The sequence below is a fragment of the Cololabis saira genome, chromosome 23 (genome assembly GCF_033807715.1).
Source record: "Cololabis saira isolate AMF1-May2022 chromosome 23, fColSai1.1, whole genome shotgun sequence".
NCBI classification, from domain to species: Eukaryota; Metazoa; Chordata; class Actinopteri; order Beloniformes; family Belonidae; genus Cololabis; species Cololabis saira.
The window spans coordinates 20,294,915-20,583,272 of record NC_084609.1 but is presented as its reverse complement, the minus strand read 5'-3'; the positions used below and the strand labels follow the sequence as shown (position 1 = coordinate 20,583,272).

The following is a 288,358-nucleotide window of genomic DNA, read 5'->3' as shown; positions in this document are numbered from 1 at the left end:
TGTCATCTTTAAAGCAGCATATGTTGCTCTGAAACCTCGGTGTACTTTTCTGCATTCTTCTGCCATCACAGAAGTGTAAATGAACTTCGCTAAGGGCACTGATGCTACCCTATACCATCACAGAGCTTGGCTTTTCAACTTGTTGCGGATAAAACTCTGGCTAGTCTTTTTGTCTTTATGCCGGTGCCCATTTCTTAAAAAAAAAAGATCTAGAATACCGATTCATCTCACCACAATACATATTTTCATCCCAGATGCCTCCAAGCCTAGAGATATCAGCACCATTTATGGAAAGGTTAACATAAGGATTCATTTCTTTCTCAGTAAAACTGGTGTTTTTGAATGTACCTCTGTATTGCAGTTCTTGATAAATATTCCTTAAGTAATCCCTTGCCCTGCAGGTTATGTCAGCTATTCCCAAATGCTTTTTCTTATTGCGGTGCCCTCTGAAAGATCGGACATCACACATCTCCAACTCAAGCATGCACCCTTGACCTCCATGCTCAGATTCCTCACAAGATTTAATGATGTTAAGTAGCGTAAAAGAAGAAATATGCCAAAACCTTATAATCTTTCTTCGAGGAATATTGTGTCATTATTATTTCAATTTTTTTTTTTTTACATTTATTTTTCCAGATTTTGTGGACAAAGTAGATATATCTGCTGTCCATATTTTCTTCTTAAGACTCAAAGCCTTTTCATAGAGACTGGTTTTGTATAAAATCATCATTGCAGTCACCTGTTTGAAATGATACGACCGCCGGGAGTTATTTCAGGCAGGATATCTCTGTGTGCGTCTGCTTATTCACCCCTCTGAATGGTTCATCCCAATTACTCCATTTGTTCTTTGACCTATTTAAGGAGCAAGAAGTATGCATTCTTAGATGTCTTCGTGTGTCTCAGCTACAAAGCTTGCTGTCAATCCCACGTCCACCCCGGCTTCCACCTGTGGGCTCTGATTCAAAAGGAGGGGGGGGGGGGGGGGGGGGGTGTTAGTCCTACACCCCTGTATTTATGTGGAAGCCTGTTAAACTATGCTTGAATGGAGCCTAAACACCAAAGCCAAGTATGTGTTGCAATTGAAGCATTTCAAACTTACTGAAATGACATCATTATTTAATTTGATCCACAACTTTACTGCCACTAAATTGTTCCCATATTAACTTTTTTCTTTTTGTAATGTGCTACAGGCCTGAAATGCATAAATGGACCTGTATTGCAAATTTGTTTGGTTGCAAAAGATGATTTATCCTGAGTTCATATGTCTTCAAGGGCCTAAGTCCAACTAAATTAAAGAATCAATGCATTTTTAATGCTTTTTTAATATGTTCTATATATATATATATATATATATATATATATATATATATATATATATATATATATATATATATATATATATATATATATATATATATATATATATATATATATTGATATATATATATATTGATATATTGATATATACAGTACAGAACAAAAGTTGGGACACACCTTCTCATTCAAACAAATGGGGAAGTGAGTCCAAACCTTTGGTCTGTACTGTATATATATATATATATATATATATATATATATATATATATATATATATATATATATAGATAGATAGATAGATAGATAGATAGATAGATAGATAGATAGATAGATAGATAGATACACATGTGTGTGTGTTAGCATTGTATGATGTATCTGAAAATATCTGTGTACATTGCTTGATATATGGCTTTGTGCCTGGGCTTCCTGTGTTAAAAATGCACACACGATTAGACAAAAAAAGCAGGTGCAAACTTTCTCCCCAGAGACCAAGCAACCCCAGGTTAGATTCTCATGTTTCCCATCGGCACAGCTTACGGCAGCGTAATGGGCGTATTATACCTGCATCATGCTTAATTCATCAGGGTGGTGTATTGCTGTGCCTTCTTATTCAGTTACCTCCTCATACATGAGGTACAAAGCAGCAGCAGCTAACAGGGTGGAAACCTCTCCAGGTCCCCTGTGTCAGGCTCGGCACTCCAAATCATTGGTGACCCTTCGCTGTCTCCGGGATGGAGGTGAGAATCTGGGGACCGGGACCGACGAGGAGGAAGGAGGACCCGCGTGACTCAGTCCAAATGAGTGTCTTGTGGTTATCCCTCTAAAATAGACTATTATGTGGTCCCATCACCGACACTAATGGGATGTTACAATGATTTAAAATGATTTAATGGCTCCCAGGTTGGGGCCCCTAATGGCCCTCTTTATACGTCAATGCGTATTATGAATGGCAATGACAGTGTTGTGAAGTACTTCTGTTTCTTTGGGTTTCTTTTCGCTCATTCTCACTTTTTTTTTTTTAGCTGCTGCTCAGGTAGTGTGACAGGATTCGTATTAAGTGGTGATAAGGCCACGGATGCTGCAAAGAGCTCCTGGTTGGTTGATGGCACTGTAGTGTAGTAAAAAAAAAAGAAGCTAATTACATGTCTTATTTAAGTGCTGTGTTTCTGTTGTGAGTTCATCCACTCAGTCAAAATAGCTCAGTTTTGGTACATTAGTTTGAATTCAAATGGTTGACAAAGCACGTTGTTTACCACAGAAGGTGCTGAGGAACAAGGAGAATTGTACTTAAACAGTTCAGGAATTACTGAGATACTGGAGGGTTGGTAGAGATTAAAAAATACATTAATCAATAGATCATCAATCTCCAATGTCCTACTGCACACAAAAAATGACAATGAAAAGCTCATTTAAATGCAAAATTATCTCATTAAAAATATCTTCAATTAGAGAATAATATGAATTTTTTCAATGTTTTAAACTGACCTACTATATTGTTTTCATATTTTGGCTACTTTAAGCCTTAACAGAGCAAGTAACCTTATTTTGTAACTTTAGCAGATCTCCACACTATGAAAATAAAAAAGAAATGTTAGGAAGTAAAAAAGTGAAGTAGAGTTGTTTGGAGGTTTTAGGTGTTCAAATGTAGGGTAGCTCTAGTTGACACGTATTGCTAATTCATGAGTGCCTGTCTGCTCTGTAAAATTTTGGGAATTATTAACTGATTTTTCTTCTTTCCACATCGACAATTTGAGTGCTCTTCATGTCTTAAAGAGCATGTCAACCTCTACACGACTTCATACTCTAGACCTATCAGACATACTCCGCTGAATACAGGGTACAAAGTATTCGGATTCAACTTTACTTTTTCTCTTCTAGTTAGGGCCCGAGCACTGACAGTGCGAAGGCCCTACTGTATCTGTAGGAATTTTCCTTCTTCCGACAAAATGAGGGCATTTTTGCCCCTCTAAACGTGCCCCAAAGGTCACCAAATTTTGCATGCAAAAATGTGATATTTAATGGTTTGCATTAATGGGTGTGGCCTAATGGCTCAACAGCGCCCCCTAGAAAACTTTGTGCCTCAAGCCCCACAATACGGTTTGACGTACATGCACGAAAATTGGTACACACCTGTATCATGTTGCAACTTAAAGAAAAGTCTCTTGGCGCAATGGCCGAAACCGAACAGGAAGTCGGCCATTTTGAATTAATCGTGTAATTTTGCCGCAATTTATGCCATTTCTTCGGCCGTTTCTTCGCCCGAACCGTAACGTGCACCCAGGTGTGTTATAGATCAAACCTGCACCTGATAAACCTGATAAAGGTATTTGTTTAATTTTCTGTTGCACACAGGTCACTTATGTTAGGTTATATTGCTCAAAATAAAATATGAATTGAATTTAATTGAAAATGTGCGTCTCGATCCTGCGACGATGCGCATTGCTTTTCTCAGTCAAAAGCTTTACCCTGGCAACGATAGACGCCAAAAAGTGCTCCCCCCATTCATCTGATTGGTCCATATTTGATAGTCCCTACTTTCTGCCATAACTTTTGAATGGTTTGGCATAGAAAGTCGTGGGTGGTGTCATCGGACTCGGTTTTGAGTACTTGACCTTCATTGGCATGAATTAGACCCGCCCCTTCTTCTGATTGGTCAATATCTGATAGTTCCTCCTTTCTGCCATGACTTTTGAACGGTTTGACATAGAGAGTCGTGGGTGGTGTCATCTGCTAAATGTCCAGGCCTGAAGAATCTACATGCAAGTCATACAACCGCTTCCACTGCAGCACGCCTGAACGTGCACAAGGGTGCGAGGGCCCGTTCATCGCTGCTTGCAGCTTTAATTTAAACATTTTTTTTCAGACATTTCTTTATTTTCTTGTCTGTCTCTGAAGCCACTCTGTGCTTCTCTTAAACACATTTAAACATCTGTATGTTGCTCTTTGCACTTGTGGTGCTTTTTCTTGCATCTTGCAGCTGAAGCTTTGTCACCAAATGCGACGACGAGCATCAGAAAACCCTCTGAAGGTGAAGTTCAGCTGCTCCGTTTCTTGTCTGTTGACTGGTTTTTCTCTTGGAGGGCTTTATTCTCCTCCTGCATCTGAGGTGTGTTGTGCCACACAGTGGATGTGCTGGTTCAGTTATCGAAGAGTTATTCATGGTTGTCGGAGGACAATCCTTAATCATTAATAAAGTAGATTATTTATCAAATTGAATTATCAAAATGACTTAATCAAAACAGGGCACCACCTGATGTAATCAGGAAAATGATAACTAAACAGCAAAAATCAGTCTCAAGGTAGATTATTCTTCAGAATAATAGTGAAGTGCTGGTATCAACGCACCATGTTCACTCTTCAACACAAGATGGACTTTTGCCCCTCCAACAGCGTGTTTCTGAAGAATATAGTCAGCGTTGTGTCATTTGTTGTGCTTATTTGAGAGCAAACAATGTAGAAATTGACTTTTGTTTGTAGAAATGTCATTCACACCATATTTACAGGGCTTAAAGTTAAAAAAAATCCTGAGCCTGAACTTTTTTTCCAGGAGCGGGGGCACATGCGCTCTGCAATTTGGCAAGCAACAAAAATGACATAATTTGAATATTATTTTCCTTTTCACTATGGATGCTTTTGATATCAAGTTTCGCTAGTTGTCATTGTGTTTGAAACTCAGGCAGGCAAATTATTTGGTGGATTTATTGATTAGTAACCATTTAAATAGAAGAAAGAACCTGGCTGGCCCAGAGGAGGTGGTTGCTGGGCTTCTCCCTTCTAGCTGGTGTCTCAATCCCAGTCCTCTTTCCCTTCATAACGACACAATTGTCCAGTAGAAAACTTGTGATATGTTTCCACTCGAGCTCATAAGACTACAGGACATCTTCTAGTTCTGTTTTTTTCTTTAAATTGTGGCATTAGTGACCAAAGCTTTGGCAAAGAACATATTGAGTCCAATATAAATGTAGACAAAGCCCTCTCCTGTCGTCAATAATGGTGACAGTATAAAGTGTAGACTCTGTTTTCAATAGCCCCAGGAATTATGACCAAAATAAGATGTTTCTACTTTTTTTTGTTTTGTTTTCATTGAAGGAGGGGGCCAGATTTAGATGGTCCTGGAGCCTCATCCGGCCCTCTGGCCTTGTTTTGCCCAAAACAGTACAAAATAAAAGAAAAAATGGCTTTGGGTGCATGAAAAGTTGAATACACAGAGGAAGCCTGCCTTGGTTTCACTTAACTTGTTTATGTCTGAGACTTTCTGTATCCCATAATGCATAAGCATGACAGTGGCAACCTTTCAAAATAAAGGTCTAAATCCAACTAAATGTGAATATTCATGAGTCAGTTGCTCTGACCCAATTTCAAATGTTGAATTAATGTTGTGTATGTAAAATAATCAACTTACTGTTCTGCATGATAATATAGGGGTTAATGTTGACATCCCAGCGTACTTTGGGCCTCCAGGTGCTTTGAGCAGCACTGGCCCTTGTCCTGACGCTCAGGCAATCAGGCTCAAGTTTGATTTTAGCTCTGATTTAACTTGAAATGTGTTATTTTAGGTTTCAATGTGTATGTTTGCCTGACAAATCATAAATTTATCACACAAAAAAATGTATACTCTATACCTAAAAGTAAAATGGCTTTTATGTTTTTGTTTCGTGATATTGTCCCATTATCTTCTCGTTGGAATATTGGTGTTGATCCATTTTTCGTCCTGCATATTGAAGAGCTTTAAATTGGGATGTGTAACTATATTGGCTGGTAGACGTGTCAAGTAATAAAATATGGAAATACTCATAGAATAAAACCACAAAAAAATTCATAACAATAAATGAGTACATTTTTACACTAATAAAAAAAATGGAAGAATCATGTGCATGCAGATATTAATTTTGACTCTTCTGGATAATAAACTAAAACCAGCCATAAACAACACCGTCCAGAAATCTGCAGTGGGTTGCAGGCTGCCATAATTGATGCCTTTAATTTCAAAGCCCTCTTCTCCCCTTTTTTTTATCCGTCACGTCTGCTTTGCAATCTCCGTGGACATTTAACAACTTGGATTAAAGCTATTGATCAGCAACGCCAGGCCAGGTGAGGAGGTTAAGCTAACTGCTAATTGCATGTTTCCCGTGAAAACCTCGAAGGCCAAGCTCACGCTCCCTGCAGTCATCTGTTTGGTGCAATCACAAGTGAAGTTGCAGACATTGGAGTAAAGTTTCCCTCACTGTGTGGTTACTCTGGATGGTCTGAATACTTCGCTTTATCTCCTGAAACTCCTTCAAACATACACACCCTTGCTTAAGGTGTAGCTTTGGGAATGCTGGCAGAAATGCTTGGATATGTGTGTGTGTGAGTGTGTGTGTGAGGGAGAGAGAGAGAATGTGTGAGATAGAAAGAGAGCCTAGAGGATTGACAGCTCTAGCAGTCATTACACGCTGGATTGAATGCTAGATTAGTCCAAAGTGGCTCAGGGTCAGCCAGCTGCCTGCTCCTTTTTGGCACTCAATGACTTTAATACCAGCTACTGTATTAGTCAATTACTTCAAAGGCTAGGTCGCCCTCTCGTTACCTCTCCCACACTCCTAACGCCTTGCTTTATGAAGCATCAACCTTTTATTGCATCTATTATTGAACCGGCTTTGTTAGCAAGGAATATAAATAAATATATAAATGAATTTGAAAAAAAAAAACGGATAAAAAGTTGTTTTTGTTTTTTTGGGGGTTCAACTCTAAACACATGTTTATAAAGCTCTGCAAAGCTTTTTTTTTTTTTTTTTTTTTCCATTTATCACTCACACATTTGGCCTATACATATCTGAGGTGAAAACTGTCAGAAAATGTACACAGATTAATTTTATTATTCCTTAACGTATCCTTTAAAATTTCTGAAATTATTAAAAAAATATTCAGGTTCTGTCCCCTTTAAGACCTAAAAAATGTAAATGACGAATAATTAATGAATAAAACACAATATAAGAAAAAAAAAACACAAAAAACAAAGCTTGGAAGTTTTCTGGGTTTGTAAATTTCGTATTGTGACCATCAAAACACTGCATAGACACTCAAGATCAAGCTCGTCTGCTCTCCACGTCTCTACAATTCTCTCTGTCTATCACGACACCACTCCTCCCATTAGCTCTAATGTTAAATTGCTCTTGTGTGATTGTGTCACTGGGGTCTCTCTTCCCTTTCTCTCGGGTGACATACATGACCTTTAGGTACACCGACTGACGCTACTGTCGCTGAGAAATTGAATTATTACCTTTCTCTGTCAAGCAAGTATGGTGGTTGGTATTGAGAGTAAAATGCTGTAATTACTTAGCTAAATTGCCGTATTATATTTTTTGCCACTCCTTTTCCTTTTTCTTTCTCTCCCGTGAGCGATATAAAAGCAGGGTGGGGGGGTAAAGGAAGGTGTTGATCTTTGGAGCTTATGAAAAAATGATTTTGAATGTCCCCTGTAACCTTTTCAAGGTGTTGATTGTCAATAGGAGCAATTTAGCCACGTCCAGGGAGGAGCCGGAGGGAAAGACCACACCTTTTGCTTTTCTTTTTTGGTGGTTAGCATGACAATCTTTCTTTTTTTGTTGTTTGCTTTTTATTTTACTCTCAGGAGTAGGTTTGACTTATTTGCAAAAAGACACCTGAGACTGGACTGATTACAATGATTTTTTCTGTGCTTCATTTGCGTGAGTATATGTGTCACAGCCTATCTGGCTATAGCAAAAGCCAAAACTCTGCTTTCGATGGAACTGATGACTGTGTGGGACATTTGGGGTCGTTTGACTTCCTCAGAAAGTGAAAGGAAGAGGTTTTAAACATTAAAAAAAAATTAAAAAAGTGTGCATGATAGAATAAAATGAACAGAAAAAAGGGCCTGTGATTTTCTTCTGCCTCCCAGATTGTTTTAATACAAGGTATCACATCTGCACTGACTCTCATACTGTATGTTTTTCTACATATACTTAAGTTGTGTATTAATGCTAAAAGATGCAGTTCATACATCAACTACAAGGTGCATGAACACAAATTAAAAAAAAAAAAAGTTTCCCCTTATTCACCTTGTATTTCCAATATGCATTCATGTCTGTATTTGTGTTCTGTTGGACTTCAGAAATGTGGAAGGCCTATGTCAGCCTAGTCTGACGCAAACAAGGAAATTAATTCAGTTACAGTTCTTCAATTGAAACTGGCTGGCTCCAAATTAGTCAAATTCATTAAAGCTCTAGTTAAAAATTTGCAGCAGAATTAAGCACATCTACAGCTCCTGGGATGGCAAAGCTCCATTGGTTCTGATGGTGCTACTGTGGGACTCAGTCTGACACATCAGAACATTACCAGAACATCAGAAATGAGGAAGGATTGACAGATTTGATCAGAATAATTGCAAGGTAACAGTTGTTTGCATCATCGGTCAGCCAACCTGCTTATTCCAGCCAGCTGCCGGGCCTGCTTGTCCCACTCAAAGTAAAAAGGAAAAAAATAAGGCTTCAAAACTGCGCCTCAGAAAATCTATCGGTGACATCGCAAGAGTTATATAGAAAAGTCATCAATCAGAGTCAACGTACTGGTTCCGACCCAAAACCTGCATCAAATACAGTGAAAGTCCCTGGATGCGTTCTAGCTCCGCCCATTTGATTTAATACCCATCCGTTTGAGACTTAAGATGACAAAATAACCCATAATGTATTTGTCATCAACGAGTTGAAGTAATAGAGGATAAAGCTCACACAATTACTGTTTTAGGATGTTTTTACTTGAGAAAGTTGAGAAAGACATTTTCATAGATGTTTTCAGAGGACTTTAGGATTCATATTACATATTTTTAACTTTTTTTAATATTTTTACTTTTACGTTCATATACTGTATAGTCTTGACATTAGTAAATATGTGTTGCAGTCTTATCCAACATTCTGCCATTCAAGTATCAGAAAGTCCAAACTGCATCCTACCATCCCTCAATGTCTGTTTTCCTTAGTCAAACTGGCCAAGTATGAAGTAACAAGTGCAAAAGTGCAAAAGTCCGAGCTTGGTGTACTTGCTACTGAATATGAGTCACTGAGTCAGAAACCGTCCAGCAACCGCTTTCGTTGTTAATGGAGGTATAATAAGATTAATTATCTCCAACACCTGCTGGAACACAAATAATTAATTGTATTTTACAGCCCAGACCCATCAGTTTCACCAGAGTACAGTCAGCTGGTGAGGCCAGCCAACCTGCAGTCTAATCTCTGACTTAGTGCGAAAACTTGCCCTTCTTGTGTTTTCAGAGTTATTCCGCTGCGTTGCAACATTTGTGTGATGGATCCACTGCTAGCCAACTAGGAGGCTTCTGAAAAACTAAAATTTTTCAGTCGATGTATGTTGTGATAAAATACAGGCTGAAAGAATCAGTTTCTATATCGGAGTGGTGATGAGTTGGTTTTAGCAAGTTAGCATTAGCATTAGCATTGAGCCTACCCATCCATCAAGAGAACTAGGGGCGTGTTTTGACAGAGAGAAGACTGATGGAGGACAAGTGGAAGCAGGGTTTAAACTTGGTACTGTGAAGATCAAAAACTCCAGTTATTTGATAGTGTTTTGTAGAGTAATATATAAGAGACTGAAGTTCCAGTAGGTGTGTTTTTATTAAAGAGTGACTGAGTGATAACTACAAAACTTAAGCTAATTTCCGCTTCTGAGACACCTAACACGGTGAACAATATTTAGATATAATTTATTGTAAGATCTGGGTGTATGATGATCCCTAATTCCTGATGTGCCTGTTTACATCCACTACTCATCTGCACATCAGTTCAGTTTTACATGTCTGTGAAGTACATTTGGTTTGAAAAATCTTTTATTTGGATAAAATATAAACATAATACAGAATTAAATACATTTGTAATTGACTGCAATCACATTGTAATCAAAAGTCACATGATTAAGATTAATTACAATTTAAAATATTAATGATTTGACCGTTTAAATGTTATTTTTTTTTCATTCACTGATAATCTTAAAGTCTTAAAAGTTGCTCCCAGGTCTACTCACTATAATAAAATATGCTTTGCATTTTGTTGTTGCCACTTTTCTTTATATACAAAACCTAAGTCAGTTCAGTTTATGGTTTTGTGACCAAAAACCTGCAGTCATTTATATATTATTGAAAATATTAGATTTTTTTTTATCCAAAAGGTATCATTCATGGTAAATATGCAGTTTTTAAGACTGCAGGTGCAAGCGTTTGATGCAAAAACATGAATCAAAGTTGACAGAACATAAAACGTGAGGGGACCCTTACAGATGCTGTATCGTACAAGAGATGAAGAGGGGCATGTGTATGACTTTTCCAGTTTAAAGTCAAGTCAGGCCTACTCAACCACTGTTTCAGAAAAAAAAAGACAATTTGCACGCGCCATAAAGGACATTTATGCTCATCGCTGCATCCCAGCAGAACCCCATGCTCTGTGTTTTAATTGTCCATGAACGAGGCATTGTTCTGCAAGAACAGGGTCTGAGGGAGATTTCCTCCAACTCGTTCATTGTTACAAGAAACACATTATAGGACCTTCATTATTTTCGCTCTGATGTAAAGAATATGTTATTTGAATTAACATAATTCATAGAGCAGTTCCAAGGCCACGGCTATAAATAGTTTTATTCAACATGAGATCAGTGTCAAACGGAGGGAGAAGCCTCACAATGCTGCATCTTTGTCTTTCTCACCGCCCTCTTGTGTGTGTTTCTCCATCCACTCTTTGTGTATTTCATATTGCGTTTTGTTATGCGTGTCATAATCACCAGTATTTGATTACTGCGGTGTGCCTGCAAGCCAAAAGGAAGATTAATTTGTTGTTCACTCGTCAGACCAATCTTGTAACGCAGAAGACTTTCGGCGGATTTTGTGGGGATCTCGATGAACTTGTTGTGTTTGGCACCGACTCGTCCCACTTTCAAGCGCTTGGCTTATTTCAAGCTTGGCCTGGAGGTGCTGTGACACAGCTCATCCACACGCCGTTGAGCTAAAGCAGACAGAATCCCACCCTACCCCTCTTTCTTGAAACATTTGCCCTGAAGTTTGGGTAAGAGTGCTTCTGCGAAGCCTCGCTGCTTCTGCTTGGCTAGCCCGGCCGTGCCCGAGGACACACACAGTTGATCAGTGTGTCATCGCGGACGGGAGGCAGGACTCTCGGCAGCACATGACTGAATCCAACCTGACTACTCGGGGTTTAATAATTCAGCTTTATGGGCTTTTTGAGTCCAGACATTAGACACAATGCTTGAAGAACATCACCGTTGTTTCCTGGGTAAGAAATAACATTTACGGGCATTAAACCTTACTGTATGTTGGCACAGGCGTTTGGGAAGGAAGGAAGTGATATATTAGTAGATCCCAAAAGGATGATTAAATGTATTTAAAAGGAACCCTTGTTAATCCTAGAGCTGTTGCTGTGTGGCCCTGAGCATAAAAGTCCCTCTGTTATTCAGTATTCAGTAAAGTTTATGTGGTTTCAGAGTTATTTCACCACTCAGCCTCCTTCTTCTCCTTTGGCCATTTGACGCTTCTGGGTGCTCGAGCGTCCATAAACCCAGCCCGCAATCTCTCACCTCTCGCCTCTTATTTCTCAGAGTATTAATAATACAAAGGCATCCATGAAGCCGGAGCTGTGCTTGTATTAAACACTGCCGGCCCAGGATATATCCAAGGTCACCACATTGCTGAACTGGTATTCCCCCCCCAATGCACACGGCGAGACGCCAACCACCAGGTCATTCCAACAGACCGAGGTGGAGGGGCCAAGAGCGAAGCGCTTATTTCTTTCCTCTTTTTTTCTTACCCCCGTAAAGTATGCAATGACCCCTGCAGCACCTTAGTGGGTTTGCGCTGTGCATAACCTCTTTAATGCAACGGCGATGTCATCTGCATCCTTTGTTGTGTTAAGAAGAGTTAAAAGTCCACTTGGGATAGGTATGCTCTGACCTTTAACCCATGAGGATAATGAGTGAGATGAGGAGCGACAGGTATAATAGGCCGTTGAGGTTGGTCGGAGCGCGGCGGGGGGCAAGCGGGCCTCTCACGTTTCCCTTTTTCCTCCTTGGTAGAGATGATACAGACACCGATGAGCAATTATGGAGGGAAACAGGCTTCAATTTCCATCTGACAATAGAGTGAAAGGGCCTGGCCTCCTTGCTTAGGCGCACAGACATCCAGACACGCCTAACGAACCCGGAGAGGGTGACAAAGGCCAAAAGCAACCAGCATTTTCACTCAGACTAATAACCCTCACTGGTTTTAGAAATATGGAAGATGGATGTCAGGATGTTTCTATTATTTATTAATTCCTGGACAGAAGTGGGAAGGGGGGGGTGAGGAAAGAGGGAAGCAGGCATCTGTGATCAATGATTACAATGCTGGAAATAGAACTAACTCAGGATTGAGTTTTCCTCGTGCTTTTTGCGGCCCTCGCCTGTCACAGTGTTCCGTCTCGCGGAGGGAACATCTGTTGTATCCACACTGTTGTGCCAAAACATAGATCCTTTCTTCCCACTCCTCCGTTTTTAAACAATCACATGCCGAGGAATTCATTTGTCTTGGTTTGGCTTTGTCTCGGAGGTGACACACAAAACGGGGGCTCCTTTTGTTGCTCAAAATTGATGCGGCTAACAGCGTAATAAAAACGTCCAAAACTTGCAGCTCCGTTTGAGGGAGTGCTCCTTTTGTTCTTGGAGAAGCTCTTGTTCGGAGGAGATAACTGCTGGCTGTTTTTTTTTGGTGGCAAGATTAATATGTTGGGCAGTTAGACCGGGGGTGTTTTCACGCTCCGCCTGTATCTGCGGTGTCACCATCAAAGCTTCTCCTTTTGTATGTTCACCTCAACATTAGTTCTTGTTCTCTCCAATTGTAAACAGTGCAGCGTGTGGACAGATAGCGCATTTATCTTGCCTCGAGACCACTTTGCTGACAAATGATATTGCTGCCATCAGGTTTAAAATACTCCGCCGAGACGCAGTAACTTCATTTAATCATTAAAGTCTGCTTATCAGCTGAGTGGGACGATGAGTATCTCACACAGAGTTTGCAACTACTTATAATTGACTTTCTTGGAAGTGCCTAATACAATTGATGACAGGAATTTGAAATCAGATGTGTTTTTTTTTCTTGCCCCCCCACCCTCCCTCTTTCAGGCAAGTGATGCATTTTGAATAATTCCTCATCCCGATTTATTTATTTATCTTTTTTCCTTTTTTTTTTCTTTCAAGTTTCATCTCATGACAAACAGTAACCTGACACGGCTGAATTACTGAACTGTGTCTGAGGACTAATGAGAGAAATTTCCCCAGAGAATCTTTATCTATCGCTCCTCCGAGAACACCTCAGGGAGTCGCTTTCCTGTCTGTCACCTGCACACACACACCCTCACACACACACACCCACACGACGCAGGTCCACCACACCTCCCCATCACCAATCTACCCCTCTGCTCTCTGCCCATCATCCCCTCTTCACCCCTTCATCCCCTCATCCTCCTCCTTAGCTCCACCCCCCACCACACCCCCCCCACTCATTGACACCCCTGTTTCCTCTAACACTATCATGTTGCACAGCCACTTCACTTTTGCACCTTGCAATTAAAACCAGAAGAGAAAAGAATACTCTCATACACCCCCCCCACCCCTTCACCTCTTCTTCCTCCAGCAGCCACTGCCTTCCTATCAGCAACCTTTCAGAGTTGCTTTTTTTTTTTTTTTTTTTTTTCCCCCCCCTTCATATGTGCGATACACATGAACGTGTTTGAAATTCAGAGTTTACGAGAATGGCAGCCATGGAATTAATTAACAAAGGAAATCTCACCACAGCTTTCGGTTGCAGCCGATAATTTAAGCTTCTTTAGTTCCTGCTTCCGTGACGGCAGGTGGAGGCAAATATGGCTAAATAATAATACAAAAGTGTTATTTAAAACAACCAAAAAAACTGATCTATTGTGGAGAAGTCTGTTCTGACTGAACTCGGTCGCAGGAAGTGGTTTGGCTGGAGCTCATCATCAAATACACTTCTCCACACAGAAACACACACACACACACACACACACACACACACACACACACACACACACACACACACACACACACACAGAAGTACGCCCACTTGGAGTCAAATTCTTTGATGGTTTGGCGCTGCTATACTGACCTCTGCAGGATCCTCCTCCCCCAGCTCTCTTGTGAGTTTGAGTGGGTTAGGTGTGTATAAGAGAGAGTGTGTGTGTGTGTGTGGGGCCTAGTATAACTATCTTACTTCATTTGTATGTTATCTGATGCTTGAGGCAGAATTTACAAGTTCAAAAATGCTTTACTCAAGCCAGTAGCTGTAAATACTACAAAAATGATCTTAGAATAAGAGTCACTGTGTCTCATAATCGTATTATTAACTTGGTGATTCATTCTCACAACTGCACACAGTGAATGTGGTTTTAACACCACGTTTATAAAAAACACAAGGATGCTGGTGTTGTTTTTATCTTGGGAGTGAGATGATGTGAGGTCAGGAAATCAAAAAGGGAGGGGGTTGGCAGGTGTATGTGTGTCTGCAGACACATTAAGTCCACGTGTTACCTTTGCACTTGTGCGTCACACAGTTGTGTTACTTTACAGGTGGGCAATCGTGATCCCAAGTGACTGTCTGCTCTTAGTGAGTAAAAGTGGGGGGATCGCAGCGCTTTTTACTTTATTCTTATGATCTATATTGTCCTTCATCATTTCGGAAAGAAGTCTGCTGCACCTTCTGAATAAATACATGTTTTTTTTACTCATGGCTGTGGTCTCAGAGCATAATTTGAAAGCTATGTAACTGTCAACAAACCATAATGATGTACAATTTTACAATAAATTCCTGCAGTGCATTTAAGCATCCTAAACTCTTTAACTATTTATGTTGCTTTGCTCTCACCCATTCAATTTGCATTAAGTGAAAATTAATATATTTTATTAATATATCTCTTAGTTTATTGCTATCCCAAGTGTAAATATTTTTTGATATTCAAGATTGTTTTGATTTTTTTTTAGTTCTGATTTTCAGTGACAACAATGACTGGTTGTCTAACTGGTTTAATCTCAGTGCATAATGTCTGTATAATAATATTCATAATGGGGAATATTATTAGGATTATTAACAATGAAAGACAGATGTTTTTTTGTATGAGTGTATTATAATTATTAGGGCCCGAGCACTGACAGTGCGAAGGCCCTATTGTATCTGTAGGAGATGTTTTTATTTTTATCCTCATTTTTCTTCCGACGAAATGAGGGCCTTTTTGCCCCCCTAAACGTGCCCCAAAAGTCACCAAATTTTGCACGCAAGCGAGGCCTGGCGAAAAATTTGATATTTATTGGTTTGCATTAATGGGCATGGCCTAACGGCTCAACAGCGCCCCCTAGAAAACTTTGTGCCTCAAGCCCCACAATACGGTTTGACGTACTTGCACGAAAATCGGTACACACCTGTATCATGTCGTAACTTAAAGAAAAGTCTCTTGGCGCCATTGCCGAACAGGAATTCGGCCATTTTGAATTAATCGTGTAATTTTGGTGCAATTTATGCCATTTCTTCGGCCGTGTCTTTTCCCGAACTGTAACGTGCACTTAGGTGTGTTATACATCAAAATGTGCGTCTCGATCCTGCGAATATGCGCATTACTTTTCTCAGTCAAAAGCGTTACCGTGGCGACGATAGACGCCAAAAAGCGCCCCCCCTTCACCTGATTGGTCCATACAGATAAAACTTCGTGCCTGAAGCCCCACAATACAGTTTGACGTGCATGCACGAAAATCGGTACACACCTGTATCATGTCGCAACTTAAAGAAAAGTCTCTTGGCTTCATGGCCGAAACCGAACAGGAAGTCGGCCATTTTGAATTAATTGTGTAATTTTGGCGCAATTTATGCCATTTCTTCGGCCGTTAATACGGCCCGAACCGTAACATGCATCCAGGTGTGTTATACATCAGCGTCTCCATCCTGCGACGATGCGCATTACTTTTCTCAGTCAAAAGTGTTACCGTGGCGACGATAGACGCCAAAAAGCGCGCCCCCCCTTCATCTGATTGGTCCATATTTGATAGTTCCTATCTGCAATAACTTTTGAAGTGGGTGGTTTCATCGGACACGGTTTTGAGTCCTTGACCATATTTGGCGCAAATTAGCCCCGCCCCTTTCTTCTGATTGGTCGATATTTGATAGTTCCTATTTTCTGCCTTAAGTTTTGAATGGTTTGACATAAAGAGTCATGGGTGGTGTCATCAGACTTAGTTCTGAGTCCTTGACTTTTATTGGTGAAAATTGCACGCGCAAGGGCCCGTTCATCGCCTCATTCTTAGAGGGAATAAAAAGTAGTTTTAAGTTTTCACAGAGGCCTTGTGCCATGCTTCATATGACCCTCATCAGTCATCCACTTGTCCATGATAAATCCTGAAATCTTGAACTGTAAGGTTGCACATCGGGTTAGATTGTGACTTTTGTCCTCCTGCAGACTCGACCATTGCCATATTAAAATTTGCAAAGCTCGGCTTTGTCATCAAAGAAACTTCATGAAAACTTTCTCTCGTAAGATGAGAAACCGCCTGTTTTCAACACGCGCAGAACGTACCGAACCAATCGCAGTAGGGTGGGGGGGCGGGCTTTATGCAATGACTTATGCGGGATCCGCTGGTCACAACAGCCAAGATGGCTGCAGATTCGCCAACAACACCATGACTTACATGTTTCTATTGCAAAACCGACAACAACAGCAGCGTTTAGAGGTAGTTTATCTCTGTGTCTGTTGGTGTTGCAACATGGAAATCAAATCTAGAGGAACCAGACCAAATCTTAGCCTCAAAGCGGAGAAGAACATGAACCATTAGTCAGGGTACTTGGACATTTCAATAGTTTAATACCTTATCATACAAAAATGCATGCACTCAGTTTTCTTGTGTACTCTCGTATTACCATTACTCATACGTCGAGCTCCTGGCTTTCCTTTGGCCAGAACACTGTTTCAAAATTGACTTTAAGACTAAAGATAAAAAGCATGTGATAGACAAAGGGCGCTTGTTATTACGCTGTAATGCTCCAGACGATGGTTAGACCTATACGGCTATCCACATGTGGAAAACATTGTCTGTTCAGTAATCCAAACGTTGTTCAAGGTAATTAGGATATCTCACAAAATGTGGATAAGCAGGGAAATTGCATTGCTTCTGTGGCTGTTTTCCTGCCAGACAAGTTAAGCGCACCATCTGGGCTGTAATACACACGAGAGTGATCGGCAGGGCGTTTGGATTGGAGGAAACTGCTCAACAAACACGGCAAAACTGTCCAGTGTAATCTAGACAGACACGGGCGCGTGCGGGCACGCACAAACATCCGTGCGCGGCGAGGCCTCGCGGGAAAACATCATCACACACAGAGTCAGGGATCACAGCTATGTAAACAACACTTCCTGATTAGTGTTACATTACTGTTCAATTTTTTATTCGCTCCAAATTGGAAATCTGAGGGTCTTGTGTTTTTGTGGCTCCCCTCTTGTACACGGCGAGTTCCTTGATATTAAACATGGATTAGCAATGTCTAATCTCTGGCCGGCCAGACATGAAGGAGAGGCAGGAGGGAGACGGGGGTGTTGTTGGCACTGCTCTTTCCCCTGTAGAGGCCATTGATTTCCGAGCTACTTACGCCCTGTTTGTATGTACAGACACACTGGAGTGTAAGCTCGTTAAATGTGAAGGGCCTCACCTGTCACCCGCGGGTCCACGTCTCATCTTCCCGCGGCTTATCAGCACATAAACTCAGATGCGAAATAAGATCGGGGCAACTTTGCAAAATACCCTCCACCGAGGTCCCACCTGCAGCAGCGTGATGGTACGAGACACCAAAATATCCACCTGGTACTCTTTTACAGGCCTTCTGATAACACAGTTTTATTTTCATGTTAATGCGGCACGCTTATGTATGGACGGTGCCTGGTTAAACATTTGATCTGCTCTTCTTTGAACTGGCTAAGAGCTACAGTCGGAATCTCTCCTCCGGATTAAAATTCATGTTGAGTTCTATCAATCGTGATTACTCCCTATCATTCATAAGTGCACTTTTCATCCCATCCCTGGTGGATATGCTCCAGTTTGACTCCAGCCTCAAACTACTCCTGAGGGAATGGAGTTTTGACTATTTGCGCTTAGGCCCTAAAGAAAATAAAAGCTTGTATTTCTCTAATGTAAGCTGTCTATCTGGCCTTGGCGGTCAGTATCGAAGTATAACCCAGGTGATTGCAGTCTTCAGTCTGCTGCAGATTATTATGCCAAAACATCACTGGACCCTTCTCCAAATATATCATAAATAATTATTACGGAGTGCGTGTTCAGTGCTCTGGGCTATGGATATAACTTGTTTAGTTTCAAACACAGCCCGATCAATATAACTCTGTCATCTAAAATTTATGAGAACACCAGCTTGTATTTTATTTATTTATCCATCAAGTTATTTATTTCATTTGCCTGCTCAATGTCAGACTCGTGTTCTCCGCTAATCACGCTGCTCTATTTGTAAAAGTAATAACACATGATAATATAAATACAGTAACCCACGCACTCTGAAACTGCAGTCCTGCAGGCGGCGCCACCCGAGGGACGCGGGAGATTGAGATTGAGGACAGGAGTCATGTCGTGATTGACAGCCGCGTTCAGGTCGAGGGGATTAGTTGCACGAGGCCCAAAGAAAACAGACATGATGGAAATTTCGACATCCCTCTTCTAATTTCTGCTGTGGGTAATTATGATACATGATGATCTGCAGACTTCATCGGCCGCACAGTCCGCTGTGTTCAATCTCTCCTGCCTCTCTAGTTCTCAGCGAGCCTCCTCCCTCGCTCTCCTACACACATACACACAACAACACAGCCGCTGCCATAGAAACGGCTGATGTCAAAAAGCAGTGGGGCATCATGAAAGTATGGAAAACATCTGTAATTGCCGTTAGCTCGCGCGAGTGTTTGGGGGTGGCAGGGTGGAAAATACAGTCCAAATGCAACAAATTAATAAGAAACCTAATGTGGGTGTTCAATCTCGTGCAATGAGATGGGAGGAAATGATGTACCGCATCCCCAAAACACTTGAAAAGAAACTCGTTCAAGTTACGCGTAGTGATTATTTGCGTGCGAGTCCCCGCGGCGCAGCACGGGGCGAGTGAGCCTCCAGGTTTTTCCTCCACACAATAAACCACATTCTTCGATTAAGGAGAGAGGCACGAACAGAGTCTGCGGGTTTCCGGTTGTGGGGGTCCAGGGGAGCTTTTAGAGGGCCGTCGGCGCGTGTCTCCATTACCAGAAACGGCACCACAATGAGATTTTTCTGGGATTTATAGGAGGCTGAAACAAGTCCCTGTCTGTGTTTTACATGGCACACTTTCCTCACGCTGACACGGTGCCGTTGTGCTCTTTCTGGAACTTATGACAGCCAACTTTTTTCTTTTGTTGCTTCACCTGAGTCGCCTGGGTAGAGGGTTTTAGAAGAATATGACCACATGTGCTTCAGAAATGAACAATATTAGAAAAACAATGTTGTTTTCAGACAGACCCCGACAGAGAGGATAAAATGTGGTGTAGCTTAAGTGTTAATCATCAATCTAAACACACTAGCAGCAACATTTTTCTGAGCATTTTTCTGGGACTGCTCCTGAGCCACAGTGGGTTTTTGTTCTGACCTGAAAGTTACCAACATTCCTCCCAACAGTTCCTCTCCCCTTTCACAAGAGCTTCCCCTCCTCTTCTCTCCCTCCTCGTCAGCTACGTTTAGCATGGCTTTGAATGCCACGGCGCCATGTTTTATTGAACACTGTTGTTGGGTGCAGTTGCAGCCCTCCACAGCACCGGCCGGTAGGTTCATGCATTAGAGATGTGAGGCCAGGGCTGCTGGTTCCGGTTTGGTGGACTCTACTTTACACAAGTTGTTTATTTAGCGGTTCAGTATCAGTTCATGCTTTTCACAAAAAAAAAAAAAAACGAAAAAAAGAACACAACAAACGATCTCACAGATTCTTTCTCAAGGGTAAATAACTTTTATGTATCTGACAGTAGCATATTGACTTGTTTTCTTTAGCCTATGAGTATTATTTTAAGCGTAGCCCTCTATTTGACAGTGCAAAGTATATTTTCCCAACCACAAACTGAGAGACTGACAGTTGGCTTCTTTGTCAGCCACTCATTTCCATACAGTTGTTTTAACTGACATCTCAATTGTTTTATTAGGAGCATTTATAAGAAAAAAACAGTCACCAGTTTTAATATGTGCTAACATTATAAATAATCTAGGTGACCTTTTGCTTTCAACTGAAAAACATGTAGCACATACAGATATTTGCATATCTAAAATATTTGCATATCTGAAACTTTTCTTGAGGAGTTAATTAAATGTAGGGTTGTGCTAGCCTGGCTCCCAAACCATCACTGTATATCCCACAATGCATCATTAAAAGCAGTGTACAAACTGATAATTACTGTTTTGTGCTGCAGGGAAGAAACAAAATAAAAAGACGGATAGGCACAGACCAAGTAACGTAAGTACGAAGCCATTTAACTTTTTGATTGTATTCTGAACATACTTTCATAATTAAATGTTTAATGCTTGACTACGGGGAAGTTTTGGACAAAGCACTGATGTTTTGTTTCAAATATCAATAGGTGCAATCTGATGTAAAGAAATTCACTTGCCCTGCCTTTAAGGCCCATTGTCATGACTTGTCTACTTGATTTTGTACATACAGATATTTGCATATCTAAGGCTGAGCCCCGTTGCCCTTCATATATAACAGGTGAGAAACTACTGATTAATCCCCCAAACGGGTGAGTGTTAAACATATCTGCAGCCGGCTGATTGTTAAGTGTAGCAATAGGAAAATTAGTTGCTAAAACGTGTCAGGCCCTAAATTAGCGCTCCATATTTTAGTGCCATTTATAACGGTGCCACGTTGCAAAGGGCTCTGCAGACAAGAGTCATCTCACTTGTTGTTAGACAGCCTCCTATCACCTCTGCATACACTTTTCATGTATTTGCATAAGATCTAGAGTTCGTGCAAGTTATTTTCACCCCTTTTCATTTGTTCTGAGGCTGTGGCTTTTTTTTTTTTTTTCATAGAATCACCAGTAAATTCAGTAAAAAAAAAAAAAACGTTTTATAACGAGCATGTTATTGCAAATGTTTTGCAGAGCAGTTGGGCTCCTTACAAGGCCTGTGTAAATGTGTTCCAAGTAAACCGTGTTTGTGGATTTTTTTTTTTATTGGTTATTTGTCTGAGGGGTTGCGGTAATTGCTCGTGCATTCCTTAACTGCGAGGCCGCCGCCAAACAGATGTTTCATTTAGAGCTATCACAAGCCGAGGAATCTTGCCGGGGAGAGGAGAAGCACGGGTTTATTTAAACAAAATCTTCACATGACGTGTCCAGTATAATAGGAACTCCAGCACCTCGCCGATTTATACGAAACCAAACCGTTTGTGCTGATTCTTTTATTTACTTCTGAACCCCCCCTCCCACCGCCTTCAGTCAGGGCAGCAATAATCTGACTTCCCGTAGACTAAACATAAAATTAAAAAGCAATCTGGCTTTCCTGTATGTTTTAAAGATTTAAAAAAAAAAGAACTCACATCAGCGAGTTTTACAGATAAAAGCGCCACGTCTCACCTAGTGAAAAGACAGATTAAAAAAAAAAGAATATCTTTTTTCTTCTTCCTCCTCTTTTCGCCTTTGCATATGTTAGAGCAGCTTGATTAACGGCCGGGCCGACCAAAAGCTAATTATTTTATTGAGTTGTGGGACGAGGATTCCACCCCGGGGATTTGGCTTTGGCTGCAAAATAGAAAAGAGCCCCACGCGTGATGTGTGATTCCTCCCTCCTCCCTCCTCCCGGTGCCCGTCCTGCACGGTGACGGCAGGATGAGCCCCAGGTATGGGTGGTCTCATCTCTCGTCCATCAATAAGGAGCTTACGAGCAGTACTGGAAATGGGAGGGAATACAATACCGTTGCAATTTGATTTTAAGCCCCACAGGTCAATCTCCTGAACCCACTTTTCAGGCACTGTCTTTTATCATTCTTTTCCCCATCCTTGGAGTCTGTTTTTTCCCTGTCTCTGAGTCTCTATCATTCTCTTTCAGTCTCTATCTGCCTTTCTCTATTCTCTGTGCTAAACTGTTGATCAAGGTGTAATTTTATTCTTTTAAGCACTGTGTGTCTTTGAAAGTTTTTTTGGGGTGAATCACAATATGCACGTTTAGAAAAGGACCGTCTCAAACTTCTTCTGGATGAAACAAATTACTTATAGATCTTTTTTTAATATATGTAAAGAAAAAGGTGTCCATTATCTTTTGAATATTTGATATTTGAATTCTTTAATTATATTTTGGCACTGTGTGGCACATCGATATGATAGTACAACTTTAAAAACTATTTGACATCATAAAAGGATGATAGTGCTCATATTTCTATCGAATGGCGTCCAGAGGCAATTTCTTCTGCATCCCTGGAAAACAAAGTCCAGTCCAGAGGAACCAGACTCCTATGAATCGAAGGGGAAACAAATTAGGACGGCAGCCCAGGCTAAGTACAACACGCCATTTCAAGCCTGGGAAATAGAAAGAACTTAGTTGTCAAATCTTTTCACAGTAAACACGAACAGCAGATCGCTTTAATACAATTAGACCTCTATGAAATTGTTTTTGTGAGCTCACTACCAATTTAAATTGTGTAAACTACTAAGATAATGATCTTCTAAGTTCTCAAAAAAAGGAAAGTTGTATATTAAAGTAAAAAGTGCAGGGAAAAGAAAATAGGGTAGACTGTTTGATTCCCACTTTCACTAGTGTTGGAGACTGCAACTGCCCTAAGTTATCGGTACTGAACTAGTCACTACAATATAAACAGCATTTGAGACTTAGAAAACACTTTCTTTGGCTTTTTTTGTGACACAGAGAAGTGATGTTAACATGTCTTTATACTGCTTTGAGAGATTATAATTTTGTAAACAATAAATTGAGTTTATCATCTAAAGACGAAGACACAATTACTACCAAATTTGAAATACGTGTGAGGAAGACTCTACCATTGTTATTTACCGTCTTACTGTGTTATTTACTAATGTATTTACTCTCAAGAGACTTAGTCACTGTTCAATTTTACATAAAGTTCAAATTTACACAAATTGGGGTAGAACTCACCAGGCACTTTTAGTCATCTGGTAGACCCAATAAAGGGGCTGATGAGTGTAGATACTCACATAAATCTCAGAATTAGTGAAAAAAGATGGATTGCATGTGTGTCAGAACTATTTCTGCTGTGAATATCTTATACTTATACTTATACTTAGATATTTTCTCTCATGAGAAGGAAGATGAAGATCTGAAACTTTTCTTGAGGACTCAATTAAAGGGAGGGTAAGTGATTCTACATGAGCCCTTAACCCATGACAGTGTTTTGTCAGATTCAGTGAACATCTCCTCAGCATCCACACACAGCCTTGGCTTTCTAAAAATGTAAACAGAGTTGTGCTAGCCTGGCTCCCAAACCATCACCGTATATCCCACAATGCATCATTAAAAGCAGTGTACAAACTGATAATTACTGTTTTGTGCTGCAGGGAAGAAACAAAATAAAAAGAGAGATAGGCACAGACCAGGTAACGTAAGTACGAAGCCATTTAACTTTTTGATTGTATACTGAACATACTTTCATATTTAAATGTTTAATGCTTGATGTTTTTTGGACAAAGCACTGATGTTTTGTTTCAAATATCAATATCAATCTGATCTAAAGAAATTCACTTACCCTGCCTTTAAGGCCCATTGTCATGACTTTTCTACTTGATTTTTTTACATAAACATTAAAAAAGAGAGAAATTAAAAAATACCTTATATTACACAGCGGAGAGAATATTGTTAGATTTAAGCTCTTTCAGTTGAATGATTTGCATGATTTGATCCCCTTTTGGGGCTCAGATGAATGTATCTGTGAAAGCAGCGATTGTTTTATTTGTGCATTGAATGATTAATGAAGACTATTTTAGTGAAGCGAGGACTTCCTTTCATGCATGTGCATGAAAGATATCCCTGCATGTTTGTACATGTGTCATAGTTTCAGAAAGGCCCGATTGGCCTCACAAACCTGTCAACAGTACGTAGCTCCTGGGCTGCTAGCATTCTCTGCAAAAAAAAAAAGAAGAAAAAAAGATCTTTATTCACCTCTCCGAGTCGGCTCCTTCGCGTCTCCCTCACCTAATGCCGGGGTTACGTTTTAATTGTGGCACCTGGGTCGGAAAGCAACAGAGTTATAGACAAAATAGCGATGCTCATGTCAGTGGACGTGTTGTGAATAGTTCACATAATACCAGTGTATACACAGCGGACACGGAGCCAGCCACCTTTGCTCCTCTCCCCTGTTCTCGCTGAATAAGAATCTGACATAAATTCTGCACATATAAAATTAGTAAATGCCACTGTAGCCGTAGTTAAATATCACACAAACCCCCGGGGAGGGGGGCGGGAGGGGGGGATGCCGACAAGTTACCTTGGCCCATTTTTTTTTTTTTTTTATGGGAGGGAGGGGGTAGCTAGGGGAGGGAGGGAGGGAGGGGGATTTGACTAGAAAAAGCAGACGGTGGGAGGTTGGAGGGAAGGAAACAAGGGAGAGGAAGCAGCTGTATTTCATCTGAGAGGGTGGGAAAGGAGTCGCAGCAAGCTGCCTGTGACAGAGCACTGATTTTGGATTCGGAGCTGTCGTCCCCCCCGCCCTCCCCCTCCTTTCTCCCCGTCATCATATTGAAGCTATCAAATAAAACACCGTCGTGTAGAAACTTCATTCTTTCAGCCTCCCATATGCCACCATTAGAGGTTAAGTGCAGTTTAATCTCTACCCCTAATAAATTTCTTTGAAGTGAGGAAACCAGGTGGAGTGGAGCCAGGGGTTCTTTATACTATTTAGTAAATTAGCTCAGCAGAAGCATCATTGGCTCAGGCTGGAACTCTGCTCAGTGTGAAATCTGAACTCTTCTGACACCATCGGGTTCAAAACCAGCTTCTATTTGCTTTTCATATCAGTGTGTCTTTATTTTTACTGTTTTGGGATTTTCTGTGAAGTGGGAACACAACCAGATAGTGGAGGTTATTGAGACATGTAGGAAGTCATTAAAGGGGACATAATATGAAATAATAATAATCATTTGGGAGCCTGAAGTGACTGCCAACTCAACATTTCTAAACTAACAATGTTTTTTATTTGGATTTTGGGCCCCGTGGACTGAAAATATGTCACTCACTGAGCCATTTCAGTTTATAGACGCACTGTGACATCAGAAGTAGTAGATTTATCCAGATTCCTAATTTGTATTTCCACATGACCTTGCATTATGCTTAATTTTCCATGTACCTTGGAAGTGGGTAGCCCAAACCTGTCAGACAGATCTTTAAGAAAGTACAGCCTTGGTTTTACTGGATCTCTGTGCTGCCTTTGACATGGTCGACCATAACATCTTGATGGACGTTCTGGCAAAGCATTTACCTGGTTTGAGTCCTATCTATAAGACAGGGACTTTTTGTGTCTTTAGATAACTACAAATTGGGGCTAACAAAAATGACATCTGGGGTTCCCCAAGGTTCAATTCCGGGGCCTTTGTTGTTTCACGTTTATATGGTCCTACTCACTCAAACTATGAAAAAGACCAAAATGTAATACCATAACTACTCAGATGTTGTAGATGTAGCACACAAATCGAAATAATCATCACACCAGGAGACTCTAATCCAATTCAAACATGGTTCTGGACTCAGACCTGAACTTTAACAGCCACATTAAGATAGTAGTGAAGTCAGACTATTATCACCTAAAGAACATATGGAGGATTAAAAGACTGACGTCTCAGCAGAAAAACATGTCCATGCTTTTGTTTTCAGTAGACTGGACTGCTGTGCCATGTTCACAGGTCTCCCTAAAAAGTCCACAAACAGCTGCAGTTAGTCCAGAACGCTGCTGCCCCAGTCCTCACTAAGACCAAGAGAGTGAACCATATAACTGCAGTTCTTATATCTTTACACTGACTTCCTGTCTGTCACAGGATAGATTTTAAAATCCTGCTGTTAGTTTATAAACCTCTGAATGGTCTAAAGCCAAAATACATCTCTGATCTCCTGGTCCATTATGGACCAAACAGAACCCTCAAGTAGTCAGGGTCACGCCTACTTTCTGTACCAAACTCACCTGGTTCCACAGGTGAGACTCACCTGTGGAACAAACTCCCAGAATGCATCAGGGCTGCTGAAAGGAATTATTTTGAGTCAAGGTTGAAAACCTTTTTATTTACTGCTACATTTCAGTAATTTACCATAATGCACTGCAACTTTATTTCTAGCATCTCATTTGTTTTATTCTTTTTACTTAGTTTTGTCTGTTTTTAATTCTGCTTTTAATCTATTTAACTTTTTAATACATTTTTTAAGCACTTTGAATTGTCTTGTACATATAATGTGCTATACAAATAAACTCGCTTTGCCTTGCCTTGCTTTGCCTTACACATCGGCTGGAAGAAGAGGATATAGTTGAGTTGAATTTTTTTACTCAGAGCCCCTAAGAACAGTTACTAAAAAAAACTGGGAGCTGCTGTACAAATTACATTTCATTAATACCTCAGAAATTGTGCCATCTCATATCAGAATCAGAATCAGAAAAGGGTTTATTGCCAAGTTTGTTAAACACACAAGGAATTTGTTGTGGTGATTGGTGCAATACAATACAAATATATAAAAGCAAATGTCAAAGCATATGTCTTCTTAACAGATTGGTACAACTTCCTCTTCATCCTCTCCAGCCTGCCTGAAACCATTCCTTCACGCTTACACCAGCCTGTTGCTTCCGCAGCTTGAGCTTGGCAAAACGCCAGCGGTGGGCAGCAGGGATGCCAACCCCCACCCACCCCTACCAACCCTCCTCATTAATTTACCAACATATTGCCAAGGGCCTCTCGCAGTTCACAGATGGATGTTTACAACAGTTAAGTGACAAACTGATGGCCATTAAAGTCTTAATCTCGCGCAGCATCGCGGAGCGAAGACTCGACCGCCCTCATTTCGTCTGGCACGCGCGGCGATGCAACAGCCACTGTTGCTCATGCTGCTGGCATTTCATCTTAATTGGGATTCCTCTGTGCTGCTGCCAGCACCAGCAGCCAATACGCAACAGGTCGGAGACACTAAGGCCTGCCAGCACGTGGATGTAGGCATGGAAATTACTAGTACATGCTTAAATAGAGAAGTTTCAGAATTATTCTGCTAAAGATATAAACTCACTTCCTAATTTTTAATAAATGCGGTTGTATTTAAATCAGCGACTCATTTCTTTATCTCTCCCTTCATTAATGGAAACATGAGGTGCAATTTACTGTATAAACTGTTATTACTCATGCAGTCTACCTGATACAACACAGACCAATGTGGTAGTGATTTGCAAGGTAAATGTTATTGCACTCGCACGCATCAACTCCACATGTTTTTTCTTGTCTCTTTGCCGGATATTTTGCTGGAAGGGGGCTCGTCGGCTCTTTCTCCGAAGGGATCGTGTTAAATTACTTCAAACCGTTTAGCGTCCAGCGCGCAAAATGCCGTCTCTTGACCATATGGAACCATTTGCGGGGTGTTTTCAATGTTGATATACAGAATCTATAACAAATGATAATGATTTGCAGGTGTGGGACTGATGAGGCGGCGCGCCTGCCGATGGCTTGATGGCTTCAGCATGAGTTGTGTGCCAGGTTCGAATGTTTCTGTCTGCCTCCTGTCTTATATTTACTTTTGTTTTATTCTTAAACAGTAAACCAGGGGTTTACAATGGTCCACACAAAGCGGCGTAAACTACTTAGGAGGTTTGAGGAATGTCAGCAAGGGAAGTTCAAATCGAGATTTATTCATTCCAGACTGGTGTTGAGGTTAAAATTGATAGAAAGTGAAAAAACAAGATCTATCAAGGAAGGCAGCTTAATGAGCACATGGTTCTGTCAAAGCTTGTTTCTTACCCGCATCATATTGATTTGATCCTGCTAATCAATAGAACAACACACTGAATTTAATGGTTTCAGAGAAGCCCACAGCATCAATTAAACATATCTTTGTATGACACAATCGCGTTAAAGCACCAACACCTTGCTGTATTTAGTAGACCGAACAGATGTTCCAGCTGATAATCACAGATTTATATGCATATAGATAATAATCACATACAAATGAATTCATCGTCATGTAAAGGCTCCCGCTTTTCTGCCACCTTGAGGAAAGCAAGGTTTCTGAATAAACAGAAGGTGCAGGCAACTTCCTTGGTAACGCTGAGCAGAAATCAGATCCAAATGGAGACACGAACTTGTTTAAAGCAAAGATTTCAAACAGTGGGAGAGGAGATGGAGGCAACACATCCGCATGGAAAGGTGATATGCCATCACTGACCACCAAAAAATGTAGTCAAGGCAGTGACAAATTGTATTACAGGGCAAACGACTGGGGTTTTTTTCATTTTTTTTTTTAAGAGGGTCCAATTTGTCGTGTCCAATAAAGACCATTGTTTCTCAGCAGTCTGGGCTCATTGCCCACTGGGTGTTTTGAGCCAAACTGATGTAATGGATGTAATGTCTGACAGCTGTCTGGGGCTACATGAATTGAGTCAACTTCAGCGTGTCATGCCAAGTTTCTCTGCATCAATATGTATAAGGTGAACAAAGAGGCCGACAGGCCAAAGGAGAGGCTGCTTTACAACAAATGGATGACTGTTGTGGTTACAAGTGGCCCCATCTGGTGCTGCTTTAGCTTCTCCAGGCCCCTTGTGCAGACAAGGAAGGGGCGGGAGGAGGGGAGGAGGTGGTTGTGTTTTGAGGTCTTTTGGGTTATGTGGCTGCAGAGATGACATCCCAGGCTCTGGAAGCAGTGGCTGGAAGAACAAGGCTAAGGTCTAGTCAGTCAGCTCAGTGGACTATCTCAGTTGTAGCGATGGAGATGAGTGACCAGTACAATAGCTGTTTATACAATGTACTTCCAGTACAAGCATTGGCATCATTGGCCAAAGTCTCCAAACAATACGTTGCATCGTTCAATAACTGACTTTGCCAGAGAATGTCCAAATGTCCATATTGCAACATGGTCCACGGTCTAAGTAACTAACCATGACACAGTATTTAAATGCAAAATGATTGGGGGGCGTAGTGCTTTGTTGGAGTCTGTCCATGATTCTGTGAAAGCCATTTACTACAGAAGGACCTCATAGCCTTTTTTTTACTGCTAGTATGCACTGATTCTGCCAAATAATCTGCAATAAATGTACAATTTAGAGTTAAAGAAAGTATTCAGATGATATGGAAAAATGTATAGCCATGCAGTTGACCAGCTTACCTCAGATATTGGATCCCATAATGCAATGAGACACCACAGTAGTCGCAGAAGTCACGTAGATGGCTTCCAGCTATGCCATAGCATAATTGCTATATATTTGGACATACTAAATACCTACAGCAGTGAAGCATGCATTACAAACTGCATACTACGCTTTAGGCCGTTTTGAAAATGACCATACAGTCCCATTAAAAACAAAAAAAAAAAGAAAATATGAATATCCACTGTTTTGTCTAAAATAATGAGTGCCACCTGGTGGCCTGGAGTAGAAGTACAAATGACACTAACCAGCTTTAAAGACATAATTATGGTTTTTAGGTTTGTTGGTACTCCTCCTACTTGTTGTATGGGATGTGCTCCTTTTTCTCCTGTCCTCAAGTTTTGCAATACCCACCTCTGAGGTGCAGTGGATGCAGCTTCCTGTGAAACTGTGGTTTACTTTTATTCTCACCTGAGACTGTGTAGTCACCGTATACCAACAACAAAGTAAGAGGTTTGTCTTAACTCAGAATTTGAGTTTGTGGTCATGTCAGATACCCAAATATTAAGGCAAATCAAACTTTATTTACTGTATATAGCACAGTACAACAGTGGCACGAAGCGCTTTACATAATAAAATCAACAAATAAAAACTCACATCAGGTCATTTTCAGACACATCCTCACATTGATACCCACACAGCACACATAAACCCCACCATATAATATTTAATCCTCAATATGCTTAACCAAAAGAAATAAATGTGCTGTCATTGGGGTGGAAGGATCATGTAAACGATCTTCTGGCACCTCAGGTTCAACTGTGGATTTTTTCCAGGCACTCATCAGGATCAGGTATTTTCTCTTCACATATCCATCGCTTTAAGAAAGACCAAGTAAATTCATGTGCTGCAGAAAAAGCATGTCAGCAAGGATTAATAATGATGACATTGAGCAGAGTTAGCAGGCACAAAACCGGCTCTCTTTACCAAGGAGACCTAAACAGAAGCAAGCATAACTACTTTTGTCAATCACATCTTCTATGTCTCAATGCTACAGCTACAGTGCAATAATGGAGCTGATCTGTTATCAATACACGGAACTACTGTAGTGTGCTTAGAAGTCTAGTTATTATTGCAACAATCTGGTAAATCAGAGTATGTAACATGAAATCAGGACCCTGGACATGATAGATGTTACATGGAATGGAAATTGGATGACCTCAGCCTTTATAAATGCATGAATTTGCTGTGATTTGGGGTTTTTTGTGAGTTCGCTGATTGTCTTCTGAGTTTCTCCATCAGTTGACTGGGAGGGTTTCTAAAAGTGAATGATCATAATCACAAACTGCAGCCAGTACATGCAGGTTGTAACAATGAGACTGGAGGAATTTTTTTTTTTTTTTTTTTTTTCATCACTTTTGCTTTAGTTTATCTTGTGACTAGTTCTTCCAACAGTGATGATGAAGATTTGCCTGGTTGGCACAACTGTTACAGTTTGGGATTTTTTTTCTTGTGGTTTTTAATGTTGGTTTTTTTTAATGGATTCATCTGTTTTAGTCTTGTTTTATTTTATCCATTAGTGTCATGTGTTGTTGGTGGCAGCTTTACTTCCTGTTAAAGGTGTGTGTTTAGTTCTGGTTTGACTACTTTTGTTCCCATTTTTCCTGATTGTTCGTACCAGTGTCTCATCGGCCCAAGTAAATATTCAGATTGTAGTATTTTGTCTTTCCTCTATTCCCTGCCTGTCTCTTAATGCTCCTCTTTTTGTTGTTTTTTGTTTCTGCTCTGGATTTCCCTCTCATGCAGCACCTTTTTCTTTAATTAAAGGACTTTTATTCTATTGCCCCTACCTCCTTTGTCTCCGCATTTGGGTCCTTGACAACTTTCCACCTGCTTTAAACTGTCTTTAATCGTAAATTTTCTGTACAGTCTATGAACTTGATCTCAAACCGTCTTCCAGCTGAGAAAATACGATGATGCAAAGATCCAGTCGATCAGTACTGGATGTGGAAATCTACCTTCTTTCACTGTGATTTCTTTGAATTGATAGGCCAGCAAACGTTTGCAGCAAAAGTTTACAGCAAAAGCAGTTGATGAAAGTTCCGTGGAACATGATTGGGCTAGAAATCTGAAATATGTTGAAGGGAGAAGCTGGGATTCAAATAACTTTTAATTTCTTTCTTGTATTTAATTTTTATGCACTGCTTCAAACTAAATGTCTGGGATAACCAGCGGACATCCAATAATAGACATCAGGGCCAAAACGCCACCTTCAATACTTTGGGTATTACTGAATATAAAGAAATAATTTAAAAAAAGCTAATATTTCAGCTAATATGTACCAGAGAAAAGAGAATCCACTGAGCTGGGATTTGTGGGTGAAAACAAGCTTAAGTTTGGACGGAACTATGTCCTGATCCACTGCTGGCTGCCGCTGCAGGTGGTTTAATATCTCCTCAAAGGGTCTTTTTTCAAACAGTTTCCAAAAGAGGACTTGGCATTTTGGTGAAAACCTGCCTGGAGGATTATGTTTAGGTTTCCTTGCATGCAACCAAAACACACAGGTCAGTGTTTCTCCAACTTCAAAGGGGAAATAGATTTCTTCCAGAACCAGAAGTCACGCCTGCGTACGTCATAGATATCTGTTTATTGTTGTAATAACTGGTTGATGTGCTCTGTTTTCAATGGGAAACAGTTTTGGAAAACAGGAAAATTCTTGCTCTTGCTTTAATTAAATTGTCATTATATCTTTTCTTGGTTGTGTTTTCAGCGTTTCATCGTGCTATAGCTGCACCTGCATGCCCGAGGAGCCACTTTCACAGGTCTTTGATCGAGTGAGACAAGAAGGTTTTTGCGTGGAGGCGAAGCTCCTCGCGGCCCTGGGGTGTGAGCTGGATCAAACCCCTGGGCTTTTAGTGGATTTCAGATCTCTGTCACTGATTATCCAGCCATTAGCTGCGTCTGTTTGGTTTCCTCTATCGATTAAACGGTAATCCCCAATCAAACAAGCCTTATTGATGAAACAACACAACCTCCGGGTCTCTGGATAAACACAAGGCTGCTTGCTGTCGTCGGCGGGATGGGGAGGGGGGGGCTGTGACACCAATCTGCTGTGGAAAACTCTCCACATTTCATCACTGCGTTGGTTTCCCAGAAGAGACTTGTGGAGGAATTATCTCTTGACGGTGCGAGCGCAGGCGTGCGATTAGCTGCCACGTCACCCGTGCCACCGTCCTTTTACATGCAATATTTATCCTATTGATTTCTTTTGATGGAAAATCTGAGCAGCCAACGTCGGCTTGTCACTGCAACGATCCCTCCTTTGTGAGAGATATGTGTCAGGTAGATAAATATTTAAGTCTTGTAATTATTTTATGAGGAGCGGCGCTTGTTACGGAGGGAAAAAAAGAAGCCTTTTCAACAGATGTATGGAGGAAAAAAAAACAAGCGTGTTGATGTTTTCATTTATCTGTTTGTCGATGGGTGCCGTGAAGTGGCAACACGAGAATCACAAAGCAAACTAGCAGAAGAAAAGAGAACAGAAAGCGCTAAATAATATAACAAATGACACTCCAGCTTTCCTTCCTCTGTGTCAGGAGATCAGATTTAAATATGTATTATTTACATAAACATCTTGTTAGCTGAAGAGTAAGCAGTTTGTTTACTAAAGATGTGTTTTTCAGTCGGATGAAACGGCGCGGTTGCATAATTCATGTAGCCAGGAATTGTTTGTTCACGTAACTGTTGCATTTGCAAAATGTTGTGGTGTCAGGCACATCCCCGCGCATTAAATATAGACTAGTGCAACACCGGAAAAACCTCCCGCTTCCCATTCACTTACTTGCGCGCATTAATATTGCAGATTGTACACTGGCACCGGCAAAGCTTCCCGTTTGTGTATGTGTGGGTACATCTGTTTTTACCCCCCCCTCCTTCAGTCCTTCTTTTAGAGAAAGAGAGGAGGATTTTTCGCCGTGTTCTTCCCTGCGTCCCTGCTCCCAGGCACCCCCCTCCTCCTCAAAAATTAATCCTCATTTTAAACGTCTGCTCCGGTAGCAGATCAGGCCAGGTGAGAGATAGTCTTCTCTTCCCGCCTTCAGGGCATCTCAAGCTCCATTTAATCCAAATGCCAATTTGAGGCACACAAATAGGAAGAGGCTGCAGCCGGTTGTCTGGTTGGTGGACTTGCATGGCTGTTTTTTTTTTATTTTTTTGGTACGTAAATATGTGTGAATATCTTCATGTGTGTGCACATGCAAGCTCCTCAGTATGAGCTTTTACACGGGGTCCTCTCAGCTTGGTGCATCTATAATTGGAGGGAAGGGAGCGTCCGGAGGTGTGGGGTTGTCAGTCACTGTTTGGGTTGCCCCGGGGCCCCTGGCACTCCTGTGGGTATCAAAGTGGCGCTAATTAAATGTGGGCCCTGCCGCCTGGCCTTCCACATCACGGGGCCAACGGAGAGCCCCTGCTCGGCTGTCCTCCTTTTGCCTTTGAGACTCCGCTTCTTGCACTAATTACCCATTGTCCAATTGCCGTGCCCATTCTCACGCGCATTTTATCCCGTATTCCTCCTCCAACCCCATCCACATCACAAAACCCCCCACACTTCCTCTATTTATTATTTTACATTTTCCATGCCCACTCTGTCTTTGGCTCGCCGGCCTAATTAATCTTATGGAAATCTCCTCCAGCCAAGGTTGGCCTCCGATGTTTGTAATTTGATTTGGGGATGATAAAAGTGAAAGCCGCGTTCTGGGACGGGGAGGGAACAGTGTCATTCCTCTGTCCTCTCCTCCGTCCCCCCCCCCCTCCACCACATCTCAACACTCGGGAGACGCGCGGGGGCTATCAATCTTTCCCACGTGCCCAGCAAACTGATATCCCAGAAAATTAACTTCAATTAATAACAGAAATCCCCCGATGCTACCGTGGAGGCAGGCTGGGGCTTTGAAGGAGAACCTTCAAAGATGTCTCTCTGCAAATCTTTTATGGGCCAGCTGGGGAGGAGCTTTCTTTTCACTATCATCAACCACCATTTGAACAGTCATATTTTCTTCTTCCTTCTCTTTTAAAGCTTTGACTGTGGGCATTTGAATATCACTGCTGTCAACACACACACACACACACACACACACACACATACACACACACACACACACACACACACACACACACACACACACATACACACACTCCCTCATTCACATCGATTAGATTCCTCCTGGCTAGAAAAAGCAAAAACAAATTGGCTGCTCATTATGAAACTGGACAAGCTGGCCTTTGCCTTTGTCTGTTCAATAAGTCACTTCAACCAGACCTTGTTTGTATGAGCTGAATAACCATGAACTGATCGCTGTTTAGAGCCTTGATGAGTCCGAGAACCTTCGGGCAATGAAGGTTTGGATTTACATATTGTATTTGGACAGAGTTATGCAACTCATGAATATCTAACGATGCACTGTTTTCACATCAAACACTGTGTGTTTGAGAACCTGCCTGAAAATGTAGCATCAGCAAGGCTGAAGATTTGTACTGAGTGACCGAAAGTCACTATGCAATGTTTTTTTATGCCTTTTATGATGATTTGGATTCCAGGTTGTCTAAATCATGCAGGCTTGGGGATTTTAAAACACAAGTTTAGAGCTAAACCTTGTGTGTTTTGGCCTTTTGTTTGCACGTTAATGGTTTGGTAGCTACTGGCAGCACATCACTTATGTTTTTGTGTTCCCTGTATGGATCAACCCTGCCGTTTGCAGCAGTTTCCATCAGTGTATTACTTCTGTGTGATTAGACGTAAGTGTTAGAAAAAAGCTGACTGCAGAGCAACATTTACCAGAAAAATGAAACCGCAAAAGAAAATTTCCCAATTTGATTTAAAGAAAAAAAATGCTTATGTTTTCTTGTTTTTTGTTGTTGTTTTTTAGAAAGAGAATACACCGGACGGAAAAAAAAAAGTTACATGATGGGATCAAATTTCTGAACATCTATCAGTCAACTTTTATTCCTAGCACGTTACAACAACCAGCTGACACCCAAAGTGCAGAGAGCCGATAAAAAGAACAAAATAATCCAATTTGAATATAAAACAAAGATAAAATCAGCTTCAAAGCATAAAACCTCAATTTAAAAGTATAAAAGAAGAGGAATAAAATTAAAATAAAACCTCATGTCAGAAGTGGGGGACAGCTATTCTGTCCAGTTCAGGTGATGCTACAACATTTTTGTGATACTAATAATTAATAATACTAATAATTTTCCAATAGCAACAGTTTGGTTATTTCATAGTATAATTTGGCGATGTGTTGACAAAAAAACCTGTATATGTGTTTTGTCAGACGCTCTGACCGAACTTCTTGCTACTAAACATAAAGTTTCTTATCAAAAGTCCTATTTCAGTTAGTTTATCATAAATACAACCTGCAGTTATGACAGACTGAAGCAGGCATAAAGCAGGCATAAATACTGATAGAAATTTCACACTTGATTGCACCATGTTGCACATTGTTGTCTGAGTCAGTGTGAGGATGTAGTTTGTATTTTTGTGTCATGGTAGCTTTAAGCTGCATGTGAAAAAAGAGGAGAATCTAAAATGACACAAATACAAAGCACTTCATATAAATAAAAAGAGACATTTACTCCACATACACCAGCCACTTTATCAGGTACACCTGGTCTCCCTTATATCGTGCCTCGTGAGCGTATATATGTACATAGAAACTATTTTTGTCCGTGGTTAAAGGTTGTGAATTACCTCGATAAACCTGGTGAAAGAGGGCAGACACATTAGACCTCTGGGTGCATGCTTGGCAGTCCTCCAGTCTGTTTTATCTTTGTATATGTGAAGCTTTTCTGCGGTACACGGAGTGCGAACTCATGCACCTCCAAGAGAAACCACCTGTGAGTACAGTGCTCTCACGCTATATTTTTACAAAATTGTTGTACGTTGGGAATGAAAATGGCTATGATTATTTAAAGTTTAAAAATAGATAAATCAGGAGGATCATCAATCTCATTGCACTTTTTTGCAAAACTCTGAAGCTGCGAGTGGCCGGTGTTTCCATTGAACAGTACTTTTCTTTCTTTTCTTTTCTCCTCGTTCTCTCGCCATATCTCTGCAACTCCTGTCCTGCTGGACTTTTCTTCAAAACAATGAAAAAGAAGATCTCGGCTACAAAAAAGGCGGACAAAATGATGTTTCTTTTTGGACAAATTATTGCAACTGCCACTACCACTGTTGCAAGGATAGTCAAAAATCATTGAAATAAGTAATCAAAGCCCGAATGTAATACATAATGATTAAGTAGTTCAGCTACATCCTATACATGAGGTCAAAAACAGCTGGAAAACAGATTTCGATTCATTTAGATTTAGCAGCTATGTCACGTCCTCTGCTGCCAGAGCACAAAAAAGTGTGTCCCGTTACACATTTTGTCATGTTTAGGTTTGGCGCAGATCTAGGGGTCATGGAAACACGACTTATGAGGGCATATAGAGGGCCAGTTTTCAGCATCTAAGGATACTTTTCCTTTCCTTTTCTTTTCCAAACATTTTTACCGAATCATTTTATCTGGTGTCAACAATTACATTCAAGTATGAACCCAGAAGAAAGTGTACTGAACCAAAGCAAGAGCAACAGTATAGGTCACCTGATTTGAAGCATTGCAAGTATAAACCATCAATTCTGCAGAATTAGAGCTGAGATGAACTGTGAAGGTCCTGTATAATTGATGCTCATCAAAGCCTTCCTCTCCTCAGCTTCATTTTTAAAAGCTGAAATATTTGGCTGCAGTTGCAATAACACAGAAGAGTATGTTCCCCATGAATCAAGCAGAAGAGTTTTGTAGTCAACAACTGACCTTCACATGTATACACCTGAGCAATAAGTTGCTAGGACTTTGTGGCATGGTTTTATTTAATACGTTATGGTCTACTTGGATTCTTGTCTGCGTGAAGAACCAAAGAAAAGAAATGCAACAAATTTACAGACTGATCAAGAGACTTGTACCAAATAAATGAAATATAGTAGGAAAAGCCCTAAAACGACCTAAAACTTTGAACATTTTCATTGGTTCAAGCAACCCTGGCATTAGATTCATCTCAATTTTGAATCGCCCAAACGTGCAGCAATTCCTGCTTATCGACATCTCTGGCACTGCAAAAATTGATTTCTAAATATAAAAAGCTTTGTTTCAAGAAAATTAGAAGACTATTTTAGACTTATTTGCTAGTTTGTCCCTCTCCCTTCTGGGCGGCGCTATAGGCTTCCCAAGGCCAATAGCAATAGGTATAAATTCTCTTTTATACCAACCGCTGTTAAAATGATCAACTCGCATAAATTTTAATATTTTTAATATATTTTTATCATTCTGCCTGCACTGCTGAAAGCACTTTTACTTTTACTAATTTCTTATGGTTACTATGTCATGTTTTTAATGTTTTAATTGTTCTTATTGGTATGTCTGTGTTTGTATGATGACTGTTTTCCCAGACTGCTAAAAGAATTTCCCCTAGAGGGACAATAAAAATGACTCTGACTCTCTGACTCTGACTCTGACTCTGAGTTTCACAAACTCTTGTCAAGAAAATGTTTGATATTTCTGTTAAAATAAGACAATGTTGACTAAATTTATGAATATCGGGTGTTTTTGCAGTGTGTCTCTTTCTCCTTCCTTCACCATATCCTATTCAAATTCCACCACCAAGTTCTGCTTATTTTGCTTCCTCTGTCCAGATGACACATTAAAGACGTCCTTCTCCTCCCTCTGAGAGCATGTGCCGGTCGTCTACGGCAGCCTCGTCTCAGCAGGTAAACCGCACCGTCCCCCAGGTCGCCTGTTTGATCCCCGACACCACCACATGTCAAAGTGCCATTTGCTAGTCATCTACTCACAAGAAAATTCAAAATTCCTCTCAAAGGAAGTACAGTTTTCCGCTTTGAGAAATTTGTTTAAAAAAAATGTTAAGAATTAGACCAGTAAATCCTTTAAAAAGAAACATTTTTACAGTAAATCTGTTAAACCTTTCCAGCATTTAAAGCCCGCCTGGAGCTACAAACAGCCCCTCCTCTGTAACAAATTCCTCCACGCTTGTTGTGTTCTCACCCAGCATGCTTTTCCCACGGAAGCGGCTTTACTTTAAGTGGCACAAATACGACAAATACACCGTGCTTATCGAGTCACAGCACCCCCCCCTCCCTACTTGTACAATAAAACAGAATTCTGTTTTCTTCACGCCGGCTTCTGGAGTGCCTGTGTGCCATGGTGGTCACGTCTGGGGGGAGAGCTCTCTGCTTATTTATTTGTGGCTGTTTCCTCGCCTGTCAGGATAAAGAGGGCAACACGGAGGCTGTCTGAGAACATAATTTCACTCTGAGTGCCTTAGCCTGAAGCGCTGAACACAAGCACACATACTACACACATACACACACACACACAGGCTGCGTATGAGAGTGGCTGTTGACCTGCTGAATAATGCTTTCCAACTGCAGAGGCAGTGCACTGTGTGAGTGTGTGTATTTGTGCATGTCTCAGAGTGGCTGGTTAGCAGCTTAACCCTCCCGCTGACTCCTGTTAAGGGCTAAAGGGATCCGTGTCAACAACAAGCAATAAAGAAGATGCCTCATCCAGAGCGATGCGCGCAGGAAATGCACACCGACTCGACACGATTCACAATCTACGGCCGCGTGTACACACAATGGGCTCGGTATGTCTCAAATAAAATATAGATAGAGGTGGGAGTGTTTGAAGGGTCTATTAGTGCGGGGCCGTCAGGGAGCGATAGGGGTGGGATCAGTGTCACAGCTCGTCTCCGCTCCGGCTCGGCCTCGCTCCACGCGGCGGGGAGCTTGGAACGCTGCCAGCTGCCCGTTTACGAGCCAGACGCGGCGTTTGATACGGGCCTGCTACTATTTGATAGCGGCCAAATCCCCCCCCAACCCCTTCAAGAGAGAATAAACTAGGATTCCACTTCAGAGGCGAGTGGTGGAAGGGGCCCGGTGCAGAGCAGCTCGGTTTAAGCCAGGATGCTGAGTCAGCGCGCCGGGCTCCTTCGGATGAGCTTTCATGTGACCGTTGCATCGACTGAGTGATCGCCCAGTTGTTTTGCTTAATCGGAACAATCAACTACCATCAGTTGTAAAGTTTTTCTTCCCGGAACCACCACGCTGTGTTGAACTTGACTTGACTGGTTTCCAATTCAAAAGATTTTGTTTGCCAACTTTTCGACATTTGGAAGCCGAGCCCCCCCCCCCCACCCAACTATAAACGGTTTCATGGAAACTTTGATCAGATCAAACTTTTGCAAAGGTTCAGCTTGATATACTGAAATGTTACAGCTATTAAAAACAAAAGGCCCACAGACATCTGACTTTTGTCTTCCAAGATACGATCCGATTGATTTCTAGGTGGGACGACTGCAGGAACGGAGGGCATTCATCAACTCCAGCCCACGACAGCAGAAGTAGAGGCACACCTGTGCACAAATGCTGATGTCTGCTCCTTTGCAGTGCTACGCTACGATCAACATCCATCATGAAAGCATGTTCCATCCATCTCTGTGGATGGAGCTCAACTCTCCACTCACAACTGTTGAAGTCATTTCTGCCTTACTTGTTTTACTTGTGACAGTTTGGGCGTGGAGGGAAGTGAGAACATTTACCAGGTCACAGTTTGTTTTCTTTGCCGCTTGTTCTTCTACAAAATCAGGCGGACATACGTATTAGTGTGACCACTAGGGATGGGCGGTATGGACTAAAAAATGTATCACGATTATTTCTGGCATTTATCCCGATAACGATAAAAATTACGATAAAAAAAATACCAATTCAACTCCACCTTTTTAACTATGAATCTATCTCGCTCTCAGATCCGCCATGTTTGTCATCAACGGAAATCTTTCTTTCTTTCTTTCTTTCTTTCTTTCTTTCTTTCTTTCTTTCTTTCTTTCTTTCTTTCTTTCTTTCTTTCTTTCTTTCTTTCTTTCTTTCTTTCTTTCTTTCTTTCTTTCTTCCTTCCTTCTTCCCTTCCTCTTTTCTCCCTTCCTTCCTCCTTTCCTTGTTTTCTCCCTTCCTTCTCCCCTTTCCTTCCTTCCTTCCTTCCTTCCTTCTTTTTTCCCCTCCCTTCCTTCTTTCCTCCTGCTCTCTCCTTCCTTCTTCCCTTCCTCTTTTCTCCCTTCCTTCCTTCCTTCCTTCCTTCCTTCCTTCCTTCCTTCCTTCCTTCCTTCCTTCCTTCCTTCCTTCCTTCCAAAAATCAGCTTTACACAAAAACATCATCAACGGGAATTTATCGTTTTTACCGCGTCATGACAAATTCTTATCGTGAGGAATTTTTTGACGGTATATCGTGAACGGTAAAATATCGCCCATTCCTAGTGACCACACGCACAAAAAGCAGTCGTGACCTGGTCAAAACTGATTTGATCTAAAATCAGGTTGCAGGTTAGAATGACCTAAATATCAAAAGCCGTTCCGTCATAAAGGACTTTGTGCACGTGAGAAGTCCTTGCTCCTTCGTACGCAGGGCTGTTTTTTGCTCATGGGCCAAATATCTTAACCCCTGAAGCCTGTCACTGTTCTCCGTGCAGTTTTCAACTGTTTGTTAGCCACAATCACAGTTTCAGCTCGCACACCTCTCAACAAACGCCCCATAGCAGACTTTCAAGGTTTGTTTCGTCCAGCGCTAAGGCCGTAATCGCACTCAGATGGAAACCGAAGCATTCAGATAGATCTGGCGATCTAGGGTGGTCCTTGTGGTGGGGAAGCCTACAGAGGCAAAACAGAACCTAAATGACATGTTTGGATGGATTGGATGGTGGATTATGGGCAGACCTTCATTTCTGCTGGATTAACACTGAACTACACCACATGTTTGCTTACACTTCTGCAGGAGTGACACGCAGAGATATGAGGCGCCGTTTCTGACAGAAATCTGGTGATAAATACAAGCAATAAACATCTTGGTAGAAGGTTCATGTGTTGTCTGAAGTGAAGCATTTAAATACACTTGAGTCAAGGGGATGGAGGGAACAAGTTTACATATTCGTGGAATGTTTTGGACCAGAGCAAACAAACTGAGGTTTGAAGTGACCTTAACTGAAGTCTCCTTACATCTAACACATTAGTTGTATGTTTCAAGCCCAAAACAACTTAAATGTAACAATAAACAGGACAGAGGGAGGCTTAATGGTTTAATTTTGTCTTCATGTAACCTTTTAAACTGCCAGTGTGATATAAGAGTTGTTTATTATTTTAAAAATACTGCTCCGTCTGCAGTGAAATCCAGCAGAAACACTCGATTGTTTCCCAGTTGTGTGTAAAACTGTAATGTTGGGCAGCAGTGTGCGTTGGAGCGCTCCTGCAGAGCTCTCCACTCTCCTCTCCTCTCCTCTCCGCCTGAGGCACTTCCTCTCCTCTGGGAGGGTTTACATGTTGCAGTTAGCCCTCTATTTATTGATCAGCACTAATGTCTCAATGATCCCCACCCTTCATGTTATTGGGAAGAAGAAGCTGCGGGGCTGGCGCTCTCGCAGCCTGCCATGAGATGAGCTTCGTCACTGTGAATCATGATTGGATGGTGGGATGTGAGCTATTCCTGCTTTGCATGCTGAACATCAAAGTACGTGCTTGGACAACCATTCCCCTTTTGATCTATCACGTTAATTAGCGGTGGAGCTAATGAAAAAGCTGCTTAATATACCGTCAGATGGAAAGGTTTGATAGGAAAACCGACCAGTCATCAGGTATCAGATTAATAATCGCTTTCATTCCAGCCTGTTTATGCAGACGTGGAAACATAGCGTCAGCGAGCCTGGAAAACACAACTGGATGGACAATATTTGGCTATGATGGCCTCCTCTGGATGCCGGGGAGGAACACAAGCCTTTCTTCTTCTCCTCTTTCCTGGTGCTTATGTATATGGTAGCATTAATCATTTTCAGCGAGCTGAATGTCACAGAGCCTGCCGGCTAGCCCTGAATAAACACTGTCATCTCTCTGCAGGAATAACCTTCACATATTGCTACTGCTACATGTGTACGTGTGTTTGTGTACGTACAGTATGCACGCATCCTGTGTGTGTGTGTGTCTGTGTGTGTGTGTGTGTGTGTGAGAGTCCTCCAGCTTCACTAAAGGTTAGGAGGGCGTGTAAATAAAAGAGCAGTACTTGGCAGGCTCGGAGAGTTTGCTTATGTATCTGTACATTCTCTCCAGCTTTTTATAGCCGATGTTGTGTTTGATTAGCCTGAGCCAGCGCAGGCTATCTCCCCGTCCCGCCTGCACACTCGCTGCACTTTGTCTCTCTCACTTTTTTTTTTTGGTGTCTCATCTTGCATCCCTTCCTCTTTTTTTCCACGTCTCCCTCCAAGTGTATCCCTCGTTTGTTTTCATTAGCGTGATTGCCTCAATGTCTCCCTGACCTTCAGCCATCTTCAGCACCCTCGCCCTCTTTCTCCATCACACACACACACACACACATACTCAAGCACACACACCACATTCCTCTGAATGATCATTTCTGATTTTAGATCTCATATTTTTATCCTTTCTCACGTTCCCTCTTTATCTCTATCACTTATGGCAGGGCTATAAAAGTTTCCATGAGAATCACTCTTCTCTTATCCAGCCTTTTTTTGGGGGAAAAAAGAAAAAGTTAAGAAAAAAGAAAATCAATTTTGTTTAGCTTTCTGAGGACAGTTTTTTTTTTTTCCAGGGTCTTCCACGTCGGCCACAGAGGGAAGAAAGGGAAATCTGGGAAAAGGAGGGGGGCTGGAAAGATACGATAGGGACAGGCCAGAGGAAGGGAGATGTATTGTTGAGTAGCCATGACCTTCCACAGAGATTAAGGACAATTAAGGCGTGAACAGTCATTCGAAACCATAAAGCCACTGGGACAGAAAGACATAGCGAATGAAATGAGATTTTGCCTGCTGCCGTTGTGCGGCCATTGACATGTGTCCATATATGACCATAAAAGCTTTATCCGCTGCTTCTTTTCACGCCAGCATTTATCGGCAGCAGGAAGACGAATGGCTTGTTGTGTGGGGGATGGAGAAATGATTAATATTAATTCAAGGGCTGATTGAAGGCAGCACTCGAATGAAGTGGCTCATGATGATGTCTCCTGAGCAACTCCCACGCTCTGCTCCTGCCGTGAGTGGAGCAGGACTCGGAGAGAAAGGAAGGCACGTGAGAAGATACTCGAAGTGCTGGCGTCAGGAAGATGTGAGAGGCCGCCCTCAGCCCGGCCCACTCTCTTTCTTTCACCATGTTGCAAAGGAAGATGCACGAGCGAAATAGGACATCATCAAAGCCAAAGACGGCAAGCTGCTCTTTCTTTATGGCAGCTTGGCTCAAGTTTTTTAATTCCACTTTCGTACACTGAGTTTAAAGCTTGCTAGAGGCCCGAGTAAATACATTTGTGAAGAAGAAAGTAGTTTTAATGTGTCAATGCAATGCAAAAACTCATCTCATCCTTCCCAGGTCTGAAAATGAACTGATTACATCTTCACATGGGCAACAATCTGTGACATATTTCCTTCTTTATTGCCTATTTTACAAAAAACAAGGCAACCCATGCTAGAAAGGTATACTGAATTCCCTTTAACAACAGTTCCTTGAATTAAAGGTTTTTTGTATTTCATTATCAGTCCCTCAGAACAGCACCACCAGGTTAGAACTGTTGCCTCACAGAGAGACGGTTTTTGTATCGTTTGCAAGTCTCCAGCTCTGTGGGTTTTCTTCCACAGTCCAAAATATGGTATTTCAGTTAAATTGGTGATTCTAAATTGCCCGTTTGGCAAAAAAAGGTGCGGGTCTGTGATCAACCAACTCAGAGTCTCGTCCAGGATGCCTAAAGAGAGCCTAAATAGGGTATATCCATCCATCCATCCATCCATCCACCCCTAATAGGAATAACCATGTGAGGAATTTTGCACCTTTTCTTGCATTTTTGGTCATTCTTTCATGCAAAGCTCTTTCACCTCAGAGGAATTGAATGTTCTTAGTCTTTACAAGTCCTTTGGATTTGCAGGCATGTTTGGCATCAATGTCCCGATGACTTCATCCAAGTTTCAGCTGTTATCTGTTTAGCTGCCAAGATCGTGTCACTGCAAAACATGACCAAATCATCAACCCTCCGCCGCCGTGTTTGGCAGCTGTTCGCACTGATATGTCGTCCTTTTCTCTCTCAAACAACCTGCCATTTGTGCGTTATCACTGAACACATACCAGCTAGTTTTGTCTATCCAAAGGACATCGTTACAAACGTCTTGTGGTGTGTTCAGATGTGGCTGTGTTACCTGACGATCATTCATTTCATTTATTCTTTATTTCATTCAAAAAAACAAAACAATTCAATACAAACACAAATACAAATGTTCCTAACTTGTGAATGAAAAGGGAGCAGAAAGAAGAAGAATCTTATCTGATCTGCCCCTTTCACAAATAACATAAATTAAAAATAATAATTAAAAAAAAACAACAACTAAGTGAATAAAAACAACTAAAATTAAATTAAATTAAAAATAACATTAAAATAAAATTACCACCACCTAGGGGTATGTCAATCAAACTCAACATTTTTTTATATTTACTTAACATACAGGCTTTAATTGTTCTTTTGAATGTAATGTTTGATTTGGATTCTTTGTTTTCTTTGTTCAGATTGTTCCATAAATTGATTCCTTTCACAGAAACACAACGTTCCATCAATTTTGTCCTGCATCTTGGTTTTTTAAAAATCTCTGTTCCTTTTTAGTTATACTTGCTTTTTCTTTTTTCAAATCTTTTCTGAGTGTTGATTGGTAAAGTTTTTTTATGAACTTTAAACATAATTTGCAGAATACTATGGTCTACTAGTTCATGAAATTTCAACAAATTTAACTGAAGGAATAATGGATTTGTTGGATCTCTATATCGTTTTCTACTGAATCATCTTGATCATCTTGTCGATGTAGTGGTGGGACATTCATTTGCTACGTTTTTAGTTTTCCCTTCGCTACCAACCATTGCACAGCTTTAAAGGGGAGAGACTTGACACGTCACAAGGAAAATTATGTTTGTCTTGGATTTGTAGTTAACAAACAGCCAAAGCTTTTTCCCAGCAACCCTTCCAAACAAGTCATACTTCTGCAGCCTTTTTCCAATCACATGACATTTTAACGTTTGACAAGCTAACCCAGGCCTGGAGGGTGTGAGTCTGTCGGCTCGCCCTCCAGTACTTTACAGGTTCTCTGAATATTGTACAGTCTGATGTTAGAGTGAATTTGATCAAATAATCACTCCGGACAAAATCATTTGCTGGTTTGTGAATGATAATTCTCTCCCTCGAACGATGGACTCTAAATTATTTGAAAGTGGCCTTGTAAACCAACCTAGACTGACAGGGAGTAACAATTGCTGCTTTAAAAGCACCGCCAGCATCTTTGCTCCCATGAACAAACCTGACTGCTGTTCTGCACACCAGCTGGTGATCAATTAATCAGTTTGATCAATTAATCAGTTTGAATTAGGGCTGGGCGATACATCGAGATTTTAATATATATCGATATATTTTCAAACGCGATATGGTACGAGACAATATCGTTTATATCGATTTTTAAATTTTTTTTTTTTTCTTTTTTTATGATTTTGATATAGCTTATTTTGTGACAAATTGACTTGAATGTTTTATTTGAGATTTGCACAAATGTTTTGTCATTTGCACAACTGTCAACCTCAGTGGAAAAGTCTGCCTGTTACTGTCTACATTGTATTAATTGCACAGTGTATTTTAATTTAATTGTTATGCAGGAAAGGGATATTTGTTTTATTTTATTCAAGAAGCATTTTTATTCTATATATGCAAGCAGTTTATTTTTATTTCATTTGTTTTATACATTTTGATATTGTGCAGACCTCTGTTAATAAAGGAACCTGTGTGACATTTGGCACGAGGCTTTGTATTAAAACTGACTGTTTTTTAAGGGTTTGCCTCAGGAAAAAATGAAGCTAACAGAGATGCTATGCTATAATGCTTTGGGGGAACCCCAATTATGGCACACCAAAAATATCGATATATATATCGAGTATCGCCATTTAGCTATAAAATATCGAGATATGACTTTTGGTCCATATCGCCCAGCCCTAGTTTGAATGTGATCAGCAGAACCTGGCTGCTGCTAACATCCTGAATTTCAAGAGAAGCAGGAAGAGTCTGTTTCAGTAACACAAAGTTCCTCGACACAGTCTTATTTCCAGTTTTAGTCTTTACTAAAGACATTAACTCATTAGAAATTAAACCGTAAAAGAGGTTTGGGAGTGGAGAAGAAGCACTGTTTGGTGCCGTTCTTAACGAGTCGTGGACATTGGAGCGCTGGATTCAAAAAAAGAAAAGACTGAAAAAAGAAAAGCTCTTAAAAGACGGTTCAATATTTCCATCTGTAATTTAATAAAGCATTTTAAGTTCACTGCTCGAGCAGGCGAAGGTGGATACAGCTTCCCAACACTTCTTTTAACTTGTGAAATATGACTCTCACAACATAAATAAAAGCTAAACAAAAGCAGCACACGGCTTGTAAAGCATTATTAACCCTCCATGGGGGAATACTGTATTCTGGTATCCACACTTGAGCAATTCACAATAAATTTATGTTTTCTATGAGCTGTACTCAAGTGCTCCTCGTGTGCGTTGTGTTCCCCTGTGTGTACTTCTCCCTCGCTATAAAGGCTGACCAGAGCTGTTGGGTTAAGTTATGTTAATACACAGGGATTATAAAAGGTGTGTGAGGTGATAGCAAGTTGACATTGCTGGGAGCGTGAATGGTGAGGAGGCCTGGGGTGGGATGGGTGCTGGCGGCCTTTCAAAGTGTGCAAGAAGCCGAACTTTGGCAACGTGGGCAAGACGAGGGGAGGCCAGAGGGAGCTGGGTGGGCCAAAGCAGCGGGCAGGGGAGGCACACCCTCGAGGGCTTTGTGAAATGAAGAATGATTTAGAAATAAGAACGACCACGAGCGGCGATTTGAAGCGAGGGGAAGAAGAAGAAGTGAACAGCAGAAACTTCTCAACTTCAAGAAAGGCATGCAAAATTGGCCAAATGTTCACACTGAGGCAAAAAAGAGAGATTTAAGCAAAAAGGGTCAAGTCTCAGAGGTGATGTATTTTGCATGGATTTGTGTCCAGGTCATTAGTGATCAAATACTGTATCTAAGTCAAAGCAGATGGGTTGCCTGCTGAGAGCCGTGCAACAGTCCACGAGGTGTTGCATCGTCCGTCAGGAGCTGACATTTATTTTGGCTCGGATATCTGATGTAATTAACTTTTAGACCTTCCTGCTCATGGCTGCTTCTCTGGGCAGGGCTGCCAAGGAAAACATGCCAAAATTACCCTCCCCTCCTTTCTGTGTTTCCAAACACATCCACATTAATTTGCACATGCACGCTCCTTCTCTCATTCCATCTCTCAAAATATGCCTGTATTTTTCTGTGCTTTCCTTTCCAGACTGCCCTCACTCCCCGTTTTCTTGCGCTCTCTCTCTTCCCATGTCTCCCCGGCAGGTCCTATGAGGTCTCCTCAGGCGTCGACTTGTTGTAATCAACCATAGCGGCTTTTAGTTTCACTCCGTCAACACAAAAGCGCTCCCTTACTTTGTAACAGTTTTTTTTTCCTCTGGGGAGAAGTGCTCGGTGCGGGCCCACGAGTTAACTTCAACCGATGTGACACTCCAGAGTTGCTTAACGCAGCATTTTTCCTCATCAGCCTGGCAGTTTTGCTTGGGAATGACTGACAACATACAGCCATCAGCTGCATGTTTGTACCGCGTGTGTGTCGGGAGAACTACAAGGGTTTTTCCACCAGTTTGAGTTTTTCGCGGGTTATGCTCATCTTAGACTAACTTTCTGCTCAGTTATCTGTTTGATGACACGTTGAATAAATGAATAAAAATCAAGGACTTCCATATGAAGTAATAGCTTAAGGAAATGTCTCCTAACCTCGTCTGGTGCAGCATGCATAACCCGGCGCACCTGCGACTAACACGACTCTGTTCCCGTGAGAATGATCCGAACTTGTTCACTCCGGGATTCTCAGACTATTGCAGGTGCTCTCTGTAAAAAACTGCCCCCGGTTCAGCCACATCTTCATTAACGGTGAAAAATGACGCCTGCGGTTTGTTTTGTTTATTTGTTGGACTGGAAACGGGATCTGGCTTATTTTGCACGAAGGCAGATACGTGGCAGATACGAGGTTATAATGGCTGGCAGATGCACGTTCCTCGCGCCGGCCTACGGTGCAGGCGAGGTGTTTGTTTGCACAAGCTGATTTCTCAGACTAAACGGGTGTCCCACCAGATGCTTCGGATCAAAACAGGCAGCCAGAGCGTGAGGGAAAGCCCTGGTCCCCCCCCCCTTCCCCGCACACCTGGCAAAACACGACGGGATCTGGACGTGACAGCAAGTGTAACATCTCTGCTAACGAATGAGCTGTTTACTGAGGTGACACATCTGACAAGCGGGCTCTCTGCGGTCCTGACTGTAAATTTAAAGGCTGTGAAAGGCGGGGTCTTCGAAATTCAAAATGTGAAATGAGACAAGAGAGCCAGTGAGCTCCTAATTTGTCTTCGGATCGGGGTCAGACTGAAATATGGGATCTAACAGAGGCTACAAAAGCCAGATGCTATATTTAGTCTTTAGGGGAAATGTGTTGAGAGAAAGTGTCCTCACCTTCCTTCTCTTTTTTTCAGTCTGTCTCCTCTAATACACACACCAGGTGACGGTGATGGGAGCAGCCTGGCCTCACCACTTCTCTTAGGCGCAGTTCGCTCTCTACCAGCACTCCTGTAGGCATTTGGTTTATATTAAGCCAGGCTTTCGCCGTGCCGGGCTGCGTCATGCACGGTCGGTCATAGTCAGATGCCGTTGCGTTTTTCGGGGGGTTTAAAGAAATAGTAAAAAATATTAGTTATCCAGACGAACAATGTAAATGATCCCCCGGAGGACTGTTGAGTTCGCCTGGCAGATTGAACGCAGTGGAAAAATGGGAAAGAAAAACAACATGAAGGTGTGTTCCAACCAAAAACGTAATAACGGCCAATAACGTAATAACTGCCAATAATGTAATAATTTTGGCCATTTCAAATGTAATAAAGCCAATAGTGTAATAATGTGCCAATAATGTAATAAAACTTTTGAGTCAATAATGTAATAACCTTTTGCCGATAATGTAATAATTTTGTAATAATTTTTTAATACCAGGCCGATAACGTAATAACCAGCCAATAATGTAATGCCTTATTACATTATCGGCAAAAAGTTATTACGTTATTGGCTCAAAAGTTTTATTACATTATTGGCACATTATTACACTATTGGCCTTATTTGAAATGGCCAAAATTATTACGTTATTGGCAGTTATTACGTTATTGGTTGTAACAAGGTGCTCATTTAACGGCAGGACTTTAAATGATCTGTTCTTACCCGGAGCACAGGTGCATTTAGAGTTGAGATGAAGGGTTAAAACGTTGGTACGAATGGAGGGAAGAGAGAGATGAGAGAAAGAGGAAAGGCTGAGGAGTTTGAATGAGTCCCGTGCTCTTCCAATCGGTTTCTGCCTCTGTAGGAAATCTGCTCGGCAAGCAAGGAATATTAAGGTAATGTCCTGGCAGCTTTGCGTAAGAACCCATGTATGTACTTGAAGAGTACCTTCAGGAGCAGGTGGGGTTTATTAAAAAAAAAGAAATTATGAAGCCAATGATGAGCTTTTAAATGACTGAATGGATGGATTGGGGATTTCTGTCATTATCACCTTGATCCCTGCGATGGACGGCGGCGTGTTTAGCGTGCACCCTGCTCTGTGGCCAATACCAGCTGTCACAGGTGACAACACTCAGCTTCCCTTTACTACAGTAATTACAGTACAGGTATAGCACATCTTTTGAAGAAAGTCAACAAGTTTTCTGCTGTCTGTTACTGTAATCAGCAGAGCGCCGCATGTTGGCTCGTTCGTTGCAAAATTCCTTTGTGTGAAAATTCGTCCAATATCATGAAAAAGAGCAGAACAGTTGATGATTTGACCTGTTTCCTGTAAATCTCTTTGTCTTTCTCATCACCTTCATAATGATAATGATAATAATAAGACGACTTGACATAGAGCCACAAGGACGGTGTGGCTGCTCCACATCCTCTTTTAGCACCTGTAACTGTTACTGCTGGAACCGTCCCATACACCGCAAAAACAGCCTTACTAGAAATAAGCCTCACATTCAGGAATCTAGTCAAAATTCCTTATTTTAGGCAAAAATTTATTTCTCAGTGGGGTTAGAAAATTCACCCTAAATAGAATTCTTTAAAACTAGTTAAAAAGTTTAAAATAGTCTTCTAATTGTCTTGAAACAAGGCTTTTTAAAAAGAAAAAAGGTTCATAGAAATGAGTAAACAAAGGGACATGGAGGTTTCTAGGACCGCTATCACTGGAGAACCTTAACCCTGAAACCCTGGACAGTTTACGTCAAAGGGACCAGGGACGTTCTAGGACATTTTTGGGGGGGTATCTTGTGATGTGTGTCCTGATATCTGATGAAGCTGCCAAACCTTTAACGTAGACACATGAAGATTGACACCAACGATAGAGAATATGCACATACACAGAGCAGTGTCTAAGAGAGCTCCCAGTTCAGGGAAAGGTGAAGTGTATAGGGGGTGTCTGACCGGGATCTCGTTGGGATCCACTGCTTTCCAAAGCTTTTTCTGGACATACTGGCAGATCCAGCTCACAGGGTGAACTAGAGCCAGTGTCCTGCATATTTTAGATGTGTCTAAGAGACTAGAGTATAGACAGGCTCGTTCCTCAGCTGAAACATCCTCAAAGATGAGTGGATTTTGCCAAAATGTACAGTGTAAGTCATCGGAGGTTACTATGGTTACCTAAATTGGATGTTGCCACCTTTTTCTACTCTGGAGGTGAATGACTTGAAGCCACGTAAAAGTTAGGGATTGTTTGAAGTGGACTAAGTCAAATCTATGTCATTAAAAACACATTTTAAAAGGCTTTCTCTGGGCACCTGGTGGTTGTGGTGAGGTTGCAGTGTGTGAGGTAGAGAAATGTAATTTAGAAGGCAAGAGAGGAGAGTTTGTGAGCTGATGTTGCTTGACAAAGAATGAATTACACTGTTGAAGCTATAAAGGAAGGAAGTGAGAATTAGGGAAAGGGAGAGATAGTTAAACAGAGTCTTCGAAAGTTATATTACTGGAAAGCGAAAGATAGCATCTGCACCCCAGAAAACTGGACATCATTTTCTTTGACACAGAGCGAGATCTAAATATTTGCCTTTCTGCCCCCTTGTTAGCTCAGACACTTCTGGAAATACTTTTACCGGCCATTGATAATATTTATAGCTTTCACATACGGGCTTCTTTAGGTTTCTTCGGGTTTCACACGGCACAGGCATGATTGAATTCCAGCCTGCTCGTAAGTGTTTTTTGATCTCGTCGGCTTGATCCTTGCACACAAAAGCACCGCCGCGCACTCGCACACACCGACACACACCGCATTACACGACGTCAGCTCAAAGTGGATCATTATTTACTAAACAGGTTGCCTAACAAGAAAAGACGGATTCCCCTGCAGGCTTGTATAAAAACCCTGGAAGCATGGCGGTGGAGCAATATCCATCATAACTGATGTGTTGCAAAGCAGATTACACACATTAGCGCACACTGTTCTAGCTATGACAGCTCCAACTGAATATGACAAATTCTGTAATATGAAGAAGGGGGGAAAAAAAGGGTATTTTGCTCTCTCTGGGTATTAAGAGGCAGAGCAACTAACAAAGAGGCATTTGCATTGATAAATGTGGAAGCATGTGTTTGCAAATGTTGGCGTGTGTGCATCCATGTCTGTCTGCACCTCCTCCATGCTCACTTCTCTGCTTAATTGCGTTCTGTTTGTTCCCACTTTCGGAGCGGAGTCTCCTGTAAACTGTCGGGAGCTCGGCGTAGCCCTCCCTGCTCGGGTGACAAGACTTCATTCAAAGCGGATAATCCCAGAGCAGCATCAGCTACGAGGACGTCCAGGCCGCAGTGAGCTGCAGGCGTTATTTACCCGGCCGAGCAACAGCCCAATGCTGAATTTGCAGCGGCTCGTTCGTTGTGACGGGGCGTTAAAAGCGTGTGCAGCCGGTTTAATCGGTGGGCTGGATGCTGGAGGGAGAAATGAGCTTTGGGAGGTGAACTGGCCTGACTTGCACTCTGACTTCCTCCTCTCTCTGCCACTGACTCGCTCCGGCTCCGTCTCACTCCCCTCAGCTGCAAAACGGACAAATATACGCCACTGGAATTTCTCCACTTTTCACAAGGAAGCTGTTAAATTAAGGATCTGACTATGTTTTCTGAGAATCCTAGTTAACTGTTTCTTTAAAAATATGGCTTTTTTGTTTTTTGCTCATTTTAAAAAAGGACGCTTCACCATTCCACTGAAACGACTGTTGTATTAAAAAGCCCTCAATTAGAATTTCCTTGTGCGTTTCCTGTAATTATATTTCACTACATCCCATTATTATGATTTTTTTTTTTAAATGATTATTATTGCCCAAAAAAAGCTTAGTTATTAAGAAAGGCTACTGAAATGGTTTTAGTGGATGGTGACTGTCAGATGGAGAAGGGCCTCGGTGGCGTTTATGTGTGACCGCGCCACACACCCACTCCTGACGACCCACTAATTAACACCCCATGTTAATCACTCCCAGCCCAGCCAATAACCGCTGACATGCCATCATCCGGATCACTTCATCATACCCCGGCGCAGCAGCACAGCCCTCTCTCCTCTCTCCAGCCGCTGTGTCGTACACACGCCCTGGAAAGGTAAAGAGATGTTTTCCTACAAGAGGAAGTTTGTCACGCTGAGGCAACGTAAACACGAACAGACATTATATCAACCCCGAAGCATCTGCGGCCCGTAATGAGTCCTGTATGTAACGTCTAATAGCACATTTATTTTTGTTACCACACAGAGCGTCACATGCATGAGATATAATCTATTATCCTGATCCTGCTTTGCATAGACTGCTTTGAGTGCATGTTGGCTAAATATCTGCTCGCTGAATCTGCCGTTGTGGCTCAAATAATGATTTTGATATAAGTTAAGCTGATTTGCCTAAGCTACCCGATAATTAACGGAACTTAATCATTTCATTTCAATTCATTTCCATTACCTGAATGATTGTGCTGGTCGCCCCTTCCTTTTGTGAAGTCTGTGACTGATTTTTTTTTTTTTTTTTGAAGGTTGCTGTTGTTTGCAAGTGAAAGCGCGGCGCGTGAACTCTGTGGCAATACTGACCTCTAGTGTCGGTTCACTTCAGCCCGTTTGTGCTGCTTCCAGGTTTGAAATGGGACTTTTTTCCAGGCTCATTGATAGTCCTGTTTAAGGTAATGAATCCGCTTTGGACAAACTGCCTCGTTTGAAGCTTTAGCCTCCAAAACGCCTGCAGCAGGGATTGCCCGGGATAGGGCAGAGGTAGATTAGGAGTCGGTGTAATGAGACTCAAAGCATTTCTTTTAGCTCGCCCTTTGTCTTTACCTCCTCCCGCCAATCCTCGGAGGCGAAAGAGATGTACTTCTCTGCCCAGTAGCATCCACAAAGGCATTGACTTTTATTTTTCATCATCCGTTTTCTCCGCTGTCTGCCGTCTTCCGTCTTCTCCCTCTTTTTCCCACCTTTATCCAATTTTTTTTTCCCTCACCCATGCTGACACTTGCTCATGCCAAAGCAGCCTCACGTCCTCGACAGAGGATTGTCAGATCTTGGAGAATATGGGAAAGGACAGACACTTGGCTGCCATGCTGGTGCGCAGCACACGGGTAATAGGCATAATAGGGTCAGGCCTGCATTTAATAAACAATTACCCATCTATAATAGATGAGTCCAGCTCCTAGGGCCCAGCGCCGGGCTCGGGTCGACAAGGGGGGACAGAAAAAAGAGAGGAGGTGAATGAATAATGCAAACGAGATGCCTGTCAGAGCGCCCAAAATGCAGCAGCAATTATCTTCCCCTTGCTAATGATGGTGGCGTTGATGCTCTCCTCGCTAAACCGCACCACGCGCCGCATTCTGACATTTACCCAGCTGCTTCGGCCCCTCGCTGAGCCACCACAGACCATAGGGGGACAAGGGAAAGAAAAACTGCCACTTTATAAATCGTCACCTTGTTTTATTTTATTTTTGGAAAAGCAGCAGAAGGTTTTTTTTTGTAGATTTTGGCAGCGTGGTCATCCACTCCTCTTTAGAATTACAAATCAATCAGGGACTTCTCCTCAGCAGCATCCCATCCAGCCCAAGGTTACCCAGATTACACAAGGTTAAAGTGGCGCTAAAGAGGTGGCGGTGCAAGAGGCGGCGGTGGAAGGGGAGGGAGCCGTGGGGTCGCCAGTTCAATTAGCATACAACTCTGCCAGAGCAAGGGAATTAAAAGCAGCAAGAGAAGCTCGCTGGCCGAGCAAAATAGTCCATTCCCTCTCTTCTGTGTTTGAATAGGCAGCCTAGGATACATTAGAGGGAGTGAGAAGAGGCTCCCCGGCCCCCAGGACCAAAAGAAGAGGACCTGTGGCGCTCAGGCAGACTGCTAGTGAAGCAGACACAGCCCCGGTGGACTGCTTTTCTCTACAAGCTCGGGGAAACTGCACAGCCATTTTGGCTCCCCCTGGGCCCGGGTTTGAGGTAATAATGGGATCAGAGCCATGACCCTCCCAGGACACCATACCACTACTGGATATTCTATTAGTTCCCTCTGTAAAGAAAAGAGGAAAAAAAAAAAAGTCTGTGCTTAGCTACTTTCTTTGCTCTGAATCACATTTGTTTTGCTTTTTTATGCCGCTTTAACGGTGACTAATCAGATGATTTCAAGTTTCCGAGGACAGACTTTACGTTAACAATGGGACAGAGCGGAGCCCTTCTTACAAGTCACCTTCGAGTATATAAAAGTACGTACCTGGATATGTCCTAATCATATCTAACATTCCTCATGCATCCGGGGATATTGTAAGCCATTAACATGTGTGCTTAAAAAAAAAAAAAAAAGAAGAAGAAGAAGAAGAAGGCAAGCTCCATAATTGTTCCTTTTTCACTGTTTAATCCCAGAACTGGAAGATACAGCAGAGATCACATTAACATTTACATCTCTGAATCCGCCACCTCCTTGATACAGCTCCAGCTTTCAGCCCCACTAACTCATCTGCCTTTACATAATATCAAGCTGTATTAAAGCTACATATGGCTCTCCACTGTCTGTACTGTGCAGATTTACATTTTTCTAATGATGTGCTTTCATTTTTCCTGTGCTATCCCCCCCCGTGTCCTTCCCTTCACCTCCAGCCCGCAGCCCACTGTGATTTAAAACACACACACACAACTGCACCGCCGCTTTTTACTGCGGAATAACACAAAGCGCGGACCGAGACACCTTCGGTCGCCCCCAGTTCCCATCTGTTGCACATCTGGAAGTGGTGTGCGGCACCAATAATTGGAAGTCAATTTGTTTGAAGTTATGTATTTGGCATCTGGCTCGATTCATAAAACCTCTGGAAATCACATTAATTTTATGGCATCTTGAGAAGCCCCCCATCACCCCCACCCCATCCCCGCCTCCTCCATCTCTATTGCACTCCATTGTTAATGCACGTGGGGGCCTTGCCTTGGTCGAGTGACGTGGGAGCGTGTCGAGCGCTGGTCAGGGTGTGGTCCTGAGCAAAAGCAGCACTGGAGCCAGGACCTGCAGAGGTCTCGGGAGGGGGATTTCACATCAGAGAGAAAAAACATTGATAAGTTCCTGGGCTTTAAATGCAACGCTCAGACTTTGACTAAGTTTTATAGCCCCCTCAGATGATGTGTTCCTTTTCCTGAAGGGAAAGCTCATTCCGGGCCTAGTTTGCCACATTTCCAGCAGGCGGGCTGACTGATTGAGAAGCGGCATGGTGTTGTTTGTCACACAGCTCTCAGTCGTGGCTGAAAATAGATATGACACTTGATGTTTGGTGCCTCTCTGCAAGCTGTCATATTGTTATTCCCACTCAAATTTCACCTAATTTGTGCACAAGTCTTGTCACAGTCCAGATCCTGATGAGAGCTTTTAGGTTTTTTTTTCTCCTATACCCCTCTCCCTCATACGTATATATATATATATATATATATGTGGCAATGAAGTGCAATGAGGCACACACCTGTGCGTGTGCAGGACGTGCAGGTTCTGCTTGCGTGTGCACATTTGTATTTGCACCCGAGCACAGTTGACTGAGCTTGTTTGTGTTCTTGAGCGTAGTACGGGGGGGGGGCATGTGCATATATGTGTGTGTGAGTTTTCCCAAAGTAAGTCACATCGGTGGGAGGTGATTAACAGTTGCCAATGGCAGGCTCGACAGGTGAGTGCGCCGTAGCAGCTGTGGCGTCTGCACAGGTGACAGCTCCTCCTGCTCAGTGGCGGTGTCACTGTTGGTGGGTGGCAGCAGGTCTGACATCGTTGTTTTGGTGACAGAACGACTCCGCTGTGAGGTTCACGACACCACTTGCCTTCTTTAGATTTGTCAGTTTATACTGGGAAGTTTCAGTGCGATGAACTCGGGCATATAAGGTAGAAAGTGCTGCTCATGCACAGCTCCATATGTGAAAATTGTGTTTATCAACATAGTATTATTATAAAAACCTTTTTTTTTTTTTTTTACAGGATATTTGAAATCATCTCTGCTATTGCAGAAGCTTATTTTGGGTGTAATTTCACTGTAACTCCGTGTGGTGGTAAAACGCAGCCCACTGCTGCCACCTACTGTTGGAAATATGATACAGCATCATACTTTATTTTTATTTTTCAATTTGGTCTTGGGACTGAGGTCATTTCTTGAGGGAGACCACGTTCTTGTCCATGAAGCAGTAAGACTAAAAGAGAAAAAAAACAACTGAAAAGACTGTTTTACACAGTGTACAGTTGGGGGGAGGAAATACATCAAAAAGCTTGAATCCATCTGTTTCTTGTGAAGGGGATTTAGTAGAGGAAGTGAGAAAGAGGCAGAAAATTCCCCAAATTTGTTTTACATGTTCATATTTATGCTTGTTTTATTCTTTTGTTTTGTTTATTAGCATGCACAGCTGATTTCCCCCAACATTCAGACCGCATTCGTATTGCGGAAACATCAGTTCCTGTTAGTTTTCAAACTTTAATGACCTGCGATGTTCCAAATAAAAAAAATAAAAACCCACTTGTTCTGATGTCACCGCTGCCTCATCCAACCACATTTCCTTTCAAAGCTTGAGCATATCTGGCCTTGAACCTTGTCCGTTGTAGCGTTTGATATGGAGAAAAAGAGCTGGGACATTTTGTTTCTGAAGAGTGTAACGTTCGTGTGTATGAACCACTTTTTTCTTTCGAAAAGTAATTCTAACAATTTCTTTCTTTCATTGTGTCCTGTCAATACTTTCATTAACATACTCCTTTCTAAACTAATTGCATGTGTTTCTACGACTTCAGTTTTGAAAGAAAAACATATTTATAATTCAACCTTCTTAATTATTTTTCAGTCATGCAAATTAAATCTCTGATACTGGGTGTTTTTTTGTTTTTTCTTAAATAATGAAAATCTATATTTCTCTCCTACAACTGTGTTGGCCAATTACCCATAAACATCAGTTAGTACTTTGTAGTTGGCGTGTCTGTGCTTCATCACCATTGATCGGGTCGGACTCTTTAACATCTACAAGTGAGGAATGCTTCGATTTTACAGCGAAACACACACTAATAACACCCTGAAACATTAATTTAGAGAGGCTTTGGTATAAAATCTGCTCAGAAAGTATTGGGGTGTAGTTTTTAAACTCATCTTGGCTCTATTATTCATGCATGATGGGGGAGACTGGAGATTTCTGAATTAACATTGAGTTTTGCTAAAAAATAAACAAATATGTTACCAAAAAAAATCTCCTGCAAACCTTTTTAGTGATAAAAGTAGTTTATGATATGGATACATTTATCCAAATGTACACCCTCTTAATTCTCAGCTACCTCATGTTCCATATAAAAAAATCACTTGTTCTGATGTCACCGCTGCCTCATCCAACCACATCCTTTCAAACTTTGAGCATATCTGACATGAACCTTGTCCGTTGTAGCTTTTGATATGATGGAACATGTTAAAGAAAAATCCAATAAAGTTTAGCGACTCTGCTGTAGATTTGAGATACTTTTCCTGCTGTATGACCCCAGTTTCAGCTGAGACATTTGTCTCTAGAATAAGTGGGTCAAAAGAAAAGAAAAGTTCACAGTCAACTTTGTGACTGCAAGGTGTGCAGGTTGTGTGGCACCACTCAACCACTGTGATCTGATTTGAAGTGTGTTTAGATGGTATGCTGTTTGGTCTTAGCTAAACTTGGTACTTTGGGTTATGGCCAACCATCGCTACTTTAGTCTTGTCTAAAAGTGATGGGGTTTGAACTTTTCCAAATAACTTATTGAGCCTTTTTTCATCCCCTTCTTTATTTCCTATGTCTATTATCTTCCTTTAAAATTGTCGGCGCTAATCTTGTAATTCCCCCCAGACTGGTTAGCGGCGACAACTGCTCCTCTGAGGCCAATGATGATGTCTTTCCTCTTCGGCATTGTGTTGACACCACTTGGTTGCAAAGTTACTCGATCTATTGATTTCAGATCGTGTTTAGCTCAAGTTTTTCACGCCTGCATCACCAAGGGAACTTTTCTTAGCTCGCTGCTAAAAGCTCTCCTCGCACCTCCTTATCTGTTGCCATTATTCATCCTCAAGGACTCATCAGCTCACAGCGGACTCATCAGAATTATCACTCCTCCTCTACTTGTCTTTATTATCCAACTTCCCTCCTCTCCGTCTCTCCTTTCCCATCAACCACCTTGCGAGCCGACCCTGCCCGTTCTGCGATGAAACCTCACAGGCTTTGACTCTTTATTCTTTTCATTCTGATCCAAGTTTATGTTTCGACACTTGGGACCATAATTCTGCTTTTATGCTCATGTGGTGGTAATTTTGTGATGTTTGGGTGTGTTTGATTAATACTATACCTAATATTCCTACTACATCTCGTGTGTGTGGCATTTTGCAGTAAAAAAAAAAAATGTTGATGCCTTTGATGCGAGATATTTTTCCAACCGAGTGAAGATAAAAAGAACGGGGGAATAAAAAAATGCAACATGCTCCACATTAATATATATCTTTTTTTATGAATACATTGATTAAACATACATAAATACAAAAACACTTATTTATAAAAAAAACAGAAAACAAAGAGACAAACAAGGCCAATATGTTAGACATGAAGGTGAGTACATTAGTTCTCTCTGAAGAAAAGCTGAAAGGTCAAATAAAGCCCCTTATATGATGCAAATGTCTGGTTAAAACCTTCTTGAAAAGTATTTTCATCAACAAAGACAGTGGGGGACAGTTTTGGCACGTTTTTAGTGATTGTTTTACATATATTACAGTGTATAACCACCACAGTGTTGACTTAAAAAAATAGCAGGCGTAGTCATTTACATTATGTGCTGATTAAATGTCTCCCTTTTTTTATGTATTCATTTTTTCTGTTTGTTTTGTTTTTACGAATCTGCTTCCGCTCTGTCTGGGAGGCAGAGAAGTCCGGGACGGAGGTCGGTCTGGTCCCGCTTTAAAGAGCGTCTGCTTCTGGGACCGTCCAGTACGTTACAGACGGGTGGCACTTTGGCGGGTGCAGGAGAGTTTGTCAGCTGTCACTGGGAAGACTCCCAACCCCGGCAGTTGGTCACAACCGGCCACAGCTTCGGTTTGGTTGTCTCAAAAGACAACCCCGGAGGGTTCCAGCTGACGGGAAACGACGCTGAAGGCAGGCAGGCCCTTATAGGTCGTCGCCATCGCCGGAGCTGAAGCTGCTCCTGCGGCTGCTGTCCTTGGACGCGGCTCCGGGAGAGCCGGCCGAGAGGAGCGGGTCGGTGCCGAACGGCGACAGCGGGTCGTCCATCAGGATCTCCTCCAGCTGGTTCTCCTCCTTGAGCGTGGCGGTGAAGAAGTCTGTGAAGTGGGACAGCGGGTCGGAGAACGTGGTGCAGGCGTCTGCGCCGGGGAGGTGCTCCTGCGGCCCGCTGACGGCAGCGATGCTGGGCACGCCGGCCACCACGGCTATCCTCTGGAGGTAGTCACTGTTGGGGTCCTCCTGGTACAGGGGGGGCTGCTGCGGTTGCTGGGTCTGGGGAGGAGTGTGCTGCTGTTGTTGCTGCTGTTGTTGCTGCTGTTGTTGTTGCTGCTGTTGTTGCTGTTGTTGCTGCTGCTGTTGCTGCTGCTGCTGCTGCTGTTTGAGGAGGTGGGAGGATAACTCCACTGTACCCAAGGTGGTGGCCATGTTCGGGAGTCCATGTGCTCTGGCTTGGATCTCAAGTTCCTGGAAAACAAATCGGAGTCAGTATTTTATCTAATGTGTTAGGGCTGGGCGATATATCGAGATTTTAATATATATCGATATATTTTCAAACACGATATGGTACGAGACAATATCGTTTATATCGATTTAAATTTTTTTTTTTTTTTTTTTTTTTTACATTTTTTTTTTAATGATTTTGATAAAGCTTATTTTGTGACAAATTGACTTGAATGTTTTATTTGAGATTTGCACAAATGTTTTGTTATTTGCTGTCAACCTCAGTGGAAAAGTCTACCTGTTACTGTCTACATTGTATTAATTGCACAGTGTATTTTAATTTACTTGTCATGCAGGAAAGGGATATTTGTTTTATTTTATTCAATTCATTGCATTTTTATTCTATATATGCAGGCAGTTTATTTTTATTTCATTTGTTTTATACATTTTGATATTGTGCAGACCTCTGTTAATAAAGGAACCTGTGTGACATTTGACACGAGGCTTTGTATTAAAACTGACTGTTTTTTTAAGGGTTTGCCTCAGAAAAAAATGAAGCTAACAGAGATGCTATGCTATAATGCTTTGGGGGAAACCCCAATTAAGGCACAGAAAAAATATCGAGATATATATCGAGTATCGCCATTTAGCTAGAAAATATCGAGATATGACTTTTGGTCCATATCGCCCAGCCCTATAATGTGTCCACACACTGACAGTTAACACAGGGAGTAACACCACACGTCCTTGTTCACATCTCCTCCTCATACTGAGGTCAGGTAGGGAAGTTTGGACATTGTCACACAATCCTCTCTCTCCCACACACACACACACACACACACACACACACACACACACACACACACACACACACACACACACACACACACACACACACACACACACACACACACACACACACACACACGCACGCACACACACACACACACACACACACTATTGTCATACACAATCAGGTTGTAACAATTGCATCAACAAGCCCTGTTTGACCTTTGTTACAGTGGCTATCTTTTTATCCTCATTGTTTCCAAGGTAGTTTTCCAGCCTTGGGTGATTAAGGACTTTGTCCTCTAACCATGTATTGATTCAGAAAACAAAAAAAAGCAGTCTTTGTGTATGTGTGCAAAAATATCAAAGTGCAAACATTTGTTTGGAAGCATGCCACTTTGTCCTCTGAGAGAGAACCTTTTTGTCTTTATTCACCGGGTAATGAACACCGAATTTAATGAGATTACGAGGTCAAAGAGACCGCTTGTAAACAAAACTGGTGGTTGGGTGAAAGAATGCATCTGGGATATAAGTGTACTTGTGCACTGTGGGGTTAGAAAGCTTTTTCTGCACTATGAGGCCCAAATGGAAAGCTTATTGGGCAGTTGGGCCCCATATGGGCCAACTCAGATAACGCTACCATGCAACCCTCAGAAAAAGATTTTGCTGCCAACGTTTGGCTCATATAAATGCAGCATAGGTATTTCTTCCCAGTTTGTCACAAAAACGCACAAACACCTGTGGTTTTCTCACCTGGATCCTCAGCAGCAGCCTCCGGTTGGCTTGCTCCAGCTTCTTCTGACGGCTCTCCAGCTCCCGAGCGTGCTGCTGCTCCTTCTGCAGCCACCTGATGTATTCCACCGAAGCCTTCAGGATGGTGCCTTTGTTCCACCGCATGTCACTGCAGAAGAGAAAGGATGACCTTTTACCCAGAACCCCCTGACGAAAGCAGAATATCCTTTTTCAATAAAAAAAAAGGGAAAAGTTTTAACAGAGGTTTTCTTTTTTCCTCTGCTTTATGATATGAATAAGAGATGGAAACTTGCATGGGGCAATTATTCACCTTAGGACATTACAGGAGGACATGGAATGGGGAGTTTAATAGAATAGTTAAGTAGCTATGTGGAAAGTCCATTCTTGTACCTCCTTGTGTGGTAAAATTAATCCTTGAGTAAAAATAGGTGAGGGGAAAATGAGCTAAGTGGGAAGGCGAGGAGAAAAATGGAGCAGTGGACTTGAGGTGCAAGAGTGCAAGTCATTCTTTTGCAGGCTTTATTACTTTTTTAAAAAGGACAAGGAACCCGCAGTAAAATTGTCCTTTTCCACACGAGAGAGTCGTCGGTGTGATCAGCACTAATAATCTCTTTTATCCTGTGTTAATGGCACGGTGACAATGCTAACCTTCCATTTAAATTTGAAGCAAAGTTCAACGGATGGCGCTCGACTGCTCCGTCTCCCTGTTCCGATCGCGCTTCAACGTTTGATTCGAATGGCGCGGCCTCGCTTCTTTGCATTTGACCCCCTCCTCATCACTCACGCTTTGAGCTGAACTGCCGGGGCGACCCCACGAGGGGATGTACATCTTAAAGAGCGCGGACGACAATGGAAGTTCAATTGTACCCTTGAAATATGACTGAAATGTTCTTGTTTTAATTCAGTGAGCAGGATTTGGTGGGTCTTTGTGCTGGGATTTAAAAAAAATAAAAGGCTTCTCCTTCCATGCAGGCCCTTGCAGTCGTGGAGAAGGTGGGTTGTTTCTGTCAAAATATTTAAAATTCTGCCACTTACGGGTCATTCGACTTTGGGATGAGAGTCCCCAGCTCTTTAATCCTGTAGTTAATGTTGTATCGTCGCCGTCTTTCAACTGAAAAAGAAAGAGCGAGGGGATGATTAGAGCTTCTTCATCTGATGCGCCGACAAACACGAGCATAATTCAGCCTCAGATAATGAGTTGAAAGCCAGCAGGGGGACACTTACTCAAGTTGTGGTTGTCTTTCTTCTGCCGCTCTTTTGCCATCACCCTGGTGTCATGCTCTGTCAAAAGAAAAAGGAAAAAAGAGAGTAAATAAATCAGAGAGGAACGAAATGATTAGCAATGCGCACAAATTTAGAGTCGGGGAGACAAGGATCACAAAAGGTCCACAGAAGGTCCAGTTAGTAGACAAACAATCAGTTGTTTTGAGGGGAGTTCAGTTCCGGGGTCACCGTGCGAAAGAGTGTGCACAAGCCTACCCCGCAGATACAACTCTGACCTCCTTACACACACACACACACACACACACACACACACACACTGGGCCCAGTTGATCCCCTCTGGCATGTCTGAATGTCTGAAGCTCAGTGTAAAAAAAAAAAAAAATCCTGACTACTTTTAGACTAATTACTCTGCAGTGAGACAGTTATTTGTCCTGGCAAAGGACAAAAAAAAAAAATGCCATTGCATCCATATTTGTATTCGCATTCTTCCAAATTACATAATTAGGGACCTGATATTGGATTTCCCAATTAGTGTCTGTTGATTCAATCAAGACAATTTAAAGTCTGTGTAACAGCCCATTGTCCTCTCTACCCACACTCAAATGAAACAGATGGCAATTTATTTGCCCACTGAAAGTGAAGGATTCTTCAGGCATCTTTTCTATTTCCTAAATCATTTTTTTTCTCCCTTAAAGTTCTCTTAAGGGCTCTCTGTTTTCTGTACTTTTTGTACTCTGGTGAAAAGCCAATACATTTCTGATGTTAATCAATAAAGTCACTGGCAAGTAGGACACTGTTGAATATCTTACATAATTAAGGATTTACTTTGTTTCCATGACAACCATATCTAGACTTCTGCCAGCAGGTTGCCATTTTTAGCCAACAAAAGCCTCAGTGCTTAAAGAAACTTCTTGTTTAGTTTAGTTTTCCTTTTCCTTTTTTCCTTTGTTTTTTATTTATAGGTTTTAAATATAACGAAAAAAGAGTGTATGTGTGTGTATGTATGTATGTGTACTTGTATGTTTGTGTGTATATGTATATTATGTACGTACAGTATGTATGTGTGTGCGTGTGTGTGTGTGTATGTATATATTTATATATAATTAAGAAAAGAGTAATGTAAAAATAAGAAGGACATAAATAAATATTGTTAATATTTTATGGAGAAGGGGCGGGATTAAATAAGTTATACTTCTTCCCACCCCTTTTCGGACATGCAAGTGAAATTACTGTGCTGTTTTTTTGTTTTATGCTGTTTTTTTGTTTTATTTTGTTTTGTTTTGTAAAATTGTCTTGATCGGCCATTTTGTATTATTATTTCTGTTTTACTTGTTCATATTTACGTTATATATCATTTGCATGTTCGGAATAAATCACTAACTAACTAACTAACTAGGTTTTACACCAAAGTGAGCAATTTACTAACTTTGGAACTCGTAGCTCTTTTGCCAGAACTATGGTATGAGTTCATACCTGTGTATTCCTTTTTTACAGTGAGCTTTGTGGGATTAGATGTGGGGCTCATTCCACCATTAGGGGGGTTCATACCTGGTTCACCCCCATAGACGTCCAGCATGCTGCTACTGAGGGACACCTACAGAGAGCAGAGAAGGGGAGGAGGAGGAGAAAGAGGGAGAGAAGGTCATTTCAAAAGGCAGGTACATTTACATTTTAGGCTCATATGCAGCTTCAACAAAAGACGAAGCAAAAAGTTGTTTTTTGCCAGCCTCCAATAACAATTGGAGGCTGGTAGAGAAGATTAAAAGCCCCCGGGCCTTTTACTCTTGGCTGTAGTCCCTTGTCTGCCACAGCAGGACAGGACAAACAAACCCTCAATTACTGCTGCGTTCAGATTACGTCGTTGTCTTTGTATGAACAAAGAGGACAAAAACAACTTCGCAAAGGTCTAATCCAGCGGTAATCTGGTCAGATAATCTTAACTCTTGACCTCTAACTCAGGTTTGCTGCTCTCTGAGGGGGCGATTTAACCAGATGTTGTGCCGCGATCCAGCAAAAAAAGGCCCCTCTTTCAAATCCCAGAATGCCCCCTGACACTGATGCGCTCTGTTTAAAAACGGCATACAATCAGATGAAAAGGCTAGCCAGGTCAACTGCTTGAACAGAGGCAAAACTGTTTTCCTACGGGCCTCTTCTCGTCTGGCGGAGCAAGCCTCACTTCTCCAATAATGCCGCCTTTTCACAGAGCGGGGGGACATGCCGGGATATAGCGTGCTGACACGCATGTGTGTCTAATTCGCATTTGTGTATTTATGAGAAGATGCTACAGAAGTCACCACGGATTCCGAGACGCGCACAGCCAATTTTACCCATGACATGTGTGTCAAATGCAGCCGATAGAGCGGTGAATGGGATAAAGCTGTATGCCGAGTCGAGAGACGGGTGGGAACATACAAGCAAGGGAAAAAGAGGTGGAGAAAGAACAGTTTGTGTGAGATATCTAGAGTTGGTATGCATGTAAAAATGTTTTTTTTTGTGTTCAAGATTAAAAAACTGGATGAGAACAATGAGGAGGAGAAGAACACATGCGTATGATATGAATAGATTGCAACAGTTCCCCTCCTGCTACTACAGTAATCACTTCAATCCCTCTCTCGTTTGTGTTCCTGACTGCGTTGACACGGCGAAACAATGTGATGCATCACACTGTATGACTAATTAGGATGAATTGATCCATTTAAGCATGGTATCATCTCTGAACAAGTCCATGGGGAGTGTATGCATTAGTCTGAACCAACGGCTCAGTAACTCCTTCCAACAAGATCTCTCGCTCTTCACGACTCTGCGGCATCTTTGTCTACCTCGGAAACTTTCTGACTCCTCCATTCCTGCTCCTCTTGCCTTATCCTTCCCCTTATCTTTTCCTCCCTTCACATCATTCCTTCTCTGTTACAGTGTGGAGGAGTCTGTTATCTGTGTGTGGGAGCCTTTGTGTGTTTGTGTCCCTCTCTGTATCACCAGCAAGATTCCCGGACGTGACATTCCCAGCATAAGAATACCAAAAAAAAAGATAAACCTCTATGAATACGGACTTGTCTGGGATGTATGCTACCCATTGATTTATGACAGATGGTTCCAGCTTCTCCCCACCTGCAATGCTGAAATGGATACAGAGTATGGATGGATAAAGATCTTAACTGTTTTATGCGTAGCAATTATGGGGGGGGGATAAATGGCCAAAAGTGTCCCGAGGATCCTCTTAGACTGGCATTTCTTAAATCAGAACAAAGCATCTCAGAAGATAATTAAAATAGATGTTGGTAATAATTGTTGAGGGGAGTTAAAAGAGCCTTTAAAAAAAGAAAATAAAAAAGTTAAGTGTCTCGGGAGTTCCTCTAGAGTGGACTAGATTTGGATTTCTGCACACTGCAAAAACTCATTTCTGAGTAAGAAAAAAACTACTTGTTTCAAGAAAATTAGACTATCTTAGAGTATTTTGAGAATTGTAGTCAATAAAAATCTTCTTACCCCATAGACAGGTTTTTTTTGCTTGAAATAAGACAATTTTGACTAGATTTATGGAAATATAATGCTTGTTTCTAGAAGGGCAGTTTTTGCAGTGTAAAGGTTGATGAAAGAACCAACCTTAAAACAAATGTTTAAAAAATAAAGAAAGGTTGGCTCAGAATCAAAAGTATCAACAGTATCAAGATGTGATAATAGTGCAAACCTGTTGATGTGAAAAGAGGAAAAAACCCTGAAAATATCCATTAAATGAATTTCCATGATCAATATTTTTTTTTAAGAGCGATATATCCATGAAATAGCAGCCAGAGTTTGATACATGCTGTCATACAAGCTAAAAAAAAAACCTTTCAACTTCAAAAACCTATATTTTCCCAAGTTAGTAAGCTTAGTTTCACCAAAACCTCTTTAGAGATGTGACAAATGTCGCTAAGCCCGACTGAACTTTGACTCATCTCTAGACTTAATCTGACCTCAGAGTAAGTTGGGTCCCCATTTTCCCAAGCTAGTCAAGCTAACACCTGAATGTTTTGGTGGAGGAACCGAGCTTTCAAGTCTTTAAAGAGGAGAGAAGTCATTCGTTAACAAACGTGACATGAAGCTAATCACAACAGTGGGGAACAGCTTAGCAAGCAAAAGAGGGGAGGGATGCAGAAATCGAAACAAAAACATGCAAACCAGTTAGTCTGGTGGGTTTTTTTTTTAAATAAGGGGGGTTGAATGTGTCTGTTAGACTTGATGTGATTCATACTTACATTGTTTTGCATTATCATGTTAGACTCCATGCAATCCAAGCCTCCATCATTGAAACCGGATTCAAGGCTAATTAGGTCATCAATAACTTCATCCATTGGAAACTAAAAGAAAAGAGTAATTTCAGTGTATTTCGTGGACAGGCTGATAACGTTTGGTATACTGTCCATGTGTTCGGAGATCTCAACATTCAAACCATAATAGCCATGGAAACAGGGAGGAACCGTTGGGAGACTAATTCAATAACAGACAAGTTCTTCCCGGCCAGTGTTGGGGGTAACGCGTTACAAAAGTAACGCAATTACAGTAATGTATTACTATTTGCTATAACGCAGTAATATAACGCATTACTAATACATTTTCGGTAATATTTTACTCGTTACAATCTAAGTAACGCGCGTTACAACGCATTTTAACCCGTTTAGCTGTTGTTTTTTAAAGAATTCACCAACACCGCGTCCGCGAGACATCCCGACAACAGAAAAAAGCGTTGGGAACGCGGCGCGGCGGAACGTAGCGCCGCTGGACACTGTGTGTGTGGGGCATGGATGTATTATAGAAACGGTGTGGGGACTGTTCAGGGAGCAGAGCCGGCAGGGAAAAGTCAACAGTGCGGCGTGTCCGCGTGTAACTTAAATCTACCATGGTCTCAGCGTTAGGGCTTGGCCAAGTGAGGCTTTATGAATATATGGGCTTTATACATTTATTAAATATATATGAGCGCGGAGTCGGCGAGGAGCTGCACGAGCCGGGCTCACAGTCAGTCGCGCTGTGAGAGCGGATTTATGGTTCCGCGTTAAATCGACGCAGAGCTTTCGCCGTAGGGTACGCAGTAGTTCGCGTAACCCACGGCGTATGGCCTGCGTTGGTGTAACGCGGAACCATAAATCAGCCTTAAACCACACCTGCAGCCCATCAGGAGGAGAAGTTAAAACAGCTGCGAGTTGTTGATTTCTGGTTCGTTTTGTTAACTCTGAGAGCTTTATTGGTTTGTTTGTTAGCTTGCTGGTGTTTTTTTTCTCTCTGGGAGTTATTTATGAAGAAGTTCTGAGTTCCGTGTGAGCAGTATTCGAGTTGAGGGGGGATGAGGGGTGATGTGATGGCACCCCCCCTGAAATTAAAACGGTCCAAATCACCCCCCCCCCCCCCCCCCCCCCTGAAATAAAAACAGTCCAAATCATCTCCCCTGAAATAAAAACGGTCCAAATCATCCCCCCTGAAATAAAAACAGTCCAAATCATCTCCCCTGAAATAAAAACGGTCCAAATCATCCCCCCTAAAATAAAAACGGTCCAAATCATCCCCCCCTGAAATAAAAACGGTCCAAATCATCCCCCTAAAATAAAAACGGTCCAAATCATCCCCCCTAAAATAAAAACGGTCCAAATCATCCCCCCTAAAATAAAAACGGTCCAAATCATCTCCCCTGAAATAAAAACGGTCCAAATCATCTCCCCTGAAATAAAAACGGTCCAAATCATCCCCCCTGAAATAAAAACGGTCCAAATCATCCCCCCCTGAAATAAAAACGGTCCAAATCATCCCCCCTGAAATAAAAACGGTCCAAATCATCCCCCCTGAAATAAAAACGGTCCAAATCATCCCCCCTGTAAAACTGCCATCCCTCCTTTCCATCCCTTATGTCATTTCATCAATGAATGTGGTTTTACTGCTATTTCAACATTTAGAGTCATCACCAGAAAAATAACACCAGAAAAATAACTTATTTGACAATTTTCACCTGTTTCAAGTACATTTTCACTTGAAATAAGTAGAAAAATCTGCCAGTGGGACAAGATTTATCTTTTTTTGCTATTTTGTTGAAAGTAACTCAAAAGTAATACACAAGTAGTGTAACGCATTACAATTCAGATATAGTAATATTGTAATGTAACTAATTACTTTCAAATGACAGTAACTAGTAATATATAATGTATTATATTTTGGATGTAACTTGCCCAACACTGTTCCCGGCCATGTTTGGAGGACTGTTACCCGTACTGGCAAGAAACCACATGCGACTGTTACCAAGCCAATTAACCTCCTTTTAAAATGATTCTCTCATCAGAAACTGCATGTCTGAAGTTATTGATGAGCACATCAGAGAGAAAGGGAGATCAATAGTGGCACCACTTTGTTTGGATGACTAGTTCCTTTCTGCATATAAACTTGTAAACTATCCATCACAACAAAGTGACCCATTGCTCTTAATTGTAAATGATTTCAAACGGAAGCAGATCTGTTAAAAAAAAGGTAGAAGGCAGAAAATATTTTACAGGAATTCGGTCTGTTGACAGAAAAGTTCCAAGGATGTTGTGAAATCTTCAAAAATTCTGAGCCACAGTTCATAATGTCACCCAGTCTCTGTGGCTCCGTATTTTTGTTGCGATTTCACCCTTTCACATTCAGCGCTAGACACATTTTGAGTACTCTCAATTTCAGTTCCACAAAGTCAGGATTCTTTCTTCTTTTTTTTTGTTCATTCACTCACCTCGCTGTCGTGATTGGCCATGGTGAGCAGGGTGACAGGGCTGTTGGGGTTGCTGCCGTCGCTGACGGGGGGCATGTGTCCGTTCCTCATGATGGGAACGGTGGCCAGCGGTTGCCCAGGGGTGTGTGGATGTTGCACAGCGTGACCCGACCCGGCGGACGAGGCTAACTTGGAGCCCAACGTCAGGTACTGCTTCACCGGCTGATTCTGGCTTTGGTGAAGGTGGAATTTGGAGTTTTCCAGGTGGCTTTGTACCTGCAGACCAAAACAAAAACAAAAACAACCAAATACAACCGTTTAGTTTGTTGACCAAAGAGAAAATGGGATCAGGATGTGGGCGATTGCACATCGTTTCTTATGTGCTGAGACAGCGCTGACTAAGAATGTGTTCACTGGAGTTGTTTAGAGCAGCTGCAAAATTATCATCTCGTTCAACACACGGATATAGATTTTTCCATTATTAGTCAGACAGGCAGTGAAGATTTACAGGTTTCAAGTATTTTGTCAAATGCAGTTTAGCACTCATTTTAACGTCCCCCTGCTAAAGTTACATTTCTGTCATAAACATATCTTCATGACTAGCAGATCCTGGTTTTTTTTTACACTTGAATAAATAATTATTAAATAATTAATAATTAAATAACTGAAAAAAGGTTGTGGTGCAGTTTAAACCTGAACTTAAGATTTTGGTATTATTTGGTATCTTTTATTGCATTTTAAAAATGTTCTTACTGCCTAGATCAGTACAAAGTATCTAAACATTTCAAAAGTAAGTCTAAAAAAAAATTAAATAAAAAAAAAAAATAAAACAACATGACGACACTTCAAATTTGTTTTGTCTTACTTTCGAAGCTCTGGTCGCATCCCGCATTTTGTAGTAACTGCAGTCACTTAAGTGTGGCATTCTCAGGAAATCTTCGGATTGGTTTAATATTGTGTGGCAGCAGGTTAACTTTAGGGATCCAGATCCGCTGCTGCTGTCTTGTCAGGTTGCTGACTTCCCAGTGAGTGTCTGTCCCTTCCAGTCCCCCTACCAGGGTTTTATAAAGAGCCCTAAGTGAACTAATTAGGTCCACAGCTGGGCGTAAGCCTTTATGTTGCGTAGCATGATAATCACTTCAAACGCCAGACTGTTAGATCACCCAGGGTTTGATCACTGCAGGATATTTGCCTTTAGTGTCTATCACTAATCATCAGGACCGCCCCCTTTGGTCCGACTGACCAATCGGTGGTCATCTCCCAGTGTCCTCTGCTGCCTGCTCCAGGGGTTGTTGCAGCACAATTGACCCTTGTTCTCCAATAAGGGTTTTAAATAACTCCTCTAATGCCATTTTTAACCAAGCGTTTTCATTCATTGGTTTGAACGTAGACAGTTGAGCGTTATCAGTTTCCCAAAAAAAGAAAACAGGGGCAGTAAAGCTATTTTGAGGTCTTCATTATTGTAAAATTGGGGCTATTTTCAGAAGGGGACATCTCACCTAAAATGGCAAAGTTTCCTACTCGCATAGTTCTCACAAAGAAGTTTACTGTTTAAACTTGCTTTATTAGTTAATGGCCTGCAAAGTATTTTGGAGAGCGCCTAAAAAAAACAACAAAAAAAAACAAAAAAAAACGTTCTATTTAAGCAGTGGTCTTACAAAGTTGGTCTGCTCAGTTGTGGGTATCTTTGGGCTGGTGTCCAAATTTTATTTACCTCCTTTTAGACTGAACTATTGTCTTAAATCAATAACTCAGTACTTTTTCTGTGACAGACCACGACTAATCAATCAGAACTGTATGAAGCTGATAAGCAGCTGTTCCAGCAGCAGATTTAGCCAAAGTTGCCTGTAGTTTGTAATGTCACTGAGTAGGCAGGCGAAACCTGATTTTAGAAGAGATTTCTCATTTTATCTGTTCCTACAGTCGTGGTGACACATTTAAAGTATTTACCAAGCCTTAAAAACAGCCTTTTATGAATCAAATATTGGAAAATAGAAGTGCACAAAGCTGGATTGTGAAGCTAATGATTAGCATTGGCTGCAGCAGCTCAAATACTAAAGCAAAGCAGCCAAAGAGCAGTGGCACTGATTTTTCTTTCCTTTTTTTCCTAGCAGGAAGAAAGTTAGTCTCACAAACTGATCTTTTTTCATTTTATTATATAACTTGCTTTTTTATTCATTTAATATCAACTGGCAGAGCATTCAGAAATTTAAGTTTTTAACTAGCAATGTACCAGCGCACCCAAACATATTAAATTCCCTTCGTCAGCTGGACTAGCTGGCCTTATTCACCAATCATCCACCCAACTAAGAACAAACTCATCACAATACTCAACTTGTCAGTAGTAACTGAGAGCTCTTATCTGACTTCTCCTGGCCAAACAAGATCCCAGTTGTTAGCCAATCAACATTTTTTTTCCACTACGGATAGCAGGAGAGATGCCAGAATTGCTGCACACCGCATCTGCTTTGTGTGACAGCGGATTGTCCTGGTTTCACTTCAGCCCTCTCACTACTGTAAATGCCGGAGACACGCTTGTTATCCACTTAAGGGTATCTGATTAGATTTGAGCAGTAATGGTGCTTCAGTCACCAAGGCCAGCCGTGACAATGGCGGGCCTGTGCATGTGTGAAGTGGACATGCTGAAAACGATCAGTGCCTGCCTTACACATGGGTCAGGAATGAGATAAGAATCTAATCAATCAAGGTTCGAGTTTGGGATCGCTGTGGATGTTTCAGACCCTTCGGTTTTCCCTCTTTCTCCAGCATGGCCGCCAGCACCTGCTTCAACAATTGAGCCAGTGTTTGGACTACTGGCAGCGAAGAGGTCACAGGTTCACCCTCCGTTTACACACATTTGCACTGTTCACGCTGACATGCAAACATAAGACGGCATTCATATTTTTCCCCTTTACATTGGTACGTCCTAAATCCAGATAAAAAGGGCTAAACTTTTATGTCCTCAGGAAATCATCTGCATGTTCCTAATTCCATTATCCTCATTAGAAATATTCAAACATCAATTATAAGGTCTGAAACAGTTAATCTCCCAAATTCCACATGCATACCCTGTATTCATCAGTCTCAATGAAACCTCTCTTCACTGTATCACTAACATTTTCTAAAGGATTTTTGTATGATTCAAGATGTCGATCCCGTCCAATGATTGATATCAGTCAGTAAAATTAGATCACAAGGAAAAGGATATTACTGCAATGCCTTGCAGTAACTTAAACCTTATAGTTGAATTTATGTACCCTCTAAAAAGCACACACCTGACATCCTCTATTCATCCAATGCATTAATAGTTGTATTATTTACCTCGCAGGTTAAAGGTGTATTTCGCTGGTCAGTACTGAAAGCTGCAACACAATTGAAACGACCAACCTCACTGGCTTTGCTTCTAGAAGAAAAGCTCTTGCTAAACTCAGTTTCATTCTTGCCCAAGTTCTCCTTTCACTTCAGAAAAATCCAAGAGCTTATGAAACTCTGGGTGATGGGGACATTAGTTAGCTGTACAAATTGTGGACAAACTTGGTAGGAGGCTCGGATTCATTTCTGCAAAAAAACGCTTCGCCTCATAACATATTGACACAGTTTGGGAATGCATAGTGGCAACATTTAATGATATTTCCCCCCCAATCTTGAATCTATAACGATAACATGAAAGTGGAACAAAAATCCTTTCCAGTCATATTGTGATTTTGCTGAGCTTGCTAACCGGGAAATTTGATGGAACCACAGTCTAGATTGAGAAATATGTGGGAAGATAAGACTGGGTAGGAGAACTGATCAAAACGATTTACATTCCACGGTTGCTATTCGGTTGTTCTGGTTTTAATCGTGTGCCTTTTTAAAAAAAAATCAAGGACAATCTCTCCTGCATGCAAACAAATTCAGACAAGTGCACTTTTCTACAAGTGATCCTCCTCTAAATTCCTGTATCTAAATCATTCCCCCCTACCTGTAGGAGTTGGATCTCTGTCAAGGTGATCACTTTGACCACACAGCAGTGGCTCATGGCTCTCCAGAGTGGCAGCGTCTCCCACCACAGGAGCTGCAAAATTCTTATAGAAGATAACTGTGACTGCTGTCGCTAGGTCTCACACCGCGGACAAGAAGAGGAAGAAAAAAGAGAGGTGCTGCAGCCTCCTTCCTGAGCTTTTGCAGAAATATCAGAAAGGAAGGCATGACACATCAGCTTATTTAGGAGCCGCACAAGCGGTTTCCTGTGTGTGTGTGTGTGCATTTGGTCAGAAAAAGACCTGACAGAGGCAAAAATACAGATGGCAGTTTGGGGGTGTTGGAAAATGCGTGTGTAGAAGCAAAGTTAGTTGACAGAATGCAAGTTCCTGCCTGTGGACCACTATGCCTTCCTGCCGGCTGAAGATCCAGCCGGGCTCAGCACATTCTCCCAGGCTATCTCCATGACACTCACTTCCCTTGGAAGACCAGTTCAACACCACAAATATAATCTCAACTAAATACACTGATAACCCCTCCCCCTCAACACACACTCATACACCAGGTTGCAAAAAAAGCCAATCTTTGAATGAGAAAATGCATAAAAAAAGAAGAATCATCTAAATCATCTACACAAAACTGTGGCTGTTAAGATCCTCTCATCTTGTTTTGCCTGAATTACGCAGTTTTTGTCCCTAATTTTTGCTGAGGTTTCTGTTGAGTCCTGGTTTTCCTGATGTTTCCTTTCCAAGCTCTGTTCTGCGGTTTCTTTTCCTGGAGTGGCTCTGAACTTCTGTTTTGATCATCAATGCTTGTCTAGCTTAGTTTTGATTGTCTTGTATTTGTATTTGTGAAGCCTCTTTGCTTAGAGTTACCTTGATTCTTGCCTTATTTCCTGTTTTATTTTGAAAGTGCATTTCCCCTTTAAGAGTCAGAGATGTCTGAATCTGGGCTCTTGTGGATGACAAAATATCTTTAAAAGCACTTCATAATAAAAAGCGTTATGGTCACAAATATAAGCTACAACTTCAAAATAGCAGTAGTAAGGATGGTTTCGTGTGAGACTGTAGGTAACATGTAATATGTGGTTGATTTATAAAAAGACGGAGCAAACTTGAAAATATTCTCCAACTTTTTCAAAGCACCTTGGAGGTGCTCGCTATGCCGTAACGTCGTCAAGTATGCCTCAATCAGGTACTCATCATTTGGGGAATGTAGCTCTGCTGAGCAGGATACAAAAAGCCCAAACTAGACAAACCATAATCATGGTGCAAACAGTAGGAAAAAAAACCCAGTACAGACTAGCAGGGAGAAAGGGAAAGACAAGACAAGATTTAATTACAGGACGGATGAGACATAGGTGCAAACAATCAGGGCAGATCGGAACAAGGGAAGTCAAAACAGAACTAAAACACAAGGACAGCAGCTTTCAAAATAAAATAGGAATAGACAAAATTGCATCCACCCTTCCTCTACCAAGTCATACTTGCCAAGTATTTACTACCAAGTATACCAAGTCCAAACTGGGGTAGCAGCACATCCATGGACTTCTCTTTCATTATTGTTTCCACCTGTGCCTTGTTTACTCTCATTTTCCTGATTGTCCTACTTGTTTTCCGCTCATGTTTGTTAATGTTAATGTCAAGTGTGTGTGTGTGTGTGTGTGTGTGTGTGTGTGTGTGTGTGTGTGTGTGTGTGTGTGTGTGTGTGTGTGTGTGTGTGTGTGTGTTTAACATCATGTGAAATGCTTTTTCTTTTTTCTTTATTCTATGTTTATTCTGTTTTGAATGTCAAATACAATATCTTGTCATCTATGTAGAGCTGCAACAACGTGCCTTGAAATTGCTCCCTGAGGAAAAATAAAGTTTATATGAATTTGAATTTAAATGGGTTATATTTAAAAGGCCATATGTCTTGGACACTCGGGTAAAGAGAGGAGCTGAGCTGTCAACCAATCACCACCTGGTTGTGAGTTGGATGCGCTGGCGGAGGAGGAAGTTGAACAGACTTGGCAGACCCAAACGTATTGTGAGTCTGTTGGGAACATTTGACTGAGCCCTCTGTCAGGTCTTTAACTCCCACATCCGGGAGAACTTCTTCCAGATTCCAAGGGAGGCTGGGGACATTGAGTTCGAGTGGACCATGTTCTTTACCTCCATTGTTGACGCGGCTGCTCGAAGTTGTGGGTTCTGGTGCCTTTTGTGGCGGCAAACCCCCGGACCCAGTGGTGGACACCGGAAGTAAGGGATGCCGTCAGGTTGAACAAGGAGGAATTTCGGGCCACTTTGGCCTGTCAGACCCCTGATGCAGATGACAGGTACTGGCAGGCCAAGTAAGCTGCAGCCCAATCAGTCTTGGAGGCTAAACACGGGTCTGGGCGGAGTTTGGTTAGGCCATAGAGGACGACTATCGGTCAGCCTCGAAGAATTTCTGGCAAACCGGCTAGTGCCTTAGAAATAGGAAGCAGTACTCTGCCAACACTATTTACAGTGCGGGTAAGGAGCTGTCCTCAGCAGGGGATATTGGCGGACAGTGGAAGGAATACTTCGAGGATCTCCTCAATCCCACTGACATGCTTTCCACTGAGGAAGCAGGGACTCTCGTGTTAACTCTTCCATCACCTGAGCTGAAATCACTGAGGTAGTTCATAAGCTCCTCAGTGGCAAAGCGCCTCAAATCTCTGGATGTTGTGGGACTGTTTTGGCGGACACGCCTCTGCTACACTGCATGGAGGTCGAGGACAGTGCTGCTGGAGTGGCAAACCAGGGTGGTGGTCCCTATTTTTAAAAAGGGAGACTAGAGAGTGTTTTCCAACTATAGGGGATCACACTTCTAAGCCTCCCCGAGAAAGTCATTGTACTGGAGAGGAGAATTTAGAAGATAGTTCAACCTCGGATTCAGGAGGAAAAATTAGTTTTTTGTCCCGGTCATGGAACACTGGACCAGCTCTATACCCTCCTCAGGGTGCCTGTGGGTTTAAGAAAGCTTGCCCGAGCAGTTCACATGTGCTTTGTGGGTCTGTCAGTAAGTCAGACCTGTTTCCAATGCATTTCGGGCTGCTCTTTCTGTTCATAATCTTTATGGACAGGATTTCTTGGCAAAGCCAGGGGTGGAGGTGGTCCAGTTTGAGAACCACAGGATTTCATCTCTGCTTTTTGCAGATGATGTTGTCCTGTTGGGTTCATCAGGCCAGGACGTTAAGGATGTTTGGGGTTTTTTTTTCAGCAGAGTACAAAGTGGCTGGGATGAGAATCAGCACCTCCAAATCTGAGACCATGTTCTCGACTGGAAAAGGGTGCCATGCCCTCTCCATGTAGGTGGAGAGGTCCTACCTCAAGTTGAGGGTCTTATTCACGAATGCGGGAAAGATGGAGCGTGAGATTGACAGACAGATTGGAACTGGAGTAGAGCCGCTGCTCCTTGATATCAAGAGGAGTCAGCTGAGGTGGCTTGGGCATCTGTATCGGATGCCCCCTGAACGTCTCTCTAGGGAGGTGTTCCAGGCATGTCCCACTGGTAAGAACTGAGTAAGAACTGAATCCTGAGGCATCCATTCCAAGTCCAAGATGTATGCAAGTATGGAAGTCCAAACTTGGCAAACTTAGTTTTGAGAAATGTCTACACTACCTTCCTTCTTATCTAGACCATCATCCTTCTGATTCCTGAGTTTCGGATTTTTGACTTTTTTTAGTTTGTACTTCATAGCAGTAGATTCTAGGTGTTTCCCCAACTAGAAATATTCAAGAGTTGTGCCTGGATGAAGCTTTGAACTGGGAAGCAGAACATGATGCTAAAGGGACGCTATATGTGTAAATTAACAATTCTGACAAATGGATGAAAAAAAAGAAGAGAAGTATTTCAAGTAACAACTCATGAGCCCAAACTTTTGTTCAATGAGTTCCTACAAATATTTACGGGTTCCTTCTGACACTTTTTGGACTTATTATGATCTTTGTAGTTTTGCTTGCCATTAAAGTCTTGTATTTTGTCTGAAGCGTATATTTCTGCTCTCACATGCAGTCCCTCCTGAAAATGTTAAACCCAACAAATTTTCTGGGCAGTGATTCAGACGTGGAAACGGCTCCAGATGAAACCCAGAACAGGCCTGCGCTCTGACAAATTGAGAGCCACAGTTTTATACTCATAGCTGATTCAGTGATGATTACAAACAGAAACTGGGGGTTTCATATCTTTTGATAAACTGTAATAAACACATCAGAATTAATTTGAGGACATTGAATGTAATAAGACAAATTGAATCACAAATGATTTGGTTAAATCAGGCCGATATAGATTATGTTTTTTAAAAAGGAAGCCCTTTTTTCAGCGGTTAAATCTCAGTTTGTCCTGCACGGTTTTGTGGAGGATGATGTGATTACACGGCGAATGCCAGACTTCATACTACTGTACACATATGGTTCGGGAAAGTTTATACAGGTTTAAGTTAAATATGTGACAAATATTTAAGCTGCTTGGTATAAATCTGTTTCTTTCCAATGCCGCACCTTTTTTTGTCTCTTTTATAAAATATAAAGCAGGTCTGTTGATGCTTTCCCACTGCAGTGTTTTTGCTGTGTTAGTTTATGCTCTCTTCACCATTACCCATGTGTGTATTTTTCTACTTTTTTGTTTATTTGATGTCCTCTTTGTGTACAGTCTGGCAGATCTATCCAAATTCCTGACTGGCCATTTTTTGGCCCGTCTTGGGGGGAGCCACAAGTGCTCACCTTTGTTAGTCCCCCTGCACGGCATGTTTTAAACATCAGGCACTTCCTGTAAGAGCTGGCCTGCTTCTGAGACAACACTTCAAAGTGCAGCACCCACATCTGACGGGTGTTTTATCCTGCTAGAAAAGGAATGCATAATGGACACGGCACCACTGCACTTTTAATGATTCTCATATGAATTAAATATTACAGCTATTTTAACCAGATTACATTTGATAGTGTGTTCTTGTTACCTTGATAAAATATTGAATTTATGAAAATAGTTTTCTCCAGCGCTGCTGTGAAAATAATTTTGATTTATGTGTAAAGTAAAACTTCTCGCTGTAAAATAATTTAAAAGGAACCCAAAGTTCTGTGTGTGATGACCAAAGAAATTGGCAAAAGAGGGAACGTGAAAGGCCGACCCTGTTAAGGCACCAACCCAATTATGAAAAATGAAAGGTACTCACAAAATATTTTTACCTTTCTTACCGTCTCATTTCCCTCAATTTGTGTAAATAATAAATGTTATATAAACAACCTCGGTGAAGGACTTCAGGAAGATGAGAGAAAAAGGGAGGAGGAAAAAGGCGGATGCAGTGCAGCCTATCCTCTCCGTCAGTTCAGAGGAGATGTAATTAGTCAAAATGGAGTAATACAATTTTTGCTTCTAAATCAGTTAGAGAACATTATTTTCCCTGTGAGCAGAGAAAAGGAGCCTGTTCACAGGAACACCTGAGAGGTTGTAGATCCTCTGTGCACATGCATGGACTCTTGTGTGCACGCAAAGGACTTCACAGAGCCGGAGGCGTAGTAAACAGAGGTTAAATTTGTGCCATGGCGGTGTGTGTCGTTATGGGACACTTTTCATATCTCTAATAATACATTTTTAAGACTTTTGCTGAGGTGAAAGGCATGCAGAAGCAGATTTTTCAAAGTCAGCCTATTTTCAAGTCAAAGAAGAAGATAAAGAAAAATATTCAGTGAAATTACACCTTATACTGTAACTGATGTTTGCAGTTATATTTTAAAGCAAATCAGATTTGCTGTTTTCCACACAGTCCTTTTTTTTCTGTTTGTAGCTTTACCAAGCAGAACTGAGTCACCACAAAAAAAGAGGCATGAATTAGTGTTGAAAGATCTGTTAATTTCATTCGAAGGAACATTTAATTTCTATTAGGAAGCGCTGTTTAGCTCTCGTGGTCTCATGGCCTCGCTATTTGCAAAATGTACCCAAAAGTAATTTTGGACACTCCTGCTGGTCATCTAAACAAACAGATATACAGACATGAAAAAAAGTTATCAATATCCCCCATTAGGGTTTCATGTCCACTGTAATAATAATAATAATAATAATGGATTTGATTTATATTGTGCTTTTCTTGGAAACTCAAAGCGCTCACAATGGTACCATTATTCATTGAAGGTAAACTACATGACTGGTGGAAACGTGACAGCCAATCCGTGGCAACGGCCTCTCTGACCACAACATTCAAACACATTCACGCACCAGCAATGCCCTCAATGCAGGAAAGGAGGGTGAAATGTCTTGCCCAAGGACACAACGACGGATGACCAGGGGGGCAGGGTTTGAACCGCCAATCCTTCGCTCATTGGACGACCCGCTTTACCACCTGAGACACTGTGTGTGCTATGTACACAAGTGATTTTGCATTTCCGGTAGTTACATTACCCCTACTAATTTGGAACATGGAAGCATGTACGTTAAAATTTCACCTGCATTTACGCTCTATTTTGATGTAATACTAATAAATGCAAATTCAACCAGATATTCACTGAATAACAAGACTTTTAAACACATTGAAATATGTGAGTCACGATAAATCAAATAAATAGTTGATGGATTAAGTTATTTGGAATGATAAATAACATAAGTAACTGTAACCAAGCATGAATATTGCAGCTTAGATTTATAGTTTTGGAGGGAAAACATTAACTACCTGCACTGCCTTCCTCTTAGCTTTATTCCTCTGCTCACTGACCCGACTTTTCCTCAACAGTGATATTTTGCGAGTATTGACATTCACGGTCTGTTACAACCTCTAGAGCAGCAAACCTGGACTTTCTTCAACACAATGATGAAGAGAAAGATGTTTACTTTGATTGGACAATGCTTTCACCCTCATTTGCATAAAGTTGACCAATGCTCAACTTTTTGATGCACAGCTCGGACACCCCATCTTCCTAAGATCCCTTGCATAGGTGATAAACACGCCTCATCGCCTTCCATATAAAAACAATGCGGTGCGTCCTGTGCTTGCGATTGCAATTTTTCGCATGCAGTAAATACCTGACATAGGAGTTGAATTCAATGCAAGAGAAAAATGCAATTCCTGGACTGACCACTAGGGTCTGACTTCAAAAGTGAGTTAAAAATGTCCAACTTTGCAGCAGAACAAAACATCACTTTGGTTAAAAAAAATCTAAAGACAGTCAATTAAGATAACATGGCTTGTCATGATATAGCTGTTTCTAGCTCATCGGCTTCTACTTCTAGCAGCAGCTGGGCCCTCAGGACCCTTCCAAGTTGATTAACTAGACCACTTGTCAATTGGAAGCAATTTATGTTGTTTTATTTTCTGGCACCTGTAGGAAACTGGCCTGTAACTTCCAGACTTATGGATTGGGTTTGCCCAATTCGCAGGTGACTCAAGCAGCAAGCCAAGCAACAGAAGGTTCCAGCAGACTTCTGCTAGTCCTCATTTCAGCTCTGGTAGCACTAGTGACTAAATGTGAATAAATATTGTTTGCTAATCATATCAGTTTCCAGCTAAAGAATTAGTCCCCAGTCTTTATCTTTTTCTTTGAAAAAATGTAAATATTGTGACATATAAAGAGATGTAATTCTTCTGTTGTAGTTTTGTTTGCAAGGCTCTGACGCTACTAAAAGCTGACACATCTAAAAAGTATTAATATACTTTCTGCTCAATTTTACATATTGCTTACAACCAGTGATTAAATATTCAGGATTCAAGCAGGCACATGTTGTTTCTGGTAACTCAGAAACAACTCGTTCCTGTGATTGGTAGACCTATTCAATGGTATCCAAAGGCAGTTTCTTCTGCACCCGTTGGTACCTCACCCTTGAAATCAAAGTCAAATCCAGAGGCACAGGACTAATTGTTTATTTCATAGAGTGAAATAATTACACAGAAATACTGGTTAGAGTGGCAAAAAATTATGGTTTTTAAATCTGACATTCTCCCTCAAAATACAGTCAAATGTAGTTTCTGGTCTCCTCTGTGTGATTAAATAGTTTTTATCTAAAAAAGGAAAACTTCTTTATTGTTTGTCTTTTTATGGACAGCCTAAAAACTATATTAAAGGCATAAAAACACAAATACTTAAGATGTTACAATTGCTCAATGTGAATCGTTGATGATCTGGAAAAAATATTCAAAGTAAAAAAGAATAAAATTGTGAAAGTTTCAGCTATTTTTTAGGCAGCAGAGACGGGGTTTGTGGGTAAACCACTGTGTCGTAGTTCTGAAAGGGGAATCTCATCCTTGACCCTCACTGTCCGGTGAGCTGGAACAGGATAGGTCGGTGTTTAGCGTTGCTTCTTCAATGATGTCAGAACGCTGGACATTAGACTTTAATCTCTCACTTTGGCAGACAGTGAAAAGGAGCCCCAGTGAGCTCCAACTGCAACTATTAAGATGAGGTCTTATTAAAACTGTGCACATGATTGATTGCAAGACAGTTGCTGCTCAGGAAGCTAAAGGCCTTTAACGCTTTGGACAAAGACATTTCTCAGAATGAAGTCAAGGTTTGCTCAAGTATTACTTTACAACTCCTCTCGCTGGTACAAGAAAGTCTTTTTAAATTGGGAATGCTTGTCAACTATGGTTTAAATACTGCCACTGGGAATCTTTATTGAGTAAGTTCATGAGTGTGAGTAAGTTGTTCGACAATGTTTGATCCACACAGACTGAACTCTTCTCCGAGCCAGCTGTCTGTCAGAGGAACTGAAACAAAAGCAGCCGCACACAGTGTGCTAATAAGGCTTAATACTTCGAGCCAGAACAATCTCTATACTTTCCCAGCATCCGTAGCAAGAGATGGCTGACATTCAACAAAAAAGAGTCCTTCCTGAGACCGGAGGAGTGACACGTGTTAAAAACCACAGCATTTCTTGTTAAAATATCAGTTTCAATTTAATTTAAAGGAATACAGTGAACAGCTAGTGGACATCAAGACCGAGGTGAATGAACAGACTAAAAGGTCATGGTGGAGGAGACAGCCAGAGAGGGACTAAGCAAGAGATCGAAAGCTACAAAGGCTCCTTTGTGCTTCTTTAAGAGACTGTTAAAAATCAGCAAACTTTTGGAAAGTTCAACCCATTGTGCAATTCTGTTACGGTTCTATTCTGATTTGATGTTTCACATTCATACCACAACAATTAGTGCATTATAGCAAAAGGAAAACCCACACGAGTTCTCATATGTCCATTATCACTCATTCTGTAAGGCCATGCATCAAATGTTTGATCAAGAACTACAAAGTTAAGTGACACAATTCTTAACTAAAACATCAGACCAGACCAGATTTATGTGTCTAGAGAGTCTTGAAAAAAATTCACATTAACATAAATCAGATATATGTCACTTCCCAAAGGCAGTGTAACGGAAGTTTTAGTTTATGGGAAAAGTATAAGACGAAATGGAATATTCCTATTTGTTGGCTGTTTGTTTTTACTTTAGATTTTCACAGCCGGAGTTGAAACAATCAATGTTTAAAACTGAATGTGAAATACAAATAGCCTACTTATTACAACTGCCTCATTTTAGCGTGTCCCTTTGTGGCCAGCATACAGTAGAATCATAAATATTCAACATCTGGACCAGTGATCAATATGTAAACAGATATAAAGCGCAAGCTCAAGTTTTCAAATGGGATCACAGTGGAACAGACTGCAGGCAACTGTCGGAAAAATATTTTGAATAATTAAATTAAAACCAATGATTATAAAGTAAATCAGATCAAATACTCGCTGAAGTAGAGAAAACGACCGTTATTGATGAATGACTCAATAAAATAGAAGATCTTGGCAAAATCAGGGTGAGGAAACATTTTAAAGGGAAAGAAAGAAATACTGAAGAAAAAATATTGGAAAGAAGCCCTTTTTATAAGGTTGCTTAATTCAGTCATGAGTATCTTGTTAGCTGAAGTACTCAATGTTAGTAAAGACAATAAGGGTGGAATTAAGTATCTATTAATATAGATGTGTTTAGATATCAATATTGAAAGACTAAGACAGATGTCATGTCTGGCTTGCAGCAGTTTCATTTTAAATGTTACATGTTTTGCAGAGTTGCTACTTTTGTTTGATGCAATTACATGAGCGCATCTATCTGTAACTTTTAAGTCATAACTTCAAAGTTTAAAACATTTAAATTTGGCATGTCTGTTTCAATGCGCCGAACAGCAACACGACAAACCTGCGGATCATGTTGACACAGAACTGTCATGTTTTTTTTTTGTTTTTTTTTATTTTAACTTTTGTACTACAGTACAAATGCATAATTGAGCCATTATGGTGCTGCTAAGTTTAATTGCTTAGTTAATTTCTATGTGAAGTAACATGCCATGTGTTATAGGCATGAAAATAAAAATAATGAAAAATTGCCAACATGTATTTGTGTATTTCTACGCCTTACTGAATCGATATCGAAGCATTTAAGTCAATATCGAATCAAATCGATATCGAATCGAAACCTGAAGAATCAAAATCGAATCGAATCGTGAGGTTCTCAATAATACCCAGCCCTACCAACAACAATAAAAACTGCTCAGAGCTGCAGTGAATGTCATAGCAGAGTTGACCAAAAGACTCAAGAAAGTTATGATGGAAGACAAAATTACAGCACGATCAACCAATACACTGAAAACTGGTAAAAAAGGGCAAGTCTTGGATAATGTCTCAAAAGTGACTTAACCTCTGTGCCAATAGTGGGACCCTCGGACCTAAATATATTGCAATTGTTTCTTCTTTTTTCTCCTTTTAGCTCATTGTTTGACCCAATCACCAACCATCTCACTTCCGCATTGAGTCCCTCGACTGACCGCTAGAGGCTGGCTGCAAAAACGAGTCAGTCTCCATTAATTGGAACGTTAAGATGTCTGACTTTAGAGCAGAAATAAACATATTTACAGCCTGGTTCAAAAAAATGTTTAGGACTCAATCGTTTGATTTCACATCCATGACAAGTCTGAGGGAGGTGGATTTTTTTTGTTCCACGTCAGGAGAAGTTTATATCAAGCAATATTTATATCTAATATGATTGATTGGCAGTTGGCTCAGCCAATCGGTAGCCGTTATCACTTCCTCGTTTGTTATGCTAAGACCCTTTGCGAAGGAACCATCCGTTTCTATTAACCCGGCGTCGGCTAAACATGGCTGTAATTTTTGATATTACCATCAAGTCAACATGTTAAATAGTACATCACGCTGGAAACGTCTCAGGTCACCTCTGCAGGGTTCGACTGAAGGAGCTGAGACAAAACTAATAGGCATGTTCATATCAGCTTGCTGCACCTACGTAAGAAGGAAAAAAGGGTCTTCAAAACCACTCTTCAGAAACCAATGGGTCACGTGAAAAAGTCTATTGTTCATCTTATTTGCTTACTGGCCGCCTCTCAGGTGCAATGTAGTGTCCAGGTGTTATTGCAAACATTTTGATCACTTCTGCTTTCAACTTGATTTTTGCAAGTCCATGACCTTTCCCCCCCCACACACACACACACATACACCCCCAGACATACACTAGACAATCACTGGGTTATCATATACACAAAGCAATAAAACAATTATAATTCATGAAAGGTTACACATCTACAACAATCTTCAGAGAGGGATATTTTCACAAAGACCCCATTTATCTGAGGTGTCTGACAAGCAGAGCACAGCCAGACATATTTAACTCCAGTTCCTCTGACCTTTGAAGGTTCAAACTGCCAGCAGAGGGGAAGATCCGGATGTCCTTCACAAATATAAAGTGCATTTTGTTGGCTAAATTTTCAGAAATCTGTTCAAAAGCTTTTGGTGGACATATATTGATTAGCTGCAACCCCCCTCCCCCACACACACACTCACCCGCCCTTTTTTCCTTAACTTGATTGTGGGAAATTAAATAATGCAATAGCTGTTTAATGAGAACTAAGCAGAAAATTAAATCAACTTTGACCTTACCGTAGCTAATAATATATGGTTTGTTCTGCAGTCAAAGAGCTGTTTGTTTGCTCCGTCTGGCTATCTTTGTGCCCCAGCCGTTTGAAAGAGTAAGCTGCTGTGATGGAAAGACGAGTGCCAGAGTGCCTTTTCCCAGCATTAGAGGAGGATTAAGAATAAAAGGGATGTGCACTGCAGCTCTTATCAGATGCTTACCTACATTTAGATATAAATCATATTCCATGATAGTTTTGACCACGATTGGACTTAGTATCTATTTTAAATGAATTCAGTTAGTTTTATTTTGAGTTGTATATCCTAAGTTGATAGCTAATCTTAAAATATCACCACAAAGATGATACATTCAGATATGCAGAGAATATCTTAATTTTGAATGTTTGTTTGACAGAAAATGACTAAGTGGTAAAAGAAACCCACTGAATATATAAAATCAGAGAGATGCCAAGTTTGAGAAGCAAAAATCAATGGCATTTGAATGTTTGAAAACCTGCGTCCAGACAACATCAATGCATAAATGTGGTACAAGGGCTTAATACGGTACCTACAAGTATAGTATGGGAACATTTTTGTGTTCATGTCACGCTACATTTACCAGACGCTTTTATTTAAAGCGATTTACAACAGAGGAAAACAAGCCACAGTGAACATGGTCAGTTCTTGAGTAAGTACGGTTAAGACAAGATTCAGGTAAGTGTGGCATTCATGTGCGTTATCTCATCTAAAGATGAGGCAGTTTAAACAGGGGGTACTCTAGACAGAGAAGAGTTTTCAAGAGCTTCTTAAAGGTAAAGAGGGATGGCTCTCTTGAGGTGACTGGTCGCTTGTTCAACCATTGAGGAACTATGCAGGAGAACAGTCGAATGAGATCGCCTTTGATGAAGAAGAGAGGACGAGGCCAGTCAATGTTCATATTGAACATAACGCCTGGGAAAGGGATAAGCCTTTACGATTGAGTTCAAATGAGCACACCCTGAAATTGCCTTGTAGGTGAGTTTCAGCACCTTGTATTTCCTGCTAAAGGTAGTCACTGTGGTTCAATGAAGAGAGGTGAAACAGGGGCCCTCCTGCGCTGCCGCTCTCCGGACCTTTTGAAGAAGCTTTATTGCACAAGATTCACATGGACAAAAATATGCTCATAAAGGTTGCACGCCTTTAAGATATATCTAAATATAGATCCACGAATATAGTTCTGAAATACACACCTGCTTGAACCCTTGTGTACGCTCTCAGCTATTCAACACAGGCTTGTTTGTCACTTTTAACTTTTAAAACAAAGCCTGGAAAAGTGTCTGATGCGTATTCTCTGATTGGTCCTTAGCATGAGGCCTGTGGGACTCTCAAAAGAAGAGACGTCTGACCCCGTCCCTTCTTCCAGAGCCTCAAATTCGAGATGTCTCAAAATTTGTGATTTTCACCCTTATCCCAGTTTCCCATTTTCCCAGTTTGTGATTACTGTTCATTACACTTTTAACAGAGAAATATACCCTTGCAATGGTAGTTTTACTACCTGCAAGTGTCATTCTATGTTGCACGAGCCCTTTAGGCATTCATATGTTATCTGTATTGGTGGAAACCATTATGGATGCTGTTAACGCTCTCATACTCACATGTGTGGGTTTCAAAACCAATTACCCGCCATGAAAACCTCTTTGACAGTTATCAAACTGTAAAATATCTGCTTTAGAAAGCCTCTGGTAAAGAGTGTCAGACAGCTTCTTGCTCTCACAGATGTTACCCAGAGGTAGCAACCACAACCTGAGAGGCATGTCTGATATTGGGACTGAGGTCATCCAAGATCCTCACCGCCAACGGGAATTGGGGATTCAGTTAACATACAGATTTTAATTGAGACATTTACTGAAACATTGTGGAAGCACAACTGTATACACCCCCAGTCAATACAATAAAAAAGCATGCAAAATCTTAAACTCAATCAGTATAATTTATAAAAATGCCTCTATTTTATTTTCTAATTCCTATTGAATCATGCAACTCTTCCAGTCAACCTCTCCCATCATGGCGATTACTAATCTTGTCTAAATTGCGTAATTAGCTGTGCCTGAGTTCAATTTATTTTCTTCATTTAGCCACCGCCAGTTCCAAGTGTGTTACAACGTCTCCGCCACTGACAACCTTGCTACTCACTCCCTTCACTCTGCACGCCAGCAATTCCTATTCACCGTTTAGGGTTTGCTATTACTGCAAGTCACTTAATTCACGAGACTTGAACCGAAAACTAAACATGAACTGGTTTCATTAGAGACTCCCACCTCCCACTGAGATGAGTGACTGCATGTTAGAGATGCACTTGTGAAGACAGTTGTCAATGTTTTCCTCTATGGTCATCTTGCCCCTGCAAGTCTTTCTGTTGTGCTTTAATTATGATGACCAGAATATGAAGGGAAAAGTCTTAAATAAGTTTTATTCAATGATATTTTTATTTCCATGTGATTTACAATGATCGAGGTCTGCCTGAACATGCTAATGAGTCCTGCATTTAAATCAGGTATGTTGCAGGGCAGGGGCCCTCAAGGATCGGGACTGGGGAACACTGAACTACAAACTGACCGTCAGTAGCCTGCAAGGCTCAGTTTGGACATACCACATGTTGTCCACTGAACCAAATTAATTTTCCACAAGTGCAAGGCAAGAACGACCCAACTGTTGGCTGGAAAGCACCTAAAGACATGGCCATTGATGATGAAGGACAGAAAAAAATCAAAGTAGAGCTCTTAGGGAATGCAGTGCATCAGTTTGCTGCAAAGCAACATAGTGAAGCCCACGAAGAGGCCTGTCAACACAGGAGCTGTGCTGGGAGAGCCTGAACTATTCAAATAAGTCATGAAATCTGCAGTCTTTTAGAGCAAACGTATATGTTTTGCCTTAAGATGACTGTGATGTAAAATGCTGCTATAAGTAGTTTTTGATGAGGTGTACTGACATCTTCCAATGCACACTACCTTTGGATACACCAACAAGCAATACATTGATGATTACAATAAAAAGAAAAAATGTGGAAATAATTTTGAGAGGCAAACGCAGGAAGAAAAGGTAAAGTTTCAATAAAACAAGCACTGAGTTGTTGTACAATAGAAAAGTCCCTCCTTTTCTGGAAATTAAAATTCTTCCTGGCATTGTTTCTTTGTCTTAAACCTTTTGAAATTAACTTTAGTTCTCCAACTTTTTTTTCATTTTTTTAATACATATATATATATATATATATATATATATATATATATATATATATATATATATATATATATATGCACCCCCAAACACACACACACACCCTTTATTTCTCCTTTTCACTATTGGTTCCTCTTTCTGTTTGTAGTTATTGCTATGATGTGATGAGCTGAGAGGGCACCTTCGCTAACTTGAGATGACACTGATCTTTTCATCACAGTCGGGAGGTCTAGACACCAAAAGACCCACTTAAAAGACATATCTCAGGGTATTAATTGCTTGTCATGGATCACCCAGGTATGTTAAAACTTTTAGTGAGGCAATTAAAGAACTCGAAGTGAGACGAGACTGATGTAGTTGGCCAAGTGGATAACTTAAAAATACTGGCAGAGCGTAACTAGTGGCAATCTAATGGGTCACGTGTTGTAAGCAAAGTTATGGTGGCTGAATTACGCCTACCCTTTATTATCCCTGACTCCCTCATGTTTTCTTTGGGTCTGCATGCAAGTGAGTATTTCACCTGGGGGTGTCAAACAGATAAGTCAATTTTTTTTTTTATTAAACCTGTGTCACAAGACTCATAAGCAATACCTATATTAATATTCATTAACAGTAAAATAACTGCAACTAAGTTGTGTCACAGTTTTGCTCCAGTACAAGATGTAGGAGATCACTATGTTACACTTCCGCTTTGCTTTGTGCAAAAATATAATAACATTTTCTTTCAGTCTGATTAGTTTATCCTGTTTGGTTTGGAGTTCCCAACAGAGATGAATTATTTGAATACCACACTGGATTTGATTCACTCAGATGCCATTTAAATCCACATTATTCTCCCTTAAAAGTAAATCATAAGTCTTTTTTTTTTAACTTTCAACAAGGCATTTGAAACAAAGCCACATTTTTACTATACAGTTACTTTGCTCAGACGAAACAGTTGTTTCAAAATTCTATTTGAAGTCACGAAAAGTCAAATTGAAGTCTTCAGTACTGGTTAAGCTCCAATTTGTAATTATGGTTATAATAGTAGCATGGTCTGGTTCTGATCGTCTACAAAAATCTGTTACTTCCGTGTGACTCAGTAGTATTAGGTAGTGGTATTAGGACTCAGCAGACCCTCAGCACATCCAGTATTTCCCAGGTATAGGAGCAGATGTTTACATTTGTACGCGTGTCAGCTTCACTTACCTGTCCATACCAGTGATATTCCAACATCGTAGGAGCTCTTGCAGCGGACGCGCACAATAAGATCTGTGCTGCTTAGGTCTTTGTCGGATTAAGAAAAAAAAATAAAAGACAGATTTCAAACTGCGGCCTGTTGCTCTCTTCTCAGCACATTTATATAACTGTTAGTTTTCCCTGTGTGGAATTGCTGTTGTCAGGACTTGGGAGGCCGGAGGGAAGCTACACCATGACACACAAATTCTGTACACATGGACTGGCAAGCAAACGCACACCCACTCACACACCCCTGACTCTCCTGTTGAATTTTGGCACTCCCAGGTCTTACGACCTGTTGATAATGAACCTGAACCCATTATTTTGAGTCATTGAATTGAAAGAAATAGGGCAAAGAATGAAAGCCACAGGGCCAATTAACGGCATTCTTTGATGTATTACCCTCGCTCACCACTCAAGCAGACCGCTCTGCGCCTTTTGTCTTTATCCCCTCTGTTATTCATTAATTATTCTGAGCGGGGTCAGAGTTCGTGTGGCTAATTGTGCAGACCGTCTCTCTTTGAGGATGGCAAAAGATTCGCCCAGCGCTGACACTCCCCCTGACTGTGCCCAGCCACCTTGAATTATGCCAATTATTCCAATTCTTTGATATTTTTTTCCCCTTCCTCTGTCTGTTCTATCATTGTATCCCCCCCCCCTCCCTCCTTTCTGCCCCTTCAGTTCGCCATCACTGGAATCTGTCTGTATTTATTTAACACACGCAAATATGTAATCATTTGGCAGGGATCTTGAGTGTTTCTGATGGACAGTTAAAAGTCTTTCAAGGTTTATTACGCAACAATTCACTAATACGGTTACAGACTGGGTATTACTCAACGCACTCACAGAAACTATTTTTCTAAGATTTAGCTTAATAAAATGCATCACAAGTGCGGCTTTTTTTATTTTTGAGAAAATGTGTTGTCTCGCATTTGCTTAATATCACACCACTGGCTTCAAAACGTTTTTTGCACATAATTGCTTTTGTACGACGGAGTATTAGGGCCAAACAAAAAAAAAACAAAAAAGGAAATTACGAGAATAAAGTCATAATGTAATGAGAATAAAGTCGTAAAATTATGAGAATAAAGTCGTAAAATTACGAGAATAAAGTCGTAATATTACGAGAATATAGTTGTAATATATTATAAATATATAAATATAACTTCACAAGATGCTCAATATTCTTCATTTTAACACAGGGAGAAACCTGCTCTTCCTGTTAGAGTTCTCATAAATTACCACTTTATTTTCATAATATTATGACTTTATTCTCATAAATTACCACTTTATTCATTACGACTTTATTCTCGTAATGTCACAACTTTATTCTCGGAATATTACGACTTTATTCTCATTATATTACGACTTTATTCTCGCAACATTACAACTTTATTCTCGTAATGTTACGACTTTATTCTCGTAATGTTACGACTTTATTCTCGTAATGTTACGACTTTATTCTCGTAATGTTACGACTTTATTCTATTACGACTTTATTCTCGTAATGTTACGACTTTATTCTCATAATATTACGACTTTATTCTCGCAACATTACGACTTTATTCTCATAATATTACGACTTTATTCTCGCAACATTACGACTTTATTCTCATAATATTACGACTTTATTCTCGTAATGTTACGACTTTATTCTCGTAATGTTACGACTTTATTCTCGTAATTTTACGACTTTATTCTCGTAATATTACGACTTTATTCTCATAATATTACGACTTTATTCTATTACGACTTTATTCTCACAACATTACGACTTTATTCTCGTAATGTTACGACTTTATTCTCTTAATTTTACGACTTTATTCTCGTAAAATTACGACTTTATTCTCATAATATTACGACTTTATTCTATTACGACTTTATTCTCACAACATTACGACTTTATTCTCGTAATTTTACGACTTTATTCTCATTATATTATGACTTTATTCTCGTAATTTCCAAATTTTTTTGTTTTAGTTTGGCCCTAATACTCCGTCGTACTTTTGTCTATACGAGAGAACAAAGATATTAAAAGTATTTGAGGTTTTGGCAGGTATTTATATATTTATCTAGAGTACAAGCTAGCCGTTTCCTGTCTTTAAGTCATGCTAAGCGTAGGAGCAATCTGACTGCTCTATTTTCCGAAAGGTCTTGGCAAGGGAGGGAATCTGCATATTTTCACAAAATGTTAAATTGTACTTTTAACAAAAGGATGCTTTCTTCAGGGCATTAACTGGTTGTCTTGGCTCCTTCACATTCTGTCATCGGTCATTTAAGGGGGTTAGCGAAGAGAACAGATTATGATGAAATCAGCCAAGTGGATGGCTACAACAAGTAGTGGTTCTTCTAACAAAATCACGTGTTCTGAGCAGACGAAGTTATAGTGATTGAATTAACCCCCCGAACCAAGCGATCCTCTGATGGTTTCTCTAATTCTGCACGTGAGTGAGAGTACCAAAGCCAGGGGAAGAGACACGGAATGGCTGGACCGCTGTCTGCAGCGCTGAAGATAATGATCAGCATTAATAGCATCGGCATCAATAATAACAGTACTCTGCTCAGTCACGGTAATTTACACATTACGTATGTGTGCGTGTGTGTTAAATTGTACTTTTAAAAGTTTTGTCTTTCAACTGAATAGCGTAGTAAATCTGATTCTTCACAGTCTGACCCATTTTCAGGAGGCGACTCAAAAGACGTAAATTAATTTGAGTCCAAGCAGCTTGAAAAAGAAGATACACGTTTTCTTTTACAATAATAGGAAGGGCATGGAATAGTCCACCCATGATTGAAACCCTTGAATAATGCTGTAAGTGAACAGGTATAATTTAAACTATCCAGTCAGCTTCACTCAGAACATTTTAAACTGTAATTTTACGTTTTTTATGTGCGAACGAAACAAAGACGGCTGTTCTTCTAACAATACCGGAGAAGAAAAAGAGAGAGATGTGGTCAGATTAGGAACTCCTTTTAAATTCATCATGAAAATCGACCGTCAAATGATTATCTGTCCATCAATCTGTGATACCATTTACCTGAACAGTTGATGTGGTGAGATGTGTCGCATGTTTCTTTTTTCTTCTTTTTTGAACATCTCTTGAAGCAAACTTCACAGCAAATTGCACAAATGTGTGCGATCCAGATAGGGGGATTATTTGATTGGGGAAACAGCAATGGAACAGCTTTATGCATGTGATTTAAATACAGGACCTACTTTTAACATTTTTAAACTGAATAACTACTGTATAATACAACAGTGTAAGCTTTTATATAGTTTTCTTTTCTTTCTTTACAAGAAAAGCTAAGAATGTGTCAGTCACTCTACCTTGAGAAATCATCGCCTTGTTCTCATACTATGATTATTAGTCTATTACTGTTATTACTTGTAAAGAACCCAGTCTTTATCACTTACAATTTCAATTCAGTTTTCTCTTCAGATCCTTTTTTGTCTGTTTGTTCTTTAAGAAATAAAGCCCCATAAGATGATTGAGGGCCTGTGCTAACCTTTTGACTTTCAAGTCTCTTTGGATGTGATTTCTTCAAAGGCAGTCCCACTCAGCACCCCTGGCTACGGTTGGGCGTGAAAGGAAAGATCCTGAGGCCACATCTCTGTCGCTGACACCATTGGCTAAACAAGGTGTCCTTTCCTGACCTCCTTAATTTCTTGTGCGTGAAAGTGTGTTTCTCCCCTAACAGTTGCTCATCTTTCTCTTTAAATGGGGGACAGGGTAATGCAGGGAATTGCAAAGCCTTAGCCACAAGCCAAAACAAAACAAAGAGGATTTAATGAGGAGATAAGATAAGCTTGAATTGAAGTAAATATAAAGTGATGCTTATTAACGTGACGATTAAGTAAGTGAAAGAAAGTTGTTTTGAATCGCATCCTATGGTAGTGTTTTGTGTGCATCTATATTTCCAGTTTTACAGTAAGTAAGTCAAACGTATTTATGTAGAACTTTTTTACAGAGAACGCTTACAAAGTGGTTCATATAACAACACAAAAGGTAACAAGTTAAACCATAAAACAAATACACAAGGGAAATATAATCGATAGAAGCACAAATTGAAATGAATTCAAAACTGGATGTTTGGAGGAAAACTGTATCTTTTGATATACACATACAAACTTATTCTGCTCACTTCACTTTTGTTTTCCTATTAGAAAATGTACTAATTTCTATGAACTTGTGTCAAAGTGTCAACTTTGAAAGTATCACAACTGTCACTGAATGATAGTTGTGACATACAATTAATACTAAATTTCAAAGGAGAAATATTAGGCCTTTTTTTAATAAGTTGCAGTTTCCTGAGAGCTTAATTAAATGAATGTGTGTCATGGTTTGGTCAAAGCAGCATTTTGATACAGTACAACAGCACTCTTTTTCCCCACCGACCTTTTCTGAAACGTTTACCTCTTTTTAGATGTCTTACAGCTTTGTGCTATCATAGACTTTAAAAACAATGGATGCACCATTACATCCCGTGACCCGTTGGTTTCTGAAGAACAGTTTTGAAGCCTCTTTTTCTTCATATGGTGTGCAGCCATGTTGCTTTGGGAAACTGATGGGAGCACTGTCACCACATGTCAATCAAAGTTAGCCGTGGCAGAGCTACCGACAGACATTTACACCACAATATATTTCACATGTTGACTCAATGGTGAAAATAAACTTACTGTTGCATTTAGCCTACACTGGGTTGGTATAGACTGCTGATTGCTTTGGGAAGCTTGGTAGCGTGATGATTACAGATGAGGAAGTGATGATGTCTAGCTACTGGCTGAGCTGCTTGTCAATCAATCATATTAAAATTAAATGTGTCGCTTTATATAAATTCTTCCGGTGTGGTACAACAATGTTATAATGGATGTGAATGCAAGCAATTGAGATCAAAAAAAATGTTTCTTTGGGAGCCAACTTTCTATAGACAATGTTCTTTAAATGTACCTGCCACTTGCAAGCATTGCAGTCTTTAATTGCTTTCAGTTTTTCACTTTTAACTATTAATTTTCCCAGAATTGTTTGACCCAACAATGAACGAAGCTCCCTGGCGGCACGCCAAACAGAACATGCTTCCATTGTCATACACCAACCAATCACGGGATTCGCCGTTGTCATAGGCTACTCGATTGGGGTTGCAGTATTCAGCTGTTGAGGGTTTGCCTTCAAACTGCACTTTGTCAAACCAACCAAACCTTTTGAATATTGTATTTCCCTCTTTGCCTGTAGTGGTGATGCATCAAGAATCCGTGAAGGAAAAGACAAGACAAACAATGAACGAAGCACCCAGGCGGCACGCCAAACAGAAGTGAAGGAAAGGACAAGACAAACAATGAATAAGAAACCTTGCTCATCTGTTAATGCAGGGGCAACTTTCCTGATAATTCATTTGCAAATTTCATTGCAAATTTCAGCAGATTTATTTTCATTCAACGATACTTCTATGAGAGTTTTTACCCTGTCTTCACTCCAAGTCTGACCATGAGACACTTCTCCCGGCTGTCGTGCTACACAAGTGTTTCTTTAGGTTGTGTTTACCTACGGTGCTCTGGGTTGTAGTCCACTTCCTGCATTTGGTTCACTGGAGAGAACCAAGACCTACATTTTTAGGCAGACCAGATCTGCTCCTCTGATCTGCATCAGAGTCCTATCCCCGTTCACACTTCCCCTAAATGAACCAAACTGTCCCCGTTGTTTGGTCAATTTAAAGCTGACCAAACAGCTCTGGTGTGAATGTAAGTGTAAGTTTTCTCTTTAATACAAAATATTGTACCAAAAACTACTGGAACAAAAGCTGGAATACAGTAGAAAGTGACCCACTTTAAAGGGGATACATGTGTGTTATTTTGTGTTGAACTGAGTGACATCTCACAATGACAACTCCATACTAAGTTTATTTTGTTTCAATGGTGGTTTTCTACTCTAACATATTGTTCCACTGTATGTAAATACTGGTATCAGGAACTTTTGTTGTAATATCTCTACTGATATTCCAATTGAAATGAGCTGATATCAAATAGTGAGTGCAAACTGTTGATAGTGACAGAAAATCGTCCCCTCAAGTCTGTCAGCAGAGCTGAAATCGTAGTGGCTCAGATGGTCGGTTAGTTAGAGGTTTTGTCAAAGGCCGGACGCTGAAGGAGACCGTTCATAAGACCCAAGTTGTGTAATCATCGTAACCATGGCAAAATTGTATTTGCTGTGCCAAATAAAAGTGATAAATCTTCACACAACTTTTTTTCCCCAAACTAGATTGTTGAGAAAATAAAATGTTCACTGGTGTTAGAATTTATATTCCAACCAAAAGAGGTAGCACTTGAGCCACTTTATTAAGTTCAATACACAATTACAGTCAGTAACGTCATTTCAATTACACAGATTAATCCTATAAATCAAATTTAGTCCTTGACCCCCTTTTTTTTATTATCCGTTTTTGACGAGCGCCCAAAATCAGATGAATAAATACAAGCCATTATTATCTTTTCTTCCTTTTGTATTTTTTATTTTAGTCTATGTGTGGTGGATAAATGAGTAATGAAATAACAAATCATTTCTTAATTTTTCTGATTTTGTATTTTTAATTGAATATGAAAAGAACAAATGGTACATCCATTCTCGTGACGTACAACAGGGTGTAATGTAATATGTCTCTCTTGAGAACGCACTGCATGTGATGACATTAAGTTTCAAGTTTGATTATGATTAATTTCATTAATATTACAAGCCGCTTAATTTATTAATGTCCTAATTCATGGTTCAGAGGATTGTTCTGCCATAGTTTACAATGATGTGGTGGTTCAGTGGCATGTCCTTATCCTTGTTTGTATACATTCAGATGATTGTGACATTTTGTCCCAAAAATTATAATTAATGTGTTGCATTGCGCTTTACACAGTTTTTAAATCAGGGGATCTTAAACACACAGACACCAGGGGTGTCCCCCTTGCCTTTATCATGTTCTCGCTCCCCCCCTCTGAGATCATCTCACCTCCTGGAAGATCTCCAGCCCATTCCTTCCCCAAAATCAGCAGGAAGCCTCCTAGACCCAGCACATAGTCCAGTCCCAGCGTCCCAGCCCCCTGATGCACACTGTCCACTTTCTTAGACACAGGCCACTACTACTACTCTCCACACATTACCTTTTTTTTCCCCTCTTGAATCTTATTAGTGCTTGAACTTAGTTTAGCTGAAAAAGACTGTCGACTTCACTCAATTGGGCCTAATAGGATTAGGCTGCTGGTATGGGCCTGGAGGTTTAAATAGGAATGGAATTTTGGCAGACACCGGCTCAATCCATTGCATTAATCTTATAAAGGTTATGGAGTATGTGGGGGCCCCAGTGATACCCAGAGTTGAATGGATGAATGGTTGTTTTAAGTGTATTTGCTTCAGCTGGGATGGCATTGGTACCAGAGGCTCAGTGAGTCAAAAGACACGGAATAGCACTGGATGTACCTTTATGTCTAATGGTGTAATAAAATGTCAAGATGTACTTTTTTCTTAAATTTGATTGCACATAAAAGGCCTTCTCACTGTGAAGTGACTGAAGTGGTAAAGCCTTAAGTTCGCATAATCGTCACAATGTTAACGATATTTTTGTGTGAAAATCTGCGTAAACATACCTCACGTTCATTGGTTAATTATGCCGTCACTAAATCCAGGGATTTAAACATTTATTTTGACTTTTATTTCATTGCAGATCCAAGGTATTCCATGTTTTGGTTTGTCAGCTGGTTTAAGCTGGGTTGAGCCTTTACTCTTTGTGTTAAATATTGGCGCGGCCTGTGCATCCCAGTACTGATGCTAAACGATATTTTGTGTGGGTGAGCTTCAGAGCCAGATATTACATGCCCTTGTTTTATAAAACGTACTGTAGTTTCAGAATCTTACTAGCACACTGAAAACTTCCCTTTCCACATACACAGGATGTAAAAGGTCAAGAGAAACAAAGATGTAAATTTAAAGAACTAAGGGATATGTAAGAGTGGCAATTGTTTTTGTAGGTATGTCTATACACAGTAATTAATGTATATCTTTATCTAATCTATACAAAATCTGACATTTGCTTCTCTCCTCAAACAACAATAAAGATTCAGCCGTGGAGTCATTCAACACAAAGTTGATGGTTTATATTGTCGACAACTACTTCTTTAATTTTGTTTTTATTGGATTTTGTCACTGCAAGTACAATAAAACCTTCCAAAGTAGAAAACTATTAATTGCTCCATCTTGCCACCTAAAATAATAGGCCTAAACATGTTTAAAACATATTTTAACAACAATGGCTTGCTTTTTAGTTTTGCATTCATTGTTATACACATATGTTATTAAATAATTAAGTCTCAGTGGTTCAATGCCATCGTTTTAACAGCTGTATATTTTTTTTCTTTAAGGAACTCTTGGTGTGAGACTTAACCTTGATATGTTTTGTCTGGCTGAAGTTTTGCATACTTTATAGTTGCAGTCACACTGGGCCATGGTTCACTGTGTAGTTAAGCCTGCATATCTCACACAGACTCAAGGTGCTCGGATTCTTCCCTTTTTGAACTGTACGGTTACATACTGAGATCTTATCTGCATAAAAGAAAAAAATAATTTCTCCTTCAGATGCAACATGTTTTCTTGGTATGATTCTTTTGCCATTACACACACGTTAGTGGTAACAGAAACCTTTGGGTGTAGTCGATCTTTTTTGCAGCTAATCACCGTTCTTCCCAGAAGTGTCACACCCAGTCTCATACCAGCACCTCATAATGTCTTTCCCGGAGGTCTCTCCATGTCTCTGGATATTGTGAATAGCTTTCTTGGTGGCCTTGAAACCCCCCGCTGCACCACCTTGAAGGATTATGATATGTTTTAACTCGAAGTAGCCCGTGTTTTTTTGCTCTGATCCCTTTGTCTCTGCTGTTGGAGTAATTGCTGCAGGAGGAGGTCATGGGTGAGCTGGACAGGTGCTGATGTGTGTTTGCATGAGTATGTTGTTGGGTTTGAGTCATGTCCAGTGTGAAACCCTTAAGACTCTAATGTGAAGCATTTAGTGGGCTATTCTGTCTAATCCTATTAGTGTCTTCGATAACATCAGATTATCAGATAGGGTCAAGGTTGGAACTTAGAGGAAGGTTTCACAGAGAGACAGCAAATGAAGATATACTTCAATAAAATCCTATATCAGGAAGTAGTTATGGTGTCTAATTTATCTTTATTGAAGAGTAGAATTGTATATGTTAACAGCTTTTGGTCTAAATACATTTTAGTGTAAATTTAACTGGATAATATGTAAATTTTCATGCATTTATGACAGTTTTTTTTGTTACATTTTCATTTTGTTTTGAAGGTCTCTAACATTTCATTTAATTCATTTTTATCAGTTTTTCCCCCCTTGCTATCACCTTGTTAATACATTTGCAAGAAAAGAGAGGTTAGTAGTGCAACTAAGTCCTAAAAAAAGTGTGAGAAAAACAAAGTTTCCTTTACTCAAGTTATTGACAGCTGCGTGCCAGCAAGTTACAGGACTTTACATGTGTGTAGCATTTATAAAAGTGAACTAAAGAAAAAGAGTGGAACCGTTGTCGTTGAAGGGAGAAGTCCTGCAGGTCACGCTGATTTAATTTCAAAGATATGGCGTAAATAAAAAAAATATTTAAAAGCTGGCAGCTGAGCATAGAAAGGGTGTTAAAAAACTGGGGTTAGTGCTGCTGAGCTTTAAGCAAAGAGTCAAGAAATTTCAGTTGCCGTTGGTGCATTTCTTTACTCTTTTTTTTCTTTTCTTTTATTGAAACAGATCAGTTTAAACACTTCAAACCATCAAGAGGGAGGGTCAAAGCTTTCGGTCTCCTGAAGGAGAGATTCATGGCCACATTATAAACTGGAGATGTAATTATGGGCACGTTCTGATACAGCTTTTCAGTGGAAAACATGAAGTAAACTGTCACTCAGTCCCTACTATACAAAAGATATATAGGTTATGTTGTAAATATATATATACCGTATATATATATATATATATATATATATATATATATATATATATATATATTTAAAGGGAATTTCAGCCCAGTATTCAGGAATTACTGAGGTGAAAAATGCTTGATACTCCATGACAAACTCATTAATTAAAGAGTCCATGTTATGTTCATACAGTGTTCCTCCAGTGTATTCTTGTAAAATGCTGATTTTGATCTCATTATTTGCAGTGCTGCATTAACTCCTTTCACTTTCTGTTTGAAAAGCTACATTTTAACTCCTGTCTCCCAAAGAGTCCATTTGTAGTCTTCCTATTTTCAAACACATACATGCCCATACTATTTTATTTTACCACACCATGACAAGTTTGGTGATGTCATTTATGCCCATTTCAGACTAGTTTAGCGCTGAGGTGGTCTGGTTGAATGTGTGTAAAATGCTAAAGTGGGCACACATCTCGACCGTGAGTGACCCCCGTATGATTAGCAGTAATCCTTCATGTCTAGGAACTTCAACAATAACTGTCGCCATGCAGCTTATCAAGAATAGTCACCATAAGTAGTTAGAGCGCTCATTTGGGAAGAAATATGAATAAAGACATGACAGGAAACTGGAATGACAACAAAATTAAGGACTTGTTGGCTGAATGTGCCGGGGATAAAATTCCTCTGCGGATTAGCTGATGCAGTTATTTACTATAAAATCTGTGAAATGCAGATTCCAAGTGATTAATAAATTTAGCAGGAATAGCTGCCAAACAGTGGGTTAGTCAACGGTGATGACTCTTAAATGGAAAGGGATTCTGTTTCACCCTCTCTTGATCCAATCTGCTCACATTCCTGCAGCTTTTCATGGATATAAAACTAGGAATAAAGAAGATGATGTTCTTAAATATCCCATGTAGCACAGATGAGTCCAAATGTTGGCCTGGGTAATGTATTTGGTATTTATGGACACATTTTAAAGCAGATTTTGTGTAGGAAAGTAGTGCAAGTAGAGGCAATAAAGCCCAGGCAACAGATGAGGCATTTTGGGCAGTTCAGGATATAATAACGTTCCCTGGAGTAAGTTTTGGGCTTTGTAATTTTGCAGAGATTTAACATACAGAAGGTGAGAGAAAATCATTCAGAATACAGCGTCTTTAAGGTACAGTATGTAAATATGAATTGCCTGATGATGATATCGTCTCTGGATTATCTGTGTGTTGGTGCTGGTGACAGCATGTCTGGTTTCCATTGCTATATTTTTTTGATACATCCAGTATATTTTGTCGTGTACTGTATCGGAGTGATTACCCGGGACCTTTGTCTGTTTATGCCTTCACTCAGGCATGTACCAGTCCTGCAGGCAGACAGAAGCCAACCCAGGCTCCCAGCCAGTCCGTCTGGGTGGTCCGTCCAACCACTGGAGCCGCGGCCAGCTAGTTTCTAACCCTCTCTCTTATCCGTCTTCCTGCCTCAGACATTTGTTATAGTCATTCTCTTCTATTATTTCATATTTATCTTCACAAATTTCTGGCTCTTGACTTTTTTTCCTGCTACATTTTCACCTACAATGTTTTTGATCTCTTCTGTTTCAGCTTATTTGATGCACAACATCTCACTTTAATCCTTTTGTGTCAGTGGATACAATCCGTTTATGCATAGGAATACTCCAAGTACTGTCATCACTCGACAATCACAATATTCTAAAAAAAGCATTAACATGAGCTGCATACCCATATTCCTGTTCACGTGTTACGGAGCGTGATCTGTTTAATGACTTATGTCTACATTATGCTGTTTTTATATTTGCATTCAACCAAAGTCATTACTACAAATTTCTTATTCTTCTTTCAGCTTTTCTCTTTAGGAGTCGCCACCTTGAACCTCCTGTATCCATCCTGCCATGTCTTCAGCATCTTCCTCTGTCACACCAACTGAGTACATCTCCCCCTTTCACCTCATCCAGAAATCTTTTTTTCTCTTTTCTCGCAGCTGCATGTCTGTCTTCAGCATCCTTCAACCAATATATCTACTAACCTTCCTCTTTCTGGGTCCAAACCATCTCCAGTTAGTCTTTCTTACTTTATGTCTAAGACATTTAACCCAGGCTATTACTCTGTTGAGTTTTTTTTTTTAACTTCTCCATTCTATTTACACAATTTTGTTCATAAGCTCCAAATGTGACTATTTATTTTCCAGATATCCATCCTGCTTTCCACTGACTGGAGCTCACAGAGCATCAGCGGACCTGAAAACTCAGAACTCAGAACCAAATGACTTTTCTAACCTCCCACAATGTGGGATAAGAAACAAGTTTCTCCTTATTTGCTTTTGCTGTAAACGGTGTCTCATCAGCTGTTGAAGAAGTAAAAAGAAAGAACTTTTCTTTTCTTTTTTTTTACAAGAATAAGAAGTTAAAGATTTGGTGTTTGCTTTATAAGCTGCCTTTCTTGTAAAAAAAAAAAAAAAAAGAATTAATGATATAAAATGGGAAAGTCAGAATTGACAAACCCAGTTTCCCAACCTATAAATTTAACTTGTGGTGCCTGTGTGTGTGTGTGTGTGTGTGTGTGTGTGTGTGTGTGTGTGTGTGTGTGTGTGTGTGTGTGTGTGTGTGTGTGTGTGTGTGTGTGTGTGTGTGTGTGTGTGTGTGTGTGTGTGTGTGTGTGTGTGTGTGTTATTTACATCTGCTGTCAAAAACGTCACAGTACAAAACTTTACAGCTACGTCCAATTACGTTTCATGGTGCAAAGATTTTTTTTTTTCCCTCAGACAGAGTGACAGTTTATGAGAAGCTATTTGTACATTTATGGAATAGTTTACACGGTTTCATTCTCTACAAAGCGGACACACTGAAGTTTTATGTTTGTTTCCTTAGCGACTAACATATTATAGATACACAGAAACACACACGCAGGATCAGACCACTCATTTTTTGACCACTGCGATTCAGAGGATCACCTACTGTGAATATTACTGTATATTTCTTAATCTGTCTTTAAGGATACATGTCTTCAACCAAATCCAGTGACCCTTTCCCATGCGCTGCTCATTCCTCACACCAACACCTCCACCTGCATCCGTCTAACCTGTCTCCCTCGCATAGTGAAGCTTCTACCTTGAGGCTGATATCCACTCGCAAACACCCACAAGCATTTGTGCGTGCCCACAAACACACCAGAGCAACTTTAGCACATGAAAGGCTTCCTACTGAAGTGAAAACATACTGCAACAATGCTTTGAAGTCTACCAGTTATCCATCTAATGTAGGGATGTTTTCTGTTCCTCCTCCTCTAAAAGTCTGATTCATATACCCCCTTCTGGAAATACCCACCCTGAAGCCAGGAGTCAACTGTACCCCGGCTGGGAGTTATTTGGTAGTCCCAGACTATCCCAAACATCTAAAATTCAGCCGTACTCTTGTATCAAAGCAATGCACGAAATACATTGTATTTTCTTTTTCCATTTTCCTCTATGATGAAGCATGCAATCTGTGTGCAATCTAAAAGAAGATTACACAGATACAGGATGCAGGCACTTGTGAATATAATGATTATTCTCAAATAAAGCCACTTTAGAAATAAGGCTAATAAATTATAATATATAAATTTAGCCAAAATTGTCTTGTTTTTAGCTAAAAAAGTTATTGACTAGAATGGTCTTAACTAGTTTTATATTTTTTTTCAAACAAAGCTTCTTTTTTTTTTACTTTCTTAGAAATTAGTTTTTGCAGTGTAGACTCTTCTGAAAGTAGCATTTAAAGCTTTAATCTGGCTAAAATGTTTCCCCAAGCAAATTAACTGTTTTTCCACTTCATTTGTGATCTTCTCTCCCAAAACTATTGTTTTCCAAAGGACCCTAAAGAGCTGTGATGAATGCACAACAGCGTCTCACTGTAAATGACACGCAGCCAGCAGGGGGAGGTTTCGCCTCGGTGTTTATGACCCGCTTTGGTTTGATATGTATGACAGGGGATGCACTTAATGGAGCTCTGTTATTATACGTTTAAAAACCTTTGATTAACCTGACAATTCAGTAATGACGTTCCTGCGGTGAAGCATGGGCTTTTAGAGGAGGGTAAAAAAAACTCACAGTCACAGTGAGTCTTTGTCACCAGAATCAGTCATTGTTATTATTACTTTGCTCACAGCGGTAACATGCAGAGATGGCAGAAACAAAGGAATGGTAATATACAAAAACAGATAGGTGATATAACCTCCAGATTTATAGAAATAAGTCTTATTTTGCATCTTATTTCTGACATGTGAATATAGCTGTTATGTTCAGGGAAAAGTGATATTAGTATTAAATATTATTAATGGAAATTAATTATTTAATTTTTCAGTCTGTTGAGGTGTAACACAGCTCACACAGGTGAAAAAGGCTGCAAAACCTAAGTAATATCTGAATAAAAAGAGCTAGAAAGAGTTAGTTTAGAGTTTATGCTAAAGCAAACAGCTAGTTAAGATCATTTTGACTTTACATGTGCATGATTTGGAGACACAGCTGCTCTCATTTCTGAGAAGGTAAACAAGCCTCGTCTCAGAACAATTATTAGACTGGTTTAGACTATTTTGCTACTTTAAAAATTGTAGTCACAGTAGTTTGTGGCCTTCATGAAGCTTTGATTGGGGCTATTGTCTCGTGATTTAGTCACTGGCTGTTTCAGATGTGAAAAAACAGGTATCAGGGTTAGAAATAAAGGGAAAACATAAGTTGTTGGACAGTTACAGCCAGAGCCCATGTAACACCGTCATATTTTTGTTCCTTTCCTCGGTTTACCCACCTGCCATGGTCTTTTGGGGTGCCACCACGCCGGGCCCCGTGCTCTGGGGGGGGCTCTGCCGTAGGGATGGTGCGGCCCAGGATGATGCACAGTGGCGCTTTGATAGAACTGAGGCCAGCTGTGCGGATGCGGTCCAAGGTCGTACGAGGCCTGTCGCTCATCTCTCTCACTAATCATCCACTGGCTGTCTTGGCCGGTGCACGACTGGAACATTTTTTGGTAACCCAAAACAAGATCTAAGATAGGCGGGGAAAAAGGGGGTGGCACAACAATTAGTCAGTGGATCACCTAATTATGTAATGGAATAGTTATATTATGCTAATGAAATCAGGATTTTTAGTTGGATTTCTTGGTCAAAACGGTGTTCAAGAGAGGAAAACATGAGTGTATGTGGTATATGGGTGTATGTGTATGTGTATGTGTGTGTCTATTCCAGTTTGCTTGGGATCATGTTCATTAGCGTAACAACCAATTGCTTCAGACGGCTGCAGACTTGGCCTGATTTGTCTTGCTGCTACTGTTATCTCAAAGGTTGGACTCCCAACAAGCAGGTATCGATTACAGTCTGGCACATGAAAGGACTCCTGTAACATCAGAGGATTTACAAAGAAGTACAGTACCTGCACAACTCATACATTTTCTTATTTATTTTTCTTCCCTCTGAGAGCAGTCTGACATGAGAAGATTGGAAAAAAAAACATCCACTCTGAAAGGATTTATTTAAATCTATTCAATCCAGAGGCATTAGCATCCCACTCCAGTTTATCAATGAAACAGATAAATAGATCCTCATTTGATTTGCAGGGAATTTAGTTTTGTAAAGTTTTTGTATTGCTGATATGAAGTGAACAAATGAACAAACTTCATTACTGGTGTGACTGAAATAACAACAAGCAGCATGCTGGAGATCAAAGGTTCTCAGCGGCGGTGGCTTAACCAGAATCAGTTGATGTGTAATCAGTCGCCGATTTGAATGGGAAGGCACTGCTGTCAAGTGTTCTTTTTTATATAAATCATCAGTAGTTCTCATGTCCACCAAACATGTCCAAAGGGTACAAGAAGACCTCTGTGAAAAGTTTTCTTTGATGGAAACATTAAAATTTAAATTAGACTGATTCGTAATGCCAGAAAACATTTTAATTTTATGATGTTTTTTGTCACTGTGTACTTTCATAATGTAGAGAATTTAATAGTAGGAATAAAACAAATGGAAAATACACAGAGAACATTTTTAATTGGATAGATTATGTATATTTAGCAAAGCAGCAAAGCTTCTGATGCACCAACCAAGCTTGGGTCAAAGGCCAATATTTTCTAAATACAATGACTAAACATGGTAAAACTCATCTCCATGACATTCCCAGTTTTACGTGGGCTCAACACTTGCAACATATCAATATCTCCCCAACCGCCAAATGTGAAAATGCTAAATGTTATAAAGTCAGGGTACCAAGTGGCCTCCCCTTTAAATTACGGTTTATTCCTATTGACCCAAGGAGGTTGTGTGCAAAATCTGACCCTAGTCAGACACCAGAAGGCGCTGTTAAGAACACGTTTCCATTTCAGTGCAGCTTTAGTTGGTACAATAAAAGTTCTTTTCCCTCAGATTACAATGAAGATGCCCCAATTCGACGCACCCATTGCCATCATAAATAATCCACACAATTAAACAATTGACTAAATAAAATTAAAATAAAAAAACGAAGGCACAAGACTGAGGCTTTTCCTTCCGTTTTCACAAAGTTTAGGACAAATCAAATCCAGATAATGCTAACAAAGCTACGTTTTTTTTTTTAATTAAATTTTGTTTCAGATTTATACAGCAATCAAATTTACTATTACAACAGTAGTTTTTCTGTAGTTTTTTCCATGCGGGGGGGCTACAACTTGCACATGTCAATATCTCATGAACCAACTGAGATATGAATTTTAAATTTGTGTGGTTACTGGATTTATCATTCAACCTTGGGCTGCTATTGCTGCAGAGCTGTTTGGACACAGATGATCGCCAACTACTCTATGGTTTTCAACTGAATTCATTCTTTTATAAAGTTGCAATAGGGTCTGGTGTGGAGTGTTACTTGAGGCTTGGCAGGACTGAAGATGTTTAATTTTGTTTTACTATTTTTAAAGACTGAAATAAAGCTTCTGAACCTCACATGGCCCACAGAGGAAAGACAAGTGGCAATGATTCACTTGGTGCAAAGCAGAGAGAGCAAGTACGAAGGGCAGCGAGAACTTCTCATCTAAATAACAATATCCAAGTGCAAATTAGCTGTCTCTGCCACTGAATGGTGTATCAAACTGAAGCTGACTAGAGAGGTTAAGGTAAGAAAGTAACAGAACGTGTGCAGTTACAATCTTGAAACGTCTCCCTTCTTTTGCCTTCCTTCTCCTCACGCGGGAGGTTAATTGGCTCGGCGTATGGCTGTCCGAGCACGGAGCAAACACGGTTTAATTGCCTTTATTCTGTCGCCAACATTGCAGAAATACCTCCGCTGCAGAATTTTCCGGGCGTTTTTTTACACATTGTGTAAAACTGCGTAGATGACGTCACTCCACCATGAGAAAGCTGGTTTTTGTCCGTGCAGAGAACGGGTTTTGTCCACCTAGCTGCATTCCTGCAACAATGCTCATCTGGAACAAGTGGCTGGTTTGTGCGCTGAGCCTGAGTCTTTTGTCCGATGGATTGAGCGGGTCTCTGTTAGGCCATGCGCAGGCATCTTTCCCAAATAACAATTACCCAGTTATCCCTTCCCCACTGTTAACCCATGAAGTGTGAATTAAGATCAAATTGAAGTTGCAGGTAAAATTGGCCATTGTTGCATGGAAATACTTTTAATAAGATACTGATAAGGTAGGACTGTTGAGAGCGGTAACCATCATAATATTAATATTCTTGTCGTGCATTAATATTTGTTCATTATCTCGATGCGCTTCTCCTTCCTCTCATTTCTCTGTTTGTACATTCTTGATTGTTTTCTGGCATTTCAGTTGTGGAGCTGCAGACAGAAGGCAAACAACAGATTTCTCGTTTAAAAAACACATTTCCTTGATTTGGTGCCGTGATTTCAAAACAACGTCAGTTAAATATGAAGTGTAGCACAGCTGCATCATTGTTTTATTATACTACAGCTGATGTTAATATCTTTCTCAGAGAATTGTTAGCAGTGTTCAGTGGAATTACATACTCGTTTAGTAATTACTTCTCGATTTTCTAAGCTATGGTTGAAGGCTGTGCTCTCAAACTGACACTATGAAGGACTAATACAGTTGCTATTGCTCATTCTCATTTAAATTAATCCATCTGTAACACTCTAATGTGGCACGTTTCCACTGCTGGGTAGTTTTTAGAGGGCCGGATTGTTGACACGTGTCTCCATTACTAGGAATGGCCCTGCAAAAGTGGAGAAGTACGGTACTCAGGTTGGCCAACAGGAACATCCTGCTGGGGGGTCTCTGATAATCGGGACTTCTAAATTACATTAAGTACCCTCACATAACCATAAATCACGTGATTTGAACAATTAGGAACAGAAACATTTTGGTGTAAGTACATTTGATGAAGTTGGCGATTTCAAGAAAAAACGATAGATGGACCAGACCAGTTCAGGTCTTGTTGGGGCATTAACCCAACGTACAGGTCGGTTTTCTTTTATTCTCAATCCCCACGATTGTGGTTCATGTGGTTCATCCTTTGTTTACGTCGTTCTTCTTCTCTTTCTTCTTAAGCTGCAGGTCGTTGGCGGACAGCAGAAAATGCACATCACCGCCACCTCGTGGTCGGCTGCGTTATTTGTTCAGTCAATGGTTCTCGTGGGGCAAGAAAAAAAAAAAGATTCCTTCATTCACTTTGATTTGATTTGAGCTTTTTGTATACAGTATGTACTAATAGTAATTCAGGTTTTGTGCAGTAAGCTTCGTTTATGATTGTTAATGTCCTTCATTCTTGCATTTTGGACCTGCAACACATTCCATTTTGGGCGCCATACCTTCGTCTTATAGCTTATACCTTTTAGATTTGTTGCTAATAAAATCTTGGAACAATCTAGAACAGGGGTCGGCAACCCGCGGCTCCAGAGCCGCATGCGGCTCTTTAGCGCCGCCCTGGTGGCTCCCTTGAGCTTTTTCAAAAATGTTTGAAAATGGAAATAGATGGGGGAGGGAAATATATTTTTTGTGTTAATATGGTTTTTGTAGGAGTACAAACATGACACAAACATTCTGAACATTTTCCAATACTGTAAAAATGTGTAGAATAAATATTACATTTCAACAAAAAAAGGAAAAATGTCGAGATTAATGTTGAAATACAATTTCAAGAATAAAGTCGAAACTTTGCCTTTTTTCTCAACATTTTGACTTTTTTCTCGAAATTGTACATCAACATTAATCTCGACATTTCAACTCTTTTTTCAACATTTCAACTTTTTTCACGAAATTTTGACTTTTTTCTCGACATTTCATCTTTTTTCTCGACAATTTGACTTTTTCCTCAACACAGGGTGCTTGCGCAAGTCTTTTGAAGGAGGTTGTGTGCAAAATCTGTTTTGAAACACTGTTTTCCAGACCTTGAGAAGTCTTGAATTTTGTGTGAAAGTCTTAATAAAGTATGGGGAAAAAAGGTATGGTAGAATTTTACAGTATGCTCAAAGGCACTGTGAAATGAACAAAATAGAAGGGTAGGCTATAAAACTTATAATTTTACTAACTAGTTACGTACTGTCTTCGCCTAATGGAATGATATCCAATCAACGCTTGCTTAGCCTACTCTGGAACATTTCGTGATGTCACTGCTGAGGTCGATTGACACAGCTAGCCTAGTGGTCAACAGAAATGGGTTGTTGCGTGTTTTCGAATTTATGGCTACAACACCCGAAATTACGTAGTACGTAAAGTTAAGGTCTTGGGGAAAAAAAATATCGGTTTTAAAAAAGTCTGGGAAAAGTCTGGAATTTTAATTTGGAAAAAGAGCAAGCACCCTGTCAACATTTTTACTTTTTTCAAAACATTTTGACTTTTTTCTCGACATTTCGACTTGAAGTGCATAATGAAAAAAAAATCTTCCTCCTCTAAAATATTATTTTTATTTTTCTCCTGCCTGGCCCTAATACTCTTCCATAGATTTGCGTAACAAAAAGAGTCATGTGGAAAGACATTTGTTACATTTGCAGCCGAGGACTCAGTTATAGCTAATATAGAAACATGCAGCATGTGTTGCCTTCATTCTAAGGCTTATACAAGACTTTTCATTTTTTGCGGCTCCAGACATATTTGTTTTTTGTGTTTTTGGTCCAATATGGCTCTTTCAACATTTTGGGTTGCCGACCCCTGATCTAGAAGAAGAAAGGCCTACAATGATGATTCATCTGAACCAAAACAAAGGTTTCTCACAGTAATCTCTTGTCCATGAGCTTGTACAAGCCGCTACTATTCCAACTACCGTCAAGTTCTGCACATCTTTTATTCAACAGGAAGCTTCTGAGGGCATCAGGTGTTCTTCTTTCCTTCTTAATGGGCTTACCATCATTAGTCTTTGTTTCTCAGCTGAATGGCCGTGTAATGCCATAAACAGTTTTGTGTCCTGATTTCATGCTACCACCACTCTATGATCCCCTGGTTGTTCAACAAGCGTTCTCCCTGTCTGAGCCAGCTTGACTTGCTTTAGCTAACAGTAGATTTAAAGGCCTCCTGCTGCTCTGAAAATGTGGCCTACAGATAGAGAAAGCCTCGGGGCCACTGGAGGATGCAAGCTGCACCTCAGCAGCTCTGCTTTCCGTCTCTGGCAGGTAACATGAAGAATGATACCATTTTTTTATCCTATTATACACAGAAAAATATAAGAAATGAAGTGTACAATAAAAACATGGGACTGTTATCGAAAACACAGAGCTGACATTCGAAGACTCCCTCTTGAATGAAACCGGCCTATTTGAGCCACTTTCAACGAAAGCTTTCCTGAAGAGACTGTTGCAATTTTTAGCTCAAGAACCCTCAACAGCGTCTGGAGAAAAAGTCCAGACAGCGTCCGCTGCTGGTTGTTCACACATATATTTAACAGAAGGAGATTATGTGTCGTTTTTTATAACAGGAAATACTTTTTGACTCTGGGAAGAAGACACAGAAGAGGCTGTGGAAATCATGAAACTGATAATGTTCACAAAAACGTGAAAAAACTGGAAGGAAACACAGATGACCAAAAAAATTACAAACCACAAATGCGGGAACTCACTTTACTTTAAATTACAGACAATCACCTGCTGTATTCATGCTTGGGCTTAGTATTAAGCAAATGCAGCCTCAGATAAACAACTGTTCTTTTTTTTGTCTTGTTTTTTACCCGGCTATTATATTTTCAACAAAAGTAAACCCAAGAAGAAACAATCATAATGTTTTGGGCCACACTAAGGCACCGTTTACACATAGCCGGGTATTTACAAAAACTGATATTTCCCCCTCTACGTTTTGAAAAATTCCATCGTTTACACGAGATCGTTTTCAAAATCTCTTCGTTTACACGAATCCGCATAAATACGCTGTTAACGTCATGCCAGCCAATCAGAATCCTGCAAAAAAACATCAACAAATGACACGTGTAACTTCCAGTTAAGGCTGATTTATGGTTCTGCGTTTCACCAACGCAGAGCCTACGGCGTAAGGTACGCGGCGACGCACACCGCACGGCGCGCATAGCCGCGTACCTTACGCCGTAGGCTCTGCGTCGATTTAACACGGGACCATAACACGAGTTACTTTTAAGTGTGACTTAAGAATATAAGGTAAAATACAAGAAAATATTGACGGTGGCCAAACTAATTGTAAACACAGGTCGCACACATGACGCTGGTGACGTTTCTGTTGCATAATGTGACGTTCTGAAGCCTAAATCTCCGTTTTCCTCTGTTTAGACGCAAACGTGAAAACTGAGTTTTTGAAAATCTCCACTTTGGCCGGAGTTTTCAGAAATGATCGTTTTTGGTGACTTTGAGCTCCGTTTTCGTGTAAACGAACGGCCAAAACGGATGAAAACGCCTCAGTTTTTGCTCCGTGTAAACGGGGCCTTAAAGCCTCCTTATTAGGACTAAACCGGGTAAACTGCAGCCAGGTGCTACAGATTATCAACCCTTGATGAACCAATCATCTGCAGGCGTGCAAAACTCTTTAAAAGCAGGTGTTTTGGCAGTTTGCTGACCTGGAGCATTCAGATCTGCATTAACATAATACCAAGAGGGATTGATATAAGCAATGGTGTAAAAGGAATAACTGGGATGCACATGAAGTAGTGAAGAAGAAAGAATAAAAAAGTAATTAAATAAAAAAAAAATCACAAGTAATTAAGCATTCAAGCCAGTTGCCAGTCTTCCCAGGAATGGATGTGCCAGAACATTTTTGCCACAATATCAGACTGTGAAATGCTTGGAGAAATGCACAGAAAAGCTCAGGAAATGCATTTCAGACTTCAGAAGCTTCACTGAGCTTGTCATGTGTTAAAAGTCCATGACGGCACAATTAGAGGAAGACTGAAGTTTGTTTAGAGGGATTACCAGGAGAAAGCCTCTTCTGTCTACAGAGAACACTGAAGCATGACTGGGATAACTGTATCTGGAGAAATATAAAGTTCCTGTGGACAGATGCCAAAGTAGAATTGTTTGGGTGCCCAGCACCGTGTTTGAAGACACCAAGACAGCAGAAACTTCCCATACCCCCTGTCAAGCACGGCAGTGGAGGAATGATGATTTGGGATTGCTTTGCAGACACGGGTGCACCTTGCAGCCACTGAGTGGACCAGTCGTGCAAGAGAGACCTGAAGAGAAGTGTTTATTAATAAAACCCCAGGACCTTCGATTAACTAAATCAAAGTCGTAAAGAAAAGTGGGCCAAAATTCCTCCTCAATAATGCGAGAAACGGAGAAAGTCATTTGCCAGATAACTACTTCAAGTTATTGCCCCAAAATCTAGATCAAGAGGCTGTTGCATCATGGCTATACTTAGTATTGTCTACATGATCTGTATTTCTGTAAAAAAAAAAAATAATAACAGCATGGTTAAAAATGTTACATGTTGTTGGTCTGAGGGTGTATTTGCTGAGACTCACTATGAACCGGTTATTCTTTAATGTTTTTATTATTCAAAAGGAACTGCAATAAAAGAGGGGACGCTCACTCACTTTTGCATGACTGCATACAGAAGTTTCCTTTTTAAATGTTTATATTGATCAACTTTTGATTGTTATTATTGTGCTGGGTTTTTTTTTCTTGTCTTTCAATTGTTATGTCTGCCAATATATCCACACATTCTCAAACACCCATGTGAATACGGGAAATTGAGACATTATTGCTGTGGATTTTCTTGATTTTGATGTCACGGTCATGAAAAGGCATACAGACACACACACACACTCACACACTCTGATGTGTGCCTCATTAAAACTTCTCCCATAGATGTACCACTTTGTACAGCTCTTCACTCATCATCACCTCCAATCCGCTCAACCCCTGCGTCCCTTTGAGCTCCAGTACTTACTCTCATCAAGGCTGCCGCAACCCTCCCCCACCTCCACCCCCCTTTCTCTCTCTCACCCTCTTATCCTCAGTTGGCTTTGTCGCTGGGCTCTCATGTATTTATTTGCTTTTTCAAGCCTCTAATACTCTCTTATTGTTCCTCCTGGTGTCCTGCCGCGTCAAGAACAAGACCTCCGCGAGAGGTTTGTTCTCTGCGCTCAAGACTTGAGTCACTGAGCCTAGATAATGATGAAGAGCTCAGACACACACCAGTTCCAGCCTTGAGACACCATTCAGGGTGTCTCAAGAGCTGAGGTCACTCTTCAGAGTTGCGTTTCAAACCTGTCCTCGGCTGCTCGTCAACTTTTCCGGTCTTTTTTCTAATTGGTATATGACATTATCTAATTTATACCAGCAATGCATGTGGAAACTGAATAATTCAATTCAATTTTTTTTGTCTTTATTTTGACTTTTATAGCTTCACAAAAACTCAATAAACAAGCCTGTAGAGCAAATACAACTTTCTATTTGCAGAATCTATTATAATTCAAACATTTGCCTCCCTTTCCATTTAAGTTGGTTATTTGGGCAATAATAATATTAAATTAGCTAATCTGATATAACATGAAGTTAGATGAACTTTGAGTCCAAAACACAACGCTGATCAGCGTAAACGGTCATAAACGGTCCTGATAAGTCCTGTTGATTTTGACATTTTACAATTCAACAAATTCAAACAAAGAAGCTCAGTGAATCCCTCATATTACGTGACAGAATTAAATTAAAGTCTACTTTTCTTCCCATCATACTGAGATATCTTTTAATCACATTTAAAACAAAGTGCAGTACAAAAAATGTGACTGCATATGTTACTGCACACAAAAAAGCTTTATGTTTACTTTGTATAAAAGTCCCACCAACATCTCTGAGATCCAGGACGGACCATGGCAGGTTGGAAAGATGTACCAAGGTCAGAGGTATCACTCAGTACGTTTACTCGCACTAATAGAAAGTGGAATTGTTGCCTTAATCCGACCGATATCAAATTTTTAAAAGGCGTGTATACACTTTAGTTGGGCTGTAGCCGAACCGAACTGAAGCTCTTGAGATCGAGCTTTTAGTGCCAGATAATGCGTCCTAATCCGAGTTATTTCATCACGTATACGCAACCCACGCTTAGCCGAGCTACTGACTGCCCCGCGATTCCCCCTTTGAAAGTGACACCGCGAAAGCCAGAATTTCAACACAGTAGGAGAAGAAGAAGAACAACAACAAAGAAGGAGCCAGGAGAACACCAACGCAAACGTGCGTGTGGCGCCACCTAGCATCACGGAGTCGAACACACCTCTCTCAATAATCGATTGTCTTCTCGCGCATGTATACTTGGATTTCTCTGAACCTCCAGTTTAATCCTTAGCTAGATTGTTGCCAATTGCTTGATTTAGATGTGCATGTAATTGCACTGACTGTCTTGTTTTGGAAGATATGGACTTCACTTGCTCCAGGAACTACAACCAATGGACCCAAGTCCAAAAACAAGGCTCAGTGCCCTTTGCAAATAATTTTTACATGCTGCCTTCATGACCAGATCTTTTCCAGGGACTTTGATCGAGACAACAAAGAAGCACCAAGGCTCAGGAAAGAGAGGGCATGGGAACTCGAACGGCCTGCGACTTTCGAGCCCCCTACAGCTCACCAGCGGTACTACACTGTCCAAACACCGAATGAATTGACGCAGCGGTCCACGTGGATTTGTATACTGAAGACTAAATTAACCTGAAAAGAATACGAAACATGGGAACTACAAAAAAAAGGAATTTGTCGACCGACAGAGTAGAGCGATATTTTTATAACCTCCACACAAAGCTAACAGACAGCCAAAACTGAAGGTTTGTATCAGACGCAAGACGAATAACAGCTGCAAAGCAACATTGTTTGGTGTCCCCAATGCCACAACATCTTTTAGGGTACATTCACACTATTCAAGTTCTGCTGTGCTCTATCCAGGCATGAATGACCCTCCTCCTCAAATTAGTCCAGTTTCAATTGCTCATAAGCACGATAACATCTTATCATGTCGTTTGTTTACTTGAAGAAACAGCATGATGGACAACGCCACAGAAAATAGGATGCCTTGTTGTGAACTCATCCTTAATTCCAGTTAAAAGGTAATTGAACATTACAAAAGTTTCCTCCCAACAAGAGGGTTCCTGGTTCAAGTCCCAGTGGAGCTGGAGCATTTCTGCATGGAGTTTGCCTGTTTTCACCAAAAACATGCACATCTAGATAATTTGTGAATTGCCTCTGTGTGTGTGTGTGTGTGTGTGTGTGTGTGTGTGTGTTACTGGTGACCTCTCCCGCTCAAACCCTGCCTTTTAACTCTTAAAAGAGGTGTGAAAGACTGCAGCGGATCTCTGTTCCACTAAATAGGAATAAAAGGGTATAGATAGGTGAAACTTTAAAAAAAATCATCTGTTTTAGAAAAAAAAGTCAAATTTATATCTTGAGTTAAAGCTTTCTGCAATGAATAACAATGATTTATATATTTTCTAGTTTCAAACTGCTGCTGTTTATGTGTGTGTGTCTTCGTGTGCACGTGTGTCTACTTCACAAGCCAATCAGATCTATTTTGTGACATCAAAGAGCATTTTCAGGAAGAAGCTGTAGACTGTGGATGAGCATTCATTTTCACTTTTCATCGGTCAAGGGTGCGCGCCACCGCTGAGAGGAGGCAACCGTGGGCCGTCTTTGAAGTCTTCCTCAAAGCAGACAATGCTGAGATTCTTCCAAAGCTTTAGTCTCTCCAGCTTCTTACAAGCAGCTCTCATATTTACTAAAGAAAGGGTAACTGAATTCTACATCAATGAGATTCAAAATACTAAAAAAAATAAGGTAATTCTATCAGTAATTCTATGGAAATAAATATAAACTTTTAATGGAAGTAAAATGTAAAATGCTATTTCCAGATTGACCACAAGAGGGTGGTGTACACGCTATTAGCGTCTGAAAAAAAGAAGGATGTGCACTTTTATGTCTCTTGAATCTGCAGATGGAGCTCCCTACAAGCATTGAATAAAAAAAAACAAAAAAAACTCCTGAGTCTTTGTGTGGGTGTCTGTATCACTAACTGCACAAGTGACACAAGTGATGACTCAAACAAGAGTGATTTGTAATAAGTGGCGCTGCCCTTTGCATTTTGCTGCACACTACCTCAGTTTTGCACTCCTCCCTTTGAGCCCACCCCACCAAAGCTGCACCGACTGCACATATCTCTGCTGCTGCACACCACGCACCTCCTTCTCCAGACACTCACAGGCACAAAATCCCATTTCAGCTTATGTTTTTGATGGAAAAACAAAAATTTCAACTATTAATCATTCAATGCTTATCAGATATTTTTATTGCTTTCCAGGATTTATTTGGGTCATTTAAATTGTGCAGAATGAGTCATCTCGCCGGTGACTCATTGTCTCGTGAGGTTTTTTTTTTTTTTTTTACACACGCTCCCCTCCAGACTCAGTCTGTCCACACGGTTTTCCCCCGTCCTGGCCTGACCCTGCACACGCACTGTTCAGAAAACAACATTCCCGTGATGTAAGATAAGGGAAGTTCTGAGTTTTCCTCACATTATTGTAAATAATATCAGATGACTAAGAATGAGGAAGTAGCTGAATGAGGAAGTTTTCCTGCTTTGTCATTCTGATCGCCCACAACTGCCACACAGTCAAAAACATGCCCACGCTGGAATATGATGTTGATGAAATTGTGCCGGGAAACAAAGGAGCCATCAGACTTAAAGCGACGTCCTTAAGATTTTTATTACACTTATATCTTCCTCTGCAAAGGAATTATCCTGGATACAGCTGAACAAAACAACAACCTGTTCAAAACACTGATTTCTCAATGAGAGGTCAATGTAAGTAATTATATTTTTAATGCAAAAGTAACAAGTAACATTTTGCTGTTGCAAGTACTGATTACCACCGTCAAGTCGGGCACAGATATGCATGTATATACTTAAATTTTGAAATTTTGCAGAAGCGTGCAAGCTGCTTTTGAATCATTTTTTAACACAATCTCATCACTGTGCAAAGAATTTACTGCAAAAATGTGGTTTTTCTGACCAAATCTATAAAATCTATAAACACTGTTTACAATCTACAGTAACTACTATAAATACATCCATGTGAGCTGGAAGTGTAGTAAAGGCGGAAAAAGAGAGTTCTGTAAGTCCCGGAGCATTCTCACCTGCAACCAACAAACTTCCTGTACGGTGGAGATGGGCTTCCTCTCCCATCATCACAAATTCCAGGAAGAAGAGGTTTTACGCATCAAGTCTGAGTGCATCACTCCTCAAATAGCTGGACTACTCTTTTTTTTTGCATTCTATTTTAAGCCTCTAAGGAGAAATGGTTCTTAAATTCTCAATTACCTGCCGTTTTGTTGTCCGTTGAGTATTGCTCTTCTTGGTCTCTCTGCGTCCTTCAAAAGGATCCAAGTTTACGTGCCTCCTGTGATGCCTCAAACATTTTTGGAAGCACGGCAAGTGAAAGGGCCCCAGATTTTAAACCAACTCGTGTTTCCTCTTTTCTGGCACCCAGGAGAGGGGTGCAAAGGGAAGCGTCAATGTCAACACCCCCTGTACCCGAGACAGAAATAAATCACAGATTCTGGCAAGTCATCGTGTGACATAATCCCCATCAATGAGTCAAATGGTTTAAAAGGCTACCAAAAAAGGACTTTAAAAGTCTTACTTTGGTGGGTTTTGTGTCTCGCTTTGAAGAATTTGTCTGGAAATTCTCAACAAATCTGAGGTACTTACCTGGTAAATTACAACAGATACTCCAGCTGATAATGCAGCTGCACTGTGTCGGCAAGGGCAATATCGAAAACAACGGCTTGACTTTCAAGAGTGGAGTGAATGCTGTTAATTTCATATTCTTGAGACAGTTTGTCCATAACTGATCAGCACTCCTTGAATTCTAAGAAGAAAACACACAAGTGTTTTTTTTTCTTGGTTTTTTTTTTTCTTGGTCAGCTTTGTGGAACGGTGGCATTTCCCTCCGAAGGGAAAAAAGGAGCTCCGACATCACATTCACGGTCACACTAATCTGCATAATGACAACGATGAACAAGCCATCAGGGGCGATTCGAGAGAAAAAGCCTCCAAATTCCCCTTCAGATGCGTGTTGATTGTGTTTGTTCGTGGCAGTTAGGTTGATGAGGGAGCAATATGGAGGAGGCTGGATGGACACTTGTTACGCGTTACCGTTAAAATAGCAGACGTCTCTCCAGGAGGAGCAAACAGCGAAGGCAGACCGAAATCAAGGCGTCTGCAAAAGCTCTTAGGGATGCAAATTCAAAAGCACTTCATTACTTTCTTTTTCCCTGCAATCTTGTGTCTGAGAGACTGAACTAAGTGGTTAATCAAGCCAAAAACTAAAGCGTGTCTAAAGGGGGCCAGAGAGGAGGCACCTCTTCTCAGAGACGAGCCCGACGCTGTGAGTGCATGAAGAATTTCCTACATTTAAGTGCAAAAACACATAATAATGTGCACATTTTCAATCCATAACTAATGAGAATTGCACACGCAGCTAAAATGCTGATGATCAACAACTGGAAAATTTGCAAAAAAAAACAAACGTGAAAAAAACAAAACCCTCAGAAGATCGTCTGAGGTTGACTTCACATTGAGACGCTACGCATACATTCTGTACCATCACCCAGACTGCTTGTCTGGACTCTCCTGGTGGTGACAGAAACTTCTCTTTCTTCTTTTACCCCAGCCTTAACACAATTTCAACGCCATGTGACCGTTCACACGCCAGCAGCAGCAGCAGCGGCAGCGGCAGCACAAGTCCTCCGTTTGTCTGAGGCTGGGTCCGTTAACAAAATATCCCAGCATGCAACCTGACGACTAAAGTCCCACCAAAACCGCCCTAACTGATTTAGAGCCATAAAAGTATTTCATTCACTATTAAATGTACTTGATGTTGTAATTCTGAACACGCAGTACTGTGCAAAAGTCCTATACAGTCACCTTTAGTCTTCTTTTCTTTTTTAAATCAATTCTTTTTTTTATCAGTGATTAAATTACCTTATTTATTTCTCAGTCTGGTTAAGTCAGAAACTGAAAAATCACTAATTTCATTAACGGTAGACCGATTGTTGTGACAGTTTTAAATGATAAGCATCAACATTAGAGAAACGCACAGCTGTGAAGACAATATGCAAACAAAATAAAAGCAGACGGCGCTATGTTCAAGATAAAGTGACTCTCCAGGTATTAAAGGAGTGCCCCATGCAATTATTTCAATTAGGACTTCACTCTTTATAGGTTTCAGAGCCAGATTTCTGTGTTTTAATGGCTGTGTATTAAAGAGAGTGAATGATAAAGCCTGAAGAAGTCCAACGTAGAGAGGGAACAACAAGCGCAGCCGGCTTTGTTGTTCTAAGCGCAAGCTCTTACGCAACAAAAGTGTATATTCAATACCATAGCAACTGCCTTCACGTGTAGCGGGAAAGACATGATGAGTTATTTTTGAGAACAGTCTGCAGGAGATGTTGTTTCCCTCTGAGTTTCTCATGTGCCCACGAGCACAGCGGTGTAATATTTGTTGATGTTGGCGTAACATGGACGGAGATCTGTTCAGATACTGAGCCGTAAAGTTAGTCTGGATACGAATTCACAGCGGCCACTTAAAATAACTTGAAACAGGAAAAGCTACAATTAAGAAAGATTTACTGAAAATTGAGTAATAGAAAACAGATATTGCTTTTTGAATTGTGGTTCAGTAGAAGCATAAAGATGAAATAAAATGATAATGAAACTGGCCTTGACATAAAGGACTTAATATTTGTTGCAAAACCATTTACCGGTAAGTTGATCGCTGCAATTAAGTGATTTCTGTATTTGGCCCATTTCTCCTGATCAAGCTGCTCCAAATGTTCCAGGTTTGAAGGGTTTCTTCCAGGAGATCGAAGACGTTCCCGCTGCGAGCCAACTGCTCCAACCAAGCACCTTCACCTGCGGCATGTTTGTTTGTCATTTTCTCTCTGATCTCCTTGGACGGCCCTCTCCTTTGCTTTCTATCCTCCATGTTCAGTGTGGTGAAAACCATAATAAAAAACAGCAAAGTGATGACTTTTCACCTTTTAAATAGTCAGACCGACTGACTTCAGGATTCAAGATACCTTTAATATTAATGCTAATAATATCTCATAAATGTAGTTTGTTTCTGCAGCATGACTGAGTGTAGCTGTAGTTTCTCATCCTAATCCCTGTCTGATTTCACATGGTGCCACATTTTCTGCCTCTCAAGTGGGTAGTACATCCATCCGTCCATCCATCCATTTCCTATACCCGCTTTATCCTTTGCAGGGTCACGGGTGTAGGTATTAGACCCTATCCCTAACCCTAACAACTGGAAGAAGAGAGAAGTAGAGTGAAGTGTCCTTCTCCACATCTAAAACATTGATGCTAAGAGCAGACCTGGCTGAAAAGAGTGCTTTATACCGTATCCGTGTGGTATATTTATGGAAGAATGGTGCAGATACTTGAGTAATATATCAAGGAATTATGTAATAGATGTCAGGGTCTGAAAGATGGTCAGCTCAGCACCTGGGGCCGTGCTGCTGTTATGTGAATGTGCTTGTGGTTTAGTATTTTCTTGATGAAATAATTCAGCACCTGTTGGGGATTGACTTGCTTTGAAGCCAGCCTCGAGTGCAGCTTCTCTTTTTTTTTCCCCCTCCACTCCCATATTGACTTTCTTCACTGAAAACTTCATCTGGAGGGGCGGCAAGAGTTGCCTCAGAACCTGTATGTCCTTCATCTTTCATGCTTCCCTGATACATATGAACTTATCATCTCATCTGCACGGATGCATCCCCATACCTTCTTAGATGTTATGTTTGGGAGCCGTGCACCTCCCCTCTTTAGTTTAGAGGATGTGCTCTTCATGATTTCCTCTGGGAATTTCATAAATCCTACTTCTCTAGGCTCCAGGATAGTTTTGAAGTCCACCCAAGTCCACTTTAAAAGGGGACATATAAAAAACATAACCTTTTCACTCAGTTTGGAGGAGCTTACAGGCCCATTTATGCTGGATGCAGATTAGATGGACCCTTTCATCCTCTCCTGAGTTGTTCATGTGAGTCATTTGGTCCGTTTTCAGGGCCGTCCCTTGGCGCAGCAATACCACGGGAAACCACGGGGGCAGTGTTGAGCACTATAGCTAACATGGGACCAGCTTGAGGAACAAACCAGAGAAGAAGAAGAGGATTTTGCCGTCCACATGCCGCAACGTATTTACTGATTGAGCAGATCGCCGTCTGCTGCACTGCCTCTTTTTATGTCTCTTTCTTAGAGCGTGCATCATCATGATCTCCTCCACCATCGCCATGTTTGCTGAAGCTGCTTCTTCTTCATCTTATTCTTCTTCTTCTGGTGTTTACGGGCGGTTGCAAACAACTCTGTAGTGGTGAAGTTCCGGTGTGGTATAGACCTTTTTTTCCCACCCTACTTAACGTGACCCAGTTCCTGGAGGTAACACAAAGCTGTAAAAACATCTTGCACACTCTCTGTAAGAAAGGGGTGGAGTCAAGGATCGGACAACACTCCCTATAACCAGCTGCTACGAGCAGGACAGTTAAGATGTGGTTGAAAAGGGAGCTATTGTCATGTATCTCTGTGGTATTTTGATATCAGAATCAGAAAGAAGTTTATTGCAAAGTAGTTTAACACACACAAAGGATTTGTTGTGGTGATTGGTGCAATACAAAAGAACAAATAATAATATGTGTCACAGACAGTTCATGAATGTTTTAGGAAACTCTGCCAACTTTTGAAAGAAAAAAGTACTTTCTTTTTTCAAAAAGAAAGTACCTAATATGTCTCCTGCCATATTGTACTTCCACAATCTTGAGTTAAAGAAAAAGAGGTGCAGTAATCCAAACCATAATTACAGCTGCCCAAACCTAACCAAAAGCTTGTAAATGCAAAACAAAGAATAATCATAGGCTTTGCTGGGATGTTACCTCGTGTCACGGCTCCATCTCAACACCCAACGCTGAGAAACATCCAGTTAATTCCCCTACAGTTTTCAGAGTACGTTAACCCTTTACCCTAGAGAAGTTTTGTGTTTTTTTGCACGATAAGCACAGACTAGCGCTGACAGATAAAATAACAAAGTGCTTTACATAATAAAAGTTTATCAGATGTGGTCCTGAGCTCGTGTAAGGGATCTGACTCAAACGCAGCAGCATTGCAGGGCCTGAAGAGCAGCCCAGCTTTTCAGCATTGTCCTTTGTGTACGGACTCAGAATGTTTTAATGACATTACATCCTGTAGACACCCAAATTCCTTTCAATTTCACACTCTGAAACCTTCTTCTTAACTATTTATACCGTGTTCCACAGAGAGGTGGATATTTCCCACTTTCATGTGTGGAAGACTCATTTTTACACCCTCGAGCCAATTACAAAACAAAGCAAACACTCAGATTTCCGTGGGGGTCGTATAAATCACTTTCAGTTTCAGCAAACATGATTTTTCAAGTTGTTGAACTAAATCTGTTGGACTGTCGAACAAGTTCAGATATCAGTGGAGTCACTCTGAATCGTACCTTTCAACTAAATGAACTCACATCAGCTCCAATGATCTCCCCCTCCTCCGAATAGATGTGATGCACCTGACAATAGACTATGATTTTCTTACGATGTAGGAGCGTCTCAGCCCCGGATCCCGTTATTGTTCAATAGCCGGAATGCGAGCGTGTGAGTGAACCCAGCACGAGCTGACGCTGGAAATTAGATTTACGGTGGAGGATATGACCCGGGGGCGCTGCGGCAGAAACAGAACGGGACGGCAGAGCCGAGTCCGATGGGGTGGAGGAGGAGGAGAGAAAAAGGCAAAAGAGAGTGGTGCAAATGCCAAGAAATGAAATGTGGTGTTTGATCTCCCCGGGATCGGTTACAGTGTTTCTTAGCGGTGGAGCGTCTGATGCTGAACCAATGAAAACTTGGGCACCGCCGTACACACAGTGTTCATTATGACCACACACATTATGACCTGTGTATTTAGTCGGGACACTGCAATCCTTCCTCTTTCCATCCATTTTACTATCATGTATTCCTTTGTTTTGCAAATTCTTTCAGAAACTGTCTTCTTGAGAAAAAAAAACAAGCCTGAAATCAAACTCTTTTCTCGTTGTCCTAAGTTACTCGGGGTCCTCTGTTTTATATAATAATAACAGCTTTTATTCCAATCTTATCGATGTCCTTGTGAAACGTTATCCATCTGCAGATGTCAAATAAGAGCCTCTGAAACGAAACCCCCCTTTTAGGTAGCGATTGTGTGTGGCTGCGTCTTCGTTTGGTTTACCTGTGGCTCTTTGATCCTGCCGGTGTGTGACGGTGTTTGATTCCTGGGGTACTTTGACAGTTTGGAGGTTGTCAAAAGGCCCTCCGGTGTCTGAAGTCAGATCAGAGGAGAGCGGGGCCTGAAAAGCAGGCGTCCAGCTGGGGGAAGATCAGAAGAGACACAAACTTTGGCGAGAGCCATTGTGAGGTACACAGTGGCTGCTGGTTCGCGTAACTTTTACCTTTTGTGTGTGTGTGTGTTTTTTTTGTTCCTTTCGTCTTCTTTTTATATGGCTGTCTTCTACCGCTCTTATCTTCAGCTCAGAATGTTGAATGGTTCCCTTAAAGGTCTGTGAGGTTTTTATCTGATTTTGCCAAAATAAGTCACCCTGTTTGTGTTCCCCCTTTGTGTGTTGAGCTTTAAGGCTGGTCTTTGCGTGCACGCCACGGCGCTGTACATCCCCTTTAGACATCATGCTGCAACAAAGTCCTCGTTATAATAATGAAATCCAGTGTCAAAAGAGTCTTGAGGTTAAGTTTACATCCTAATCAAACACTAGTCATTTTGAATAGATCGAACAGAAATGTGCTTCAGATTTTTGGAGACCTTAAGACAAGTAATCAGTAGTTGCAGCTGCTGTAAATATTAGCTATATTAGATCATGCATACAATTAGGTGGTTGCATTTCTTTGGAGCCACTGTTGTCGTTTGGGAAGCTCGTTTTGCAGACCTTTGGAAAGTGTAAGTGTGCCCTCTAGTGGTTAAAAAGAAGAACTGACAGCGAATGAAACCCAAAATGCAAAAAGAAAGGCTTTATTTTTTACATTCATGCATGGTTAAACAATTTGGGTCTGGGAAATGATCTAAATATCCTCAATCTATGAATAAGGCAGTGGTTCCCAACCTTTTTTCCTTGGAGCCCCCCCTTCTTGTGTCTTGGCCCCCCGACCCGTACGTACTAGGAGCAAAATTGTCTTTAATTAAAAAAAATTAACATTAATCATGTTTTTTTGAAACATTTCTCTTTGGTTTACTCTGTATACATATGACTTTGTTTTTCTCCAATGCCAGCAATGTATAAAATACGCAAAAAAGGACATAAAAAAAACATAAAAATATTTCTGAAAAATGTCTCTTTTAATATGAGACCAAATTTTTTTACATTTTTCCTTTAACAACCTGTCGGAGTGGATTAAATGTTGAGTAATGATATAATAATAAGGAATGAAATAATTTCCTGTGTTTGTCACTAGTGTATAAAAAAACACAAAAAATATTCAAGACATTCATAAATTATTCCTAACAATGTCTTATGAATGACTCATTCGCAAATATAATTTTTCCAACTGCATAATTTCAAAGCAGACAAAGTTTCGCGCCCCCCCAGAGATCTCTGGCGCCCCCCCAGGGGGGGCCCGGACCCTAGGTTGGGAGACACTGGAATGAGGTATATTGCAAAACAGTTCCTAAAATTTAATTTGGTTTAGAAACAGCAGCAAGTGCAAATATGCAAATATTCAATAAATACCATACCATATATGTTAAAAACATAAACAACAGAGTATTTATAGAAGCTTGAGATCAGACTGTGGAGGAAGTGGACCCCCACCCTGGACCAGCATCACATGACCTCCACCCTCCAGCGGTTAGGATGAGGTATCACTGAGAGCAAGGTTGTCCATAGAGTCTCGTGTTTCTGGTCTGGAGTGAAACACCACGTCGCTACAGCCTGCAGTCACACTCTGCTCTGCCTCCTGGGACACGGCCACCACTAATGGCACAAAAACTAATCTGGATCTGTTTGTGCGGAATTTGGTGGGACGGTGGCACCGCCTCGTAGGAAACAGATGGATCTCATCACGCAAGGATTAAAAAGGAAAAGCAACAGTAGTCAGAGATGATCAAGCCTAACCATATAACCAATTAAATTACAGCAAAGCCAGAAGATTTGTTTCTGTTTCCTTTCCAAGAGATGTTTAAATTAACAAGTAACATTAAATGAAAGAACTGACTCACTAAAAACCAAAACCGCCACATTAAACTTCATTCAAATGCTGCAAAGACTGCAAGATGTGTTACACTTTACTTGTTATCTTAGGCTCTGGAAAAGAAAAAAATAATTTTGACAGTAACATCTGATACTGTATTTTTTACATTATCAGTCATACACATTAGTTTTCAGTCTTGTTTTTTAATATGTACATTTTCTAGTCCCACAAATGTATGTAATTTGTGTTTCCATGAAGTTATAAAACTCCCTTTTCTTACAAAGTAAACCAGGCTGTGGCTTGTGAAACACCTTACACTTTATATTCAGCGAGTGACAGTGATGTAAGTTGAAAAATGTCCTTGAATGTGTCTGTTACTGAAGAGGCGTCTGATTGATTTTCTGGTGGACGAGAACTGCAGACGATGGGGGTTGAAAAAAATCACCCGGCGGTTTATTAGTGCAACTGAGCTGTAAACACTCGATGATCTTCCCGGAATACCAACAATGGCCTCGTTTTATTTACTCATTTGTTAATTAAGAATACAATCAAATTGGAATTTCCAAACTTAATAAAGTACTCAACGACACTCATTCTTTTCAAGTAATATTGGAGTAACCCTTGAACTAATCACATCTTGAACACCTACTTCATCCTGTTTGAGGTCACAAGGCTGGAGAGCATCCCAGCTGGTATCAGGTGAGGGACAAAAGCGCACTTGAGACAGGTTTTATTCTTAAAACTTTCCTGCTGGAACTGAAAATATGAATGCTCTGTGATACATTTGCACTTCTTCAGGACTCCAATCCTGACCTTATGCATCACATTAACGCACATCCCAGGTCACCTCATGTACATTTTTTTTTCCTACAGACTCATTACTCTGGCACTTTAGAACCAACTTGTTGTACATTTTTTCCTTTAATATTATTTGTTCTTTTGTATTGCATCAATCACCACAACACATTACTTGTGTGTGTTAAACTACTTGGTGATAAACGTATTTCTGATTCTGTTTCTGATTCTGCAGAAAATGAGTTGCCAGAAGAAAAAAGGGGGAAAAGAATCCGATTACATTCATTTGGAGGTCGAAAAAAATTCATTTTGAGGTAGAAAAAGCAGATGTAAAGATCTGATTATAAATATTTCTGCTGGTATATTTAAAGCGATTTAGGACTGAGCTTATATACCCAGATAGTGCCTGACCTGGCTCCAAGCATCCTGGTATCATCAGGTTTTGATGTCATGGGACGAGGAGACATTCCCTCAAGACACACTGAAAAAAGATGATCTTGTCGTATTCACCTTTCCTTTAACAATTTTAATCTATTGGGCAGATTGACCAACCGTTAGATTAAACATGCTTTTTTATTTGTTTAAGTAGAACACCACAGTAAAAAATATCTTGCTTGATCTACTTTGAAAAAATTAAGGCAACTTTTTCGCATGAGATTTTTATGTAGATCAAGAAAGACTAGTCTTTGTATAAACTACTTCATTTTTAGTATGTACAAAATTCATTTGCAAGTAAAGTCAACTTAATTTTGGTAAATTAAGTAAACTTAACACAATTAAGTTGACTGTACTTGCAAAATGCATTATTTACATACAACAAATTAAGCAGTTTATACAAAGACTAGTCTTTCTCGATCTACATAATAACCTCATGCAAAAAGTTTACTTATTTTTTTTAAGTAGATCAAGCACAGTATTTGTATCAGTGCACGTCACATCAACTCCTATCAATAACCTCGTTTATCCCCTGCTTTTTTGGCCATTGCACGAGTTAATTTTTCTTATACAATGATGATGTGCACGGAGTAAAGGCTGATTTATGGTTCCGCGTTACACCGACGCAGAGCCTACGCCGTAGGCTACGCCGTCGATTTAACGTGGAACCATAAATCAGGTGCTCGCAGCTCCTGTACAGGTCTGTTTTGTTCTGGGTCTGTTGCGCAACCGCTGCTCATAAGGCATCACTAATCGATCGCCGACCCATCGCTTTCTCCTCTCGACGCTCCACTTGGTGCTGCAGCTCGGATCTTCTCTCCAGAAATGGCAACAACTGTGAAACTTAACACCGGCGCCCCCATGCCCATTGTGGGTTTAGGGACGTGGAAGGTAGGTTAAACTTAATAAACTATGTTATACTACCTCGCTTTACCTTTTGATAGTTCATATGTTAAATAAGCCAGTTATGCACCGCGACGGAGCGGAGACGAACCTGCAAATGTGGTGAGAACTAACTTTATGGGAAAAATCTGCACACATTTCAACAGAAATACTGTATAATTCGCATTTAACGTAACATTATGCGAATATATATATCCATTTGGAGCCCAGCTAGAGTCGTCTGGCTCCGACTGTAGCTGATACTGATCTCCACGTTGGTGTCAAAGCTGCAACACAGACAGTTGCTGCAAGTTCCTTTTCTTTCATTGTGTCACCCACTAAACTGAGTAAAGATATAGTTTAAGGTGTTGCGAGGCTTCGACTGTTATTTCACGAAACGAAAGGCGGATTTGCATTACCAGCATTCGAGTTTCTCTTTAAAAATGAAAAAAAAAACTGTTTGATTTGAGTTTCTGTGTAGTTGGTGTAACATCAAAATACCCAGTTCACATGAGTGTGGTGGGAAGATATTGGCAGATTTTAATCACAAAGGAAACCTTCACAACTTTCTGTGCCCCTTTTCCAAACAGCTAGTAAAAAAAAAAAAGAAAAGCCAAAAAAAGGATGATCTTATCATGAAAGTAACATTGCTGTGCAGCTTGTGTTTGTGTTCATCAGAAGCATATTGACATAGATCGCTGCTCACAGGTCAGCTTTGATATTAGGTGAACATTTGCAGGTGAAACTACTCATGCTTGTCTTTTAGTCACCACCTGGGAAGGTCACGGAGGCGGTGAAAGCAGCCATTTCAGCCGGGTACAGGCACATCGACGGGGCGTACGTCTACCAGAACGAGGCCGAGGTGGGCGAGGGCGTGCAGGCCATGATCAAGGACGGCGTGGTCAAGAGAGAAGAGCTTTTCATCGTCAGCAAGGTGCGCTATTCTGTGGTTTGATGTCTCCCGCATACTTTGTGCATTGCTGTCCTCTTAGGCTAAAACACTGGCGTCTGTGTCCTCTCCTTTCATAGCTGTGGTGCACTTTCCATGAGAAGTCCACGGTGAGGCAGGCCTGTGAGAAGACTCTCAGCGATCTTAAACTGGACTACCTGGACCTTTATCTTGTGCACTGGCCCATGGGTTTCAAGGTAGGAACCACCTTTTGTCCTTTTTTTTTATCATTCTTGTGGAATCTTGTGGTGGCAAAAATTGTTTAAAAATGAATGTCAGGACACCTCAGCTGTCTTTCTGAAGTTTTAATGAAAAGAGGAAAAATGTACATTCAGAATGGAGGGTCACACAAAATACCCATCTGATCAGATGAACCGTCAGTCCAAATGCCCTCCTGATGTGATCCTATCTTATTGTCTCAGTCAGGCTGAGAACAAGACAAAACATACGTATCACCCTGACAACCGTACTGTGTCAAAGGCGCATGACCTCGGCAAGGAATGTTCACTTGAAACAGGATCTGTGATCAGAATTTATATGTTATACCAAAATTTCCCATTACAATCTCTGTGTCTGTGAGAGCAACTCTGCTACCAGTGAGTAGTTCTTTGAGCCTGAAGGTTATCAAACTTGTTGTTGCAGGCTGGCAGCGAGCTCTTTCCTTTGGACAGTAATGGAGAGACAATCACTGATGATACTCACTTCCTGCAGACATGGGAGGTAAGTTATGAGGCATAAGAATGAAACTATTCAAACTGCAAGTTTTTTTTTGTCAAAATAAGTTTTCCTGATATGAACAAGTAAGAATATTCAACATGCGGTCCCAAATCCTTCAGAATATAATGGAAACTATTCAGACCCTATACAGTTTTCAACCTCTAATTTTATTTTTGATTCATTTTAAAATATTTATTTTTATCAGTTTATAAATGGAGCGCCTGTTTAATCACTTATGTTGGTGACATAACTCATTAAATAAACAATCGGCTGTTTCTTCTTTTAGAAAATGAACCACGGGGATCAAATTTCCTGAGCTAAAACGTTCTTGCAGACATGTCCCCATTTTTCTCTGGTGCATGGCCCGGGCCACCAGACCCTACATACTGTAAGCGTCGTTATTATAAGTCATTGTTTATATAACATAACATATGCCAGGTTCAGCTCCTGGTGATAACAACATAATTCAGCTTAGTTAATCCTCTCCAATCAAGATCACGCAAACTGTTCGAATGCAAACTGTCGACGTGTAAACATTTGTGATTGGATGAGGAAATGACTAAAGTTGACGGAACAGAAGTAAAGATGGAACAAAAAGTGTAATGCTCAGTGGAAATGTTCCCTAAAGTTCTCAGGATCTCTGGCTGGAGTAAATTTCGATGGGTGCTGGCCAGTTTTTCAATCTGCTCTAAAAATCCCCGTGCTGCCTAGTTGTTTATTGTGGACTGCTCAGACAAAGATGAATCGAATCCATTCAGACCGGTTTCAAACACTGACGTTTTTTGAAGGAAAAAAGAAAGCCTTAGGGTTGGTCTAAGCCTTGTGTTTTCACTGTAAATGGGATTCCTCATACTTGTGACTCTGTTAGGGCATAAAGAAAGAATCTGAGTATCCATTATAACTCTGAGACACGTCTATGGTAATATTTTAAAGCTGTGACTCTTTTTCTCACAGAAATTCTTCATACTGTTATCGGTTTTGTGATATTCTGCAGTCATAAATAATAATAATAATGATGATAATAATAATAATATTGGCTTCACTATATCATTAATGAGCTCTAAGTCACACATCTATAAGCTTTTTGTTCAGTGCTTATAAAGCCCTTTTATTGGAAATGCACGGTCATGTGTATGTAACCAAAAGTGGAAAAGGTGTTATAAGAGAGAAGAGGAGGAGTGAAGACAAAATGTTCTTGAGGAATCTTTAGTTAGAAAAGGGGAACCTAAAGTGCACAATCACCATGATGGCAGCAGAGCGGAGTGGCGGGGAGGGTGGGTGGCGCTGCGTGGATTCACAGATTTATTATCAACACGTGGGCGGCTCTGCAGGCGGCACGTTAAAGGCGTTTCTTACGATCCATTTTCTCAGGGGATGGAGGCGCTGGTGGATGCTGGTCTGGTCAAAGCTATCGGCATCTCCAACTTCAACAAGGAGCAGATTGAAGCGCTTCTCAATAAGCCGGGCCTGAAACACAAGCCTGCCAACAACCAGGTACCCAACGCTGGAAAGCAGCTTTAGTAAAAGACAACAGGTAGAAGTTGCTGTGGAACTGACATGTTAGATTCAAGAGTATTGCACCGCGGCAAAGCAGATGCATTTCAAGCTTGAGGCTCTCAAAGGGCAAGAGGCTGTAATATTATTATCTGTCTCTTCCAATCCGCTCTGGGATCCTGAGACGCCGTAATTTGTAATGGGCCACAGCAGTTTGCCTTCAGGCTACACCAATTCAACGAGTTGACCTTCTATTTTTGTTCTTCTCGAATGCCATTTTTCACCATCAGTGTCCTACTTTGTCTTGTTGGTTTTTGAAATAAAATTAAAGCACAATCCTCCTCCTGCCCTTTTTATATCGTATTTTCTCTACAGAATAATGACATTTCATATACTGAAAGTAAATTAATATCCTGAAATGATCCCAAGTACTTTTAGGGAGTTTTTATAAAATATATGCTCTTTTAGAAAAGCAGTGAATGATCATTTCAAGTGTCATCTATTTTTAAGTAATTCCATGACATGATAAGAGGTTTTTTCCTTGCAAGGTGGAGTGCCACCCGTACCTGAGCCAGGAGAAGCTGATCAACTACTGCCACTCTCAGGGCATCTCGGTGACGGCTTACAGCCCCCTCGGGTCCCCTGATAGACCCTGGTTAGTAAGTAATCGTAACGGTATCAAAATAATAGAAGAATAGTCTTATTTCACTGTATATGGAAGATTCACCATGTGACTGTTGTTCCTCTTTGTTTAGTTTATAACTCTGTGCAATTTATCCTCACTGGATTCATGTTGCAGAATTTGTTTTCTTTTTCAGTGAATGAAAATAGTTTCATGCTGCCATAAATCATTGTTCACCTGACAGAAGGAAAATGCTTTAATGATGTATTTCAACCACAGGGCTAAACCAGAAGACCCCTCCCTTCTGGAGGATCCCACCATTAAAGCCATCGCTGAGAAGCACAAGAAGACGTCTGCTCAGGTTCACCACTTGCACCCCCGTCAAAAAAACCAATGCTCTTCTTTTGTTCATGCATGCGTCAGAAACGTTAAAACGGCTGCAGAATAATCATACCCTGTCACCTCCAAGGTCCTGATCCGTTTCCACATCCAGAGAAACGTGATCGTGATCCCCAAGTCCATCACACCACATCGCATTCAGGAGAACTTCCAGGTAAACAGCCGAGCGGTTTCTTCCTTTACTCCAGCCTTTATGTGCTGCGTTTGGGTCCTGCTTTAAAACTCTTGTTTGATTAACTGCAGGTGTTCGACTTTGAATTATCTGAGGAGGAAATGAAGACTATATTGGGATTCAACAGGAACTGGAGAGCCTGTCCCATGCAATGGTGAGAGTGTGAGGTTGTGTTACCAGCACGGTGAACCTGCTGTATTTTTGACATTAACTCTGCGTATTTCTCCATCTCTTATTATTTTTTTTTACCTTTTAGGGCCTTAAAACACAAGGACTACCCTTTCAACGCTGAATTCTGAAGTGAAATTGGCTGACGTTCCCCAGGCGTGGCAGTGAGCTACTCTTCCCTCTACACTTGCTTGCTTTCATGTCCTTTATTTGGGCCGTCAACTATGGTTTTACTTTTTCTTCTAATACTTCTTTCATGGAAAATGGCACCTTATTTTGTTTGTTGGAAAGTTATGTTCAATTTGAAATTTTCAAACGTAGTAACTCTTGATAAAATGTAATGGTGTTAATTAAATCAAGCACACCATTTTTTTTTACCTTTTTATCTTTGTTTACATGCATTTTCATCTGCATTAAGTTCTACTATTTTTGTCAATTTTGTTACTGAAGTACAAAAATATCTATCGTATTCATGAAAAGAAAAAGTTACTTGACCTAAAGATGGCGATGAGAATAGCCCTTTGTATTATCATGTGACGGAGGAAAAAAGAGATGCACTCCTCCTTTCAAAGTATTTTTTCTCTTACAATTCATGTAAAAGCAGCTTGTAACCTTCTCATCTCCGACGAAGTTTGTAAAGTTTAAAGCACTTATGTCCAAGGCAGAACATGCAGTGTGTAAACTTGCCTTTAGTTAGGATGAGTCATATGTGGTGTTTTCTAGTCATGTGTATCAGCCTGTTACAAAATCCCTGCCTCCACTTCCTGTGTCACCTCCATTTGTAAAAGAATTACAATAAAGTCTTGTGGGAGATATATGATGCAAATTGACACTTAAGTCCCCTGAACTGAAAAAAGAAGAAGCTAATCTGGAGTTGAGGCTTGTTAAGGTGTGTTTCTTTGAGACGCCACAAGAGGGCTGAGAACACTGGGAAAAGATGATGGGTGAGGCGGTGTCTTCTACCAACCACAAGAGCCTCGTATAAAAGATTAAGATGTTGATGTTTGATACTGAACAAACCTTAATCAGTGATTGGCAGGAAGTTAATGCTGCCAACAAAGTCAGGCACTTGAGAAAGTAGGAAGGTTTAAAACAAATCTGAGGAGACAGCCTGTAACAAACGTGTCGGTCAAAAGAACAAAATCAACCCAATATACACACACTGAGTTTATTCAAACAGCAAATCATAAACTTTTACAAATTGAAGTGCAACAAAGACATTCACAAAGTGGATTCCAGATGTGAGTATAAAAATATCTTAAACAAAAAAAGGCCAACAAAGAGCCAATTGTTCCTGCTGAGGCTTATTTCTACTGCAGTGTCTTTACTCCCACTGAACATTGGTGACTTTTCACCACCAGCTTACGTGATTGCTGCTGCACAAGTAACAAATAAGTTTGACTGGTTTATGTATTGTTAAAAAGAAGACACCCTGAGGCAGCTCTGCAAATCTGCCGTGTCCATTGTCCCATCATTTAATTTAGTCATAAGAAGTAAAACACAGTTAGAACCAGGAACCTTCTTGATGAGAGCCAGTGATTATCAATGTGTCACATGCTGGAGGAGCGATTTTTACATTTCTAATGAAGCGTATCCTGAGTCCCTCCAAAACGTCTGAGACAACAAGCATCTTTGCATTTATAGCGTATGCTATTAAGTCAAATTTCTTATGTAAACTAGACAGATAGTTACTGTATTTCCTAACAAATAGGAGCTACAAAAGCTGTTTATCTCCTTTGGAGTGAGTTTACTAAATTCTTAAGTTCAGGACAGGCAAGAATAATTTGAGATCTGTTTCAATAGGGACATTAATCAGGTAATCATGTCATCAGATTTGTGTATTTAGTGTAAATTCAAGCTGATTAGTTAGTATTCCGTATTAAAGGGGTAATCCTTGTGATTTGATGCCCTGTTTTAAAAAAAGGAAATATTTATTAGAATAGAGGGTTTACTGGAAGATGTAATCATTTCATATCGCTTCATTCATACTTACCACGGTGCTGCAAAGCCTCTCCAGTTCTTGTTCAATTTCAGGATGGTTTTCATGTCCTCTTCTTTTAACTCAAAGTCAAACAGCTGAAACAGAAGAAAAAAAAATATTGTTGGAAAACCGGAGATAAACTGCAGAAACTAGGAGAGCTAGTTCAGGTCCAGGACGTACCTGTATGGTGATTAAACTGATTAAAGATACTTCATGTTTACTCTTTTCTAATTCATTCCATTTGTTTTTTTATTCACTCCATTTCAGGTCTGTAAGGGGACCACAACCAATTTGGGGCGAGTATGTAATCAAGTTTCCAATAAAGGTGTTATTGCAGCTGTTGACTGTTGTCTGTTTGGTACGAAAGAAAAGGCTCTATCTCTATTTTGTCAATTAATGAAGGAATTTTTTTTTTTGTTTTTTTCAAAATTCCTGAAATGCAGAAAATATCTTGTATTTATTCCATTTGAATGAAATAATTAGAGATACATTAATAACTTTTGGAAAATGATGGACTCCGCTCTTAACACAATCACTTCATGGGCAATTTACAAATCCTCAATCAATCAGACTTACTATGTTTGTGGACCCCAAACCCAAAACAGCACCGGTAGAACCTGAGAACTCCACACAGCAAGGCCCCTTGCAGGACTAGAACTAGGAACCGTCTGGCTCTGAGACAACAGCCAACAACAACCCAGTATCTGAAAGGTGGCGATAGTTGTACCTGGATGTTTTCCTTGATGCGGTGGGGAGTTACAGACTTGGCGATGACGACCACATTCCTCTGGGTGTGGAACTTCATGAGAACCTGGCATGAAGATACGAGGAAATCATTTAGTCCGTCATGAGCATCGCTGCACCATCACGTTTGAGTTGGTGCACCACAATATTGTAAGCTTTAATATCCCACCATCAGGTTTTCTTCTGATGTCTTGTAAAATGGCATGTGAGCACTAGTTTCCTTGCATTGATTCAACAATTTTCAGGGCTTTCTGACATGCACCTACTGACCACAATGCATCACTTCAACACAAAACCTACTTCACTTGATTGTAATGATGCTTTGGGCTGGTAGGTCATCTATCTATCTATCTATCTATCTATCTATCTATCTATCTATCGTGGGAATTCAATTTGTTACTTTTAATCATTATCTTTACATTAAATCATGAAGTTAATCTAAATTGAAAATTTAAAGAAAAGAAACTCATTTTGAAGTAGATCTTGTTTGCCGTCTAACCTGAGCTGGAGTCTTGTTGTACTTTGTTGCAATGGCCTTGATCGTAGGTTCCTCTAGCAGAGACGGGTCGTCTGCGGAAGCCCTTTTAAAAAACCACAAATGATGAGAATGAATGGTTGTTCATGATTTTGTGATATAACGCTTTTTCTGTGAGCTGCATGGACGATAAGTTGCACGTCCTCTCACCAGGGTCTGTCAGGAGATCCCAAAGGGGCGTACGCCGTCACCAAGATGCCCTTTGAGTGGCAATAGTCGATGAGCTTCTCTTGGGTGAGGTACGGATGGCACTCAATCTAAACAAAAACCCAAATAACATTAGACTATTCATTTAAATGTTTTTTTGTTTTTCTTTTCAATACATTATTCTTAAAAATGGAAATCTTGTTTTCCACCTGGTTGTTGACTGGCTTGTGCTTGAGGCCGGGTTTGTTAAGGATGGCCTCAATCTGGTCTTTGTTGAAGTTGGAGACGCCGATGGCTTTGACCAACCCATCGTCCACCAGCTTCTCCATAGCCTTTTAGACAAAATGCACGTCAGTGACATTGAAGATGTGGTTTTCACAAGATTTGACAACAGCCTGCATGTCAGAGTTTAGTTAGATGTAACTGCAAGGAGGTTCAGTTGCTTCAGGTACCTCCCAAGTGTCCACGAAGCAGCTGTCATCAGGAATGTTTTGTTTGTTCTCATCTACCGGAAAAAGCTCATCCCCAGGCTGCAAGAGCAAGATAAGTCTCAAACTCAGATAACAAAGATGGATCGAACGTTTTTCTATATCTGTTTTCTGTGGTCTGTGGACTGACCTTCATCCCTACTGGGAAGTGCATGAGGTAAAGGTCCAGGTAGTCCAGCTTCAGATCCTTGAGCGTCTTCTCACATGCTGACCTCACCAGGGATGGAACGTGGAAGGTGCACCATAACTAGAGAACGGATAAAAGCCTATTAACAAACTCATCGCGTCTGTGTTTCCAGTGGTGAGGATAGCATTGGCCTCTTTTCCACAGTCTTGGTGGTTTGTCTGGAACTGCTGTTACCCTGGGGTAAAAAATAATGAAACCGGGTCCAATTGAATTGACACCAGCAGGGTTCCATAAAATGTTGGAGCCAGCGTAAAGGCTGTGAATAACTGATCAACGTTTGATGAAGGGGAGCCAAACCCAAAGTAAACAGGTTTAAGTGCACAACTAATATATTTTATGACCCTTCAAAGGCAATACTCATGTGACTCCACTTGGTGTTACGTAACATTACTACAGTGTTACCTTCCTGAACGTAATGAAAGCAAATTTTCTGAACTTTCAGATAAAAGTGCTTTAAAAGAAATCTGTAAAAACTACAAAAAATGGGTCCCTTTAATGTATTTATCATTTGTTTTACTTGTGTTTTAAAATCCCTAATGAACTTAAAGGGGGTTTCTCTTGCTTTAACATATATAAAGTGGTCTCCCCTCAGCCTGCCAACTCAGAGAAGGAGGAAAGCAACCAAATTCTGCAGTGTCTGTACAGCCGCCCGGATGAGCCGTCCAGTGTGATGTGGCTTCTACAAGCTGTTCAGATTCTACGCATTTTCGTTACGTAACCAAAATGCAAACCACGTCCACAACTATAAAACTGTGTAACTGCATGTGAGCGTCCCACTATCGCACTGCGTGACATCTGACGCTCTCTGTCCATCTCCCTCTAGCCAGTTTCCACTTTATTGAAGTTTTTGTAGTGAAATGAGGAGGAATCATAGAGATAACTTCTCATTTCAACTAACTGGATCAGCCGTTCCTCATCCTTGACTGTTTCCTACAGCACTTTCAACCGGCTTTCAACGCGAGAGACAGGAAGAAAATAGAAGCAGGGCATCGCGCCGCGCCGCACTGCGTCGCTGCGGCCAGTTTGGACAGTCCAATAGAAAATAAAGCAAATGGATGGATGGAAATGATTTTGTCGCTGACGCTCGCTCGCATCGCATGCAGTTAGGACACAGTGTAACTCCGCCGGCCGGAGCTTCCGCCATTTTTTCGTAGCGGTGTATCGCGTCATTCAGGCAGCCAATCAGCACAGAGCCTCATTATCATAGCCCCGCCCACTCAGAATCCCGCATAGATAATGAGGTTAGAGAATGGGAAGATAAAGACATGGCTTAGAGGCTGAATTTCTAATTTATTTAGCAAAAACAATCAAAAGCTTGTTTTTAAGACATCTAAGGCCTGTTTAAAATAGTTATTAGATGCCATAATAGGTCCCCTTTAATCTTTTGCATACCTTATTGACGATGAACAAATCCTCCCTCTTCACCACTCCTTGGTCAATCATAGCACGGATTCCTGCACCAACTTCTTCCTCATTCTGGTACACGAAAGCACCATCTATGTGCCTGTATCCAGAGCTTATTGCCACCTTCACAGCTTCAACGATCTTTCCAGTTTCTGTCTGCAGGGTTGATACAAACACAAGAGAAATGCAGATATGCAGGCAGCAGTATAGACCTGTGGTTCATTGATATTTGCTCTGGTTCCACAAAAATGGAGTTACAACCACTTTCTGAAAAAGTTGGGCTGTCTAAAATATAAATCAAACAAGGCAATGATTTGCAAATTATTCCAATGTTACAACAGGTAAAAGTGTACAGCTGCACACTTTATTAAGCGTAAGTTTAAAAGATTTGTAACATCTTCCAGTGATGCTGTGAGCAGACGGAGATCAACATACATTAAAATCTACACGTTTACCCTCTTTCAGCAGACAATATTTATATAAATGTTAATGCACACTGAACATGTGTAATCGTACTGCTGTTGTACTACTTTGGACTGAGTCAGCAAAAAAGTGCATGAGTAGGGCGCACTGTACAGATTACTGTACAACTGAAAGGCTAGTAAGATTAATTTAACAAAAGGAGCGTTAAGAGGAAAGAGCCTTACCCTCCATGTGCCCAGACCCACCACAGGCATCTTGGCTCCATTTTTGAGTGTAACTGCAGGAATCATCTTGTTTCTCAGTGAAGCCCAGTTACTCTTCAAACAGGTTAAAGCACTAGACGAAGAAACAGGCAGACTTTTATTTGCCACAGAGGTGGGAGGGGCTGAGACCGTGACTTTTGCCTTCCATGCCATTTCAACATCACTTAGAATTTCCATAGGAAGTCACTCACAGTCACACGAATGCTCGATGCAGTGTGAAATTTGGGGAAAAGGATAAGTAATGTCTTCATACATTGCAGGCAAAATTAGGCAAAGAAAAATAATTGGATGGATCATCTGTTTCATAACAAGAAAAATGTTGTTTTTTTTTTCTAATTTAAAGCACCCCCGGGGCTTGTGTTTACACTGTGAATTCAAAATTCCATTCTTCCTACAACAAAGCAAATGAATAACTCTTCTGACGGAGTGGTATGATTAAGCAGAAAAGTGGAGAGTCATTACATAGTAATTAGGTAGATATGATCGGTTAGGATATGGCATGGGCTAATTATTAACATTGATGACCGTTGAGCCGCTCGGTGGCGCAGTGGGTTAAGCAGCGGCTCATATACTGAGACTACAGTCCTCCTCCTGCAGCGGTCGCGGGTTCGAATCCAGCCTGCGCACCTTTGCTGCGTGTCTTCCCCGTTCTCTCTCTACCCCTTTCCAGTCTGCATCTCCAATAAAGGGCCACTAGAGCCCAAAAAAATGTTAAAAAGAAAAAAAAAAACAATGATGACCATTGTCTGATCGGAGGTGCATAAGTTGAAACCAGATGTTTACATAAGTCCACCTTTATTTCTTGCTCGTGTGACATTAAATAAGACTAAACTTTTCCTTTTTTAGCTCAATTAGGGTTCCCAAAATTATTTTTATTTCCTAAATGCAAATAAAAATTAAAGCTGCAAGCAGCGATGAACGGGCCCTCGCACCCTTGTGCACGTTCAGGCTGCAGTGGAAGCGCTTGCAGGACTTGCATGTAGATTCTTCAGGCTTGGACATTTAGCGCATGACACCAGCCACGACTTTCTATATCAAACTATTCAAAAGTTATGGCAGAAAATAGGAACTATCAAATATGGACCAATCAGATGAAGGGGGGGCGCGCTTTTTGGCGTCTATCGTCGCCACGGTAACGCTTTTGACTGAGAAAAGTAATGCGCATCGTCGCAGGATCGAGACGCACATTTTGATGTATAACACACCTGGGTGCACGTTACGGTTCGGGTGCCGAAGAAATGGCATAAATTGCACCAAAATTACATGATTAATTCAAAATGGCAGACTTCCTGTTCGGTTTCGGCCATGGCGCCAAGAGACTTTTCTTTAAGTTGCGCCATGATGCAGGTGTGTACCGATTTTCGTGAATGTACGTCAAACTGTATTGTGGGGCTTGAGGCACAAAGTTTTCTAGGGGGCGCTGTTGAGCCATTATTTTTCTCCTGCCTGGCCCTAATGCTCTTCCGTATTAAAATCACGATGCCTGGTAAACAAACCTTTTTGTGGTGGTTTGAGGTGGACGACTCTGCAGGCAGTAGCCCTGTGAACTGTGCACCCGAGTGTAATGAGGAGCCCCAGCAGGCCGGCATACAAGGCCCCAGCTTTTTTTTTTTTTTTTTTTCTAGGGGGCACTGTTGAGCCATTTTGACACGCCCATTAATGCAAACCATTAAATATCAAAAAATACCAAAAAGGCCCTCATTTTGTCGGAAAAAGGAGGGAAATAAAAATTCCTACAGATACAATAGGGCCTTCACATTGTCAGTGATCGGGCCCTAATAATAAAAGAGGGATAATAAAAGAGATCATTTCTTTGTTTTCTTTTTTTTAAATTCAAAATCAGAAGTTTACATACATTTCTTTATTATTTGGTACTATTTGGCATTCCTCCTGGCAAAATTGGTGTAACTGAGTCAGGTTTGAAGGCCGGTTTTCAGCTCTGCTCATAAACTTTCTAAAGAATTGAGATCAGGGCAATGTGATGACCACCCCAACTCCCACTCCAGGGCACGTTTCCAAAATGTAAGTTCCTTGTCCCTGTGTGTATTTGTAAACTGTAATCTATCTTTTTCTGTGTTGCTTTTGGAGTAATGTCATGTCATGACAGGACTTGTTTCAATGTGGACAATAACACCCTCATACTAGCATCGTGACAAGATCGTGAGATGCACATTTTTCACCAAGGCGTGTTCATATCTGGGGCACACAACTCCGTCCCGAGTGTTACAGTTGCTGGACATTCTTGTGTTGTTTATACTTGTGTATACTTTTTCGAACAAATGAATGTGGCTCCTTAACACACAATGAATTTGTACTCAAGGATGAGCCAGACGTGGAGATCTACAATTCTATTCCTGATTGGCTGATTTCTTTTGATTTTCTATCATGTCACATGAGGAAAGATTGGTATTTTCATGTGAGCTTTTTATTAATTCAAAGACAGTTAATAAACCTATGAGAAGCTTTTACAAGCATAAACTCTCTCTCTCTCATTATCCTGACATCTAGCTAAAAACAATCACTTTGGTAATCCTAACTGACCTAAAACAGGGACAGTTTAGTCTGATTTAATGTCAGACAGTGAGAAAAAAAGGTTTTGAACGCAACATAAGTAAAATTCAGGCTTCAACTATGGGGAAACATAACTGTGGCGGTGGGTTATGGGTCAGCTCAGATGCAGGGTCCGTTGATAAGAATAAAAGTCACATATGTGTTTGAAAACGTAATCAATTTAAAGTTGTGTGTTTTAACTTTGCATCTAATTACTAATGCATTAAAAAACGTTTTTGGTTCTATAAAAGGGAATGCTAAGCAGCTAAGGTTAATGCATGTAATGTTTGGCTAATGAATATAACTCCTGTTTAGGAACCGTGTGCAACAGGTCAGAATGTTTTAGCAGTTGTTTAATGCAGATAACCACAAAGATGTGGCCTTAATGAAAATAACTCCCTGTATAACAGAGAAAAACAACTCGTCTCAAGGTTTTCAACGGGAACGGAAGGTTTCATTGAAGGGAGGAAAAGGGACTGCTACTGTGAGTGTATGGCACCGGTTGTTAGGGTTTTGTCTGGGTTATACGTTTATGTGCTTCCCACTCCGCGCTCGGACACGACTCAGGCGGATCGGGAAGCTGTAATTCTATTGGTGAGTGTGTCTCCATTCAGGTGAACGTTTCAATATTTGATTGGTGATTGCTTTGGAAATATCTGTTCTTTGACTCATAATGGTGCTCTTCCTTTAGTCACATCACCAAGCTGATGAGAGGGATGGAGTAGCAACGCAGAGTAAAATAGAAAAATCTCATCTCTCGACAGCAGCTGGATCACAGCACTTTCCAGTGCAGAACACGTTAACGTTAACGGTGTGGTGTGGTCCTTTGTCCCTAGTTGGCGCTGCTCCCAGATCCACTGACTCACCTGCAGCTGAGCCGAACCACTGTCACAGTGACTCAGCTCAATGTGACGGGCAGATCGGGTCCTTTAATAACCAAACACATATTAATGATGCATCGACAACCTTCTAATGGGTTGCATCCCATCTGATTCCAAGTGGGTAATACCATGTACGGTATCTTGAACCGTGATTTAGGAGGTTCTGCACGGTTAATTATCAATAAAGCTGTAACTGTGAACAGGACTTTGCCTGTTGTAGCAGGTCTGGATTTGAACACCTGCGTTACCGAGTTGTTTTATCCCTCTGAAATTCATATACTTCCACATAAAACAACACACTCGGTCGAAACACAAACAATATACTCAAGGATTAGGAGTTGATTGAGAGTGAAACTAGAACCGGGTGTCGTCTGTCATTGGGATGTCAGTGAGATGTAAGTGAGGATCTGTATTATTCAAAGAACTCTTGTAGGGTGATGGTGGATAATGTGTAGAGTTGGTTGCCTAGGTCACCAGATCAATCCCATGTCCTCCCGTGTCAGAAAGCCTTAGGGAACGACACCGGAAGTTAAAACGTTGGTGTTTGGTGTACATCAGTCTCTCTACCATTCCTCGTCCCCTGCGGTGTCACCATTGGTCACCACAGCTCCAAGCCGTTCTTTCAACTTCCTTTGATCCGCGGAATATTTTATGTCGACTTTCTTTTGACCTCTCCGATCTCGTCTGACATCAGCGTTTCTTTTATCTTTTCATCCATGACTATTCTAGATTTAACACAATTTTTTGCCACTGTTATAAGAAGGGCACAATGACCTTCTGGGATTTATTTCCACCAGATTTATTTCACAGGGTGACAACTTCAAAATATGGAGTCATTTATGAAACTTAATCCAAAAGCTAAAAGGAAACTTATTGCATACATTCTGGGTGAAGGTAATAACTTTACTCTGATGTGTGGGTGGATTAGTACTTAAAAGCAACACATTTGGTATGTTTTCCTTCTTAGAAATATTAAGAAAGTTGTTGTTTCATTCATTTCTTTTTTTATTCGTACCATAGCAACTTAATATATTCAACCAACTTCCATCTCATCCTCCCATGACACGGCTGTTAGATCATGTCAGATGACTGTGAGCTCAACATCAGCTGGACCATTTCATTCGATTTTTTTTGTGATATTTTCTCATATGGACAGTATTTCACATCTATTCTCCCTGAGGGTTAAAAAGTGACGCATTACCAGGAGTGGTTTCTTATCTTAATACACAGAAAAACAGAGTAAAACTGCAAAACATGATGAAAAGAGAGGAGGAGAAAAAAAAATGATCAAAGCTTATACTCTGATGGGAGCATGAAGATGGAGACACAAGGGCAATTACAAGCAAAACAAGCAATTTAATCTTAAATCTACTTTTAAGTGGACGGGGAGCCTTTGGAGCAAAGCCAGCAGTCATATGCTTACATCTTTCTACAGCTGCTTCACTAACCGCTGATGAAGACATGACTGTTCTAAACCTGCATACAAACACTTACAATAATCCAAGTGTGTGGTTATAAAAGCACATATGACCTTTTCAAAATGGTTATGAGATCAATACGGATACTTGGGTCAAGAGGCGTGCGTGTGAAACTCTTGCTCTTTCAGCTGAACTGATATGTTTGTCAAGTCGACAATTACACCCACATTTATTTTAACAAATGAAAACGAAAGCAACGGACCAAGAGTGGATGAGCAGTCTTCCATCTGATCTGACTGACCAAACTCAACTATTTATGTATTATTTTCATTAAAGGGATTGTGACATGGAAAACAAATTTTTCTTGATTTTTTGTGTTTAGTTGGGTGTCTTGACATCAATTACACCCAAAAAAACGAACTTTTAACATTCAGTGTATTGTGTGCTTATTGGGAATTTCCGCATAATTATGCAAAAACAGCGCGTCTGGTTGGGTGGCGGACCGTTACGTATAGACCCGCTAAATCACCGCCCCCTCCACCCAGCTCCCTGCCTATCAGCACTGAGCCGCGGGCTGGAGGGAGAGAGACGGCCACCGCCTCTCTCCTCTCCACCCGCGCTCTCCTCAGACGAGACAACCCGCTGAATTTAAGCATATTACTAAGCGGAGGAAAATAAACTAACAAGGATTCCCTCAGTAGCTGCGTGCGAAGAGGGAAGAGCTCAGCGCCGAATCCCCGTCCGAGCGGCGGGCGTGGGAAATGTGGCGTACGGAAGACCGCTTGCCCGGTGTTGGTCGGGGGCCTGAGTCCTTCTGATCGAGGCTCAGCCCGTGGACGGTGTGCAAGACAAAATCACATACCATTGATTCACTGTCTGCTGTGTGCGGGGAGTTTGGGGGAGAGGAGGAGTGGGGGGTGGGGGGGGGGGTTTGGGAGGCGAAGCGGGGCAATGATTGACAGGAAAGGGGGAAAAGGAAGCGTTTTTCACTGCGCAAAAAACACCGTCATAAAAAAAGCCAGGCATGGAGTACTGGACTGAAGTTTTTCTTGTTACACACTTTTAGACACATTTGAGGGATATTGGCCAAGACTTTTAATAGTGTTAAAAGCATGTTAAAAATTATGTCACAATACCTTTAAGAAAAAGAAATGTCAGGTTCGATCAGTTCTTCAGTTCATCCATAGACTGTATAAAAAGAACTGGACCCAACCACTGTGATGTCATAGGTTGTCTGAAAAGTGCTTTTGAAGCCTCTTTTTCTGTACCGCAGGACACCGTGTTGCAAATGTTGGGCAGAACAAGCAAGCCTGGAGGCCAACTGGATAACACCCACCGTCGGTCAGTCACTGCCACTTGGGCATCTATTTACACTGGCTTAGCTTATGCTGATGTGATGCTAATTAATGTCACTTTGCAACAAGTCCAATGTGGTAAAACACTTTCAAAACTGCTGCCAGAGCTGAGACAAGGATCTGAGTCGGGGCTGTTGGTTGGTCTGCCGCTCACAGGGCCAGGACAGTTGTGGTCACCTGTGGTTCAGACAAACCTACCGGTATAAACCAGGAATCACGAGGTGAGTGACTTCTCATCTCAGCTCTGTCTTTACAATAAAGGTTGTTACACTGTTTACACACAGCTCGGGAGTCAAAGCAAGACGGTGCCAAGCTCTACAGCTAAAACAAAGGCAGCTCGCCATTGGATATGACTGTCATCACTCAAAGGACCACATATTTGATGCTTTAATTGTACCTAATGTGGGGGGGAAATTCCCTGTGGAGTTGATGAATCACACTATAAATATGATTATTTCTTACTGTTAACACAATACTTATTTGACTGTTTTTCATAGTCATTTTTTAGTGGTCAGTCAAAGAACTGCAACTAAACTTAATTCCTGATGGGTATCAAACCATGAAAGACGATGTATATCCCTGGAGTTCACGCAGGTGCCACAAGTTCAAATTTAAGGGCCTTTCTTACTTACATTCCTAAGTCATTTACACCGTATCAAAGTCATTTACCTTTGGGGATTAAAAAAGCTATATTCAATTAGATTCAATTTAATTCTTAAAAATGCAGACGTTGCATCTAAAAGCAGGAAAGCAGCAAAGTAACCTCAATCAGCAGTTTAAAAAAGATCATTAAAACTTTCAGCCAGCCAGTTTCGGTGCCGTAGTGAGGCTCAAAAACAAACAGAAACTTTTCATTAAAACTAACCTCTTCATTTGATCCAATTCATTTGATCCTTTAGTGAGAAGTACAAAGTATTTGTTGCATTTTGGAAAATTTCCAAAGTACGTGGCATTTATAGTCATCACTTTCACAAACATTTATCTTTCAAATGTGTCTTTCATTATGAAATCCCAGACATGATACTGCAGCTGCACAACACTACTCAGTTATTTGATGTCTTTATTATACTACACTAAAGTACTAATACTTAAATGGTCCACCTCTCCAGTATTAGCTGGGAAACGTGTGGGTGTGGTGCAGCGTGGATGACTCTGCAGTTTGATAGGGCACGTTGACCTGTAGGTAACTTTAATTTGATTTTTTTTTTTTTCAGCTTAAACAGGTTTTGGGTGAGATCTGGAGAGCTCAGTCTGGCTGCTTTAACGCTAAATAGTTCATCCTCTGTCATGTGTATACGGAAAAATACATTGAGGGATTTGTTTAATGGATCCATTTGTGCTGAAGCTTTGATCTTTATGTACATGTAAACATAAATGGTATAAAATGCTCATATGGTGCATATTTAACAAACGTTCATGCTATTTAAGTGAACGAAGTCCATGTTTAGGCACAATCTATCCTTATAATTCTTTTTATGGCACCGCTTTATTTTTATCATTATCTTTAATTTTATTATCTTTATATGGGTGTTTGGCTTTTGGGGTGTTTGATTTGTAAATGACAGTGTTTTGTGTGTGAGATGGAGATGTCAATTTCCCGAGGGAACCTCCCAAAGGGATTATTAAAGTCGTCTGAATCTGAATTTAAACATTTGCTTTAAAATGTAGAGCTATGGCTCTATTCTTGTCATTTCTTGAAATAAAATGTAGTTATTTCAGATATGTAGGGGTCTAACCCCATTTAAAAACTGAAACATGACTTGTCTTTTTACTTAAAAAACCTCTCAACACACAGCATGTGATAACAGTTTAAATCCCTTTGAACCTACGGTGCAGTTTGACCTTTGTTCACCCATTACTCCGTATGAGGGCGCTGTTGCAGCTGATGTTTTTATATCCTGAATTTATATCTTGAGAAAGTACACACTCTGCTGGAGCTGTCTTCAACAGCAGCTGAATTAAGTTGGTACTTTAAGGCCCGGTTTCACAGACAAGGCTTAAGCCTAGTCTCAGACTAAAAAGCTGTTTGAGCTGGCTTAACTTTAAGTCACTTGCACAGACATATCTTAAAATAGTCATAGATTTAGTCTGTTCTGGATTAAACAAAGCCAATTGCAAGAGGGTGGATTAGAGCTACTCTAGGACTAAATTTAAGTTTATATTAGTCCTGCAAAGAGGCAGGTTTAACTTCGGCTTAGTACTGTTTGTGAAAGGGAGCACAGATGGTTTGGGAGCATGGAGTATTTGGAATATTTAAATGAAGACCAATATTCGCTACAGAAGCCAGCCAGACAAATACTTATGGATAGGAGTAATCCATTGAATCAGTTTGATGAAATAACTTTCCGAGACCGCTTTCGTATGTACAAAGAAGATGTACTGGAGATAATTACTTTGCTTGAGCCTAGACTTTCCTCCGTGTCTCAAAGAGGAAGTTCTCTCCAAGTTCTGATCACTTTGAGATTCTTGGCATCTGGAACCTTTCATCGTGAAACTGTTGATTTGTTTGGTGTCAGTGAAGCAACAGTGTGTAGAATAGTTCACAATGTCTGCAGTGCCATTTGTGAACTGAGAAATCTGTACATTAAGTTCCCTGATGTTGCTGAGCAAGCCAACTATAAAGTGCGATTCTACGAATATGGAATATGGACTATGGAACTTCCCAGGAGTGATTGGCTGTATAGATGGATGTCATGTTGAAATCAAGTGTCCATCAACTCCTGATGCTGAGGAGTACAGGAACCGTAAGAACTGGTTTTCCATCAATGTTCAGGCTGTATGCACTCCAAATTTAGAGTTTTCAAACATTGTTGCCCGTTGGAAAGGAGCAACACATGATTCAAGGATTCTTCACAACTCTTCATTGTGTGCTCAGTTTGAGAGAGGGCAACATAGTGGAATACTACTTGGTGACAGTGGATATGCTCTAGGGCTGGGCGATATATCGAGTATAGCCGATGTATCTCGGCTGCTACTCTGTGCGATGTACAAAATGACTCTATCGTGCATATTCGAATATAAATTTTCACGCATTTTGCTTTTAGCCGCGGGCATTAAATTACAGGCTTTTCTCACTCTCTCGTCTCGTCTCTCCTTCTCTGAGACATAAAACAAGCGCACCCTGTTACACATGTCAGTCACGTGCTGTCGTGTGTGCATTATCATTGGCCCCCGACAAGCTGCAGGTGTCAGCGCTGCTGTCCGGCACCGCCGCTCACTTCCCCGCTTTAACTTTAACTTAACTTTCCCAAACTCGGCCCGTTTGCGCCGTGAGCTCATCGGCGCGGTTGCTACGCTCGGCGGACTCTTTTCAAAGCTAACCGGCTTAGTAAAGACGGGAGGGGACGTTTTCTCCTCGCACGACGCGAACGGCTCTCCGGAGAGCGGGGAGCCGCTTAGCGCTACACGCGCAGCCGAGCCTTTAGGCTGATTTATGGTCCCGCGTTACACCAACGCAGAGCCTTCGGCGTAAGTGCGCATCGCCGCGTACCCTACGCCGTAGGTTCTGCGTCGATTTAACGCGTAACCATAATTCAGTCTTTTCTCTTCCAGAACTGAGAAACGTCACCTAGTATTGCTTAAATGTGGCCACATGAAATCAATCACTATCATCGAAAAAAAGTCAAACAACACTATATGACGTCATATTTCTAACAATAAGTGAAAGTGATGCAAATTAAAGGAGGAGAGGATGAAACATTGCAGCCCCTGGCTGCACCTACAATTTAATATAAAGGTGCTCTAAGGGGCCCCTGCTGCTCAGAGCAGCTCATCCTGGTAAAACCAGGTGAAACCTGGTCTTCCTGGTAAAACCAGGACCAGAACATGTTCTTAGCAGATGTTTTTCAGACGGGGAGTCAGAGAGAAGCAACGTGCACTTTCTATTTTGAAATTACACTTTTTATGTTTGTGCCACTCACTGCTTAGTAACTGTTTAATAAATACAGTTTTGGTAAATTTGACTTATTCCCCCTTTTTGCATGAAAGTTTAAAATGAGCATATATTAATACAGTATGAACAAGAATGTTTTAATGTAGACATATAGAATTATCATACTGGTGTGATTTTATGCATCAAAGTGTTAATTCAAGGCTAAGGCAAAATATCGAGATATATATCGTGTATCGTGACATGGCCTAAAAATATCGAGATATTAATAAAAGGCCATATCGCCCAGCCCTAATATGCTCCTATTTATTCACGCCTTGGCCACATCCCACAACAACTGAGCAGCAAAGATACAACAGAGCTCATATTCGCACTAGAGGGATGGTCGAGCGTATGTTTGGAGTGTGGAAAAATCGATTCCAGTGTTTACGCAATACTTCGTTTTGAGCCAAGAAGATGCTGAAAGGTGATCATTGCTACAGCTGTGCTGCACAACTACCTGAAGCAGCATAATTGTCCTGACCCTGCAATGGAAGACCAGAATGATCCAGATGTGCCCATGCCGGTGGCAGTAAATAACCAACGAGAACTTGCACTCAGAGCTGCTTTCACATTGCAGCACTTCAGTTAGAAAAGAGATACATTTAACCATGGAATGTATTGATTATGGCTTGTTTTTGCCTTAATAGTGTTTGTTGTGTACAACATATATAAATAGTGTGCTGAAAAATTAAATGAGAAACTCAACCAAGGCTGTTCTAAAATGTAGGTTGTGGTGACTACAATACTCACACTCTTGTCAAGTGAGAAAACATTTATTTTCATAAGATATTTCATTACATTACATAGCTATCTCTTGCATCTTTATTTGAACAGCTCTCTCTTCTAATTTCATATCCAATTCGACCTGTAGAATTCTCATTTTCATGTCATGCTCTTCTTTCATTTTCTGCTCATGAAATTCTAAGGCTAACCTTTCATGCATGGACATCCTTTTTGGTCTCTGCTGGAAGGTGGTGACAGCATCTTTTCTCTGGGATGCCATGCCAGATGTGGAGGGTGCACAGTCACCTTACACTGGCTCTTCCACCAGGGTTAGAATAATTTCCTCTGGGAAAAGAACACTGTTAGATCCAAAAACTCACATGGTCCTTGGAATGAAATAAAAATAAAGATAGACACAGACAGTGGAATAATCATGTACAGAAGGAGGTAAATAATTTACTTTCTATGGTATATTTACCATTTGTGCTTAGTTCTTCATGCCCACTCTCCAAATGGTCATCATCTGGTATACCATCTAGAGGTTGCTGGTCTTCTATTATTCCAGTCAACAAGTCAGCCAATTCATCGGTCTTGTCTTTACTTGGTGGGGGTCCACCACCAGTAGTAAATCTCTCTCTTCTGGCCTCTGCATTCCTTTTTTTCAAATCTAATTTGATGTTCTTCCACAGAGTCTATGAAGGCAGATATCATTCAATATAAACAATGTCACAAAACTATATCACATCTGTGATATACAGATCATAATAGACATGTCTCACCTGCAGTTGCTGTACCGCTCTTGTGGTTACATTTTCATTTGAGTTGAATTCACTGCAAATGGCAGCCCAAGCACTCCTCTTCTTATGTTCAATAGCAGCATGATTTCCCACAATTTGTTTAAGTAGAGTTTTTTCATACTCAGTATAGTTCTTTTAGCGTGTTCTTTTAGTTTCAGCCATGTTTGAGGTCAAAATTCCCTCCAGCAAAACTGTCCTCAATTCCATTCCAGGTTTTTGTGAGCACCATTAGGCTAACAGACTGTGCTCCCACTTAAGCTAATGAGGTGTTCTCATTTAAGCTTACTCCAGGACTCCACAGTCTGGGACTAACTAAGACAAATGTAAGCCACGCTCATGCAAGCCACTTAAATGACCTAGCTTTACTAGTCTGACTTAGGCCTACTCCTGGCTTGATATAAGCCTTGTCTGTGAAACCGGGCCTAAGACATTTAAACATGCTGAATTACTATCAAACAATCAGAAATCACATCATGGGGCCAAAACCTTTGTCAAAGAAGATTAAAAAAAAAAAAAAAAAAAATCACCTCACAGATACTTGCTTTTGTAATACTTTTATCACTCAAACATTCAATCAGCACTCTGCACACACAAACACACCACACGAAGTGCAGGCATTAGACGATAGCATTTGCACAGCACTCTCGTTGAAATATAGGCAACGTAAAGAGCAAAGGTGCTAAATATTGCACAGTCATCAGTTTGGGAAACTTAACTTTTCAGACCAGACCATTCAGCTTGACTGGCAAAGGAACTCAGTTCCTTTTTTTCTTTTAAATATTCACAACAGCTGCTTGTAAAACAGCTGAGTGACAAAACATGCTTGCTAGTATTTGTCATGGGACTGATGTTGATTTCCGGCCCTGACTCGGTGAAGGTAGATGCAACTCTGTCTGAAGCAACTAAAAATGAGGTAACAGTTGATGATGGTCAACCTGCACAATATTCTTCTACCATGTGAGGCAACTGCAGCACAATGTTATGCAACAGCTGTCAAATTCATTGACATTTAAATCTAAAGAAATTATACAAATGTGCAAAAGCAAATCTTGGCTTTGATAGAACAAAAACAGTATGGCCTAAATTGGTTCAGAATGAAGCTCTCACAATATCATAATGGTTGTTTCCAACAGCTCTTATTGCCTCAATGCCCTAAAATGAAGAAGTAATAAACTGCTGTTTTTTTTTAAACCACAGGCCACACCTGAGTATCAGATTGTACCACCCCAAATAAACAACGTGAACTAGGAGAGCTAAACCAAAGAGAGGTATCTGAATGATCCTAAGACTTATAAGCAATAATATTAAGTTATTGCTTGAAAGCAGTCATTTATCAAACTAGCTTGGATATTTGTTGAAAGATGAGTATACAGATAATTACGAAAAGTCACACACACAAAAAAAATATTAAATCATTTTGCTATTCTTGTTAACTCGCGTCAACCCGTTCGAGGTCCCAGATGTCGTCCACCGAGTGGTAAGTTAGCAGTCAGTTTCAGAACCACAACTAAAAACCCTGCAGTGTGTAAAGTGGCTGCCCCGTGAAGTGTGATTTCCCGTTTCTTCCGGCCTCAGGAGCAGTCGGTGAAGGTGGTCACCATGTTCCCCCTCCGCTGAGTCACCGTCCTGCAGTGCTGCTTCCCCGCGCCCTGAAATCTGCCGTCAGTCCTGGAAGTGTGCGTGTTAAAGGAGAACATCTTCTCCAAGTCCTCAAACATGTCATCAAAGAGTCCTCCGCCCAAGTCCCCCTGCTCGAACGCCCTCCTCTGCCTGTTGGCCGCCTCCCGGTGAGCCTGGAAGTGGCTGTCAAAGTGCCTCTTTTGGTGAGCCTGATGGTGGGAGTGAAAGTGGTGGTGCTGCTGCTGTTCGTGGTGACCAAAATGGTCTTTGAAAATGTCATCAAAGTTGAAGGAGTGGAAGTGCTGTCTGAAGTTATAGTCCCCACCGCCGCCTCCTCCTCCTCCGCTGCTCTCCCCGGTTGAGGCGTCATGGCCAAACCGGTCATAGTGTTGCCTCTTCTTATCGTCTGACAGCGTCTCATACGCTGAAAGAAGCACATTTTATTTTTAAACTTCAAGTCCATCAATCAGTCCAGACAGCATTTTACAAGTGTTTCATTGAATCAGTTTTAACTTTCAACTAGGGCTGGGCGATATGGACCAAAAGTCATATCTCGATATTTTCTAGCTGAATGGCGATATTCAATATATATATCTCGATATTTTTTCTGTGCCATAATTGGGGTTTCCCCCAAAGCATTATAGCATAGCATCTCTGTTAGCTTCATTTTTTTCTGAGGCAAACCCTTAAAAAAACAGTCAGTTTTAATACAATGCCTCGTGTCAAATGCCAGGTACATTTATTAACAGAGGTCTGCACAATATCAAAATGTATAAAACAAATGAAATAAAAATAAACTTCCTGCATATATAGAATAAAAATGCTTCTTGAATAAAATAAAACAAATATCCCTTTCCTGCATACTAATTAAATTAAAATACACTGTACAATTAATACAGTGTAGACAGTAACAGGCAGACTTTTCAACTGAGGTTGATAGTTGTGCAAATAACAAAACATTTGTGCAAATCTCAAATAAAACATTCAAGTCAATTTGTCACAAAATAAACTATATCAATTTTTTTTTTTTTTTTTTTTCAAATCGATATAAACGATATTGTCTCGTACCATATCGCGTTTGAAAATATATCGATATATATTAAAATCTCGATATATCGCCCAGCCCTACTTTCAACATAACAGCTTGTTTCTGATCTTTATCTAACATTCACCGCAATCCGTTAAACAAAATTATTACATTGAGCAGTAAAATAATTGGACAGAAGCAGGAATCACTGATCGGCATCTATAACAGAAGGACTAAACGAAAGGGACAACAAGTAGCCTCAGACATCACACACTCACTCTACAGTCAGTATAAGCTCTTCCCCTCAGGTCACAGATACAGATCACTAACATTCAGGACAAACAGCCATGTCAAGCTTTGTTCCCTCATCCATCACACTCAAATAGCTGATTTACCTATTTTTTTCTTTGTACCCGCTTTTAAACACATTTTTAAAATCATTGTATATATTATGCACTTAATGGGGGACTTATTTTTATCTCTTTGTTCTCTCTTATCTTATATATGCTATGGTTTACAGCATCTAAGTCTAAGCAGTGCTTGTGATTGCCCAATGGATGTTGCTTTACATTGATTGTGTGGTTTGTTTTTGTATTGTCCTGTTACATTATGTTAACTGTACACGCAATGATGCTTTTACACAAACAAAGTTCCTAACAGATAAATAAAGTTATTTATTATTTTATGCAAGTTTAAAGGGGACCTATTATGGCATCTAATACCTATTTTAAACAGGCCTTGAATGTGTTAAAAACAAGCTTTTGATTGTTTTTGCTAAATAAATTTGAAATTCAGCCTCTAAACCATGTCTTTATCATCCCATTCTCTAACAGAAACTGGAAAGGTTGGTGAAGCTGTGAAGGTGGCTATAAGCTCTGGATACAGGCACATAAATGGGGCTTTCATGTACCAGAATGAGGAAGAAGTTGGTGTAGGAATCCATGCTATGATTGACCAAGGAGTGGTGAAGAGGGAGGATTTGTTCATCGTCAATAAGGTATGCAAAAGATTAAAGGGGACCTATTATGGCATCTAATACCTATTTTAAACAGGCATTGGATGTCCTAAAAACAAGATTTTGATTGTTTTTGCTAAATAAATTAGAAATTCAGCCTCTAACCATGTCTTTATCATCCCATTCTCTAACCTCATTATCTATGCAGGATTCTGAGTGGGCGGGGCTATGATAATGAGGCTCTGTGCTAATTTGGCTGCCTGAATGGCGCGATACACCGCTACGAAAAAATGGCAGAAGCTCCGGCCGACGGAGTTAGTTGTGGGCGTGGTTTCACGCATCGGAGGCCAACCTATGTAAATCGCATTTTGGTTACGTAACGACGTGAACAGAATCTTATTGGCTCGTAGAAGCCACATCACACTGGACGGCTCATCCGGGCGGCTGTACAGACACTGCAGAATCTGGTTGCTTTCCTCCTTCTCTGAGTTGTCAGGCTGAGGGGACACCACTTTATACATGTTAAAACAAGAGAAAACGTGTTTTTCATAATAGGTCCCCTTTAAATTGTGTTAACTTTTTCTACAACAACAGCGAGCAGTCACTATGTTCTAATGTAAATTGAATTTGTAGCTTGCATAACAGTTGACAGGAAAAGGAAACAAGAATATACTTTTTAGTTCCTGACAGATACTTAATGCATTCAGACTGCAAGTTCTACATGCATAAATATGTGCAGTACTTCCTCCAGCCCGTATATCTTTATTCAGTCACTCACCCTCTGCTATCTCTCTGAACTTGGCCTCTGCCCCCGGCTCCCTGTTCCGGTCGGGATGGTACTGCAGGGCCAGCTTGTGGAAGGCCTTTTTGATCTGCCGGTCAGTGGCGTCTCTGGGAAGCCCCAGGATGTCGTAGTAGTCTCTTTTCGCCAGGATGAACTCCGAGATCAGCATGACGTGCACCGCTAACAGCAGCATCGACTGCACTGTGGCCATTCTGGCAGTTTCACACCCTTTGGGCTGCAAGGTAAGCAGATAAGACTCAGATTAAATAAGAAAAACAGCGTGCTGTTATGTAAAGTTACTCTCTGGGGTACTCTATGAGGTATTACCTGCAGAAGAGACGACTCACAACCCTTGGTGCTTCCCTGTCAGCCGCCAGCAGCTCCAGCTGATGAGGAGAAGTGAAACTCAGCAGCGGTGACGACACACATTCCTGAGCAGGAACACCACGACTCTCAACGTGATTGGTCCGCTGGCCGGCACGGTGACTCCGAGGGCTGTGATTGGTCCAAAACATGCGCACGTGGAGAATTGGGGGTAAAGATCAAATAAACACAGACGAGGCAAGAGAGTGATTCTGCGTACTTCCGTATTCGTTTTATTGGAGATCAGACTGATGCACAAACTGTATTTTAAGATGTTTAAAGGGTGTAATTTATTATGTGACATAAAAAAATCATTTCTTATTAAAAATATATCAGTAAAAGGTTTTCGACCGTCCTTACTTGTTGTATTTTAATTATATTAATGCATTTTTGGCTGTTCTTTTAAGAATGCATTTTAAGAGATGCATCACATCTCTAAAACATACCTGTCAAGTCTCCCGTTTTGGTTGGGATTTGACCCCTCTTTCCCGCCGTCCTCACGTATCAGTATTTTCCCCGTAAATTTACAGTTTTATAATATAAATTGTCACTAATCTCGCGACAACTGCCTCCTGCTGTAGCCTGGGTGGCAGTTCTCGCGAGGTTAGTGGCGACAACGGGAACAAACCATGGAACAAACTCGGAACAACAAATCAGAGATGGATGGATGTAACAAGAGTGAAGACGTTTCTGCTCCAAAAAAGTAAAGACTTTGTGTAAATGTCTCTAAAAATGGGAAACCGAATTTACTTTCCTAAAGAGGAGCAGGATGTGGCTCAGTTACCTGTTCTGAAAGATGTTAGTGTCTGTCACGGGGGAAGGACTGATGTCAGTCAGTGAATACCAGAGAGCCACATGAATGAAAATGACAAATTAAAAGAAAATGTAAATGTTTCACCTGAAGACAATAAACTATAAACTGAAAATATTTAAAATCAATAAATGTGCTTTAATTCACCTTTTGTGTTTTAATTCAGGCTCTATTATAGGAATTACATAGCCTACATAGGAATGTCCACAGCATTTCAGTTTCAACGAAGGTAGAACTATCAGATTCTGAGCACATAATTGTAGTTCTAAGTGATTGATGGGTAGTTATTTTACATTTCTCGTAAATCTGTTTTATAATGTAAGATAATGGACCTCGGTTGTTGGAAAATTTCCCGTATTTTTAAATCCAAAACTTGACAGATATAGATATATATGTATATATATAGATATATACAGCTCTAACATGCTACTGTTTCACCAATAGACTGTAAAAAAAAAACCCAACACATTTCCTCTATACAAAAGTATACAAAATATTTGGAAAAAAGGAATAAAATATATTTGCATTTCTATTTCTATTTCGGACAAGATAAGTCCCGCCGCTCCTCTGCAGCATAACCCGGAAGTGGTCGCTGCGGAGCTGATGCGTGTTTTCTACTACACTGTACACGGTTTTCAAAACATAGTATTAGAAAACGTGTCTTTCCGAGTGGCTTATATGTAGTTTCACTCTTAACATGCCACGGTACTGTGCTGTGAAAGGTTGCCGGAACCGTGGAGGGGCTGCATCGAGACAAAACAACAAGAGAGTTAGCTTCTACCCGTATGCTTTCAATTTTGTTACATCTGTCACAACTTCGTGATCAGTTGTTTTTCTTTTTTCCATGATCTTTTTTCCTCTTCATTACTAGTTTCTAATGGCGATTATATAAACATTAGAAGATAGCGTCATGTACTTTACAGGGATAATGGAAGTGAGCTAAAGATGATTTTACTAATGCATTCAAATGACAGTCATCCTCAGCAGGGGTTTAAACAGTAACATATTCATGTTCCTGCAAAGGTTTCCCATCCCAGACAAGGGGAGACTTCAGAAGTGGGTGGACAACATACAGAGGGAAGAGTGGACCCCAAGTCGGCATCAGTGTGTGTGCAGCGAGCATTTCACAGACGACTGCTTTGACATCAGATGGGGCATCCGCTACCTGAAGAATACAGCCATCCCCACCATCTTTCCTGCACCTGATGATGTATGTAGCTCTCCTGCAGCATTTCCTTGATATCCATTTAAATATAAAGAGCACTATCATCTTGTATTGGCCAGATTTTACCTCTTTAATGTTTGTAGTATTCTTCTCAAGTGTAGCTCAGTTGAAGACATTAAAGGGGACCTATTATGGCATGTGATATCTATTTTAAACAGGCCTTGAATGTCTTAAAAACAAGCTTTTGATTGTTTTTGTTAAATAAATTAGAAATCCAGCCTCTAACCATGTCTTTATCAGCTATGATAATGAGGCTCTGTGCTGATTGGCTGCCTGAATGACATGTATCAGGGGAGGGCACAAAGCATCGCTCTGGGCAGAAGAGCAGCCGGCTGCGTACACTATTAAACCGTGTCCTAACTGCATGCGATGCGAGCGTCAGCGACAAAATCAATTCCATTGCTTTATTTTCTATTGGACTGTCCTAACTGGCCGCGAGCGACGCAGCGCGCCATTTTGAGCTGAACATTTGTCGGGTGCAGGCTTCTATTGGCACTTTTGCACTAGGACTTACTGAGCCCGACTCGGCTCGTCACGCCTCTACCCGGCTCTACCCGCCTCTACCCGTTTGTTTTTCCACAGCCAGGGGAGAAGTGGGCAGGTTGGGGTGAAGCTGCTGTGACGTACTCGATTGCGCAACCGCTTTGTTCATGTCGGCGCTGATCAGAAATCAGCTGGAGCCGCGAGCGGCTGAGAGTAAAACAGCCCGTCTACATCCCTTTTTTAATTCTCTCGACAGCCCCCAAGTTTATGAACATCTGCACCTCAGAGTTGGATCACCAAACAGACGTTTTGCGCTTTATAATAAAATCGCCGCAAGTCGCTCTCGCGCTGACTCCCGCTTCCTGATTCAAACGTCTGACGGCCCCGCCCCCAGACCAATCGGTGGCGAGGAGGGTGGTGACCTCAGAAATAGTCCCGGTTCAGTCCGGATAGAACCTCGCTCGAATGGTTACAGAAATAGTATCGGCTTGGAGCGGCTCTACCCGTCTCAGCCCTAGTGCAAAAGGGCAAGACGGGGCTGTGGCGGGTAGAACCGAGGTGAAGCGGGACCAGTGCAAAAGGGCCATATTTTCTTCCTGCCGCTTGCGTTGAAAGCCGATTGAAAGCGCTGTAGGAAACAGTCACGGATGAGGAACGGCTGATCCAGTTAGTTGAAATGAGAAGTTATCTCTATGATACCTCGTCATTTCACTACAAAAACCTCAATAAAGTGGCAGCTGCTGGAGGGAGATGGACAGAGAGCGTCCGATGTCACGCAGTGCTACGCGATAGTCGGACACTCGCATGCAGTTAGGACACGGTGTTTAGTAGAAGTCACATGACACTAGACGGCTCATCCGGGCGGCTGTACAGACACTGCATAATTTGGTTGCTTTCCTCCTTCTCTGAGTTGGCAGGCTGAGGGGAGACCACTTTATATATGTTAAAGCAAGAAAAAACGTGATTTTCAGGTCCCCTTTAAATATAAAGAGCACTGTGTATCATCTTGTATTACCCAGATTTGACCTCTTTAATGTAGTATTCTTCTCAAGTGTAGCTCAGTTGAAGACATTAAGTTTGTGAAATAACTGTGTCTCCATGTCCTTTTCTTTTTCTGTAGGATGGTGAGAAAAAAATGACCATCAGCCGAGCCCCAAGGAGCCCCAAGAGCCAAACCAGCACTACTGAGACAAACGCTGAGCCAGAAGGATTTGGGTCTCATCCCAGTGAAAGGCCTCTCATCTTGAGGAAAGCTTGCAAAGCAACCCAAAAAGCTGCAGAAAACAATGTCGTTGCAGAAAAATCAGTGCTAGAGATTGAAATCCCTTTGGTGCCAGAAACTTGCATCACTCGTCAAACAAGTCCCCCAGAGATCCAAAATACAGAGGTAACAGGGGACAGTGGAATAACAAGGACATCCTCCCCGGTGTATAACAAACTCCACGCTGAAGAGAAAGCTGAACCAGCCGTTGCCACGTTGTGCTTTGGGACACAGGGCGTGTTCACGGACGGAGAAGCAAATGTGGATGCAGCTGCCCTTCACGCAACAGGAGACCAGACTTTTCACTTCCTCCCTGTGGAACTGGTCAAGGAAAAACCTACTGGGTGTTTTCTTGAGGTGAGGGAACCCACTTATGCGGAGCACATTTCTGTTTATGAGCACTCATACTGCAGACCGGACACTGACAGAGATCAGCTGTGGAACCGGATCTTGGGTTTGCATGGGAAGATCTTGGAACTGGATCGCAGGGAAGAGAAGACTGTGACTAAAATCCACGCCCTGGAGAACGAGATAGCCCTCCTGAAGAGGGACAGCGCTATTTTTAAAGAGAAGCAGAAAGCTTTAGAAGATCATATATCATCTATTATGCTCTGATTTGTAGAAAATATACTGTGGATGTGCATGTATTGTAACTACTAATTTATTTAAATCACAGCTGCACAAACTGTTTGAGTTTACAAAACTCAGTTGATTCATGTGTTCAGGAGTGTTGCTTTCCAGTGGCTTCTTTATTCATTTGCAGTGTTTGAAAAACTTTAATCAGTTTAGACCTGAAAGGTCCTAAGTTTTAACTCTTCATTGTGACAACAGTCCCCAACATGGGAGTCATAAGGAGCTATTACACGATAACTGAGCTATTACACGATGACGAGGCCCCGCATAGTCATTCTTCAGATGTATGAGGGAACAACAATCCCCTGCTGTTTACGAAAAAAGTCTCCAAAACATCTCCAAACAACATACTTGCCAAAGTTTCTCTTTCTTGCACTTAATAAAATATTAAGTCGCAGTTGAAATATAAATCATTACTTTTAGCTGTTTATTTCATAATTTATGAATGGTGCTGTAAATATGTTGTTACTATTCTTTTACATGTTTTGTGATACCATATTAATATGAATAAATTCTTATTGATTTATGATACTAACTGCTCGGTTGGCATTTGCAACTGATATTTCACATTTTCTTTCATTTTATATTTTAATAGCACTGAATGGCCTTCAGTGGCTTATTCTTATTAATACATTGAAAACTCAGACCAACCTGCCATTTAAATATTTTATGTTTTTCTGAGGAGCTTTTTTGTTAACTCAGTTTAAGGAAATTAATGCAACATTGGCTTTTTACTACATAGCTTTATGACTGCATTGGCATGCAAAAAACATGCAGATGTTTTGGAATGAAACATTTTTCATAGTTTAACATTGATGCATATTCATTTTACACTGTGTGCGAGCTAAAAGTCATGCAAAGGATGATGCATCCCAAGATATTTTAGGCCTTGAACACCTTTTACCAGGCTCTCATATCCAGGTGTAGTAAAAGTGTTAACCTGTCCAATTTCATCCCTGCAACCGACAGCCAAGTGGCTCTCTGAAGCAGCTGCTATATGCTTGGAAGATTTAAATAATTGATGACCACGAAGCTGAAAGAGGCTGTAAGCAGGTAGCAAAGTGTTTTCAGACAGCTGCTTCCTCAATTTGTAACTCGATTAGGAAATGGGAGGTTGACAGGCGTGATCAAGGTGAGGTTTTCAAGGCCGAGAGAACCTCCAGATAGCAGCTCACAGAGGCAAATGAAAGCTTGATTGACTGCAGAAGACCTTCATTTTTTTTCCCTGTGGAGGCTCAGGGGGTAATCGGGTGCCTTCTAGCAGGAAGGCTGGTGCATCGATCCCCGGATCCTCACGTGCAGAATTGTCCTCGAGCAGGACACTAAGCTGTGAACCCCCCCAACGTGCTCATCAAGGTGTTGCAAATATTGAGTGAATAGAAAATAAAAGCCTTCTAGTGTGAAAGGCTAAATTTAACGCACTTAGTAGAACCTGGATAAGGTTTAAAAGGTGTAAATCTAGCAAGGATATGTTCTATTGCACAACACATGTACTTACAGTATATATATATATATACAGTATATATATATATATATATATATATATATATATATATATATATATATAGTGCTGTCAACTGATCAAAAAAGTGAGCGATTTATTAATTAGGATCTGTAATGGTATATATATATATATATATATATATATATATATATATATATATATATATAGATATAGATATATATATATAGATACGGTATATATAAATATAAGATCTTGATGGAGAAATCATCTAACAAGCAATTTGTTCAGTGTACTCTGATCCAACTTTTCATGGCATCTATAAGTAAGACTTAGTAAATCATTGTAGACTAAGTAAATCATTGAAAAAAGTCTAAGCGTTGGCACTGGGAGAACTTTGTCAAAAGAATCCCACTCCAATGCCATAATTAGCATTTTTGTTGAATCAAGTGGAACAGGGGACATTACAGTAGATTGGTTCAAATGTAATGCAGATAATGGATTCTACTAAATGGTAAACTCAATTCTCTAAAATAAATGCCCTTGAAAAAATGATGAGGCAATATTAGAAGGTGCCCAAGATTTTTTCTCCTTTCGCAGTTCCCTGCAGCGGATAAAGACTTCCCCCACTCTGCCCACTCTACCAGAGACACCCACTGTTATTTTTAACACATTAAAAATAGAACTTTTACCATCTGAACTCAGCGGCTCCCCCTATCGGTCGGGTTGAGTCACTTTCACAACACTGTCTAAGATTGACTCTTGTTTGACCTCTTTACTGGTCCTGTTCGTTTTCTCTTGGGTCATTACTTTATTGAGTGTTTTAGCCTCCTCTGCCATGCTGTCCGTGGTGTTTAAAAAAAACCTAAATTGAACTTCTGCAACAATTCTTGCTACATGTGCATCTCAGAGGTCTTTTCTCTCCCTCTCTCCCTCTCTGTCACTCTCTCTCTGGACCGTGTCATTTTAAACCTCACAACAGCATGACAACAAACCCTCAGCTGGATTTGTCTCCCACCTCTCTGCCCTCAGGCCTCGACTTAGTCACCATTCTATTTTGGTTCTGTGAGATACCTAATCTTATTTCCAGAATAAAAGAAAAACGAAATGCCACAGGCTGTCTCAACACAGCCAGGGAAGCTGTGTGGATCATCACGCTCCTGAAATATTTTATCTTGGACTTCAACCTGTGATGAAAACAGAAACAAGCATAGATGTCAGTGATTGAAACAAAAGGAAAATATGTTTTTCTCAAAATGTAGCAATATTAAGCAGAGTTAATATTAATGATGCTGGTGTAATGGCGTTTTTGCTTCTGAGAACACACACAATGATGTTTAATTTGACGCTTTTATTCTCAGCGGCATCTGTTCTTGCTCCCATGTTGGAGATACGCTGCATTAAACTGATTTAAAGGTAATAACATAATGCTTGATTGAACATGTGAAAAGGGTTTGTGACACACAACTTCAACCTCCGGAGTGTTTTCCTTTGAGGGGAACGGTAACAGGAGGATGCATTTCCGAGACAAATAATGACACAAGGCTTCAGGAGAGCTGATGGGTTAAATTGCTCAGAAATGTCTCAGAGAAGACCCAACCAGTGTACCCGTAGGACTATATTAAAGCAGTTGGTTATTTATATCCTTGAAAATTATTGTTACAATCTGTATTAAAAGATTCTGCAATGGAGAACTATTTAAAATGAGCAAAGTTAATGAAGACTAACGGTTGCTGTATTTCTCATTTTGTCTAGTTAATTAGTGCAGTGATGAACTCCGAACTCACATAAATGTCACAAGAAAATAAACTTTTATCATAAAGTTTCAAGTGTGAGCTTCTGAAATATCACCACCCCCAAAGGTGAAATCATTTTTCATATATTTAACTGCATGCATGATACTGCACCAGGTCTTAATCTGTCGACAGTGGAAAGCTGTATGATCCAAAGAAGGTGGTTGCACTTTTTTTTCTCACAGCCGTGAAGGTAAGTTGTGTGGCGGCATCAGAAACGCGACCATCATCACCGTTACCATCAGTGCTGCACTTGAGGCCGCCTGTTACAGTAGCTCTGGTAATGTGACTTTCTTTGTGTCGTTGTGACATTTATCCCCATTAAAAACATTGGACACTGGACGAGATGCTCTTCTGCTGTGAAGTTTTCTCTTTGTTATTTTGACACTTTTCAACAGTTGTTTACACATAGGAGCAGCAAATTGAGTTTTTCAAATCTAAATAAATCCAGTCGGTTGAACGATGAGACACCGAGGAAGCGGAGAAGGAGGAACACGGGGAGGAAGAGGACATTTAAAGTATTTATTCATTGGTTGGTCATGGAGAATGTGAGATCACGAGCACATAAAAGGGAAAAGCTTGGAGCGCTGATGAAGACAAAGCACGGCTGTTGGGAATAAAGTAGTATGAGCTTCATCAGGAAATGGTTTGTGATTCAGCGCCCCTCTGCCCACCTTTCATATACCCAGACTTAGACTGCAAAGAGATCAGCAGTCTATGCACCCTACATATTACACTTCTGGCTGCAAGTTTCTGTCTCACTGAGAAAGTGACATCATCAACTCAGTTATTGTCGTAGTACTAAGACCAAAACCCCACAACACACAGCAATTTCTGGAGATGTAAAACAAGCCGATTTCTCTTTTTCCATTTGGGGATTAATAAAGTATTAATCAGTTCAGTTAAATTCAATCATCATCTCCATCATCATCCATAAAGAGATTACTCACAAACTCTACAAACAATAGAGAAAGATGTTGTTCCACCCATTTAGACATATTTTTTAGAAGTTTTTCAAGATGTTTCAGAGATAAATATGCAATCCTTCTGGGATAATATTACATTAATAGAGAAAAAACATGTATATAAGTTGAGAAATGCCCCACATGAGCTTCTTCTGAGTTGATGAAACACTTTGCTGACAGTAAAACACGGCTGAGGTTTTATCATGATCTGAGGCTGCTTTGCTGCCTCTTCAACCAAAAGAATAAAGAAAATAAAGAAAACAGAAAAACACACAAGATGAAAGTGTGGTTGAGAAAAGTAGAACTTAAATGAGTCCTAATTTAAATCTCTTTTAGAGATTTTGCTGCTAAACCTGCAGGTAAACTTTTACAGCTTAGATTTATAGCATTGAACTGCCAGTTCCCCAGTGTTCCTTTTTTTCTACATGATTGTCCTTTGAATAAGAATGGGTGTTTGGTGACTTGATTGTAGTCTTCCGTCTCACAATCATCCACAACAGTACTTTGCTCTGTGTGCAATCAGCGTGACGCCCGTGGAAGAGCTAACCACACCGGAACATTTTTGCATTTGTTTTGTGCCTCAGTTTGTTTCACAAAAGCGATCCATCCTCCCACAACCACAACAAATCTATACCTTCCTTCTGTGTACAATGCTTGTTAGGTTTGTCACGAATGGTGTCGCTGAAGTGGAGATGACTTCTCTCAAAGAACAAACAAAAATCTGTCTCAGCAGGTTCACAAATCAATTTGTAATTTCAATGTTCCTAATAGAGATTTTCAGCCATAAATATCTTTCCCAGACAACTGCAGTCTGAGTTATTCTTTTTTTCCCGGAATAGCATAATTTTCAGCTGTAATACAGATATATCCAGGGGTTGGTGCAGCTGTTGAGACTTGCCAGCAGCATGATGATGGCAAATACTGGACCTTGGAGAGAGAAAAAAATAACAACAGAGAAATGTGTTATGAGAGTCAGGTTCAAGACTACATTGATACAAATATTGCTTGATCTACTTAAAAAAAATAAGTCAACTTTTTGCATGAGATTATTATGTAGATCAAGAAAGACTAGTCTTTGTATAAACTACTTCATTTTTTGTATGTAAATAATACATTTTGCAAGTACAGTCAACTTAATTGTGTTAAATTTACTTTATTTATCAAAATTAAGTTGACTTTACCTGCAAAGATTTAGTTGACTTTACTTGCAAGTGAATTTTGTACATATTAAAAATGAAGTAGTTTATACAAAGACTAGTCTTTCTTTATCTACATAAAAATCTCATGCGAAAAAGTTGCCTTAATTTTTTAAAAGTAAATCAAGCAAGATATTGTTGTATTGTGTTCATTATGTCTTCAGATAATAAACAGAACGGAAGGTAAGAAGTCAGAACTTTGTCTGGAAAAAAGAAACCTTACAAGCAAGATATTTTTTACTGTGGTTCTACTTAAACAAATAAAGCATGTTTCATCTAAAACGTTGGTCAATCTGCCCAATAGATTAAAATTGTTAAAGGAAAAGTAAATACAACAAGATCATTGCCTGTTGTTTGTGTGTAAATGAAAAGATTGCCTTGGATTACATAAATACTGCTTGTTAAGGAAAAAATGCACAATGTCTTGTTTTTTGAACAAATGCACATTAAGTTCAAAACTAGATGTATTCAGTTAAAGCAAGAAACTTCATTTTTAATTGTTAAAATCACATATTTAAATATGTTATATTTACATGCGCTTAGATTTATTTGTTTCAGTGTACAATGAGAGTTTCTCTTGAGCAGACCAGTCATTAGAAAGGTGGTTGAATTATCTATGTCGTTATGGTGACCAGTAATGTGTGAGAGCCAACCTTGTGTGGGTGCACTGCTGGGGCTCCAGGCAGACCACAACTGTACAACAAAAAATGGGCTCCAGCACAGAGTGTATGCCATTATAATGACAAAGGTCATCTTCACAGTCTTAAGCATTGCGTTGGAAACCCCCTTGGCGCCCGTGCGTCCTGACTGCAGCGCCTTCCTCCTCATGTTGAAGTAGATGGTGATGCATATTCTCATTTGGCAGTACAGCAAAATTGCAGCTGGCAAAGCAAAGACCGCCAGAGTGATCCAGCTGATGTAGATCCTGCTCCCCCACGGCTCGATAAATGTCGCCCAGCAGTCGTACTGGTTCACCTCGACCTCCTGCAGAGAGAAGATGAAGATCTGCGGAGAGCTGAAGGCGAGAGAGATGAGCCACGCTGCGCCGATGGAGATGTACCTCCGACACGAGCCCTCCAAGAAGGAGACCATGGGCGTGCACACTGCATGGTACCTGTCTATGGTCATGGCTACTATCATGTACGCGGAGGCAAACATTCCGACCACCTGCAGGTATTTTACCGCGCGGCAGAGGAAGTCCGTCCCTCTGAACCTGTGCGTAATTTCGATGGAAAACTGCGGTAACACTTGGAAAAAGGCCACCACCAGATCGGCAAAGCACAGGTGCAAGAGGAACAGCTGGGTCCTCGTGTTTCTTTTCCTTCTTTTCCAGAGGGTGCCCAAGAAAAAAAGGTTGCCAAATGTTGCAAGAAGAAAAACGAGCCCCAAAACTCCAGCTCTGAGGAGCGCAAAACGTCCATCCCCGTTTCCATCTTCATCTGGTCCGTTTGCAGAGCTTTTGATGCTGCCATCCATTGGAGTTCAAATTATTGACGGATCTTTATGGTCTCTAACCCTAAATCTATGTTATTGTTACCGGACAGTATATTAGCGTGGGAATATTGCCATATTGGCGACGATAACGCGCAGCATCCTTTCAGCGCACCACACTGAAAGCGTGCCAGCAAGTGTGAGCAGCTACTTGAAAGATGGATGGGTGGAATTGGAAGAGGGTGGGGGTCCACCCTGACACAAACATAGAAAACCTACGATGTAGCCAGTATGTATCTCAGGCGCATTTCACCCCCGTCTAACCTTCTGCGTAAAGATAAGCATTTTATTTTGCAAAGAGTCAGAGTCTGTAAAACAACATGAAATTGGGTTGGTAATGGCACTTGGAGTTATGAATGATATAAGCTCCTACGACAATATGCTAATAATATAAACGTGAGAAGGCGATGTGTGAGGAGAAAAGATAATGTTTTTCATGAGCGTCATTTAGACTGAGAGAGGTGCGAGGGTTTTTGGTTTTCACAGGCTCTTCAAGAGTAATTGAAATAGTGCAGATAACCTTTCACCATTGATTTAATTTTATGGATATGTGCTTTGTGATTGAGATACTACTTTTTTTTAATGATTTATTGTCTGAAGTTCAAACCTTTCTATCTAATGAACCTCCCAAAACTCAAGTTTTTCTCAAAACTGGGCATTTTCTGGTTTTTGACCGTGAAATACATGTTTTTTGGCCTTGAAATTGATTTTTTTTTTTAGAACGATCGATCGGAACCAATTCTGATTTTTTGATTAGTTTGGTGCAAAGCCCACCTGTTTGTAGTGGAAATATGTGGCCAAATGATGAAGGCTACAGGCCATGGTAGGAACTGGCTACTGTTTTCCACTTATACCCACAGGTGGATTGTACAGTCATGTTGTAAAGTAAGTCTATCCGAATATTTACGAAGTGGAATGTGTGAGTTGTTGCGAGCAGTTCAACACAGTGGCATCTCTCTCTTTTATTCCAAAATGAGCAAAATATGGGAGTGACATATATGCATTTTAATTCAGAAAAAGAGAGGGAGGCTGTATTTAAAGATCCCCAAAGAAAGCATAACTAAAAGGCAAAAAAGATTTGGTTCTTGAAGATGTTTCACTTCTCATCCACAAAGGCTTCTTCATGACTGGTGACTTATAAACTTATATAATGAGATTTCTCTCGGACATGAATTGATGATATATTCAAGATATTTTAAATTTGTTAGATGTATTTCAATGCATGATTTATACACAGATCACAATCAGTACCAGTTTTGAAGCATGAAGAATCACACAATTCCTTAAGGAAAAGGCAACAGTACCTGGGATTTCTCTGCAGCAATCACATGGATGATTTCACAATGTAATTAATTGTATGGCTCTAATTAAAGTTAGACTGTGATATGAACAAATATAGGAGGACAGATGCTGCTGAAGTGTAGATGTGTTATTCAGAGTGAATGAGGTGCTAATTAAAATCAAACAGCCATGGATATTTTTCAGGCAAGATTTTGTATATTTTTATAGAAAATATTCTAGTAGTCATGTAGTTTTTAATATAAGATAATCATGAATATCATATGAGTTTGTTACATGAATTAAGATGAACAAAATCAAATAAATTGTATATATTAACCCTTGTTTATCCTTCTAACACCCTCTGGAGACCCTTGAGCCAAAAATACACACACACACACACACACACACACACACACACACACACACACACACACACACACACACACACACACACACACACATACACACACACACACAAAGAAAACAAAAACAAGTGTTTGTTTATTTTATTTTTTTGGGGGGGGTGGGCAGTTTTAGTTGAATTTGTCTCAATTATTTCAGCTCTGCTTAAAAAAAACAATATTCAAGAATTTTCAGGATAATTAACAACAAACTTTTTTTTAATTTAATTTTTAATTTTCCGTCTTGATTATAAACACTGATTTCAATGCATTGCATTAGTATTCTTTGTGCAGTAGTTGGTACATGTTTGGATTGGGAGTTAACAGATGGTGCAAAATTGTAACTCTACCACCACATTAAAAAAATACTAATGCAATGAAGTCAATGTTGCTCCTACTTTTGACATATCCAAAACTCTAACCACCACAAACTGCAAATTAAAGGATTAAAATACTGGAAATGATCGAATATTTGCAGTTTTTAGCAGAGCTGAAGTGGTTTAGGAAAGGAAAACAGAAATAAGGTAGAACACTCTGGCGGCATCTAGTGGCGAAGCTCCCGCACTGCAGCGAGTAAATGAAACCACTGCGTCACTTTCTGTCCATTTCCGGTTGGTTTGTGTTTTTCTCTAACTAGCCTCTGGAGAAGCTAACAGTCTTACATTGAATGACACATTCCAACAATCCAGCTTGCCTTCCGTCAGGTAAGAGAGCAGTCTACGTATCTATTTCTATTTCAACACATTGACGATAATCGTTGCATGTATTAGTCCAGCCAGCTGTGATCCGAGGATGTATTCAACATTTATCACGTTTAGCTTTAGGCAAGTTAGCTCTAAACGTCATTTGGTCACGTGATTATTCTTTAAAATAAGGATTTTACACACAAAAGCAGGTTTATTTCTGCTGACCCATTGAAACCCATTAATGGAGGTTGTATAGTCGTCATAACATCTCTGATATGTGTATGTATGCATGTGTGTGTGTATGTGTGTATATATATATATATATATATATATATGTATATATATATATATATATATATATATATATATATATATATATATGTGTGTGTGTAAGTAGATATATACATAGATATAGATCAGATGCAGCTAATAGAGACAGTATAGTGTAAATAAGTATACATATATAAATATTTATATGGGTATGTGCGTACAAATATATAGAAATATTCAACTGTGTGTATGTATAATTACAGTATATAATAATAATAATAATAATAATAATAATAATAATAATAATGTTATTTAACAGTGCGAGTATGTATAAATACGGGTTAAACGATTAGTGAATGGGGGTAGGATTAAATAAGTTTACACTTCTTCCTACTCCTTTTTTGCGCATGTAAATTAAGATATCAAGTGTTAAAGGATTCAATTATTTGTTTTGTTTTCTAAAACTTCTCTTGAAGTGTTGTTAAAAACAACAAGTGCAAAAATAAAAAAAATTTAAAAAAATAAAAAATCAAGAGAGAACTGTTCGGTTTTAGACCGCGGTTGAATTGGTTTGATATTGGATATTGGATATTCGACATTCAATCAACACCCATAAAACTTGTGATACATACCACTGATTTTGGTCATATTGCTTGTGATGTGTTCATGGTCATCTAGACTATATATCACAAGAGAGTAATTATTATAAAATCATATTATGGGCTGATTTAATGTGGTTTAATGAATTCAACACCCATAAAACTTGTGATACATAACACTGATTGTTTTATGGGTGTTGAATTCATTAAACCACATTAAATCAGCCCATATATATGATTTTTAAATCAGCCCATATATATGATTTTTTTATATGATTTTTTAATAATTACTGTTTTGTGATATATAGTCTAGATGACCATGAACACATCACAAGTGGTTTGACCAAAATCAGTGGTATGTATCACAAGTTTTATGGGTGTTGATTGAATGTCGAATATCCAATATCCAATATCAAACCAATTCAACCGCGGTACTTCTTCCTACTCCTTTTTTGCGCATGTAAATTAAGATATCAAGTGTTAAAGGATTAAATTCTTTGTTTTGTTTTCTTAAACTTCTCTTGAAGTGTTGTTAAAAACAACAAGTGCAAAAATAAAATAAGTCAAATTAAAAAAAAATCAAGAGAGAACTGTTCAGTTTAGTTAGTTTATTGTAAACAAACGTAACTCTATAAATTAATGTTATACATAATTTGAATGTGATTAAGGTTCATTAGGTATCGCTTTACTGATGTGAAACATTCATGTTATCCAGTTATGCTTAAAATGTATAACTAAAATCCCCCTTTTACCTCAATAAGCAAAACTGCTTAATGGGGTTTGTTCAATAGGATCCAGGGGGTGGGTGGGTAATGTCTGGGGTTATGATTTTATTTTTATTTATTTATATATTTATTTATTTTTGCCCTTAATTTATGTGTTAATTTTGCATTGTTATACTTAATAATATTGGCATTACTTTTTTTTGTTTGTTTTGTATTTGCTTTTTGTTATTACATTTATCTATTCATTTTAGGGCTGGGCGATATGGCCTTTTATTAATATCTCGATATTTTTAGGCCATGTCACGATACACGATATATATCTCGATATTTTGCCTTAGCCTTGAATTAACACTTTGATGCATAAAATCACACCAGTATGATAATTCTATATGTCTACATTAAAACATTCTTGTTCATACTGTATTAATATATGCTCATTTTAAACTTTCATGCAAAAAGGGGGAATAAGTCAAATTTACCAAAACTGTATTTATTAAACAGTTACTAAGCAGTGAGTGGCACAAACATAAAAAGTGTAATTTCAAAATAGAAAGTGCACGTTGCTTCTCTCTGACTCCCCGTCTGAAAAACATCTGCTAAGAACATGTTCTGGTCCTGGTTTTACCAGGAAGACCAGGTTTCACCTGGTTTTACCAGGATGAGCTGCTCTGAGCAGCAGGGGCCCCTTAGAGCACCTTTATATTAAATTGTAGGTGCAGCCAGGGGCTGCAATGTTTCATCCTCTCCTCCTTTAATTTGCATCACTTTCACTTATTGTTAGAAATATGACGTCATATAGTGTTGTTTGACTTTTTTTCGATGATAGTGATTGATTTCATGTGGCCACATTTAAGCAATACTAGGTGACGTTTCTCAGTTCTGGAAGAGAAAAGACTGAATTATGGTTACGCGTTAAATCGACGCAGAACCTACGGCGTAGGGTACGCGGCGATGCGCACTTACGCCGAAGGCTCTGCGTTGGTGTAACGCGGGACCATAAATCAGCCTAAAGGCTCGGCTGCGCGTGTAGCGCTAAGCGGCTCCCCGCTCTCCGGAGAGCCGTTCGCGTCGTGCGAGGAGAAAACGTCCCCTCCCGTCTTTACTAAGCCGGTTAGCTTTGAAAAGAGTCCGCCGAGCGTAGCAACCGCGCCGATGAGCTCACGGCGCAAACGGGCCGAGTTTGGGAAAGTTAAGTTAAAGTTAAAGCGGGGAAGTGAGCGGCGGTGCCGGACAGCAGCGCTGACACCTGCAGCTTGTCGGGGGCCAATGATAATGCACACACGACAGCACGTGACTGACATGTGTAACAGGGTGCGCTTGTTTTATGTCTCAGAGAAGGAGAGACGAGACGAGAGAGTGAGAAAAGCCTGTAATTTAATGCCCGCGGCTAAAAGCAAAATGCGTGAAAATTTATATTCGAATATGCACGATAGAGTCATTTTGTACATCGCACAGAGTAGCAGCCGAGATACATCGGCTATACTCGATATATCGCCCAGCCCTAATTCATTTGTTGTTGTTATGTATTGGTGTTTTTTTGTTAAAATATCATATACATGCACCATGTTGTTTTTTCAGAAAAAGGAAAAAAGAAATAAAAATTTGATCACAAAAAAGCAAAACAAACGTAACTCATCGTGACAACTTTGAGATAAACAAGTCTTTTTTTTTTTTATTTTTTTTCTTTTTAAACACATAAACCAGTCATTAGTGAGTGTTTCCGTGGAGGTTGTTATCGGGTCTACAGGTTGCTCAACCTTTGCACCAGCACCTTGCTCTCGATCACGTCCAGCAGCCACTTCTCCCCCAGGCGGTTTCCGGGCCGGTGCACCAGCCTGTTCGCCTCCACCACGAAGCTCACCTCCACGGGCAGCGTCTGGGGCTTGGTTTTGGATATTTCCATGGCGAAGTAGACGCTGGCCGTGCCCGGGACCGGCTCCCTGGGCGTGGGCCGGCTGAAGCGGGCCCGGTAGTGGTGGAAGGTGAGGAACTGCTCCTCGGTGGTGTAGAGAAAGTCCAGGCTATGCAGCCAGCAGGACGGGAGCCCCCACGTCCCGATGAGAGCCTGGATCTGCTGCAGGCCCAGCTGCACCGTGAAGTCCCCGCAGGAACACCACTGCACGCCGGCCAAGCCTCCACGGCTGTCCCCGGGTTTCTGCGTCCTCAGACGTCTTTCCAGGGAAGCCTTCACGAGTTGAGAGGACTCTGGATAAATCAGATCACAACGATTCTCGTCCATGTTGGGGTTTTGAACAACAGCAGGAGATAAGACGTTTAAACCACCTCGGATTTTAGTTGCCAGCGTCAATGTTGTTGCTTGTTTCCATAGTTACCAACATCATGTAACAGTGCATACATTTTTTTTTTTTTATTGAAAATACTTGAATTTACAAACAAATAAGGCACATTGAATCTGCCATGGAGCAAGCACATTAGAAAAGGCCTGTACTGAGTGGACAAATTAATGAAATAGGAAATAGAAAATAACGAACAAAAGAAAACTTAAATTAAATAGTTCTGTTTTAGGACTAGGTGAAACAATCCCTTAAATAAGTGGTTCCCAACCTTTTTTCCATGGAGCCCCCCCTAACTTGTGTCTAAGACCAGCCGGGCCCCCGACCCGTACGTACTAGCAGCAAAAGAGTAAAGTTATTCGTTAAAAACCTTTAATTGAAAAAAATGAACATTAATTATGTTTTTTTTTATACATTTCTCTTTGGTTTACCCTGTACTTTGTTTTTCTCACCTTTCTTTTGTGTCACCACCAATGTATAAAATACGCACAAAAAATAATTGCAAGGACATAAAAATATTTCTGAAAAATGTCTCTTTTAATATGAGAGCAACATTTTTTAACATTTTTCCTTCAACAACCTGTCGGAGTAGTAGTATGATTAAATGTTGAATAATGATATAATAATACGTTTTTATCCTTATAAATAACTTAGTATTTTAAAATGACCAAAATATTTCTAAGTGGGTTTATACAGACTTGGATGACTGTACTCCATTAGGTGTGTTTATTATGATTTTTTTATTTATTTAACATGTGTAAATATAATTTTTTACAACTGGATATCCTCAAAGCAGACAAAGTTCTGCGCCCCCCCATAGATCTCTGGCGCCCCCCCAGGGGGGGCCCGGACCCCAGGTTGGGAGACACTGCCTTAAATGAAGGGATTGTTTCACCTAGTCCAAACAAAAGAAAAGAAAACTTAAATTAAATACATACTTTTTCTAAACCTCATAAATGTTATGACAAAATAATGACAAATAAAATAAATAAATGTAGCTTAAAAGAAAACGAGGATAAAAGAAATTTGAAGTTATAGGTTCCTTCTGGTAGGGTTATACAACATTTCAATCAGAATCTATTAATTTATAACACTGAATGTAATTCAGCAGTTTGTTCGCAGATTTGAAGTTCATATACTTGAGGGATTTACAGTACAACTTATAATAGGCATTAAAGATAGGTGGGGTTTTCATGAATTTCGATTTGTGAATGTAGAATTTTGGCCATTATGAGGATTGTGCAAATTATCTTGTCGAGGTGATGCATACCTGTCAAGTTTTGGATTTAAAAATATGGGAAATGTCCCACCAGTCCAACCGAGGTCCAGAATCTTACATTTTAAGACATATTTAAGAGAAATCTAAAATAACTACCTGTCAACCATTTAAAAACTACAATTATGTGCTCAGAATCTGATAAGTCTACCTTTGTTGACACTGAAATGCTGTGGACGTTCCTATGTATGTAATTCTTATAATAGAGCCTAAATGAAAACACAAAAGTGGATTAAAGCACATTAATTTATTTTAAATATTTTCAGTTTATATACACATTAATTGTCTTCAAGTGAAACATTTACATTTTCTTTTACAAGTTGTCATTTTCACTCATGTGGCTCTCTGGCATTCACTGACTGATGACACAGACACATGTTTCTGTAACTCCTCTTTAGGAAAGTGAATTTGGTTTCCCATTTGTAGAGATATTTACACCAACTCTTCTTCTTTTTGGGCAGAAATGTTTTCTCTCTTGTTACATCCATCCATCTCTGATTTGTTGTTCCGAGTTTGTTCCCGTTGTCACCACTAACCTCACAAGAACTGCCACCCAGGCTACAGCAGGTGGCAGTTCCCGTGAGGCTAGTGACAATTCAGTTTGCTGTTTAAAAATTATTATATCATAAACCTGGAAATTTACGGGAAAATACAAATACGGGAGGAGGGTGGGAAAGAGGGGTAAAATACGGTAGTTTCCCGGCCAAAACGGGAGACTTGACAGGTATGAGGTGATGTGAGCACCGCCTTGACTGCTCTGTGATATGTTTAAAAAAATATGGTTTAATACATGTTTAATAATATGTATCTCGTTTTTTTCCCCACATTTGTGGCATCTATATCTGAAAATGGTTTCCATTTAATCTTTTCCAGGAAAGTCAAACCTGCAACAACATCTCAGCTTTAATTTCCCTCCATGATGAGAGCAAAGCTGCTGTAACTCATGGCTGATAGCCGGCCAGACTGGGCGCTATTCCACTCAAACGTTCAAGCTTCACCCTTTTTGCTTCCTGGCTGATGCTCCCTGTGAATCGGCAGACGCATGTCGCGGTTAAGGACCACAATCGACAGTGTCACGAAGGCCGTAGGAAACACAGACCTCGTCTCCAAGTTCTCCCGTTTCAAGCCTGGGAATGTCGCCGCCGACAGCGGCCAAGCAGCAAAGGTCCTGGTCAAGGGTGAGACGTTAAACTCCAACGGCGCAGCTGCTGCCTCACCGCCTGCCACTGAGATGAAAGAAGGTGAGGCGGAGATGGCGGAAGAAGAGTCAGAAAAGCAGAAGGAGCAAGTTAGAGAAGAGCCTTTTGTTGCCACGAAGAAATCAGCATCTAATGTAGCTGTGGCGGCCAACGTGTCTGCAGCTGGTGCTTCCACAACTGTGGCAAAGCAAACCAGGCAGCTGTTTCATCCAGTAGCTCTGTCCACCAACATGGATGAGACCTACAAGACTCTGTCCCACCACATCAACAGCTACTTTGGCAGCAACGCACAAGGAGAAGATGGAGAGAACAGGCAGCAGCCGCACAAAGAAGGAGATGAACCTGTTTCTGAACCTGCTCCTCACATAAGCTCTCTGAGAACAGCTGCTCACATTCCTGTTTTATCTCCAGTGTCGGAGACAAAGACCACAGAAACCCCTGCTACCTCTGCCGTCCCTTCATCTCCATCAGAAAAGCCTGGTCCTCCCAGAGAGACTCCTTCCTCTGAACCGGCTGCTGGTGAAAGCTCATCTCAGTCCACACCTACCTCCTCAAAGAAAGGCTTCACCCACTACCTGTCCTACCCTCGGCCCAGCGTCCAGGCGTTCGTGGGCAGCTACATCGCACCTTTGGTCCCCAAATTTAGAGGGGATTCGAAAAAAGTTGTAGCTGAAACAGACAAGGGTTCAGCAGCCGTCGCCGTGAAGGAGCCCAGCGTGGAGAAGCCAGAGAGCGAAGAGGAAAAAGCTGAGAAGGCGAAGCAGCAGCTGCTGAGTCAAAGGGAAAAGGTGGGAAGTTAAATGTGGCATCTTTTCCAGCCGAGCCAGACAAAAGTACAGAGAAACTAAATAATAATTTACAGTGCAATAACAGTTTTTGGAATGTGCTTATTTGTAAGATGTTATTATTCTTATTATGCGTTGTTTTGTGCATTTGTATGACGTTGTTATCTTGTGAAGCAGATAATAGCAAGAGTGAGCGTCGACAACAGGACCAGAGCGCTGGTCAAAGGCCTGCAGAGGGTCAGTGATGTCAAGCTCCTCACAACTCGTGTGGAGGAGCTCAGCTTTCATCTCCTGGAGTTCCCCGAGACCCGAGGAGTGGCCATGCAGGTTAGCATGACCTCTATTTACTGATTTTTTTTTTTTTTATATAATAATTTTTATTGGAAAACAACTCATATACAATAAGCACATTTAGTTCTCTTGTTTTCGTCTCTTTTTTTTTTTTTACACCCCACAAAAAATAAAAAATGAATAAAACAATCACCCCAAAAGAAGTCAAAGTCTAAGCGTTAGTTATGCACCTTTACCGCCAGTTATTTGGTGCCCATCACTGGCATCCATAGTATGTTATAATGCACAAATAGGTTCGCTGACCAGACAGTCCAGAGAGGCGAGAGCTGATCACGACTAGAACAAGGCAAGTGAGAAACAAATAAAGAATAAGGTAAAATAAAACATGAATAAAAAAAGAAAAACGATACATCAGTTACAATGAGTCCAGAGAGTTGAGCTAGTCCATAAATGAAAGCATGGCATTTCAGGTTTTATAAAAGTTATCTCTGGAGCTTCTTAAGGTGTACTTTACTTTTTCTAAATAAATAAATGACATCAAGTCCTTGAGCCATGATGAAGCCGAGGGGTTGAGTCCTTCCAAAAGAGCAATATGCGCCTGCAAGCTGAGTGAGGCAAAGGCTATAACATCCTCAACTCTTCTGGTCAGATTTAGCTGGTCATCAGGTACACCAAAAATAGCAAACAATCTGACAGGGTTTCAATGTAATATTAAAAACTTTAGACGTAGTATCAAAAATTGTAGACCTGGACAGTTTTGGACAGGAATAGAACATGTGTGTATGATTGGCAACTGAATACTGACACCTATTGCATAAATCACTGGAGCCTGGGAATAGTTTAGAAAGTTTAGCCTTAGTGAAGTGGATTCTATGCAAGGCTTTGAACTGGATTAAAGTCAGCCTAGGAAGAGGTAGAGTTCACCCTGTCAAGAGCCGCCTGCCATTGGCTGTCCGTCAGGTCAAAGCCAAACACCTCCCTCAGCTGAGACTAGTCTTGGAAAGAGAACTAGTCTCAGCAGAAATAATTCAATCATACGATACAGAAAGGCCAGAAGGCTTTGGAAGTGAAAAAAATGTAATCTAACAATGAATCAGGCATAGGTGGAAAAATAAATAATGACTTTTATTTTTAAAGTATCCTACAGCTCAGTATAACTTTCCTTGAATCTTCTTTGCCAACGACAGCTTGTGTAATTTTGTCTTGTAGGAGAGCGCGTTGCCGTCTCTGCTACGACTGCGTCAGGCCCGGGACCTTCCCCTCCAGGCTGCTGTGAGGGAAGCGCTGGCCATGGTTGGCTACACGAATCCAGTCAAAGGCCGAGGAATTAGGGTGCTGGCCATCGATGGAGGTGGAACAAGGTGCAGCTTTTCAGGATTCACTAAAGCAAACTTTCAGTAGCCGTGAGATTTGATTTTTTTTTTAAACCCAGAACTTTAATGATGCTTCTTCATGTCAAATTAAACATTTTCCTTTTACATTACCATGAAGTACAAGTAGAACAAACTAATAAATACAATCTCCTTTCATATCTGAAGAAAAGAGTGCTGCTGACTAATTTAACCAACTAGTTTGATTAGCCGCTGATAGATTATTGGTTTCTGACTTGAATGTAAAAGCTGCACTTTAGTTTATTTTGTAAAAGGTAAACTTGTGACTCTGTTGCAGGGGACTGCTGGCTCTACAGACTCTCCATAAGCTCCAGCAGCTGACTGGAAAACGAGTCCACCAGCTCTTCGACTACATCTGTGGCGTCAGCACCGGTATGCCGCTGTTGTTTGCTTGACAGATGCAAATCGATGTGCTCTCTGACCCGAGAAGTCGGCTTTAACCTTAACTGTCCTCATATCTGCCTTGAACAGGTGCCATCCTGGCATTCATGCTGGGGATTTTTCAGATCCCCCTGGAAGAGTGTGAGGTCATGTACAGAAAGCTGGGCTCGGATGTTTTCAAGCAAAATGTCATCGTTGGAACCGTTAAGATGGGCTGGAGTCATGGTTTCTACGACAGTGAAATATGGGAAAGTATCCTTAAGTAAGTCAGCAAGATCCTGCCATTGGTTTCTTTTGAAAGTCTCAGAGTTAATTTAAAAAATAAAATAAAAAACCTGCATGGTTTAGGTTATTTGTGATCAGATTTTGTATTTTCTTTAGAGAACGGATGGGCGAGGGGCGCATGATTGAAAGCTCCAGGGACCCACACTGCCCAAAAGTAAGTCATTTATCTCATCAGTCATTAGATTTCAACCATATTCTCTGAATATTTTCCCTTTTTAAAACAAAATATATTTTTGTATGTATTTTTTTTACACTCAACATTTCATCTGTGATTGTTCTGTCGGTGTAGCAGCTGAGGAGGTGGCCTCTCATACTTCTGTGTGTCCACTAGGTGTCAGCAGTGAGCACGATCGTGAACAGAGGTTTGCCTCTGAAAGCCTTTTTGTTCAGGAACTACAGGCTCATGCCTGGAGTGAGATCCCACTACCTTGGAGACTGCAAACACAAGATGTGGCAGGCCATCAGGGCCTCGTCCGCCGCCCCAGGCTACTTCCAGGAATTTGTTCTGGGAAAAGACCTCCATCAGGTACGCCGTGAAACGGAGAGAGCTGGTGGATGTTTAGAAGTCAGAGAAGAAAACCTCACATGTTTGTGGGAACTAAGACTAAATAAACACAAATTGATCTTTGTTAGTTGCTCTGTCATGAAACTGAAGCCAGATTTAGTCATACACTGAATGATTTCTGGAAGAAGAGGAAAGTTCTCGTTGGTCTGGAGTGGAGTAGGAGTCAAGACTCCATTCGCTTTGTACATCGTGTGTGTTTGTGTGTGTCTTTTTTTTCTTTTTTACTATTCTTAACCCACCCAGAGATGTGAAATAGTCCAAAAACTCGATCGTCGTCTTACTGTGAAGAGTCTAGGGGAAACTGTAAAGGAGACATTGGACATAGTCTGCGTCACATCAAAGCAATGCACATGTATGATTTGGAAGGGTTTATTTGATTCCTCTTAAAAGAAAAAAAAAAGGCACAAATTGACTCCTTTGTTAGACCATCGCTGTCTTAAAGTTCCTTACAGGGGTCAATGGTGGATGTCAAATTGAATTTATGCAGTATTTTATGTTTATCTCTGGAATACGTCTATTATATCTTCAGCTGTCAGAGAAATACAGTTGCTCCTTCACCTGATATTTATTGTGATTAGGTTTCTATCACTGGAGCTAATATCAGTAATTGCTATTAGATGCAATATTGCAGTCTTGTACTTGTCTGCACACTCAAACAATCAAATCCGTCTTTTGTTCTCAGGTTAATAACTTTCTCCCGACCCACTCTCACACTGATTAATGGCAGGGAGTTGTAGGAAATGGATGTTAGCACTTGTTTCTGTTTAGTCACAGGAGCTTACAGGAAGAGGCGGAGAAGACAAGTAATAGGTTCCAAGAAATGTTGATTTAATTTCAGGGACGAAAAATGATCCTTTTAGTTTTGGTTCATGCATCGAATATAATCACGGTACCATTCACGCATGTTGCTGGGTACCGTTGTGATCTTTGAAACCCCATGTCTGCATATATGCCTTTTGGGATCCGTCCAAATGGAGTTGTTTTATTTTATGAAGTTTGATTATTAGGCCAGATATCTTTAGATGGTTTTAATGGAGAGAAATGAGGCTGAGGGCTTAGCTTCTTTTTGATAACCTACTTAATTTAAATTAGCTTTGTTGCTCCGTCTCTCCTCTGTAATTTCGATGCAAGAGCCCTGGTAGACCCTTGATTCTTCCAGGGATTTAGAAACAAATGGCCTTGTAACTCTGGATTATCACTAATGCAACCGCAACCTCATATCTAAAGCGGTGTTTGCATGCAAGTTGAAAATAAAATACAAATAATTGTGAAAAAGAAAGCAAATTGTAAGTTTTCACAGATCAGGACACAGTCAAAATCATCTGGTCCCTAACAGATCTTCAGATTTGACAAATGCAGCTTCAGATGAGCAACACGTGTTATTATTTACTTAAAACTAAAACAAATTGTAGAAGCATTGGATAAAATAACGCATCATTACTGATTTCATTCTAACTAAGAGGGTTATTAGCAAGCGGGCACCGCTAATCAGATCCACATAATTACCTAGTCATCAGAACATCCAGGCCTCAACCTGAATTAAATGTTTGTGTGTTATGTTTGTACATTAATGCCTCTGCTTCCCATGGATTCTGGGATGGCAGCAAACAGGGAAAGACCCGGGTTGATAAATAGTGTCTGCGTTGTTGTCGACATTCTTCTTAGCGAGTGTACGGCGTTTCATGAACAGTTTGAGCTCCCGTTGCCACCCACCGGTCTCACTGCTGCTCCACTTTTCAGCACTAGCAGTGGTATTTCTCAGGAGGGTTCTGTCGTTGAAGGAGATCAAAACCGTGGTACCCACACAGAAACACTGCAGAGGGAGCTGCATGCAGAGACTCAGTGGAGACTCGGTGGGGGAATTCACATCCATCTCTTCCAGCTACAGTTACTTATTGTGGAAGTTAATCGTTTTTACCCCAAACAAAATAACCGTCAATGATTTCAGATGCTGAATCATATCGTCATTTTGTTTATGTGTCGATATTGGAGGAACGCTAATTACAGTTTGGCTGGAAAGCCTTTGTGTAATTAAGCTCTCTCACAAGTAATAATTGTGCTAAACTGAAAAGTTTTAAACTAGCTGAAGTAAAGCTATTTATAGATGGAAATAAGCTCTTAGCTCCACTATGCTGGGTTTAATGATTGTCCCTACCATCAGTATCTATTAGTTTACAGCAGAACTACCCCAGGGTGTTGGAAAGGTCCAGATCTGGACATGGGGGAAAGACTGAAGAGCACGATGTTAAATTGGTTCCCACATTCATCGAGGCTGATTGTCCTCTTTCTCTGATTTTTGTTTCAGTCGGAAGCTCTTCAATGAATCTGGTAACTTTATTCAGCAAATAGTTGAGACAAGAATACTGAGACACTGTAGGTTTCTGAATCGAGCTGAATTCAGTGACAAATGCAGATCTTTAACTGACTTGCAATGTTTTCTGAATTGCTGAAAGTGCAGGGCTTTTTCTGTTTGTTTAATAAACAGGAGGGGTTGCCGGGGTAACACATCTTTGACCTAGAGCCGCGCAGCCCTCGGAGATCCTGCCCACTCGGTGTAATTTATCTTCAGGAAGCTGTCACAATCATGCTACAAATAGAAAACCTCCTTTTGTGTTTTGGGTTTTTTTAAGCAATGCTAAACACGAGTCCTTTCATTTTTAGGATGGAGGACTTCTCATCAACAACCCCACAGCTTTGGCCATTCACGAGTGTAAGTGTCTGTGGCCAAACACACCTCTGCAGTGTGTGTTGTCACTGGGCACCGGACGGCACGAGACGGTGGGCAAGAACAACACAACCTACACAAGTTTAAAAACCAAGCTCACGCACGTCATCAGCAGCGCCACCGACACTGAAGGTAAGAGTTCCACATCTCACATATGGCACTTTTCGCAGTAGTACCTACTCGGCTCTACTCATCTCAGCTCGGCCTGGTTTCTTTTCCATAACAATTCACCTGGAGCAGAAGTAGGCGGGTTGGAGTGAAGCTGCTGTAACGTATTTGATTGTGTGATTTAAACGAAGAAGACAACAACACTAAAGATGTAGAACCTGGAGGAGATGATATTTGTGCTGCTGGAACTGTGGCTTGTGTTCGATATCAAGTTAAAAAATGAGAGTGAAAAAAGCTTCAAGCAGCAACGCTTTTTAATTTTTTTTTTGTCACGGCGCTGCTGAAAAGTCAGCTGGAGCCGCGAGCAGCTATGAAGTGACAGAGCTCCTGGTAGATCTTGTCGTTCCTTATTGCCCGTCTACATCCCTTTTTTAATTTTCTCCTCAGCCACCAAGTTTATGAACATCTACGCCTTAGATTTGGATCGCGAAACAGACTTTTGCGCTGCCGTTGCTTGTCGAATAAAATGAACAAGAAGCCGCTGTCAGAGTTGCTCTTTCACTGATGTCACATCCTGACTCAGACGTCTGACTCCAACCCCCCGACCAATCGGTGGCCTGTAGTGCGATGACGTCAGATACAGCCGACTAAGCCGCTTAGAACCTCGGCAGAGTAGTTACAGAAAAGTATCTATTCGGCACGTTAGACCCCTAGTGGAAAAGAACCAAACCGAGTGGAGTCGAGCTGAGTAGGTACTAGTGGAAAAATGCCAATAGGGCCACTTGAAGCTTTGGGGTTGGAGGTTTGTGGGAGAATCTGAAACGGCTAACATCTCATTTCAGAGGTTCACACCATGCTGGATGCGCTCCTGCCCCCTGACACCTACTTCCGCTTCAACCCCTACATGAGCGAGGACATTCCATTGAACGAGAGCCGCGAAGAGAAGCTGAACTTCCTCAAGAGCGAAGGGGAACGCTATCTGGAGCGCAACGACGCCAAGCTGAGGAAGGCCGCCAGTGTGCTGGCGCAGGAGAAGGGAACCATCCAGAGACTGGCCGAGTGGGCCAAGCTCAAAGCTGACATGTACGAGGGGCTCTCTTTTGCGTCCAAGTTGTAGTCTTGAGCAGGTATTGTGACCAGAGAGGAGGATTTAGAAAAGAAAATCACAGAGTTAAAAAAGATCTGATACTGTAAATGTTTAAAAAAAGAAAGTAGCATCTAATTTTAAGTATGTACAGAGTTTTGAGGAATTCCAGATGTTTACGTGGTTGCCTCATCATCCACTCAACACTTAACCCTAACCCTGTTTAGTAAAGTGACCATGTAATGGTGGGGAGAAAGAAAATATCTGTGCCTTTGAGCATATATTTGGATTGGGATGTAAGCAAGGACTCAAAAACTCACCTTTGCTTGGGGCCTCCAAGGTTTTAACATATTTTATTCAGTGAGCAGTTCAGGTTTACATTAGATTTTATCTCTGCTATGATCTATGAGAAATCAAAATTTGTTAGCATCTTTCATAGATGCGTTTCCCTCCCAAGAAAAGCAAGAAATCCTGATTTTTCTGAGTGTTACTGAATGCATCAGTAGCGTAGCACTGGATGCTGCCACTACAGAAACTAATTTGTAAAACTTTGGTCTAAACTAGCCCACATAAGCGATAATCATTGATGTTGGTCCTTGGAGACATAAAACACAGAGGAGTAGAGTCTAACTTGACTTTAGGGGAAGAATTATGACTTACTTTTTGACTGGCGTGTTACCCGCTGGCTGACTGTTATCTTACTTTAGCTTTCCTGTTTGTGTTGCATTGATTTAACAACTTGAGTGAGTTCAATTAATGATTTGCTAAGAAATGGTGCCTTAAAAAGCATCCGTACCAGTCCATGCCGTGGATATTTGGACCATATCCACGGTCTAAAGGAAGATGAGCGGGAAAAAACGAAATGTTTTTGCAAACAAAATTATAGTCAAGTCTCTTTCCATCAGTTTGGTGTGTAGTGCGAGCTCGTGTGTGAGCTCAAGATAGGAGCTATAAACTTCCACATATGGTAGGACGTAATTTGGTGGTTATTGAGTTTACTTGACATTTATATTTGCATTAAACTGCAAATCTGTAGGACTGTTCTCAAAAGAGGCACACCTTGTAAAGAAGCTGCTATCAATCAAACTTTTAATTCCTGGATGATAAGAGGCGTGGTATTGTGGTACGTGGTATTGTATTTTGATTAATACATGCCACAGTCATTTCATTAAGGACCCAGGACGTAGTATCAACTTTGAAAGGGGAAAAAAAGGATATAATATGTATCCTTTTACGATATTAAGACAATATCGATAGTGTTAACTAACATTTATAAAGCGTTTCGTACTTTGTGGGGTCGGAAGCGTTTCTGACGGACACAAAACTAAAACCATTGAAACTAATTCAGTAGATTTTTGACTTAGATAAAGTCTTTGAACATGTATAGATTTTAAACTACCTGAAGGTGATTGTTGACTGGTTTTTGAATACAAAAACAACTGAGTAGGTGTGTCTGAGACACGTGTATGAAAAGTTTATGTAAACATGACGGCTTAACTGCGGTCATGCATTTTCAGTAACTTGAATAATTTAAGATGTATTTAATACGTGATTGCACAGTAAACAGAAATGTGACTGCCTATTTTTAACACTTAAGAGAAAAAAAAGGTTTGTGCACTTTGTAGTATATAAATCTTAGCCTCTTTGTTTGAAAGAGGATGTAAATGATATTTGAAGAAATCTCTTGCTTGAATCTGAGAAAAGAAATACTCCTCATTCCTATATGGTCTTACTGAAATCTGTAAATTACTCCTCTGACATGACTGCTACTAACTGTTTGAAAGCATTTCCGAGCTGCTTTGAGCAGAGACCTGTGGCCCGTTCATGAATAAAAAGTTTAAACCCGTTTCCTCGTCCCTCCAGTCCAATTCATGAATTAAAAACCCTAAATGCTTTGATTACCTCCTCTTGTCATCTCGTGATGGAATTTAAAAAGAAGCTAAATGTGATGAAATAATAAAACCGGACATAAATCCTCGCTTTGACCTCCTTGAAATCCGGGCTGTCATAAATCTAGTGGGAAGGAAATCTAGGCAACAGGAATGCATGTCATGCTCGTCCAATTTAACTGCTGTTAGTTAAACACACACTGGACTCAGCCACTCAATTGAGATGTCACCCAAGAATGCTGAGTGTCCTCTTATGATAAATTGCCGTTCTTCCCGCCACACACGCACAGATTTATCGGCTTTATCCCTTTTGATCTCTTTGAATATATCCACTGAAATTCCAAACCATCTTCCCTCCTAGTTACCCAAGTCAACCGTGACCGATACAGCAGTCCTACCTACAACCCTCCCCAGCCGTCGCCTAGAGTTATAGTCAAATAGAGGTGGATATCCAGAGTTTCGCTTGACTAACGCCTGAACTCTCCTATTTGGTTTGACCTACAGATTGATGGGTCTTTTTTTTTTTTCCCGGTACCAGCTCGAACTTCAGCCAAACGTCACCTCAGCTTGGCCCTTCTCTGGAAGGGTCTCTTCTTTTGGTAAATATTGATGCTGGGCTGAGAGTTCCTACAAGAGTGTTGACACTGAACGCTCACACTTGGTTTATAACGTGTTTCTGAAGGAATAGTTTGCTCTGACTGAGGACGGCTCTAATGGTGCCGGATACTGAGTTTCTCTGTGGAAAAATCAGTTTGGAAAAGTGAGAAGGCATCTGTAAGTGATGGTGTTCGGCCTTAGATGACAGAAATGTATGCCCCTACAATTTATTATACTGACAACATGATTAAAAAAAGCAGGATGATTGGAAATTTAAAAGTGTACTTTACTCAACCATCTTATCACAACTTGGATTTAATATTTGAGTGAAACATTGATATGTCTAGAGCTGAATACCTCAAAACTGGCTGCAAACTGATTGTGTACAAAGTACCTTGAGCCTCTTTCATCTTTCGAAAATGATTTTCTTAATATCCAGAAATACGTGTTCAAAATGATCTCGACACTCCAAACAGCGGAAGTTGGTCTTGTCAAGCATCATTTTTGTCTTGGAGTCCTTATTTTCAACCAGTTAAAGGAACATTTCAGAAGTAAAGCACAAAAGAAAGTAGGTTCAAAGCCTCTCCCACAAACAATTAACTATTTTATCATTAATATCGAAGTACTGATCCAGTTTGGTGGAAGCAGAAGCCTGGAGAACGCTGCCTTTTGAATCTGTTGACTTGTACCAATTTACGACGGGATAGCAGCGACTGGATTGAAATTCCTGTGTAAACAGTTCTTTTTATGCACTTTTCATATTTCTCCATCTTGGTTTGTCGGCCGTGATCCTATCCACTCCATCACTTAAGTGGAATGATACTTGAAAGTCAGTGATAAAAAAGCAATTTATTTTAATGTAACTTGATTGTACCTAGTGCTGCAAATGTTTATTCTGTTATCACACAAAACTACTTTCATACACATCATTTTGGTCCCTTAAAAAAGAAAAAGTGCACTCTTACCATTTAATAATAGACCTATGGTTGAAAACGGTTTCAATTTGTGTTTTCATCTGGCTTTTTATTTCTTTGGCATGGCACCATTCCCAGGTCATTCATATATAATATATATATATATATATATATATATATATATATATATAATAATTATATGCATATATATATATATATATATGTATGTATGTATGTATGTATGTATGTATGTATGTATGTATGTATGTATGTATGTATGTATGTATGTATGTATGTATGTATGTATGTATGTATGTATGTATGTATGTATGTATGTATGTATGTATGTATGTATGTATGTATGTATGTATATATATATATATATATATATATATATATATATATATATATATATATATATATATATATATATATATATATATATATATAATGTATATATGTATATATAGTTCTTCATTGTGGCAGGAGCTTTTAGTCTCTTCTCCTCCTCAAGCAGGACTGGATTGTGTGCCCTATGCTGTTCCCTAGCAACTGTCGTATTCCTGTCTTATTTACAATACTCTCAATGTATGTGTACCCACGCTTTCCTAAAACAATCCCTGGTCTGGCAGAAACGTGTTACACAATCAGCCTGCTTTATTTTGCTGCTTTGAGGGTTTTTTTTTTTTTTAAATGTCATGGAGGATTGTATTACACACACACACAAAAGATAACATTTTTGTCTGATTTCAAGCTCTCTTAGTCAGCTCATCTCTTTTGTCAGTCAAATGTTTATCATGATCTGTTTATTCAAACAGAGCATGAGATCAGATGTTAGTACACGTCAAGTCACCTTCTTTTTATTGTGACTGCGCTTTCTTTTTGCGATGTGAAGTGGGATCACAACTTTGCCCCGTGGGCATCGGCCAGCGACACGCTCACACGAGAGCCACGGAAACATGTGATCACCATCTATGAGTCGGCACCAGCTCCAGTCATGCAAGTGAGCCTACAACTCTCCCTCTGGGGTCTGACGTGGCCATGAGGCACGAATAGGACTGCAAGAATAGGGCACTTTATGGATGTTTTCTTCTTGATCATCCCTCTCTTCCTCGCCGGGTCATTCCAGGATAAATAGAGTGATGAAGGTCAGTCCCATCAGAGAGAGGAAGATGTGAGACACGACCTGGTTCCCGTCAGCGTTCATCAGACCAAGTGAGCATGGCTGTTGTGTCGGCAATAAGATTAGGGAAGCACATGTCTGGTGATTGGTAAAAAGACAATGTCTTACTTTTATTATCTTAGCTTGGATGAACTGGCTATAAAGCACACAGCTACGCTGAGAGGCTCTGGAGCAGAATCAGAAAGTGTAGAATGAAGAAACTGAAGAACCGGTGAGTGTTTAGTCTTGCAAGTGAGTTCTTTTTTAATTTCACTTGGTCCGATTTGTCCCAACGGTGAATCCTGGACAGGTTGCGAATTCATCAGAAAAATGCGACGAACAGCTGTTCACACAGTGAGTCTAACACAATGCCAAGGAGGAACGACATCAGGAGAAGGTTTCCTCTCTCTAAAAAGAACAATGTCATCAGAGTCTATATTTTCAAAGTTATATCCATAAAATAAATTAAAACAGTACATTCGCTCAATCAACTCACATGAACTGATGATCTGGACTTATTTTCCTGGCACTTGGAGTCATTGAATCAAACATGAATTCCTTTGTATATCATATCAAAGTATTCTAGAGTCAAATACAAAGCCTTCTGTGTGAAAGTTAAATCTTCTGTCCAAACTGGGTGTGAAAGAAGCCAATGACCCCGAAGTGCGCCAGTTATGTCTGAAAATGAAAATAATCAAGAGGGTGATCCAGAACTCAATTTGGTTGAAATGATGTGGCAAGAAACTTAGAGGAACCGTACGTAAACTGATCTTTTTCCTTCCAACGCTTCTGCTTGGCTTAATATGGCTAATTTAAAAAGTTTTATTTACCTAAATTTTAAGAACTGGCAGTGAAAAAGGGTGCATTTCCTTTTTCCATGACGGTGTCTGTCAGTGGACAATGACGTCTTCTCCTTGAGCAGATACGACATAGCAGCCAACATGGTGATTTGGCTCTGTGCAGATCTCTGCCAGTGGGTTGGTGTCAAGAAAGACTTACATACACAAACAAACCCTATATATGCCAAGAAAGTTTCAGTTTCTATACAGCCTCTTGCAGCAGTGAGATGTTTAAAAAGAAAGTGCTGAATACGCCCCCGGTGATCAGAGTTGGAGCCGAACTTTCGGAGATCTTGTCGAGTCTTGCATCCCTATACTGACATAGCAACGTGTCTTTTTTTTGTGTCAAGCTGTATTTTCTACGTAGAGTTTCACAGCTATAACTCATCTTTATTGTGTATGAATCCTTTCCCCAGGACTTGTCACCATTACTAGTATCAGAGGCACATTGCTCAGTGATGAAGACAAATGCCCCTCGGACTGGATGAGTGTAGCTTCGTGCACTTTTCATGTGGAAAATGCGCAACCTTTTTACACTCCAAAAAAGTGCCTTAAGGGGAGATACACATGAGGAAGCCGCAACAATAAAGCCAAGCTCACTGGCTTCATTCTTTTCCCATTTTAAGATAGTCTAGCGTTCTCTCTGGACTTTGAGAGAGGCAGCTCGGACATAACTTGTATTGATGGATGCTGTGTCGATGACAGAATCTTAATGCATGTAAGACATTCTTAGTGACTGGAATTGATGGATGTGGGATAGGTGAGAGGTGTTCTCACACGGCTGTCATGTTGGAGGAACAGTCTGCTCTCTGAAACGTGTCAGACGGCTGGGCCATTGATGAGAGAGTAATGTGCAGTGGAGTGTTTGACAACGGCACTGCTTTGTTTTTGTCTGCGTGGGCCACCTGTCCACTTCGGTGTCAGAAAAACACCTGCGTCTCAAATCTAAAACTGGAAACATTCTGATTTGTTCAATGTGGCAGACATCCATGGAAACGCCAGACAGAAAGAGATCATTAGTGTAACCATATTACATTAATTTGTACTCGGAAGTTGGACTTTCCAAGTTTCTGGTCAGAAGTTTTCAATTTGTTGAAACAATTAAAACAACAGAACATTTTCTCTACAGAAAATATAACTACACGCTGTTAGGTCTTTATTTACAGCTCAGAGGCCACGCTGAGATGTCAAGGCAGTGCTAAGCGCTAGCAAAAACTATGACTGCTCTGCTATGCTCATCATCAATGAAAAGACAACACGTCTGATTATGGACAAATTTGATGCTTTAAATATCTTTACCTAATTTTGTATTAAAAGGAAAAAAAATAGTCACTGATGTGAAATCTCGTAATGGAAACCAAAAGTATTTTAAAGCAGGCTTTAGATATGTTTATTTCTGGATTTTAACAGGGAAGTTCGAAGGAGATTAACTCACCAGCCCTCAGTGGTCACTGGAGGAAAGAGTGTATTTGGCATTAAAAGAATATACATCTTCATAACCTTCCCCGCCCACTTTGAATTGTTTTTAATTGATGAATTTATTTCAGTCATTCCACCATGAACCAAACTCATATTAACCTACTGTGGACAGGTGACAATAGTCTATATGCGTTTGATAATAATCACTGGATTCATGTTGGCCAGTCAGTCAGCCCATATACTACAGAAATGTGATTATGTTGCATGGGGGGGGGGTGGATCCCCTCTAAAACAGGCCTCCCTGTATTTATATCAAGGGCGAGCTCTTCTGCTGGCGTGGATTCTGGGGATGGCGGGCCAACCCCCGTGCCAGACACATCAGCTTTCTTTTTAATGGGTAAAATAAATATGGGGATGAAATATGTGAGCAGGCTTCTTCTAAGACAGTACAAGTCATTTGTAGTTTGCAGTCAACAGGTTTTCCAGATACTCATCAGTCTGCAAAATGTTCTTATATTTAATCTTGACTTGTTGATTCGCTATTGTTTGTCATGCACTTTGTCGTGTTTTTATAATAGCAACAGGGCTTCATTTCTTTAGTATGATGTGCTTAATTTCTTCATAAGCCTCCATCAAAAGATGTTGCTCATTTGGTGAGAAGTATGGCACACACAATTTATCTGTTCTGGAATCAGTGAATCTGTGATTGATCTCATAGTCTTTTGAAGAAATCTGTGGACGCTTTATTTACCTGGATTACTTACACCTGTCTTGACAAAGCCACACCTCATGAGTCTGGTTTGGCCTTTGTGACACGGATGAAGGCAGGATGAACTGATGGCGATATGTCAAGCCAGGATTTACCTCTTATTGAGTTGTTGACCCTCACTGTTGACGAATCAAATCAGATTGCACCCTCCCAGGGGGCATGAGCTGAAATCCAACTTACAGCTATGCACGGTATGAGAAAAGAAAGTGCAATTACATCAAAACATTAAAAATCCATAAATCTTTAGTTAGAACTACAATATTCATATATGAGGCCTGTAAATATGCAGAATATGGGATCTTTAAACCATGAATTACATTTAAAAATGATTTAAAAAAATATATAAAAAGCCCAACTATTAATATTTGTGTGCTCCCAACCAATAACATATAAAGCTTATTAATGAATTAGAGAAACCTTAATCATTTCAGAAATTTACTGTATATAAAACAGTGTGTTGGATGAACAAGAAATGGTATTCTTTGTTTCACTTGTCACCAGCCTGCAGTTCCCTCTGCAGCCACACATTAACAGGGTGGCGCTGCACTTGCTATTTAGTTCTGCACCAGATTGGATGCCTCAAAGATCTTGATGGTAGTAAGACATCTCACTCCAATATTTTTTTTGGTATCAATCATAATTACCGTTCAGCTGTCTCTATGAGTCTGGCAACGTCTGTAACTGTGAACTTCTGAGATTTTAGATATTATTTGGTAAGATGAGTATATGATTTTTTTTTTCACCACCACCAGAGGCATATATACAGGTACAGCTACAAAAATGATAACCTGCATCGTTGTGCTATTACAGTTCAATGAGTTGGCACATGGTTGTAGTTGTAGCTCATTATGGATTTATAAAAGGGACTGTAGCCCTCAATGTCGCTGTATTTATTTCCACCCAGATGAAGCATCTAGGGGGGAGGCACCCATTTGTGGATGGATTTTGCAGGTGAGTGTGCGCTCAGCCTGTCTGTGTAGACGATCTTCGCAGTGCTGGTCTTGGATGTAGGAGCGCAGCTCGCTGTTGCAGCTGACGGACACCAGCCGGTCCCTCCAGCAACTCCAGCAGCATCAACACACACGGACGGGGGGAGGAAACAGCAGCCGGGTTGCAGAATACGGTGAGCATGAAAACAGCTTTTCATTCATTTTATTTTATTTTATTTTTCCTGCTCAGACGATAACCGCATTCATTCCCCCTGTGAGTCTCATTATAAGAATGATGCTGCGGTGAGTGTTTTCACCTCATTTGCCGTAGAATCTCATCATGCTCATCTAGATTTTGTCAGGTGCAAATGCCGGAACAAATTGGAGGTAGCAGACGTCGATGGTGCTTTTTTTTGTTTGTTTTGGTATCAATTCTGGATCCAGAGCATCAGAGACAGAGCGTTGCAGTCTGTGGCACTGCATCTTGAAGAGCTGCCATCAGAGCAACCTGAGGGAGGGAGAGCACTGAGCACAGGACGCGCTTTTGTATTGAATGGATCATTTTTTCCCCTCATCAGTGGTGCAGAGGTTGGTGCCACCAGCCGGTGCAGGCAAAGCAGGCCCCGCAGAGCCCGTCTCTGCCAGATGTGGCCCCTCTGCTCCAGCTGCCCATCCAGGTGACTCCAAGGAAGGGAGGAAACTAAAGCCTGATTTATGCTTCTGCGTTAAATCGACGCAGAGCGTACGCCGTAGGCTCTGCGTTGGAGTAACGCGGAACCATAAATCAGCCTTAAACCAGCACGGCCCTGCTCCCACGGATGAGAGTGCAACACTGGCCTGGTTTTTCTGGATTCTCTGATCATGTATTCAGGGGCGTCAATTGGGTATGGCAAGGTATGGCAGCCGCTACACCTTTGCTTCAAGGGTTAAATGTAAATGTTGTCAAATGCATTTATGGAATTACTCTGTCTCTTTGTATTGATTATTCTATTACTTAATACATATAGAATAACTACAAATGCAAATCAGAACAACATGATCGATTTCACTAGTTATTTTACACTGCAAAAACTCAAAATCTTAACAAGAATATTTGTCTTATTTCTAGTTAAAATGTCTCACTTTTAGTCAAAAAAAATCTCATTACATTTAAGACAAGACTCAAAAACAACCATTTTCACCTGTTTCAAGTAGAATTTCACTTAAAATAAGTAGAAAAATCTGCCAGTGGAACAAGATTTTTTTGCTTGTAACGAGAAGATAAATCTTGTTCCACTGGCAGATTTTTCTACTTATTTCAAGTGAAAATTTACTTGAAACAGGTGAAAATGGTCAAATAACAAGTTACTTTTCTGGTAATTACTCTTGTTTTAAGTGTAATGAGATTTTTTGACTAAAAATTTGACATTTTAACTAGAAATAAGAAAAATATTCCTGGTAAGATTTTGAGTTTTTACAGTGAGCGAGACTGCATTTGAACAAGTTCCAATTTTCTTGACCACACAGATCAGCTACATGGCAGACTTCTGTGATGAGTATTTGCTGGACGTGTTGATTGATACTCTAGTTCAGTTCTGTGACTCGTAACCTTGCCATACCTTAGCTTCCACTGAATTGACGCCACTGCATGTATTCCTCCATGTGATGAGATTCAGCGTGCTCTCTTGAGGGGGTTGTTTCTATTATTTAGATGTCTAATTCTGAGGGAGATAAAAATACAGTTGATGCGAGTAGAGGAAGGTTTACTTGGCAACTGATTTCAAGGTTTGAAAATGAAACAGTTTCAGAATTCTGAACACCACATAAGCAATTTCACTCTATTTAGGAGAACATAGCAACATGATGAAAAGCCACCAGTCTTGCTCAGTCATTTACTGTTGCAGTGTTCATCTCTTTGAAAGTGACTGCATGCGTTGCCGTGAGAGACATCTGCATGCTAAAAATAATTGATAAGTGCTGTTGCTATTGCAGTGTTTGTTGAATGGTGACATTTGCTCCATAATATTGTTTACTGTATACACACCTGACTACACAAAGTCCATGGAGTCAGGTCAGGAGATTTTTTTTTTTAAACAATTTCTTTAGCTTCAGAGGATTTCTAATTTGATGAAATGACCCAGAAGTTCAGTCGTAATAAAAGCTGTTAGAATTCTCCAAATGCTAAGGAAAAGAGCGTTAGTGCTTTGTTTATTGTCTCCTTTAGTGCTGGAGCGTCCTGTGAAGATAGTTTTATGCCAGAAGGTTTTATAGCTGCAACAGTCAAAGCAAAGCTTGAGAATTTTCATATTGTCATGCAAACTTTGATTCATGTAAATAAGATCGGGAAAGGGGCGTGATTGTGAGCAGCACGGTTGAACTAGCTGTGAAAACATCTTTAACGTTGTGCCTTTTTTTCTCTCTTTTTTGAAATACTAACTTCAGCAATGAAATAACATTTTGTGTTCTATGTTTTTATGCAAGACAAAGTACTTGCAACACTTTTTCCTCATCACAGCTAGTGTAGAGGGTTTTTCTCACTAGTAACCATGAAGGGATTGTGGATCAGTGGGTGGAGGAGTTTTCCTCCAACTGGAAGGTCGGCAGCTCGACCTCCAGGTTCAACCTTCACTACATGTCAAAGTGTCCTTGGGCCCCCAAACAGCCCCTCCCAGTATCTTCATCAGGCTGCTACTGTAGAAACAAAGCGCTGCAGACTGTATGTAGAGATGCTGCATGAGTGTTTGTGTAAATGGGTGACTGAGAATTGTAATGTGAAGATCTTTGTAGAACCTAAACAAGGTTGTAAATGCAGTATTGAAGTGCAGTTCATTTACCAGTCACAACTGTGCGCCCTAAGTATGAAAATAGAGCCGTTCATTGATATTGCGGCTTATAACAGTACATGTAAAGGGTGCATTACAGAACATCATTGTCCAGAGGTGTTGATGCTCATCTTGTTATTGCTCAAGTTGTCAGTGTGTTCGGACCTTAGGTATGGTTGTATTCCCACTGGAACATGTATTCTACTTTCCTAAGTAATAACAAATTCACCCTCATTCCAGCAAGAGCAGGGGAAAATGTCTAGGAAAATTTGACAGAAGGTACTTTTGACTAATTATACCCCGTGAAGAGAGAACCATATTGATAATGATAATAAGAACGGAAGAATGTGCTGTTTCATGAGTGTTAATCTTTGCAATCAGCATCTGTTGTTGTTTTAACACTCTACAATACAATATGACATGATGCACCATGTTTGCTCTGAAGCAACAATGCGAACCAGCAATGGAGAGCGTCACTTTAATTCTGCATGGAAAAAACTCTGCAGGCCTCTTATTCACAGATACTCGGTGAAAAGGAAGCCGAAAGTCACGATCTGTGAAGCTGCACCAGAATACTGATGCCAGCCGGCTAATTCTGCAAGTTCTAGTCAACATTTAATTCGGTTTTCTGCAGCGGTGTGTGTGCAGAGGTTGCACACAAGTTATTAGAAGCACACAGACAGATACAGATGAGATGCCAGACCCTTTATGTCTCTTAATAGGAAGACGGTGCAATATCCGCCGGGGATGGGCAGTATTTAAGGTGCATCTATATTGAAGGTTCCATATAATGTCATTTTGATCCCATTCGTATTAATAAAACACCACAATAGTGTCATTTTACTTAAATCACAGCTCAAAAACCTTTTGGGTCAGATAGATTGTGAAGCTGGGATCTCTTATTTTCTCTGTGCTGTGGTGAGCACCATGTTTGGCCTCTACCCATTTCCATCTGTTATTGCTACCTTCCTAAATCAATCAGACACATTATTGCCAATCACGTGCCAGAAAAGAGACGATTGGAGGATGTCTCCTTTTGAACTGAATTGTGCCAAATGAGGGGAGGGGCCGCGCCCTCATGGGGATAGATGCATATGCTTGGTTGATTGGTAGATGGAAATCTGTGTGCCTGCTTTTTCAATTCTTTTATTTACTCCTTAATCAATTGTATACCTCTTAAGCTGAAAACAAGATGACCTGAAACCTGGGTTAGAGTTGAAGTCAGTTTTGAACCTATGAAAATTAGGAGTAGCTAAATATTGATCTTTTAAAATACATATTTCATGTACAAAAAATACATTTATATTTGTGTTTGAGCATTGAAGAATGCCCATTTTTTATTGAAATACTTGAGCGCTGTTTGGAGTTTAAAAAACCTAAATACTTTCTGAGATGCCTCCGAGGTGATGTAACAGAGCAGTTTCCAAACTGTTATTCAGAACTCGTCCAGGAAGATCATAAGGAAATCGCTCCAGCGCATTTAAATAACATATCATGCCGGTTTTTCATTAACTTAAGAAACAGTTACAACATTCTGCACAGTGTTGAGTTGGTTTAATATCTTAAAGAAATAGTGCACCAATAATAGAATTTGAAATTTGAAACCAAGTCTTATCATTTGCACCAAGGCTTAATAGTTTCTTCCTGCACCCTTGTCCCCTCCGCTAACTCCCAGGTAATTCAGCTCACATCATTTTTGCACAGTCCTGTAAAAAAAAATTGGGAAATAGCAGCAACTACACACTACCACCTCAGTTCTCACCTCAGGGAAGAATCATATTGAACATCGGGTCTGTTAAAAACCCCCATTTATTTCAATTAGTCTTTTGTTAATCAATTAACAACATGCAGGACAAGGGGTCATTTTATCTCTTTTCATTTAGAAAAAATAAAATGGGTTAACAATCCCTAGCAATCACTGCTAACCCTAACTGCAGAGGTTGTTTTTTTTCCTGGTGAGCCATCAGACGACACCGCTTCAGTCTGGTGTGACAACTCCCCCAGACTGTCAGCGCAGAGCCATTACTCAAGGCAGATGTGATGTCACCGTCGCTCTTCCTGCTCTCCTGTTTAGCCACGGCTCATTAGACGAGAGGCCGGGTGATGGAGCTTATGGTCGTCTAGGTGCATTCTCCTTCGGTCCACTGTTCCTGTAAGTGATGGCATAATCCTGAGGTGGGGAGGACGCGTGATATCGACTTCAGGCTGTTCTGGGATTAGTGTTGAACTCATCTCCCTTATACATATACATGTGATTTAAGTTTGACATTGTCGTAGATGTCCCAATCCAGAGCCAATACTGATGTGATTAGCTGGTTTACTGTCAGCAAGATTTCAGTTATTCAAATATACATTTGAAAACCTTTATAGGGTAAGACATTTCTGGATGATGTCAAGTCTGTTGAAAATTGAAATCAAACATAAACAAAACATGCAGAGTTAGCCACTCCCTCCCCATCCCTTCACTTTATTTGTTTATTTTAAGTGTACTAAAGAGATGGGCAGCTAGCAAGTGGTTTATGAGATAAACAGCCTACTGAATGTGATTAAAAAGTGTTGCGTAGAATTGGTTACCCTAACTTTTAAGTTGTTGTTGCAATAGCCCTAATTGACTTATCCTGTTTAAATGAAACGTTGTTGTTTTGAAGTTTTTGAAAGGTTGGATGGATATTCATTGGTCTTTTCTACCTCAATGTAATAGTGACATATTTAGCAATTTATTGTTGCAACATATTGATTTATACTAGTCAAAATACACAACGACTGATCATTTTTTAGAAATAGCTTTACATTCCTGTAATTAGCTGCCAGTTTTAAGGGGTGGAGTCAAACACTTAACTAGGCTCCATCTCCTTAAAGGAGCCACTTTTAAAATCTGCCATATAGCTCTGTTCTACCCACTTCCTGCAGAAACTGGTGCCTGATGTAGCATTAGGTGGAGATAATGATGTATAAGGTGGATAATGTTATTCTGATCCAGGTCTGTGATGTCCTTTGCAGATATGAACGTTCCCTGCATGGCATTTCCAGACCCAAAACAAAGTGACAGGGTTGCAATATAGTTTTTCATTTGGTAATCACTTTTGAGACTAATATATGCTGTCATGCAAAACCAAGAAAAATATTTTCACTATTCAAATTTTTTTTCTCATTCATCAATTGTTGTCTTTTACTCCAGCCTTGCGTAACCTTACACGTTAAATCAACAACAAGAACATTGTTCAAGAATAAAAGGACCTCTCACACTGGAAAACGTGTGAATTATCAGGGGGAATCGCTTAAATGTAGCGTCTTTTGTTTAGTTAGGCCCCATTTTTGATTTGAGGCTTATTCCCTACATAAGCAGTCGTCAAAAAAAAAGATTCAGTTGTGCATGTTAGTGACAGGCAACAACAGGACAAAGCACAGCAAAAATCTGAGAAAGCATGATGACAAAACTGAGTGTGCAGCAGAATCATCCCGGGTTTGTGTCAGTCTGGATCTTTAAGGCCTCTGCTTGTAATGCTGGGACCTCCGTGGACCGAGTGAATGAAATCACCATCACAGATCCTTCTGTAGACTTTGGGTTAATTGCACCCTGCAGCGATGATGGTGGGCTCGGGGGTGGGAGGAGCGTAAACACTCTCCCTGTGCCCTTTGGCTCGCAGCTGAACATGTTTGGACGGCTGTTTTCATTACAGCATCAGGACACATTAAATTAGCGTGAATGGATGAAGATTGATGAATTGGAAAATGGGCGAACGAATTATAGCAGGAGCTTGACTATTGGTAGGTTTCTGAGAGAGCAGATGTTGTCATTCTCCCAGTCTTCCATGCGAGGCGGATGCTTTTTAATTGTTTTTTGCTTTCTATTTAGAAGAGGATGCTATTGGGCGATAATGAAAAATGGGAGGGACCCAGAAAATCTTGTGTGAGTCGGGCACATTTGATTTCTGCAAGACACTTAAAGGTCTGATACTTTTCTGTTCTGTAGTCCATTTTATTTCAAATCAAAACATAATATTCAGTTTTAAATGGTTAATTAAAATGATTTGACTTGAAAGAGAAGTTAATTGACTTGCGAGAGGAAGTCAGACATATTAAAGTGAGGGTAATGAGAGAGAAAAGAAATAGGACACAATACTGTAGAAGTGAGTGAATAAAAGACAAGTAGAAACAATAATGAGGAGGAAACCAGAGCTGCTGTATGGAGAGATAAAGTGAAGAAGAATGACGAGGGTTGAAGAAGTAGCGTCTGCTGTGGTCACCAGCTGTGCCAGGACACACATAAAGTAGCCTCTATATTAATGAGAGCGACCAGGAAACTCCACTTCTGAACTGTTGAAACACACATACGGACATGTGCTGGCGGCAATAACATAGTAATAACCGAGTAAATGTGCCTGAAAGGTCACCAGTGACACTTCTCTTTCCCCCTTTAGCCACATACATGTATTTAGAAGCGAATGTCAGCAGTGGGTTTGACGATGAGCTGTTCGTGTGGATCAGGTGGGCAACAGATGGGAAAGTGGGGGAGTGCAGAGGAGCTGCCAGACTGGTTGTAGCCGTCACTTGCTGGGTGTAAAAAAACATATCAGCATATCTAGCTGAACAGCTGACTTAGTTTCACATAACGAGACATATGCAGGCAGAAATTTTCAGTTTTTCTTGGCGGTTGGATTTCATGGTTGCTCTGCTGCAGTTATTATGGCTATTTGACTTATTTCAGAAAATAGTGGTATAAAACACAGAATACTTAGGCTTGAAAATGGCCAAAATGAAACACAAAAAAATGCAAAGACTGATGAAAAGGAGCTGGAAAATGACCAAAATGTGGTGAAAATTTCACAAATATTGAATTTGGTCCTCCTGAAAAATCTTCCAGAGGTCAATGTACTCTATTGCTGCAGAAGAGATGCAATTTGTGACATGAATGTGACACAATATGCTAATATGACACAAAATCTGTCTTAAGCAAATGCAAAATTACCAAATGGAAATCTTACATATCCCAAAATGAACAGTAATGGTAAAGTAAACCATAGATAGATAGATAGATAGATAGATAGATAGATAGATAGATAGATAGATAGATAGATAGATAGATAGATAGATAGATAGATAGATAGATAGATAGATAGATAGATAGATAGATAGATAGATAGATAGATAGATAGATAGATAGATAGGTGACAAAAAAAATGAAAAAAGGACCTCAAAAAGATATAAAGTTAAAGATACAGCACTGAAAGTGATCAATATCTGACCAAAACAACAAGAAAGGGATCTAAAAAGACCAAACTGGATGTAAACAGCTACTCAAAGATTACCAATACTGTCACAAAAGATGGTTATTATGACCATGGACAGAGGCAACATTTCCAAAACGAGACTGCAAACTTGGAAAAAAAGAAAAAGGCCACAGACAAAAAGCAACCAAAACTGGGCCACAAAACAATTATAAAGAGTTGTCACAAGAGGAGCAGAATGACACACAAAACATCCAAAATTAGACTTAAAAAAATCATCCAAATGTAACACAAGAGTCCATCAAGAGGACACAGAATGGGTACAAAGAAAAGAAAGTTAGATGCAAAAAAACCCCAACAAAGAAATGGAAAAAAAAGGCCAAAATAGGACATAAAATCACAATGTAGAGGTATGATACCATCAGAAAGCATTTTTTTTTTCCTTGTCTGCACATACATTAATGGTAAATACCATGCTGGTAAGAACCTAGAGCATATATATGTGCATTTTTGATATAAGATACATATGATATATTTTTTTAATATGTCACATATATTTATTTTATTGAAAAAAAAAAAAAAAAAAAAAAAAATATATATATATATATATATATACACATACTGTACATACCCAATTTTTTTTCAGATAGCAGTCTTAAGTGTCTGCGTTCATGTACAACAGGTTCCAGTTACACCGACTTAAGCATTATGGTGCAGAAAACCAAACTTTGATGTCCACGTATGTGGACCCCGGGTCTCAGGAGGGTAAAAAAAAAGAAAAAAGTTGAAAATTAAGAATTTTAGAAGATAAATAATAGTAGACAACAAAGGAACACTGAACAATGAGGGAAAATTGGAAAAAACTTACCAACAAGAGCCAAAATGAACAATAAATACAGCAAAATGAAAGAAATTAGTAAAATGGGACCAGAAAAAGTAACCTTTAAGACATGAATAGCATTTCCATTATAAAAGTTTTGCATGCACACCAAGAATCATACATCTCAACACATCTGATGTTTTGTAATTGTTGTTTTCTTCTCTTCATCGGTAGAACTTCCAATCAGGGCCCTTAACAGGCTCGTGCTCCGTCTCCAGGGGCCATCTACTGTACACTGTACAGTCTTAAGAAAACAAAGGAAGAATGTTCAAATCCTGGTGGTGGGAGCTTATTTCATTGTAGAACAGGCTTAAAAATATTATCCCCGTCCACCAGAATCTTCGTCACAGCTGTAAAATGATTAGTGAGGATTTAGGTCAAAGAAGCCATTATAGAGCTCCTCTTATCACACCAGACATCCAATTGGTTCAGAGCACCGGCATCACATGATGGGTGGGAAGCGTGATGATTAAAGATGTTTTCACAGGCTTTAATTGAATCTGTCAGCTCTGGCAGATTTTTTCTTTTTTTATAATATACTGCTGAGTTGCTTACTGTAGTGTACTGTGAGTAAGAGATAAAAACAGCATTTTGAGGATTTTTTTGAGAAAAAGAAATTCATTAGATCTTGAGGCCTTTATGGCTGGTTGGTAGACTGTGTAATTATGTATGGATTCTTAATCTATTTTCATGGGTCGCCACACCTACAGGGGACACAAATATGCCAGACTGTTGTTTCTTCATCACCTCAGGGTGTGTGGTTTTTTTTTCTTCTATCAATCTTGAGTCTAGCCCCCAGTTATAGATGGGACACTTTATCTTGAGCATCTGCTAATCTTCAACATGGTCGGAAAAGCAGCTCCAGTCCATCGGAAGCCCGCACATGTCCTCATTCCCACTCGTCTGACCCCAGAGACGGAAGGCCGCTCTCAGGCCAGTCCGCCTTCAGGAAGAGTCCTCTGCTTGAACTGAAAGAATGTCTTTGTAGAAGATAAACTGTGCAGCCGTTGAGGAGGACGAAGAACAGAAGGAGTTCTCAGGGTGGGGAAGCCATCCGTCAGCTTAAGATGAGTCTGGTTCCTGATAAACCAATTAAAGACAGACTTGCAGACTGTCCCTCATGTTTGTAAGGGCCAAAAGTGAAGCATCTATCCTCTTTAGTGCTTGTTTCTTCCAATTTCTCTTTTTCTTTTACTTGAACTGAAAGAGCTGTTTAGTGTGGTGAGAGTGGAAACCCCCATAAAGTTTGAAACTGCTCACATCTATCATCGACTCCACACTTCCACATTTTATCGACAGCTTAAATGACAGAAAATACAAATCTTATCTATGACAGTCTATCAGGGCTACTGGGAGGGTGTTAAAAGTCCAAGAAAGAAAGTCTGAGATAATCTGACTTTCTGAATTCTAAATTTGCAAGGAAATCTGAAAATGGTGTCAGTCCCATCGCTCCCCTACTGGATCAAACATCAATACATGCTCAAGTAGGGAATCAACGGAATCTGAATCAGTCATGGTTGAATTGTTCGTTGTGTTTTTTTTCAAAATCTGGTCCAACATAAAGCCTATTAATTTGCACTGAGTATGTTTACATTGTTGAGCAACGGGTAAAACTTGATTAGGCTGTTAAATTCAACTCCTTTCTTTCGCCCAACTGACATGCGACCGGTCTTTACGTTATGGTATTTGCTAGGGGACTCCACCCTTTTAGAAGCAGTATTGGAAGTATGTGAAGGTTTTGTTTTGTTTTACAAAGCACAGTAGAAGCGGGTGACAGGTCCCCTACTTCTTTATCTTTGTCTGCCTTGAGTTCCCAAAGAAATCTCTCTTAAATTCTGTAAAACTTTATCAACTAAGGAATTCTGACTTTATAATGTCAAATTTGTATTTCTTTTCATTTATTCTTTTCATTTAATTCTTACCCTGCAACCCCTCACTGCAACAACTTTGTTTTTTTCCCTAAAGTTGCACTATTGTTCCCGTTGTAACTCTGTAATTGTAGTCTCAGCAGTATTTTTAATTTTATGTTAACTGGCTTGATGGTGACAAGGCTGCAGAGTGTAAGCCACTTATTTTATCATATTACTCAGCATCACTTGATGCATCCCAGCGTGTCCTGCTTCCACCCTCCTCACTGCTGCATCTTTTCTGTCTCTTTTGCTCTTGAAATTGCTGAGCTGGCTGTTTTTTTTGTTTTTTTTCCCGGCTGCGAGATGCTCCGTTGTCCTATCAGAGCCCGGCTGTGTTACTCACCTTGGCTTTTGGCTGTGTGGCATAATGCATGCCTGCCTCCGTCTTAGCACTTTAGCTTATTGCAGTTTGACTCGAGAGTCAACTCCACCATTACAAAGGACATCTCAAATGTCCTGAGAGCATTTCTATAGACTCTTACCGCAAGATGAATGAGGGTTGTATTTATTATGTTTGGCTTCATTCTGCCTGGGTTAATGATTCTTAGTTATGGTGATGAACGCTGGGTTTAAATGAAACATTTTCCTTTTGCCATCCTCTCTTGCCGGTACAAATCAAAAGGACAGGCAGATTTTGATCAGGACTCCTTCTACTACATTATCTGCTATCTCTCCAGTGCTCCTTGCTGTCTTGATCTGTTTGCTGTGAGACACACAACCCTGATGTTCCTGCAAATATAAAGATATGATACGGGCAGCAAAACTGAATTCTGTACCTACGAAGAGATACTGGAGGTAAGGCAGTGAAATTCAGCTTTGAGTGGCCAAAATGTCAGCTTTAATAGGCTAACTAAATAGTAGTTAGATTATATTAGATTTCCCATGAATGTTGATAAGAAAACCCTCTTACACCAGGACCAACACATTTCTGGCGAGACAGCCATAAGTTCTTACCGTGGGACATCCGGCGTCCTGATCGGCATCAAGTTGGAAAACTTGCAGTTTCTCGAATGACCATTCAAGGCTGGCTCCAAAACCCCACTGAACCCCCATATTAAATGTCCAATTTTGCAGGATAAATATATATAAATAATAAACATAAAGTCTGGTCCAAAAGACAGCATAGTTGCTGATATTTTAAGATATGATGGCTTGTTGTGCCATTAATTGTACTGAAAGAGTATTTCAACCTGCTTTGGGTTGGCGTAAAAGGGTTTAGAGGACAAGGCTGTGAAGTCCAAGAAGGTCACAGTCTGGGTCGCCGTTGCGGCCGTACCAATGCTGTTATGGAGTTTTGTGCCTGAGCCACCTAAGTGGGCCGAGGCTGGGCTTGTGACGCTGGGATGGTCTCAGGATCTAATGGACCAACGCCAGAGTTCTGGCTGTCTCCATTTCCGCTCTGGCAGTCCTTGTTTTAGGTATTGCTGCCAAAGCAACATCTGAATCAAGGGAACATTCAAGAAGAATTAAAGTAAGGTAACATTAGTTAGCATTTCATTTACCAATCAACATTCAGAAAAGATTTGAAAAAAGAAAAAAGCAGGTATAACTTAAAAGGAAGAGAGATCTTTAAAAAACCAAGATTCAGGACTAAATTGATGGAACGTTGTGTTTCTGTGAAAGGAATCAGTTTATGGAACAATCTGAAGAAAGAAAACAAAGAATCCAAATCAAAGATTACATTCAAAAGAACAATTAAAGCCAGTATGTTAAGGAAATATAATGAAATATGTTAGTTACGTTTGATTGACATACCCATTGTCATGAAAGGTATAAACATTGTTTGTTGTTGTTGAATGGTTGTGAGAAAGTGAGCAACCCCTCCCCTTCTCACCATCACGGACTTTTTTTTAATGTGTGTGGCAGAGTGGAGGATTGGGCGTGGTCTGCGGGGGAGCAGCACACAGGTGTGCCTGGTTCTGCTGATTGTGGCACACCTGTGTCCAATCAACCTCTGGGTTTATAAACAGCAGCTGCATACCAGAAGAGGGGTCTGCTGAATGGAGGTAGCTGGCTGACAGGCTATGCCCCATGTGCCATTTTTTTAGAATAGTGATTTTGCCCTCCGCCTGTATGAATTTTTTTTTTTTTTTTTACATCAAATAAAAAGCCTTATTTTTTTGGCATTCTACGCTCTGCAAGGTTTTTTTTTTACACCTCATCACCCAGGTCCAGTTTTGCCTTGTCCCCTTGTACGTGGGGAGGCCGCTCTGGTTCCTCACAATGGTATTAACTGAATTGTAACTAGGGAACTAAAAAGGAATGTGACTGTCTGTGTTGGCCGGCGGCTATTTCATTTTAATTTTTTATTTACTTTGTTGTTGGTTTTTTTTAATTTTTTAATTTACATTCTTTGTAAATTGATTTCTTGGGGAAAAGGGGCAGATTAAATAAGATTCTTCTTCTTTCTGCTCCCTTTCATTCACAATTTAGTAACGTTTGTGTTTATATTAAATTGTTTGTTTTATTTTATCAATGAATGAAATAAAGAATAAATAAATAAATTAGTTAGCATTATAAGCTAAGCCAAGCTAAAGTCAGTTGGGTGTGCTCCACCTGACGGCCAGAATGTTTGTTCTGCCCATATTTGGGCTAATGGGGGGGTGGAGTCAGTTCCTGACAACAAGGCCTTAAAAAATAGCCTTTCGAAAACCTCCAGGTAAACTCAAATTAGATTTGTTCAGTTTCTTAATACAGTGTTTATGTGTCTGTGATGTCTTTTTTTGAATCCCAATTCTCATTAAATGCATTGAGCTGAAAATTCTACATGTGTAACGATGTAGTAGTTTTCTTTTCCTTTTCTCCAGCTAATATTGCTATGATTAATATTGTACTTTGGAAGTGCCACGAACACAAGCTTGTTGCACTCTTAGTGATGTTATAAAATATGACATTTGACCTCAAGCAATTTTTTAATTGTAATGACTCGGACGCCTGCAGGGCTGCGCAATGCTCGGCACCATGCCGGAGTGTTCTTTTCTCCCATGTCCTCCCAGCATTTTCCCACCATATGCACACTGCTGGTATTGACCCTCAACCCACTCCATCTCTCCTCCATTCTCTGCTCTGATCCATGACTCACAAAGCCCATTTAACCTTTATTCAGTTAAATGCAAGCCAGCACTTGGTTTCTGCCCACTGGCTGCAAACATCAAGTATCTCTTGTATCTATTTTTTGTTGTTTCTGCTACTTTTATGGAAGCGCTGCAGAGTATTGCTCATGATAGCCTTATTTCGCTTTTTTCATACGTGTCTATAAAGGCACTACTGGTTCATGCGATGCACATAATAAAAAGGCTTTACTGATATTTACTCTTTATTTCTTCAGGAAATGACTCAAGTCTCAGAAAAAGTAAAAATAAAGGAACTCAGAATCAAACAAATGTAAGAAACACCTTTGCTATGCTACACTTACTCAACCCAGTGATCTATTACAGCTATGTGATATGTATTACCTGTGAGATATTTAGTCTACAAAAGCCCCATTAATAAGTGAGAGAGTTACTTTTCCAAAATGGGTATCATTTTCTTCTCCCATGGTAGTTTCCTCTGTACACACTCGCACAACCAGTTAACGCAAGCTATCGGGTGACTAGGGAGTGTCCTGTAAGTGCAGGATCCCACCAACTGTCACTGCTTCAGAAAGCAATGATACAGTTAATCCTGCTGCTTTTCATGTGTTTGACTTTCATCTCCACAAATACTGAACACTTCAAGATATTTATGGTGTAGAAGTGTTTTATTTAAGCCAATGGATGAAAAAAAAGCAAAATTTTTTGTCAGGCCTGCTGTAAACTTCATCTGTATTTCTTGACCTTCATCTTCATTGTTTTCAGTCTCGATGTATAAAATACAAAAATGTTTACTTTATATTATCTGAAAGTCAAATTCTGCAAAAAGAAATCTTTCATACTGTGATTTGTTTCCGTTCTTGCAGACATGCTGACTTCAGAGTTTCAGAAAAATCCATACTTTGCACTTGTACAATTTGTACAATGTTCCTCTGGTTGTTAAACTAAGAAGTTTACATACTTAAGATGTCCATATGATCGCATGAAATGGATAAAATTACCCACCACCAACCCTCAAAAAAGGCAGCAAGATCTTGCTTGAGAGCCAGTGTTTGTCCCTTCAGGGCTACTGTAGTAACCCACATGATGGAGAAGTGAGGAGGGTTACTCAATTCTTGAATTTAAATGTATATTCTTGATGTAATAGAAAAAAACAAAAGCCCACAAATTCCTATTTTCAACTAATTAAAGGAGCTTGAGGCTCCTTTTAAGAAATTAGACTCTCTAGCGCCACGACGGCCGTTGGGGGTACTGCAGCCAACAGTGAAGCCGGCACGGGAGAACGGGGAGAACGCGCCTGCAGCGTCATGTGACGTCACATCCACAGCCCAGCGCGGGAAATTCGGGACCGAATTGCAGCACATTTTGCAGCACACAGCCTGTTCAAGGCAACAGAGAGATACACTAGACTAGAGGGCTCATTCTTTTGGGTTTGGAACGCTTCATCTGACATTATTACTAGAAAACTTAAAATGTATACGGATTTTTTTCATAAATCTTGCCACAATCCGGCCTCAAGCTCCTTTAAAGGAGCTGTATGTAAGAGCAATAATAAAACGAATCATAAAATGACCCCGATATGTCAACAGACATTTAAAAATCATGTTCATTTCAAATACTTATGTCACTGACAACAGCACTCAAGCCAGGATATTCCAGTTTAAAGAGAGGAGTTGCAGCCCTCAACTGATGTTTATGTTGTCATTTTTTGTTTTGGCCTGAAGCTCCACCCTCCACCTATCTCCCAATCACGAAGTCGGTATTGTTTCTGAAGCTCCACCCTCCACCTATCTCCCAATCACCAAGTCAGTATTGTTTCTGAAGCTCCACCCTCCACCTATCTCCCAATCACCAAGTCAGTATTGTTTCGGCATCCGGGTTGCCAGCTCGGCTCTAATTATGGCAGCCATGGCAGCCTACGTTCCTGCTGCATTCTGCAGCCTACCTGGCAACCTCTGGTCGGGGGGAGGAGGGGGAGGGTACACGCCGCTCAACAATATTTTGAAAGTGACTGCAGTACCAGTTTTGGCCAGTTCTTACAGACCGCTCCTTTAAACTGAGAAAAGCACAGTTGCAGACAGGGGTGAGTCAGCATTTCTGTCAATACACTGACAGTTTAAAGTCAAAATAAGTTGAAATAAATGTTTTCTGAGTTAATGACATTTCAGGAAAGTGTGTTATACACCCCAATGCATCCAACAAGATTCATTTCTGTGTTAAAAGCAGTACAGCTAGGTAGTTAGCTGTTGATACTACTGTATATGGCGTGGTTGACTAGATTTATTCTTTAGGCCTTTCCCTTTAGAAATCACCACAGCGATCATTCATATTATCTTACCCTGTTTTCTGCATCTTCCTCTGTCACACCATCTAGCTACATATCCTCTTTCACCACATCTAGAACCCTTCTTTTTGTTCTTCCCTCTTTCTTCCCCCTTTCTCTTTTTCTCCTGCACCAATGTTTTGACTCCACCTCACTACACCTTTGTGTCCGAACAGCTCGATTTTGCCTCTCTTACTATACTGTATGTCCACTATGGCTAATCAAAGCTGTTCATCGGGTTAGGTTTTTTTTTTTTAATCCAGTCCATCCCAAAGGAAATCTAATCTCTGCCACCTCCAGTTTTGTGTTCTGTTTCTTGGTCAGAGCTGGTCTCACTCCAATCTTGTACACTACAACCTTTCCCTTTACTCTTGTTGCTACCCTTCTATCACAGATAACTCCAGATACTTTCCTCCAACCACTCCACTCTGTCCACACTCTGTCCACTCTCTCTCCACTGTTGAGCCCAAGTATTTAAACTCCTGCCCTTTCTTTACCTCTACTCCTCACATCCTCTCTTTTCTGCTTTCTTCCCTTTCATTTACCCAGCACTTTGGTAACCTGGAGAACTTTTGACATGCAAGGCTAAAAAAATAACTGTTGAATATCACCTCATTTGGCAAACATGGCAAAGCTTTCCATTGGTGTAAGTAGGCCCACGGTGAAGATAATGTACTGTAGCTATTAGGCAACGCAGTGCCCACTCTACCTGACAAAATGATAGGGTCCATCCGGCCATAATGATGAGATGATTCCTGTTTGAATAATTGATGTCCACTTTCACATTATGTGCAAATATGTATCTTGTGTTCTTGTGTTAGAAGCACCATTCCCCATTTAGTGAGTCAAAGCCAGGCATCAAAATATTATACTGAACAATGAATTGTTGAAGGACTTTCTCCTATTGTTAATGGTACTTGCAAGCTGTTAGAGGCTGTCACTCAGCCAAATAACAGACGGATTAGGTTTGTTTGAGCTTGATCCAGTTTTTCTCAAGAAAATATATGTTTTGTGTGCCATTTTGTTTCATTTTCATTTCTAAACTATCAGCATAGGGAGAGACTATTTGCATGATGACACTATAACTGGAGAAACTATTGTTTAAGTACATGTTTCAGTTTACCTGCACACTAGTGGATGTTGAAAATGGACCTGTAAACATGTAGTGTGATGAGGCTGCATAGAAATATAATTTGAAAGTGTGTGCTAAAAGTCCATAAAACTAAATAACCAGCGGGGTAGAAAGGTATACTCTATAGTCTTTGGGATTCATAAAAACATGATACAACACACATTCATTTATAATGAGCATCAGATGTAAGAAATCCAGTCAAGTCAGGTTGTATTGTCACATTATTGATCCTGGGATTAGGGGAGGGTCCCAGAGGACACTTGTGTTGCTGGAGGCGATATAGGTTAGTGATTCCTCATGAGCTCATTAAGACAGGATGGACAGAGTGGAGGAGGTTCATTTGCCTTATTGGTCTGTTAGTCTTTGTACCCAAGATGGACATTTTGTCAATTTTGAACCTCCCCAATTCTGACTAGAGCTGGACTATAATAGTAGATTTGACCAATTTTGCTGTTAAGTAATATAGCCAAGGTTATACGACAAAGATTTAGTTTCACAGAGCAACCTTGACATTACTGTTCTGCCGAAGGCAGTAAATGGTCCACAAATAAAGCTTCTAAATACAATGGAGGACACATTTGCACAGATTGATTAGTGTCCCAATGTAAACTTTGGGCTGCTTTGCTGTGAGCAACACACATTAACTCAGACAGCATCTGTTTTTGGAGTACTAAAGTGCTGACTGGAGCCTTTGTATAGAGATGGCTACAGCCTCTCTTTTAAAAGTGGGTCCAGGCTGTCTGGCTGGCCGTGGGCTCAACACCACAGGCCAACTAGGCAGTGGAACCCCGGTGGGCAGCACTGTGCTTGTCTGTTTGCAAGTGATGCCTGTGTGTATGCAGAGTAAGCTGCTAGGGTGTACAGCTTTGTTTGGTGCATTACAGTGAAAGGCTGAGCTCGGAAGTTTTCCAGATGGTGTTATTGATCTTCCTTTGGATTTTCTTGCATTTACATGAGCGAGGCCTGCCACCAGGGCCTGAGAGCAAGTGTTGCTTAAAAGTTGAAAACACTTGACATAAATACTAGATCATGGTTTTCAAGAGGTTTTTTTCCCCCCAAATCCACAACTGATCAATCAATTAGGTGTCAGACCACAGATGAGAAATTATTCTGAATACAGTTCTGGTAAAGAGGTCATATCTCCATTAGGGCTGGGCGATATATCGAGATTTTAATATATATCGATATATTTTCAAACGCGATATGGTACGAGACAATATCGTTTATATTGATTAAAAAAAAAATATATATATATATATATATATAAATATATATATATATATATATATATATATATATAAAAAAATATATTATATATATATATATTTTTTTTTTATGATTTTGATATAGCTTATTTTGTGACAAATTGACTTGAATGTTTTATTTGAGATTTGCACAAATGTTTTGTTATTTGCACAACTGTCAACCTCAGTGGAAAAGTCTGCCTGTTACTGTCTACATTGTATTAATTGCACAGTGAATTTGAATTTAATTGTTATGCAGGAAAGGGATATTTGTTTTATTTTATTCAAGAAGCATTTTTATTCTATATATGCAGGCAGTTTATTTTTATTTCATTTGTTTTATACATTTTGATATTGTGCAGACCTCTGTTAATAACCTGTGTGACATTTGGCGCGAGGCTTTGTATTAAAACTGACAGTTTTTTTAAGGGTTTGCCTCAGAAAAAAATGAAGCTAACAGAGATGCTATGCTATAATGCTTTGGGGGAAACCCCAATTATGGCACAGAAAAAATATCGATATATATATCGAGTATCGCCATTTAGCTAGAAAATATCGAGATATGACTTTTGGTCCATATCGCCCAGCCCTAATCTCCATGTTAAAAAGATGCTCATCTAGTAGCTAGTAGTACTGCCATACCAAAGCATTTTGTCGTGTCTAGAACTGGTGTACGTTGTATCATTGCAATACAAGGAACACAATTGCAAAGTACTAGGAGATAGATTTTGTTAAAAACAAACTGGGATGTAGTTGAATGTGCAGGATTTCCAAAACTCTGAAGAGGAAAATTGCGAACGACATCAAAAAGAATCCCCAGATGACTGGAAAGAGGATTGTTACCTAAACTGACTTCCTCTGGACTGGATGTTTCACGGTAGATTGTTGCGAGGACTCTTCACCGCGGTGACCTTTGAGGTCGTCATCCAGTAAGAGCTCCATTGCTCTCGCAGTGACACATCAAAGCCAGACTGAAGTTTGCCTATAAATCAATGAAACATGGGGATGAGTTTTGGAAGTTGCTTCTTTGATCTGTCCACACTAGACTTGAGCTGTTTGAGCACTTGGACGCTACTTTTGCTTGGCGAAGGAAGGGAGAGGCCAGCAGCCCAAAGCATCATGTTGTAAAGATCTATTGCTTCTTCGGGGGCAGGGAACCTTTTTTTAGGTACATGGGATCGTTACAAAAGAGAATAAAGAATATATTTGCTGCCAGTCTAACTTTATGTCCCTGCTGGGAAAAAAACAGCGACCCAAAACTCACAGCCGTATTGATTATATATGGAGGGAGCTCAAGGTCTAACTCTACGCTCAGAAACCATGCAGTTGGGTGAAATGTAACACTTTGTCATGGTAGAATGGGCAAAGATCCCTCAAGAGACATGCAAAAACTTAGTCTGAGCCACCAGAAGAAATTTCCAATTCTAAGTCAATAAAGTGTACAGGATTAATTGCTAGAGGGCTGATATTTTTCCCTTGGGATATTTGTTTCCTTCTCGTTTCATTAAACACATTAGTATTGCGTTTTAATTTAGTTTAAAAGAGATTTGTCTTTGTTTGAATCCAAAAAAGCTTTAAAAACGTTAAGTTAAGTTTGTTCATTTTCATGGAAAGGAGTTTACTTTGATTCATTTTCACCATATAAAACAACTAAAAACTCTTGAAGTCCATATAGGTTTGATCAAATGCTGTATTGTGGATTATTTTTCAGGATGTACGGCACAAAAATTGGGTGGAACGTAGTGCCTTTTGCAAGATGCTGTCACGTCACAGATGTTCAGCAGTAAAGAAAAAATATAGTGGCAAAGTTAATTAAAATCTAGCCCTCGAGCCAATTTGTCAGTCAGAGGCTCCCCACCAGATCCAGGAGTTAAAGAGCAACATCCATCTTGTGAATTTGTTCTTAGCAGCTACATGTAATTTCTCCAGTCTAAATTTAAAACAATTAGCTAAAAGATGCTAAAGCATTCTTCTCCAGGAACAAAACAAACTTCAAAATTTAGGAAAAATTCCACTTGTTTTACCATAGTGACCCCCTTCATTTTCACCTCCATAATTTTGGCATTTTATTGGATAATTACTTGTCATTTCATAAATAACAATTTATTTTTCTTTGATCTTAATTTTTTCATTTAACTTACTAATTTTATTCATGTAACACTTCATGAATACTATCCATCTACTAGAAATAAAAATGGGAACATACATTTTTAAGAGAATGATGTCTTCTACTTTGCGTGTAAGCATAACAGATGTTGGAAAATTATTCAGGGAATCTCCTTTCCGGTGGATTTATTTCTGAGGAATATCCATCCATTTTCTATACCCGTTTAATCCTGTGGAGGCTCATCGGGGGCGGTTGGAGCCTTTCCCAGCTCATTCAAGGCGAGTCAGAAAATCCATAAATACATATATGAATATATATAAAACATTGCATTTACATATAAGTACTTTTAAAATGATGGGATTGTGATATTAAAGTACTGCGAACATGTGACTGCTTGGGCTTTCAGACCAGTGTGGCTGACTCTGGTTTGTTTTGCCTGGATTTGACTGCAGGATTGTTTGGTAAATTTGTTTAATGAAAATAAGGACAAAGGTAGGGAGCAAACAAAGCAGGTGCATTTGTATGTGTGTGTGTGTGTGTGTGTGTGTATGGTTATGTGTGTGAACTTTCTGGTTAAATGTGTGTCCGTTCTGTCCTGCTGCAGACCTGCACATGGCAGCAACCACACCACTGTGTTATTGAACCATGACAACATCCAAATTAGCCATATGAAGCTCTTTTATCTTCTTACGCCGATGCGATCATGACTCATGGCTGTCAGGCAGTCCGGGCAGGTCTCAGGAACGTTTCCACATGGCCGTCGCAGCTTCATTAAGACTGCTTTTGTTTTCCGACAAAACACTGCAACATTAACAAAGAGACGAACGCCATGCAAGTGGCAGCTGAGATTTATTCAACCTCGAGGCCCATAAACAATTATGGCACTTTTGAATCCAAAAGCGAAACACACAAATGAGTTAATTCAGTTGACACAAAAGCCCTAATAGAGCGTAATGCTTCTGTGTAAATAGACTTTTTTTGTCTGCTCATACTATAGCCTCGAGTACTTGCTCAGAAGTGGACAGTAAATTTGGAATCTGGTCAGTCTTGTGAAGCGCATGTTTCAGAGTGTTCGTTTTCAATGAAAAGCAGCGGGTGAGTGGAGTGCAATTAGTCACTTGGTGTTCGGCATGTAGATGCAAAAAACTCCACTGGTGACAAAACTCAATCCAGTCCTCCAAACCGTACGTGCTGTGCTCATATTGCATTTGTCTCATTGTGCCCACATTGCACATTACGAAGTCTTACTGTTAATGTGAGAGTTTTAAACATCCATACGATCAGGATATAAGTGTTTTTTGCTAGTAAGTTCATCTTTGGAGGTTATGCTCCCGGAGATCCCTGTGACCCTGAATTGCAGTAAAAGAGGATGGATGCTGTTGTTGCCTGGTTTACAGGCAAACCTTTCTGACAGTTTATTTCTTGACTGCATATTTACTTTCCTTTTTTGATTTTAGTAGCCACTTACTTTCACATTGACCTGCTTTTAGTGAGGTTTAGGAATTAAAAACTGACTGGTATGGGTTAGAAAAACATCTTGAAATAGATGCTCTCACAAACAACTGCAGCTGCAACGAGGATTAGTCCCAGCACATCTGCTGACATTAGTGAAATACATCCTTTTTAAAGTCCTGTTGCTGCGTGAGTGGAGGAAAAAAAAGATTATTCATGTATCTAAGTTCTGATACACACATTTTACCTCAGGAGCGGGTTGAAAACGGCACGCCTCTATGCACTGATATAGAAATGTGGTTGTTGGTTGATTAGTCATCACGAGGTGCTGCCACCTCCATTAAAGCGGAAGTTTTGGTTCTTTTGTTTCATGAAACTCAAAACCAACTGCCGATGATGAAGGGGGGGGGTGATAATTTGGTGGTTTTGTAGCTATAGGACCTGTGCACCTGTGAGTCAGCCGTTAAATGCTCTGCATACAAAATTGATCTAGAGTTATGTGATTCCAACAGGTGAAGCTCGGTCGTGCTTTAGCAAGATGTTTTCAAAGAAGTAGGACTAGTCAGAGGTCAGGCCTCAACTCGATTGTAATGCAAAAGAAAGCTGAGCACAAATGAATGTTTGCAAACAGTGCTGAAAAGACGCTTCATGCTTTCTTTTTTATGTCTTTTTTAAAATGATTGTCTGGTGTGAGACGAGTAAGACGTGTTAGTGTGACAAAGCTGCAATCACAGTCCTCATGTTGTGGCTTTGTTGAACTATTAAAAGCATGATTCGTTAAACCCAATTTCATCACGGCCACACTGCCAATCCAAAATAACGAGTGGAAAAGTCCCACTCCACTGATGTTACTAATATTAGCAGACCTCAATTCTCTGGTCTTCTTCCTTTATCTCTCTTCGGCGGAAGATAGGGAGTCAATATTATATGTCTCCCAGGCATCCCATAGGCCCATAGTTTGTACTATTTGCGCAGTCTTATCAATAGGCCTTTTGTTCCTCACGCTCTCATTTCCACTGCTATGTTTCTCGTCGACCTCCAGTTCCATCGCTTTCTTTAACATCTGTGTCCATCTTTGCTTTCCCGTACATTCCCTTTGTCTTGTTACCTAGAATGAGACGGTCTCCAGGGTGCCGGCTGCTTGGACACTTTTTCTAAGTGTTTCAGACATGACATGTCACTGATGGTCAAATCGTGCCCTGTTAAAGTCTCTCGTGTTATTCTGTTTGACACTCCCCGTGGCGGCGGCTGCTGTGTTGTTCCACCTGGGTTTTTGAGTGTTTTTATACGTAAAGCACATAAAAAATCTTTCATGTGCCGTTTTACTTGACCTGATCTCCAAGAAGTGAACATATTCAATTGTCAAATGTTATTTAAGTATTTTGAAGGAGACAATATGCTTTTCTCCCATGTTTTACAGTCACCAAAGACAGAAAAAGGCCCCCAAAAATTATAAGTATTATGTTGCAATATGACCATATGACATGAATCATAAGGTGAAAATGCTTTTCTGTTGCATCTAAAGTTATTGTTATTATTTTTAAACTGGTTCCTCTTAGATAATTGTAGTTCTATCAAATTCTAGCTGTATACTTTTCTTTAAAAGGCTTTCAACTGAATTTATATTGCGTTAAGGTAGGAAGAAAGTAATGGAGAAAAATTCAACAAGCCTCATTTGACGTTCCCTGTTTTGGAGTTTGAGGTATTACTTGGATCATCATCCTGTAGTTGAAGCTGTAGTCTTTTCATCTTCAACTCTTTTACATGGGATGTGTGCTCCCACGTTTTTTTTTCATTCACTTTCATTCACTACCAGCCAAAAGATGTCTGTCACTGGCTGTGGCACAACCAGTCCCAAACCATGACTGATCCACTCCCATGCTCAACAATTGAAGAAGTACGGTACTCTTTTCTAGTTCAGCCACAAATATCAATTATATATGTTCAAGTGGAGTTCAGGTATCTTGGCTTTAAATGAGGGGGATTGGTTAACAGATCAACTCAAGAACTGCAGTGATGCAGGCTCTTAAGACAATGCTTTCTGTTTATCAAGCGATTTATGTTCATACCTTCACCTATGGTCATAAATTGTTGACGATTGTGGAAACAAGTGGTTGACATTACTGTTTCCTGCAGGGTGGTTGTACTTGCCCTGATTTTGGGTGAGATGATCAGACATTTAATCTTCTCGGGTACTCAAAGTAGATTCCCTGGGCCTTCATTTCTTGAGGTTCAGGCATCAGGTCAGGATGACCCCTGGACTCCTCCCTGGGAAGGTTCGGGCATGTCCAACTGGGAGAACTTATTCCTGGCTAGCCTGGGAATACCTCTATGTCGCCATGTAAGAGTTGGAGGAAGTGGCTTGAGAGATGGAGGTCTGGGAGATAGATAGACACACTGAGAAATCACCTTCTTGAAACCCCTGCTATTATCACTCTCTTTTGTGAGCATCAGTTGTTTTTGTTTTCAGAATCCTGTTGGACTCCTTAGTAGCTGAGTACTTCTAAAGCTTTGAACTTTCCATCATCTGGTCTTTTTTAATGCTGATCATAAAGAAGTGAGTGTGAAGAGTGTTGGAGCCAAGAAAAGGCGATTTGTCAGATTTCTTGGGTGTCTAAGCTTTTGCATGATGCACTTCTCTTTACAACCGTAGCTTTTTATTTCACAATACCCAAAAACCGGTAAATCTTTAGCTGCACTTAAAATATGAGTCCTCTGGCTTCCTAGATGGTTTAAAACTCACCAACTTTCATAAATTACCATCAGAAGTAATCAAAAACTGCAATAAGTAGGTTAACCCAGCAAGGAATTCACAATGTCAGTATTCCATGGTTTTCTGTGTATCATTCTGCCTTGTATCCTTTTTCTACAGCCTTCGTCTTTAATGCATTTGTGGAGTGTTATATAAGGTAGCACTCCCAAACATAGTACTTTAATGCATGTTCTGTTTTGGATAGTAAGCCCAATGTTGGAAAGGTCCCTTGTATGACGACATGTTTGTATTAAATGAGGTTTTATAGCTTTTTTTGGGGTGGGGGGGCTGCAGAAGTCCAGAGGTTAACATAGAAATAAAACTCTATGGCAGGCCTCTCATTCAAAAATGGCTGATATTATGGCTGATATTATGCTGCTAAGCATCATATGGTGAGGCATTTAATTTGCATTGGTGGCGGTCCTAATAGACAATCTTTTTAAATCCTCTTGCAGGTCTTTTTCCATAGTCAGTCTGATTCTTCTTCTGTTCTTCCCCCCACTCCTCTCATGTCATCTGACTTCTGTTTCTCTGCTACTCTGATGCAAAATGAGTCCGATGGTTGGACCAGGTCCCCAAAGAGCTAATTTTTGATTATTTTTACAATGCTAGATGAAAAATACTTTGGACTATTCTTTAATCTTGTCTCATCTCTCTTTTTCTCTGTGGGACACTCATGATGACTGCTGTGTGCATTGGGTGGTGTTGAGTGGGAGCACTGCAGACGGGAGGATTGTCCCTTTAACTTCCTTAAGGGAAGACAGGGAAACTTTGAGGAGGCAGTAAATCTCTGAGATTAAACCCAGCTCTCTTAGACTGCCCTGTTTTTGTATGGGACTGGACTGTGTGTGTTGGCTGTCATCTGAAGGATGCTCCCAGACTGTTAAAATTAAAAACCTTCAGTATAGTCATGGTAACCAACCCTTCCTCTCGGTCTCTCTCGCTTACACACATTTGCAAAGGTACACACTTCACGAGAGGATATATGGGTTTGAGCTGTTTCTTGGAGACCGTGGAGATTTAATAAACAGAGAAGGACCAACCTGACAGTGCTCTGTGGCATTTTTCAGGGAAGTTACATCTTAGAGCACATTTATAACAATTTTGTACTCTGGTTTTCATCTGTGTGGGTACTTGATACTTCATACTGCTATACTTCATATTCCAAATACAAACAATGGAGGTTTTTAAGAAAAGAATGACTAAATTAGGTCAGGTTTTTCTTTTGCTGATCTGAAATGTTATCCCCTTAGTGTAAATAGTTTCACAGTAAAACACAAAATACACAAAGATTATACTGTTGTTTTATGGTGCATGAACAGTAATTTACATCCTGTCAGTGGGGGGATGACAGCTGCATACCCAGAGCCAGTGCACCATGCAGAGGTTGAGGTGCAGAGAGATAAGATCGGAGTTCGTGACTCACCAGACTGGTACTGGCGTGCCATGTCTTCATGAATACCTTCTCTAACCTCAAGTCCTTTTGAGCCCTTGAAGCCTGCCACCAGGAAGGGGTGCTTGCATGTTTGGATAGTGGGGTGAAGTCCGTGGGAAGCTGGGGTCCAGTGTAAGAGCCAGAGTAGTGTTATAGATAGAGGTGTAATCCACTAACTAATTATCCAAATCCAGGTGATGGAGGGTAAAGCCTAAGCACAGAGGTCCAGAACACCCTCCCTGCTACTTCCTGCAGGTCTTCTGGGGGCATACAAAGACATAGCTGAGAGACATAATTGCTCCAGTTTTACCCAGTGGTGTAAAGTAACGAAGTACAAGTACTTCGTTATTGTACTTAAGTAAGATTTTTGAGAATTTGTACTTTTATTGATACTTTCATTTTTCTGTACTTTTACTTTTACTTCGTTACATTTTCAAGGAAAAAATTGTACTTTTAATCCGCTATATTTAAAATTGGACACGTCGTTACTCGCTACAAATTAAAGAACAGCACAGCGGGGGCTGATTTATGGTTCCGCGTTACACCGGCGCAGAGCTACGGCGTAGGGTACGCGGCGACGCACAGGTGTGCGTCGATTTAACGTGGAACCATGGCGGACGGGAAGGAAGGGGGGCGCGTGAATATACCGAGAAGGAGCCGCATCTCCCGGGAGAGTTGCGCCGCAGAGGCGGGCCGGAAGGCCGGAGGAACCGCCGTCGCGTCGAGTACCGATGAGGACTGAAGCCTGAATTATGGTTCCGTATGGTTACGCAACGGGCTCTGCGTTGGTGTAACGCGGAACCATAAATCAGCCTTAAGCGGCAGCCGACGCGTGTCCATGCGCACCATTCTTTGATTCCACCCCTTCTAAGGTGGTTTTGGCATTTAAAAGTTCAAAAGTCTCATCCTTTTATTTGCATATTTTTGCTGCTCTGATTATGCATCTGTGGATGCATTGGACTGTCGTGATGACTGTCTGTGAAGGAAACAATAAAAAGCATAATTGAAAAAAAAAAAAAAGTCTCATCCTTTATCAGCTGGGGTTGCTTAATGTTGTCACTGCATACTACAGGCTGGGGGTGAACCTGTCAGCGGGGCCAATGGGGTACAGCAGCAGTGATGAGCAAAGGGAGAAATTAAAATGGGGTAATGGAAACAAACGCTAAAGGGGTCAGAATAATATCACCATTATTTAGAGTTGTAAGCAAATTCTTGGATTCTTGATTTCTTTGCAATCCTTTTGAAAATAATTTTGTACTTTGAATTTTGTACTTTGTACTTTGTACTTTTTACTTTTGTACTTAAGTACATTTTACACCATGTACTTTTGGTACTTTATTATATTTAAGTTGAGGTACTTTTATACTTTTACTTAAGTAATGTTCTTAATGGGTACTTTTTACTTTTACTTAAGTAATTTTCAAGCAGAAAATTTGTACTTTTACTTAAGTACAATATTTTTGTACTTTTTCCACCTCTGGTTTTACCTGTGACTGCCTCAGGGCTTCCATGCCCAAAACACCTCCCGGCGGTGGGGGGGGTGGGGGGGTCATCCCTTAACACATCTTCTGGCTTTACTCAATCAGTGCGGTTTCATTGGCAACAATCTAGCTAAGGATTAAACTGGATTTTCTGAGAAATCCAAGGATACATGCGCGAGAAGTAGGGTTGGGCGATATATCGAGATTTTAATATATATCGATATATTTTCAATCGCGATATGGTACGAGACAATATCGTTTATATCGATTACATTTTTTTTTTTTTTTTTTTAATGATTTTGATATAGCGTATTTTGTGACAAATTGACTTGAATGTTTTATTTGAGATTTGCACAAATGTTTTGTTATTTGCACAACAATTTGCACAAAAAGTCTGCCTGTTACTGTCTACATTGTATTAATTTCACACTGTATTTTAATTTAATTGTTATGCAGGAAAGGGATATTTGTTTTATTTTATTCAGCATTTTTATTCTATATATGCAGGCAGTTTATTTTTATTTCATTTGTTTTATACATTTTGATATTGTGCAGACCTCTGTTAATAAAAGGAACCTGTGTGACATTTGGCACGAGGCTTTGTATTAAAACTGACTGTTTTTTTAAGGGTTTGCCTCAGAAAAAAATGAAGCTAACAGAGATGCTATGCTATAATGCTTTGGGGGAAACCCCAATTATGGCACAGAAAAAATATGGATATATATCGAGTATTGCCATTCAGCTAGAAAATATCGAGATATGACTTTTGGTCCATATCACCCAGCCCTAGCCAGAAGTCAATCGATTATTGAGTGAGGTGGCGTCACACGCACTTTTGCGTTGGCGTTCTTCCTGTTCGTTCTTTGTTGTTCTTCTTCTTCTCTTACTGTGTTGATATTCTGGCTTTCGTGGTGTCGTCACTTCCAGAAAGGGGGAGTCCGGGGCAGTCACTAGCTCGGCTAAACGTGGGTTGCGTATACATGCTGGAATAACTCGAATTAGGACACATTATCTGGCACTACTAGCTTGATCTCAAGAGCTTCAGTTTGGTTCCAATACAGCCCGGCTAAGGTGTCTACATGGCTTTTAAAAATTCAATATCTGTGGGATTAAGGCAACAATTCGACTTTCTGTTAGTGCATGTAAATGTACTGAATGAGGAGAAGCAGTTCCTTCTATATGACTGAACATCTCACTCTCTCTATGTAAAGGAGAGTCCAGCCATGCTGCAGAGGTAACTCATTTCAGTTGCTTGTGGGCACAATCTTATTATTTTGGCCACAATTCCATTTTTTTGACCATAGGTGAGGGTAGGAACACAGATTGACAGGTAAACAGAAAGCTCAGCTCTCTCTTCTGCTTTACCGCTGATGCCTCTCTGATCCACCTGCAGTGATATTAGCTCAGTATGCAAGAACACAGCCACTCTCACTGTCAACCATCTGCACTACAACTACTCAAATTTAAAACTCTGATTTTTCAAAGCTTTTGTGCCACCTTGATGGGCCACACTGCAACTGCATGTCTGGCAGACTCACTTTGTCTTTGAAAGTGTTTTTCCACGGAACTGAGTCTTCACTTTCAACAACCAAAGTGAACTGAAGCATGACTGCATGTGACATTCATAGCCACCAATGACTGAAGCTGAATGGTACATATAGAGGAACACACAGAGAAAGACCCCAGAAGGACAGACAATGTATATTTTAGCAAACATCCAGTTTGGCAGGGGGGGTTGCAATGGTTGCAGCCATTTATCTATATTCTATGGTTTAAACCTTTCTGCGTGTGTACAGCTGCTTGACAAGAAATAATAGTAATAATTAATAGTTATCTACCATAACTGCTTTAACAATAGCTTCCATTTACTAAAGATACATCTTTATCTATAATTTGTAGTTCTAAAAAAAAAATCTAATCTTAATTTACAGCAGGTTTTTGCAGCCCCGACGACCTTTCAGTCGGCCAGAAACTACCAAGGAGGAAGACTTTGTGCTGAATATGAAGTACTCGTTAAACATCAGCGCTTCCCAAAATGCCAGCAGTTTTGCATTTGATTATTTATTTGTTATTGTTGTGGGTTTTTTTCATTTCTTTTTTCTTCCCTAATACAATTTAGATTTTTCTGTGCCCAAGGGACCAATGTGTCTGTATGGCCCGACATGGTCCACTAAACCCAACATGGACACAATTTTAATGAAATCATTTGTCATTTGTCCGCAACAAAAGTAATATGCACATGGATATTTATGGGCAGCAGATTTGCACACATGTGCATGCATACATACATACACACACAGTTTCTTTTCACGCACAGATGGCATGTCTGACACTAAACAAAACCGCCTTCAGGCTCCAGCAGACAGACAGTAGTTTTTGCTACCCAGGTGCTACTTTCTGCAGAGCTGACTAAGATGCCGTGGGTGCACTTTTCTCCCGACTATAGCCTGAAACGTAGAGGTGGTTGCAAATACCTAACACCTCATCTCTTTGTCTCGTGTGGAGAAGAGTTCTGCAGAAATGAAATGTCTGGGTCTGCTGCTGTTTGCACTGCTCCAGGTCAGTTGCCTTCTGGACTTCCAGTGAGAGTCGGCCATATTTCATCAATGTGTCAAATTGTTTCATCCTGCATTGATTTAAACAGATCACCCTCACTTTATTATAGAGAGATGAAAAACTACAGATCAATTCCTAACTGATAAAAAATGTATTTTGAGCGCAACTTCTCATAACCATAGAGCCAATGATATCACCAAGGCAACAGTGGGGAGCCTATAAGACAAAAATCTCAATTAGATGTTGCTCCTGAAGTCTAAGATAAAAAAGGAGGTTTCAGTCTGTGGCTTTGGCTATAGCTTATTAACATTGTAGATTGCTAAAAAGAAGTCAAAACTACAAAACAAACACTGCAAAATGACGTCCTTTAACAAATACTTAATACATTTGGGTGCATCAAACATATTTTCATCTTTTTGTGATGTAAACCAGGCAGTTTGGAAATGCATGTTGGTCACTTGTAACCATTCAAAACCAGATTGATGTTTGCTTACGTGAAATGCTAAGCGGGGATTGCTTTCACCCAGCTGTGTGGCCGCAGAGTGGAGTGGGGTGACCGGGCACTTGGGGTCTGGATTTAACACGTTTTTTAGGCAGCTGCTACTGGTGCTTATTGCTGAGACCCTTTAGCCTTAGGGATTATGGGCACACGCTCACACTTTTATTCGTGCCTGAGGTCACTTATTCTACCACAGTGGAAAAATCAGACGCTTGTAATTCACCGACTCCCAGTGGATCCATAAACTCAGGTGGCTAATTGAAACAGGGGCAAGACGCAGTACATCAAAATAATACAGCACTGGGGCTCACAGCTTAGTGATCCCAGTATATTCTACTTATGACCATTTTCTCATTGAGACTATATCTATTTTTGAGTCACGAGTTCTACTAAAGGTTAAACAGATTAATTTACTCAAGACTGTGAACGGTTTTGAAATTCAGTGCTTACTCCCGCCTGGGTACTTATCGAAGTTTAAGTTAGTTTAAAACAAAGTGAAGATGGGCTATACATCGGAGTATTTCACAATGAGTCAGTTATTTTACATCAAAACCAACAGGCACCTTATTATCTTATAACTTAGTAAGATATTTTACGCTGTAACATGTTCCTTGTGAAAGTTTTTCTTCTGCAACCAGAATCTGCTCTCCAGGCAAAGATATTTGGTTTCTCCTGTTAGCAGCAGATTATCTAAACCTTTAAAGTGTCATATATACCTCAAATCATGTACAGAATTTCAAGCTCGTACCATATCATGTACATGAGAAAACTACCTTTCTTTTAGATGAGACTGTTCCCCTCATTTTGTTGCTTAGCAACAATTGATCCAATGATAAAACGTATAGCTTTGACATGTAAAACTCGTTGATTCTGTCCTAGGGAACGTGGATGAAAACAGTTAAGCTTCTGAGGTGCAGAGATACTTCGTCACAATAACGTGTCTAAGATTGTAGCATTTGTCGCTGGCAGGCACTGCAGTCCCTTCTCCTTTACCGTTACCGCTAACTGTCCGCTCACCAAGACATGTCAGAGGGAAAAAACACAGTATTCCCAGTATTGGCACATTGGATTCATCCACTTTATTTAATAGTCATCTCACACTCCCTCATGACAATCAAGGGGAATAAATTGTTTTAATTTCCTCACCCCTTCCCTTTATTTCACATCCTCGCCATCATCCTCAGTCTTCTTCAACCCGCCTTTATTTGGGATTTTATTATGAACATTGCTTAAGTTTTTTGTTTTTTTTTCAACTCAATCTGAGATTGTTAACTTTCCCTGTGCCATGGCTACCCAGAAGTTCTTGTTTTACCATCGGAAATCTCTTAAGAGACACAGCATTCAAAGCAGGGTAGGAAAAATAATTTAAAATGTAGTTGGAAATAGACTCAGTAGAAAGTATGTCTTTCACTGCCATTCGAGAACCAGGATAGAATTCCCAAAAATGGTGAACTATGTTTTAAAAACAAGTGCATTCTTTGTAGTAACATGATCATCTTGTCTTTGTGTTTCATTTTTTGTGTCTCCATGGTAACATGCTGGAACGTGGGGTCAGTTCTGCTAGGTTTTCTCCTCTGCAACCTCGCAGCTTTACTCTACTTCCCTCACTTTCATCTTTCAGTCCATCTTTGCATCTTGTTCTAGCGCTCCCTCTCTTGTCCTCTGATGATGAAGCGCTTTTAGATTTTAAGCCTTAATAATGCATGTTTTTCGATCCCTACTCGCTCTTCATTTTTTTCATGTTTCTTCTCCTTCTGTCTTTCCCTAAGCATCTCAGACACTCTTTCTCCCATCATCCCTGATCTGCCCATGCAGCCACCGTCTTCTGATGTTTCGGTGTGCTGTTGTCTTCATTCATTAGGATCTCACACCCTTTTTTTTTTTTTTGCCGTCTTTCTCCCATCTGTGTGTGCCCGTTATCGCCCCAGCTCGGTTTGCTTAGGTTCAGCTCGGATAAAATCAATGTCGCTGGGTTCAAAGCAGATCAGTCATCGGTAAAGACATATTCAGTTCAGCCGCTCGCTTTGTCATTTCTGCTGGTTTGAGTCTGGGTCATAAATGTACCTACAGCCTCACAGAAACATCCTCTCTCAAGTTCAAACGGCTCAACCTCGGCTGATTAAGGTGTCTGGCAGTCACGCAGTTCATCATCTGCCTCCCCGGAGCGAACTACAGTTGTGATGCTTCTTGTCTAAATGGGCCAGAGTTCTTTGTCCGTCACATTTGTTTTGCTAATGTGAGATGAATGGAGGGTCTTTCTGGTGATTATGATAATGCATTCGCCGTCACGAAGGGAGGCCTGTTTGCTGAGGTTGGGGGCCACAAGGCATATGCGAGTGCACGTTGGTAGGTTAGCTTTCATTTGTGTGTGCGCCCTGCTGGCCGTAGGAGTAATAAAAATGACAGGGGATGTTTTGGTTGATTGAAGGCCTCGTGTAAAGCAAGACACAGTCATTTACTGAGTATTCCCCAGAGAGCTTGGAGGATGTTCCCACGTATTCATGAGGTGCTTGTGCGTGACAATGGCCTTACTGAATGAATCGAGGTCTGTTTGCTTTTAGGAATAAAGCCCCTTGGTAAGAGATATTCAAATAGCATTTGGTAGCCGTTGCTCAAAGATTTTCTTTTCAAAGCCTATTCAAAATGATGATCATAATCATAATAATAATAACTGACTCACCGGTGGTGCTGATGAAGAAAAAGTAAAAGTTTGCATAAAAGACATGTGTAACAGAGGTTTTACAAACATCTGTTTGACAAAGAAATTGCACTGAAAAGCTCATGAGCTCACTAGACATCAGGTGGCTTTCTAGAGTACATTTTGCCTCTGTTGGGTGCTTTGATGGGGCAATGTTTATGAAATACTAAAACACAAACTCATTTCTGTTTTCCTCCTTTTTTTGCAGGTTTGAACAACCATCTGAAGACAGAGTGGCTGAGATTTAATGCTAACGCGTAAGTCAAAACCAACTTTCAAAGTGAGTTCAGAGTAAAAACATGCCCTTCTTTATTCTGCCTCCACTCTCTGGCTGTGCATTCACTAACAATGATCCCACCAAGGCACGACAAATGTGTGCTGTCACAAAACATTGCAGTGTTCCACAATCCAGAGATGACTATTTTCCTCAACTGTGCAGTCCATGGCCGTCAATAAGTCCCTAATGCCACTAGTCATTCACTAGAAACTGAATCATTACTAATTAAATAATGTAAAGTGTCTAACTTGTCGGTCCAGGGGTACACATTGCAGTGGTGGCCTCGGTTTCGCCACAACTTCTGGGATTTGTAGTGTTTCTGTGGCTGCAGCAAGGTTCGCTGAGTACCTAGTGCCTCGAGTTGATTGATAAAATTAGCAAAACATGCAGTCAGGTTGCTTGCTGCATCTCCAGCAAAATCTGGTGGCAGTTTTTCCTCCAGCATCTTTTAGCTTGTTTGTAACTTGGGTAGGCGTGCTGATATTGGGCTCCCTTAATAACACTGGCAGACAAGCCTGCTTGCTTGTCCATCTCTCACTCTCCTCGCGGTGGACTGAATGTAGCCACACTTGGACCCCTGTTACATGTTACCACATGGCCATTTCATACAGCACGCATTTCACCCCTGTTACCACTTTGCAACTGCCTCCCATGGTGGAATAACAGCATAATAGCTGTATAACGACTGCTTTCTATCAGTAATGGTTTACTTAGTGGGATATATAGGTGTTGGGGTGGGAGGTAAAGCTTTTGGGGGTTTTTAAGTTTGTCATTTTATCCTGGAGGCAGAACACCAAGGTGTCTTTCAGCTGACTGATGAACTATGGTTTTAGTGACGCTTTTGCAAGGGCTGCAGTCATTTAGAAAAAGAAAATTAGCACATAGAACATAATATTAAAAAAAAATAATCATCTGTCTATACCACTACCATACATCTACATCTATACCATCTTAGAACTGGATGGATATCCTCAGATAAGAAAAGTTTAAATGCTATAGTCAACTATAGCCTTATTCATATCACAAAAACCGAACCAGTGTGCAGAGGTGGTGATTGAAAGTCTACATACTCTTGTCATTTCCATCTATGTATTGTACATGTCTTGCCGGTCGCATGTATTTGACAAACTGATCATGAGAGAATGTGAACACCTCTTAATAAGATAGAGTCCGTTACATTCCAGTGTGTGTTGACAGAATGCCAAGGAGGAAAGATATCAGCAATTACTTTAGTATTGTGTGTTCTGTGTCCACATTATGGTTTCAATTTAGTGTTGGAAAAGATCTCTTCACCAAACATCACATTCACCATGGCCTTCAAACGGAAGACGCGTTTTCATCAAACACTGAATACCAAAGCTGAGCTTAGTGTGGAGGTGTGAGGATTTGGGGTTGTTTTTAGTGACAAGACCTCGACACTGCAGTACTCCTGATGACTCCATGAGTCATCCTCATCTCTCACTCGGGTTTGGGGTTTTCAAGGGTTTCCTTGAACGTTAAGATGCAATTTGGGATTGAAACCAAAGTTTGACTCCAGTTTTTGTACTTGACTCCATTTTCAAACTTGTGCTGACTTGAACACCTTGTTTCAGGTCTGTTTTCTTTTTGTGTGTTAGTGGTTTTGTTGCTTTTATTTTCTTTTTTTTTACCATAACCTTTTCTTTTCATAACTTTTTCAAGGGAGAAAGGTCAGTTTGCAAGGACGAAAAGTGCTGAGCGTTGAAGTGTGACTCACAGCTGACAGTGACTGATTTATCCCCTCTGCAGTCTTGGCTGTGCAGGCTTTGTATCTGCAGCATGTGCTTTCAGTAGCTAGCTCAAATGGAGGCATTAAGCTTGCCTTTGGTGTAACTTTGTTTGGCAAATATGTGTATCATTTGATCACAAATGGAAATGGTGAGGTCCAATAGCAAAACAGTGCCACAATCCTCCTAGCAATCAATTTCTGAGCCTAAAACTGTCCAGGGTACATCTTACTTCCCATTCAGTGACAGCTGGAAACGGCTCTATATCTGGATGGATGTCCTTAAACAAACTTGCTGTGAGAATCAACGTGTCAGACTTGAGCTCACTTAGAATTATAGGATGTTACAAACTTTATATTAAACTTAATTACCCTGACAACATTCATGGTTTGGATTAGCTCTAAGAAAGATTTCAATCAGCCCAAATGTTCTTACTTGGTTGGGCAGAGTTGAGCTTAGGTGGATTATACTTTATTAATTACTAAAAGGAAATTTCATAATCTTAGTGTATGGATGAGGGTGTTTGTAGCTTAGCAACAGCTGAACTTGTAATGTTAATTGCAATGCCAACAGTAAGACAGGTACTCTTAGTAGACAATATGGACAAAATGTCTCTACAAAGAAGTCGATATCTGGGCTGCAGAGAGGCTCCTTCACAGAAACACACAGAATGACAGTATCTACTGCATAAGAAGAACTGGACAAACATCCTGTGACATCACACAGGTTTTCTGTAGAGTGCTTTCCTTGCACTGCGTGTGAACCATGTTGCAAAATGGGGAGTGCATTCAAACCTGGAAGCCAACTAGAAAATAGATATTTTAGCTCATGCTAACCCATGGTGCTAACTAATATTACCTTACATTCATTCCTATCAAATCTGTCCATCCATCCTAATTTCTGATGTTTCCACTCAAACAATGCGTGTGGCTCGGCTGGATGAGGAAGGTCCCAGCTGTTACGAAGCCTCAGGGGTATGCAAGGCTACAATCGTTAAGTTAACACACAGTTAGAGCAGGCTGCCTGCTGCTTAACCAGCTTCATCCTCGGACCCGGTCAGGCCCACCCACAGCCAGTCACTGTGGTCTGTTAGTACAATTAACAGCCCAATAAAGCTTATTCTCTCTAAAATAAGAATGACTATAGTCTGTTAAGTCTTTGGTCACAGCTCAGGAGTCAGTACAGAGCTAAGTAGCTGAAGTGATGACAGCTAGCCATTGATGTCAATAAAAAGATCATATCCCTAATTACACATAAAACCGTTGCTTTATCTAATTTTAACTGATGTGGTACAAAAACGACTAAATTGTCCTGGATCGGAAATCTAGCTATGTCATCTGCTTAGTTGGACATTTTAACATGGAAGTCAATGGAAATTGATTTGCTTTTGGAATCAGCCCCCAGTGGTCATTCAAGAAACTGCAATTAAAATCCCCTCCTGGTTTGCATCAGACTACCAAGGCAGATGTTGCCCCTTGATTGTTCACGAGCACTACAGTCTCACCTCCCTCACTCTTACCGCTCCGTTTACAGTCTCTGTCTTCCTGCACCGTCCGAAATCAGTGTAGAGAGGTGCCAATATATGTTCCTGCATCCACGAAATACTGCATCGTCCTTTCTGCTTGCCTGTGATTTCACAATTCCCATGATGATCAAGGGAAGACACAATTTAAACCCCGTTCTCTTGTTTTGGAATACAATCAAAATTAAAAATACCCACAAAATAAAAATACTCCCTTTGCCTAAAATGTGAGAGAATAATTGAATTTCCTAGCATGTGTGGGGACACAGTTTGAATATTACTAGGAAATTAGGAGCCACCTGCTCTGGGATCACCTGCTGCTGAACTGGAGGAAGGCAGTGCACTCATACGATTTAACACACTCAGATAAATAAGAACAAGAACTTACAGTCTTAAATACTATGTACAGTATGTGAATATCTTTTACGCACACATTACATAATTAATATGTCTTTGTAAGCAGCTCACACTCATTTGCAGAGGATCATTACACCTTCAGTTGTGATGATTTAAGAGCCTGATAGGCTTGTGCTTGAGCCATTATTTAAACAGCAAGTCATTATCACAGCAGTTTATTTTATGGAAAAGTGGTTTTGAATTCAGTAAATGTAAATGGTGATGGTGGATGTCCTCTCCTCGCCCTGATCCAGCCCCACCTCTCCCCCCCCGTCCACCCCTCCCCGTGAGTAATCCTGATGAACAGATGGATGGAGGAGGAATCAAAGGGTGGATGCCAGCTTGTTGCCCTGCTATGACATAGTCAGTCAGCTCCTTCCCCCTCTCACCTCCTGCCCCCTTTCCATCATGCCCTTTTTTTTTTTCATTCCCGTCAGCACTTCGGCGTGATCAGCCCCAGTCTCCTTTTCTGATTGGCCTCACAGTGAGACTGTCTGTCTGAGCATCCGTCAGGACCACAATAAGCAGACATCCATGAAAATTGGCCATAAAGGTTTGACCGTTTGACCCGGAGGACAAATGCACACAAATCCGCAGAGCTACACACAGTAACTCATGTCGCTGATAAACCCAAAGTCACATGGCAAGGTCACGTGCGTCTATCAGCTCATCAATACCTTTTACTTTGTAGTAACACTCAGGAATACCAATGAGACTTGGCTCGTTTACAGCCCCAGATGGATTTACAGCATGGGCCCACTGTCACGCTGTAAATCTGGAGCGTTACTGAAGATCGATTTTTAGTTCCTTTATCAAACATGAATCCTCCCTGCCTTCTTCATGTCAAAAGTACTTTTCACAGTTCACACCTGAGGGCTGGAGGTGTCTTCAGACTCCTCCTTGTAGTATGGTGAAAGTACAAGTAGTCCTTATCTGAAACTTGCAATTGGCACTTTCATTCTGCAGTTGCAGGTCAAGATATTAATTGAGGATATTGAGTATCTGCCACGCTACCTGTCACACACACAAACAGACATAAATCATTCATGGATTGAGCCTGCTCGGCTGTCTGGTCTCACTGAGTGTGCAGTTTTTCATGCACACATGTAAACTCATATATGCAGATCATACACTGTATAAATCAATGGATGAAGTGTTAGGTCATGTGACTCCCTGGTTTCTGAAGAGTGGTTTTGAAGCCTTATTGTCTTAAGGGGGCGCAGCCAGGTTGCTGATGGGAACACACCCACTGGGTGGCTGCCAGCTCCTTCAGCTAAATCCCGCTGAAATATATTCAGCTCTGCAGTCAGACTTTAACAGCAAGATGTACCGTTTAAGGTGCTGACGTGACACTGGATCAATAATGACACTCGCATTTAGCCGACATTGGGTTAATACAAACGGCTGGTTGCTTCGCTAAGCGCGGTAGCATGACAATTAGTGATGGCAGCTAACTATTGGCTCAACCATATTAGAAATACATTTATTGCTTTACATAAACTCTCCTGGTCTGTTACCAAAAAAATGCATCCCTCTTATAGTTGTCGTGGGTGTGATATCACATGATTGAGAGCAAAATGTTTTTCTGAAACAGGCTGTACATATGTTTATTTTCTGCTCCTATTTTAACATGGGAGTCGATGGAGATTGGCTCCCTTTTGTAGCCAGTCTCCAGCGGCCAGTGGAGGAACTGCAACGAATCTTAGCTCCACATGAGACTCAGTCTGGAAGTTAGATGGTTGGCCTTTTAGCGAGACAAATGATATCTGACAAGCAGAAACAACAGTGTAGGTCCTGTACACAAGGTGCCTGCATAGCTGCAAGCAGTTGTATGCAAATGTTCAACTGGACTGAAACTGGACTGTGCCCTCCATGCATATTTTACAGTTTCTGACATGGGATTTGATCCAAAGGTTCTGAAAGGGAACTCATACAGAGCATGCAGGATGTATAAAACGTGCTAAGTCGTAACTCTTTTTTGCCATTGTCCCAATTTACTCCCGCAGGCTTAACCACAGATTCATCTGCTGTTCGGGTGTGGACTAATAGGTCAACCAGAAAAGCCCAATGTTAACAAGCTAGATGCAGGAACCATCATACTTTGATCAGCAAACTAATTTCCTTCATCTGCCTGCATATTAGGACAAAAAAAAGGGGTCAAGTTAAACGTCCTAGTCAAATAGGTGTAACTCAACTAAACTATGGATGTAAATAGCAACTGTCTGCATTTTTACCATCATATGAATATTCCTGGAGCAAACATCTTAACATTTGTTTCATGAAAAGGAAGTGATGTTTACATCCCTTGAATGGGAAGAGGAGAAAAAGCTTTTTACAGGAAGTAAAGACATCCTTATTTTGGTAGAACTTATCAAAGTTCAGTTCTTTTTAATAAAAAAGTAATTTAAAGTGAGGTCAAAGGCAGCCAGGACCAGCTGACACTTGTTTAAGCAACACATATGCCGTGTCTGGCTAATAGATACCTAAGTGATTAAAGTGGAATGCTTTTGGTGATGATCAATAATGACAGTCAGTGGCATTTGGCAGCATTTAGATCGCTCTGGCAGAGATCAATAAATATCTAGTCGTTTCCTCCTTTAAACATCACACATTCTTAAATTAATGTCAGGAGCACAATTTGCTTTCTTTCAATAAAAGAAAAAAAGTTTAAAAATGATAAAAAATATTTTTTATCATATCCAAGGCCGGTCATCATTATATTTTAGAAAAATGTAGATGTCCTTTGTGTGTAATGAAAACTGTTCCTTGAGCCAACTGAAATATAGTTAACAGTACATTTTCATTGAGTCACAATGTCATCACTTCCAAAATGACGTCACAGGGTGATGCAAGTATTAGTGTCTATCATCACAAGTGAGCGGCGGTGCTGTGGTCACAGCTTTTTAATTGCCCAGAGGTGCAATCTTGTGTCCTAAAACGCCACTGCCATTTCAGCAGTATCCCAGCGGTAAACAGCACGGAAGGACAATGGCTCCCCGCGGGTCGGTGTTAGAGGAGCGGATAGGAACCAGGCATGGCACGGCACATGCTGACCATCAGCACTTCACAAAGCCTCAGAGAAAAGCAGGCGGCTGGGGGATTCTGCGGATAGTGCTGGAATAAATGGACCCTAAAAAACCGAAGGCCGTGTGTGTGAGTGTGTGTGAGTGTTCACGTTTAAAAGAGGCTGAGATGGTTTGTTTTGATTAGGCGGCTGAGAGTGATCCGGTTTGGGGGCTGATAGAAACAAAGGACTCAGTAGATTTGTATTGTTGTTGTGAGGAAGCGGCGTTAGTTTAGTGAAAGGCCCTCTTATATGAACTTCCAGCGTAGTTTATAGCTTCTGGTTAAGTCAGCAGTCAGAAGAGTTGACGGTGCCAAACTGGAAAAAGAAGTGGGCAAAGCCACTTTTCGCAAGAATATAATGCTTGCAGCTAATGTGTTCTTGATAAAACTATGCATGATATGCATATCATATTTGTCCTAATTACAAAAGCTGATTTGTCGGCTCTGTTATCAGTACATTCAAATAATTCCCTGAAAAGACAGATCTACATCAGCCTTTACCTGATCCAAGTTATTGTCCCCTTGTTATTGTCTGTGCATTTCCCATCCTGCATAGCTTCACTTCAGCTTGAGAATGAATGCTTTATTTCCAGTGCTCATCTAAAGTGTCTCCTTACCTTTCAAGACAAGAAAAATGCAACATTATCTGCCTATTGCAGGGATATTCAATTGGCGGCCCGCGGGCCACATGCGGCCCGCCAGGAGCTTTTATGTGGCCCCTGGTCATATTTCAAAAAAGGGGGTGTTTGTTGAAAAAAAAAAAAATTTTTTTTTTTTTTTTTTTTTTTTTTTTAATAATATTTTTATAACTGGCTACTATGGACTAAAATGGTTGTGCTCAATGCTTAATATAATATTCAAATAAGGAAATCTTGGTGGAAAGTGGTGCTTTGTCATTATGGCGTGTTTTATTAAAAGTAGGTCAATATCAATTTCATTAAGTTTGCACAATGCATGGTTTCAAAATGAACTTGCATTCAAAATAATATTTCTTTATCTGAATATTATATTTAACATTCACAATTACTAAATCTGGAGACAATTAATACATAATTCATATGTAAACTAGATATATTCAAATGTATAATACAAATGTATTATATTTACATAAGTCTTCGTCTTTGAGTGCAAAATACATTTTGAAAACCCCCACATTTTCAAATTGTGCGGCCCTCTCCATACAGTCCTTTTGCAGATGTGGCCCCCGGCCGAATCTAGTCGAATACCCCTGGCCTATTGTGTGAGATGTAAATGTGCTTAAGTAAAGTGTAAAACAATATAAAACATGTCTGAAAGGTTGCCCATTGGTTCTGGTGGATTTGTGAGGCAGTGCAATCTGTTGTTATTCTACCGCCAGTCAATGTCCAGTCAAGGTTTTACTCCAAAGAAGGAACCTTTGGTCCCCTTATGACAAAATTGTGATTCGATTGTTGGAGATCTGCTAGTTGGAGTGAGTTTGTGAGATTGATTGTTATTAAGCTGACAGATGCAGATGCAGAGACAAATACTAAGAGTGGGTTGGCCTTTTTCCTGTCAACGTCTTTGCTTCAGATATTTAGGACTTGCATAGCAGCCAGTGAATGTTTTCTTAAGAGAGGATGGACACCAGAAACTGAGCTCCAATAAGAATCGACATCCATTCATTCATTTTCCATTCCCACTTGTTACAGTTTAGCCCTGCGGGGGGGTTGAGGTAAAGTTCTTACCGTAGGCACTGGATGCACAAAGGCCATTGTTTGGTGTTGTGGGCAGTGATCTGTGTTTGGTCTGCTATGAGTTAGTATTTGCTTACAGGTGTCACCTGCATCCCGTCCTTTCAGCAGCCTTTATAGTTCGGTGTTTTGTCTCAGCCACTTTTATTACTTCAGTGGTGTTTTCAGAGAAGCTCAGGTGCACACCCCCCCTCCCCGGAAACCCACAGTGGGGACCAACAAAATGCAAAGTCTGCTTTGTCAAATGCCAGCAGTTGCGCAGCAGTGATGCAGGACTCACAGTCAAGCTTGGCGTCGGTGGGGATTCATGGCTCAGCATAACCGGGTTTTTGGAGACTTCAGCGTATCTGCGGTCTGCTGAAATGATATAGACTGTGAAGAAAATGTATCTGCAACATTTACTATGGTTAAGGTTGTATCAGTTCAGTAGAAACAGTGATGTGCTGAGCTTCAGATGAGAGAGCGTGCACTCTGGTTCTAGCTGAAAGCAGTCTGACTCAATCCTTTGCCACAAATATCGCTGTCATTCTTTGATGTGATTGCAAATGATTGTGTTTTCTCCCCCTGTCTCTAATCCCCCTTTTGCTTCCCTTTTGGTCCTCCATGGTCCGTCTATTGAGGCTGTCACCCCTCAGTATGTTTGTTAGCGCGACTGAAGGCTGTGGAGTGTCCAAGCAAGTTGCTTTAGGCTTTGCAAACTAAGGGGCAGAAGAACTTTTGGGTTTGTGTCAGCCTGTTTCATGTCAGTCTTTGTTGTAGAAAGACGTTGACTCTTTTTATCCCAGGTGATCAGTTAGATCAAAGAGGAATGTGGTGTCTTGATTAAAGAAACCAAATCAGCCTAAATGCTTGCCCGTTTCAAAGAAACTGAACCTTTAATGGACAAGTCTGAGAGCAAAAATCATTTGAAAAGAGTTAACACCATCTTCATGTATGTTTGCTCCCGCTGTGATTTCCTGAAGTCCCAAAGCCTTAGAAATGGCTTTGTCGCTCTTTTCTGTTGAATTTCTTTAGATGGGGCCATGATGTCTCGCTTTTTTTTTTTTTTTTAAGTCTCTTAGCATCCTTCATGTTGTCAGACAGGTTTTATTTGCGATTTCTTTGTTTCACACGTCTGGCAGTAGTCAGGCCTGGGTGTAACTGCGGATATTGAACACTTGAAATCACTATTTTACATCGGGCCACATTGGTTTGGATAGCTCTTTATTTCACCTAAAGGGCTTTTGGAGGTTTGCCCCTGTTGGGTTTTAATAATGCCCCACAGACTTAAATTGTTCTCTATACTGCAAGCTTTTAAACACATTATCAAATATGATAAGAATATACTATAAATGGCGACTGGTATTTTTAATTTTACCACAGGCAGTTGAAGCTGATCAACCTTTTAGGTACAGTGGAGTTGTGAGACACGTCTTGAACTAGATCAGGTTGTACCCAAGATGGTAATGCTGAAGTCATGTAACATCCAAGTAATGGTTAATAAATATTGTACTTTTTCTATAAAGGTTGGACTTAATTGTGAGTCAACCTTTGTGTTTTTTATTTAATTGAGGCGTTTATATTAATTAGTTGCTTATATGAGCAATGTTTCTGTTTAATGCATTCAGTAACAAGTACAGTCAACTCAAAGGTTGTTTTTTTTGTCGTACTATATCCCCATTAACGCTTGATGACTTATTTGTTTATGAAAACCGATGCAGAGTCATATCGGGTCTGAAAAGGCAACAGCAGGCAGACATCATTTGAGTGTAAGGATTTGCATGGATTCGCTCAAGGACAGAGGGGACACACTGGTGGATTTATCATAATGTCCCTTCATGTTTTACTGAACATTTACTTGTTCCATCTGCAGCAACCGGAAGTAAATACAAATAACTGCAGTAAATCCTCAAACTGTACATTAAGAAAAAAACATTAGCCATCATAGTGACTATAGGCTTCATAATGCTCATGGACTTTGAGAAAAAAAAGCACACAAAATGACACAGCAAAATATGGAAAGGAAGACAGAAAGAGGCAGACGTCCAGAGTGACTCCTCGATGCCTCAGCTGTGACCCCTGAGTCAGTACGAGAACCAAAGACGATGATGAAAGATGACCTGCCCATTAGCAGAAGTCTTCCTACTCATCCTCTGAGTCCTCTGTTGTCTTCGGTTGTCATCTTCTTTGTTTTGAGGTTTTTTTTTCTTGGCACCCTGGGAGAAAATTGGGTTTGAGTAATTAATTTTGTCCATTTTGCTTTAGGACAAGTTTGAGGCTGTGTATGTGTCTATATGTATGTATAATTGTGCCTCTCATTGGAGAATATTGCTGCCAGAGGAATGTCCTTCCACCTTACTGCACAGTACAGCCTCATGGCGTGGCCTTTATATGTGAAAAATTCACAACGTTCTTCCTAAACACATTAACATAGCTCCGAGTGCAACAAACCGGCCTGAAAGAGGGTTTCAGTATTTTTGGAGTATGGCGATGAAAATCACAGACAAATATACTGTATCTGTTACATGGAATAATAAAATACATCGTAGTTGTTGAAATTTTAATATGCTCACATTTGCACGTTGTAGCTGATTTGATTTGGTCCATTTCTGTTTTTGGAGAATATTTACATTATTTATGAAATATTCAAAAAATGATTACACTGAGTCTAATGCAAATAATGATAATTTTGGTAAATCAACTACGGTAATGTCAACTACTTTGTGACTAGTCAACAACCATCTCTGTCATGTTCACCAGGTACCTCACTATAATGCTGCTGACAAATGACCGCTGAAACTCACAGCTCACACATGCGATGCCATGTGAGGATACGTGGAAGATACGGGCAGAAGCTGGCCAACATGGCCTGGTACCAAAGTCCTTGGTGGCATTGCCTGCATAAACACGGGCCACTGCAAAGCAGCACAATATGGAGCATTTAGTGATGCTACTTCCTTACTCCCTCCCATAGACTGTATAAAACATTTGACGAAGCAATTTTGTCATGTGACCCATTGGTGTTTTAAAGGCAGTTTTTCTTCATGGGGTGCAGCCGTGTTGCCCAGCAAGCTGATGGGAACATGCCCACCGCATGTCGGGTCTGACATTAGCTTTGCTCCCAGCTCCTTCAGCCAAGTCCTGCCTAAATATCTGCAGAGTTGCCATCAGCCGCTGAGTTCATGCAAATGGGTGGTTGCTTTGCTAAGCGCGGTAGTATGAGGATTATGGATGAGGAAGTGATAACGAATAGCCATTGGCTGACCTGACTGTCAATCACTCATATTAGAAACAAATGTATGGCTTTATATACATTTTCCTGGTAAGGCACAAAATATAAATGTATCCCCCTCAGATTTGTCATGGGTGTGAAATCAAACGACTGAAATATGTTTATTTAAGCTCTAAAGTTGGACATTTTAACGTGGGAGTCGCTTTTGCAGCCAGCCCCTAGTGGTCAGTTGCGGTACTACAACAAGTCTTGGTCCTGCATGAGCCTCAACCCCACATTTAGATGGTTGGCTTGTTTCTCTTGTTACCATGCTCCTTTCTTATGAGCTAAATGCCAGCTATATTGCCCTCTGCACTTCCTATAGTTTATTACATCAACAAATGAACACTCCCTTTGAGTGATGAAGACAGTCATGTAGATTTATAAGACACCTTGATGATAAAACTTTCAAATATTCATAATTGGTTCTGTCGGTTATCTTGACTAGGGCTGCTTGCTTGGCTGAAGTCATGAGATTATGAGTCTAAACAATCATGTAAGTGGGGATCATGTAAGAATCAAGCAAATACTCTGCTTGTTTAAGGATGGATATCTCAGCGTATCCCGTCCTTTCTGGATTATATAAAAAAAAGACAATACGATGTACCTTTCGACTTCTAAAATAAACCTCGCCATGTTTGGTTGGTATGTCTTCTGAGACTCTTGTTTACCCACAACCTCCATGGGTTGACATAATGTCGATGTATGGAGTCAGAGCCACTCGTAGTATTTTATTTTCAAAATTCACCACATATTTTCAAAGCTTCAAAACCACTATGGTTTTGGGGGCCCACCCTTTTTTACTAGAATGGCCCGACTCATGGCAGCTAATGTGGCACAGGCGCTTTGCTGCACCTCTGCTCTCAGTGGGCCCCAGGCTTTAAAGTTGGAAATACTCAAGAGCATCAGCTTCAAGAGCAGAACATTAGGGAAAAAGCTCGCCACCAAAATCACAGCGACAAACTTTGTACCGAGGACATGGTAGGAGTGTGTTCAGGGTGTTGCAAACATTTCTATTCTGACTTACAGCTCCTGCTGGATAATGTCTAGAAAACTTCTGGGCTGAAGTGCAAACATTTATAAAAACAGCTTCAGGATTTTCATTGTAAAATTTAAAAAAAATTATTCAAATCACACATTAAAGCTTTTGCGGTAAGGATGATCTCGCAAACTATGGCTAGTAAGTGGAAACCAATGTGAAATCTGTTATATTTGAACAAAGCTGTTTCCTTGTTGTTACATTATATTTGCAGGATCAATAACGTGTCAGTCTGCGTTTTGTCATTTATGATCAGAAACTAATTTTGCTCATTTGAAAAAAAAAACCCATTAGCACAGCCTTTTTGAATATTTTATCTTGCCATGGGGACTGTAACTACAGGCGTTTTCATTGTTATTTACAGAGGCATTGGCAGCTCTGACATGACTTGCAGTTTCTCACAAACATTTCTACAAACCTGAAGTGTATAAACTTGCAGCAATCTCAAAAAACACAAGCTCCCCACAAAAAATTAAATGGGGTCATTTGTACATCCATGACCATTTAAAGTCCTTTGCAATTGAGTTCATTAAAATAGACTTCAAATAACTTAAAGACAAAGTAATTGAAGAAGAATGTGATCTCACATTTGTGGATTCTTTTTTCTCTTAACTCCTTTCACCTAAATATTTTTATTTATACTTCTTTTTACATTCTTTCTAGTCTCCATGATGTTTTAACGCCTTTCTTTTGTTTGTTTTTACCTTCTTGACACAAGTCCCAAATAATGAGCTTCACTTAATCTCTGTTAGAAATCCACCAGGAGGTCTGGCACAGCTTAATATATCCACCATCACTGTGGGTGGGGGTGGGGGGTGGCTGCTATATCTGCTGCAGCTGCATGGAACATTATTGTAATTATATGGTCATGGGATATTACCGTTTGCATGATCATACTGCCATTTTTCACAATGAGATTAAGAGATTTGGGATGCATGGACAGCATCTAATGCCTTCAGCGAAGCTGCTCTCTTTTTCTGCACTTGTAATTCTGCAGTGAGAGTAATATCCAGAAGGACGTGTCAGCGTAATTAGCCGTGTCCTGAGGTCGTAGCAGTTCCCACTCGCGGCCCAGATCAACTGGATAGGAATCTTAGGAGTATTCATTACCTCATTCTCACTCTCTATGCAAGAAGGCATCCGGAGGAGTAGAACAACTGGGATGGGTCGAGCAGGGCACCTGATGGGTTCACCTTCAGATGTCTCTGAAGACTTCAGCCTGCTGCGCACACATATTACTTGTATGTGTATGTGTACGTACTGGACCTATGTGCACATGTGCTACATGATGTATGGTGGGGTGTGTGTGTTTATTGTGAGGATGCACCTGCATGAAAGCTGCACGTTGCACCACCAAAATGCCATATATATATCACCATCCAGTGATTTTGATGAGAGCTGTGGCATCATTTATGCAGAAAGGAGCTATTTTTAGCTTTCTTGACAAGAAGCTGAGTATAGTTCTACTGTACAAATACTATGTTTAAGTGCTGTTTTGGCACCACAGACACCCGTCTAATCAGGAAAATAGTTTGCAGATGCAGCTGAACGCTTGATTATTTCCAGGGTTAATTGCTGTCTGATTGCATGTGACCATCCACCGTGCCAGTGAGACAACACCCATATTAGTGTGTCAATAGGGTAAGATTATAAATACAAAAAGATTAATTTCTGCAAAACCGGATATTTCTGTGATTTAGCAGGGCTGAACCCTGAACTCATGGCGTTATGTTATTTCAATCTCATGATGAACACAAATCTGCAAATGCTAACATTTGAAGCCCTTGAAGCAGAGGGCTTCAAGGAAAAAGCAAGCACATGTTATTTCTTCTCTCTGGAGAGCGGTTTACCAGTGGCCATTAATGCCAACATGATTTTATTCATATACGATGCATCAGTGGGCATTCCTTTGTGATCTACTACAGAAAAGGAGCGAGTGCTCGTGGGCCTGCGCTCATACGTATGTAACTTGATCCATATGACACACTAACAAGGATTTTGTTAAATATGGTGTGTCTGTGCATCCATGAGCCAATTTGAAGACTGCTATTTCTGCAGTGCTGCTGTGAGTTTTCCAGCAGAGCGCACTCACATGTCGTATGTTAACAGGCATGCACGTGGTCGCCAGGGCATCTCAGCTGTGTGATGTACTGTATGAGTGGCTATTTTCTGCAGAATGCAGCTAATACAGCACCAAATAGATTATTTACCACTGAGGCAAACATTTTTCATTACAAAAGTTTACCAACAGGCCTAAGACCATCATAAATGAACTGACAGGGTACATAGATTTCAATTTGATTGAAAATGCAGGTAAGAAATACATTCACACTGCAGATGTGTAACATTTCAGTCACCTTCCAGTTCTGGACTAAGACACTAGAGTAAACCATCTGAGGATGGAGAGAGTCCACCCACCCATGATACATTTTTGCAGCTGCGTTATTTGTTCATCTCAGGGGTCTGTAATGAAAGTAAAACTACCAGGTACAAAAACAAGGCATGTGTTGGCTGGGTTCAGTTCTTCATCACTGTGGCTCATTCACCAAGACTGTAGTTACTTCTGTAACCACTACTTATTAGCAGTACTCGAGTTGTAAAAAAAAATCAGGGGGGATGGTGGATTTTATCATATGGGGACAGATAATTTGTGCTGATTACAAATAATATAATATATTACAAATAATAATTAAATGCAGCCTTCTGTAAGCTTTAAATATCCACTGGGCTTACATCAAATACATCAAAACACAAAAATAAAAAACAGTGTTCTGAACTTATCAATATGCCTCTGTCCTTCACAGGATAAGTAAAATGGATCACTGCAAAAACTCAAAATCTTGACAAGAATATTTGTCTTATCTCTAGTTAAAATGTCTCATTCTAGTAAAAAAAATCTCATTACACTTAAAACAAGACTCATCAATGGAAAAAACAACAATTTTAACCTGTTTCAAGTAGATTTTCACTTGCAATAAGTAGAAAATCTGCCAGTGGAACAAGATTTTTTTGCTTGTAATAAGAAGATACATCTTGTCCCACTGGCAGATTTTTCTACTTATTTCAAGTGAAAATCTACTTAAAACAGGTGAAAATTGTCAAATAAGTTATTTTTCTGGTGTTATTTTTCTGGTGTTGACTCTAAATGTTGAAATAGCAGTAAAACCACATTCGTTGATGAAATGACATAAGGGATGGAAAGGGGGGATGACAGTTTTACAGGGGGGATGATTTGGACCGTTTTTATTTCAGGGGGGGATGCCATCACCCCTCATCCCCCCTCAACTCCAGTACTGCTTATTAGTCTGATTAGCATACATTTGATTCTTTAAGAATCAAGTACATAGCCCCTCACACAACCCCTCTTTACAAAATGCATACATTCTCCTTCATCTTCATCATTTTCTATATAAACAGGCTGACAAGGTTTTGCAGATTCTGGAACTCAGGATGTTTCAGCGATGAAGACAGGACATTTAGCCAGCTGGTTGGGTACACAGCCAGATAGCAATGTTGGCTAAAGCATTGAAGCAGATTATGATGTTTGGGGTTAAGGTTGATTGTACGGCACCATACGTACTGTACTTAGTCCACTGTACTGTTTATACACAGTCTAGTACAACAAAGCTATCAGCATTTGAACTTGTTTTAAGAAGACATTTTCCAACATTTATAATGTGTTTGAATGCAGACATCTAATAGCTTACTTCCAATTTAACAGCACACAGGCGACACTAACTTTAAGCTACTGTTGCTGAGTTTGTTCTTCATCACCCGAAAAGGTAAATGACGGGAAAGCAGACGGACACATGCACAATGTTTAAGTTGTTTATGCTACAGGAATCTGGTCTGCTTTAACTTCCCTTCCTGCTGCAGTATTTACACAGGCAGAATCTCTGTGAGTACTTCATTTAAGACACACTGGTTATTTAACCTTGAGAACGTCACACACGTACAGAAGAATGCAGCAAAGAACACTTTCCACTTGTGTAGACTAAATATTTATTACCTGCAGCTAATTTTTATAGACTAATCCTACGTATAGTATATCACAAGTTACTTGTTTTAAGACCTTTGTAAAGATGTGCTTTTGATGTAGAGTAAAGCTGGTATCACATCTGTTTTCTGATTCTGATGAACGTTCAAATACAAACAACTTTTCCATTTACAAAAAGTAGCAAAAATGGAAATGAAAGAAAATGTAGAGTACACTTCCTTTAAAATACAAAAACAATGCAACATTTGGGCTCCATGAGTATCTCAACTTAGCAATTCACTCATGTGGTTACTTGTTTTTGATTAAAAAAAAAAAAGACTGTATCCTGGTCACAAGACAGTAATTCAAAAAGAGTGACTTCAGTCAGAATGCTCCAGGAGATCCGCAGTTATGACCATCTATAATGCCTCTTTGAAGAAACTTGGATAATAAAAGCTCCTGCAACGTCCAATTTCCTTTAATGAATTCATAATCAAATTGAATTGAATTATTTTAAAATTTTGTTTAGGTTCAGAATTTACTGAAGTAGCTGATCTGTACGGAAGAGTATTAGCGCCAGGCAGGAGAAAAATAAAAATAATATTTTAGAGGAAGAAGATTTTTTTTTCATTATGCACTTCGAGAAAAAAGTCGAAATGTCAAGAAAAAAATCGAAATGTTGGGAATAATGTTGAAGTACAATTTCGAGAAAAAAGCCGAAATGTTGAGAAAAAAGTCGAAATGTTGAGAAAAAAGTGGAAATGTTGAGAAAAAAGTTGAAATGTCGAGAATAATGTTGAAGTACAATTTTGAGAAAAAAGTTGAAATATATTTCAACTTTATTCTTGAAATTCCGACTTTATTTACGAAATTTCGACTTTATACACGAAATTTCAAATTTATTCTTGAAATTGTATTTCAACATTAATCTCGACATTTCGACTTTTTTCTAGAAATTGTATTTTCAACACTATTCTCGACATTTTGGCTTTTTTCTCGAAGTGCACAATAAAAAAAAATCTTCCCCTCTCAAATATTTTTTCTCTTGCATGGCCGTAAAACTCTTCCATAGATCTGTAATGTCCACTTCTCATATTAGTTCTATTCATTATTAAAGAAAGGTTGTTAATGTTTTTTGTTGACTGTGTATTTTAAATATTTCATTCATTTCCTTCTTGTTTTCCTGGAACTGCTCTGTGCGCGCCCCCGCTGCGCGCTCCCGTCTCTGACATTCCAGCCGCTCTCACGTGTTTTCTGTGTATAAAAGGCTCTCATATGGTATCTGAGATTTCCAAATCGTTGCAAAACACTTGTTCTGAATCCAGCCATTGACTATCTAGTATCTTACTTAGTCTCAAGGATACAGAACTCTGGCTGCTCCTCTGATGTGCTCATTGTGCCACCTCTAGCTCCAGCTCTGTTCCGTGTCTTGGTGTTACGCCCCTCTGCACATGTGTAGGAGTCAATACATGCTTCACTGGCTGCACCTGGATAAAACTTCACCCTCACTCTGGCCGCTACGCTTCTATCACAGATGATTCTAGACACTCTTCTCCACCAGCTCCACCATGCCTTGACCTCCTTTACCACCTTCTTCGCCTCTTTTCCACACTCCCCATTGCTCTTCTCAGTTGACTTTCAAAGCTACTTTTTATCATTGTAAATATTTAATTTGACCAGGAGTTTAACCATCCTGGTCATTCTGTGGAGAATTTCACGAGTGATAAAACCACACCACTCAAAATTAGATTTAAAATCTGATGCTGTAATTTAATTATGATAACAGTGAAACCAAAGAAAGGTAATAACTCAGTCAAATGCAAGAGCATGCATGAAATCTATTCTATTTCCTTGCTGATGTAGCGACTATTGTATGTCTGTGCCCAGCACACCATGGAAATGCTCAAACTGAACTTTTAGTCATCATCTTCTGAAAAAAGCCAGTGATGCAGGTCCTCATCTTCGGGGGTGTGAGGCTCCTCATTGGCCTGGGTCTTGTGCTTGACAGGCATGCATCTGTTAATGAGCTTTCTTCCAGTCTAAAAACAAACCAAAAAGGAATTTAATTGATCAGAAAAAACATGTTATTTTTCTGAACTTGTGAAATAGGTTTCTGAAGTTCACACACTTGCACAGCTTTTAACTGTTATACCCTGCAGATTACATCACACATTTCACCTAGTGCTCCATAATATCAATGCAGTGTTACCTGTAGATGTAGTACATAATAAAAATTTAGCAAAAGCTACAGCAAAAGCTGTTTTAAGTTGTGACAAAATATTGATACAGATTCACAAGGAAATATATAATCTTGGACAGCCTTAATTTTGGAGTCACATACACTTTTTTTGCCTTCTGCCAGACATCTTTTTCTGCACCTCTCCATCATTACTCTCTTTTTCTCTTTTTCCAGTTGTAGTTTTTCCATTTCCAGTCTGAAACAGGAAAGAGTAAAGATAAGAAGCCAAATCTTTTATGCAATACACCAAAAAATTTAAAAATCTAAAAATTCTGAAAGCGCCTTGTGCAGTCGGAGCTGGAGTATAAGCAAACCATTAACATTTAGAAATAATTTTTCACTTCAGTTTCATAATCTGTGTGTGAAAAATGACAAAAAAAAGCTTCACAGGTTGGTATGCAAAAGTAAAGGGGCTAAATAGAGGCACAGGTATGTGAGACAAGCAGGAACGAAGCTAATTAATGTTTTAAAACAATAGTTTTGCGGAAGCAGGGTGTCCAAAAACATGAATCAAAACACAGTGATGAGTGGGTACCTCACACAGTGGGAGACAATGATGACAATCTGGCAAGGAAGAGAGTAAACCTGATTGAAAAAAAAACTGATGGAGGTGACACAAAGGGAAGCAAACACAATCCAAACAGACCCGTTTGTGAACTCAGGTGTTAAAGCAGTTATGCTGGTATTCATGGCTGGGTTCAGATTTTGGAAAGTGGCCACGTAACTGTGATGACCAGCTTCTGCTATAGTGGCCCATTGCATTGTGGGATACAATATGTGAAATGTCAGTTACTGTGCATACTGATTTTTTTTTTGTCTTAATTATCACACCATCCTGGTATTTTTTCAATGGCACAGGTTGTACATTTGTTTGCACTACATTTTGACAAAATCAGTATGCTCTACTGGTGTAGTGTGTGGTTTTGAAAATAGTCTAAATATGAGTAACACAAACCTGGATTTCTCCCGACTCTCTTCGATAAGGCGGAGCCTTTTAAAGTCTTTTTCAGGGATACTCTCAAGTCCTTCGAGAACCGAATCCAGATGGCCCTCAATAGCAGATAATTTATCCATGGTCTTAAGTTTGGCCAACCCACGGCCCACACAGCAGGAGTGCACATCCGTCACCTTCTTGGCCAGGGCCTCTAACCTATTATCCTGTATGTTATTGAAAAATGAAAAAAATACTTTTCATATATATTGTGTACTGCAGCACCTGAGATTTGAACTTATAGGAAAAACCAACGAGCATAGTCTTACATGAAGCACATTCTCTCTCTTACCTGGTCGTTTGTTTTTAAAGTGTGGTGAAGCTGAACCTTTATTTTGAAGGAAGCAGCTTTCTCCTTTTCTCTTTGAATTCTTCTCTCCATGTCCTTCACCTGCAGCGTTAGCATCTGCTCTTTCTACTTGCTTCACACAAATATAAGTTAACTGTATATTTTATGATGATTAATTGCTTTCTGTGGTTGTAAAATAACATGTCTAATTACATGTTTTCTTTTATGCTTTACTTTAAGTTTGCCTTTTGCTCATATTCTTTGAAGCTGTTATTCTGTTATGGTTTTTTACAACTTTAACATAAATCTGTTCAGCACTGCAGTTAAAGCAGCTGTTAGAGACATACATTTTAGCCCCGGTGATCTCAGAAGCCTTATTCAGTCCTATATCTTCTTTTGTGGAGTGCTGCTTCAGAAACAGGATCCGATCTTCCAGCTCAGACATCTCAACCGCAATCTGACTGGGATCGGAGAAGTTCAGCTCCAACTTTTCCTGCACAAAGAGGGGAAAGTGACACCTCATTATAAACAGAGACTTCAAAAATATAAGGGATTTTGCTTTAATTTCAAGTCCAACAGATCTGACCTCTTCACGGTCACTGGCCAGATTCCAAGTGGTGACCCTGAAATGCCAAAGAAAGAGATCCAGTTTAGGGGCAATCTTGAGATAAATGGGCAAATCCAGCCATCTCACATTGCACAATATGTTCCAAATAAAACTAAACATATCAACACATAAAATAAAAAAATAAAAAAATGAAAACGCACCGTAAAGTTTAAACAAGTGGATAAAAAGTTTTATGTCATATGAAGTTTTATCTTGTATTTTCTCTTCAATACGACCCTGTGAAAAAGTTGGAACTGTACATCTGTACATCAAGTTGGACTTGCACGCAATGTTCGCTTTATAAATCACAGTCCAGCTGGAAGGCTGCGCAGCTGAATCCGCCTCATATCCCTCCCTCTACACGCCCACTTTTTACCTTAAAAGCGTAATGCAAAGTAGTATTTGAATATGGATGAGCCTGCTGAGCATGCGCAGCAGCTTCCTGCAGCCTGTTTGGCGTCAGAATGAATGAGACGCATGATGAGACGTGTCCAGCCACCGTGCCACTACATTTCACGGAGACTGAGATCGAAATTTTGAGGATGAGGTGGACAGGAAAACGACATTATTTGGTGGTCACAGTAAAAGTATAAATAGTATATAAATAGTATAAAATAAAGCGAGTGAAAATAAAACGCTGCGTCGATTTAACGCGGAACCATTATTTAGGCATAATTAGGCTTAACTAGTGTGTGCGTGTATGACAGACGTGCATGGGACGATTGTGAAATACGGAATAAACTGTTATATATATAAAGTGTTATATATAACTGTATATATATATATATATATACTGTATATATATATTATATTATTCTATCATTTATAGGTATGCATTCCTGAGGACCCACAGTCACGAGACTGTAATCTAGAATAGATGTACAGTTTTATTATTTCTAATAATAATAAGTAATCTGTTTTTAAGTCCTAAAATGTTTTTGGGCTCATGGGACCCAGGTCGGTTCTTTTAATGGCCTCAATCCACAGTCCTCATCTGCTCTTGGTGTTTTCCCCTCAGAATATTGATGGATTTCCATCCATCTGTTTTTTTCCATTAAGTGCCTTGCTGTTCCTGTCTAAGGGTTTGACTTTGATTTCTGCCACTAAGACACATAGCAACTCTGTGACATCGTTTCACAGAGGCCCCTCTATTAAAAATCATCATAAAAGGTTTAAATGTGCAATTATGTGTACATTTATTTTTTTAAGCTTTTAAGGAATCTGCAATTTAAATTCAGCCTCTGGAGATATGTTTTGGTTTGCTTTCATGTAAATAAACAGTTTATTAGAACGGCAGAGATAACTGTAACAGCGCAAGTACCATTCCTGCTTTTTCATGAACTGTATAAAAAGAGCTGGTTAAACTCTTTGAGGTGTCACCCGCAGGTTTTCTGCAGTGCACTTTTGAAACCCATTTTTTGGGACTCTAGGAGATGCCACGTTGGCACCACCTGACTCTGCTCAATCCCAGTTAATCCAAAAATGTGCAAATGGCTGGAATGAACAAATTTGACAGCTTAACTCACGTTAATCTGGGATGCTAACTTACATTACATCACATTCATTTTTTAAGCTACTTTTAAAGTTAAGGGAAAGACAAACTTTGAAAGTTAATAAAACAGCTTTTCCGGCTTCATGATTTAACTTACTTTGCAAAAAGTCCTGTCCTTGTTGATCTCAAATACAACAAAATACCATGGCTACTCCCATGGTGATCCTCCGACTTGACAGTGATGAATTAAAATGGAAAAAAAAACAAAGTAGTAAAAATATATTTTTCATGTTTTCTCTAGAGTGGATTCATCTTCTTCACTCTGTGCTGTTGAACCTGGGGAAAGGATCGTCATTGTCACTCTACACACCCGAACATGGACGGGAGCAGGAAGTGGCTTCTAGGCCTCGGAGCTGTAGTATTGGTATTCCTGAGTCACATGACTTCAGCGCTTGAAGTGCCTCTCGATCGTGAGTATCATCCTCATTGTTGTAGCGTTTACATGCACTATTTATATGGGACCTGGCATTTCACTTCTCTAAATTGAGGAAATATGTCACACTCTGTGGCAAAGGAATATAAATATCATCCAATGTTTACTTACTGTGGGATAATATGTGGAGAGTTTGCCTCCACAAACCTTTCAGAGAAGGTCCTCTCTTATTTTCTCTATGCGTATTGCAGCATGGTATGTTTTCCTCTTAGGTTTCCATTTGTAAAATATTTCTACATTTTGACTAAACTGTTAATCTTAATATCAAAGATCTTGTGTGAAGTTTCAGCATCTTCAGCGACTTTTTCTGCATTCTTTGCACCACCTTCACAAAGCACATGCAACTCCTAGAGAGTAAGGAGGCTGAAGGTGCACTTGTTTCACCTGAACTGTCCCTCAAAATACTAACATCTCCTCTCAATATTCTGCTACTGTGGTACGGCTTGTCACGGTGGACAAAAAAAAGCTAAAGTGCTGGAAGGATGTAAGTTGGCCTAACCTGTGCCATAAAATTCTGGTGTGGAGTTTTTGCTCTTGAGATGTATAAAATTGTCTTTGTTTTTGTTTGATGTGCATGTGGTTATTTAATACTAAATTGCTTTGCTTGGTTTGAAGTGCTGGTTGATTTTAGTTCAGGGAATGCTCACTCTTTATCTCGGTGTTGAGGTAGCTATCGTGTATTTGTTTGCAGTGTGTTTCACTTCTACAAATCTTGATTGCCAAGTCCTGCTGAAGTTGGATGCTTGTTGCATGTTGCTTGCATAATTATACTTTGCTTGCAGAACTCAGGTATTATCCGGTGTATTATTACTCAGTTGTACTCAGTTGTGTGTCAATTGCACTTCTGTTGTCGCTTTTTTAGTGCCTCAACCCCCAACCATAACGCAACAGTCCCCAAAGGATTACATCTTTGATCCACGGGAGAACATCGTCCTCCACTGTGAGGCCAAGGGGAAGCCTCAGCCCAGGTGGGACTCCTTCTCCAAACACTTAATGAATGATTTACAGCCACTGTTACGATTCCTCAGCGTCCAATTACAGCTCTGTTTTCCAGGGCTGCTTGGACGTGCCTGCAGCCTGGTCAAATGGGTTTCAATCACAGGGATCATTGACTGATTCACTGGTCTCCTTCTCGCTTGCATTGCTGTTGTTCACTGCAGCTTTTCCTGGACGAGAAATGGGACCCATTTCGATGTAGAGAAAGACTCCAAAGTCCTAATGAAGCCTGGCTCAGGAACTTTGGTCATCGACATCAGTGGGGAAAAGGCAGAGGTGTACGAAGGAACGTACCAGTGCACAGCTCACAATGACCACGGGACGGCTATATCCAATAACATCGTCATCAGACAGTCCAGTAAGACATCTCAAAATAATCTATTTAATCATTTATTTATTTATTTTTCAAAACACCAACTGTGAAATGAAATGCTTCATGTGAAGTAGAACAAATATCAACTTTGCAGATCTGTAAATCCAAATGTTTGGTGGTTGTGACTCACAGGGTCCCCCTTGTGGTCAAAGGAGAGAAATGAGGCTGTAGTGGTGCAGAAGGGGGTACCCCTTGTGTTGCAGTGCCAACCCCCTGCTGGGCTGCCCCCACCTGTCATCATCTGGATGGATAATAGTAAGTAAATGTAGATAGTACTGCAAACATTTAAAATACAAAGGCATCAGATACCAAAAAAAAAATGCGATGGTTATTTCTTTTTACCAAGGTAAATTGCTGAAAGTTGTGCCGCAAAGAAAACCAATGTCAATATAATTCTCTCTTCAGACTTTCAGAGGCTGCCTCTGGATAAACGTGTGTCCCAGGCCCTGAATGGAGATCTGTACTTCTCCAACGTTCTCCCGGACGATACCAGGAATGATTACATCTGCTACGCTCGCTTCCACTACACACAGACCATCCAGCAGAAACAACCCATTTCAGTCACAGTGCTGGACAGTAAGTCAAGACCCTAGTTTATGCTCGGCGTCAGGTTGTATAGAGCAGCTTTAGTGTTGCTGTCTTGTGCAATCATTGCTCCGCATATATACATGTATATCCATTTGATAAGTCACGTTTACCTGTGTGATCAACTTGCTCATATAAAATTGACATAGAAGTACACGATTTGTAGTAATTCGTGTGTCCTACATTTCCCGAGCTTTTAAAGGGCTTTAAACTATGTTTGGTTTTACATTGGTCGTTCACATTCGTGCTAAATATACAGTATACACTCATTGTGTGTCGAAATGTTGAAAACAACACAGTATTTTGTGAAAGCAAACACACTGATTAATGCAAACAGAAAAGGCCTTTGTAAATCATAATTATATCCAGTTTTGCATGCTTATGATTTTCTGTTGTATTACAGTGGAAACAATGAATGAGACTGTGGCTGCTTTGTACAATATCACTGATTTCTATAGGGGTGAGTGCTGCTGGTTTACTCCCGTTCAACCCCGTCACTGCCACTGTGAACCCTGCCCTGATTTTACTCCTTTAACTCGGCCTCCATCCCCTACTTTGTGATCATATTAACACACACTTCCCAGGTCCTTCCTTTTCATCACATATTTGAGGTACAAGGATAGGACATGTCAACTGATGTAGATGATATACAACCCTACGAAGGCAAAGTGCATAAACTCCACACTGGGTCAAAACTGAGTTACAGCATCAGTTCTGTCTTTTGTTCTATCATCAAGCAGAGAAACAATAGCGTCAAAACTGCAGTTATTACAAAATTCAAGCCCATACTAACAGAACCAACAAGTCGACCAGCGAGTGTACGATAAAACTGATAATCTGGTATGATAGTATGATCTTGTGGGGAAATAACGATTAAATCAAGAGGATTCTTCAGAACCGATCGCACCTTTGACACAAACGGTTCAAACATGTGCCGTCTGGTAGACGTGTCGGATCCATAAAGACCAAAACAAACAGATTAACAGTTTCTATCAGTCATCACCGTGGTGAATGCTGCTAAATTGATCTAGTGCACTGTTGTATCACAATACAGACTCACGTGTACATGTTTACAAGACGGATTCACATGTACACCACCTAAAGGACCACTCCAGTATGTTTCGCAATTGTACAGCGTGTGATGCTTTTTTTTTTTTTTATTTTGTTTTTTTTAGGATATGTGCACTTTACTTTTATATTCATGAGCACCTTAATTTTGCTGTACAATGCTGAAGTCTGAAATTAACATTAAAACACAAATATCCAGATATGGGTCAAGAAAATAGGAAAATGCATGTTTCCACACACACTTTATAATTGCCCTTTTTTCTTTCTTTTTGGCATACTGCCATGCCTGTTCTACTTAATCTACATAATATTGTTCTACTTTTTTGGCTTGTGTTCTTTTCTTTTTTTTAAAGTCGCTTTGGATGAAAGCGTCTCCTAAATAAGCTGCTTCCAATTATATCCAGCAAATGTGGCTGTCTGCTGTAAAAACCTGAAAGGCAGTTTTGCTGTTTGGGTGGATAACTGCAGTGCAGTTTAGGCCTAAATACACAGTTTCTAAGCTGGCAAAAACTAATAATGATTCTTTCTGGCCTACAATAACTGCTCATGCCTCAAAATATGTGCACCATTAATTATCAGCTGCAACTGGTCTCAAAGTAAAACTAGCTACAGTAAGACCTCCGTAGACCACATGCACTCTGGGATGGAGATGAGGTACCCGCGGAAAACCTGCACGAGCGCAAAGACTCTTGTTGGGAGTCAAAGCAGGACACTTCTTGGTGTGAAGCAACATAGCGTACCAGTTAGCCACTGTGCTGCCAAGCTATCAGCTGAATAAAATATATATTATTTTTTAGGACATGCAGCTAAAGCAGGTATTGTGTAATTCTGATCTGTTAAGCAAGATACTGAGTGAACCCAAATGCTTTCATTCTTCTTTTTTATGGCCAAAGGAACCTTCTCATACTTCTTATAACTATTGTTCAAGTGGAGGATTCAAGTCTTTCCGGGTCTTGCTTATGAGTGGGGGGAAGATGGAGTGGTAGATTGATGGGAAGACTGGTGCAGCATCCACCGTGATGATGATGCTGCACCTGAGCTACAGCCAAAAGGCATGACTCTCCGTACTAGTCGGTCGGTGTTCCTCCCCTTACCTGTGTTGAGAAAACAGCAGGTACTGAATGAAAGACTGAGACTGTGGATACAAGCCACTGAAATGAGTTCCCTCTGTAGCTGCACTCAGTTGAGATATAAGATGATAAAAACACCTCCGTTCTGCAGCGACTCGGACCCCCGCTGAGGGGGTTCATGTCCAACCAGACTGAGGCACCAGAAATTAAACAGGACACACATCTATCTATCTCAGAGATTTTCTTTAGTGACCTACAAAGTGACGAGGCAGGAAAACAACAGTAGTCTTTTATTGACAGTGTCCCCAGGTCAAGACACTCCCCTTCACAATCCTGTCTACCCACACTGGCAAATCACTCTTCATCAACCTTAGATACACATTTTGGCTCTCCATCATCCTTTATGTTCAATGTGACCTTGACGTCAAGGTTTTTACATCTTGAACTGGTCTTTTGTAAACTGTGTGTTACGATGAATCTACTCGTGTGGTTTGGCCTTGACTCTCTCATGCATCCTCCTGCATTCAGGCAGCCCAGACGGGGAGCGTCACCCTGGTTTCATGTTGCCTCTCGGCGCAACCAGTACCAAGATGGTTCTGAGAGGGGAGACTTTGGAGCTTGAGTGCATCGCTGAAGGATTGTAAGCTGGCATTTGCTTCAGATACCCGAACTGTCTCATCTCAAGGGTTTATGTGTATTTCTTCAGTCTGATATTACTCTGTCAGAAGCTCAACAAGCTGTCATGAAACGTGTTGCTGTGATTTTCGTGACGCAGGCCCACTCCAGATATCTCCTGGCAGAAGGAAGGGGGAGAGCTTCCAAGCGGCAGGATGTCCTTACAAAACTTCAAGAAAACACTGAGGATTTCTGATGTGAATGAAGCGGACACTGGAAGCTACCGCTGCACAGCCGCCAACAAGCTAGGCTCCGTGTACCATGACATCAAGGTCACTGTCAAAGGTATGCACGTTGTTATTGAATACTCAAGATTTACAAATGTTACCAAAGATTGTGACAAGCTTTTTTTTTCTTTTTTACAACGATAGTATGCTCCAGATATCACTTTGAATAAAGACATTGATTACTGATTTGCCCTGCTGATTTCAACTTGTAACAGTCTACAGTCACAAGACTGGCTGATCGTCATAACAGAAAATATTTTTCCCATGGCTTTACAATTTAATTTAATACATACAATGATTGATTCCAAACTTTCTTTCAAGGCTCAGGTGAAAAAGGTCTGTAACCGGGTCAAGTTCAATCTTTCAAATTTCAGGTTCATTCGAGATAACATGTCAACAGAGGCAGCTAAGATGTTTATGCATTCTATGGTCATTTCCCATATCACTTACTGCTTAACAACCTGGTCGCAGGCTAGCACCACTACTCTAAAACCATTACAGTCTTTGTATAAACGAACACTCAAAATCCTTGATAAGAAATCAGTACATTTTCATCATTGCCCAATACTAAAAAAATATAACTTGTTGAGTTGGGAAAATATGATTAAATATGTAGATGTTTGTCTTATGCACAAGATTATATACGGCCTGACTTCTCCTCCACTCAGACACTTTGTCAATATTAGAACAACTGCTGATCGGTTCACAAGAGGTGCAGCAAGAGGGGATTGTATTATTCCACTCAGAAAAAGTGCTTTCAGTCAGTCTGCATTCTCTGTTAAAGCTGCACAAGAATGGAACTCCATCCCTGCAACTATCAGAGAACTGGACACATACAGTTTATTTAGAGCTCATTTAAAGAAATGGTTGATTAATACTCAGCTCTGTCAGCACTAAAACTTAATTTGCACCTTTCTTTATTTCTGTACTTTTGTACTTTTCTGTACTTTCTGTATCTTTTCTGTACTTTTTTGTATTCTAACATCTGTCCAGGGACTACAGATGAAAAATAGCCTCTTGGCTAACTCTGGCACATTTACAGCAATGTTTTTATTGATGTGCATTGTCCCTGTCAAATAAACCAATAAATAAATAAAATAAATACAATTTAATAATTATTTTTGTCAGACAAGATATTTTTAGGTAATTTTCAGAGCTAACTGATGAAAGCGAAAGGAATTGCTGAAACATGTCAAGAATTTTAAAAAAAGCTAAAAAGAATGAGCAAATTACATTTCTTTACGATACTATTTCGTGGGCTTTGAGTATCGGCCAATACGGAGTACCAGACTGAAACCAGTCTGGACATAATGTAAGGCTGATCACATGGACTTCTTTTTTGTTCAGAAACAATACCTTTGGTAACACTGAACCTAGTGTTACCTTCCGGGTTTCTTTCCGGGTTTCTTTGGGGTATTTCTTTCATTCCTGAAATGTAAACTCCAGAGTTAGCTGTTGCAGTCTCTGTGCCCTCCCCTTTAAACCCCCAATAAACTCCTTGTCCCTATTTTGCCCGATGGCTCCCAACATACTTAGAAACGTTGCTTGTTACACAGTTGACAATAATTATGCCACCTCCGGTAATCAAATAAGTTATAATGAGCATTGTCCGGCAGCTAGTTCAATCCAACCATTCACGTCCCACTGCCTCACCATCTGTCGACTGAAAGACAGTGTTCTGCAATTGACTTTTAGAGCAATTGGTGGAATCGGTGAGTATTTCCAAGGCTAATATCGGAATCAGAACATCTTACAGTAATTACAGTTTCTTCAAAACTTTAAGGGGATTTTTTTCATGTTCTCACAAGAATCTCTTCCTGTTTCTTCATGTTGATTATCCCCAGCGGCTCCTTTCTGGGTCAGCGCTCCGAGGAACCTGATCCTCGCTCCGAATGAAACCGGGATATTAACGTGCCGTGTAAATGGAACGCCCAAACCGACTATTAGGTGGTTTGTTAATGGAGTTCCCATAGAGAGTAAGTGAAATGAGGCCATATTGTCAAAAAAGTGTACTGGACATGTATAACCTGCATGGAAAGATAAGTCCAGGGAGGACTGGACTGATCTTTCCATCACTATTCTAAATCTAGCATGTGGATAATGACATTTCTTTAGGCTATTAAATGACAGTTGAAGTGAAGATCCACCAGAGGAAGATAAAAGAAGATGTTGTCTGTCTCTGTTCCTGTTCTAGATGCTCCTGAGGACCACAGCCGCAAGGTGGACGAAGACACTGTTATTATCAGCAGCGTTCAGTCGGGCTCCAGTGCTGTCTACCAGTGCAATGCATCCAACGAGTTTGGCTACTTGATGGCTAATGCTTTTGTCAACGTCCTGGGTGAGTCCCTCGCACAGCCTGTAGTTTGAAAACCAGCTACCAAATCAGCGTCAGTGAACCCTGTTCAACCTATGATCCCGTGTGTAATGGAGATACAGCAGCTGACGACTGAAATGTGGGTTTTTGTTCCCAACAGCTGAGCCACCAAGAGTGCTCACTCCCCCCAACCGAGTGTACCAGGTGATCAGCAACAATCCTGCTTTACTTCACTGTGCTTCCTTTGGATCCCCAATACCAGTCATCACTTGGTAAGATCGTCTCACCACTAGGTTTTTCACACAGCTTGGCCGATCATATAGTTGGGTATGTTTTTGCTAAGATTAGGCAGAAAAACTTTAAAGGGGACCTATTATGGCATCTAATACCTATTTTAAAAAGGCCTTTAATGTCTTAAAAACAAGCTTTTGATTGCTTTTGCTAAATAAATTAGAAATTCAGCCTCTGAGCCATGTCTTTATCATCCCATTCTCTAACCTCATTATCTATGCAGGATTCTGAGTGGGCGGGGCTATGATAATGAGGCTCTGTGCTGATTGGCTGCCTGAATGACGCGATACACCGCTACAAAAAAGTGGCGGAAGCTCCGGCCGGCGGAGTTAGTTGTGGGCGTGGTTTCACGCATCGGAGGCCAACCGATGTAAATCGCGCCCGTCGTTACGTAACGACGGGAGCAGAATCTGAACGGCTCGTAGAAGCCACATCACACTGGACGGCTCATCCGGGCGGCTGTACAGACACTGCAGAATTTGGCTGCTTTCCTCCTTCTCCGAGTTGGCAGGCTGAGGGGAGACCACTTTATATATGTTAAAGCAAGAAAAAACGTGTTTTTCATAATAGATCCCCTTTAAATTGTTCATTCACAAGTATAAAATCAGAAACAAAGGCAACGTTGCACCTGATGAATATTTAAACACGAGGGAGCCTGAGTATGATGTAAGGGCATGTGATTGAGAGGTTTGAGCAAACTGAAGAGCTGTTTGTGGTGGGGTAGCTTGTAACACCCCGTGGCAATGCAGTGTTGTCACGTTGTCAGTTGTGTTGTAGCTGCTTATGCTCTTTTGTTTTAAAACAATTATGAACAATATTCAGAACCGCAAACTGCACATACAATGCAGTATGCAGTTGTTTCTAGATACAAGTATGTTAGTCGTTGTTAGTACCTAGGTTGCCATTGTTCAGCTTGCAGCATGAATGGTCTTCGTTCAAGTGGCCCAGTGTATTATGGGGTACATTATAAAGGTAAACAGTAATCCCTTTTTTTTCGCGGGGATTATGTTCCAAAAAGAACCCGTGATAGGTGAAATCTGTGAAGTAGTAACCTTTATTTTTTTTTACAATTGTGATACAACGCTTCAAATTGCGCAGATCAGGACCGCCCCACCGCAACCCGAGTAATTGGATTTGAACGGGAGAATTGGTGCAGAACGTTTTGTCGACATTATGGGCTTTGGCAATTTGCAAACTTAAATTTGACAATCTGTTTTACGTACATGTACATACAGTACATATAAAATGTTATTGACACACAGGAAGTGGAGAAGCGGGGAGACTTTTTTCCAATCAGAATGCAGAACACAATGCACAATGCAAATCCGTGAAGCAGCGAGACCGTGAAAGCAGGGTGCTTGCGCAAGTCTTGAAAGTCTTAATAAATATGGAATTTTGAAACACTGTTTTCCAGACCTAGAAAAGTCTTGAATTTTGTGTGAAAGTCTTAATAAAGTATGGGGAAAAAATGTATGGTAGAATTTTACAGTATGCTCAGAGGCATTGTGAAATGAGAAATAGAAAGGTAGGCTATACAACTTATAGTTTATATATAAACTATAAACTATAAAAATAGTTTTCATCAGTCAAAACATAATTTACTGTGAATAATGCATTCGTTCATTGAATACTAGCCTATAAAAAATTCTAACAAACATTTCTAATAAACACAATTGGTACAATCTCAACCAATGAAGTAGGCAGTAGGCACACAAGTATACAAGTACGTGAAGTTAAGGTCTTGGGAAAAAAATATCAGTTTTAAAAAAGTCTGGGAAAAGTCTGGAATTTTACTTTGGAAAAAGAGCAAGCACCCTGGAAAGGTGAACCGCGTTATAGCGAGGGATAACTATACTGCTAATTTTTTGTTATTTATAACATTATCTGGGTATGTTTTGTAAACTGCAGTTTGTGGCATTGTTTGCATTCACTACATTTTGTTTTCTATATTTTGTCAAAATCAGTACATGTTAGTAGGAGAGAAGGTATTTCTGAAAGAGGGAAAGTCAGTGTTTTAACCATTCAGAACTCTTTTTAAAACAAGTTGGACCGCTTAGCAGCCAGTTTATTTCTTTGTCAACATTTTTATTTTACGTCAGTCGATTGTCTTTTCTTTCTCCTTCTTCCCTCGTGCTTGTGGCAAATCAGCAATGACAAATAAGCAAGACAGCAAAGCCTCTTTTCCACTTGCCTTCTGGGAATCCTTAAAAAATATGGATTATGCCCCCCAGTGTTCAACAAAAGGAAGTGCAGTTCTTAACAGCTGCTAATGCTAATGCCCTAAGCATTCTCAAAACTATTCCTATCACACAGCCAGCACAATTTCACTTCTTTACACACTGAAAGGAGCTGATGAAAAACCTTCCAGCAGCAGGTTGTAGCACCTCATATATGTTTATGTTACACTCACATTTATGGATTTAGCTCAGACTTTTATGCAGCAAACAAGAGACCAGGGATGAGCAACATCAGCTATCCATGATTTCTCCACAAATTGCTTAGTTGAGTGAATCTTATTACATGCTGGTTTTTACCAGCCACAAATCAGCTCATCTGGGACTTTGAAGCATTTTTTAGTCTCAGTTTTATTATATTTAATAGATTAATATGTCAGAAGTGAAAGGTTTCTATGTTGCGTACACCTTTCTTTTAAAACTAAATCACTGATACAGAAGTTGCCTTTGTATTTTTTCCTAATAGGTTCAAAGACAGTCAGATCAGCATTAGGAATGGTGACCCTTTTGTGATCTATGAGAATGGTACACTGGAAATCAACGTGGCCCAGCCGCTAAATAGTGGGAAGTACACCTGTATCGCCACCAACAACCTGGGAATCAAGGAAAATCATGTCTTCCTGGAGGTCAAAGGTCAATAAGCTCAAGTCACTCAAATAACCATATTGTTGATTTGACTCTTATCGGTCATTTTAGCTTTTAGGTCTTTGTATTATTCAGCAATGTGAACCGGTTTTGTTCCACAGAGCCCACTCGTATCCTGAGGCAGCCGGAGTACAAGGTGGTGCAGAGAGGAATGAGTGCTTTGTTCGAGTGTAAAGTAAAACACGACCCTTCCCTCATTCCCACCATGACCTGGCTGAAAGACAAAGGAGAACTGCCAGACGATGAGAGGTGAGACCATAATACACTTTTTAATCAGATTAAGGAATTAAATCTTTTCATCTGTGGAAAAACGTGATGTGATTCAAGAAAAAAGAAAAAAAAAAAGATTAAATTTTTCTTTGTAATCCCTTCAGGTTTGTGGTAGACACAGACAGTCTGACCATTAAAGACGTGAGAGGGGAAGATGAGGGCGCTTACACGTGCATCATGAACACCACTCTGGATCAGGACTCAGCCAGCGCCATGCTGACTGTTGTTGGTGCGTTCAGGCCGTAGCTCTTTAAAAATGCTCTGCACTTCCACCTCCATCTGGATTTTTTTTAATCTTTTTTCCAAGAAAAATAAACTTTTCACTCCTTTTTTCCAAAAACTTGTATTCATCTTCTGTCCAGTTCCAGTTGTCCATTTCTCAGATTAAATAAAAACTATCCGTTGTCATTTTTAATGCTTCTTTAGATATACGTCCAGAATCTCTGTTGTGGTGATTTTTCATCTTTTTCTGCTCTTTCTAAAATGTCTCTAACATCTGATCCTTTTCTTGAACTTTAATCTTCCTTCTCGCTGTCAGAGGCAACTCCTACTCCTGCAATTGTCTACGGTAAACAAACCACAGTTTAGCTTTCACTCTTTTTTTTTTATTATTCAGTGGTTCTGTTGGTCAAAAAAACGACCTCAATTTTGTATTAACTTATATTTTGTTTGACTGACCCTTGTTTTAAAGTTATTTGGTTTAGCTTTCCATGCTGCTATTTAAAAAGTTTGCACACACACACACACACACACACACACACACACACACACACACACACACACACACACAGATGTTGTCGTCTCACCCATGACGCTGTGTGGGCGTGTACTAGCTGCTTTGATTGACATCTCCTTCATCATGTGGTGTTTTTGCTCCACTTCACCCTCCTGATGTCTAATCAACCAGAAACAAAAACTGAGTGGCTCCTAAAATAGTCACAGACTGTAAGAATGCAGCTTCCTGAAACCTGATTCTTTGGTTGGTTAGAAATGTATTTATTAAGTAAATATTCAGGAGCAATGTTTTTATCCTCATAAGTCATAGGGTCTGTTTGTTTCAGTATTATTACACATTGAAGTAAATACCATTTTAAAAAATCAGCAAGTACATGCTGCATGCTCTTCTTCCACATGTTTACTTTAATTTTTGTTTAAAAGTGTTCTATTATACCTTTCAGAACGATTCAGATAACATTATCCAGATACAGTAGCAATAACCAGGTTTATTCTTATGCTCTCTGCAGAGAAACCCGACCCTCCAACTGACCTGGAACTGACTGACCAGACGGAGAGGAGCGTCCAGCTCACCTGGACCCCCGGAGATGAAAACAACAGTCCCATAAAGAGTATGATATGTTGCTGCTTAGTTTGTTTTGTTTTGTTTGTTTATTTTGGTCATCCAAAAAACAATGTTATAACATCGGTGCAACCATCATCATACAGCACACTTGGGGAAAACAGCAAAACCAGAGAGGCACTACAGCGATGGCTCAAATAGATGTGACCAAAAAAGGTGTAGGCTGAAGCATGAGCTTGTGATGCCTACCCTATTATCATACAATTAATACTACACAATGTTTATAAGGAAGTGCAGGAAAAAAAGTTAAGATTGTTAGAGCACAAAAACTAAAGAAAAATAAACAAACAGTTTGGGCTATCAAAGTATAAATATACATGTAGTGGGATGTCAATACAAATTTGCATCCATGTTTTTATAGTATCAGTACTTTAAAAACATGGATGCAAATTTGTATTGACACTGATAGTTTAGACACTAGTTCATCTGAACTGCAATACACCTCATTGTCCTTGGCTGCTATACCGTTTCACTTTGCATAAATCCTCTCCCGTGACGTGGGTCTGGTACCACTCCCTGTCACCCAAGGCCTCCCTTTCAGTGGAGAAGGGGAGGCCTTGGGATGGGCAGGACTCTCACAGGAGTGTCCAGGATTCACGATTTAATGATGTGTTCCTGCTGCAAAGCTGCACGCCATCCTGAGACCTTCCTCTTCATCTGTTGGTACTGCTGCCTGGATATCAAAGTTTTGTATTGACAAGGAAAAGCATGGCTGTCAGACTACCTGCAACCTAGAATTTCCTCTAAAATCACTTATCAATCTATTTACAAGTGTTGATAACCTGATATGAGTAACTATTGTCTCAATCGGAGCTACAGTTTAATTAAGCATGAGCGTGTCTCTATGTTTTACGCCTAACACAGTAATTTAGATACATTTATATGTCATAGTAAGTTAACTATCACCCGTGGTGACAGTATACATTGTTCCTAATTTTACACACTTTGTGGTTATGAAATGCAAATACTGTAGAATAATTTTATTATAATTTGATATAGGTCTTTTGTTCATTGTTCTGGTTTAAATGTTAAGACAAGAGGAAGTCTTAAAAATCTGTCAAGTTATTGATGAGAAACAGGGGTGGGATTAAATAAGTTTTCTTCTTCCCACTCCCTTTCGAGTGTTAATTAATTAATTTGAATACTGAACCTGCATGTCTACTGTAAAAGATATTTGCTTAATTTTCTGTTGCACGCAGGTCACTTATGTTGTAAAAATGTTGTACCACTCAAAATAAATATGAACTGAACTGAACTGAATAGATCACGCAATTTAAGAATAATTAATTCAGAGTGAAATTGCCAAAGGTGATTTTGTACTGTGTGGTTTTTATATGCTTTTTTTTCTCAGAAATGGGAACCCATCATAAATCTTATTTACCTTATTCAATGATTTTTTTATTTAAATTTTGTCCCTAAATTGCAATTTTTTATATCTATATTTATGTCACACTAGCAATTGATATTCAGTTTCATTAATTATAAGTCAAATCTGACCTCACATTACCTTCAAAATACCAAATACTAGAGGTGATACAGATATGTTCCTTGTTGTATTTTATCTGCATAATTTTTGCAATTTTTGGGAAAAAGAATCACATTTCTTCAAAATGACTTTAAATCCCGTAACCAGATTAAAGTTAATACATGTTCATAAAGTTGATTTGAACGGTAATCTTGACCAATAAAAAGAATATTTTCTTCTTTCTTGCATGTGATTATTATTCAACATATTCTTTAACTCTGAATCCTCTGCCATCCAGACTTTTTGATCCAGTACGAGGATCTTCTCCACCAGCCGGGAGTTTGGGTCAACCTGACAGAAGCTGATGGTACCAGCACCACAGCCCGGCTGCAGCTCTCTCCTCACGTCTACTACTCCTTCAGAGTTCTGGCTCAGAATGACGTCGGCTACAGCAACCCCAGTGCGCCCTCACACGAATACAGGACCAGCCCCGCAGGTAGTAACCATGATCACAGACCAGAAAACAAGCGGTCTATTGTTAAAGTCATCAATTATACAATCCAAGCCATTATTTTTATATCTTTTATGTATCTCCAGCTCCAGATGAAAACCCATCAAATGTTCACGGAGCAGGAACACAGCCTGACAATATAGTTATCTCCTGGACGGTAAGAAGGCTCTATATTTTCTTATATCTTTGATAAATGATGGAAACTGGTGTTTTAAGTCATATCTAATTGAACTTGCTCTCTTTGTGCAGCCGCTGACGGGATTCCAGTCTAACGGTCAGGGCCTGCAGTATAAAGTATATTGGAAGCAAAAGGACGTGGATGAGGACTGGTCCTCGCAGAACGTGGCCAACGCTTCTCAATTTGTCCTCTCTGGGACTCAAACCTACGTGCCCTATGAGATTAAAGTTCAGGCTTTCAATCACTATGGAAATGGCCCTGACCCTGGAGTCGTGGTCGGCTACTCTGGAGAAGACTGTGAGTGAATTTTTGTGACAATTTCTAAAAAAGCTCATCTTTGATTTTGATGATGATGCAGAAGACTAAGAATATTCATTATTATTATTATTATTATTATTATTATTATTATTATTATTATTATTATTATTATTATTATTATTATTATTATTATTATTATTATTATTATTATTATTATTAATAATAATAATAATAATACATTTTATTTATAGGCATCTTTCATGGCACTCGGCCATCGTACATAAGACAAAATATAGACAAACCACAATAAAATATCAAGAAAGAAAAGCAAAAATAGTATAAAAGCAAATAAGTGCAAAATTAAGGTAATTCCAGTCCCAGAATTAAATGTAATATGCCCTTTCTAAACAGATGTGTTATAAAGTGGTTTATAGGAGTTGACAGTGTCAGAATGTTTTATATCCTGTGGTAGAGAGGTCCAAAGATGGGGGCCTGAGTAACTGAAAGCTCTCAACCCCATGCTGGACAAGTGGGCAGGTGGGAGGGTGAGTAGGATGGAGAAAGACCTGAACGTACGACTGGATATGTTAATGTGCAGGAGCTCAGTGAGATACAGAGGGGTGAGGTTGTTCATGGCTTTATAGGCGAGTAGTAAAATTGGAATGGAAAATGGATTTTATTAGGGAGCCAGTGAGGTTTCCGCAGGACAGGAGTGACATGACTGAGGGGAGGATTCTGGTAATAATCTGGGCAGCAGAGTTCTGAACTAGTTGACGTTTTTGAAGGGACTTGTCAGTTAAGCTTAACAGAAGAGAATTACAACAATCAAGATAGGACGTATCCAGGGGGTGGACCAAAATAGCAGTTGAGTTGGGTGTGACAGACGGGTGCAGACATGAGATATTACATACATGGAAGTAAGCTGAATGAATGACATTGGTAATGCAGGACTGGAATGACAGGATGACACCCAGGGTTTTAACCTGGGGAGAGGGAGAAACAGAAGAGTTGTCAACAGAAATAGAAAAGTTATTTATCTTGGACAGAGTGGATTTATTGTCAATGAACAGGAACTCCGTTTTATCACCGTTAACTTTGAGAACATTGTGAGAGAACCAGGATCTGATTTCCTGTAGGCCATCAGAGAGGGGGGTGAGAGGGAGTGGGTAGGTTTGGTGGACAGGGAGACGGTATACAATAAACAAGAGAGGTCCCAGTACTGAACCCTGGGGTACACCACAGGAAAGAGAGAATGGTTTGGATGTATATGATTAAAAGTTGAATGAGGGTCAGATTTAAACCAGTCCAATGGTAGCTTATCTGTCAATAAGTATGACATTGTAGAAATAAATTGTATCAAAAGCTTCACTCAGGACAAGGAAGATGGTGCTGAGCTTGATAATTTCAACAATCTTCATCCCATTTAGTCCCATTTACAATCTCCCTTTCATTTAAAAAAAAAAAAACTTCGAGAAGATTTTTGCATTTCAAGTCTACGATCATCTTTCTCTCAATAATCTGTGCAAACAGTTTCAATCTGGCTATCATCCACTACACAATTATGAAACTGCTTTTGTCAGAATCACCAATGACCTTCTGACCAATGACCGGGTGCCAAATGGAAGTTTATGGTGAGCAATTAGGTGAAACCATAAGAGATACATGTGGGATAAATTGCCATGGGGTTAGCCACATGTAATAAATCACTGGTTCCCCAATGAATCAGCTGAGTTCCACCTGAGAACCAGGTAAGTCCTATTCAGAGTTGTTATGGGTAAACACCAGCAGCAGCACCATGTAACCTGCAGACAAACCCACTAATGATCCATATTTGAATCCCACCTTGAAACCCACATCAGGTTTGTTTAGAAATGCTGGTGAGGCAGAGTGTATTTAACATTGATTAACATTTCGTTATCTCTGTTGCAGTTCCTTTGTCCGCACCTGAGAGCGTGAACATCATGGTTCATAACAGCACAGTAGCAGAAGTTCACTGGGAGCCTGTTTCTTTGTCATCTGTCCGAGGAAAACTGCAAGGATACACGGTACCTCTTTATGAGCAGTTTGATTTCTCTTCTTGTCCCTGTTGGTAGTCAACGGCCACTTTCATTCAGGATGAGTGTGAAAACTTCCAAGTGTGTTAAACACATACAATTGCCTCTATAATTTTTTTGTATTTTTGCTTGTTCTATCATTTTACACAGTGAATCTGAATACTAATTTCCTTCGTTGTACAAAAATAATACAGTGTTTTTGAGTGAAAAATCTGTGTAAAATCATCATTTTACACAGTGAATCTGAATACTAATTTCCTTCGTTGTAGAAAATAATACAGTGTTTTTGAGTGAAAAATACATCAAAACTGCTGACTGTGAAGCTTAACTCAAACTCTGTGTGCTTTTCCTCAAGGTGTACTACCGTCGGGAGCGTGGTTTGCATGAAACAGCGGAGGAAGCAGAGCAGCAGCAAGCTTTAACTTTTAGTGGGAACCGTAGCGAGGGACGGCTGCCGGGCCTTCAGCCTTACAGTCTCTACAATGTCTTCATCAAAGTTCTTAATAACAAAGGAGAAGGGCCCTCAAGCCTCAGCAAGACATTTGAGACCCCAGAGGGAGGTGTGTATGGCTGCAGGTTTAGAGTCAATACTCAAAAGTCTGAATGCAAAGCCTGTGAAATGTCTGAGTGAAACAATCACAGAGATGTAGAACGGGAGTTTCCTTTTCAGCCCCATCTTTACAGCTGTGCTCATAGCAGCTGTTTTTAGGAGGCGGAATCTCCTACTTGACTCCTTTTCACTCCCCTCTTTTGAGGCTTTAAAGCTCCCTTCTTCTGGGAAGGAACAAATAAAAATATAATGCATGGACTAAAGTTCTCAGTTAAAACAATACATTTCTGTCAGTTGGTCTCAAGAAAAGCCATGTGTCATATCAGTCAGATCCAAGTTTTATTCATTTCATATATTTGAATTGAATGATATAAAAGCATGAGAGGAAACAATAGAACAAGTGTTCTTATTACAAGTATTTAAATACCGTAGTACATCTCTACATTTCTGTAGTATTATGCTGGTACCCAAAACATCTGAATTAGAAATGTTCACACCAACATTAGGTCGGTGATGAAATCAAACATAGCACTAACTCCATACAATTTAAAAACACATACAAGAAAGCAATTCTTGACAAGTATAAAAATGGGGACCTCTAAAGAAAGTAATTTACTTTACATATGTATTTCTTGATTATTATTTTGTTCATTGTGGATGGATTATATAAGATACAAATATAACTGCCAGCATTCAAGGCTGTTCGTGGATCATTGTAGAGGTGACTGGGAGATTGGACTTTTGAATTTAGGATATTGTAGGAGACCGGTTCAATTATGATTATAATTACTGATATTGCTTATTGGTTGTTTGTGTTGTATTTATTTTTTTGTTATTTTGTCTTTTTCCTTTCTTTTCTTTTCTTTCTTTTCTTTTCTTTCTTTTAATTTTATTTAATTTTTATAGGTTATACTGTATATGATATGATATTGTGAGGAAGGGACAGGACTAAATAAGCATTCTGCTTCCTCCTGTTCCCTCTTGAACACATTGTTTTGCTGTGTGTTTTATTTTTGAATGAGACTGTTAAATTGTTTTGCTTTTTTTTTTATATTTTGATGCTTTTAATTTGATTGGGTTTTGTTGTGTTCGAGACAAAGCCAATAAATAAATAAATAAAATAAATAAATAAATAGGTCGCTACAAATAAAGTTTCAGAATTGGTAGTGACTTGAAAAACCCAAACAAGTAAGTGCAGATTAAAAAAATAAAAATAAAATAAAACCCCTTTAGAGTTTATAATTCCTCTGCTACTTTCTGTACGTTTTCATAAATACAGTTAAATCATATTTTTTTATTTTCACATTAAAATCAAGAAATTGAGAAACATGCTCACAGACAGAATAATTCAGACTTTAATTGTTCCTGCTTAATATATAAATCTTCCTGGCATCCTGATGTAGATGTAAAACTGAAGCATGTTTTTGTACCAGAATTAAAGTAAGTGTTTTATAAATGCTGTACGTGCTCTAGTTACTCCTCAAAACAACCACTGTGGAGAACCTAGCATGTATCTGTGTAGGTTAAACCATCTTGAAACACTGGAACGTCCCTAATAAGACTCACAGATGCATGTTCCACTCCACGGCTTCATAGATTAATTCACATCAGTCCGATAGTCCCTGACCAGGATTTTGATTCTGCTTTCAGTGCCAGGACCTCCTACTTTTCTGAATGTGGTCGACTACAGTTTGGACTCTCTTACTCTGGCATGGGGCCCGCCGGCGAACAACAACGGCCGCCTTGTAGGATACACGCTCAGCTACCAGCCAGGTAGGATCTTCAAGCCCTTTTTTTCCTTTCTTCTTTCATCCTCCCTGTTAGTCCCCCATCATTGACCTCTCTCTTCATCCCTACAGTCAACAGCACCAGTGGACTTGGACCAATCAAGGAAATGAGCTTTCTAGCCAACGAGACGAGCGCTGTCCTGGGCAGCCTGAACTCCAGCATGCTCTACAAGTTCTACCTAACTGCAAGGACGATCAAGGGCCCGGGCCCATCCATCTCAGAAGAGGCGTCCACGATCTTGGACACAGGTGAGATTTGTGTGCATAGACTTACACCTGAATAAACAAAACTCCCAGTTGGAAAGAAATGTCAAAGCTCTAAAATGTCCTTAAAGCTCCTGTGACAGATTTTATGGACTTAGAACCATGAGGAGGCTCTCCTGCTTCCTCCCACATCACCTTACACCCTTTCTGTCTTTGTTTCTCTTTTTCTCTTCTCCTTAAAGCTCGTATTCAGCCCACTGTAGGGCCGGGCAAAGGTAACCCCACGTGCTGCTGGAAGCATCTGCATGATCACTTTTTTAATCTGCTAAAATCAAAGCAAACCTCAGAATAGACATCCAATTTAACGCAGTTTCCCATGCATGTCACTCTATTAGAATGAGTATGATTTAAGAGTTAGACTTCCACGGCATCTGCCAACAAACCTGCTCAGCCGATTTCAAAAACATTTGCTAGATTTGCAGATCAAATTAGCTGCTTTTCCAGTTTTTTTTTAATTTTTCGTCTTTAAATCAGCATTAATGCATGGTGCTTGCGAATTTCTTCTGTTCTTGTATTATAACACAATATTATTTATCTGTTGATGGAATGATGTAGACACATTTGAACCAGGTGATGCATGATGCTGTGTAGTGATTCAGAGCGTTTTAATTCTCCATATGCAGCGATACACCAGGGATTTGAATCCACTCAGAATCTCAGGATGTTGTCTTTGCACAGTAACGTTTGTGTGTTGTCTCACTCTTTTCCCTGTCCTTTCAGGCCCCACAGAGCCCCCTCTCACAACCTCCCCCACTACTCAGTCTCTGCATTCCCCGTTTCACAAGGGTACAAGCACTTCCTGTGTACCTAACTGCTTTTCCAAATACTGTTTCTTACCTTTAAATGTCACGCTGCAAAAATTTCCTAGAAAATGCACAGTGCTGCTAAAACCTTCAGCTTTTTCTGTTTTCCTGCATAAGCATTGCCACGTGAGATTTTCACAGAAGTCCTAAAAGTAGATAAAGAGATCATGTTTTAAAGAAATGAAGGAAAATAATTATACTTGTTCTTTTATTTATTGAAGGTATCAATTCACTATTATGTATCTGGGAGAGGTAACAGCATACAAAGCGCCTTCAGTCTTTGGTTTTACTTCTTAGATATCGGAAACTCAGTGAGTCTCAAACTTTTTAGTGTCTTTTCCAAAAAATAACAACAAACAATTAATGATAACAACGGCATTAAGCTAAATTTCTTTATCAGTCAGTTGTTTTCCCAAATTAGACAGATTAAAATGAGCTATTGCCTTATCACTGGCTGTGTTTCAGGCTACAATGAGCCTGTTTTCCACTGTATGTTTTTACAAAAGTAAAACGAAAGACAAAATAATTTATAAACAAGTGCAGGTTTTTGGCAAGAAAATGTCAAATATCTTGTCTTTTTAGGGCCCAAGTCACTCTATCACAGTATCAGCGACTGTAACGAGCAGGTTTCCCACTGCACGTGCTTTCAAAACAGAGGTGGCACACAACAGTTGTGTGGCACAGGTTATTTATTATTTTTCTCAACAAAACAGCTCAGGTGTTAAGTAATAATAATTAAGTTTATTCAGTTTACTATTGTCTTTATTGAGAAGGACATTTTTGCAGCAGATATCTAACTTAGAAATATGGTTAGTTTCTTGTGTTGATGTCCAACTACTTTATAGAAATAGTTGAATTTAAATTCATATAACTTGGCAAATTGATGCCTTTTGAATAAAAACACTTTTCTCCCTTCTCTTTCTTGTGTGCTCAGCGCTCCCTATCGGCCCTCTTTTTGGTACAATTAACGCGTCTGTATCAGAGGACGGTGCACTGATCAGTTGGGAACAATTTGGACACCATAAGAATGTGTTTGTGGAATATATTGTAGAAAACAGTAAGGTTTCTCTTTGTATCTTACACATCAAAGCATTAGTGCATGCCTTGACTGTTGTGTTACCGCATCGATCCAGCCTGTGCTAATTTATCCATGAAATATACAGTTCAGATGCCGTACATTTAGATAATTATCTTTCCCAAAAGCTAATCTATCTTCATCCACTGCAACAATTCCAGGTAAAGAGGAGTGGAAAAAGGAGTTGGTAAATGGGACACACTCGCACACGATAAAAGGTTTAAAGCCGGGGATGTCCTATAGGGTGCGGGTTGTAGCTAAAGACCCAGCTGAGCCGACGGTCCACAGCACAAACGAAGTGGTGGTTACAGTGCCAGGTGAGGCAGCATGCCTCACATTAGATGCTTTTTTTATTTACTTTGGCAGTTCTGCTTTGATCATCATCATCATGACCATCATCATCATCATCATCATCAAATGCCTCAACTTTAGATGTGAATGTTTCCTCGTTCATGTGGCGCATCTCAGAGGTTGTTATCAGTGGCATGGCTTTTATGGATTTATTTTATTCCTTTATTTTCAAGAAATGCCAGAATGATTCATGAAATAATAATGGATGGATCAGATAAACATTTCCAACATTTTTCAAAAAACTACATGAAGTATATAATGTAAACATGGTATGTTCAATTTTGACAGTTCATTGACTTTCAGGCCCTTGAATTCAGTTTTAGTTGTATAGCATCTATTACTAGAGGAGTTGTCTCTAAGCATTTCCAGAGACCCAGAACATGACCCCCTAGCAATTATTACATAAACAATGGCAGATAAAAACTCTTTTAGTGGGATAAAAAAAACCTTAAGCCAAACAGTGGCAAGAAAAACCTCCTTGAGCAGGACCTGGATCATAAGTGGACACCTCCTGCTGAAGATCAGCCGGGTAGAGCAGGAAAAAAGAGATCAGACAGAGAGAATGAAGAACAGAGAGAGGAGAGGCACAGATATATTGTCAAAGATACAAAAGATGGATGGTGCACTACACAGATGACTGCAGGTGTACACAAGCAAATGGTCTTAGTGATTATTTGGCTCCACTTTGTGCTTCATGCAAATAATCGCATGTTTTTATTTTCAGTCACATAATTTCTTTCTTAAAACATTAAATATTTGGACACTTCTAATGTATACAATTAATAATTTATTGCTAATACATAACTGAGGAAGTTTCTTTATATCTTTCAGTATTGAACCTTTTCGCATTTCTCTTAATAAGATTATAACTTTCCCACACTGACAACAGTTCATTTTAAAGGGGACATACGTCAATTAAAATACTTCTTCTGTTCTTGAATGCAGATGTTCGAGTGTTTTGAGTAATCACCAACTCAAAACCTCTGCAATATCAAAAGCTTTTCACCTTCTCTTGGGCAACGTGAGCCTAAAATTAAGTCTTTGCAGGGTATCGTGACATCACAGACCCTGATCAAAGTGAAAGTATCAAGCCTCTCTATCTTAATCTCTATCCGATATCACATTTTTCTGAATTTTCTGCCCCTCAAAAGTGGGTAGCATAAATTGAAGGTCTTCATTCATGTAGTATCACAACCTGTGGAGGGGGCAGGGTTTGGAAACAATTGAGCATCTGACTCTGCCCCCTCAAACGAGCTGCTCTGAGAGATGTTGGAAAAATAAGCTGTTTTAATGTATTTTTAATATTATCATCAATATTTGTGAGACATTTTATTAAGGCCTCAGGAACTTGTGTTAACTTACGTTTGTATTTTTAAGGGCAGACCATTTTTATTTTTAAGGTGAAAAGAGTTATTTTTTTCATTTTAGTTCATTATTTTTTGCCCTAAAATATAGATATTTGGAGGAATTTCAATAGTTTAAACATGACTTTAAAGTTATTCATAAGTTTAATATAGTTCTCTGCAGGAATTATATATATATATATATATATATATATATATATATATATATATATATATATATATATATATATATATATATATATATATATATATATATATATATATATATATACATATAATTTAAATTATTGTAAATCATACATTATAAAGTAACCTGTTTTTGAACTAGATCCTTGAGGAAAATGTAGATCTGGCTCCATAAATATTAATATATAAATATCCCACAGCTCTATTACTTGGTATTAATAACTATTGGGTTAATCTTCCATCCACTTAAAAATGTATCATCCTAGTTGAATAAAAGAATAAATAGCAAAATAAAGAAATAAAACTGACCCAAGATAGTGTTTTCATGCATCGTCCATCAGTTTTTGGTTTGTGTTCCTCTACTTTAATCATATTTTCAGTGTCTGTATGATTTTTCCACATCCACCCATCTTAAAACCCCATTCCAGCGTTTACAGCTTCTGTTAACGTCAATGTCCCTCAGCACGTTTTAGGAGATTTAAATTTAGGCTGACAGTGGAACTGACTCAGCCTCCTTCTGTGTGTCCAGCTGTGCCCAACCGGCAGGTAGACATCGCCACCCAGGGCTGGTTTATTGGACTGATGTGCGCCATCGCTCTCCTCATCTTGGTGCTCCTCATCGTGTGCTTCATCAAGAGAAACAAGGGCGGCAAATACCCAGGTGAAGCAGTGTCATCGTGTCCTGAGAGCAAGCCCGGTGACATAGAAAGACAGAAATTTGACAAAAACTGATGTGTGATCCACAGTGAAAGAGAAAGAAGACGCACATCAAGACCCGGAGATCCAGCCCATGAAGGAGGACGATGGGACATTTGGAGAGTACAGGTGAGAGACGACCAGCAGTGGTCTTCAGAAGGTCTAACGTAGGGCTGGGCGATATGGCCTTTTATTAATATCTCGATATTTTTAGGCCATGTCACGATACACGATATATATCTCGATATTTTGCCTTAGCCTTGAATTAACACTTTGATGCATAAAATCACACCAGTATGATAATTCTATATGTCTACATTAAAACATTCTTGTTCATACTGTATTAATATATGCTCATTTTAAACTTTCATGCAAAAAGGGGGAATAAGTCAAATTTACCAAAACTGTATTTATTAAACAGTTACTAAGCAGTGAGTGGCACAAACATAAAAAGTGTAATTTCAAAATAGAAAGTGCACGTTGCTTCTCTCTGACTCCCCGTCTGAAAAACATCTGCTAAGAACATGTTCTGGTCCTGGTTTTACCAGGAAGACCAGGTTTCACCTGGTTTTACCAGGATGAGCTGCTCTGAGCAGCAGGGGCCCCTTAGAGCACCTTTATATTAAATTGTAGGTGCAGCCAGGGGCTGCAATGTTTCATCCTCTCCTCCTTTAATTTGCATCACTTTCACTTATTGTTAGAAATATGACGTCATATAGTGTTGTTTGACTTTTTTTCGATGATAGTGATTGATTTCATGTGGCCACATTTAAGCAATACTAGGTGACGTTTCTCAGTTCTGGAAGAGAAAAGACTGAATTATGGTTACGCGTTAAATCGACGCAGAACCTACGGCGTAGGGTACGCGGCGATGCGCACTTACGCCGAAGGCTCTGCGTTGGTGTAACGCGGGACCATAAATCAGCCTAAAGGCTCGGCTGCGCGTGTAGCGCTAAGCGGCTCCCCGCTCTCCGGAGAGCCGTTCGCGTCGTGCGAGGAGAAAACGTCCCCTCCCGTCTTTACTAAGCCGGTTAGCTTTGAAAAGAGTCCGCCGAGCGTAGCAACCGCGCCGATGAGCTCACGGCGCAAACGGGCCGAGTTTGGGAAAGTTAAGTTAAAGTTAAAGCGGGGAAGTGAGCGGCGGTGCCGGACAGCAGCGCTGACACCTGCAGCTTGTCGGGGGCCAATGATAATGCACACACGACAGCACGTGACTGACATGTGTAACAGGGTGCGCTTGTTTTATGTCTCAGAGAAGGAGAGACGAGACGAGAGAGTGAGAAAAGCCTGTAATTTAATGCCCGCGGCTAAAAGCAAAATGCGTGAAAATTTATATTCGAATATGCACGATAGAGTCATTTTGTACATCGCACAGAGTAGCAGCCGAGATACATCGGCTATACTCGATATATCGCCCAGCCCTACGTCATAGAAGACAATCATGTGTGATATTTCTTTGTTTAATTAAATGCATCTTATCTTGACTTGGTTATTTGAATATAGAACATATTACCAGGCTGCAGAGACATTTTCCCCACCAGACTTCATTTCCAAAGAGGCAAGACAAAATCCAAACTACTCTGTGTATAGCAGCTCACCCACACATGGACCATCTAACAATAAACTTTAAAGAAGCCTTTTTTAGATACAAAATACATAATGTCAAGCGTTAACAAGGTATCTCATCTCTTGCCCGGTAAAGCACATCTTAATCATCAGTTTTACCTCATTTAGAATATTAGAAAAAATCTGATTTTGCAATTTGTAGCTGTATAATTCAACTAGGTTAAATGCCTTGGTGTAATGTTTGCTACATTTTCAGCGTTTCCATGCAATAGCCTGACTAGCCATGCTCATCGTTTTTTCTTCTTCTACGATACAAATGGGTCTGGTTCCTCTAGATTTTGATTTCTGGGCCAGCACCAACTAATGCAGGAGTAACTGCCTCTGGACACCTTTGGATAGGAATTCAACAATCAGAGAAAGGAAGCTGATGGAAGTGCTAAGAAGGGTTATTTACTGTCTGAAGTCAAAGAACTGAGGAGCAATACAGATGTTCAAAGAGGCCTGGTTTCATCATGGCTAAAGTATTCAGGACTGGCAGCCCTGTGGAGCCAGTCTGGGCCTTACATGTCTGCTCAGATGAGGTCCAGACGTTGTAGGGTGCACGTGCCGTTGCTGAGCTGGTCCCAGGGAGAGCAGAAACAGCAGGCGGGGCTGGAACAGAGTCACGCTGAGTGGGTATGGCTGGTCAGGCTAGCCATTAGCATGCTTACTCTTAGAAAACTGATTTTATTGTCTGTATCATAACAAGAAATCACAAAAACAAAGAAGCTCTCGTGAACTACTTTTCATGTGCCCTTTGCATTTTTCTATCTCTCTGTTTTGGGGGTTTAGGTCGATGGAGAGGTAAGACGAGATGGGGTAAAACTAGAGCATGCATTTCACGCAACCCATGAAACTCCTTTAAGGTCTTTCTAACTCCAGAGGAACTAAAGCCAGGGACAAAAACACATCAACCCATCTCTTCTGGTCAAATGTTGTCTTTGCCTGGATAAACGTGCATCGTGGGTGATCCAATCACAAGTGGACGTTCAGTAGCCAAAACTATGAGTACATCCTCAAATCAGAGAAATCTTGGATGATATACAAATTTGAAATAAAAAAAAGAGCCCAGATTCTTCCATTTATTTTGATCTAGTGTTTCTTTGCAGACAGCATAAACCCAAGAAAGTTCATGCTTCTCTGATTTTTTTCATGTCATTTCTTGAAATTCATCCAATTTAGCCTTTTTGGCCTGCCATGCCAAATGATGACTTGTTGTTCTGATCTTTTCATCCTGCAAACACTTCTTAAAGTTTGCCGTGGTACAGAGTTATTGTTGCATTTTTTTCATTTCAACATTTTCCACGCATTTTCCTTCACTTAAGGAAGTATAAGTCTGATCTTCTGGCAGGCTAGTACCTTCTTCTTCATCAGGTAGATCTTTGCAATCTGGGCAGAAATGTTGTTTCTTTTAGAAATATTCATACGATCTCCAAAGAAATAAAAGTTGTTAATAGGTACTTTCTGTATCACCCTGACTTTTTCTGATGTGGAATTATTTTAAAATGTCATCATGTAGGCAAGCAAAACACTGTAACTGAGGCTCTGGAGCCTGCAGTGAGCTTTCTGAACTAATGTCTGTGCAAGAATGTAAAGAAAAACCAGAAAATCTGATCATCTTACTTTAAAAACCAGAGCTTGCAGAGTTAAGGAGTAAAGTCCACCCTTGATAAACTTAATCAGGATCTTTGACACAAAAACAGGAGATTTTCTTTGAATGAGACATCTGAAACTGAACATTTCTGCACTCAGATATTATTTTTAAATGTACATTTTACTTTATGTTTACTTGCGTTCTTTCCATGTATGTCCTGCTGTGCAATGGCAGATTATTTTTATCTTGAGAGATAAAACCCGACTGCTGTTTTGTTTTAGTTTCATAGAAGCCGATGAATTTGAAGCTCTTTATTATATTCCCATGGAAATAAGTTGTGTCACACGAAAAATATCTATGTGAAAAAAAAAGACTGAAATCTCTGTGGAATATGAAAAATTGCTCAGTTTTCTTTTATATTCGTATTTATGTCATGTGCCCACCACCGTTGCTGGTGGGTTCTGGAAACTGACCTGCCACTACAGAAAATGACCCTTATCTGGTGGGTGGTGGGTGCCAGTTTCCACCCTGGTTCAAACAACCTCCAAACATAATCCAGGGAAAACAGTCTTAATGTTGTTTGCGTGATTGATTTCCCTCTTTAACCAGTCCACTTGTGATCAGATCACCAAAATTAATACCAGGTTTAAACTGGATCTATACTATCTTCTTCATTATTTTTTTACATAATCAAGACATTGACACTAAAATTCAGCATTGTATTTCACTGCTTTTACTGACTCTAGAATTCATTCATTTAATTGTTTCCATAATTGCATTTCTGAATTGCTGAAAATACACACTTCTCAACTTAATAGCTGATTTATAGGATAATCCTAACTATGAAGCTTGCTAGCCATTAATAAATCAATGTGTTTTTACATCAGAACAGAGTATAAATGATAATGATGGCTTCTTAAATTGCATTTTTGATTACTGCATGTAAACTGGAAGCATACTGACTGAGATCATTTCAGAATATATTGCATAGGACTGACCGGCAGATGTTTGCAAAAATCCTCTCTAGCAGTGCGCCCAGGCTTGAACCCAGCACTAACGCTTAAAATAATCCTACATATGTACCTGAGCTGATCCACTGTGCAAGTACAGCAACATGAGGCTGAATGTAACCTCATCCTCTCCTCGTGCATTTGAAGAATCTTTTTCTATTTAACGTCTACTTTTGTAGAACACTTGAGCTAAAGCCAGCTGGATGCTGAAAGCAACACATGCTGCCTTGAGATTGCCTTTGCGGTTCTTGTGCAGTGGAAAAGCCAGACTGCTACTGTGTGAAATGCTTGAGGAGCCTGTGTAGACAGACTGTTGACGACTTCAGAGGGAGCAGGGGAAGCTCTGCTGACTGCATGATTTTGTCTCGCGGTGAACCGTCCCCTCCAATGTCTCCTTTCCCCCCTTTACAGTGACACAGAGGACCACAAACCGCTGAAGGGCAGCCGGACACCGTCCAACGGCACGGTGCGCCGAGACGAGAGCGACGACAGTTTAGTGGACTACGGGGAGGGCGGGGACGGACAGTTCAACGAGGACGGCTCCTTCATCGGTCAGTACAGCGGCAAGAAAGAGAAAGACACACACGAAGGCAACGAGAGTTCGGAGGCCCCGTCGCCCGTCAACGCCATGAACTCCTTCGTCTAACGGCGGACCGGTTGCTATGGCCACCCCCCCATCACCCTGGCAAATGTGACCATCCCTTTGGTGGCAGTTGCTAAGGTGACAGTTGTTGTGGACACCTACTTTTACCCCGTGGTGGCTGTCACTCTGGCGACCGAGGCTGCCCGTCACACAGACTGCTGACACCTCTCTCATCTCCACACCCGTCAGCCCCAGTCACACTGTGACCCCCCCGACGAACACACACCCAACATACCCCCGCAACCATTGAACGAAGGTGCGAAGCGACGGATGTCAGGAGGGGAAAAGCAGACGGAATGTACCAGAAGGGGTTTTACCACTGAGCCCGAGCACGACTGTGGCAAAGCGTGTCTGTGTGTGTTAGTGCCATTTAATCTCCTTTGAAAACATAGTAAATGTGACGTATCCAAATATACACATATATATTTTATGAAGAAAAAAAAACAGTACATGACCCGCAGGCAGGCTAATATGCATTGATTCACATTTGTAAGCATCTGCATGGAGAAATTATGTCTATAAAGCATTTTACCACCCGTGAGTCGCTTGTTTTCGGAGGTGAGCTGCGTCTGAAAACTGTATTGGTGCACGCCTATGAGCAGCAGAGTATGGCTTTTGTTTCCTTGTTTTCGGAAAGTGTTAAATGGCGTGTGATTTATAACGAAAAAATGGCTGTCGCATCTCAGTGGACGCAAGTGTGACACAAGTAGAAGCTAGTAAGTGTTTTTCTTAAGACGGAGCGACTGTTTGTAGATATATAATAGTATAAGACGAAAGCTATATTTCCGGGTTGGGTATGTCCATTTGTAGTATCTGGAAACCAGACAGGAGAGGAAGTCAGCTTCACACCAGCCAGCCAGCTAGAAATTGTAGCCTCATGTTCTCTCACGCTCGTTTTTCTGCTAGGATCCCTTCCCCGTTGTCTTTCGTTGCGACAAGCCCCACATCACCACGCGCTAAACTGAAGCGGAGGCGTGATTGAGTCGGTATCACCGTCTGCTGCTTTTATGCTGAGTCATGGTTATTGTGCAAGCCTCGTCAAAGCTGCGCCACCCCACCGTCGTTGTCACTGGCACAGTGCACACAGGTATTTGTGTATGTGTTGGCGATTAGGAGTCTCTCTGCACGGTCTCCAGTGCCTTTGTGGAGAACGGTGACCTGTATCCACAGTTTGGTCCCTCGCCAGACACACCGGCTTCCTGGAAAACCAGGACATCATGAATACATTACATAGAAAACGCCATCTGACCTCAATATAACGACAGCTTAAAAAGCTACAATGTTATGAGAGTCATTTGTCCACAAGGGAGCATTAAATATTTCACAAACTGCACACAAGTGACAAATTAAAGGAATCATCTGCACTATTGATCCCAGGGTCGGGGAGACTTTGCTGGAATCAGTGCAAAAAACCAGCTTTGCAACAATTGCCTTTATCTTGTGATGACACTTTTCTTGCTTGGTGCAAGTGGTCTCTTCTTCCCATCTGCATATGAAGTGGGTACATAATGAGACAGAACAGAGGAGAACCTTGACTGTAGCCATTTTCACGCAGAGATGGTGCTTTAAGGACACTAGAGAGCCCCTCTTCCTCCCGCCTCTGTATTCACAGACATCTCGTAAGGTGCGATATTGTTTTCCCAACGAGTGCTTTCGCAAAGTATGAGTGGGGTTCTGCAATGTCAAGATGTTCCCTTTTTACTCAACTTTGTGGTTCTCGGCCAGCAGCAAGTACTTAACGTCTCTGGTCCCCGACTGCTTCTTTCAGTCAGTGCTGAATAAAGAGCTTCTTACTAAGAGCCTTAGTGTTGGTGTTTCCTATAATCTCATCGAGTGTTGTGAGAAGTTGGGGTAGATATGGTTAAAAAGCCGCTTTAAGTCTCACTAATGGGGGTCAAAGTTCCTATACAGAGCTGAAAGTCCCACGACGGCATCGATTGCTGCTCAAGCGTTATGGCCATGTTGACAATCATGATATCCATTAGCTCATCTGGTATACAGGCCACGAGTTTGAAAATACTGGAATGGTAAATGCGTAGGAAAGCTGAGGTCATGCTTCCATTTCAAACTCTCCTCTTGACACGTTCACCTTGAAGAGGAGGCGCTGCTAAGCAGCACCAAACTACTGCCACTATACTCACCAGAGAACTGCCAACGGGAACCAGAGTCGCCGCCAGGTGCCATCGCACTTTTTACGTTCTGTTGGGAAGGAATAGATTGGGAGAATAAAACAAAACCAACCAAGTGATGTTTGCTGAATGTGGATATGAGCGTACCTGTTTATGTGAATGAAAACTTTGCTTGTTTCACTGCAAAAAGTAAAACACACTGGTGACTTTGGTTTATGCATTTAACCTTCTACAGTAAATGTCGTCTCGTTCGGAGAGCAGCACTCGAGTGAGTTTTATATTACTGTAAATGAATGAAGCTTAGAGTGAATGTCCGCGTGTGTGTGTGTGTGTGTGTGTGTGTGTGTGTGTGTGTGTGTGTGTGTGTGTGTGTGTGTGTGTGTGTGTGTGTGTGTGTGTGTGTGTGTGTGTGTGTGTCTGTGTGTGTGTGTGTGTGTGTGTCTGTGTGTGTGTGTGCAACACATGCATGCTACGGTGTATTGCGTGCGTCGTGCATACTCTTGGTTTCTGTTTCCATTGACGATATCCTGTTACTCCAATATGCATCGAGCAGTTTGTTCCTCATCCCTGCAGGATTTTTTTTTTCTTCTAAACAATTTTCAGAAAAACATTTCCATGTCTTATCATAACTTGCATCAAGTTTTTAGGTTGCAATGTGTCAACATACCACCTGTAGATATTATTTGTTTATTGTAAATAACGGCTTGATTTGAGCGTAGTTGTATTGAGGTGAGACCTCGGTCAATCCCGCTTCATCATGGGAAGGGGTGGCAAAGTGGCATTGCGTGAGATGAGACTATTTAAACTTTTCACTCTTTCATTTGGTGTGGAATTAAGTTTATTTCACTTTATTTTATTTTCACCTTGTCAGATGGATTTTGCTAGCTCAACTGTTTAGCCAATCAGGTATCAGAGGAGATTATTTAACTTGTGACTGAGCTCTTGTGACACCTGTATTGTTTCTTTCTCTGACAGTTCATGCACATTTTCTGTATTTTTATTATAAAAAAAAGAGATGCACAGTTGAACAGGCTGTATTGTTTCAAATAAATTCACACATCTAATTTCAGGGCATCTGGGGTCTGGATGCTGTCCTACACTTTGACATCTTGTGAAGAGTGTGCACTCAGAAAAATAAATAAAAACATGACGTAAAACTAGTTTGGAGCATAAGTTGGGAAGGCCACCATGGACACTCAAGTGGACGGGTAAATTGGAGCGTTAATACCCTGGAAACAATGATGGATCTATAGTTGGATATACAGTTTATGGATCGATACAATATAACATTCTGGTCAATGTTGAAGCTACACAAGAAGCATGAAAGGCTGTCACAATGGTTTACTATACAATATAATATTGCAAAATATTTTGTTTTTTAAATGAAGTTTAAAAAAAATGAAATAAATGTTGGTTTAAGGATTCCAAATCACTCTGTTTTTGTATGTATTTGGGGATTGTGGATCATGGAGTGCAATGTGGAAAGTGTGTGTTTTGGCTCCACCTACTGTTTCAAAACGCTTCTTTTTCTCTGGGTAGCAACGCCCTGAGATAAACATCTAATCCTTGCAAGATTAACAAAAACAGCTGGTGTTTTTGCTTTTTAAAGGGGGAGTTTTATTGCAGTGCTCGCTGTTGTTACCGTTCAGAAGTAGATCTACATCTGAATGTAGCAGTTATTTGCTGAGATGGTCATTTCAGGACAAAATGACATGACAAAAGTCTCTTATTTGTTCCATTTTGGAATGAAAAATAAATATTTCAGTTTTCTTTATCCATAATATGGTGAAAAAGGAGGTTGTCAAAATAGTTTTCCCCGAAATGACAGTTGACATCAGACCACACCTGCATTTGACCCTTACTTAAAGGTAATGTAAAGATGTTGGAAAAACCAGTAAGAGTAAGCGAGAACGTCCTTCCATCAGACCCGTCTCTGAAGCCAGGACTCCAAAGTATATGCAAAGGGCCTGCCTGTTCATAGGAGAGAAAAAGAGTGGTAATGGGGGTGGTAATGACAGTCAGAGGAGTGACATAAAGATAACTGCTGCTAATTCAGCTTTAAGTTGCTGAGGGATCATTCATCAAAACCTAAAAGGTGCTGTGTTGGCCTTGTCGGAGCCCAGATCGCAATCCTGTTTAGAATCTGGTGCTGGATCTCAAAGGTGATTTCCTTTTTGAAAACAATACAATTTAAATGAGGTGGGGCGATGATTATTATAATAATACTTAGAATAATAATAATGTACAAAAAGGAGTAGGGACAAGCAATGCTTATTTAACCCTTCCTCTTCTCTAACAATAAAGTTGTCATTTTTCACTTGCTGTTGCTTTTTTATTATCATTATTTTCTCAATGATTATAATGTAAAAATATACAGTTCAACTATGGATGAAATATTTCTTCTGATATTATAGTGTGAGTAAGATCTAGAGCTGAACCTTCAGAGACACATTAAAACAATTACAAAGGACTAATGTCCTTGAAAAACTCATCCAGACATTTATCTTTACACTGGCTCCCTGTACCTCAGAGAATAGACTTTAAAATACTTATGTTAGTTTATAAATCACTGAATGGTTTAGGACCAAAATACGTCAGAAACGTGTTGTTGCCATATCAACCCCCCAGCCGTCTCAGGTCTTGTGGTTCAGGTCTGCTCCGTGTCCCCAGAACCAGAACCAAACATGGAGAAGCAGCATTCAGCTTTTATCTTCCACAGATCTGGAACAAATATCAGTTCCTTTAAATCAAGGTTTAAAACCTATTTATTTACAGCTCCCTTTGACTAAATTACCAAAACCATTCTGAATTTAGATTTAAACATTATTAATTTTAGTACTAAATTGTAACTCTAACTTAAGTCTCACAATTCTTTATTATGCCACTGCACTTTAAGTCATCATTTTTTCTCTTCATCGCTTCTTTGTATGATGTAAAGCACTTTGAATTGCATTGTTGCTGAAACGTGCTGTACAAATAAACTTGCCTTGCCCAAGATCTGCCATAAATAATAGATATGGGGAGGGTCATTTATCATGTACAGCACATGGTTGTAAGACCTACAGGAGATAAATTATATGTTTTTCTTATATTTGACTGAATCTTTACTGTTTTAATGTACCTTAAATTCAAATGTATATCTAACTTTAAGTTCAGGTTCAATTTTGTGTGTCTTTTATCGGTAATTTATGGGAGAATTACCGGCTAGACTTATTTTTATTTAGGCTATACTACAATAATTAAAGTATTGTAACAGTCTTGGTTAGAAACATATTTCTGATTTTTTTATTTTTTGCAGTAAATTAATTCAACTTCATTTTCCACGAGTCCATCACTTCCCTTGTGTGGGATGCGCAGAAGCGTGATGCTCGCATCCCTCTCATCCTTCCTCCTCCCGACCAATCACAGCTCCGCCCTCTCCCTGCCACTCAGCCCTCTCAGCCAATAGAAAAGTTGCTCTGGAACGGGACGCTCCGGCGGGCGGGCTGTGCGGGGCGATGCGGTTCTGGTCCAGGTGTTGCCTGAAGACGATGTTCTGATGAAATTACCTCATCCCGTCTCAAAGGTAAGAACTGCACGGCTGCAAGAACATCCACGGGTCCCCGCCCGTGTGCTGGATACACATGTGCGGGGATTGGGATGCTCTGTGATGCTGAAGTGACCGGCTCTGGAGTACCGCATTGCGGGGCAGGGGATGAAGCCCTGATTGTGGTTCCGCGTTAAATCGACGGCGTAGCCTACGGCGTAAGGGACGCGGCGACGCGCACCGTGCGCCGTAGTCTCTGCGTCGATTTAACGCGGGACCATAAATCAGCCTTTACCGGTGCCGCTCAGCGCCGGTTAGGATGAAGTGATGTCAGCCGCTGCGCACTTACTTTCCCCAGGTCTCCGTGAAGGCTGCGGCAGAGCCGGTGCTGCCTGGGGGTAAAAACCGGGTTTAGCCGGTCACTATGTGGAGTTTTGAGCCAGTTTAAAACATGCAAAGGGCTGGAAAGTGGAATCTGGGGAGGATACAAGGTGAAAGTGTCACATACTGCATGCGTCAAGGGCGCAGAGCTGCCGGATGCTTCCTGGCATCTGATTTATGATAAGGCAACTCCCTTTTGTGCTATACATCTGCACTGTTTTACCAATACATTAATGTCGTTTAAATCACGTGAATATCAACTTTAAAAAACATTGCAAGTGGTTTGATATGCACAGATTGCAATAGACTAGAAGTAAGAATGAAAAGAAAGAAAAGAAAAGAAACATGCTCCATTTCATCAGTGCTGTAAGCCTCCCTCGTTTCTTTTCTTTACTTTGTTTCTTGGACTGTAAGAAAACATTGCAACATGTTTATGAATTTCAACACTGATCAGGAGGAGACTGATTGGTTCTCCCTTTATTTGGCAGAATTTGGTCTCATTTCTGTATTTTTGTCACACTCAGTTGCGATTAAGAGCAACCCTGATGGGTTATAGTTTAAAACATGGATGAGTTATTGTGTTGAATTCAAACATTCCTTTGCACTTGCTTTCCGAAAGCAACAAAAAACCCACCCATGGTTTTATTCAGCGGTTGATTGGGACACTAGGATTAATAAGAGAGCTGACCTATTTTCTCTGGGCTGTCCAAAGAGGATCTGTGATGGGATTATTACGGGGGAAAGAACCCACGAAAACACTCTCATCTCAATCGATCGGGATTCACAATGGGACAGATTGCTACAACTATAATCCATAAAGCTACAGTATGAACAAATATGTGACGGAGGCTCGTGTGCAGCTGGGCTTTTATTTGCATGGTTTATATTTGGCCTGTGATGGAATAACAGCCGTGCCTAGATTTGATCCACTTTAGTTTTTTTTTCATTTCAAGACTGAATGGATATTGCTTTGCAATGTGCAGCCAGATGCTGCGTTGTAGGTTTTGTTGTAGTGTTGAGTCATCAAGATTTCCCACAAGGACTCGGTGCTGCAGTCTGCATATGCACAAGCTCTATTTTGGGTGGGTGACTCTCGTCTTTCTGTTCTCCTTCTGTCAGGTTGGCAGGTACAGACACGACTGTTTACTGAGGATCATTTAAAGGTGCTTTCTTTGGCATTTCATCCTCCAGCATTGCTTTTCTTTGGGTTTTTTTTCACAACTGAAATGACATGAGCTCATAAGATCATATGCTGTTAAATGAGCATCAGATGGTTAAAATACTGACTTTTAGTAACCAACCTTGTTTTTGTTTAACTTATACAGAACACTGAATCAAATCCTGAATAATAAATGTATTCTTTAAAACTCAGCTTATTGTGGATCAGTTAAGCAGGTCTTGGTCTTTCTTTACTAAACTCACTCACTTTTTAAAGCGATTGCATTATGTCCACGTTATGTTTGACAGCATCACAGTTTCATTTTGAGTATCTGTCACAATCGGCTCAAACTCTTGAGTTTCCTTATTGCTGAAGTTTTATCACTTTACTGCTGAAATGATCAAGTTCTTCTCTTGTCTCTGAAAAAAAGCAAACCCCGCCTGCTCTGCTTGGTCAGTGGATAGATTGAAAATTGTGGAGTCCAATTCAGCTGCTCTTGTTGACGTTGATGTGAAGTCGACATTAGGTATATTCAGGACTGTCTCAGAAAATTAGAATATTGTGATAAAGTCCTTTATTTTCTGTAATGCAATTAAAAAAACAAAAATGTCATACATTCTGGATTCATTACAAATCAACTGAAATATTGCAAGCCTTTTATTATTTTAATATTGCTGATTATGGCTTACAGTTTAAGATTAAGATTCCCAGAATATTCTATTTTTTTGAGATAGGATATTTGAGTTTTCTTAAGCTGTAAACCATGATCAGCAATATTAAAATAATAAAAGGCTTGCAATATTTCAGTTGATTTGTAATGAATCCAGAATGTATGACATTTTTGCATTACAGAAAATAAAGGACTTTATCACAATATTTTTCTGAGACAGCCCTGTATATAGCTAAGTAGGCGCGTCAGATAAATCAAGAGCAGTAAGTATGTACGCGTTTTGGTTTTTGTAACTTGCAAGCCTTTTACAAGGCTATAAACACATATGGAAAAGGAGAAACTCAAATGCCCTCATTAATATGTCAATCCATACCTTGAAATATTCCTGCATAACTAATTTCCATGTCATTTACGGACTGGTTGGAGTTCCTGTCTCAGGACAGTGTAAGCAGGTCACAAGTTCTAGACTAAACTTCAAGCCGAGAGCTTTGATCTGCACTTTAAAGGTTTCTGATGTATAATTTATTAGATGGCAGAGAAAACAGTGTTAAACTGTAAGACATATTATTATTTTAATCATGAATAAAAGAACAGTGTGGAGCATGGTACAGGGTTGAGCATGAACGCCTGCAAGAAAACGCTCTGAGAGCACAGCAGGCAGACTGATGAGTACCGGTGGCCCTTTCAGCCACAACCAGGCCAGTATCAACAAAAACAATCCCAAATGGCGTGCAGTGGAGCAGGAACACCGGTGAATGACTGTTGTTGCTTTTACAGGGAAAACATGTTACTCCGAGGTGTTTTTAACAATTCCGTGTCCATTTGAGATTTGTGGAACCTGTAAGGTAAACTTAAGTCATGGAGGAACAACCACAGCATTTCTGGAAAAGGAACTTAATCCACTCAAAACAGCATCCTTCTCCCGAATCTTCTCAATATTATGAAGCTAAGAAAGACTACAAGGCTAAAAATGAAGCTAGCAACGCACTGCCTGCAGCCTCTGCTGTGTTTCAGTGTTGAATAACCCGTTATGGTTCGAAGCACGAAAGTCAGACTATCAAGAAAACCAGAATCAACAAATAAACTTGGAATCAGCGCATCTCAACAGAATATGATCCATGCAGCTCCTGGGGAACTAACTCGTATGTATCGCACCTGACGAGAACTTTCCTTCTCACTGAATCTAAGCATCGTCAAGGTTCCTGCTATAGCATTTGAATTTTTTTTTTTTGTCTCTGTTGAAATTCTACTTGTTTGAATTCTTTGCCTACCCCAACTCATTTCATAAAAGCTTGTTAACCTGTGTATTGCTTCATACTATTTATACTTAAATATTTTCTGCTATCGTTTAGAGAAAAAAAAGGTCCAGTGCACAATATGTGTGCAGCAGCTGGTTGACAACCTTGATCCTTGTATTTAATCCTTCATTGCTTGCTCTGTCCAAGGTCGGCCCACAAAGACCAACAGTTACTTTAGAAACTGTTGGTTCCTGCTGCAGCTGGTTCCTTACGTTTAAGCTTCATTAAAAAATGAATAAATAAATCTTGACCATGAATAAATGTCTCTGAATACTTAAGATCCATTAAAATAACCCCTCTGATCCCCCAGAAGGGTTACAAGTTCAATATGTGCTAAAGGTGGAGTGGGTCTGAACGATATCTGCTACATCCACGTTTTTTAGACTAAAAGAATGAAATTAATTGAATAAAAATGTTAACTAAGCCTGCGTTCACTCTACTGTACTGAAATCATCAATATGTTTTTTTCAGAGCAGTGTGATATCAAAAATCCACCATTTCAATGTCCAGATGAGAATAGTGTCCCCTGCGTGGGAGGTCCAAGGGGACTTACTCTCCCTCATTTGTACCATGCTACTCCCAGGTACGGATTTCCCCTCGCTCCCGAGTCTGGGACTTTGTTTCCGTCCCAGGAAGCTTGAACACGACTGCCAGTCAGCTGCAGCTGATTCAGTTATGACAGAGATTCTTCAAAGGGAATTTCACGTTTGGTTTTTATAGGCCACATTTAAATGCAGAATGATAAATGTTTCATTGTAAATTTAAAACCTTTCCAGCATTTTCAACGTTTGACTTTTTATCTTTTTAAGTGAAAATTATTGGCCCGAAAAAGATTGTAGTAAGAAAGTTCAATGGTGTGTTTCATTTAGTTTGCATGAGCTGATGTTGCTGTACTGAGCTTTTACTGTTTGAACAGCTGAGATTCATTTTAACTTATCTTACTACCGTTCTCCAGTGGTTTTCCTTTTTGAAATGTTGCTGGGGGCGCCTGAGGGGAAATGTCACTGTTTCTGCTATTTTTCTTGTCTTTGCTTTCTTCAGAGTTTTCTCTCCTTTTGTTGTTTTGGATGCACCTACCTGATGTCGGCCTGCCTGGAGAAGCAGGGATCATGCAGCCGCCTGAAATAATTACTAATGTGGACTTTGTTTGCTTTTGTCCATCTTTACTGTTGAACAATGTCAGTTTAAACCACCCAAAAAAAGATGTTTGCTAAAATCCAAAGAATGTGGTGGATTAAAAGTTTTAAAAGTTTTGTTAACTAGTGGAGGTTAAAAAGGACGATGCAGCTGAACAAAGGCTCTGTTCCATCACAAGGACATAAGATTGCCAGATTCTAAATTATGAGTGCTCTGTTGTCAAGTTTGAGGAAAAATAATGTAAAATGTGAGATCAAGTGCAATTTAATAGTCATTTTAACAAAAAAAAGAACAAAAGACAATTAAAAAACTGTGCATATAATGCAGCACATAAAAGCAGTGCAACTTAAAATTGCCTCGGGCAAAAAGTCAAACCAAATACAGCTTTGCAAAACTAACTAAATAACTACAACAGATCAAAGTTTGCACTGACATCCGCATCAAAGGAAAAGAAAAAGTAGAAAAAAAGTTACATTTCAATTGAAGTTCCTTTCAGCATGTCTGAGACAAACATGAAAGGAAAAAAGTTCTGTTTTAGTTTGATCGTGCTCGTGTTTTAAGAAGTCTCAACCTGCTGAGAAAGTTACAATTGAAACGAGGAAAGAAAGATATGGCCATGGGGAGGAGATGCTAAACATTCAGTCCTTAAAACTCGAAGGATTCATCTTTGCCAGTCTCTTACTGAGCATTAACGTTATTACGCATACGAAGGGCAGCAGTGTCAGCAGCCGAAATAGCAGTTTGAGCTCATTTGGAGCTTTTGTTTGCTGTCTCTTTCAGTTTCAGCCTTCATTAAATCCAACTTCAAACAAACGCAGATTGTCACTAAGATTCATATTGAGGAAAAAGATCAAATGCTACTGAATCGTTAAATGTCTCATCAATAAAATGGTGTTGAAGGTTCTTCCTAGCTAGCTTAATCAGGCGTCATTTCATTTTCACAACTTTCTAAAAATAAATGTGTATGCTCAACATGGCATATATGAGTGGCTGGCTGTGAGCAGATTGTTCACTGATAGCTACATGATCGGTTTGAACCTTGGCCCTCCACGTGACACCACTGTGCCGGCACAGATTCTTATTCTTAAGTTT

The 288,358-nt window shown here is 40.3% G+C and overlaps 10 protein-coding genes across 27 annotated transcripts in view; 5 read left to right on the top strand and 5 right to left on the bottom strand.

Moving 5' to 3' along the window:
* Positions 1-59,874: 59,874 nt before the first annotated feature.
* tfec (transcription factor EC) lies at positions 59,875-74,640 on the bottom strand. Of its 2 annotated transcripts, none has more exons than XM_061714874.1 (8): positions 74,503-74,640; positions 70,560-70,814; positions 68,071-68,172; positions 65,381-65,426; positions 63,833-63,889; positions 63,644-63,719; positions 62,609-62,756; positions 59,875-61,090 (listed from the first exon to the last, which is right to left on the bottom strand). In XM_061714874.1, exons 1-8 carry the CDS (start codon positions 74,557-74,559, stop codon positions 60,551-60,553), a joined length of 1,281 nt encoding a protein of 426 aa, XP_061570858.1. In that variant the 5' UTR covers positions 74,560-74,640; the 3' UTR covers positions 59,875-60,550. The 2 variants fall into 2 exon arrangements, with proteins under 2 accessions (XP_061570858.1, XP_061570857.1); XM_061714873.1 differs by lacking the exon at positions 74,503-74,640 and adding an exon at positions 71,404-71,647.
* Positions 74,641-128,404: 53,764 nt separating this feature from the next.
* Positions 128,405-135,367, top strand: LOC133424065 (aldo-keto reductase family 1 member B1-like). Of its 2 annotated transcripts, XM_061714461.1 has the most exons (11): positions 128,405-128,532; positions 129,290-129,457; positions 129,553-129,669; positions 130,115-130,192; positions 131,561-131,683; positions 132,232-132,338; positions 132,585-132,666; positions 132,775-132,858; positions 132,948-133,030; positions 133,133-133,208; positions 135,293-135,367. In XM_061714461.1, the coding sequence occupies exons 1-10, from the start codon at positions 128,467-128,469 to the stop codon at positions 133,173-133,175; spliced, it is 951 nt and encodes a 316-aa protein (XP_061570445.1). In that variant the 5' UTR covers positions 128,405-128,466; the 3' UTR covers positions 133,176-133,208; positions 135,293-135,367. The 2 variants fall into 2 exon arrangements, with proteins under 2 accessions (XP_061570445.1, XP_061570444.1); XM_061714460.1 differs by having other exon boundaries at positions 133,133-135,367.
* LOC133424064 (aldo-keto reductase family 1 member B1-like) lies at positions 134,614-139,310 on the bottom strand. Its single transcript, XM_061714459.1, has 10 exons — positions 139,178-139,310; positions 138,519-138,686; positions 137,070-137,186; positions 136,904-136,981; positions 136,661-136,783; positions 136,455-136,561; positions 136,269-136,350; positions 135,753-135,836; positions 135,038-135,120; positions 134,614-134,953 (listed from the first exon to the last, which is right to left on the bottom strand). Exons 1-10 carry the CDS (start codon positions 139,241-139,243, stop codon positions 134,911-134,913), a joined length of 951 nt encoding a protein of 316 aa, XP_061570443.1. The 5' UTR covers positions 139,244-139,310; the 3' UTR covers positions 134,614-134,910.
* Positions 139,311-151,381: 12,071 nt separating this feature from the next.
* Positions 151,382-155,657, bottom strand: LOC133424036 (dnaJ homolog subfamily B member 9-like). Its single transcript, XM_061714410.1, has 3 exons — positions 155,585-155,657; positions 155,252-155,492; positions 151,382-152,915 (listed from the first exon to the last, which is right to left on the bottom strand). Exons 2-3 carry the CDS (start codon positions 155,466-155,468, stop codon positions 152,443-152,445), a joined length of 690 nt encoding a protein of 229 aa, XP_061570394.1. The 5' UTR covers positions 155,469-155,492; positions 155,585-155,657; the 3' UTR covers positions 151,382-152,442.
* A 1,365-nt stretch (positions 155,658-157,022) lies between these two features.
* On the top strand, positions 157,023-160,508 carry LOC133424035 (THAP domain-containing protein 5-like). Of its 2 annotated transcripts, none has more exons than XM_061714408.1 (3): positions 157,023-157,214; positions 157,455-157,641; positions 159,260-160,508. In XM_061714408.1, the coding sequence occupies exons 1-3, from the start codon at positions 157,129-157,131 to the stop codon at positions 160,013-160,015; spliced, it is 1,029 nt and encodes a 342-aa protein (XP_061570392.1). In that variant the 5' UTR covers positions 157,023-157,128; the 3' UTR covers positions 160,016-160,508. The 2 variants fall into 2 exon arrangements, with proteins under 2 accessions (XP_061570392.1, XP_061570393.1); XM_061714409.1 differs by having other exon boundaries at positions 157,141-157,214; positions 157,303-157,641.
* A 4,592-nt stretch (positions 160,509-165,100) lies between these two features.
* On the bottom strand, positions 165,101-166,925 carry avpr2l (arginine vasopressin receptor 2, like). The gene is made up of 2 exons (XM_061715276.1): positions 166,103-166,925; positions 165,101-165,180 (listed from the first exon to the last, which is right to left on the bottom strand). The coding sequence occupies exons 1-2, from the start codon at positions 166,923-166,925 to the stop codon at positions 165,101-165,103; spliced, it is 903 nt and encodes a 300-aa protein (XP_061571260.1).
* A 2,313-nt stretch (positions 166,926-169,238) lies between these two features.
* Positions 169,239-185,165, top strand: pnpla8 (patatin-like phospholipase domain containing 8). 2 transcript variants are annotated; one of them, XM_061714457.1, is made up of 10 exons: positions 169,239-169,326; positions 175,346-176,459; positions 176,634-176,783; positions 177,957-178,108; positions 178,416-178,510; positions 178,610-178,781; positions 178,901-178,958; positions 179,136-179,330; positions 182,031-182,226; positions 183,045-185,165. In XM_061714457.1, exons 2-10 carry the CDS (start codon positions 175,515-175,517, stop codon positions 183,317-183,319), a joined length of 2,238 nt encoding a protein of 745 aa, XP_061570441.1. In that variant the 5' UTR covers positions 169,239-169,326; positions 175,346-175,514; the 3' UTR covers positions 183,320-185,165. The 2 variants fall into 2 exon arrangements, with proteins under 2 accessions (XP_061570441.1, XP_061570440.1); XM_061714456.1 differs by lacking the exon at positions 169,239-169,326 and adding an exon at positions 172,719-172,884.
* On the bottom strand, positions 172,607-173,206 carry akap14 (A-kinase anchoring protein 14). Its single transcript, XM_061714462.1, has one exon. The coding sequence runs from the start codon at positions 173,139-173,141 to the stop codon at positions 172,644-172,646; it is 498 nt and encodes a 165-aa protein (XP_061570446.1). The 5' UTR covers positions 173,142-173,206; the 3' UTR covers positions 172,607-172,643.
* Positions 185,166-191,865: 6,700 nt separating the features above from the next.
* nrcama (neuronal cell adhesion molecule a) lies at positions 191,866-280,588 on the top strand. Of its 14 annotated transcripts, none has more exons than XM_061715001.1 (33): positions 191,866-191,998; positions 225,582-225,630; positions 248,276-248,444; positions 248,934-248,951; positions 249,330-249,435; positions 249,628-249,821; positions 249,969-250,091; positions 250,242-250,412; positions 250,825-250,881; positions 253,088-253,199; positions 253,335-253,519; positions 255,306-255,437; positions 255,656-255,799; positions 255,936-256,047; positions 258,767-258,933; positions 259,047-259,194; positions 259,320-259,444; positions 259,754-259,783; positions 260,460-260,561; positions 262,336-262,533; positions 262,635-262,705; positions 262,798-263,023; positions 264,914-265,029; positions 265,394-265,598; positions 267,239-267,361; positions 267,448-267,624; positions 267,822-267,854; positions 268,360-268,425; positions 269,377-269,499; positions 269,679-269,834; positions 271,948-272,079; positions 272,165-272,243; positions 276,735-280,588. In XM_061715001.1, exons 3-33 carry the CDS (start codon positions 248,351-248,353, stop codon positions 276,967-276,969), a joined length of 3,960 nt encoding a protein of 1,319 aa, XP_061570985.1. In that variant the 5' UTR covers positions 191,866-191,998; positions 225,582-225,630; positions 248,276-248,350; the 3' UTR covers positions 276,970-280,588. The 14 variants fall into 14 exon arrangements, with proteins under 14 accessions (XP_061570985.1, XP_061570986.1, XP_061570987.1 ...); XM_061715002.1 differs by having other exon boundaries at positions 225,582-225,653; XM_061715003.1 differs by lacking the exon at positions 248,934-248,951.
* A 1,942-nt stretch (positions 280,589-282,530) lies between these two features.
* cntn1b (contactin 1b) overlaps positions 282,531-288,358 on the top strand; it is a 19,058-nt gene continuing 13,230 nt past the window's right edge. The window contains exon 1 of the mRNA XM_061714170.1: positions 282,531-282,660. The gene's annotated coding sequence lies outside the window, so the exon portion shown is untranslated. The remainder of the gene's footprint in view (positions 282,661-288,358) is intronic.

Coding starts and splice junctions, on each gene's coding strand:
- LOC133424065 (XM_061714461.1), top strand. CDS start 128,467: ATGGCAACAACTGTGAAACTTAACACCGGCGCCCCCATGCCCATTGTG. Junction 129,458..129,552: donor AGCTTTTCATCGTCAGCAAG/GTGCGCTATTCT, acceptor CTCCTTTCATAG/CTGTGGTGCACTTTCCATGA. Junction 129,670..130,114: donor ACTGGCCCATGGGTTTCAAG/GTAGGAACCACC, acceptor TTGTTGTTGCAG/GCTGGCAGCGAGCTCTTTCC.
- avpr2l (XM_061715276.1), bottom strand. CDS start 166,925: ATGGATGGCAGCATCAAAAGCTCTGCAAACGGACCAGATGAAGATGGA. Junction 165,181..166,102: donor CAGCAGTGCACCCACACAAG/GTTGGCTCTCAC, acceptor TCTCTCTCCAAG/GTCCAGTATTTGCCATCATC.
- LOC133424035 (XM_061714408.1), top strand. CDS start 157,129: ATGCCACGGTACTGTGCTGTGAAAGGTTGCCGGAACCGTGGAGGGGCT. Junction 157,215..157,454: donor AAGAGAGTTAGCTTCTACCC/GTATGCTTTCAA, acceptor GTTCCTGCAAAG/GTTTCCCATCCCAGACAAGG. Junction 157,642..159,259: donor TCTTTCCTGCACCTGATGAT/GTATGTAGCTCT, acceptor CTTTTTCTGTAG/GATGGTGAGAAAAAAATGAC.
- tfec (XM_061714873.1), bottom strand. CDS start 71,463: ATGCCACACTTAAGTGACTGCAGTTACTACAAAATGCGGGATGCGACC. Junction 65,427..68,070: donor ACATGATAATGCAAAACAAT/GTAAGTATGAAT, acceptor TGCTCTCTGTAG/GTGTCCCTCAGTAGCAGCAT. Junction 61,091..62,608: donor GGCTGCTGCTGAGGATCCAG/GTGAGAAAACCA, acceptor TTTGTTTTCCAG/GAACTTGAGATCCAAGCCAG.
- LOC133424064 (XM_061714459.1), bottom strand. CDS start 139,243: ATGATTCCTGCAGTTACACTCAAAAATGGAGCCAAGATGCCTGTGGTG. Junction 136,982..137,069: donor ACTTCCCAGTAGGGATGAAG/GTCAGTCCACAG, acceptor TTGCTCTTGCAG/CCTGGGGATGAGCTTTTTCC. Junction 134,954..135,037: donor AGAGGCTTTGCAGCACCGTG/GTAAGTATGAAT, acceptor TTTTTAAAACAG/GGCATCAAATCACAAGGATT.
- LOC133424036 (XM_061714410.1), bottom strand. CDS start 155,468: ATGGCCACAGTGCAGTCGATGCTGCTGTTAGCGGTGCACGTCATGCTG. Junction 152,916..155,251: donor GTTCAGAGAGATAGCAGAGG/GTGAGTGACTGA, acceptor TGCTTCTTTCAG/CGTATGAGACGCTGTCAGAC.
- nrcama (XM_061715001.1), top strand. CDS start 248,351: ATGGACGGGAGCAGGAAGTGGCTTCTAGGCCTCGGAGCTGTAGTATTG. Junction 250,092..250,241: donor CATCATCTGGATGGATAATA/GTAAGTAAATGT, acceptor TTCTCTCTTCAG/ACTTTCAGAGGCTGCCTCTG. Junction 268,426..269,376: donor GCATTCCCCGTTTCACAAGG/GTACAAGCACTT, acceptor TTGTGTGCTCAG/CGCTCCCTATCGGCCCTCTT.
- pnpla8 (XM_061714457.1), top strand. CDS start 175,515: ATGTCGCGGTTAAGGACCACAATCGACAGTGTCACGAAGGCCGTAGGA. Junction 178,109..178,415: donor ATCGATGGAGGTGGAACAAG/GTGCAGCTTTTC, acceptor ACTCTGTTGCAG/GGGACTGCTGGCTCTACAGA. Junction 179,331..182,030: donor TGGGAAAAGACCTCCATCAG/GTACGCCGTGAA, acceptor TTTCATTTTTAG/GATGGAGGACTTCTCATCAA.
- akap14 (XM_061714462.1), bottom strand. CDS start 173,141: ATGGACGAGAATCGTTGTGATCTGATTTATCCAGAGTCCTCTCAACTC.